The sequence below is a fragment of the Euprymna scolopes genome, chromosome 43 (genome assembly GCF_053919585.1).
Source record: "Euprymna scolopes isolate OS-2025 chromosome 43, ASM5391958v1, whole genome shotgun sequence".
In the NCBI taxonomy this organism is placed as follows: Eukaryota; Metazoa; Mollusca; class Cephalopoda; order Sepiida; family Sepiolidae; genus Euprymna; species Euprymna scolopes.
In genome coordinates this window covers 7,084,514-7,372,871 of record NC_136524.1, presented here as the reverse complement: position 1 = coordinate 7,372,871, position 288,358 = coordinate 7,084,514, and the positions used below count along the sequence as shown (strand labels likewise).

General features: G+C 31.7%; 5 protein-coding genes across 9 annotated transcripts in view; 2 read left to right on the top strand and 3 right to left on the bottom strand.

The window, feature by feature from the left end:
* Positions 1 to 2,468, bottom strand: part of LOC145268448 (ras-related protein Rab-35-like) — a 56,233-nt gene extending 53,765 nt beyond the window's left edge. The window contains exon 1 of the mRNA XM_080124015.1: positions 2,183 to 2,468. Within this exon, the coding sequence (XP_079980141.1) occupies positions 2,183 to 2,234 (52 nt within the window). The 5' untranslated portion in view covers positions 2,235 to 2,468. The remainder of the gene's footprint in view (positions 1 to 2,182) is intronic.
* A 59,072-nt stretch (positions 2,469 to 61,540) lies between these two features.
* Positions 61,541 to 226,091, bottom strand: LOC145268445 (neuralized-like protein 4). Of its 2 annotated transcripts, none has more exons than XM_080124008.1 (26): positions 225,553 to 226,091; positions 192,881 to 193,235; positions 183,277 to 183,650; positions 176,756 to 176,873; positions 170,781 to 170,869; positions 160,722 to 161,085; positions 155,431 to 155,515; positions 154,230 to 154,497; positions 151,211 to 151,373; positions 144,118 to 144,375; positions 138,934 to 139,012; positions 135,304 to 135,473; positions 113,494 to 113,637; positions 110,759 to 110,898; positions 107,329 to 107,541; positions 104,012 to 104,110; positions 103,089 to 103,226; positions 101,506 to 101,679; positions 96,059 to 96,217; positions 91,942 to 92,121; positions 90,306 to 90,384; positions 87,096 to 87,203; positions 82,434 to 82,572; positions 77,242 to 77,357; positions 67,473 to 67,620; positions 61,541 to 61,767 (listed from the first exon to the last, which is right to left on the bottom strand). In XM_080124008.1, exons 1-26 carry the CDS (start codon positions 225,715 to 225,717, stop codon positions 61,563 to 61,565), a joined length of 4,530 nt encoding a protein of 1,509 aa, XP_079980134.1. In that variant the 5' UTR covers positions 225,718 to 226,091; the 3' UTR covers positions 61,541 to 61,562. The 2 variants fall into 2 exon arrangements, with proteins under 2 accessions (XP_079980134.1, XP_079980135.1); XM_080124009.1 differs by having other exon boundaries at positions 176,762 to 176,873; positions 225,553 to 225,809.
* On the top strand, positions 223,599 to 251,135 carry LOC145268447 (inhibitor of growth protein 4-like). Of its 4 annotated transcripts, none has more exons than XM_080124011.1 (7): positions 223,599 to 223,833; positions 232,862 to 232,933; positions 233,668 to 233,834; positions 236,460 to 236,553; positions 240,476 to 240,578; positions 245,701 to 245,851; positions 250,320 to 251,135. In XM_080124011.1, exons 2-7 carry the CDS (start codon positions 232,906 to 232,908, stop codon positions 250,419 to 250,421), a joined length of 645 nt encoding a protein of 214 aa, XP_079980137.1. In that variant the 5' UTR covers positions 223,599 to 223,833; positions 232,862 to 232,905; the 3' UTR covers positions 250,422 to 251,135. The 4 variants fall into 4 exon arrangements, with proteins under 4 accessions (XP_079980137.1, XP_079980138.1, XP_079980136.1 ...); XM_080124012.1 differs by lacking the exon at positions 223,599 to 223,833 and adding an exon at positions 226,263 to 226,399; XM_080124010.1 differs by lacking the exon at positions 223,599 to 223,833 and adding an exon at positions 226,548 to 226,883.
* A 13,693-nt stretch (positions 251,136 to 264,828) lies between these two features.
* LOC145268444 (PRKR-interacting protein 1 homolog) overlaps positions 264,829 to 288,358 on the bottom strand; it is a 28,785-nt gene continuing 5,255 nt past the window's right edge. The window contains exons 2-6 of the mRNA XM_080124007.1: positions 281,882 to 281,960; positions 274,054 to 274,154; positions 270,328 to 270,413; positions 268,265 to 268,320; positions 264,829 to 265,682 (exon numbers count right to left, since the gene is read on the bottom strand). Coding sequence (XP_079980133.1) covers positions 265,591 to 265,682; positions 268,265 to 268,320; positions 270,328 to 270,413; positions 274,054 to 274,154; positions 281,882 to 281,960 — 414 coding nt within the window. The 3' untranslated portion in view covers positions 264,829 to 265,590. The remainder of the gene's footprint in view (positions 265,683 to 268,264; positions 268,321 to 270,327; positions 270,414 to 274,053; positions 274,155 to 281,881; positions 281,961 to 288,358) is intronic.
* The window catches only part of LOC145268442 (voltage-gated hydrogen channel 1-like), a 65,172-nt gene continuing 63,342 nt past the window's right edge, over positions 286,529 to 288,358 (top strand). The window contains exon 1 of the mRNA XM_080124004.1: positions 286,529 to 286,633. Coding sequence (XP_079980130.1) covers positions 286,574 to 286,633 — 60 coding nt within the window. The 5' untranslated portion in view covers positions 286,529 to 286,573. The remainder of the gene's footprint in view (positions 286,634 to 288,358) is intronic.

Here is a 288,358-nt window from a genome sequence, read left to right as displayed (position 1 = left end):
TATTTTATCGACCTAACTGATAACTGTCCCTGGTGACCCCAGATGGAATCGAAGGAAACGTTCAATGTGTTTAGATTCTGAAGAATGTAACCTTTATTGAAATGTTAACACAAACGGTGACTTACATTTTCTCTTTGGGACAATAATTTAGATAGGTCATTATTTTCCGAACACATTTAATATTCCTAAGTTTCTAGAAGAAAGTAACGATAGATAAAAAGTTTAGTGAATCGGACAGAGACCATTTTTTTTTAAATTTTTTGTGGTGGTGGATTATATTAAAGACAAGGAAAGTAAGAATACATTTATGAAACAACTTCTCGTGTGCATATATGTTTCTCGCCTCTACGTGACTTATATCATTATCAATAAAAAAAAATATTTATATAAATGCATTAGTACTAAAACGAGCGTTTGAAAACCATTTTTAAAAATTACGAAATTAAATCCAGTAGAATGCATTTCGATTTTGTTATTAATTTTTTAGGCATTTTTTTTTTTTTTAATACTACGTGATCATTCGAATTTTTTTTTTAAATGAATGCGGAAATCTTTAAAACTATTGAATGAGCAGGGCCAGGGGGCGTTTTGTTAACTACTTTGTATTTCATCTAACAATTTAATAACCAAAAGACACGGTAAGAATTGTTTTTAACTTAAAAATCATATCTAAAAGAAAAGAAAAATGGCACAGTCCGTTATTCTGCATAAGTACCGTCAATTTTTGAACTGGTTTTAAAATTCTTAGCGAATTCACATTTAATTAAACTACCGAAAGCAATTTGCATCCAATTATTTTATAAATACAAATTAAAACGTTTTCCTTGACAACAATTATTTTATAACAATTTGGTTAATTTAATCAAAAAACGATGCCGTGATAATTAAATTTACATATTAAAATTCTGCTAAGAATTGGTGAAAAAAAAATCCAAAACAAAGAGATTCCCGGGCAACGCCCGGTGTATAGAGCTAATTAATAAATAACAGCAACATTAGCATTCGGGCTAGGATCACAGTGTAGTATCTGTTCTGATGCTCCACTCCAATGTTTTGATCCTCGGTCAGTGGAGAAGAAATCCTTCATGACTGAGACAATTTTAATTTTTTTTTTCTATCCAGAGTGCCTTCTTTTGGGGAGCTGGATTTTTACCACATTAAAAACTGACCTTGTGTCTAACTCTGTCCTCGTGAAGAGGCAAGTAAGTAAGCACAACAACAACGTTATGAGTTTTATCGACAATTACAGGACACTGACATATGGGTGTGTGCATTTGAATTCTAGTTATTACACACACCCATATGTCAATTAACGAAGTAAATAAATTTACGATTCTCAAAATTTCGTTCTGATAGTGTAGAAGCGGTGGAGAGCGCCACAATTTTTTAACCAAAAGTTTAAAATAAAACAATATATACTGTGTTGGTTGTCCTAAGAGAAAGTACAAATATATATATATATATATATATATATATATACATACATATACACACACATATCCGTTTCATATACGTTTATAAACTAATATATGCATGTCACTTCAACAGTGCTCAATAGATAAGCAGAGAAAATGTAACTGTTAAATACAATATTTAGTAGCAGCAGCATAAAACATACTTATGGCAAGTGAGCTACATTTGTGTTGCATTGAAGGAATTCGTCAGGCTAAATACGAATACTACTACTAAACTTTCGAGCACTGTTATATATATATATATATATATATATATATGCATGTGGCAAAAGCGGGCAAGAAGCGGGCGTGTTAGGAGTGTTACAATATTGCCTCTATCCATGTAAGTGCGAAAAAAGGGGGGAAATACGTTAAAATATACTTACTCTACTTGCCGAGTGTGTGCGATTAATCTGGAATTCGAATAGGTGGTCGTATTCGTTACAAACCGAACACCACATAAATACAATATCAAATTGGCGTTTATTAATATAATCGAAACTAATAGTGCTCAGTACACATTGTGCAGAGTTTTGACAATTAAGAATTTAATAAGAAAAATAAGATCAAACAATGATATTCCAGTCTCCGTTTATCGGCAGTTTAGAAGGAGGTGGTTGTATTCGCCACACACACACACACACACACACACACACACACACACACACACATCATAAAAGAATATCAAGAATTATAAAAACAAAATAATTTAAAATAAAAATACTCACTACTATCTCCAATTATAAGCAGTTTAAAAAGGTGATCGTATTCGTTGGCCATTCTGCCAACACCGATAATAATACTAATAATAAAAAAAAACAACTGTCACTAAAAAGAATGCTTATAATATATACATATATGCATAAAGTGACAAATATTTATACATAAGTATATAAATATATTGTGCGTATAGGTTTGGTTTGAAATAGAAAGTCTAGATGACCAACTAAATTCCTCCTGCCACTCACTTGAGTTTAAAAAAAAACTGTCACCAAATAAAACGATTATTATTATTATATATATACATATACATATATCTACCTCTCTATATACAAATTTACAAATATTTATATAGATATATACAGAGAGAGATATAGATGTATTAACGCGTCCAAAGTAGGTTTAAAGTACAAAAAACAAGTACTTAAAAATTAAATAATTTTTGACAGTTTCAGTATAAAATAATGTTAGTTGTAATATATCTACGGAAGGCCATAAAGGAAATAATAAGGCTATATTTTTGTTTCCGTTTTTCCTTTATAATTAGTGTCAAACTTTGTTTTGACTTAAAAAATGTTTACGTAGAAGATAAATGTGTATGCATGTATATATTTAGCTTGTGAGTCGACCAAGTAGATAAGTAAAATAATAATAACTACATCTTTTATATCACTTATAGCGCATGTTAAAAAGGACCCCCGTATCCTTTATTGTTTTACATACGACGATGATGATGATGACTACTCTAATAACAGAGATGATGATGATGACCGATGGGTGTGTATAGGACAGTAGTAGCAGTAAAAAAATCGGAAACGGTGTTTTCTAAAATAGTTACCCAGTAAAAAAAAAGAAAAAAAAACCAAATCCTTAATAATGAATAAATAGTTCTATTCTGTTGATGTCCAGTGTAAATGGAGACGCCCTGATATTATTGTACCTGTTTACTATGCCTCCCCACGAGACAGAGTTAGACACCAGGGTCGTTTTTTAACGTGGAGAAAAGGTCTGCCAAAATATTTATCTAAGGTAGCAGGGACGCCCGACGTAACTCGGTCGTAAAATATGATATTTAGATTTATGCAGATTTTGTATATATTACTATAAAATCAATTTTTTTTTTTTTATTGATTTATAAAATTGTGATTTCAAAAATGAAAAAATATACCCATATGACTTGGGTGCATCCAGTTCAAATCGAAACCGAAACCAAAACTTATGAAGAAATTATTTATTACAAGAAATAACAATGAAAAAACAGTCACTCGGAAGAAAAAAGATGCAAGCGTGACGTGACACGACACACAAAGTAATGGACATGCTTTCGTAGAATTTATATAAATAATTTTTTTTAAATTTTATTGAGTACTTTTGAAAACTATTGGATTAAGTTCATTTTATTAATGTAGTTTATCTCCGCTGTAGTTTATTTCCGTTTATATATATATATATATATATATATATATATATATATATATATATATATATATATATATATATATATATATATATATATTTATATATATATATATATATATATATATATTTATATATATATATATATATATATATATATATATATATATATATATATATATATATATATTCATGAGAGCAAAGATTTGATTTTTAATGAGGAAAATCTAAAAAAAACATTCTGGATTAAGACAAAAATAACACACACACACACACACACACACACACACACACACACACACACATTAAAAAAGTTTGGGTTAATATAACCCCTCCCCGGCTGCGCCTATATTGATTTACATACGGACGGTGCTGATGGTGTTTGATGGGTGTGGTTTTAATTGGCAATAGTAGTAGTAGTAGTAGTAGTAGTAGTAGTTGCTTTATTTCCTCAACATGTGACGGATGCAACTAAGAACCCGGGGTTTGTTTAAAATCAGTCACCTTAAAAATGTATTCATTTATTTAAATCGAAAGCATGCATCAATAATAAGCAAATCGATGCATATAGAACCCAATGTCAGGGCATGATGGTGTCCTCGGGAATTATTTTTTCCTGAGAGGTAAAGACGATGAAAAGAAAAACACGCTTAGCGAAAAAACATCAGCAAGCGCAACCACTTCTGTCAGCCGCAGTTTCTTACAAGAGGTATTGAATGGTTTCAGGCCAGAATTGATTTAATTTACAATGACAGAAAGCGTACACGGATAAGAGTTTAGAGCAATCAGTTCCCAGCCAAGAAGAGTTCGTGTGTGCGCGTGTGCGTATAATCGCATATATAATAACTAGGGCTATGACAACAGACAGCATATATTTTTTTTATTGTTTTGACTCTCGAGTATATATCCGACGCAGTTAGACATAGCTAATCAACCGAGAACCACATCCACATCACATCACTCTATATAAAAGTATATAAGATATCAACGGATACACAATCCAGAGTCAAAATAATGAAAAGAATATGCTGTTGTCCTAGCCCTAATAATTAATAACTAGCGGGGATACGCGACGTTACCCGGGATCGAATCACATTCCAATCATTTTATTATCTGCGAAATCGGTGAAAACGCTGTTTTTCAATCAAATCGATTGATTATCTGTTCCAGTTAGGGACCCATCACGTTGCGGTGCACTGGGAGGAAGTTTCTGCCTCTCCACAGTGACTTAGTCAACAATACATTGTACTTTAGAGAACCTACTGTTGATTTTATAATCATATATATATATATATATATATATATATATATATATATATATATATATATATATATATATATATAATGGTTTGAATTAAAGTTTAAAATGCAAAAGTCAAGTATCATTCTTCAATTGTGCTCCAAATAAACATTCATTTCCAACACGCACCTCCGTTATATCAAAGAACCTACTGTTGATTTTATATGTCTAGCCTTACTGCCTGTGCGATGATATGGCTTGAATTTAAGTTTAAAATGAAAACATCAAGTATCATGATTCAATTCTGCCTTAAATATTCTTTTCGAACACACCCCTGTCATATAAAAGAACCTACTGTTGATTTTATATGTTGGGCTTTTCTGCTTGTGTGGCAAAAAAAGCAATTCAATGCATAATGATAACGCAGAAATCATTTTCTTATAAATAAGAATAATTATTCATAAGATGTTTCAGCGTACACTTTGTGCAAAGGAAAGTTAAACTATTCAGGTTTTTAATGGTTTCAAGATGCAAAACTTTTTAAAACTTGGATCCCTTCAGATGGTTTCTCAGTTAGAGGAGGAAGAGTTTTTCCACTCAACTCTTTTAGGGAGATATCCAGCTCTTGAGGCTAAAACCAAAAAAGCAGTGCATACGGTCCAGCGATCAGGGGGCAAGTCCTTTCATCTGCCAACCCAAAAGGTTTTTATCAAACCCTAATTCCGACAATCATCTCTGAGTTTAGCATTTCCTCCTCTGTCAGTTGGACATTACTCACTCTTCTTCTATTATCTCTTCGCTTTTCTTTTCTTTCTTCTTCTGAATCTGTCTTCTTTCTTTCAACAAGCAATTCGACCCTCGATTAATACAAGTCACATTGCTTACTGCGATATTTCTTTGTAAACCAAGCTAGACACCATGGCACCAAATGTCCACTTTACTTTGTTGAGAGATTACTTTTTTTCTACAATATCGCAATAAAAACACATTCTATCATTTCTCCGAAATCTGAGCTCTCTTAAACTTCGTGGCAAACACCCCACCTAACACCTTAGCCCATAAGCACGATAATTTGCTATTACCCAGCACATGCAACAGTGTTACATTTCGAGTTCATAGGGAAGGAATTCACACACACACACACACACACACACACACACACACACACACAAACACGCACGCACGCACGCACGCACACACACACACACACACACACACACACACACACACACACACACACACAGATAGTTCTTTCCAGATAGTAGAGATACAGATCAGTGTTATATCATATGTTGGCACACCCTGAGTAGTCTTCGCAGCCCTTGGAGGTCCATTTTCCCAGGTTGTTGCCTGTCATGTTTTGGATGGATTATGTTTATCACTTATTTTTTGTGGTGTCCTTACTGGGGAATGCTGATGTGGCTGCTTAGATAATTTTTAAAAGGGCAGTGTATTGCTCCTTTGTGGGCATGAGCTAGATTTTCCTGATCTTGTGTCACATCTTCCGGTGGTGGGAAGGAAGTAAATGACTACAATGATTTATTATTATGTATTTGATAGAAATGAAAGTGTACTTGAACAAACTCAAGTAATTACATGTAAACCCGTCATCAGAGTTTGTTGGCAAATGTAAACCATACAATATCAAGGTAAAATTTTATACAGAAAGCCTTCAAGAATATCAAAAGAAAAAGGTGAAATGGGGGGGGTGATACATGCTTAATCCACAAAAACTTGGATGCACATCCAGAAAAACTTGGATGCACATCACAAGAGCCACTGAATCAAGACAAACTCAGCTAAAATAACTGAGAAAATATCAAAAAGAAATTCTAGCACATTTCTGTTATTTTGGACAATTTATTTTTGTTTTCATTTTTTAAGAACTCCTTCTAGAACAGGGGAGACAAGACAAGGAGACCGTAAACTTTTCAAAAACTTTCTGTGAATATAGATGTGAATACACTGAATGTGTGCGATATCTTTCTTTTAACTTTCAACCAGAAAAAAAAAAAAAAATTATCAACTATTTACAGTTTCAAACACTGTTATCTTTTCTCTGCAGATAGGAAATGTATTACATAACAAGAAATTCATTCATTTCATAATTTTCTTAATTTTATTTTAATTCAATAAATGTCCACTTCTTTCTCCTCAACATGCATTCAATATCTTGTTGAATTGGCAATCCTGTCATCTACTCTTAAAATCCTAAGATAATGAAGAAAATCATTAAGATCCGTCATTGGTAAGAGAGTATCTTTGTTAACAGAATCCTTCAAGCATAATTTGTCAAATTTTTATCATTTTTGTCTAATTTTAATCAAGTTTTAACTTCCTGTTTTGGGTCAGACGTCGTTTATTGAAGGTTATATTTATTCACAACCGAAATTAGTGGTTCATTAATAGTTTCATTCTATGTAATAAGGAAAACTTCATGATATCTGTTTTTTTTTGGGGGGGGGGTAGAGAGCTCAAACTGCTTGTAGACCATTTCTTTTGTTGATATGTCTCTAAAAATTTCCCTGAGTGATACCACAAGAAAGAAGATCTGCCAAATGGTCAATCAATTTCTAACAAAATTCTTTACTTAACTCTCGTTTCCCAAATGTCTCTAAACTTGTTGCCATCAGTTCTAATATCTCTCATGATTTGAATCATACGATCTCGGCTGGTAATTTACTTTTTGTAATGGAGGCATTGCATTCTTGGAGAATGGGTGGATTATTTCTTTAGATAATTTGCTGGTCATGCACAAGTATTTAACATGAAATCAATTTATCGTAATCCCAGAATATACATCATTTGGAAAATGACTCGTATGTTATTTCAAACCATAATTTAAAAATTAAAAAGCTGGCATTGAAGCCAAATATCAATGAACAACATGGTCCAATCAGAAACAATCTCTCATGTGAGAAGAGCATACTATCTGTAGTTATAAAAGATAACACTCACTACGATTCTTCTTTTTTTTGAACATGAGATAGCACAGCTGATTCATCCACTATGCTTAATATAAGGCTTGAAGTCACTCGATGTAAACAGTTAAAAAATACAAACTACTTCAAGATCAAAAAATTTTTGCCAATGATACGTGTTAGATGGATAGATTCTGACTCAGAAAACAGCTATTCTTCCCCCTTTGTCAGAAACATCATTCATAGAATGTGAGGACTAAAGGACAAAATAAGAGAAGCAAGAGTTACAAAGCTGGCAAAAGTAAAACCAGGGTCTAATTTCTTCTTTTCTACTTGGATGGTATAGTCAAGCGCTACTTGGACTCTAACTTTTTCTTTGTCCACATCTCTGAAGATATTATCCTCTGCTACTAAACCTCTTCCTCTTTCCTGTCTTTATCTCCTGGAATCCCAAGTACTACGTTTCTTCACTTGAAAATAAACTGTCTGTAGACTTCCAGAAACCAATTCCTTACCTTTACATCTTAATGAAGATGACCTAATAACGTTTGGTTCAAATTTACATCTTACCTTTACATCTTAATGAAGATGACCTAATAACGTTTGGTTCAAATTTACATCTACCTTTACATCTTAATGAAGATGACCTAATAACGTTTGGTTCAAATTTACATCTTACCTTTACATCTTAATGAAGATGACCTAATAACGTTTGGTTCAAATTTACATCTACCTTTACATCTTAATGAAGATGACCTAATAACGTTTGGTTCAAATTTACATCTACCTTTACATCTTAATGAAGATGGCCTAATAACGTTTGGTTCAAATTTACATCTTACCTTTACATCTTAATGAAGATGACCTAATAACGTGGGTTCAAATTTTGGAATGAGATTTTATATTTTTTTTTTTTATACACAAAGAAAAACAAAAAATCTGTTTTTCTCCTCATCAGACGAGTTTGATCATAAGAAAGGCTTTCTTTATATCGTCTAATAAAACGTATTTTTTAACGACGAACAAAAGTAAAAGTTCAAGCATGTTATGCATCATATTCATACCAGAATAAAATGTTTCATTGAGAGAATAACAATCTTCAGTCTTAAACGAACTGTTAAAAACAGGCCAAATCTTAACAACTACTTGTTGAAGACCGGTATATTGTAGAAGCTGATTATTTGTTTCAATGATTGTTGAAGCTGATTATTTGTTTCAATGATTGTAGAAGCTGATTATTTGTTTTAATGATTGTAGAAGCTGATTATTTGTTTCAATGATTGTTGAAGCTGATTATTTGTTTCAATGATTGTTGAAGCTGATTATTTGTTTCAATGATTGTTGAAGCTGATTATTTGTTTCAATGATTGTTGAAGCTGATTATTTGTTTCAATGATTGTTGAAGCTGATTATTTGTTTCAATGATTGTTGAAGCTGATTATTTGTTTCAATGATTGCAGAAGCTGATTATTTGTTTCAATGATTGTTGAAGCTGATTATTTGTTTCAATGATTGTTGAAGCTGATTATTGTTTTAATGATTGTTGAAGCTGATTATTTGTCTTGATTATTGTTGGAGCTGATTATTTGTTTTAATGATTGTTGAAGCTGATTATTTGTTTCAATGATTGTAGAAGCTGATTATTTGTTTCAATGATTGTAGAAGCTGATTATTTGTTTCAATGATTGTAGAAGCTGATTATTTGTTTCAATGTTGTTTAAGCTGATTATTTGTTTCAATGATTGTAGAAGCTGATTATTTGTTTCAATCATTATTGAAGCTGATTATTTGTTTCAATGATTGTAGAAGCTGATTATTTGTTTCAATGATTGTAGAAGCTGATTATTTGTTTCAATGATTATTGAAGCTGATTATTTGTTTTGATGATTGTTGAAGCTGATTATTTGTTTCAATGATTGTTGAAGCTGATTATTTGTTTCAATGATTGTTGAAGCTGATTATTTGTTTTAATGATTGTAGAAGCTGATTATTTGTTTCAATGATTGTAGAAGCTGATTATTTGTTCAATGTTGTTGAAGCTGATTATTTGTTTCAATGATTGTTGAAGCTGATTATTTGTTTCAATGATTGTTGAAGCTGATTATTTGTTTCAATGATTGTTGAAGCTGATTATTTGTTTCAATGATTGTTGAAGCTGATTATTTGTTTTAATGATTGTAGAAGCTGATTATTTGTTTCAATGATTGTAGAAGCTGATTATTTGTTTCAATGTTGTTGAAGCTGATTATTTGTTTCAATGATTGTTGAAGCTGATTATTTGTTTCAATGATTGTTGAAGCTGATTATTTGTTTCAATGATTGTTGAAGCTGATTATTTGTTTCAATGATTGTTGAAGCTGATTATTTGTTTCAATGATTGTTGAAGCTGATTATTTGTTTTAATGATTGTAGAAGCTGATTATTTGTTTCAATGATTGTAGCAGCTGATTATTTGTTTCAATGTTGTTGAAGCTGATTATTTGTTTCAATGATTGTTGAAGCTGATTATTTGTTTCAATGATTGTTGAAGCTGATTATTTGTTTCAATGATTGTTGAAGCTGATTATTTGTTTCAATGATTGTTGAAGCTGATTATTTGTTTCAATGATTGTTGAAGCTGATTATTTGTTTCAATGATTGTTGAAGCTGATTATTTGTTTCAATGATTGTTGAAGCTGATTATTTGTTTCAATGATTGTTGAAGCTGATTATTTGTTTCAATGATTGTTGAAGCTGATTATTTGTTTCAATGATTGTAGAAGCTGATTATTTGTTTCAATGATTGTTGAAGCTGATTATTTGTTTCAATGTTGTTGAAGCTGATTATTTGTTTCAATGATTGTTGAAGCTGATTATTTGTTTCAATGATTGTTGAAGCTGATTATTTGTTTCAATGATTGTAGAAGCTGATTATTTGTTTCAATGATTGTTGAAGCTGATTATTTGTTTTAATGATTGCTGAAGCTGATTATTTGTTTCAATGATTGTTGAAGCTGATTATTTGTTTCAATGATTGTTGAAGCTGATTATTTGTTTCAATGATTGTTGAAGCTGATTATTTGTTTTAATGATTGTAGAAGCTGATTATTTGTTTCAATGATTGTAGAAGCTGATTATTTGTTTCAATGTTGTTGAAGCTGATTATTTGTTTCAATGATTGTTGAAGCTGATTATTTGTTTCAATGATTGTTGAAGCTGATTATTTGTTTCAATGATTGTTGAAGCTGATTATTTGTTTCAATGATTGTTGAAGCTGATTATTTGTTTCAATGATTGTTGAAGCTGATTATTTGTTTCAATGATTGTTGAAGCTGATTATTTGTTTTGATGATTTTAGAAGCTGATTATTTGTTTCAATGATTGTTGAAGCTGATTATTTGTTTTAATGATTGTAGAAGCTGATTATTTGTTTTGATGATTGTTGAAGCTGATTATTTGTTTCAATGATTGTTGAAGCTGATTATTTGTTTCAATGATTGTTGAAGCTGATTATTTGTTTCAATGATTGTTGAAGCTGATTATTTGTTTCAATGATTGTTGAAGCTGATTATTTGTTTCAATGATTGTAGAAGCTGATTATTTGTTTCAATGTTGTTGAAGCTGATTATTTGTTTCAATGATTGTTGAAGCTGATTATTTGTTTCAATGATTGTTGAAGCTGATTATTTGTTTCAATGATTGTTGAAGCTGATTATTTGTTTCAATGATTGTTGAAGCTGATTATTTGTTTCAATGATTGTTGAAGCTGATTATTTGTTTCAATGATTGTTGAAGCTGATTATTTGTTTCAATGATTGTTGAAGCTGATTATTTGTTTTAATGATTGTAGAAGCTGATTATTTGTTTCAATGATTGTAGAAGCTGATTATTTGTTTCAATGATTGTAGAAGCTGATTATTTGTTTCAATGATTGTTGAAGCTGATTATTTGTTTCAATGATTGTAGAAGCTGATTATTTGTTTCAATGATTGTTGAAGCTGATTATTTGTGTCAATGATTGTTGAAGCTGATTATTTGTTTCAATGATTGTTGAAGCTGATTATTTGTTTCAATGATTGTAGAAGCTGATTATTTGTTTCAATGATTGTTGAAGCTTATTATTTGTTTCAATGATTGTTGAAGCTGATTATTTGTTTCAAGGATTGTTGAAGCTGATTATTTGTTTCAATGATTGTTGAAGCTGATTATTTGTTTCAATGATTGTTGAAGCTGATTATTTGTTTTGATGATTGTTGGAGCTGATTATTTGTTTTGATGATTGTAGAAGCTGATTATTTGTTTCAATGATTGTAGAAGCTGATTATTTGTTTCAATGATTGTAGAAGCTGATTATTTTTTTCAATGATTGTTGAAGCTGATTATTTGTTTCAATGATTGTTGAAGCTGATTATTTGTTTCAATGATTGTAGAAGCTGATTATTTGTTTTAATGATTGTAGAAGCTGATTATTTGTTTCAATGATTGTTGAAGCTGATTATTTGTTTCAATGATTGTTGAAGCTGATTATTTATTTTAATGATTGTAGAAGCTGATTATTTTTTTCAATGATTGTTGAAGCTGATTATTTGTTTCAATGATTGTTGAAGCTGATTATTTGTTTCAATGATTGCTGAAGCTGATTATTTGTTTTGATGATTGTTGAAGCTGATTATTTGTTTCAATGATTGTTGAAGCTGATTATTTGTTTCAATGATTGTTGAAGCTGATTATTTGTTTCAATGATTGTTGAAGCTGATTATTTGTTTCAATGATTGTAGAAGCTGATTATTTGTTTTAATGATTGTAGAAGCTGATTATTTGTTTCAATGATTGTAGAAGCTGATTATTTGTTTCAATGATTGTTGAAGCTGATTATTTGTTTCAATGATTGTTGAAGCTGATTATTTGTTTTAATGATTGTTGAAGCTGATTATTTGTTTCAATGATTGTAGAAGCTGATTATTTGTTTTAATGATTGTAGAAGCTGATTATTTGTTTCAATGATTGTAGAAGCTGATTATTTGTTTCAATGATTGTAGAAGCTGATTATTTGTTTCAATGATTGTTGAAGCTGATTATTTGTTTTAATGATTGTAGAAGCTGATTATTTCTTTCAATGATTGTAGAAGCTGATTATTTGTTTCAATGATTGTTGAAGCTGATTATTTGTTTCAATGATTGTAGAAGCTGATTATTTGTTTCAATGATTGTTGAAGCTGATTATTTGTTTCAATGATTGTTGAAGCTGATTATTTGTTTCAATGATTGTAGAAGCTGATTATTTGTTTCAATGATTGTTGAAGCTTATTATTTGTTTCAATGATTGTTGAAGCTGATTATTTGTTTCAAGGATTGTTGAAGCTGATTATTTGTTTCAATGATTGTTGAAGCTGATTATTTGTTTCAATGATTGTTGAAGCTGATTATTTGTTTTGATGATTGTTGGAGCTGATTATTTGTTTTGATGATTGTAGAAGCTGATTATTTGTTTCAATGATTGTAGAAGCTGATTATTTGTTTCAATGATTGTAGAAGCTGATTATTTTTTTCAATGATTGTTGAAGCTGATTATTTGTTTCAATGATTGTTGAAGCTGATTATTTGTTTCAATGATTGTTGAAGCTGATTATTTGTTTCAATGATTGTTGAAGCTGATTATTTGTTTCAATGATTGTTGAAGCTGATTATTTGTTTCAATGATTGTTGAAGCTGATTATTTGTTTTAATGATTGTAGAAGCTGATTATTTTTTTCAATGATTGTTGAAGCTGATTATTTGTTTCAATGATTGTTGAAGCTGATTATTTGTTTCAATGATTGTAGAAGCTGATTATTTGTTTCAATGATTGTTGAAGCTGATTATTTGTTTCAATGATTGTTGAAGCTGATTATTTGTTTCAATGATTGTTGAAGCTGATTATTTGTTTCAATGATTGTTGAAGCTGATTATTTGTTTTGATGATTGTTGAAGCTGATTATTTGTTTCAATGATTGTTGAAGCTGATTATTTGTTTCAATGATTGTAGAAGCGTATTATTTGTTTTGATGATTGTAGAAGCTGATTATTTGTTTCAATGATTGTAGAAGCTGATTATTTGTTTCAATGTTGTTGAAGCTGATTATTTGTTTCAATGATTGTTGAAGCTGATTATTTGTTTCAATGATTGTTGAAGCTGATTATTTGTTTCGATGATTGTTGAAGCTGATTATTTATTTTAATGATTGTAGAAGCTGATTATTTGTTTCAATGATTGTAGAAGCTGATTATTTGTTTCAATGTTGTTGAAGCTGATTATTTGTTTCAATGATTGTGTAAGCTGATTATTTGTTTCAATGCTTGTTGAAGCTGATTATTTGTTTCAATGATTGTTGAAGCTGATTATTTGTTTCAATGATTGTTGAAGCTGATTATTTGTTTCAATGATTGTTGAAGCTGATTATTTGTTTCAATGATTGTTGGAGCTGATTATTTGTTTCAATGATTGTTGAAGCTGATTATTTGTTTCAATGTTGTTGAAGCTGATTATTTGTTTCAATGATTGTAGAAGCTGATTGTTTGTTTCAATGATTGTTGAAGCTGATTATTTGTTTTGATGATTGTTGAAGCTGATTATTTGTTTCAATGATTGTTGAAGCTGATTATTTGTTTCAATGATTGTTGAAGCTGATTATTTGTTTCAATGATTGTTGAAGCTGATTATTTGTTTCAATGATTGTAGAAGCTGATTATTTGTTTCAATGATTGTAGAAGCTGATTATTTGTTTCAATGATTGTAGAAGCTGATTATTTGTTTCAATGATTGTTGAAGCTGATTATTTGTTTCAATGTTGTTGAAGCTGATTATTTGTTTCAATGATTGTTGAAGCTGATTATTTGTTTCAATGATTGTTGAAGCTGATTATTTGTTTCAATGATTGTTGAAGCTGATTATTTGTTTCAATGATTGTTGAAGCTGATTATTTGTTTCAATGATTGTTGAAGCTGATTATTTGTTTCAATGATTGTTGGAGCTGATTATTTGTTTTGATGATTGTAGAAGCTGATTATTTGTTTTAATGATTGTAGAAGCTGATTATTTGTTTCAATGATTGTAGAAGCTGATTATTTGTTTCAATGATTGTTGAAGCTGATTATTTGTTTCAATGATTGTTGAAGCTGATTATTTGTTTCAATGATTGTTGAAGCTGATTATTTGTTTTAATGATTGTTGAAGCTGATTATTTGTGTCAATGATTGTTGAAGCTGATTATTTGTTTTGATGATTTGCCATTGTGAAGAGGTATGTTCACAAATGTTCCACAATATAAGAAATAAAATAGATGACAAATGTACATGGCAACAAAACCCTTACCCAAGAACTTTGCAACAAATTCACTCTTTGTTGACCCTGGCCACCTACCTCTTGTATTTTTCTCCTGTGACTGAAAACATGCTATGTGACATACAAATACCTGTGCATGATGTTGCTAAGTGTATCAAAGACCTTGATTCCAGTAAAACAACAGGCTCCGACGGCATTCCAATCATAATGCTAAAAAAAACTTCAACTGGAACTAACTCCCATACTTACAAAGCTGTTTAAACTGTACCTTATGGTGAAATGCTTCTCAATACCCTTAAAACCTTCATTAGTCTGCTCCATATTTAAAAATTTCACATTACATTAATTAAGTTTTATCTTCGAGTGGCCTTTGGGCCTTGATAAATGGTGACTTTCTTGTAAAAAAAAAGGCATCAAGAACATCAATTCAATTTCTTCAGCAATCTACTCCTGATTTCATTGCACTGCAAAATCGACTCTTAAAAAAGACCAGACTTAAATGTCATGGACTACTATGCGTGAAGCGTGTTACTGGCAGAAATTAAAACATGTTCACACGACAGAATCTATTAATTATTTGAAAACGTGCTTGACAAGAGTTTGGAATGATATCCCACAGGTTACTTTTCAAAACGCCATGTGAGCTGGAATTTTTTTTAAGATGCTGCTATAATGTGCACAGAATTAAAGAAACTGAATTGAGAACTATCATGATTTCATCAAAATGGGAAATATTTTCAAATCTTCACCATTACAGAATTTGCGTTCCTTTCGCCCAAGTCTTTTATAAGAAGAATTGCTTAAGGATTTTGTTTTTATTTTGATACGACCATAACTCGTACGATGAGGATCTCTGTTATTTATGTCATAATTGGAAATATTTCCAAACATTTACCACATATGGCAAAATAGCTTCACAACCTTTTGAATGCCTTGAGAAAAGCAAAGGCTAAGGAAGTAAACCTCACAAAAAATCTGGTTTGGAGTCTCAATAGACATGTGGTGGAGCACTGTAATTCTTTTCCAGCAACTCCTGCAATTGCACTGGCTCCAACCATAATAATTCACTGGGTTATGGTTAAACTAACGGTTTCTTGGGAAAACTCAACATTCTGCTGCCAAAATTTCCAGCTTCAAAACTCAACATTCTGTTGTCAAAATTTCCAATGTCAAAACTCAACATTCTGTTGTCAAAATTTCCAGCTTCAAAACTCAACATTCTGTTGTCAAAATTTCCAGCTTCAGAACTCAACATCCTGTTGTCAAAATTTCCAGCTTCAAACTCAACATTTTGTTGCCAAAATTTCCAACGTTAAAACTCAACATTCTGTTGCCAAAATTTCCATCTCAACACTCTTTCAAGTTGACTTTCATACACCTACATACATAGCACATGCCTTCTTCCAACTTTTTGCCCCTGTTCGCTTCATGTCCGTTTTTATTTACCTGTCTCATTTGCTAAGAAACAGCGTCACTCGCGTGACCGTCAGCCATAAAACCAACTGAGTGTCTCCATTTTAGCCTTTCTTTCTTTTTTTTACACAACTGATCCTTTGAAGCACACACACATGCTGTCCAAGAAAGTTACAACTTTCTTTACACCTTTCCGTCGAACTTTGTCTGCAACGTCAAGAGGGAAACCCTGGTAACCTAGGTCTCCTTATCATCCACCAATCCCTGCATAAAGAGCAAATTCCAGCTTCAAACTGTACAGCCATGGCAGATGCTGCAGTGCACCAGACTAGATGTAGAATATCATTGTCTCATAAGACAGAAGGTTGCCATTATAATAATATTAGTATTTGGAAAAGTATAAAATTTATTCTTTGTAAAAAAGAATTCATCTAGCTCCAGCCATTGTAAATAATTTTCCTTTTTTCCACTAAGTACCTTAAACTAAACTTAACTTCCATGAGCAAAGTTTCTTTCCAAGAACTATCTGTTTACTGAATATAATACCATACTGCTGCTACCCAGTTCACTACTACTTCAGTAGGTATCTCACTGCTGATGCAGTCCACTATCTGTATAAAAGCCAGGTATGCCCTAAAATGGAGTACTGTTGGCACATCTGGGTAGGAGTTGCTCAGCACACCCTATCCAGCCTTGATAGAGTTCAAAACCAGCTTCAAAACCTAGTCGGCAATGCCCTTTTCTCTTCCTTGCAATCTCTTTCCCACAGAAGAGACATTGCGAATCTGTCTCTGCTCTATCATTATTTTCATAGCAAGTGCTCGACTAAAGTCTAATCTATGGTTCTATGGCCTCTGGTTTTATGGTATGTATGGATTGACAAAAATGAATGTTCGTAAAATGTTTGTAGGTATGTATAAATTGACAAGGAATGAATGTTTGTAAACTGTAGGTATGTATGAATTGACAAGGAATGAATGTTCGTAAAATGTAACTTATCTTTTGGACGATGGAGAGGGTTAGGGTAGGCCGGTCATCCTGCTGTCGGTGATGCATGTCCTGGTTTGTAACTGGAAAGCGAGTGACTTTTTCATCAGCAGCTAGCAGCCCGGCGTCTTCGTCTTCCTTTTCCTCCTCTCTTCTTTGGTTTGTGTGAATTAGGCATTGTTTAGAATTGAAGGCGTTTGGCCCATAACATGAGAGTGTATTCGGCTTCAGTTCACTGGTGCCTTATTTCTTTTTCTTCTTCATCTCTTTAGGTCGGGTGGGAGAATCCGTCTCTGCGTTCACTGACGCAGCAGGGCAAATCTCTCTTCTTTTCTCTTTTTGGTCCCCTCATTTTATAGTGGCAAACCGGCTCCCATCGACTGTGATATTTGAGGTGTTTATTTTAGGCGTGGAGCTCTGCCATTGGTCAATAATTATTTTGTGGTTATCTTATTTTTTTCTTCCCAAGCAGAAGCGATGCGTGGAGCCATGTGCAAAAGGGGTTAACATCCGGTTCGTTGCTAATTCTCATTATGTTCCCACAGTTCTCCTTTGCCAAAAAACACTCGACTGGCTACAACCATTATATATGATTTCCCCACTCTCTATCTGTGTCTAAATCTAAACAAAGATTCCATGAACAAAGCATCTATCCCAGAACTGCCTGCCTGTGAAACACTGTTCTGCTGGCCTGCTTCCCTGTTGAATACTATATTGTAGCCTTCAAATCCAATGTAAACAATTTCTTGTTTAGCTGTCCCCATAAATAATCAAACTATACCGAATTTACACCATTAACCATTACTACACTGCCATCTTACATTCATTAACTTTTATCCTCGAGTGGCCTTAAGTAGTGATTCCTTAGTAAAAGCAAAACAAAAAAACATGATCATTCCCAAATCCATTGTTAACAAATTCTTATTGAACTGTCCTCTTAAATATTCTAATCCTGCTCACTTTCAGCCATTATTACCAAGGAGAGTAGAATGTAGACCTTGTGTTTCTGGTAACCTCATACCTCTTGGCTCATTATTTTTTCCTTTACTTCTCACATTCTATGAGTGATATTTCTGACAAAAGGGGAAGAATTACTGCCATTTTAAGCCAGAATCTATCCATCTGACACTTATCATTGCCTTGAAGTATTATTATTACTATTTTTTTTAGATTCTTACATCAAAGTGACTTCATGCCTTGTCTGTGGCGATTTCCATGAAAAGACAACTTCTTTTCATAATCACAATTGGTAAGCCATGAATGTAAGGATATCTCAGATCTGTTAATATTTCCTTAGAGATTTCTCTGAACACTAGTTTCAATAATCTAGCCATAAAATAATATTTTTTTTTTATTCAGAGATTTCTCATTCATATAAATTTGCTTTCAGCTTCTACTAGGACTTCTATTTAGGACTTCTATTTAGGACTTCTATTTAGGACTTCTACTAGGACTTCTACCCATCATGACTGGCGAAGTGAGAGTATGCTACCCTTGTCGATTAAATAAAAGGGTTCCATTTGAAATTCTGTACAGATTGCCAAGTTTGACAAGATATACCAGAAGAAGGTCGGAGGTTACATTGGCTGAAATGTTGTGAGAATGATATTAAAAATGAGAAAAGTAGTTTAAATAATTCAAATACTACTAATAGTTTTGCCATTGATAAAAAATTTAACAGCCGAATTTTTCGTCCTTTTTGCTTTTTTTTTTTAAATTTTTGGTTTATTTTATTTTTTATTTTTTTTACTTATTCCCAGCAAATTTAACTTATTGGACTTTTGGATGTTTGTTGCAAAGGTATATACTATTGTGATAATAGGGAATTTTTTACAGCATTTATTCATTTTTTTTTTAAAGTGATGTTTATTCAGAAAATTATCAAAACTAGTGGGATCTGTGGAAATTCCACAGTGAACTCATTCATATGTAATATATTGATGCTGGCATTCTGTTAGATGTTCAGTATAAATGGAGATGTTCTGATATTATTGTAGCTCTTTTCTTAAAACTGCAAAAGTATTTTTATAAACTAGCAAGCATACACGGGTCGTAAAATATGCTTGAATATTATATTTTAATTAATGCACGGGTCGTAAAATATGCTTGAATATTATATTTTAATTAATGCACGGGTTGTAAAGTATGCTTGAATATTATATTTTAATTAATGCACGTGTTGTAAAGTATGCTTGAATATTATATTTTAATTAATGCACGTGTTGTAAAGTATGCTTGAATATTATATTTTAATTAATGCACGGGTCGTAAATATGCTTGGATATTATATTTTAATTAATGCACGGGTCGTAAAGTATGCTTGAATATTATATTTTAATTAATGCACGTGTTGTAAAGTATGCTTGAATATTATATTTTAATTAATGCACGGATCGTAAAGTATGCTTGAATATTATATTTTAATTAATGCACGTGTTGTAAAGTATGCTTGAATATTATATTTTAATTAATGCACGGGTTGTAAAGTATGCTTGAATATTATATTTTAATTAATGCACGTGTTGTAAAGTATGCTTGAATATTATATTTTAATTAATGCACGTGTTGTAAAGTATGCTTGAATATTATATTTTAATTAATGCACGGGTCGTAAATATGCTTGGATATTATATTTTAATTAATGCACGGGTCGTAAAGTATGCTTGAATATTATATTTTAATTAATGCACGTGTTGTAAAGTATGCTTGAATATTATATTTTAATTAATGCACGTGTTGTAAAGTATGCTTGAATATTATATTTTAATTAATGCACGGGTCGTAAATATGCTTGGATATTATATTTTAATTAATGCACGGGTCGTAAAGTATGCTTGAATATTATATTTTAATTAATGCACGTGTTGTAAAGTATGCTTGAATATTATATTTTAATTAATGCACGTGTTGTAAAGTATGCTTGAATATTATATTTTAATTAATGCACGGGTCGTAAATATGCTTGGATATTATATTTTAATTAATGCACGGGTCGTAAAGTATGCTTGAATATTATATTTTAATTAATGCACGTGTTGTAAAGTATGCTTGAATATTATATTTTAATTAATGCACGTGTTGTAAAGTATGCTTGAATATTATATTTTAATTAATGCACGGGTCGTAAAGTATGCTTGAATATTATATTTTAATTAATGCACGTGTTGTAAAGTATGCTTGAATATTATATTTTAATTAATGCATGGGTCGTAAAGTATGCTTGAATATTATATTTTAATTAATGCACGGGTCGTAAAGTATGCTTGAATATGATATTTTAATTAATGCACGGGTCGTAAAATATGCTTGAATATTATATTTTAATTAATGCACGGGTTGTAAAGTATGCTTGAATATTATATTTTAATTAATGCACGGGTCGTAAAGTATGCTTGAATATTATATTTTAATTAATGCATGGGTTGTAAAGTATGCTTGAATATTATATTTTAATTAATGCATGGGTCGTAAAATATGTTTGAATATTATATTTTAATTAATGCATGGGTCGTAAAATATGCTTGAATATTATATTTTAATTAATGCACAGGTCGTAAAGTATGCTTGAATATTATATTTTAATTAATGCAGAATTAGATCTCTGCGATTGTTCTGGACGTGCAAGCAAAGACGAAAAAGATGTTATATATTTTTTTTACTTGTGCTCATGTGGTCCAGTAATTAAGAGTAACAGTATTTAAGTGTCTGTGCATAAGCGGTTAATATGCATGTACTTGTTTTTTCTGTTATCATTAATGTCTCCTTTAGAGAGTGACATCACTTTTGGAGAATTTATGAAGTGCTCGTTTATATAGTTAATATAATCATTCCAGAATAAAAGGATGTCAGGTCTCAACCGATTAGATTAGGCAGAATATGGCAAGGGAGACATTATTACTTATTACTTGGAAAATGAAAAGCTAATGGTATATCCATGTGTTTATAATCAAGTTATGAAGGGTGAAACCTCATATTTATCAAAAATGCAGAATTCATCCCAGTGATGACGGGGGGGGTAGTAGTATTTCATATTTAGAGGGAAAAATAGGAACTACTTGCGATTGTGATGGTGTTACTCCTAGGATGAAATGTAGGATTTTATTATCATGGCTAAATGTGTCTATTGCGTACTAAAGTTATATTAGATAGTGGCTAATAATGTAGACATAATAAATTTGTATGTGGCATTTGTTGTTGCAAACCTACAGTACTTTGGTCGAGAGGGGAATTTTTGCAATCGAAATATTACATAGGAGAAAAATCGAGACACATTTATAAGCCAAAAATTCTTTAAATTTTAAATTAAATATATCGTAGATGTTAATTGTTCTTTATACACATATGCTATCATGCTAAATTTCCTTTGTTTGCATAAATCGTAGATGTTGTTACTAAATAATGTTTTATGACGCATCTGCACAAAATTCTTCTTTCTTAACAGTACGATCGCCTAAAATTATTTTTTTACTCTAAATAAATACCTCTGTATCAATAAATATTGTTTAGAAATAATGTTTTTCAACACATTGCAGATGTTTATGAGTGAAAAAAATTCTTTTTTCTTATTCTTAATAAATTGACAGTTTTAAGACTTCAAGGTCTCCTATGTGATTTTAAAGCCTTAAAACTGTCTATTTCTGACTATTAATAAAGTTAATAAAGTGTGTGTGTTTGTGTGTGTGTGTTTGTGTGAGTGCATGTACGTGAGTGTGTATGTGCGTGCATGCATGCGTGCATATGTGTGCATGTGTGTGGGTATGCATGTGTGCGTGTGCCTGTGAGCGTGAGTGTGTGTGTGTAGATGTGAGTGTGTTATATGTATGTGTGCGAGTATGTATGTGTGTCCCTGCATGTGTATGTGCGTGCCTGTGTGCATTGTGTGTCTGGGTATGTGTGCACATGTGTGTGTGCATGCATATGTGTGTGTGCGCATGTGTGTGTGTCTACGTGCGTATGTGTGTGTGAATGCATGTGTATGCATAGCACATGTGTGTGCATGCGTGCGTGTATGTGTATGTGCAGGTGTGTGCATGCATGTGTGCACATGTGTGAGTGTGTGTATATGACATGTGTGTATATGTGTGGCATGTGTGTATATGTGGGCGTGTGTGTGTGTGTGTGTGTGTGTGTGTGTGTGTGTGTGTGTGTGTGTGTGTGTGTGTGTGTGAATCTAACACTTGCTTTAACCAGGCGGAGCCACAGCAATGTGTGGCTGGGTGGGTAAAGTTAGTTTATTGTAAACAGAAATACCGTAGGTATTAAACATAGCGTTCAATTCCTTTAAAAAATGAAGTTAAAAAAGAAAGAAACTGAACCATGTGCATGTTAGTATTATGTTGCTCTGTGACTGCAAAATTTTAAAAGTCCAAGACTTATAAAAAACGGCTACGCACAGAAAACTTCTTTTCATCTCTGGAACTTGTAAAGAATAACTACCTATCGGAAACTCTTCGGAAATTAAACATCTTTCAATTAAAAAAAAGTGACTTCTAGTGATGGAACGATTTCAATATTTTTCCAGATTCCGATACAATTACCGATTCCATGCTAAATTCACAATTCCGATACAATTACCGATTCCGATTCTTTATAGATCTCTAATTATTTAACTATAAAAGTGTTATTTTCCCTTTGATTTTAATAAAAACACATGTTAAATATGCAAATATTTTCCTAAATGTCAAAATACACTTATGGAGGATGATATATCGATTTTAGCTTGACTGGTATTTTAAAATCAATCAATATTTATTATTTTATCATTTTTACCAGCAATGGAAGATTTTACTTTAAACAAAATCAAATAAAAAAGATAATTAAAAGAATCGTTTTGGCATCGGAAAATAGGCATCAATTTTTTCGATTCCCCCAAATCTTCTGAGTTTTCTGATTCCCGATTCCAATTCTGATTAATCATCCCAATACTAGTGACTTCTGGGATAAGAACAAAAAAAAAAAAAAAAAAAAGGAGAAACAAAAAAGGCAATCACATTAGTCATAAACGTTGTATTTTATTTGGAGCAAACGTCTCTCTAAAAAATTTATTCCCAATCGGTGAAGGAAAGCTAGTTTTCCTTCACTACAAAGTCAACAAAAAAAAGATTAGATGCAATTCTGAATTTTTGAGATGATATGTGGATGCTTGTGTTGTGTTGATTATCTCATCTTGGCTGTTATTAGCACAACGTTTCGGTCGCTGCAACCTGCGACCTTCCTCGGGTGTTGAAAACGTGCTTCTTTTTCTCTATTAAGGAAAAGAGCCAACCCTCTTTTCCTTAATAGAGAAAAAGAAGCATGTTTTCAACACCTGAAGAAGGTCGCAGGTTGCAGCGACCGAAACATTGTGCAAATAACACCCAAGATGAGAATAATAGTCCGATTAATCAACATAACGCAAGCAATAAGATTAGATGTATATGACCCTACACATATGTATCACCCAGAAAAGTTGGGGAGTCCTAGTTACCAGTCAAGTTGGATAATACATGTGACCATTTAAGAATAAAACGCCGACAATAATAATATTACATGAATATACTCCTATACCTTTGCATAACCCAGAAAAGTTGAAGATCCCCAGATTTCTGTAAATTTACATAATACGCACGACCATCTGGGAATAAAATGCCGGCACTAATTAACTGCTAACGAGGCTTCTTAATTGACTTAATGAAGTTGGAAGTGGAATGTTTTTGATTATTTTCTATTTAGAATATGCCTATCTGTTACATTAACTCCTCTCTCGGGGGAGCTCTAATGTCTCACAACTTAAAACGAAGGGTTATCCATGTAAAATTTCATTGATAAATCAATTTTGGAAATCTGTCGCAGAATTGAATAATCCAAATGAAAGATGGGAAAAACAGAAAAATCCTCAAAAAGCGCAAATAACAGATGCTCCTCTCAGCTTCAATCTATGACCTCTTCTTCCCAAACTTTCATAAAAACACTCATCTAGCTACAACCACTATCAAAAATTTCTCCCACTCTCTGTGCCTAAATCTAAACACAGATTTCATAATCAAAGCTTCTTTCCTAGAACTGCTTGCCTGTGGAATTCTGTTACGCTATTCTGCTTCTAGCTGACTGCAACATGATTGTCTACAAGTCCAATATAAACAAATTTTTGTTGAGCCAGCCCCTTAAATAATCAAATTACACCCAACTTTCACCATTAGCGATTACTATGCTGTTGTGCCAGTGACCATAGTACATTCATAAACCTCTATCCTCACGTGGTAAGAGGTGACTTACTAGAAAAAAACAAATATAGAGATTTTTTAAATGTCTTCTTTGAAAGATATTTTATGAAAAGCCCGTTTTGAACTTAGCCGAGAAAATAAAGAACTATCAGATAAAGATGCCAAAGAGAAATGAATTGCTTCCGTTTGCATGTATTCATTAAAGCTTTGATGTCTTAGTAAAAATACACAACAGAAGATATTTGGTTTTAAAAAACAGCTTACTTTGTAGGCTTGTATATAATCACCTTCTTTTTAGCTGTTTTCACTTGTGAAATATTCCATTTCGATTTCCATTTAATGTCGAGTTATCAGGAGAGAATATGGATCGTTTCAGGGCTTTTCTTTTCTTAGTTCATGCACTTATAGATTTGTATATAATCGAGTTCATCATTTTGTTTTCACGTGTGATGTATTTCATTTTGTCCTCCAGATATTGTCAGAGCATCAGGAGAGAATACAAATCGTTTCAGGGCCTTCCTCTTGATGTTTTTTTTTTTTTTTTTTTTTTTTGCGTATTGGCTCCAGTTATCTGCATTGCATGTAAATGAACTGCTCAGTGTAATAAAAATTCAATGTTTAATAATTTAGTGTCTCCTGTTATGAGCACCAGCTTTGTGTGTCATCCGGATTTGCTGATAGTCAAAAAACAGCACAGTTCCCATGAATTTTAGAAAATTTTTCATGTTCAGAATTACTGAAAAAGTCACTGCATCCTTTAAAATGTCTTAAATTATGTTGTATATTAGATTTAATTTGCTTTGCTCTCCCCCCTCTCTCTTCCTTCCTTCCCCCCCCCCTCTCTCTCTCTACTTAAAACCAAACAAAACTTCCATGAGTAAAATTTATTTCCTAGAACTGCCCGTCTGTGGACTAAAATATAGTGAAGTTCCTTCCCAACTTATTACAACTCTGTCATTTTCAAATCCAATATAACTAAATTCTTGTTGAGTGACCTTCTTAAATAATCAAATTCTGCCCAATCACCACCAGCATTACAACAAAAAAAAGTAAATAAATAAAAAAAAGAAAACAATTAAAATAAACAAAAATGTATTAATTTAATTTAGTACAAACAACGATGAAAGATGAAGAGTTTCTGAAGAATGAGAGTTGAAACAATTCAAGAACGTTCTGACGAAATTAAGGTATTTTTCTGTAAGAAGAAATTGAGTAGACATGTTCATTTCGGCTGGGGACATGTTCATTTCTATGTGTGCAAATAGGATAAGCATAAAGATATGTGTGTGCGTGCATGTATTAGCATGCCTGCTTTATTAGTAAGCGATTGTATGTACTAATGTGCGTGAGAGTATTTGGTTAACAATGTGCATATGCTGATGCTGTGTTTAGTAGTTTATGAAAGTTTCTCATGAGTGTGCTGAATGCTGAAGGCTCTACACCCTCAAAGAGGCCAGGATAGGATTGTGTTGCATGCACTTGTGTTGTCTGTGAATGGAACAGAGGAAAAAAGGGGGGAAAAAACTGTGCTTGAATTTTTATAGTACATATTAATTTTTATGAAATTAATATTTCTTGCATTTTGATTGGTTGCAGGAATCTGCTAATTTGAGAGTTTTGTCCAATCAAAAATCGGAATTTAATAACAACATTCATTGTCTCTTCAAACATTGGCCTTTACATTTCAGTCCCCATATACGGGTGTGATTCTAATTCGAAATAACATTTGCGAATTAACACGTCTAACATCTGCGAAAGTATTTGAGAAAAGTACATGTTTGAATTTAGTAGAAACAAGAATTATGTAAACTGAGTATGAAATATTTGGGTCAAATTATTGCGAAAATAAAAGCTCTAAATTATATGTTGACTCCTATGGATATTATTACATTGCAATCCTTTCTAAGAATGGTAAATTAATACTGGTGCTTACCAAAAATGCATGAAATGAGAACTCCATTTAATATTCTATTAAAAAAGTTACAGCTTAAATGGTCGGCTGACTGTCCAAACTTATTCGAAAGTGAGATTTAAAAAGTACTTATATAAATTGTATCACCAGACACGATTTGATATAGGATTGGGACTGTAACAGCAGAAACCAGTTCTTTGTGTTGGGCTAATTTACAAGTGCTTCTCATCTGTGGGACACATTTCTATGGGATTGCTTGCCTGCTGATGCCAACATAAACATCTCTAAATCTGGTTGTAACAGACACCTGTCATAACCTGCCCCCATCAGTAATCATAAAACTTAGGTCAAACCATTGATTTTTCCTCATCTTTCAACTGACCATCATTCCATCTCATTAACCCTTATACTCGAGTATCTTTTGGCTTTGATAACAAAACCAAGAATAACAGAGGCTTAAGCATTATAGTCAGGTACACACTGTCTGTCAAGCTCTAGCTCCTGTCACATCGCTGTAGAGTTATGTTCCTTCCTGTGCCTGTTTTACAAGTACTTCTGCAGGAATGTGCTCCAACGAACTTACAGCACTTATACACCTCCCAAAGAAAGTACCCCTAAACCCCATCGACTAGCAGCAAAATCCCACCCCTTCACTGTAGAGACTCCCAGATACCAGAAAGCTTTCAACTCTAATGGTTTCTTTCCTCAAATTACTTGCTTTCGGAATTCCCTCCCTGCTCTGTTTCCCAGACCGAATAAACATGCAGAAATTTAAATATAATGTGAATAAACATGCAGAAATTTAAATATAATGTGAATAAACATGCAGAAATTTAAATATAATGTGAATAAACATGCAGAAATTTAAATATAATGTGAATGAATATTTTGCTGGCCAACTCCCTCCTCCCAATCTGAGTGGACCTTTATATTTCAGTGGCAATATACCTTATTGAATAAAAATTTAAAAAAAAAAAATTTTATTGATAAAACAAAACAAAAAAAAAATGATACAGGCAATTGCTTTGTTGGCATTTGGGAAGTAAATAAGGCTTTTTGTCTTTAAAGTGACAGTTTATTGCATACTAGCAGGCCACCTGGAATTGTCCAGTCATAAAATACGCTTAAATATTATATTTTAATTCATACAGAAACTGAGACATGCATGCAAGTATTATATTTTTTCTAAACAGTTCATTTCCTGTAAGTAGAAAAAAAAAAAAAATACTCGAGCTGACATTGAAACCAAAACCTAAAGACAGTGAGTTAAGTATGATAACCATTAAGCCAACTTGACAGGATCTTTAACAAATGTTTTCAAGCCTCCTTATTCTTAACATAAATAATCTGTAATGTGAACATTTATTGCATGTGCATTTGAGAAACAATTAGCAAACAGATAAAAATCCAATACCCCCCCCCTCGCACCAATTTTTCAATGTTGACTCCTTAGCAGCCATTTTTTTCCGGATGAAAACCGCTAAAAATTTTTTCCACATATCTGAATATCCTATATACCAAATTTCAAGTCTGTAGATCAAAAATTCGTTGAGTATATAGGTTGAGAATTTTTCTCACATACACATTCTCACTTTTGTAGATATATAGATTATCTATAAATATAAAAGCGAAAATGTATGTATGTATGTATGTATGTATGTATGTATGTATGTATGTATGTATGTGTGTTCGCTTTTTCTATATGTCCGCAAAAGGATTTTTTTCGGCGGCTTCTCGAAGCCGTTGCTCATTTTTAAAACTTTTTATATCACGTCGAAATCATAATATCTACGAGTTACGAACGGAGGTTGCCCGTCTATTTAATTTGCCTGACTCTGAAACGTTAAATATTCGACATTTTGGGATCGCCGCATGTTACTTTCCTTTTTTGGTATAAAAAAAGCGAAACTCGATTCGAATCACTGGCGTCAATGGTTTCTAGAAAGCTATGTAACATTTGGTCAATGTCGGCATACCGTCGTCATATCAGATGGTTGCTTTCATTTTGAGACGATGTAGTGAAGCCAAGACTACTATTTCTCCATTATATGTCTCTTTCTCTCTACTCTTCCCTTTCCCCCTTCCCCTTTCCTTCCTTCCTTCCTCCTTTCCTCAAAATGTGACCAGAGGTTGTAACCAATCAGGACGGAGAACAGTTCTGGTGGGATAGACAAAAAGAGAGATACAAAAAGTGTCGGAAGCAAAAAGACGGAGATGCGAGTGGTTCCAGAGTCAGGGGACATAAATGAAAATCACGAACTTTCAATAACCCGATACCACTTGTGTACGCTGAAATGAATATAAAACCGTTTCGTTTGGAAGTTCCTTTGTTTCTTTATTATTATTCCCAGGTCGGTTTCTCTCCCGTCTTATTAATTTCGACAACTCCCCAAAAGGGGGACCCGCCAAAATGGTGACCTACCCAACAAGAATTACATTATGGTAACCGCCATAATCTGGTGAACGCCCGACGTCCATATGAACACGGACAAACCATGACGACGTAACAGCAAAGTCCGAAGACAAACACAAAAAAAAGAAAAAAAACAAGTAAATATATATAAATCCGCCTAAAGAAGTGCCGATAAAATATATTTTTACTGTTTTATGACACGACTCACCCTATCAATAAAAAATTACGTGATTCCTACCAAATAATTTACGTAATTTAAATAGGACCTGGCCTGAGAAGTCCGAAGGCGGATGCCTTGTAAAATATATATGAATACAACAAAAAAACAAAAAACAAATTAATTGTAAGACGCAGTTCTATAAAATTAAAAACACACACACACACACACACACACACACACACACACACACACACACACACACAAAAAAAAAAAAAAAAAAAAAAAAAAACATAAAACAACTTTCAAACACTCATACAAAAATAATTGTCGCCATCTTAAACACGTGAGGAAATTAGCACGTGTAGAAATTCATGCAGGTTTTGACAAAACCTGCGTTATTGTCTGGGTGAATTTATATATATATATATATAAATTTTATCAATAAGTTTGAAACACAAATCTCTCGGTTAATTCCACCTCTGGTGAGTAAACGCTTTTCCTTCCTTTCTATTATATGGATGCTCAACAAGTAAATGTAAAAACCCCACAATTTATGGAAACTAGTGTCGAGGGATGGCTTGCAATATTAGAAGCACAGTTCCATCTCCGACATATTACTACAGACGAGACCAAATTTTATACCATTATAAGTGCATTGTCACCTGACGTAATGACGAATATACCGCCAGCGGTTTTACACTCGTTAGATTATGTTAAATTAAGGGAGTCGGTATTGTCTATCTACGAAAAGACTAGACCTGAACTCTTGGAGAAATTGATGAGGACTTTGCTACGTTGCTGGGTCGTCTGTCAATATACCTCCAGTAGATGTTAACAGTTGCAAATAGAATAGGAGCAAGTGACGAAATAGTGCACCATAAGTTTATACGTGCACTGCCGAAGCAAATTGCCCGGTGATAGCGGCTCACACTGAGATGCCCTTGGTAGAGTTAGGTCGACTGTCCGAAAACTTGATGCCGGTATTTCAGACTGTAGAAAGTCAGACTTGAACAAGTCACCACGGTACTAGACATACAGGCGAAACAACACCAGTCGGTCTACGCCCGTATAGAAGGAAACAGCAACCGAGAGTATGTAGAGCCCATATTTACTTCGCAGAAGAGGCTCGTACATGTAAGCCGTGGTGTAAATGGCCGAAGAAAAAGAGCAATATACAAGTGCTACCTAACTCGCGTCCCTCATCTCCCGCCCCAAGTGATTCGGAAAACTAAAAATCGGACTGCGTTTGCTCCGGTAATGATGCCGTTACTAGAAATTACTGCAAAAATAGGAGTGTCTAAAGTAAATTTTATTGTAGATACAGGAGCCAGTATTTCCATTTTACCACGTTCTGTAGTAAATGGAATTACCTTGGAACCAACTCCTGTTCATATCTCGACTGCTAACGGCAAAAGCATAAAATACTATGGTCAAACTAGCTTAGAAGTTAAGATTTCCAATGGAGTTTCGTGATCGCGGATATCACTAACCCTTCATTAGGATTTGACTTTTTAAACAAGTTTAATATAGTAGTGGATTGTAAGAATAGATCCATCCATGATAATGTAACAGAGCACGAAATTAAAGTCAGCACAGTAACTGAAACCAATACTGCATTGATTAATGAAATAGACCTAGCAGAATACATTAACAAAATAATAAATAACTATAGTAGCATAATATCACCTCATAGCGATACAGACAAAGAATATGGCGGCCTGTATCACAGGATTGATACAGGCAGTCATGTACCAGTCTTTGCTAAACCCAGGCAACTTTCCGGTCCTAAATTAGATGCAGCACAGGCGGAATTTCAGAACTTACTAAATACTGGAGTTATCCAGCCTTCCAGTAGCGAGTGGTCAACACCCTTGCACTTAGTGAAGAAATCAAATGGTTCATATCAAGCTTGCAATGACTTCCACGCGCTGAATAGCGTTACCAAGACAGACCGCTACCCGATACCGAACATAAATTCATTCTGCACACAACTTACTGGTAGACAATATTTTTCCAAGATCGATTTGACTGCAGCATATCACCAGATTAAAGTACACCCTGAAGATGTGCCTAAGACGGCAGTCGTGACACCTTTTGGCTTATTTGAATTTAATTACATGCCATTTGGTTTAAAGAATGCTGCAGCCACATGTCAGCATTTTATGGACAAGATATTTCTAAAGTTAAATTGTGTATTCATATATTTAGATGACATATTAGTTTTTAGCGAAAGTGAACAACAGCACAAGGAAGACTTAGATAAGGTATCCAGGATTCTTAGTGATAATAATTTAAAGATTTCCTTAGCTAAGTGTGTATTCGGAGTGCCAGAGTTGGACTTCTTAGGGTTTCATGTAAGCAAAGAAGGCTTGTTGCCTACTTCAAAAAAAATTAAAGAATTAGAAACCTTTCCAGTACCCAAAGATTTGAAAAGCTTGCATAGATTTTTGGGAATGGCAGGTTTCTATCGCAAGTTAGTCCCTAATTACACAACCATAGTGTTACCACTATCCGAACGAATGAGGTTGGACCCTAACGCAATGTTTGAGCTAAACGAAGAAGAAACTCATGCTTTCAGAACAATAATAAACAAATTGTCAGAAGTTACGACATTAGCTCATCTGCAGTCTTCAGCCACAGAATACCACCTGGTTACGGATAGTAGTCAATACGCAGCTGGTGCTGCAGTACACCAGCTAATAGATAAGAAACCAGTACTTATAGGTTTCTTTTCCAAGAAATTTTCACAAGCTCAGGTCAAGTATTCTACGTTCGACAGAGAGCTACTGGCGGCTTATTTTTCAGTAATACATTTCTATCACCTCATAGAGAGTCGTCACGTAACATTATTCATTGACCATAAGGCATTATGTGGAGCCTTTTATAGTCAGACACCCGCAAAGTCAGATCGACAACAGTGACACTTGTCAGTACTTGCTGAATATATCGCTGACATGGTGTATATTAAAGGAGACGAGAACGTAGTTACAGACTCTATGTCTAGAACTTCTTTAGCGCTGCAAATAGATGCATGTGATTTGGCTGAAATAGCCCAGGCACAAAAAGAAGATGACGAAATAAAGTCATACGTTAATTTAAAAGAATACTGTGTGTCACGTGAAATTGGCTCTGTCCTGTGTGATACTTCAACCCAGGCCGTTTGTCCCAAAAGAGCTTCATAGGACTGTCTTTGACAGTTTACACAGTTTAGCGCACCCTGGAACTGGAGCATCTATTAAACTGATTATGCCTAGATACTTCTGGCCTAACTTAGATAAGACAGTCAAGCAATTCTGTGTAGAATGTGTTGTATGTCAACAGTCAAAAGTTTACAGACACACGAAGTCTGCAGTCCAGGAGTTTGATTTACATCCGCCCGTTTCCAAATGGTACATATTGATATTGTTGGCCCGTTACCCCTAAGGTGCAATGAGTCAGATCCTTACCTCAGTCCATACAAATATTTGCTGACCTGTATCGATCATGCAACTCGCTGGATCAAAGTACAGCCAATGATCGAAATAACTGCACAGTCGGTAGCAGAGGCATTTATCAATGCCTGGATATCTCGATTTGGAGTTCCATTGCATGTTGTAACTGACAGAGGTAGCCAATTTGAGAGCGAATTGTTTCAAGAGTTGGCCAAGGTAGTAGGTCTTTTCCGATTGAGAACAACTTTGTTTCATCCTCAAAGTAATGGGATGATTGAAAGAGCACATCGTACCCTTAAGGTAGCGATAATAGCGCAAAAAGAATCTTGGATGAAAGCAATACCAGTGATCCTACTAGGTATATGCAGCACCCCTAATGAATCAGGTTTTTCACCTTTTACCCCTGTTATTGGATATTGATTCCTCATCAGCTGATACACAAGCAGAGAGTAGAAAAAGAAACTCCAGTTAACAAGTATGTACATAATTTGTGTGAATGGATGTCCGAAATTGACATACTCAACGATGGAAAAGGATTTATCCATGGAAATGCAAAATCTTTTATACTGAAAACCTTACTTTCCTGTGAGAAAGTATGGTTAAGGGTTGATCAAGTTAGGAAACCATTAGAAGCACCGTACTCGGGTCCTTATAAAGTTTTGACTCGATCAGATAAACAATTCCAGGTCGATATGAATAACGGTACTCATGCACACGTATCAATCGATAGGTTAAAACCATTTACAGAGACAACTAGCAGTAATAGAACTACAGTGACCGATAAAGCACAGATAGGTACTACTAATGATAAGGATGTCAGAACAGATGATACCGATAAAGTAGAGAGTAAAATTGCTGGTGGCATGTATAAATCTAGATCAGGAAGAAAAGTGACATGGAAAAAGAAAAATGAATATTTTTTTATTTTTAAACAGAAGTAGACATAGTAGTAATTTTAAGGATATTAACTAACTCCGTTACTGGAGGGGGACTTGTGTAGTGAAGCCAAGACTACTATTTCTCCATTACATGTCTCTTTCTCTCTACTCTTCCCTTTCCCCTTCCTTCCTTCCTTCCTTCCTTCCTTCTTTCCTTCCTTCCTTCCTTCCTCAAAATGATGGAGAACAGTTCTGGTGGGATAGACAAAAAGAGAGATCTAAAAAGTGTCGGAAGCAGAAAGACGGAGACGCGAGTGGTTCCAGAGTCGGGGGACATAAATGAAAATCACAATCTTTCTATAACCCGATGCCACTTGTACGCTGAAATGAATATAAAACCGTTTTGTTTGGAAGTTCCTTTGTTTCTTTATTATTAATCCCCAGGTCGGTTTCTACTCTCGTCTTATTAATTTCAATGACTCCCCAAAAGGGGGACCCGCCGAAATGGTGACCTACCCAACAAGAATTACATTATGGTAACCGCCATAACGATACATTCCCCTAATAAACGGGGGGAGTTGTTTTTTCCCAAAGTTAGGTAAAAACAAACAAACCAGGTCATTGACCTCATTAAAAACTGTCCCGCAGAAAATGTTAACTGCTGAATAGCTATTGCTTACGTCGTCGTCATCGCCGTCGTAATGCTCGCACAAAATGTTAACTCTATGACTTCTGTGTGGGCACCTGTCAATTTTGATTTTACTTAAATAAATTCAAACATCTTTCAGTAACTCATTCTGGCTGGGCGAACGGTTCATGTTTTTTTCACCTTTTATTTTACAACTTCACCTCAGGGCTTCGGGTTCGATCCTACCAACTTACCAAAACTTTTTACCCCCCCCCCCGGTTTCTTTTTAATTTAAGAGCACACACACCTCGAAACACCCGGGCAACGCCAGGTACTCCTGCTAGTCTATAAATATAAAAGCGAAAATGTATGTATGTATGTGTGTATGTTTGTGTGTCTGATAAAAACTTTCGACAGACAGAACAAAAATTCACAAATTTGGTTTCATATGAAGGCCCCATCCTTCGCCCGACAAATATCGAAAAATTGGCCAAAAACGTTAATTTTTTAATCCTAAAATCAACACTTTTATACAGGGAGGGGGTCAGCAAAAACCATCCTCTCATGACGAGATCAGTTCTATGCATGCATCAGATGACGTCATGACCTGATTTAGTTTAAATAGTTGAAGAACTGATACAATTTCATGTGTGTTGTGTTAGCTCAGTTGGTTAGAGCGTTGGTTCATTACCTAAACGTTTTGTGTTCGAATCGTGGTGTGAGATTTTTTTTTTTCGATTTTTAAATTTTAATATTGAAGCAGTGTTATTTAAGCCATTTTTCACGTAACGTTCATCTTTCTGTTTTTTTTTACTTCGCTTATTTTTAAGTTTTTATTAACACCCCCACCCCCGACCGACCACACACACCCAAAAACACCCGGGTACCCACCGATTTTTTAAATTTTAATATCGAAACAGGCTTATTTAAGCCATTTTTCATGTGGGTTTTTTTGTTGTTATTTTTCAGATTTTTTAAAGCAGTTTTAACGTTCGTTTTCCTGTTTTCTGTTTTGTTTTTGTTTTTTCGATTTTTACATTTAACATCGTTCGTTTGCCTTACGTTAGTTTTTTTGTGTTTTATTCTTATGTTTCGATTACATCCCCCCCCCATCGCCCGGGTACCCCACGCGTTCGTTTTTCTGTTTACTTTTTTGTTTTTTTTTACTTCGCTTATTCTTAGGTTTTCGTTAAGCCCCCACCCCACCCCGCCCGACCACACACAACTCCAAACACTCGGGCAACGCCGGGTACCCCCCTTAGTTTAGTTTTTTTGTGTTTTTTTCAATTTTTTTAAGTTTGAACTTTTTTTATATAATATTTTCATTTTTATTTAATATTTAAAAATATTTACTTTGCTTATTCTTGTTTCGATTACCTCCTCCCCCACCCCGTTTGCCTGACGTTAGCTTTTTTGCGTTTTTGTTTTCGATTTTTAAAAATTTTTACTTCGCTTATTCTTATGTTTTGATTACCCCCCCTCCTCCGAGCACACACACCTCTATACACCCGGGCATCACCGGGTACCCCCCGCTAGTAATTTATGAAAATAAACTTGTCCCGAAAAGGACAAGTAGTTGTATGTAGTTAGATAGTGGCAGCAAAGGAAAAATTGTAGTAAATTGTAACTAGAACGGGTGGTTGTTGATGGATGCTGGAACAGGAGTTGGATGCAAAGTAGAGGTAACAGATTATGTATGATCATCAGATGTGTTGTGGAGAGAGAGAAAGAGAGAGAGAGAGAGACAGAGATATCTACCTGTCTTCCCAGTAAAACTGAATGTGACACAAGATTGAATCAATGTTTAAAATCTCTCTTGAAAAGGAAGCATTCTGGTAGAGTACAAAATAGCTTGGTCATACCTGTTAGCATTCTATGGTAAGTGTGTTGTAGTATACACTACTTATAAAGGCCCAGACGCCACTCGAGGATAAAGGTTAATGAGTGTACAGTGGTCAAAGGAAACATGTCATAGTAATCGTTAGTAGTGGGAATTTGGGTAAATTGGGTTACTTAAAGGGATGGCTCATCAAGAATTTGCTCACATTGAACTTGAAGACAACCATCTTGTAGTCAGTTGGAAAACAGGAAAGCGGAACAGAGTTCCACAGGCGTGCAGTTCTAAGAAAAAAGCTTCATTCATGGAATCTACATATATATATATATATATATATATATATATATATATATATATATATATATAACATACTTTATATTTGTTAGAAGAAAATTGTGGTAGATTAGTACATAGATATGGTAGGCAGGTGAATATGAAAAAAAAAAAAATTTTGTATAAATTACTTTCTTGTTTTACCCATTTGTTCACCTCATTTTTACCTCTTTTTTATCCTTTTCACTTCTTCCTCCTTCTGTGCTGAGTGGCATGAGCTTTCTAAAACCAATTGCTTACTCCAAGGTCTGCACAAATGCAGTAGACGATAAAAAAAACGAACAAAATAAAAGAAACAAAAAAGACATTATTTCACATAAATGAGATAGATTTAGAAAATAAATCTACTACCGAAATAAGCCGAAAGAGTCACCAAGAACTTCCATTACAAAAAACTAGAAGAATGGGTCACCAACAGCATGCCAAGTATTTTCTGGATTAATTCAACTTTGATAAGAAAGGCCCAATAGCCTGGCTAAAAAGAATATCGCTACACTATGATCAGGAGAGGATTATAATGACTGCCCAAGACAAAGGCTTGATGACCAATGCTTTTAAAAAAATGAGTAATTTCAGCAATGACAAGTGCCAGTTCTGCTACATAGAAGTAGAGACTGTGAATCACCTGACACCTACTGGACGATCTGCAAAAAGTTGGATATTGAATGCAGCAGCAAGTTCTGGAAAAATATATCAGAAATAACAGTTGGAAATAAGTCATACACCATCCATTGTGATACCATTTTCTAAGTATGTAGCTGTACCGATTGCGATTCCTACAACTCTATGTACCTAAAACAATGGAGCCATAAAAGCTGACATAGTGATATAGGACAAGAAGGAAAAAGAAGCAACCTTAGTAGAAGTCAGTGTCACCCAATGATGCTGCGTTAAACAGAACTGAAAACGAAAAGATAACGAAATGCCGATGTTTTATGTACGACATGAAGAGAAACTGGAATCTTAGGAAGATCTCCATCATTCCAATGATTATAGGAGAACTTGACTCATGAAAAATAATTTGAAAAAACTACCTGGCAAATATATCCAGTGAACCAAATGCAAGAGAGATTGAAGCAATTGAACTCAAAGGGACGGTCAGAATCTTAAAAAGACCTCTCGGTTGGGATATATAAGATAGCGAATGTTTTGCATGGGATATATAAGATAGCGAATGTTTTGCATTTAGCAGGATGCCCCATCTGTAGCTTGAACAAATTGATAAGAAAGTGCAAATTCTAGATTTCTGCTTGTTGAAACGGTATCTTTTGCCAAGTCTAGGTGAAAGAACTCATTTTAAACAATTACCTAGAAAGAAAATGGCCACTGTGTTTGAGTTTTATGCAAAATCTTAAACTGAAAGAATTACTTACTCCACATATAAATTATAAAGATAATAGGAAAGTAAGGAAAGTTTGCTAAAAAATGTTTTTTTTTTTTGCATTAAACGATGAATTCCATCTTTTGAATATTTCCATCTTTAACCATCAATTGATTGCGAATAACGGTTCAATATTCATAGTAAATTACAAAGTTCACATCACCAAGAATTGCCTATTAACCAATGCTTGGCAATCTATTAAATCATTTCAAAATTGTTAGACAACTTCATAACAAGTTGAAATATCGTTATTTCTTTCAGTCTGCATTAAATCATTGTCTTGTTGGATGCATTCTTAAAACTCAGCAGCCATTTTCTTTCTTTGTCAACACATTGCCGACAAAATTATATACCGTATGTAGGATTATGAATAAGAATGACAACCTAAATTATAATGAGACGTAGGGTTAGGGTTAGGGTTAGTGTTTGAATGTAAGTAACGATGAGATGTAAGTGCATTCAAATGCAACTTTAGGTGTTTTGATAACTAGCATTTCAGCGCGGCGTTGCCCGGGTGTTTGGAGGTGTATGTTGAGCAAAAAAAAAAAAAAAAGCGGTCAATTTTTTAAAACTTTGACCCTATTATAACCCCTAAACATCATTTTGGGCTCAAATCAAATTATTAAGTTAGATCCATGTCCAAGGAATCTATATCTAAAATTGCAATTGTTTATACCCAAAATTGTCGGAGGAGTTTGGTAGAGTTCTCAATGGTCAAATCGTTGAACTTTGACCCCTTAACAGCCAAATTCCTAGCCGAAAACCGATCACAAAATTTTTTCCAAATCTCAGTACCCTGTATATCAAATTTCGAGCCTGTAAACTTAAAACTGACAGAGTTATTGCGCAGGGAAATGTACACATACAGACACACAGATACACAGATACACAGACACACACACACAGATGCACAGACACGTTCACTTATATATATATATATATATATATATATATATATATATATATATATATATATATAGATAGATAGATAGATAGATAGATAGATAGATTGCAAAGTTGAAACTAAAATGGAAATTGTAAACGTATTATTTTGCAGTTTACCGATTTCAGAGTTGTCACCAATATATGTGTGATTATAAAAAAACTGGAAGAATGGGTCAACCAAGAGCGTGCCAAGTATTTTCTGGATTAATTCACCTAGGAGTATATAGATAAGGAAGGATCAGGAGAAACATTAGAACAGCCTTCACGAGCACAGAGAAAAGATGTTCCACCTTTTGCTCCCTTCAAATGGGGTTTGGGAGTTTGTTGTAAAGTGAGTGTCCAGAGAAATAAAAGACATTTTATTTGCAATAAATTGTAAGCTATACATAAAAATCCATTTTGTTTTCACTTTCTTCATTTCTGCCAAAACACTTTTTGTATTTAATGAACAATATAAGGAGCTACGATAAAAACGTTGCCCTAAAGAAAACAACAACACAGTAGTATTATTTTAAAACTTCTATTGAAAAAATCAATTCAGGTAACTTGATTATGTAGTAAAGCTGACATCTAATAAATGTAGCCGCCTTCAGCTTCAATCACTGCCTTGATATAGGTCCGGAACTGGGAGCATGCTTTTATTACAAGTGCCAGCAGGAACTATTCAGCAATCAGACTGGCTTTGGTGTTGTGGGAGGTCATGTTGGTGATGTTCTTAATGTATGAGCAAATTAAGTAATCCAGTGGGTTCAAGCGGGGAGATGAGGAGGTCAGTGAGAGAAGGGTACAAAGTCGTAGCACGCTTGGGTCTCTTTGGATGTGGGCTGTCATCGAGTCCTACTGCCATACCCAGGGTCTGCCAGCGGCGACCTGATTGCACCAGGGGATCACCACACTCTTCACCACATCCAGGTACACTTTGGTGTTGACTTTCAAGCCGACTTCAAAGATGTGAGGTGGCATAATGTGGCCCTCACTTGAAACCACACCAAAGACCATAACCGTGGCTGGAAACTTAGCTTTCCTTACCCTGGGCATGCCCCTGTTATTCGTGGTAATCCAGCAATGCATTTTGAGGGTTCTGGCAATGGTCCTGCTATCATAAGTTGGATCAGTAGAGCAGCATGAGTTGTACATTGAACATTGTGTCACTTTCAGGCATAATAGAAGGCTCCAATCGCTCTTGGGATTTGTACACAACTGGCCAACTAGTAGATGGTCTGCAACAAAAAAAAAAGAAAGCCAGTTTTCATCAAACGGAAATGGAATCATGTCATCTTTTCTATGGCGAAAATTTTATTATTCCACACTGTAGATAAACACAGGAACAACATTTCAGGAGAAATGTTTTTTTCCTTTTTAGTATATAGAAGGTTGACCAATTCTGAGAGCTCAGACAAGCTTTTCTTGATGCTTGTTTTTCCACAACTTGAGCTGGCCACTGATACATGGGGACAATGTTACAGAAGAAATTGTTTCTTTTCTTTAGTATGGGCAGTTGAATGTTTTTGGGTGTGGATATTTAAGGGTCACCTAGTAAGAAGAATCACCAGTTTTGGTGGATTTCTTTAGATGCTTTGATTTGGACAAAGTATTTTGGGATGAGCCGATTTTAGAGAAATATTTTCAGTGAAAAGAGTTTTTAGGTTCATCATTAAATGTGAGCAAACGAGAGAGATGTTATACGTTAAACAAAAACAAAATGATGAGTTCAGAAAGCATACACTCACTAAAGAGATAGTTTATGTGTGTTTAAAATGAAAGTTTACAACAATGAGAAAACCATTCAATGTTGGTGAATATTTTAGAGTCCTTGTAAAACAAGGGTGGTTCTTTAGTTGAAACGTCAAGAAGTCAGAGTTGATAGTTTAAGGGCTGTGCATTACATGGGTCAGAAAATCGTGATCAAAACTTCTCTGCTCAAGTGTATAAATTGTATTTCATTAAAAGTTGTTAATAAAAAGTCAATGTTCATTATTTTTTATATTAAAAAAAAGTTTAGTGAGAAAGGTTGGGAATATTTCAACAGATGAATTGATTATAAGTGGGCAAAAGATAAGGAAGGGATTCAAGCAGTTTGTGTGTGTGTGTGTGTGTGTGTGTGTGTGTGTGTGTGTGTGTGTGTGTGTGTGTGTGTGTGTGTGTGTGTGTGTGTGTGTGTGTGTGACACTTTGTAAGTGTGAGTATGTGTGAGCTGATATGCCCAAAGGTTCAAATCCCGATGGAGGGTGCCAAGGACGCCAGTCCGTAAATATCCATTCAACTGGTTTATTGAAGAAAAATCTGACTTTTTAAGGGATCGAAGTGGCTCCCAGAATAAAACATTTCAAAAGAAAATCCTCTGCTTGATACAAAATATAATTATTTGTTTTTATTAATTTATGCACAAATTCTGTTGCACAGAAACACGTTTAGACATTTTGATTTTGAAACAGACGTGTAAACTGGGCAACAAATTTTTATTTTTTTAATCTTGTCTAGATTTCTACAACTGATTTAGAGTATTTTTGTACTGCTGGATCAGGAAATGGTATCCGTTTCTTTCCATCAGATCATGTTTTTGTGTTGTTTATTTGAAAAAAAAAGAAGATCTTCTGATAAAATCTATTACAGTTTTGTAGCATTATCAGCTGATTTTTGTCAACACACATCATCCTAAATATGTTTTTAAGAGAAAAATTGTTTTGCCAACAACATATATTGATTATCTGATAGAAACATCAATTACTGTAAACTGAATTGTGGGCATTGATTAAGGTAAGTACACGTAAATTGCACGTTGCTTCACCATTGTTCAAACTCAAGGGCTGAACTTCCGTTTCTTCAAACTCCTGGAATGCTCAGTGGCAGGGAGGTCTTTTTTCAGATTCCAACAGTAGTCAGCCATCATGACTGCATCCCAGCTACTCTGATACTTGATCTCTCTTTTAGGTCCTGATAGAATCTTTCCCCCTGCTCATCACTCATTGAACCCAGGTTCTCAGGAAACTAGTCCATATATGAAAATAGATCTTGGCACTCATGTTGCAGCCCAGGTTTCTGAAAGCAATCAGTATGTCATTCACAAGTTCTGTGTAGTTTATGGCCTTATTGTTGTCAAAAAGGTCTTCACTACCAGAACAAATGCCTTCCACATATTCAGATCCTCTATGTTCATTTTCAAACCCTGGATCCCTGATGAGCTGCTGTATCTGAGGACCATCAATTATACTAGCTTTCAACTTCTCCATGGTCAATCTTGGAAAAGCTTGGCACAAGTAAGTGAAGCAGTCATCATCCTTGTTCAGAGCTTTCGTGAACTGCTTGGTTAAGCCGAGTTTGACGTGCATTGGTGGGAAAAATATTCTGCCTTTGTCCACTAGAGGGTCGTTGATGACGTTCCTTTCTTTGCAAGGCTACAACCAAATCAGTCTTTTTTTGTGTATGCTGAGCACCAATTTTTTAAAAAGATTTTGAGGTTTTGTGATCTGAAACTAATCCCTTTTCGACGTAATCACCCGGAACTATCAGGCCTGAATACCTCTTGTCATTAAAATAATAATTTTCAGTCAAAATAATTTTTGACATGGCATTTTACCGTTACCAGCTTCTTCAAAAATACTCTACACATGTATACATGTTAACAAAAATGTAAAAACGGCATGTAGCCATAGCTCAAAAACCTGACCTGATTGGGAAAAACCAATGTGATTTTTGGATTCAGCGCATCATCAACGACCCTCTAGTGGACAAAGGCAGAATATTTTCCCCACCAATCAGCTGAAAAAATGCAGACAGCAAATTCATTGTTGACCAATGAAATTATGCAATTAGAAACTTCTTTTTTGTAGAGAAAATTATAGACATTTTTGGGAGATAAACTTAATCTTTTCATGGGTATTGTTGTTCAACAACAATAAATAGAAAAATCATCATGAATTTTGATTTGATCAATTATATTTGGTTTTGTGTGAGTCAGGGGTATTGAAGAATTAATTTTGCTTCCATTATGAATCTATGTAGAGACCAGTAAACATTGAAGGCACAAACAAGTTAGAGCAGATACATAGACATCAAGGAATACATTTTATCTGTTATTAGTTGCTAGGGGGCTTATCAGAAGTCTTCTCAACCCGAAGGCACATGGTTCAAGAACAAGTTAGATCATGCATAAGTGAAACTAGTTTTCTTTGAACCAATCATGCATGAAAGGATTGAAATTGAAGTGGATTTCTTTTTTTTTTTTTGTGATACAAAGAAACTTATTCTTGGTGGTATCAATAGGGCATTTTTTAATCTCCTTTTAAGGGATCAAATGATTATTGTCGTATTTATAGATATACTAGCAGGCCCGGTCGTAAAATATGAATAAATATTATATTTTAATTAATACAGAAACTGAGATCTGTGCATCCGAGTATTATGTTTTTTTGTAAACAATTCACTTCATGTAAGTAAAAATAAAATACTCAAGCTGAGATCGAAACCAAACCTTAAAGACAGAGAGTCAAGTACGATAATCATTAAGCTAGCTTGATATGATCTTTTAAAAGTGTTTTCAAATCTACTTATTCTTAACATAAGTAATCTGCAATATGAATGATGCATACATATGCATTCGTGAAACATTTAGCAAACAGATCAAAATCTGATGATTTATATGTACCAACTTTTCAATTTTGACTCCTTAGCAGTCCTTTTTTCTGGATGAAAACCGATTAAAAAGTTTTCCCCATGTCTGAATACCCTATATACCAAATTTCAAGTCTGTAGATAAACAATCCGTCGAGTATATAGGTTGAGAAGTGTTCTCCAACACACACATTCTAATTTTATAGATATATAGATTAGAAGAGCACTTGCTTCATAATAGATAAAAAATAATTCCCTGTGCAGACCAGTTTTGCACCACTTCTATGTCCGCTTAAACAAATTAAAATCATGATATAATAATACTAAACATTATCTCTAGAATACTTATTTTAATTTTGCACAAAATTCAGTACATCATGGTGATTCTGTAAAAATGTCTAAAATTTAAGCCTTAAGCTTAAGGGATCTTATTTGTGTTGAAATAAAATATAATAGCATAAGTTCCATATGTATCACAAACATTTTCGATTCTTCATTGAATACTCATCGGGTGAAAAGGAATGTGAAACTGAATAAAAAAAAAGAATTTCAAAAGGTAGCTGTGAAACTGGTGTTTGAAGATGTCGGGGAGAACATTTTCCAACTGTCTGTTCAGTAGAGACATTAACAATTTAAATCATGATGTCAGAATTAACGTCACAGAATACCATTGTATTACGCAAAGCATTTTAGTATATTATTACTGATTATATAAGCTATATTATTAAGTGTAAGTTGTTGAGTTTTGGTGTAAATAGTTTCGAGTATTTAAACTTTTAAAATTAATTTTGGAATGTATTATTTTAGTGTCATTAACTAGGAATTTTCATAAATCTAAGCAGGGACAACTACGTTTTTGTATATATTAGAAAATTGTGCTAGCATTTACAAAAATGCATGGTGAGGCTGTGAGATAGAGTAGTAGTTGCAAAATCAATGTAGTTATTAGCTTTAATATTATTATTACTTTAATACATTCTACCAAAGGGCATTTAAGCTCTTTAATACATTCTACCAAAGGGCATTTAAGCTTATAGATAACATTGTCTCTTTCTAATATTTTAAGGATTGGATTAGGAGTTGTTTCTTACTATAAGATTTTGGGTCTTTATATATATATATATATATATATATATATATATATATATATATATATATATATATATATATTGTTTTAACAAAAATCAAGACTTCAAAGGATGGGTTGATAGCAACAAATAGTGTATTTCATCGTTAGCTACAATTGTTTCAAAACTATTCGGACAAACCCAAACATTATGTCGTTTGAAAATTTTCACAAGAACAGCCTTTCTTCAGACTTATTGAATAAAAAACACTTTAACAATAAAACATTATGGAAACCATTTCCCTTATAAGAAAAAGAAAACAAGCGAAAATATTTTACTTATATCGCATCCTTGCAAAGTATTTTTTGAAAGCTTTATATATTTACATATTTTCGTATCTCCATTTAAAAAAACAGACTATATATATATATATATATATATATATATATATATATATATATATATATATATATATATATATATATATATATCAGTAAGCATCACTTCCCATATTAATGATTGCGTAAGCATGAAACACAAGAGCTTCTGCAGGTATAAAAATACTTGCTAATATTTATTAGAAAACTATTATAGTTATAAAGTCTCTTTAAGAAAATAAAGTTTAGAGAATTATGTAAAAACCAGTCAACTTCAAATGCAACATTCCAACCTCTAATCATTGAATACTCTCTGACTGATTACTATAAATGTTCGATAACTTGGCATTTATAGGCATTTAATTTCCTTCAATTCCTATGTTAATTTCCAGTGCCTCGCTATGAAGTCAAAGGTGGCTTTGTGGCTGAGTTTGAATCTCCTGACCAGCAGTAATTATCACTTCTTACATTGATGATTGTGTAATATATATATATATATATATATATATATATATATATATATATATATATATATATATACACACGAACAAATAGTTAATAAAACGTATTAAAAAACATTTGAAAAAGAGTGTTAAAAACATATTTAATTTGAAAAGGAAACACTAAATAAGTGGATAGTCCATGGAGTTTCGAAGAAATACTTTCCTTCTCATCAGAGGGTAGGAATTAGCAAAATGCGGGATCCGATTTTGCTTGCAAAAGTATTTGATGAAACTACAAGTAAGTCAAAGATCTTACTTGATAACAAAAAGTGAAGCAGAGGGAATAGGGTGAAGAAAAAGGTGATTACACGTGAATGGATAGTCTGGTGACAGGTAAAGTATCCAATGACGGTAGGATCCAAAAATGTAAATCCAAGAAGCGAGTTAAATTTCCATTCACACAATAAAATCCAAGAAATCGTGTAATTGGAAGATGGTCCAAAATAATCTAAAAGGCCAAAATCCGTGGAATAATTCACAAATAGGTACAAGGAAAAGAGGAAAGAATTCCAATAATATTATTAAAATAAAAATAAAATATGCATTAAATTCGGCTGCTGAGACAAAGTGTAATTAAGAAAAGCGAGTGAAAAAGAGAGAAAAAATGAGTGAAGAACAAGAGAGAGAAAAAAAGTTGTTTGTGCCTATACAAAAAAATTATTTTTTATCATTCGTTAGAAAACTATTTAGTCAGTAAGTCATTTAATCACCTGCAATCACTGCATCAACTTGCTCTCTCGAATTCATTATAGAACCAGTAATAATTTATTCTTAAGGGATCATCAGTTGTTTACCATGACACACTGTTTTGGGGATTTATATATATATATATATATATATATATATATATATATATATATATTGCTATAATAATTTTTTAATACCATCAGACACTAGTGTTTTAGCCTTTTGTGAATCATCAGTGCAGAGAGTCATGATTACCACTGTTTGGGAGATTCGAACCTGAGCAGAAAGCCAACTCTGACTCCATTAGCAAGGAACAAACCGCTTCGCCAACATTAACCACGACGAGAAATATAGTTGAAATTAACATTTAAAGCATAAATGTCATTAAAGACGGCCGAGAGTGATCTTATGATTTTAACATCATGATCTGGGCATGTGAGCTTAAGTGATTGACTTATTTCATTTCAATGTAAAGTGCTCGACATTATGAACCAAGTTCTTAAAGGCAGAAGTAATTATTACTTTAATTATTTTTAATACCTACAGATACTAGTGTTTCATCCTTTCGAGAATCATCAGTGAAACTATAAGAATAGTTGCGATAATATTCACAATATTGACCAATATAATGGTTACATTATTATTAGCTAAACCACTCATAGAAGTGAAGTCAATAATAATAATCATTATGGAAATATGATAACTATAACAAACACACTAATGTTAATTATCATGGCAACATTACGAGTATTTCCACCTTAATATATAAATAGTAATAACAACAATTATTGTAATCATCATTAATCAGTAATGGTGATATTAAGAGTAATTCAGATAAATATAAACAATAGCAGTGATGATAATAATATTAACATTGATAAAATAACAATGATAATAATAATGATGATAATAATAATGATGATAATAATAATAATGATAATAATGATGATAATAACATTGATGATAATAACATTGATGATAATAATAATGATAATAATGATGATGATAATAATAATAATAATGATAATAATAATGATGATAATAATAATGATAATAATAATGATAATAATAATGATGATGATAATAATGATAATAATGATGATGATAATGATGATAATAACATTGATTGTTATAATGATGATAATAATAATGATAATAATAATGATGATAATAATAATAATAATGATAATAATAATGATAATAATGATGATGATAATGATGATGATAATGATAATAATAATAATGATAATAATAACGATGATAACAATAATGATAATAATAATGATAAAATAATGATGATAAAAATGATGATAATAATAATGATAATAATAATGATGATAATAATAATGATGATAATAATGATAATGATAATAATGATGATAATAACATTGATGATAATAATGATGATAATAATAATGATGATAATAATAATAATGATAAAATAATGATGATAAAAATGATGATGATAATAAGGATGATAATAATAATGATAATAATAATGATGATGATAATAATAATGATAATAATAATGATGATAATAACGATGATAACAATAATGATAATAATAATGATAAAAATAATGATGATAAAAATGATGATAATAATAAGGATGATAATAATGATGATAATAATAATGATAATAATAATGATGATAATAATGATAATGATAATAATGATGATAATAACATTGATGATTTAATGATGATAATAATAATGATGATAATAATGATGATAATAATAATGATAATACTAAGTAGAATAATAATGAAAATAATAATGATGATAAGAATTATGACAATAAGAGTAATAAAAATAATAATAACGATAATAATAATGATGATAATAATGATGATGATGATGATGATAATAATAATAATGATAATAATAATGATGATAATAATGATGATAATAATAATGATGATAATACTAATGATGATAAAAAGGATGATGATAATAATGATGATAATAATAAGTAGAATAATCAAGAAAATAATAATGATGATAATAATGATGACAATAAGAGTAATAATAATAATAATGATTATAATAATGATGATAATAATAAAGATGATATTAATGATAATAATAATGATGATAATAATGATGATAATAATAATGATAATAATAATGATAATATTAATAATGATAATAATAATGATAATAATAATGATGATAATAAAAACGATAACAATATTAATGATAATTATAATGATGATCATAATGATGATGATAATATTAATGATGATAATAATAATGAAAAAATAATGATGATAAAAATAATGATGAGAATAATGATGATAATAATAATCAAAATAATAATGATGATAAAAATAATGATAATAATAATGATGATAATGATGATGATTATAATTATGATAATAATGATGATAATAATAATATGATGATAATAATAATGATGATAATAATAATGATGATAATAATGATGATGATAATAACGATAGTAATAATGATGATAATAATGATGATAATAATAATGATCATAATAATAATGATGATAATAATGATGATGATAATAATAATCATGATAATAATAATGATAACAATAATGATAATAATTATGATAAAAATAAGTATGATAATAATGATGATGATAATAACGATAATATTAATGATGATAATAATAATGATAATAATAATGATGATGATGATAATAATGATAATAATAATGATAATAATAATAATGATAATAATGATGATAATAATAATGATAATAATAATGGTAATAATAATGACGATAATAATAATGATGATAATAATAATGATAATAATGATGATAATACTAATGAATGATGATTAAATGCTAATAATAATGATGCTAATAATAATGATGATAATAATAATGATGACAATAATAACGATGATAATAATAACGATGATAATAATAATGATGATAACAATAATGATGACATGACTTATAATAATAATAATGATAATAATGATGATAATAATAATGATGATAATAATGATAATATTAATTATGATAATGATAATGATGATGATAATAATAATAATGATGATAATGATGATAATAATAATAATTATGATAATGATGATAAATATAGTAATGATAATAATAAAAATGGTGATAATAATGATAATAATAATGATGATGATAATAATGATAATGATAATGATAATGATGACAATCATAAAGATGATAATAATGATAATAATAATGATTATAATAATGATGATAAACATAATTATAATAATAATAATGATGACAATAATAATGATGATAATAATGATGATAATAATGATGATAATAATTATGATCAAGATGATAATGATGATAATGATGATAATAATAATGATGTTAATAATAAAGATTTTAATAATAATAATGATGATAATAATAATGATGATTATAAAAATAATGATAATAATAATGATGATAATCATGTTGATAATAATAATGGTCATAATAATAATGATGATAATAAAAATGATGATAATAATAATGATGATAATAATAATAATGATAATAATAATGATGACAACATTGGTGATAATAAAAATGATGATAATAATGGTGATTATAATTATGGTGATAATATGGTGAAAATAATAATGATGATTATAAAAATGATTATAATAATGGTGATAATAATAATAATAATGATAATAATAATGATGATAATAATAATGATTATAATAATAATGATGATAATAATCGTGATCATAATAGTGATAATAATAAGAATGATAATAAGAATGATGATAATAACGGTGATAAAAATAATGGTGATAATAATAATGATAATAACAATAATGATAAAAATAATGATGATAATAATAGTGATAATAATAATGATGATAATTATGGTGATAATAATAATAATGATAATAATAATGATGATACTAATGGTGATAATAATAATAATGATAATAATGATGATAGTAATGATAATAATAATAATAATGATAATAATAATGATAATAATGTTGATCATTATAATGATAATAATAACGATGATAATAATGATGATAATAATAATGATAATAATGATAATAATAATGATGTTTATAATAATGATAATAGTGATAGTAATAATAATGATGATAATAATGATGATAATAATAATTATTATTATAATGATGACAATAATTATGATAATAATAATTATGATAATAATAATGATGATAATAATAATGATGATAATAAAAATAATGATAATAATAATGATGATAATTATGTTGATAATAATAATGGTCATAATAATAATGATGATTATAAAAATGATGATAATAATAATGATGATAATAATAATGATAATATTAATGATGATAACATTGGTGATAATAATAATGATGATAATAATGGTGATTATAATTATGGTGATAATATGGTGATAATAATAATGATGATTGTAAAAATGATTATAATAATGGTGATAATAATAATAATGATAATAATAATGATGATAATAATGATGATAATAATAATGATTATAATAATAATGATGATAATAATCGTGATCATAATAATGATAATAATAATAATAATGATAATAAGAATGATGATAATAACGGTGATAATAATAGTGATAATAATAATGTTAATAATAATAATGATAAAAATAATGGTGATAATAATAATGATAATAACAATAATGATAATAATAATGATGATAATAATAGTGATAATAATAATGATGATAATTATGGTGATAATAATAATAATGATAATAATAATTATGATACTAATGGTGATAATAATAATAATGATAATAATGATGATAGTAATGATAATAATAATAATAATGATAATAATAATGATGATAATAATGGTGATAATAATAATGATGATTATAATGGTGATAATAATATTAGTGATAATAATGATGATAATAGTAATGGTTATAATAATAATGATGACAAGAATGATGATAATAATGGTGATAATAATAATGATGATAGTAATGATAATAATAATAATGATAATAATAATGATGATTATAATGGTGATAATAATAATGATGATTATAATGGTGATAATAATATTAGTGATAATAATGATGATAATAGTAATGGTTATAATAATAATGATGACAAGAATGATGATAATAATGGTAACAATCATGATGATAATAATAATGATAATAATGATAATAATAGTGATGATAATAATGATAATAATAGTGATGATAATAATGATAATAATAATGATGATAGAAATAATGATGATAATAATTGTGATAATAATGATGATAATAATGATGATACGAATGATGATAATAATGATAATAATAATGATCATAATAATAATAATGATGATATAAATAATGATAATAATGATATAAATAATGATAATAACAATGATAATAATAATGATGATAATAGTTATGGTGATAATAATAACGATGATAATAATAATGATAATAATAATGATAATAATAATGATAATAATAATGATGATAATAATGATGATCATAATAATGATAATAATAATGATGATAATAATGATGATAATCATAATGATAATAATAATTATTATAATAATGATGATAATAATTATGACAATAATAATTATGATAATAATAATGATGATAATAGTAATTATATAGTAATAATGATGATAATAATGATGATAATTATAATGATGATGATGATAATAATTATAATAATAATGATGATTAAAATAATAATACTATGATAAAAATTATGATGACAATAGTGATAATAATAATGATGATAATAATGAAAATAATAATTATGATGATAATAATAATGATAATAATAATGATAATAACAATGATAATAATGATGATAATAGTGATGGTGATAATAATAATGATGATAATAATAATGATATTAATAATGATAATAATAATGATGATAATAATAATAATGATAATAATGATGATCATAATAATGATAATAATGATGATGATAATAATGATGATAATAATAATGATAATAATAATGATGTTTATAATAATGATATTAGTGATAATAATAATAATGATGATAGTAATGGTTATAATAATTATAATAATAATGATGATAATAATAATGATAATATAAATGATGATGATAATAATGGTGATAATTATAATAATGATAATAATAATTATAACAATAATGATGACAATAATAATGATGATAATAATAATGATAATAATAATAATGATGATAATTATGATTATAATAATTATGATAATGATTAGAATGATAATAATAATGATGATAATATTAAGTTGATAATAATAATAATGATAATAATAATGATTGTAAAAATAATGATGATAATAATAATGATGATAATAATGATGATATTAATTAGAATGATAATAATGATGATAATAATAATGATTATAATAATAATAATGATAATAATAATAATAATAATAATAATAATAATAATAATAATAATAATAATGATGATAATAATAATTATGATAATAATGGTGATAATAATAATGGTGATAATAATGATGATAATAATGATGATAATAACGTAAATTTAATGGGGTTGTCAACTCATAGAAAGGTTCACCAATCTACACCCTTAGATAATGAAATAAAAAAATAAATAAATAAATTCCGGAAAAGACGACAAAGAACACAAAATCAGTGAATTAACATGAAATAAACATTTATTCACGTGTTAGGAATATTAGTTTAAATTTTCCCAACATAAATGTTTTCTTGCGTGGAATGTTCATAATGGAGGATTACTGAAGTGAGTATGGTATGATACTTGACATTACTGATTTTTTTCATGATAAGAATACTGCACAAGGACTTTAAGTCCATATGGATATTTTTTAAAGAAGCAGTCCAAAAATCATATTAGCGAATACATGCGTGTGTATGTTCATATCATAAGAACAGTAGTTTGAAATAAAAATATTCAAAATGAGGTTTGAGGCCTCGCTATATGTGCTAAATTTCCACGATGGGTATTTAAGTTAATCTACATCACGTGTAAAATAATAACGGGGTTTTTACGTCTCCTACATCTGGATTTTTTTTACCAAGTGTCAGCCGCACCTGACATCTACTTGGTCAGCAAGGTAGCTTTATGTTGCCTGGGATTAGAAATAGTGTTACATATATGACCCTTCCTTTTCTTAACAATTACTCATAAATGATACCTAATAACCCTGACAACCAGAATTAAAAGTCTACAAAAAAAAAAATCACTAAAAAGAAATTGACAAAATATTCTTGGCTAACAGTTCTGTTTATACTGGTGCATATGTTTGGATATAAGTTTGTATGCATATATACATATTTTCATGCGTGCTTGTATGTAGTTCATAGTTCCAATATCAGAAAAAAATGGCAATAAATTCAATAATTATGCCTGAAATTGCAGAGTTCAGTTCACTATGAGATTAGGGTTCTTGACACCCTTTACAACTACTTAGACATTTTCTTCTTCTAATAAGAATAGTAAGAAAAATATTTGTGATTTTGATGTTCCCTTTTTTTAGCAATTGTGGTTTAGGAACATATTCTGAGGTCCTTGCTATCACCTTGTGTTCTGTTGATGGTTGCAACCCATGCATGGTATGGGTTTGGGTAAAGGGCACCTATTGGTACCCCTACTCCACTCAGGTGCACCTATTGTCAGTGGTTTGTGGTTACCTGATTTCCTCTTACATCTCTCCAGTATCTTCCCTGCTGCCATCACTAATATTATTACGATTGTGGGAGTACTTACTACCGACCAGGATATTCAATTAATAATAATCATACCCCAACTGAGATTCTCAGTATCAACCTCCTTTAATTAAGACTTCAGTTTCTCAAAACTAATTCGTTCAACTGGCTTCAAGAAGGCCAGCATCTTTTGTAATGTAACATTGGGAAATTCTTTAATTATGGGTTCCTACAGACCTATCCAGCTACTAACTATTTCAAAAAAACAATCTTAAGATTTTTCACACCCTACCAATTAAAAGAAAAGGTCAGACCCCATTCACATATCTATTTTTTTCATATTTCTCTTCTTTTCTAATCTGGTCAGTCCTTGACCAATCTCTATTTCTTTCTGGGCAGAATTTTCATAAAACCATAGCAACCAGCCAAATTCTTTGACCATCCCTTCCCATTCAACACCAGAGGCTCCTGTCTCGCCTCTACCACAAAATAACTAAAACAACTCTTCAATTATTAACAAACTCGTCTCATCAGTGATCTGACGCCTCTCTCCCATGGCCATTGACAAATGACTCCAGGTATATCACACATACGCGCACACATCTTCTGGTGCATCGATTACAATAAAATCTTTCATCTCATAGTTCATAAAGAGACCAAAACAGGAACCCATACTTGTCACTAGTGTAATTAACCATTTATAACTGCTGTTTTTTTTTAAGCATTATATTTATACATAACAAATTAGCTGTTCATCTGTAGACTTAATTATTCCCTTCCTCATTTATAGGTTATCCTTTCACATTATTATTTTTTTTAATTAATCTTCAAGTGCATGTCTGAAATCAAACAAAGCGAAAATGGAGTGCATGTGGTATTTGGGTGACTGCAATGATTCAAACTAAACGTTGCATAGTCCATATTTATTTAACTAATTCGGTGACAATCTATTCATCTATTATATAAAATTGAAATCACCATCAGTACCATCAGTTTCAAAGCCAAAGAATATGATGGCAGTATCAAAGTTCATAGCAGAGTGCTTGATAAAAAAAAATCCCAAAATTGAGAACATAATATTCTTATCTATACGCATAATAAAAATCAGAACAACATTGATACCACCGGTTTCTTTTTGAGATAAATTATATGTCACTCTGCATCTTTATTTGATTTTTCCCATAAAATTTTGAGGCTGAATAACTTTCTACTCAACAGTTTAAATACTTCAAACCTACTTTCAAGTAATCCACTATTCCTTTTCAATATTGTTTTATAGAGTTTTCGTTTTACAACAGTACCTGGTCCTGGATATGACCTTAAACTATATCCAGTGGTGAGGCCCCAGCTTGTGGGCTTTGGGGAGTGTGGAGCCATCCTTTAATTACCATTGCTCCCAGGTCCACTCTGACCTGGAGTGGTAGTACCTGTTAGGGTCCCAACTATGGGTTGAATAGAAACTGACGTGAAAACAAATATATTCTATTAAAAAAATTTTTTCTTCAAAATCTTTGGATTCGGCATTGAATAATCTGAAAAGGGTTGATATGCCGTAAAACAACCAACCAACCAACAACAGTACCGTATCGGCCTATTTTCTCTTTTCATTAAATGTTAACAGCTAAGTTACTGCCATACGAAAACCATGTTCATGCATGTTTAAAAGTCACAATACGAACACCGCTATATCAACCACTGCGCTGACTTTATCGTTAAGGTCTGTTTATCATTTTGCCGTTATTAATTCCTCTCTTTTCTCATTTCTACTTTGTCTTTTTTTTCTTTAAACATGATTGTTCACCGTACATTTTCTTTTCTAATCAAATATACGACTGTCGCTCTCTTTTTATTTTGTCTCTGCCAGTCCAAGTACCATTTTTCATTTCATCATGGCATCGTTTAATTTATTTTCCATTACTTGGGGGGGGGGGCATTATATAATATTTTCTACCTTTTTTCCAACAAGAATTACTTCATTTCTACCCCATCTACCCAAACAAAATATTCATTACAGTAGGCTTAATCAATAAAACCAGACTGAGAACAAACACCTAAAAGAAATGTGCAAAAACAATAGGAAACCCAAAATAGTGTCCTTTCCTCTTTTCATGTTATTGTTGGCTGCTTCTACTTCTCTGTTCTTGCTGTTGTTATATTGCTCTTTTTTTCATTTGCTGGTTTCGCCCGAATGGTCAGAGTTCAGCAATTTAGATCTTTTCCTTTTCAATAATTTTTTTTCAATTTTTTTCCCCATTGTTCTCTTTTTTGGTTTTCAATTTTAACTTCCAAGAGAAACAGTGCCGTGCACTTAACAAAAGTATTTGCTGTCATTCGTTCGTGTATGCCTCACAGAAATGTGAGATCCTGAGCATGGCATCATAGATGTAACACAGATGAGAAGGCGGTTACACACGATCCTATATCACGGGGGCCATAAATATAACCCTCTGTGGGTAGATCATGCACATGGACAAGAAGTACCAACCCTAAGTCCCAGTGACAACACTTAACTTTGTCGAGTGATAGATCTCTCAAAATGTAACCAGACACTTACTGACCACTGAAAATTAATGCTCTGATGCCCAGAGTGCACAAAGCACGCATTAAGTTTGGGTGGCAATACCTTTTAACACGTTGGCTGGCCACTTGTTGTCAGGCATTGTAGTTGAGTCCTTCCTTCATTGATGTGAATATATCGCTTTTCTTAACTCCAGCTAAGGTATCAGGTTTCAGGGTAGATCAACTGCCTTACCCTCAAATCAAAGCAATTAATGATTAACGAAAACATTGGGGATCATTTTTTTTACTAACAAAAATAATTATTTGCATAAAATAATCTCAGATATAGTTTGCGCACAAAAAGGATTAGTAAAATTCGGGGTTACTCTTGGACTTAAGAAAAATATATTAATGTTTTTGGGTGCAGGATCTTTTAACTTAATTTGATTTTCACTGCAAGGTTGCAGACAGGGTTTATGTTTGTGTCTATTTGGCCGGGGAAATCTCTTCATTCCACTTTGCTTTTTCAGAGGTTGTGTCAGTTTATACATAACAAGTCTGTTAACTTATGAGTGTTAAATGTGTTGTGCTATGTGATTCGTCTAGTGTGTATATTTATAACAGTGCATATAACATTTATGGTTATCTTAACCATGTTGTGATCTGTGATTGTCTTGTGTTCTCCATTGTCTGTCGATGTGTGTATATCAACATATCAACAGAGTTTAGACAACATATCAACAGTTTATCAACAGAGTTTAAACAAGAGACGAACATCATTGTTGGTTGGAACACCAGCAGAAGATACTTTACTTCAAATCTTCCTTTCATGCTTCCTTAAATCAAAAGTGAGTACTCGCACAGTTTAATCAAGACATCAAAAAATGAAAATATTGAAAAAAAATTATATTGTACGTACTCGTTATGGAATAAAGTTTTCATGCAAAAAAAAAATCACTTAATTTGATCAAGCAGTTTTTTTTACCAAGGAAAATCAAATTTTAATGAGATTGATCAGGTAGCGGCCATCTTTTTTTTTGCTAAAGAGAAGCAAGCGCCAAGGAAAGACAACTCCAATCACTGCTTAAAGTTTGTATAAATTTGACAAGATTATTTTGAAACATAAGTTGAAAAAAAAAAAAAAAAAAAAGTGAATTTTTTTTCAGAGAACTTCATTCCATAACGGATATATACAATATAACTTTTTTTTTTTTTTTTTTTTTTTCAATATTTTCATTTTTTAATGTCTTAATTAAACTGTACAAGTACCCAAAAGTGCTTTTCTCCAAGAAGTGAAAACGACAAGGGCAGAATTATATATGGACTTTTCATTTATTCATTGCTGGGTTCATTTTCAGAGTTGGCATACTTTGTATATGACTACATTTTGCTTTTCCATAGGCGTCCTGTCCAAAAACCCCATCCGTCTGCTAATGTATTGTATATGAAACTGATCTTCCTCATAACTAAAAATCTACTTGTCTCAAATCCATCTTTCCCATTATGTCATCACTGGGGTTATGACAACAGCATATTCTTTTCATGGTTTTGACTCTCAAGTATATATCTGACATATTTAATCAACCGAGAACCACATCACTCTGTAGATAAGATATCAAGGGATACACACTCAAGAGTCAAAACAATGAAAAGAATATGCTGTTGTTATAGCCCGAGTCATCACTACATGTAGCCTAAAGATCCTTGTCTGGTTTTTGTGTCACATATCTTTGTATATTATTATCGTTAGCTTAAATTCCATCTATCGTTAAGCTTGGTAGGTTAGCAATTAAAAGTTTTGCGGACGCAAGTTCAAAATATGCTCAGGTCTCACTTTTTTCTTTGTAGAACTTTTGTTTTCAGTCCCGTAACTGCTTCATTCAGAGATGGTGATTTTATGCTTTACACAGGCATGTCTTTTGTTTGATTAGCGTTGCTGACTCTGAAAGAAAAATTAAACCAGACTTGGTGTGAAATCATGTAAAGATGATGCCTTTATCGGGACACTAGTTTCCATCACGTCAAAGGGTTGGCACCAGAAAAGACATTTGACTTAAAAATTCATTTTTTTTGTGTCACTTTTTTCATAAAAGCAATATGTTGAAATATATGTTAAAATCTGTTAGGGATGTGGATTTCTTGCTAATTAAGCAAAGTATTTTTTATGGTTCTTGTCAAGAATTTCCTCTATATTAAAAAAAAAACAAAAATCAAAAAAAAAATCAGTATGATGGATGTACCTGTGAGGAAACAAAGATATCATACTCCAAAAATCACGTAAATTGATTAAGCAATTTTATTTTTATAAAGAAAATCATTTTAAAGTGATTAATGGGAATTCATAGGCATTACAAAATAAACTTCACAAATTTTAATTATTACTGAGTTATCTCCTCTTACATTTAAAAAAAACTTTTTTGAAAATGGCGATGAAGCAGTCACTCCTTGATTATTAATAGAATTTCAATTTCTTATTAAAAAATAAAACTACCGAATCAATTTATATGATTTTTGGAATATGATATTTTTATTTCCTCATGTGTACATACAGCATACAGATTTTTTTTTTTTTTTTTTTTAAATATATTAAGGACAACAACCATTTTTTTCTGCTATTTGTTTTTTCATAGAAAATTTCACAAGTGAATTTACCTTTCTCCTCTCCCTATTTCAAGCTAAAGTAAAGACAGCTTACCAGACCAACCTAACTTTGTAACTGAACAATTAAAGAAAATACATTTCATAATGGAGAACAAGGTGGATGTTATATATAATTTTTTAGGATGCATGTAAAATTTTCCGAGGAATGTACTAAAACCAAATCCATGGTGGTTCCCAGGACTCACTAAATTAAAAAGCTGTCAGCATCACTGGGCATGACCTATGTAAACAAAGTTTTTACAACAAAGCAGTGATATACATGGAATGTACACTCATCTAGCTATAACCACTGGAAACAACTTTCCTTTTGCGTTCCTAAAATCAAATAGAACTTCCATAAACAGAACTTCTTTCTAAGAACTTCCCATCTGTAGAACACAATAACATGAGACTGCTTGCCTGCTTATTACAACACAATCATCCTCAACAAATGTTTGTTGAGTTGTTGTCTTAAATAATCCATTTATTGTTTCCAATCTTCTTGTAATATTGTTCATCATTCAGCTGACAATCGCATTAATCTTTATTCTTGAGTGGCCTTTTGGTCTTGACAAGTAGTGATTTATAAGAAAAATATAAAAACAAACAAAGAAAAAATATTTACACACATACATATTTATTGTAATAAAAGAAAAATGACAAAAAAAAAAAAAAAATCTTTTTTTTAAAGGTGATAACAGCTTTATTAACGCAAATTTTAAACGTGATCCGATTATAATTTTTTTTCGGGACGATGTGACAATGAAAGACGTAGAAAAAGAGAAACAAAAAAATTAAATCATTTTCTGTTCCTGACGTTCACGAAAAATAAATCGGCTTTTTACTTTTTTGTTTTTTTTTTTTTCAAGAAAAAAAAAAACATCAAAGCAATTACGGTGCATGTATACAGCTTAGAAATAAGGTAACATAAATAATTATCACAGTTCCTATCTGTTTAGTTTGCTTAAAGCATTATGGGTATTGTAAAAAGTATTATATTGTAGGCATATCTGGTAGATGTTAAATACAAATATAAGAACATTTATAAAGAAAAACAAAAACAATAATAATAATACAAGGTGGCAATAAAGATGATAGTGTGGTACCTGTAATATATATTTATTACTTTAAAATATTCCCCTGCTGGAATTATCCATTGTGACCTATCTAAAATTAACAAGTAGTTATAGTTATATCCACTGGAAGTAGCATTAACAATTAATAGCAAAAAATATCACTTGAATTTCATAGAAATCTCAAATTAAATCAGTTCTTTTTACAATGCTATCATTTTATTTCTATTTTTACTTTTTTGTCTTTGTGAAATTTTCGTGGCTTCTATTTAAAATATAATTGAAAAATTTAAGACTTGTGCTACATAAATATTACACTTATTTGACTTCATGTTTAATTTGCAAATATAACCATTATTTATATATTATTCCTTAATTGGAATTCATTTTTTTTAGATGAACATTATATTGTTAATTTTTATTTTTATTTCGGACTATTAGTCTCATCTTTATTAATTGTTGTTTTTGGATCTTTTTATTGGTTCACAACGTTTCGGCCAACTTCCTCTGGCCTTCGTCAGGTGTTAACCGCGACGGATAAGAACTTCGGTTAGGATATTCGAAGTTCCTATCCGTCGCGGTTAACACCTGACGAAGGCCAGAGGAAGTTGGCCGAAACATTTGTGAACCAATAAAAAGATCCAAAAACAACAACTAATAAAGATGAGACTAATAGTCGGAAATAAAAATAAAAATTAACAATAACCATTATTATCGTCGATTTAAAAAATGTTTATTCTTTTTTAATTCATATCTTATGATGAAGGTTATATTCCTGAAATATTATGTAATTTAAAATGGAAAAAAATATACACAAAAAAAAAAAAAAATGTACAAATAATAAACTATTCTTATTTACTTGCCTCTCTCCACTAGGGCATACATTCACACAAGGTAGGGTTTTAATGTGGGAAAATCTAACTTTCAAAATGAGGGAACCCTAATTTGGGACAAAAAATAAAAGCTGCAGTTTTCTTTATTGACTGAGAACAGAATAGAATTCTGTGATATGAAACTATCGTCTTTGTTGTTATGAGTTTTATTGTTCTTTTTTGCTCTATAAATATTTTTTACATTCGTATTTAACATCTCATAAGCCTTTAATACTAAGCACACATACACAAATTATTTTTTGTGTACATTATATATATATATATATATATATATATATATATATATTTTTTTTTTTCTTTGTGTACATACATATATATATATATTTTTGGTGAGTGCACATATAATTTTTTTTAATATATATATAATTATTTTTTGCGTATATATATATGTATATATATATATATATATATATATATGTATGTGCGTGTGTAATTTATGTATACATATATATTATTTTTATGTACTACATATATGTATATCATTTTGTGTGTGTGTGTGTGTGTGTATATATTATTTTGTATGCATAACACAGTTCCTTTTCTTTGGCTGTAACTGCATTACACATGCCCCGATTGATATATATATATATATTATATATATATATATATATATATATATATATTATTTTTATGCTTACTTTGTTTAAAAATGATACTTTAAAAGAAATATGGCAACAAAAAAACAAACATAAAACACCGCAAATGAGATTGGAATGATTTTAAAAAGAAAACATACGAAGACAAAAATAGTTCACGAAATAGAAAATAAATAACAAAAATAAATAAATTAAATAAACAAAAAAATCATTTTTTTGTTTTTCTTGTTTTCGTCTTTGTTTTATGTATAGGTAGATACATTTATATACATAATGCCATATGTATACGCACATACATAGATCTAAATATCTTTATACACAGATATATAACCATGTACATACGTACATATATATAAACATAATAAATAAAATCAGCTTTTAAAATCTGTCCTTTTTCTTTTTCGTCTTTAAATTCACTCGACTTTTATCAACAACGACGCCAGGATCGTCGAGCCACGTTCCTTTGTGCTCCACTCAATCTCATTATTACCGAAACGTGGATCAAACTGTTCATTGGAGCCAATTGAGCATGGGCCGACCTTGTAGGAGGATGGCTTCACCCAAACCTGGAAAGCCACCTGAGCTTGATGCGTCTTCTTTGTCTTCGGATCAGTGAATCTGGAGTGGGAAATGAACAAGATGACAAAAAAAAAAAAAAAAATTAATAGCAAAAACGAATTAAAAAAATAAAGTTTGCTTAATATATATATATTTTTTTTCTCCGTAATAAAAGCGTTGTTAAATGCAAATTCAAAATATAAGTTTAGTAAGCCAATTGAACACAGATTAAAAAAAAAAAAAAAAACATTTACTTGTTTATAGATCAAAGTACTTTTCGACATAATCTCGTCTTCATCAGAATAGACAGAGTTTTTTTTTTTTCTTATTTATTCCTTGTGCCACTAAGAAAAACAAGACCCATTCTGTGTTATCAATATAAATATATACATATGTATATATAGCTATACACACACACACACACAAATACATAGTATATATTATACATAGTGTTACACATGGAACTAATCATTATAATCTTTGGTCTAATGTCAACTTTACATACTGGCAAATTATTCAAATTATTTGGTTTTATCAGACGACTGTTTTCATCTTGAGTGTACTTTTCACGTTTCGGTTCATGTAACTTCTGACCTTTTTCAGGTATATCTTGTTGAACTCGGGAATTTGCAGAATCCAAATAATATGAATAACCAATACTCATCTAAAAAATTCAGAAACGTGAGACTGGCAGGTTTTCATTCCTCTTTGTTTACATGTCTTCATCACTTTGTCCATTAAATTTTCCTTGAATTCTTTTTGTAAATTCACTTTATTGCCTCAACTGTTCTATATCAACTAATTCCATTCTTTCAATGTGACCAAACCAATGGAATCTCCTGTTCATTCCAGATTTATTTTCCTCTGAGATCACCAGATCTAAGCCTGTCATAAAGACTTACATTACACATCCATTGTATCATTTCTCTCCGTGCAACACATATCCTGAACATTCGCTGGCAACATTTTACTTCCACATGCCAAACTTGGTTAAGGATACAGTCCAACAGATCTACCCTTTTCAGAGCAATGCAGCCAAGAATGTTTAAAAGATCAATCTGTAACATGTCTGTTTCCTCTGACTATTATTACCACTACCTACTCAACTCTCTTCCCCTCTCCATAACCATGACCTCTTTCTCTCTCTCCTGCTTTTGACCATATATCTATCTTGACTGAAAAATATAATTTCTAGTGATTGAAAAATATAATTTCTAGTGAATAATGAAGTCACATTAATTAAATAGATATCTTTTGGACTATCTTTTATATTTTGTAGTGATTTCACTTTTCCATATATATGACTAGCATGGACACCTGGCGTTGCCCGGGTCGACATGAAGTTCGATTTTGACATACCTGCTATATTAAGGATACTGAGCACTTTCATTGATACCCCACAACAATTTCAAAAATAAAAGAACAGATAAAAACACGAAAATGTAATCACCCCCCCCCAAAAAAAAAGTATGTGACAACCTCCCCACCAGATATTTCAACAGAAGGGATACAAAGAGAAGCTATTTTCCAGATATTGAGCAATTTTTGTTGTCTGTGTGCTGACCCCCCCCCCCCAATAAAATCAATCAAAATAACTTTTCTTTCAATCAAAATAGCAGCAAGTGCTCGTGTGACCAAGGAAAAGAAAGGAAAAAAGTTACTGGCAAACATGTTTGCCGATATGGCCACCAGTGTTTATGACACCATGACGTTGCAAAATAAGGTTTTTAAAAATAGTTTCAGCTAATTATGTGTGGGTGAATTGCGAAAAACAGCAAGGCAAAAATGACCTTTCTTCCAAAAAGTGGTCCAGTTAACTGCCTCGGAATTAATATTTTTTTTTTAATAATTTTCACATATTATGCATTTGAGGCATTGCTTTTTCAGATGGTACTAGTTTTAACCCAGTCGGATGTAGGCTGACAAAAGTTTTTAGCAGATATACAAACACACACTACCATACAGATGACTTTCCTTTATATAATAGACTAGCATGGATACCAGGCATTGCCTGGGTCGACATAAAGTTTCGTTTGGACACAGCTGCTATATTAAGAATATTGAACACTTTCATTGATAAACCCACAACAATTTCAAAAATATAAGAATGGAATCACCCAAAAAAAGAAGAACAACCTCCTCACCAGATATTTTGGCAGAAGGGATATGAAGAGAAGTAGCTATTCTCTGGATACTGAGCACTTTTTGTTGCTCATGTGCTGGACCCCCCCCCCCCATAAATGAATCAAAACTTTTCTTTCAAAATAGCAGCGAGTACTCATCAACCGAGAAAAAAAAAAAAAAATAAATAAATAAATTAAAAAAAAAAATAAATAAATAAAAAAAAAAAAAAAAAATAAGCCATGGCAGCTCGGTTCAAACCTGAAACATAAAAGTGGAAAAGAAGCGAAAAAAGTTACTGGAAAATACACTTGCTGTTATGGCCACGACTGCTTATGACGTCATGATGCTGTAAAACAAAGTTTTTAAACATGATTTTAGTGAATTATGCGTGCATGACTTGCGAAAAACACAAAGCGAAAACTGAACCCTATTCAAAAAACGGTCGAGTTAATTAGCATAGAATAAAATTTTTTTTCTAATTTTCACATATTATGCATCCGAGGAATTTCAGATGATACTGGTTTTGACCCGGTCAGATGCAGCTGACAAATCATACATAACATGTTCAATTTAGATAAAAACACATATGAACCCTACTTAAAAGATAACGCTAATCCAATATATGTAAACCCTAAGTCCAATCACCCACCATCAATTATAAAACAGATTCCTAACTCGATGGTAAGTACTCAGCAATAACTCAAGCAATGAAAATGTATTTAACAGGTCAATTAATATCTATGAAACAGCCCTAAAAAATAGTGGATACAAAGATATTGATATCAAATATAAGCAACAAAACACCAATAAAATTAAAATTAAAAGTAGAAGAAAAAGAAATAATCTGGTATACGGCGCATACAATCAAATGTTAAAAACAAAACGTGGCAAGAAATTTCTAAATCTCATCGGAAAGCACTTCCCTGTAACCAATCCCTTACACAAAATTTTCACTAAAAATAAACTAAAGTTATCATACAGCTGCTGCGAATATTTAGAAATGATAATTAAAGCACATAACAAAATCTATATATATATATATATAAAAGCGAAAATGTGTGCATGTATGTTCGCTTTTTGTGTATGTCCAAGAAAGGCTTTTTTTCAGAGAAGCGCTCGGTCAGCTCACAACTTCTTAAAACTTTTTATATCACATATAAATCATAATATCTCCGAGTTAACAACGGATCTCGCCTGTCTATTTAATTTGCTCGACTTCGGGAAGATTCAACAGTTTTCGCTCGCCGCATGTGAATTAGGCTTTTTTCTATAATAAAAGTGACACTAATTCTGGCGGTATTTTTCCGGTTGCCATCGCCGGAAATGTTCGAAAGCAATCAGCTTTGATCAATGTTGCCAGTTAAGAGTATTCTTTCAAATCAATTGTAATAGCGTTAGTCACAAAGACCCTTCCCCTCCCCAATTGCTTATAGGGCCTTGTGCCTAAGTTTATTGTTTAATCTTTTTTATTTTTTCAAATTTTTGATTGAAAAATGTAAATTTTGACGACAATAAACTATATAAATTTGATCAATGTGGAAATATTTTCCTTACAATTGCTATTCAAATTGGACAAGGGGAGCTGCCTCCCCCCAACATCTTGGGAAAATAAAAATAAAAACCCCGCAGTCAAAGTTGACCTCATTAAGACATTAAAACGTGCACCTGCAAATTCTAAGTAATTAAATAAATTCAAACGTGTTTCCGTTAGTATGTTGCGGTGGCCCAGTGGTTAACGTCGTATGCTTTTTTTTTTTCACACTTTGATTTCCAACTTTGCCTCAAGGGTTCGGGTTCGAACCTCATACTCACCTACGAAAACTTTTTTTTTGTTTTACCCCCCCCCTGAAGTTTTGATTTACCTCCAAACACCTGGGCAACGCCAAGTACCTCCCGCTAGTATTAAATAAAAGCAATGAAAACAACAACACAGCAAACAATAAAAAAGTGGACATCATGACAAAAATAAAACTAACACAAAGAACACATATGTAACTAGTAGAAATAATAATAAACCAACTCTGGACAATGACAACCATAGTAGAAATAAAAATAAAAATACTAATAATGAACAAGATAAATGCAACTGTAGATCATGCACACTTTGTCCACTTCAAAATAAATGCCTAACCAAAAGCATAGTTTATCAGGCCACAATATTTGCGAAAGAAAACATGAATAACAAGAAATATTATGTAGGTATGACGTCCTTAGATTTCAAAACCCGATATTATGACAAAAGTATGTTCAAAAATAAAAAAAACACCGAATGAAAACAACACAAGCAAACAAATACTGGGAACTCAAAGAAAGCGGACGTTCGCCGGTAATCGAATGGAAAATAGTAAGACAAATAAACACATGTAGAGACCTAGACGATCTATGTAGATCAGGCCCTCATGAAAAATTTGCTATCCTATACTTTAAAGAACTCCAACATCTATTAAACTGTAAGAGAGAAATAGTGAACAACTGTGTACACAGGATAAACTTTACTCTACAAAATAATTTTTAAATTAACAATAGAAAATAAATAAAATAATATATATATATATATAAACTAACCTAATATAAAAAAAACACATTTAACTACACCTATGTTTAAAATAGGTCAGATCACTAGATATCTACGCTTCTTGCTAAAACAGCATACACAAAGGAAGGGTGAACCCAAGGTCAACTGGGCCTTCGTCCTGTAAGTGCCTGCCCATTGGCTGATTAGGAAGGGAGTGGTGGAAACTAGGAATCTGATTGGCTAATTAAAAACTCAATAGAATGTGCGTATATAAAAACACGAGACAACCACCACTCTTCGCATAAACCTGACGAATCTTAGCGTGGATTAAACGCAGAATATTCTGTGTAGCTTAATTGCCATATATATTTTTATAACTTACTACTTAGCTCTACCTATGTATTAAGCACTGTTGAAGTAAATATTTAAAGTTTATGCATAAAATAATACTTTCGTATACTAATTTGTGATTAAATGAAGTAGTCATATATATATATTACATATAACATACAGTAATATTTTAAATAGCGATTGATACTTGTGCTATCAATCTTACCAATGTTTGTGCACATGTGTGTGATACTCTTGCAAATGTAATTGAGTATTCTATTTTTGTTTCTAGAGAAATATTATTCTCATCATTTTTAATGTCCATTTTAAATATGACATGCATTGGACGGACTTTAGAAATTGACTTAAAACCTGTCTAGATTTTTATCCTTTTTTTCTCTCAAGTCAAATCTTATCACTCCTTTCTACGTGAACTGACCCTGTTACCCTAACTACCCCAACAAACCTACGCTGTTCGGAGCAATGATGCCACGGATGTTTAAAACGTAAATCTGCAACATAGAACTCTCATCGATTCTTCTAATGTGACCACATCTCTCTATACTGTTCCGGATTTAATCTTCCTCTGAATGACTTCAAATGCAAGTTTATCTCTCATTACACTCATATTATATATTCTTCGTACCTTTCCATGCAACGCATATCCTTGATCCTCACTGACCACATTTCACTTGTATAAATCATCAAATTGTGTATACATCCCTGATAGACTCTTCCCTGTGTTGACAGTAGTAATTGCTAGTTAAGCTATTTATGTTTTTTTCTTATTACTTACTTATGTCTTGATGCAAAATATTTTGAGCCCGCATATCGTATCGTCGGTGATAGGAAGAGTTGACGGCTTTGGCAATCATCGGGCTTTGACTTTTCGGTACAAGGGAAAGACTGGGCGAGTAAAACATTGTTTGTTGCTAAAATTTCACCTGCAAAAACAAAAAAAAAAATTAAGTAAAAATAAAACAAAATGGCCAAATTATTCTGAAACTAGCAAGATCACCCAGTATTTTCTGGGGGCATGAATAACAAAATAGAAAATTTTTAAAAGGTGCATATAATGGTTAACAATTCACTCACTTTCTCTTCACACACACAGTCATTGATGGAAAAATTCTGTTATTTGAAAACATCTGATAAATTTATTCAACATATGCAAATAATAGAATGCAGACAGTAGTTCTTTATTCTTACGGTTATTTCATTGAATTGAACGTTTTAAACAAAGAAAATAGATAAAACTGTAATTTGTAATTATTTTTAATTTTAAAAATTTATCTAAAACTATTTTTCACAATAAAAGTACACTTTTTTTCTTAATTAAATGCACAAAAAAAAAAAAAAAAAAAAAAAAAAAATCGATGAAAATAGAAAACATTGTGTTTGCAAATATGACATTTGCCAGATGACCTGTCCTATAAAATAAATACTTCATGTATTTTTTTAAATAACTTCCATTTTGGGTGTTTTAATTTCTGTCAATCGACATGTAGTGATTAACTTTTAATAAAATGTCAACTGTAAAAAATACATTTATAGTTTGATAAGCAGAAAATAACCGTATAAACTAGTTATAAAATATATCCATTTTTGTGTGTCCCCATTTCCATGTCTTACAACAAGGACGATATTAGAAACAAGGTCAGTTTTGGATGTAAGGAATATCGTACTCCCTCAAAAAGAGTACTCTGGGGTGGAGAAAAATTGCTTCATTTCATTACAGGTCAAAATCAAAATTCTTTTGAGTTTCAAATGATGTCTTACCGTTCTGCAATTATTTCCTCAACAATTTTTTAATTCAGAAAACTTCTGAACATTTTCCCGCTACATATTTTATCAAAAATTTTGATAAACTCATTGTGAGATTCTGTTCTATATTTTTTCACTTGTATCCAAAGCAAAGCACCATAATTATTAATTATTTCAGAAGCCAATGACAGACGACAGAGTTCAGATGGTGCCAACGAAATTGAAAAACCTTGTGCAGAACATTTAAAATATTTTGATGATCAAATCTAAACTCCATGAAATGTTTAGTCAATATGTGCTAAAAAGATTTACAAAGGGATATTTACAGTAATTGACCAATAAATGAAATAAATTAGAAATTAGACTCTGAGAATCAATATTAAATCTGGGAGTAGCATTTATAACTCATTCCATGGGCCTTAGTCTTATGTTGTAAATGAACTTCCAATGAATAGATAAATTTGTGCTGTTTCATTTCTTTAATACCAAGAAAAAATTAAAAGAATCATTTTTAAATCAGAAATTAGCTTCTAAATTTTCCGATTCCGATTCTTATACCCAAAAAATTCTGATTTTTCCAATTCAATCATCCCAATACTAATATATATCATTTCCAACACTGGCGAGTAGTGTTAGTTTGAGGAGATTACTAGTGGGCACTGGTTGCCTTTGCAACTGCCAGTCAGTGTTGACCTCTATTTGACTGCTGCAAACTGAAATTGTAATTATCTGTTTTCAACTTTTGTGCATTTTTAGGCACTGGCTGTCCTTACTATTACTATTTACTGTTTTCTTTATGTAGTCTTTATACCTCATTTTAGATTTGAATAATTGATGCTTCAATTCACCTTACTTCTGTCAGTCCTAACATATGTCCACTCCATCTCAGATAATACTGAAGCAGGACCCACATGCAATGCTGGTACAATGATTACATATCAAATTTTTAGGAATCTGGTCATGATGCAATAATTTCAGTGTCACTCATATAAATATATATCACCACATACTTGCCATAAACATTATATAGTTTCCTTTTAATCTTACTTTAAATGGCACTGCAATTTCAAAGTGTGGGTCCAGCTTTCCAACTATATTACTTGCATTTCGAAGAGAGATTTCATCTTTAAAACTGCACAAGATGCTTAAATTTGCTTCTTTAAGATCTGCTACCAAACATTCTAATTTTTTGTCATCATTGTTTTTACATCTGCTTTACATGTTGACACATATTAGACAGCTTTTAGAAATTGGCTTCCAAACTAACCTCTGGCCAGGTCCTTATTTATCCCTCTTTCTATGAACTCCATACTTATCACTTCCTCCTATGTTTTCCTTGGATTGTGAGCTGACTACTACCTCAATTGTTTTACACCCTATTAACCCAAGAATTCTCATTCATTTTTTCAACATGACCATACGATAAAAACTGATTTTACCGGTATCAAAAGTTTTTGTTGTTGCTGACAAACATCTAATTTTCATATAATAATTTTCATTATTATGTGTCAACTTTATCGTTACGTGCAAAACAATTTAAAAAATAAAAGATACTTAAAAACAGATAAAAACATGAAAAAGAAGTACATGACAAACTCCCCAAAAGATATTTTGGCAGATGGGATACGAAGAGACAGAGCTATATTGAGCACTTTTTGTTACCTGTAAGCTGGAGCCCCCTTTGCTCCCTCCACTCATAAAATAAAAATAAATGAATCAAAACAACTTTTCTTTCAATCAAAATAGCAGGAAGTGTGACCAAAAAAAGAAAAAAAATGAGCCGTGGTGTCTGGGTTCGAATGTGAAACACTAAAGAGGAGAAGAAGGAAAAAACATATGGACAAACTATTTTGCTCACACAACCACGAGTGCTTAGGATGTCATGACATTGCAAAATAAGCTTTTTAGTTTGATACATGTGTGACTTGCAAAAAGAACGACATGAAAAAGCCCCCCCCCCCACTCCAAAAATGGGTCCAGTTGACCACCACAGAATTAATCTTTTTTCTAATTTTAACATATCATGCATCCAATGCCTTGCCCTTTCAGATGGTACCAGTTTTGACCTGGTCAGATGTGGATGACAAAAGTTTTTAGCAGACATACAAACACATACTTCCCTTAATATAATAGAAGATGTAAATCAGTTATTGTGAGCTGAAGAATCTGCCGCAGATGAAATAAAATGCCTGAACATTATTAGCTTTGTATTTTTGAAAAGATTTTTTCATTTACCATCATTCACCATTATTAATATTGCTCTATGCTTACATTGAACTCTCTACTTGGACTTGCCCTGCAAAGGATTTTGGAGATCTTCCTACTTGAATCTAATAATTACATATACATACACTCATACATGTGCAACATTGATATTCCAGTATTCTTGGTTCCAGAGCTCTCCAAAGTAATCATTAAACAGAACTAACAGTCACACGTAACATTAACTGGAATAAATACATAGAAGATACTGCCACGTTCGCTGCAAAGGTAGTAAAACTTTTCACACCCACCAGTATCCTATATTTCTACAGAGCCAATATTCGCCATTCACAAAGTATTGTTGCCACGTTTGAGCAGGTGCACTAACTACTCGCCTCTTCCTCTATACACAAACAAAAAAAAATCTAACCTAATAGGTTTCACACTGTCTACCAAGCTTCAATCCCTGTCCCATCACTACAATGTTAGATCTCTCTGATTTTTACAAGTACTTCAATGAAATGTGTTCTGATTAACTTACTGCACTTGTACCTCCTGGACATAAATAGCCTTAACCAATCCAACAAACAGCAAAATCCAACCCTTTCACTGTAAAAGTCCCTAGATGCTGGAGGCTTTCTACTTTTATAGATTCTTTCCTTGTACTACACGCTTTTGGAATTTCGTCCCTGCTCTTGGTTTCTTTGACTGTACCAATATACAAAAATTTAAATGTAATGTGAACAAACATCTTTCTCCACTTCTTACGATTAATTTACAATAGCCCTTTAGATCTGAGTGACGGTATGTTTTGTTTAGGGTGGATTCAAGTAAAAAAAAAAAATTTACCGAACAAATCAATTTCACTGTAATTAACAATTCACTAACCCATTAGTTATACACCTACCCTGTCTTTAAGTCATCACGAATTGCTAGAAACCTTATCAAGTTTCAAATGTAATTCAAACTTTTCTTTAAGGTAAATAGGAAAATGCTTCTTGAATTTTCTTGTGAAGCCATAATAAGGGTAAAATTAAAGCAAAATAAGATATAATAAACTACAAAATAAAGGGAGACTACCATAAACAAATTGATGACACACTAGACATAGAGTCATCTGTTGGTTGCTCAATTTGTTGTTGCCTGGAAACAGCAGGATTATTATGTTTTCTTTCCTATTTTTAGATTAAAAAGAGATTGCCGGACCATCTGTTGTTAGAAAATCAGTGTTGCACGTACTTGAATAAATATATATATATATATATACACAAAACTGCATGCAACACTGATTTTCTGTTGTTAGAAAATCAGTGTTGCATACATGTGCGTGTGCACGTGTGTGTGTGTATATATATATATATATATATATATACACATATACACACAATTTTTTTAAAAAGTTTAAATCACACTTTTTGAAAACACATGTTCCTTTATTTTCTCATAAGAGTATATGTTACAGATCTATTTCGTTAGCAATCTTCAGCAAACAGTAAAATCATGTTATCATTGTATTTTTGAATGTAGCAAACTCTTCAGGAGATCTTCTATGGAGATAAAAACATATTCAAACAATTTTTACGTGTCACAAGCAGTCAAAAACATATCTCAATTTGGAGAGTGTAATTCTCATTGTTGGTCAGGTCTCCATCATTTTATTTATTTGAGTGTCAAAAAAATTCAATATATTTGGTATTGTATCATTGTCTAACCTGGTATAACTGAAAAAAGATTACTCTTGAAATATTTACAAGAAAACCATAAAAGTATGTGTGTGTGTGTGTGTATATATATACAGCCTCATTATCTAACGGTTTTGGGTTCGAATTGTGGTGTGAGATGCCTTTTTTTTTTTCTCGATTTTTTAAATTTTAATATTGAAGCAGGGTTATTTAAGTCATTTTTCACGTGTTTTTTTGGAGGGGGTGTATTTTTCAGATTTTTTAACGTTCGTTTTTCTGTTTCGCGTTTCCTTTTTTTGTTTTTCCCATTTTAACATCGTTCGTTTGCCTTATGTTAGTTTTTTTTACTTCGCTTATTCTTATGTTTTGATTAACACCCGCCACCCCCGCCCGAGCACACACATCTCCAAACACCCGGGGCAACGCCGGGTACCCCCTGCTAGTATATAATAAAATAAAAATATAATAATAATAATGTCATAAAAAATAAAATAAAAATATAATAATAATAATAATAATTACAATAATAATGATAATGATGTCATTCATCAAATTCCGTCTGTTTACAATATTACGTCCGCGTCAATTTAAATATGAAAACAAAGATATGATTTGCAGCAATTTTAAATGAACCTCTTCTTCTATCGTAAATTGAACTCATTAATAAGAAAAAAATTAAAATAAGATGGGGAGGTACACCCAGGCTTAAACAGGGGAGCTATATCTCCAGATTATAATAAATCTGTTTTTTTTTAAGAAGAAATGATTTGTTGAAATTTCATTATCTCTCTTGGCTGGTGTAAACGTAAAATATTTCCTTATAAAAATTCTTCTTTTTTATCTATAAGAGAAAAAATCTGTTTTTAAGATTGAATTTTTTCGATTTTCTACACTTATTGGATGAATTTCTGTACAAAACATATCTAAGAACACTGCCAGACATATAAATTAGCTTTGTGTGAAATTTGCAAAAGATTGGCTCAGCTGTTTTGGAACCAATGAGGAAGGAACGGACACACACACAAAATGACTTTTATATGATAGCAAATATACAGTAGAACCCCGGGATACAACATTAACCCATTCCGAGGTTGGGATCGTAAAGTGAAATCACCATATGACGGGGCCTAAGCAAAATTTTATACAGTACATATTAAAAATTATTAACAAAATACAGTACAATATATAATACACATGTATATAATCAAATAACAGTGTAAATAACACCATAAGGCGTGGCAAATATGGTAACCAAAAGGCCGGAAAAATATGGTATCCCACATTGTACTCTGAAAAAAAAATGTATCCTACAGTCACTGTATCTATGTGTGTGTGTGTGTGTGTATATATATATGATAAAGGCAGCAAATTCGTTCTTGAATATTGCCATTACTTGACATAGCATTAAAAAATTGAAACATGAAGACTGATGAGCCGCACGGAAGTGGCTTTTAAGCCCTGCCAAACTCTGGCATCTTTTGGCACACATGATGCAGACATGAGCGCCACTAGCAGCACGTGCTTGATGGTCACTTCTATGAAATGCCGTTTCAAACTGCCTGCTGTTTTGCACGGTCGCCTGCAGTTGACACAAGTTAGATCTGGCAACACAAGACTGTTTTGTGGCCCATTGTGCTGATGAGCAGTCTGGTGGCTTATCAGCCCAGCTCTGCTCAGCCATAATCTCCCGCATGTCTCACACTCCAGAGCAATTTGCCGCCCTAGCTCATCAACTTCTTGCACGCCCCCTTTCTGAATATTACGCTTCAGTCATTCATACTGGGTTTAATCAGCCTCAAAGTTGCCCACACCTCCCCACAAGACCCTTCTCCATTCTCCATGATCCAAAGCAAGACTCTCCCAGGTTTTGTCATCCATCTCACACATATATATATACATACACACATACACACGCAAGTAAAGTACATGCAACACTGATTTTTTGACAACAGATGGTTCGACAATCTCTTTTTAATCTGGAAAAATCAAGAGAGGAAAATCATGTTGTCAGAAAATCTGTGTTGTTTGCACTTACGCACATTAGTGTGTGTGTGTATGCAAGCACATGCAACATTTTCTGACAACATATATTTGTGTATGTGTATGTTTATATACACATACATACACTTTGTCTAGTGATTTCCTAGTACCCTCCTACTGATAATCTTTACTACCGTTGGTCATCCCCTTTTTTCTTTTCCTCTTTTTCTTTTCCTGGTCTCTCCTTCCCTTCTTTTAATGTTTTTTATTATTGATGTAATGGAATGACCTAACATCCCTTCATAGATGAAATAAACTATACCCTCTCACGTGACTGAAAGAGAAGGAAAAAAGACAGGAAGAGAATAAGACAAGATGTCGAGTAACTCTTATGTCACATGTATTCCCTTGTAAATAAACCCCTTTGTCTTTCACCCATAACCCCGTGTTTCTTGCTGTATTCTTATTTAAATTATATATGTCACATGGCCCCCTCTTCCCATCTCTTTAATTTTATATTTTTATTTTGAGTAAATTGAACTGTGTCTTTTTTCATTTGAGGATTAGTTTCTTTTGTGGAAAGTAACCATTTATTAAGTCGCCTGACGAGGACTTCTGGTTTTAACCGACCAGTTGTCCAAAACATTAGCATTCCCAGTGTTGCAACCATGTAAATTTGTTTATATTAATAAATAAATAATATATATATATATATATATATATATATACACACACTGTTGCCAAGTTCGAATCTGTCGACTGGTATTAATCGTGACACCCTGCACTGAAGATTCCCGAAAGCATGAAACGCTAGTGTCTGTAAGTATTTAATTATTATAGTGAAAAAATGATTATGACAGCCCCTTTAAGAAATTCGTTTCTTATTGTTGAGCACTTTCAGTTGAATTAAAGTCGGTCAATTTAGCTCTTATGCATAGATCATCGTATAATGATTGGATCACTGTCTGATGTCAAGAAAATTTAAAAAATTAAAATGTTTAAATTTAACGTTATTTCACGCGCTTAATGGTAGCCGATTGGATACGGTCTTTGCTAATTGAGTCAGACATAGCTTGTGTTGCCGAGTTCGAATCTGTCGACTGGTATTAATCATAACACCCTGCACTGAAGATTCCCGAAAGGATGAAACACTAGTGTCTGTAGGTATTTAATTATTATAGTAAGCATTTTAAAATATCGTTACTAGTTTCATATGTAATGTTGTTAATTGTAACTTGCTGGGTTTTAATCAAGATAAGTTGAAATATATTATTTTTAATTGATTATAATTATGCATTATTTCGTGTTATTAATTATTAATTTGTCTTCTTCAATCAGAGGAGTGTAGTTATGTTTGTTGTAAATGCTGGTAAACTGAACTAGAGTTTATAAGATGCATGGTGAGGTAGATAAAATGGGATAGTTGTGGTAAAACCAATGTAGCTATTATTAGCTTTAGCATTATTATGAGAGTTACATTCTACCAAAGGGCATTTAAGCTTATTAAGAATATTGGTTCTGTCTAATATCTTATGGGTTGTAGAGGAAGTGTTTTCAACTATAAGATGTTGGGTCTTAAATTTCTTATAGCAAAAACAAAGTTTAATTTTTATTATTGTTAATTGGGGATATGTACATGTGTACAATATTTTTATGACTTTTTCTACTAAAGTTTGGTTACATTATCGCAATAGTATAAGTTAATGTAGTTGTGATGTTTGGTATTATTATTATTTGTAATAATATTATGTTTCAAGTTTAAAATCAGTAATTTTATTTGGGGTCGCCTGTCTATTAAATTTGCTTGACTCTGAAAAGATAAATATTCAACATTTTTCGATCGCCGCATGTGCATTAAGCTTTTTCGTACGATAAAAGTGAAACTAATTCTGGAAACGTCCGAAAGCAATCAGCTTTGATCAATGTGAAACTTCTCATTATATCAGACAATTGCTATTCAATTTGGACACTCCCCTTAATAAAAAAATAAAAAATACTGCCCCGCAGTAAATAAAATACAGCTCCACAGTCAAAGTGGACTTCATTAAGTACGGGCACCTGGCAATTCATAATAATTAAATAAATTCAATCATGTTTCTGTTAATATTTCGTGGTCGCCCAGTGGTTAACGTCACACTTTTTTTTTCACACTTTAATCTCCAACTTCGACTCAAGGGTTTGGGTTCGTTCCTTCATACATACTTTTAAAATTACATTTTTTTTGTGTCTTTGATATATTAACATGAGGGCCGTTGATTGTTTAGAGTTTTTGTGTGATTATCAAGAATAGTTTGAAGCTTAGCGTGATAGTCAGGTTTATTAAGTACTACAAATATGCTTTCTCCATTTTACAATATTTTGATGATTGGAGAGTTTATTAATGGCCGGATTTTAGACTGTCAATAATATATTGGATTGTTGCTTTTCGTTGTTTTGTTTGCTTTTAAAGCTTCTTCTCTTAAAATATGTAAGTCAAGATGTGGTGTAATGTTACTTTTGTTTTCATTTTGGGCCAGGATCAAAGTGTAGTATCTGTTCTTCAGATGCTGCACTTCCATTTCTTGTACTCTCTCAGTGGAGGAGAAATCCTTCATGACTGAGACAACTAAAAATCTTTTGTTCTTTTTCTCCATATTAAAAAACCACCCTGGTGTCTAACTCTGTCTTGTGGAGAGGCAATGTAAATAGGAATTCTATTTCGGAATTTTTGTTTTGATGGCTGCATCGATTTAAAAAGTAGCAACTACATCCAAAATTCAGGAATTTATTTTATTTCAATAGTTAATTTTAATTTTTTTAAATAGTTATTTTATTTAAATTTTTTAAATAGTCATTTTATTTTAACAATTTAAAAAAATTTCTAAGACATATATATATATATATATATATATATATATATATATATATATATATAAAAGGGTGAGGGCTTATACTCACTTGACCGGTGCAGATCACCACAGTCCAAAACCTTGCGCACAGCTTCCAAACGCGTTCCGTAAAATGCAGAATGCCATTTGTCAAACACATTTGAATTGTGAATTTTACACGGCAATCTGTGTGGAGGGAAAAAAAGGAAATAAAAAAAATAAAGGTACTTGTACAGTTTAGTCAAGAAATTAAAAAATGAAAATATCGAAAAAAAGGTTATATTTCACATATCCGTTATGAAACAAATTTCACTTAATTTCATCAAGTAGTTTTTTTACAGCGAAAAAACAATTTGTTATGATACCGAGCAAAAGGTTCGACTTTTAGGAAGAAAAGCTAGAATTAAAGATGGGGAGGGAGTGTCGGCACTTTACATTCAGTTATCTCCCCGTGGCATGTTGTTCAGCTTCAGCAAATTTCACAATGGCTGACTTCAACGCGCTCTCATAAGAACGTGTTTTTCCACTGTAGAAAAAAAAACTACTCGATTAAATTAAATTTTTTTTTTTAGATCTTCAGTCCAAAACGGATACGCACAACATAACCTTTTTTCGATATTTTCATTTTTTAATGTCTTGACTAAACTGTACAAGTGCCAAAATTAAATATGCTTAAGAAAGATCGAGAGGTACGTGTACCAACGAGGAATATTTGCCTACAAATCCAGACATGTTTTAAGATCGATCTCTTAAGGCTGAAAAATAAGTGTCCACTCTTTACATTTTCATTTATTTTAGAAGTTTAAAAATCTCACAGATCTTTTATTGGCTGATTATGAAAAATTTTATGTTTTGCATGTTCAAAGACGATAATTTAAACTCAGCCATATGATTGTCACTGATTCAAATTTTGCTCCATTGTTAAATATGAAAAGAAAGAGCAGATAATTATTTTTTAGCCGGAGGAAATTGAGTTGATCAAAATTGTTTTGATGTGTACCAAATATCTATAAAACTAAAACTTATTATATATAAGTAGCTCGATTTACTACTGACTACTATTATATAAAGATTCTCTGGATTTTAACCAGTGGGTACAATCCTTACCTGCATGCATATATATATATATATATATATATATATATATATATATATATATATATATATATATATACAGCAATTTCAAAGCAATGAGAAAAAAAGACAGGTTCTACTCACATAAGAAATATATACAACTGAAACAGCGATACAATCCACTGTTCAACTGATTTGAAGATATACATGTACATGCACATACACACAGTAATATAATATAAACAATGCGTTTATAGAGTCAGATCATTCGAGACTATACTCCCATCTCCTCCTCCACTCATCCTTACTATATTCATATGGTGAACATGGTGGATAGATACAAGATTAAAAATATGATGGCTTTTCCTAAAGGAAAGATACAATATGCAAAATTTTAGAAAAAACAGAATTTATGTGTCCTATTTAGAGAAATGGATGTTTGTAAAGGCATTCATCTAGGAGAAGAAAAAACTAATGTAATACTTAACCTGGCATCTTACATCTATTTCTCTTCAAACCATTTTTTGTTATTTGTGCAAGTAATGAATAGACTCACATTCAACACGGATTTGTACATATTAAATAAACTGTATATTTTGCCAGTAACAATCTAATAAGGTAATAGGCATTATATATATATATATATATATATATATATATATATATATATTGAAAATAATATATATACATATTGAAAATAAAAATTACATATATAAATGAATACGTTTGTAAAGCTAAAAACAATGCATTTTTTTTTATTACGTAAACAAGTTTATTTGTTTAAATCAGATACATTTTGATGCTATACATCCTTGTTAACGAAGATTCTATTTTTTTCCTTTTCCTATTTTTTTACTTCGTTTTTGGTTTTAAAATGTAATATTATGTTACCAGACATCTTCTCTCCTTTTCTGATAAGAAGCATTAGGCTTCAAAATACCATGGTATAAAAAGTCCCCACCTACCCTACACCCCTAATTGATGTACATCCTTATTAAATAAATGAGTAAATCTACATATATTACTACATAGTTTTGTATCCTCATTTTCTTCCTTTATATATATATATATATATATATATATATATATATATACACACCAGGCTTAAGAGAGGGGAAGAAGAGCCATGTGACATATGCTACAAACATGACTCCTCTACCTCTCTCTTTAATTTTATAATATATTATTTTAATTAAATTGAACTATTTCTGTTTTCTGCATTTGAGGACTTCTTCTATAGAAAGCAACCATTTATTAAGTCGCCTGATGAGGACTTCTGGCTTAAACCAACCATTTGTCTGAAACATTAACATGTTCAGTGTTGTCACCATCTAAATTTGTCTATATTAATAATATATATATAGAATTTAGGAAAACCCGTCCCCGGAAAACTCGTACTTGGAAACCTTGTACCCGGAAAACTCGACTCCTTTTGCTAGGTAGGAAAACTGGTCCCTTATTGAATAAATATTGATTGAAAACACATTTTATGACCGTTCTTGAAGATATTGTCTTTAAAAGAGAATACACATCCCATAATATTTAAAAAAAAATATTTTTACTTGTTTACTGTTTTAAAAAAATTAAATTAATTTTTCTAAGTTTTCGTTTTCTACCTAGCTTTGAAAGTTTTTGGTCTTTCAACTTATTTTAAAGAGTTTATTCAGTTAAAAAAAAAAAAAAAAAAAAGAAAAAAAAAGTAATGTCAAGTGTTACTTATGAACAAAAAATGTCCGACATAAGAGGATCACGTTTTAGGAGGATAATTGCTCAAAAATAGAAAATTAAAGAAAATATTAAGGTAGATATAGTTTTAAAACGAGCCCCCCCTTCTTCAAAAGAAAATAAATTTGTATATTTTTAGGTAATAATGCACATCCCATGATATTTAAAAAAATATTTTTACATTGTTATTGTTTTAAAAAAATTAAATTTATTTTTCTAAGTTTTCGTTTTCTACCTAGCTTTGTAAGTTTTTGGTGTTTAAACTTATTTTAAAGAGTTTATTTAGTTAAAAGGAATAACAAGTAATGTCGCAGTGTCACACTCGACATTACATTAATAAAAGAAAATACTGAGGTAGATATAGTTTTAAAACGAGCCCACCTCCAAAAGAAAATAAATTTGTATATTTTTAAGTACTGCACAAGTCCCCCTGAAATGACTTTTAAACGATAATCTCCCCTCCTGGCTTTCAAAATAATAATGCTATTTCAGCGCGGTACCAAAATTACATCAGACCGTGTTTTCTTTTTTATTATTTTGTAATAACACAAGAATTATTTAAACTGAATTAATTCTTCTAAATAAAATAATTGCTTTCTTTGATAATATGTTTTCTTTCTTTATTTTTGTTTCGTAATGACATAAAAAGTGTTAAAAGTATTTTTTAAAATAAATATTTGTTTTTGTTTTTCGTATCTTAACTCTGTGATCAAGTTTATTTTTTTTAAGCAAGAGTTAAAAATAATTTTTACAAATATTATGGGGGTGCATAGTCTCTTTTCAAAACAATATCTCATTCAAGAACGGTAATAAAATGCGTTTTCAATCGATATTTATTCAATAAGGGACCAGTTTTCCTACCTAGCAAAAAGGGGGGATTTTTCCGGGTACGAGTTTTCCGGAGACGAGTTTTCCCGGGACCATATATATATATATATATATATATATATATATATATATATATATATATATATATTAGTGTGGGAACGATTAATCAGAATCGGAAAAATCGGCGCTTTTTAAGGTATGGAATTGAAAAAATTTGATCCTATTTTCCGATGCCAAAACTGATTCCTTAAATTATCTTTTTTATTTGATTTAAGAAACATCTTCCACTGTTTGTAGTGATAATAAAATAATAAATATTGATTTAAACTTCCAGTAAGACTAAAAACTTTAGATCACCCCCTCACATGTGTTTTTTTTATGTTTGAGAAAATATATGCACAATTAAGATGTGTTTTTACAGTAATCGGGACAAAATAATAATTTTACAATTAAATATTTAGAGATTCATAAAGAATTGGAATCAGGAAAAATATTGGAATCATCCCATCACTAATATATATATAGTCATTCACAGACAGTACTGTTTCATAGCTTTTCAGCATCAAACTATATCAATTATCAATATTATATTTCTCTTCGTCTATCTCTCTGTTCTCCTTTTTCTTATAAACTAATGAGGCAATCTGGCTGAAATTTTGTACGTACTTTTGTTATAATAAGGTGCAGCAAACTAAGTATTATGGTATTTCTTTGATGTGTAGTAAGGAATTAATAGGGAACACAAACTCAACCATTAATTTGGTATAAAACAATAATTCAAAGTGCTAAAAGTTATAATTTTGCCTGTTTTTAATGGACTAACATGTTTAGTAGATATTAAATTCAATACAACATGAACTAAAAACATTTTTTTTTCAAAAGTGTTACTACAAGAGTAGAGCTTTTATAAATTAAATTATACAAACATGAGGAAAAAGATACGTGTATTAACTCAGCATTTTTTAACCAAATCCTGATGATGTCCCTTGAAACAGGGATAAAACGTAGATTACAGTTGATTTATTTTAGATTTTCCTTTTCATTCACATAATGTCAACCACCATTTGTATTTTATTCAGACACACACACACAACATTAGCTCCAAGTAAAATTATAATTAATTATTCTCCTAATTCATAATATGTGCTTTTTGGGACTCCTATCACCTACATGATTATGTGATAGCTCTTGATTCTTTGGATTATTGATAGAAAATTCAAAAGTTTTATCATTATGTGAGAAAAATTATATCAGAGAAAGTAAATATATCGGAGAAATATCAGAGAAATCTTTGCTATCAACAATATTAAAACTAGAAAAACTGAAAATTCTAAAATATCGATGACGATATTTAACATTAATCGTTAAAAGTGAATCATAATAAAGATAAACTTTTGAAAATACGAATCCAAACTAAAATTAGTCTTTCAACAATTTTTATTTTCTTGAACACGAGTGAGGATCAAAGGATACAAATGAGAAATTTTGTTGATAAAAATAAAAACGCTATTAAGTCCAGCCGTGTATTCACGCGCACGCACACACACACACACACATATATATATACACACGCTTGTAGTATGAAATCCTCTACATCTAAAGAAAAGGTCATCACATAAATAAGACATATTTTACCTGAGTGAGAAACGGCACCAGCCGCATGGAACTGCATATTCTCTTGCCGGGTCACCGCGTTTGTGGTACATGCCATCACCTCGAACCTTATGACACGTCTCACAGTAGCATGTGTGGAATTGGTCGGAAAAGTAGCCATCTGCAAAGGTAGAAAAAAAAAAATTATATGTGTATGGTATATATATATATATATATATATATATATATATATATATATATATATATATATACACTGCTTACTGTGTTATGGTGAGTAGGAAGAAGAGGACTTGCAGGTGCAAGTCAGATTTCTTTACAAACCAAGAGCTATAAAATTCCATCAGAATAAAAAGGCAATTTGAGTTATTTCAGTTCTAACTTTAAACAACCATTTCAGTCTGATGTGATAATTTAATTGGCTATAATCAGGTTTTTCAGACATGAAGACTGGCTACATAAATCAGGAAACATGGAGATGCACATATCCAGTCGACAGGAATACATTTTTATTCTGTAAATACATAAAAAATCAAATGCAGTGCATGAAGCTGTGAAGCAGTGCATGATATTCTACATGTCAACGTTGGTGTTCACAGAGTAGTCATCTCATCTGTACAAAGAAGCACTTGTTCAAAGTCTGAAAGATTTCTGATTTTGCATTGAATAATCTTGTGAAAAACTTTGCCTGCACTTCTAAATCTTAAATAGATCCGCCTATCAGTGTCACGGAAAGCGTGTGTTAGCAAGGCAGCAAAGAACATAGAAAACAGTATAGATTTAGATCATTATCAATAAGGATTACAACAGACAGGTGATCACCTGATGAAATCTGGGCATTAATATTTCTATGTAACTGCTTGACTACACTCACAAGTTTAAGCAAACAATCTCCATTTTGATGAATTATTCAAAATGTACTTCTGCTGACTGTGCCAAACGCTTTAGTCAACAAATCGACAAAAATCCGATACAAATGTATGGACTGCTCAATGCATTTCTCTTGTATCCATTTTATAGCAAGTATCATCATATCAGCCTAACGCTACCTCTCATGAACAGTCCTAATTTTCCATTACCGAAATGTTCTTGCTTTGTTCTATTTTTTACTATTTATTCACTTGTGTGTACAGGATTCACTCTTAAACTAATTGTTATGATTTTGGAACACAGGAGTGGTAAAGTATTTAGTTTAATCCAGTTCCTTGCAAAGGGAGTAAAATTTCGTGACAATTCAGATATTTCTGATTTTTGTGAAAATTTAATAGGTATTAGACATCTATTAATAATATTTTCGAAATTACAGGGCTTTTTTTAGAGCATGCCAAAAAAACTTTAGATATAGGCACAATATTCTATTTGAAAATTAAAATATTTCAGATTTGTTTGAATTTAATCTGTAATCGTTAGATATTAGTACAATCAAAATCATGCAATAGATTTTGATCAACATTGGGATGAGTATGCTCAACATAAAGTTTAGTTTTATTAAATCTTTATTTTAATCTTTGTAAAGGGACATAAAAATGGTGTAAAATCGGTTCTTTTTGTTATTATAACGAAATTTGAAAATTGAAATATTTAATTTCAAGCAAAACCAATGGTATCTACTGAATTGTCATGTCATAGTAATGAACATATCCAAAAATTATGAAAACCATAAGTAGAAAATTAATTATTAATGAAAATAATTTTCAAAGACAATTAGTGAAAATTAAGTTTTGCAAAAAAAGAAGTCGGAAAGGGAGATAAATCTTTTCTGAAAAATGAAAATCTTTGACCAATTTAGAAAATTTAATTGTCTTCAAAATCTATTTTGATTAAAAATTAATTTTCTACTTTATCATTTTTCGTAATTTTTGGATATGTTCTTTACTGCGACATAACAATTCATAGCTGCCATTGGTTTCACTTGAAATTCAATATTTCAATTTTCGAATTTTGCTACAATAACAAAGAACCACAAAATCCTGTTCTAGGAAGTAATTTTACCCATCCTGGAATAAGTATTCTTCTAGTATATGTATAGAAATGAAATTCACCATGAAATAATTTTAATCTTTTAAATCTTTTTTCTTTCTTTTTTCACCTACATTTCTTGTCAATATGTCGAAAATATTGATTTTTTTTTTTTTTTTTTTTTTCCAAAGCAAAATCAACAACTTTAATTATATACATTTTATTTTTTAGTAAAAAGTAATTCTTTACACGTTTACATGAAATAAATCATTTGAATTTCATTTTTACATTTAATGCCCTTTTTTCTCACTTATTTACTATATAACCCCAAAAGTCCTTCTTTGAAAATGATTGACCTGACATTTTGCTGATAGAAATTATGCAAAATGAGGTTACCGTGACACATTTCCACATTGGTGAACCGAAAATCAGGAAATTTTGGCAAGGTAGATAAATTAAGCAACTATAGAATAAATATCAATTGAAAATATATTTTAGAACTGTTCTTGATGTACTTTCAAGAAGAGGTTAAAACTCCCCCCCACACACACACATCCATTATATTTTTTAAAATATTAAAAACTATTTAATGTTTTAAAGTAAATAAAATTGATTTATTCTAAGTAAAACACATTGCGGCATTACTTTTTCCCATTATTATAAAAGTAATAAATTAAAATCTGATTAGAATTAAATCCATCATAGTACATTTCGGTTTCTTTGTAAACAACATAAAAAAATGACACAATCATTTGAAAGAAGAAAATAAAAATAGTAAATAAAAGTTTAAGTTAAAACTATTTTTTGGCCACATGACCACCAGCTATTAAAACACTGAATTACAGTTTCAAGATTTCAAAAAATAAATTAGAAATTTACGACAAGAAATAAAATTTAAGAATAAAAATTAAATGGAGATTATTTTAGGGTTAAATTTATATGTGATGCTAATCCCCTGCTTTAAATTCTAAAATAATTATTTATTTTTATCAGGGTGTTCATACATAATTACCTAAGAAAAGTAGAACCTCGTTTTTCTTTCTTTTTGGAGGGGGGGGGGGGTATCTGAGAGATCTCATCCACTTTTAAATGTAGAAATAATTTCTTTTAATTTCACAAATTTCTTAATGTTTTCCCTTTTATGTCTAGTATCCAAGATTTTGATAAACTTGTGATATTTTCATCTATTAGGTTGACAAGAAAATTGCAGTTTTTAACTTTTAAACTCAGATGAACATATCTCAGCTTAAACAAAAATTTATTGATAGAAATAAGTACCATCAAGATCAACACACTTTTGCCAACGCAAAACAAGTGTATTTATGCCAGTAATGTAAAAATCTTGTATTTGAATGAAGTCGCTGAAGGCGTTTTTGATATACCTTAGGTTTCTGAAGCATTTCTCATACAGGAAGTTGTTGAGATGCTTAAAAAAGTGGTAGCCAGTAGGTGAGAGGTCTGGAGAGTATGGTGGATGAGACAGAGTTTCGTAGCCCAGTTCGTTCAACTTCTGAAGGATGGGTTTAACAACATGCGGTCAGGCACTATTGGGCTTTTTCTGTTAACTATTATTGGGTGTTATTGTCGAAGTTTCTGATGCATTTCATCCACTTGCTGACAGTACTTATCCACCATAATAGTTTCGTCAGTATTCAAAAAACTGCAATGGATGATACCAGCTGCAGACCATCAAACAGTTAGCATGACTTTCTTTTAGCACAACTCTGGCTTCAGGAAGTGTTGTGGAACTTTGTTGTTAGTTGTCGTAAAAATCCCCCACTCCACTGCTCTCCGTAAATTTTTTTTTTTTTTTTTTTTTTTTTTTTACAAAAATCGACTTTATTTACTTTAAAAAACATAATAAAATTCTAAAGATATTTATTTTAAAATATAGAGAGGAGGACGTAGCCTCTATTTAAAACTAGAGTATAGGGATGCCCCTGCAAAAAAAAAAAAAAAAAAATGAGAAAAGATTTTCATAGTTTAAAAACAACACAGTAAATACATATTTTCAATTATTTATTGTTAAATATTAATAGAGGAGGGGTGTTAGCCTTATTTAAACCTAGAACAAACAGTTCTAATTTTCTGTTATCAAATTGTCCTTAATTTATGCCATTTTTTTTTTCCTATTTATTCACTTTTGCCAAATTTACATGTGTCATCATTACTGAAAACCAGCAAATACACATACAATTAAAAACAACGAAAATATTTTTTATTTAACTTTTAAAATGTTTATATTTCTAAAATTATGAATAATCACTTTTGACAATGTTGTTTTATACCCATTATTATTCTAAATAAAAAAGAACTTTATTTTGTTGAATATCTTTGTGCTTTTATACAGAAGATACACACATAAAACTTGAATTAAAAAATAAAAAAATATTTTTATTCAACTTTTTAAATGCAAATATTATCAAATAACTTGACTTGTGGTTTTAATTCCAGTTTAAAAATCTGTAAAAGTTATCTCCCCTAGGGCTATGATAACAGCATATTCTTTTCATTGTTTTTACTCTCGAGTATATATCCAACACAGTTAGACACAATCAACCGAGGATCACATCACTCTACATAAAAACATATAAGACATTAATGAATTAAAACAAGGAAAAGGATATGCTGCTGTCATAACCCTAACCCGATCACACACACAGGATTATATGGAAAACAAATTTAATGAAAAATAAATAGTAAAAAAGAAGAAAAAAAAATCCTCACCAGGCAGGGCTAAAATTGCTAAAAGCCGAGAACACATGTTTTGATATTCACAATTACGGACAACGACAGGTTCATTTGGGATTTGAGGGGTCAGCTTTTCTTTCACCACTGAAAAGAAAGACGATGCATATACATTATATATATATATATATATATATATATATATATATATATATATATATATGAGAGAGAGAGAGAGAGAGAGAGAGAGAGAGAGAGAGAAAATAAAAATACAAAAATCTCACATTAGTCTCTTTCTACTTGCTATCTTTCCTCCGCCCCATATAGTACTGTAGTGATTTCTTTTTCTTTGTAACGGACAATTACAATCTTGAGTTTTATAGCTGCAGTAGTTCACACTTTTATGCTGTTGTCACTATCCTATCTTCTTGATAATTCTCTTTATCAATATATATAACTCATAATAACCACTTCCACTTAGTAATTTCCCCAAAGAACATGTCTACACCTGCAATCCAAAACATTACTAATGGAGCCAGTTCAAGAACCTTTTCTCCAACTCCATAGGTAGCACACTACTAATAGAGTGGGAGACATCCTTTAAAGTCCATACTTACATTGAAGCCATTCTCAATCTAGTAAAATTGCGGATATCAAACCATATTCATTCTTTTAATAAGGACAATTATCACAAGAAAACAGAGACATCTCTAACTACCTTAAATAAAATCTTTAAGCCTAAAAATACTACTGTTTCCATAGAATGGTATATCCTGGAATCAACTTCTGCTAAAAATAATATAATCACCATTAAGAATGAGCTAAATTCAGCATGTAAACATATGAAAAAATGTAAATCCGACTAATATCATAAAATCTAACGATACAATAAACCCCCTCAAATACATAAATTATTATTTATCTGAGATACTGGAACAAATCAATTCTTTTCAAATCCCTAATCATAACACTCACTGACTTCAATTCCACAATTATAATAATATTAAATGAAAAGGAATTTCATCATCCTCTTTCTTTAACCTTTTATTCTAACCTTTAATGCCTCCCCTTTAAACTCACCAGCAAATTTTTCTAATATTCTCTCATATTCTTCTAAACTTTTTTCTAATTTTTTAAAACTATGTTTTTTAATTTCACTTTACAGAATTATGTATTTTGCTACTAAAAATGCCGAACAAATTAATTCATATTGCCTGCTGTTCCTTCATTGTTGATCTTTCACTTATCGTGGTTAACGTAATACGTTTCAGTATCTTTACAATCATATAGAAATCATTCTGCTATTCTGAATAATGACTAAAAGCATGAATAATAGGTCAAGGTCTGTAGTGAAAATCAAGTGGTAGGATAATCCATTATTCTGCAAATACAACCATTACACAAGATAGAGAGTATTTGAATTAAGGGAGCACCTACTATTTATGTCTTTTGTTGTAGTGCATTCTCAGTTGTCTAAAGATGGTAAAGAAATAATAATGATCGAGTAAAGATTAAGTATCCCGTTTGTAATCAAGTGATATGAGTGGTGTGAGAGAACTTAATGTATAGACGGTGAAACTGTGTGCTATTTTCTGAATGGGAACATGTAATTGAGAGAAGCAAGTTGTTTGAATTAAATGTAATAATTTTTAAATATGGTAAAATAAATGCATAGTTTTGCGGAATATGTAGGAACTGCTGTAAGTGATAAGTGCAAAAGATTTATCAAAGACGTGTTTGGTTAGTTTCTTATTAAATCTGTATAGACAGGAAAAAAAAAAAAAAATCAAAATTATTATATTAATATAGTTGATGAATTGTGGTTCTATCGCAGTGCATGGTAGTGCAAAAACATGAATTCAGTTGTGTAGACCATTTTGAATGTTTATATAAAATATATTTATAAAGTTCTGCTTTTTGATTAGTTTAAAATTCACTCTATTTGAAACATTTGAACTTGTTCAATTATGTTTTAAGTCCTTGCAGGGATAAAGCACAGAAAATTCTGTGTAGCTTATTTTCATAACTTACAACCTAGCTCTACTTGCATATTGAGCACTATTAAAGTAAATATTAAAAGTCAATACATAAAATATTATATACAGCTTCACATACACATATTTATACACACACACACACACCCATATACACATGTCCACATACACACACATATATACACATGTCTACATACACACACACATATATATATACACATGTCCACATACACACATATATATATATACACATGTCCACATACACACACACACATATATATATATGAAAAAAGTTAAATCTTTTGCAAATTATGATTCACAACATTTGTTTGCACACAACAAGTACAAAATAAAGATTTTCCCTCATTCCATGGAGTTTCAAAAATTGTTCTTTTTCTTCAAAGGAAAAACAGTAAAGAAATTTTATATAGACTAACTTTGATAATAAGCACAAAAACTGAAAGTTCCAAAGTTTAAAAGTAATATTCTAAAGATTTTATATATATATATATATATATATATATATATATATATATATATATTGTATAGATGCAAAAAATGATATTCAAATTGAAGTTTACGTATGAAGATGCATTTTGACAATAAGTTGGTTGAAACTTGCTAAAATCCACAAATCTATTGTTGGTATGTACATTTGTAGATTTGGCTTAAGAATATTCAGATTTTATAAATCTGAATATTATTTGAAAGATTACGAAGTTTTTGTCACTTATTCAGTTATTTGACATGGAAGAGATTACGTGTGAAACTTCTCACCTTGCAATATTAATGCCCTTTAATTTGAAATTAAATTCATTAAGTTGAAATTAAATTCATTAAGTTGAAATTAAATTAATTAATTTGAAATTAAATTAATTAATTTGAAATTAAATTCATTAATTTGAAATTAAATTCATTAATTTGAAATTAAATTAATTAATTTGAAATTAAATTCATTAATTTGAAATTAAATTAATTAATTTGAAATTAAATTCATTAATTTGAAATTAAATTCATTAATTTGAAATTAAATTCATTAATTTGAAATTAAATTCATTAATTTGAAATTAAATTCATTAATTTGAAATTAAATTCATTAAGTTGAAATTAAATTCATTAATTTGAAATTAAATTCATTAAGTTGAAATTAAATTCATTAATTTGAAATTAAATTCATTAAGTCCTCTACAAGCTATAATTTCTACACTGCAAGGTTTTTCTAGTAGCAACTTCACACACATGATAGGAAACTTACCATCTTCGATATCTGCCTTTTCTCTGTCATCTTGATAAGCACGTATAGAAAAATCACCTTGGTTTCGAATAATTGTCACCTGATATAAAAAAATTCAAGATTAATGTTTTGTATGTCTGTATACATAAGTGTATAATCTACATACATAGGTGTATAACACTATTTGCTTGTACTTTTAACCATTTACTAAGTAGAATACCCCACTCATAGCTAGAACAAAATAATTAAAAAAAAAAAAAAAGAGAGGTGTATAATATTATAACTATTTGCTTGTACTTTTAACTATTTACACAAACTACATTTTCTGATCAAGCAACCTGAAAAAATGTAATACAGTTCTGTAGAATATATATTTATGTTTGTTTTTTTAACATTTTAAATTATTTATAACTAGCAGTGTCTAATCAGTATTCCCCAGGATATAGTGATGTCTTTTTGTTTTTTGATTTTTATTTTTAAAAAAATCAAATTTTTATTAAGGTAAACAATTTATAAGATAATGTTCAGTTAAAAATATAAGTTACCCTCCTTACTGTTTTTTAAAAATTTTAATAATTTAAAAGAATAATTAATAACACTTCTACATCATATTTGGTTTAATATGGTTTTACATTTTGGTATGTGCTGGACGGCTTTAAGTAATTGACTTCTGAATAAACTTATCTCTGGATAGGTCTTCATTATTGCTCTTTCTTTCAAGCACATCTTCATCATTTCTTCCCATGTGCTGACCCTGCTACCTTATTAATTTTCATTTACTAAACCTGCAACTCTCATCTAGCCTTGTTAAGCGGCCATACCATTGAAGCCTTCATTCTGTACACATCTTCCTATACTACTCAGATTAATTCTTCTAGGTCCATTTGATAGGAGTCTGTTTTTAAGATTTCTGTTACACATTCAATTTAAAAATGTAGTTGTTTATTTAATAAACTCTAACAAAACTAATTAATATTATTATGTATTATATAATTTAACAAAATCTAATTTTCAAAAAAAAAACTATAAGCTTATAAATTGAAAATTTTAAAATTATGAATAAATAATAAAATCACAAATAACAAATAAATAACAAAATTACAAATAACAAAATTACAAATAACAAAATTACAAATAACAAAATTACAAATAAAATTACAAATAAATAACAAAATTACAAATAAATAACAAAATTACAAATAAATAACAAAATTACAAATAAATAACAAAATTACAAATAAATAACAAAATTACAAATAAATAACAAAATAACAAATAAATAACAAATAACAAATAAATAACAAAATAACAAATAAATAACAAAATAACAAATAAATAACAAAATTACAAATAACAAAATTACAAATAACAAAATTACAAATAACAAAATTACAAATAATTAACAAAATTACAAATAAATAACAAAATTACAAATAACAAAATTACAAATAACAAAATTACAAATAAATAACAAAATTACAAATAAATAACAAAATTACAAATAAATAACAAATAACAAATAAATAACAAAATTACAAATAAATAACAAAATTACAAATAAATAACAAAATTACAATTAAATAACAAAATTACAAATAACAAAATTACAAATAACAAAATCACAAATAACAAAATTACAAATAAATAACAAAATTACCTGTTCACACTGTCCATAGAGATCAACCAATCCATAACATGGAAATGGAACATCCCTAGCAGCAATCCCTTGGTCCAAGCCATTCACATAAAGATGTAAGCAGTTTTCATCATCAATCATAATGCCAACAATGTGACCGCATTGTAGAGTATCAAGATTCGGACCATAGCGTTGTTTTACCTGTAGGGGAAAAATATGTAAATATATTTAATAATAATCAATAAGTACTGAGGTTTCACACTTAACTGCAGTTTTACAATATCCATCAAGTATTAGAAGTGCTTTATATGTATATCAACAAAGATAATGAAACTGAAAGGTCAAACGGTACAACTGATGATAGCATTAAGACAGTTTATAATTAAAACACAAGAATTTTTTTGTCCGCATCAATCAGCTTAAAGGCCAAGATACAATGTTGATCTAAATATTATGATCCTATTAAAATAATTGAGCACTTTATTGAGTTTTTCATTGTGTGTCTATAGAGACAATAACGGCACAGTGTGTGTAACAGAAGATCAGAAAAACATTTGTATTGTTGGTTTTTAACTTAACACAAAGGTGAAACCAACTGTAGATGTTTTTCTAATCTTCTGTAACACACACACACACATTATATATATATATATATATATATATATATATATATATATATATATATATAATGCTCTTATTTTTTTCTTTATAATTTAGCACTTTGCTAGGTTTTTCTCTCATAAACCCTACACAGAATATATATATATATATATATATATACACACATACATATACATATACTAGCAGGGAGACCCGACACTACAAGGGATTGAATTAGGATGAATGAATGTTCAACACTTTCAATACTTTTCTTGTCATTGAAATCGGTGTAATCGCCTATTTTTCAATAAAATCAATTGCTCTAGTCGGAGACCCACCATGGTGTATCGGAAGGAAGTTTCACATGCCTCCCAGCAGTGACTTAATCCATAATACATTGTAATCTACATTGCACTGTAGAGAACCTACAGTTGATTCTATAAAATTATTTTTATATAGTGGCTTGAATTAAAGTTTCAATTGTGCTCTAAACATAAACATTCATTTTGAATGCATCCTTCACTTATCAAAGAACATACTTTTTATTTCATATAGTGAGCCTTTCTGCTTGTGTGGTGATAAAACTTTTAAAATGTACTTATGACGTTAGACCGTGTTAGAGTGTTAACTTTGGTCCAAATCAGACTGTTCCCTTTTTAATCAAATTTTTTCAATTATCAATTTTTGATACTTAATGAGAGCATTCTGATAGAAAATCTATTTAAGAACATTCCTAGACACAAAGTACATTTGTGTAAAATTTTTGTAAAAAATCGTCCCAACCATTTTGGAGTTCATAAGGAACAAACTTACACACATAGACGAAGTGCCTTATATATTTTACTATAATTTAGAGGAAGATAGTAGAGTACCACTTACTAGATGACAAGTTTTCCCACTTCATATTCACCGGGAAAAATTTTTAATGAAATAAATTGTATGCACCCGTTTTACCATTACTATAACATTTTGAAAAACGTTTTCAGCTATTATTGAATATCATAACTGCTAAAACAATTTAATTATGGTTAAAAAAACGTTTTCAGCTATTATTGAATATCATAACTGCTAAAACAATTTAATTATGGTTAAAAAAACGTTTTCAGCTATTATTGACTATCATAACTGCTAAAACAATTTAATTATGGTTAAAAAAAACGTTTTCAGCTATTATTGAATATCATAACTGCTAAAACAATTTAATTATGGTTAAAAAAAAACGTTTTCAGCTATTATTGACTATCATAACTGCTAAAACAATTTAATTATGGTTAAAAAAAACGTTTTCAGCTATTATTGACTATCATAACTGCTAAAACAATTTAATTATGGTTAAAAAAACGTTTTCAGCTATTATTGACTATCATAACTGCTAAAACAATTTAATTATGGTTAAAAAAACGTTTTCAGCTATTATTGAATATCATAACTGCTAAAACAATTTAATTATGGTTAAAAAACGTTTTCAGCTATTATTGACTATCATAACTACTAAAACAATTTAATTATGGTTAAAAAAACGTTTTCAGCTATTATTGAATATCATAACTGCTAAAACAATTTAATTATGGTTAAAAAAAAAACGTTTTCAGCTATTATTGAATATCATAACTGCTAAAACAATTTAATTATGGTTAAAAAAACGTTTTCAGCTATTATTGAATATCATAACTGCTAAAACAATTTAATTATGGTTAAAAAACGTTTTCAGCTATTATTGACTATCATAACTGCTAAAACAATTTAATTATGGTTAAAAAAAAACGTTTTCAGCTATTATTGACTATCATAACTGCTAAAACAATTTAATTATGGTTAAAAAAAACGTTTTCAGCTATTATTGAATATCATAACTGCTAAAACAATTTAATTATGGTTAAAAAAACGTTTTCAGCTATTATTGAATATCATAACTGCTAAAACAATTTAATTATGGTTAAAAAAACGTTTTCAGCTATTATTGACTATCATAACTGCTAAAACAATTTAATTATGGTTAAAAAAAAAAACGTTTTCAGCTATTATTGAATATCATAACTGCTAAAACAATTTAATTATGGTTAAAAAAACGTTTTCAGCTATTATTGAATATCATAACTGCTAATACAATTTAATTATGGTTAAAAAACGTTTTCAGCTATTATTGACCATCATAACTGCTAAAACAATTTAATTATGGTTAAAAAAAACGTTTTCGGCTATTATTGAATATCATAACTGCTAAAACAATTTAATTATGGTTAAAAAAAACGTTTTCAGCTATTATTGAATATCATAACTGCTAAAACAATTTAATTATGGTTAAAAAAACGTTTTCAGCTATTATTGAATATCATAACTGCTAAAACAATTTAATTATGGTTAAAAAAAAAAACGTTTTCAGCTATTATTGAATATCATAACTGCTAAAACAATTTAATTATGGTTAAAAAAACGTTTTCAGCTATTATTGAATATCATAACTGCTAAAACAATTTAATTATGGTTAAAAAACGTTTTCAGCTATTATTGACTATCATAACTGCTAAAACAATTTAATTATGGTTAAAAAAAACGTTTTCAGCTATTATTGAATATCATAACTGCTAAAACAATTTAATTATGGTTAAAAAAACGTTTTCAGCTATTATTGACTATCATAACTGCTAAACAATTTAATTATGGTTAAAAAAAAACGTTTTCAGCTATTATTGAATATCATAACTGCTAAAACAATTTAATTATGGTTAAAAAAACGTTTTCAGCTATTATTGAATATCATAACTGCTAAAACAATTTAATTATGGTTAAAAAAACGTTTTCAGCTATTATTGAATATCATAACTGCTAAAACAATTTAATTATGGTTAAAAAAAAACTTTTTCAGCTATTATTGAATATATCATAACTGCTAAACTAATTTAATTATGGTTAAAAAAAACGTTTTCAGCTATTATTGAATATCATAACTGCTAAAACAATTTAATTATGGTTAAAAAAACGTTTTCAGCTATTATTGACTATCATAACTGCTAAACAATTTAATTATGGTTAAAAAAAAACGTTTTCAGCTATTATTGAATATCATAACTGCTAAAACAATTTAATTATGGTTAAAAAAACGTTTTCAGCTATTATTGAATATCATAACTGCTAAAACAATTTAATTATGGTTAAAAAAACGTTTTCAGCTATTATTGAATATCATAACTGCTAAAACAATTTAATTATGGTTAAAAAAAAACTTTTTCAGCTATTATTGAATATATCATAACTGCTAAACTAATTTAATTATGGTTAAAAAAACGACACTAATAGAACAATGATACTCAATAGTGCCGGGAATACTGCTTCAGCGTTTTGGTGGACCCTTGTGTAACATTTATAATATCCTAGTGAAGGACATTCTCACCCACATACTCTGCACATAAGATAACCACCCAAATGTATTAACCAACCAATGCAAATAATATTTATACGAGAAACAGAGTGCCTTTACTTTATATATAAGATACAAACATAAAAATATATATATATGCAAAATATTAAAACTACTTACCTTTGTTCCGCATACGAACACAGAATCTGTGTGAATGACGATCGACGATCTTCTAATGTCGACAGCCGAGACAGGGAAGTTGTATCGGTCTGGATTGAATCCAAGGACGCCAATCATTAATGATGAAGTCCACTTTGGATTGATCTTATCGATATTAACCTGTTGGGGGAAAAGGAAATTTTAAAAATTATATTTGTGTGTGCATATATGTATTACATACAAAAATATATATATATAATGACACTTTATCAAATCTCCAATATTAATGTATACTGCAACACTATCCCATTGATTACAGTACACAAAATAACCTTTATACCCGACTGGCTTCTGGGCCTTGAAAAGTGGTGACCATGTAAAATATACACATATATATGTGTGTGTGTATATTTATATATATATATGTATGTATGTGTGTGTGTATATATATATATGTATATATGTGTGTGTGTATATATATGTATATATGTGTGTGTGTATATATATATGTATATATGTGTGTGTGTATATATATATGTATATATGTGTGTGTGTATATATATATGTATATGTGTGTGTGTATATATGTATATATACATGTGTTTGTGTGTATATATATATGTGTTTGTGTGCATATATATATGTGTGTGCATATATGTATATGTGTGTGTATATATATATATGTGTGTGTGTGTGTATGGGGGAAAAAAAGGGGAAAAATTCCAATAATATTAATAAAAGGAAAATAAAAAACATAATATCTTATTTTTCTTTTATTAATATTATTGGAATTTTTCCCCTTTTCCCTTGTACATATTTGTGAATTATTCCATGGATTTCTGCCTTTGGATTATTTTGGACCATCTTCCAATCATGGGATTTCCTTGGATTTCACTTGTGCAAATAGAAATTCAATTAACTTTCTTGAATTTATATTTTTGGATTTTACCGTCATTGGATTATTTATCTTTCACCAGACTATCCATTCACGTGTAATCACCTTTTTCTTCACCATATTCCCTCTGCTTCACTTTTTTGTTATCAAGTAAGATCTTTGACTTACTTGTTGTTTCATCAAATACTTTTGTATGCAAAATCCTATCCCGCATTTTGCTAATTCCTACCCTCTGATGAAAAGGAAAGTATTTCTTTGAAACTCTGCGGATTAAGGACTATCCACTTATTAAGTGTTTCCTTTTCAGATTAAATATGTTTTTAACTCTTTTTCAAAGTGTTTTTTAACATGTTTTATTAACTGTTTGCTGGTATATATATATATATATATATATATATATATATATATATATATATATATATAAGTAAACGTGTCTGTGTATCTGTGTGTATTTCACTACGCAATAACTGTCAATTTTTAGTCTACAGGCTCAAAATTTTATATAGAGGGTACTGAGATTTGGGAAAATCAATGTGATCGGTTTTTGGCCAGAAATTTGGCGATTAAGGGTTCCAAGTTCAACGATTTTACTTTTGAGAACTCTACCAAACTCCTCCGACAATTTTGGGTCTACGCACTTGAAATTTTAGATATAGGTTCCTTGGACATGGATCTAACTTAATAACTTGATTTGATCCCAAAACAATAAATGTTAAGGGGTCATAATAGGGGTCAAAGTTAAAAAAAATTGATCTCTGCAGTCTCTTCCAAATTACTCAGACAATGTCTGATCTAAATATTTGAAATTTTACATAAAGGGTATTCAGAGATAGGGCAAGCTTTTTCATCAGTTTGGGTCGAAACTTTTTAGTTACCAATACATTAATGTATGTATGTATGTTTGCATGTCTGCCTAAAACTTTCAATAGAGGCGACAGATTTTACTAAGATCAGTATCGTTTTAAAGTCCGACCTTTCATACGACAAATATCAAAAAATTGGCTAAAAACATTAATATCTTCCCCTTCAACTAGGCACTTTTCTACAGGGGGGCGGGGTCACTTTTTTTCGTCAATATTTTTGGAAGTTATCATCTCCTTTAGATTGTGTAGCCTTAATTTAAAAAAATGTCACTTCCTGTTTGGCAGTGGTCGTAACAGCATAAACGCTAGGTTTTATCCTGTTCCTTTCCTCCTTTGCGGTACGGGTTCGAGCCTGCCTTCCTATTACCACTTTTTTTTTTTTTTTTGCTCAACATACACATCCAAACACCCGGGCAACGCCGGACTGAAATGCTAGTATATATATATATATATATATATATATATATGTATATATATATATATGTATATATATATACATGTATATATATATACATGTATATATATATACATGTATATATATATACATGTATATATATACATGTATATATATACATGTATACATGTATATATATATATGTATATATATATATATGTATATATATACATGTATATATATATACATACATTATATATATAAACATGTATATATATACATATATATATATATACATACATGTATATATATATATAAACATGTATATATGTGTGTATATATATATATATATATATATATATATATATATATATATACACACACACATATATATATATATATATATATGAGCAAACAGTTAATAAAATATGTTAAAAAACACTTTGAAATGAGTTAAAAACATATTTAATCTGAAAAGGAAGCACTAGATAAATGGATAGTCCTTAATCCGCGGAGTTTCGAAGAAATACTCTCCTTTTCATCAGAAGGTAGGAATTAGCAAAATGCGGGATAGGATTTTGCATGCAGAAGTATTTGATGAAACAACAAGTAAGTCAAAGATCTTACTTGAAAACAAAATAAGTTAAGCAGAGGGAATATGGTAAAGAAAAAGGTGATTACACATTAATGGATAGTCTGGTGGAAGATAAAAAATCCAGTGACGGTAAAATCCAAATGTAAAACTTCAAAAAAGTTAAAAGAATTTCCATTTGTACAAGTAAAATCCCAGGAAATCCCATAATTGGAAGAAGATGGTCCATAATAATCCAAAGGCAGAAATCCATGGAATAATTCACAAACATGTGTACAAGGAAAAGAAATAATGTTAATAAAAGAAAATAAGATGTGCTTTTCACTCTACTTCCGAGACATAACTATAAATAAAAAAGACCTAGGAAGAAAAAGAGAGAGAAAAAAAAAAAGGAGAGAGAAAAAAAAAAAATGATAAAGTTAAATATAAAATAAAGGGAAACAGAAGTCAAAACAATCCAGACAGGAAATGTTAAAGGCGCGAAAATATATATAGGGCAAAATAATATAGGTCAACTGAAATGTACAGGTTATCAATTAAAAAAAATGTCAGCAAGAGTTATTAAACAAATATAAAAATAAAAATAAAAGGAAAATAAAAAATAATAAATATATAATAAATAAATAGAAAATAAAGAAGAAATAAATAAATAAAAAGATAAAATATAATAAAATATAAAATATAATATAAAATAAAATAAGAATAAGAAAAGAATAAAGATAAAAAATAAAAATTATTTAAGGGGAGAAGATGGCCGGTATCTGCAATTTCAGGGGGGAAAAAAAAAACAGTAAGTAAATTCATATAGTAAAATTTAAGTAAATATACATACAAGATATGAAAGTGTGGGTAGATTGATATATTAGATAGATAGGAAAGTTTAAAGAATAAAACAGAAAATGCAGATAAAAAACCGGCAATGCAAAGAAGAGATAAAGAATTAAAATAAAGGATTATTAAATTATAAAGTATTAAGAAGTATGTCGAAAAACGAAAAAGTTAAATAAAAAATAAAGCAAAAAGAAAAAGAAAAAATATTTTATATCTATATAAAAGGTAAAAGTAATAACTATGTAATTTCAAAATTGCCATAATTAAATTTGGACTTATGTTTACAGAAAGAGATCAGTTCATTTTTAGAATTTATTATATTGTTACTTTGAGGGGAAGTAATTATAGTTATAGCTTCGGTTGTACAGAGGCGACATGACTTAACTTTTTTTATAATAATCCATTTGATTGAGAAGGGAGTATTGTTAGAGTTAAGTTTTTTAATTAAAGTGGTTAGAGAAGTTCCTTGGTTATTATTAGAATTATGGTTGTTAAATGAAGAAATGTGGGTTTATATTCTTTTCTTAATTAATGTTGAAGTAGCGCCGATATATGTATGTACTTTATTAAAAGCTCAAGGTCTGGTATTAATATTAATTTGCTGATTTGTATTAGTTAAATAGTTTGAATTTTGTTCATAGTGTTCAACAAATGGTGGGACAATGTCTGTATGAGGACTATTTTGGAGGGGATAATGAGTGTTGTTAGTGTTAGGATGGCTGTTAGGAGAAATATTATTATTCTCATATATATATATATATATATATATATATATATATATATATATATATGTATGTATGTGTGTGTGTGTGTGTGTGTGTGTTTATTTACCAGTGGTGAAAAAAATGGACTAGAGTGCTCAATGTGTAGCCAGAGCTGTATATAGGAAATTTATTACTGTGAGTCCAGAATGAGTTTACATATTGTTTCAGCTAGAGGAATATTTTTTAACCCAAAGCTTATTTACATATACTTACGTATTTGTGTATGTACATATACTCAAGCACATGCTCCTCCCCCATTGATGTGTGTACATATTTTGTACATGTGTATTCATGTGTATGTATTTGTGTGTTTTTGTTATTTACTTATCATAAACATTTTCTTATTAATTTTTTATTTAATTAACTTACTGATATTCTTACTTATTTTTATATTATTAAAATAAACCTATAACGTATAATTCATCTATTTACCCTCCTATTTTCCCCTTCTTTCTGTAGTTTTCTAAAAACTACTTTTAATTATATATTATTTTTATTGGAATCTTTAGGATAAGTAATTTGTATATTTATTTATTTATGAATTGTTATCCTCATCTTCATAGTTGTTGTTTTTTCACTAAACTATCCACTCGCCTTCTTCAGGGAATTAACCGCGACATGATAAAAATGTTGAATCTCTTAACTGTATCCCCAGTAATTATTGCCTTCCATAGTTGCTGTTGCCTCACCACGTTTTTGGTCAACTAATCCTTTGGCCGGCTTTGGATAGGAATGCTCAATGTCTATCCACTGCACGAAGGGCAATCAAGGTTATATTTTTTGGTCTTATAAACCCAAGTTTTTTGTTCTTAATCATTCTTCCATCTACGGTTCCAGGTAAGGATTTACTGAAGAGGGCAGTTTCATTCCTACCTAAAGCAGGCCAGAGGATTAGTTGTCCAAAACGTGGTGAGACAATGACAACGATGGAAGGCAGTAATTATTGGGGATACAGTTAAGAGAGTCAGCATTCCTATCTTGTAACGGTTAATCATCTGAAGAAGGCCAGAGGATGAGTTGGCCGAAACATGGTGAAACAACAACTATGAAGATGAGAATAACAGTCCACAAATAAATGTTAAAAAAAAACTTTTAATTAAAGATTTTTTTTTCAATATTTATATATTACCTGGAAAAGGTGATTCCGCGTCAACGGCTTTCCTGTAACAGTCACTGCATGGTTGTAACTTGTTGTGCGTCGAGCGGTGCAACCCTGGTCAGTCAGTGTGACATTCTTCCCGTGATTTGCATGAAAGTCCAGATCTGATGCCTCAGATGTGTCACGGTCAAGATCCCCGTCAATCTAAAATAAAAAAAAATAGGAAAGATTATTAATCTACCTAAAATGCTGTGGATCTTGTCTGCTTGTTATATTGCTGTGAACACTGGATGGTTTCACTGTTTTGTGATGATATGCTTCATTAAACGAGAGGTGGAGACTAACTGTGCACAGTGGGTGATGTCACTAAAGGATATATCATCTATTGAAACAGATAACCAAGTGACAAAATGATGACAAGTCAGAGAGAGGAGCGGGGGATAAAAGATAGTTTTTGACATGTTAACAAATGATCTGTGACAAACTATTATTATTATCATATTATTATTATATTATATTATTATTATTATTATTATGTTATATTATTATACTACTAGAAGTGAATAAAAATAGATACGATGGCATGACGTGAAAGAGAAAAGAAAAACCTATAGCATTAGATAAATATCAACGTTTCGTCCCCATTTTGGGGGACTTCTTCAGGATGATACAATTATTGAGAGCAATTAAGTTAAAACCATGATGAGCAGAAAGATTTCTGTGTTGCCCTAGATTATAAATTATTCTGATTATGATTATAGATTTATATGCTTTAAAGAAGTGTTGCACAAAATTCTTTAGCGTAGGTAAAATTCACTCACCTGAACAGAAATTTTGCACCAATTTTATGCACGTTTACAAAGATTAAAATCAATATATAATGATAAACCTTATGTCTACAATACTTATTCTAATTTTGATAAGAATCTATTACATGATTTTGATTCTAGAAAATATCTAAAATTTAAGACCCCATAAACCTTAGGAATAAATTGAAAATCAGGGAATCTAATTTAGTTGATATTTAATGATTGTAAGACAATTCAATGTAAATCTGATATATTTGAATTTTCAAATGGAAGGGAGAAGAAGTCTGCAGAAAAATAGACTAATTCCAAATTTGGAATGGCAATATCAAATAAAAAATAGTTTTTTTTTTTTTTTTGTTTTTTTTTACACAGCGATCACCACTTATCAAGGCCCGGAAGCCACTCAGGGATAAGGGTTATTGCAAGTACATTACGTTAGTGAGGAGATTTGCTGAAGTGTTTACTTAAGGGGGCGGTTCATTAGGAATTTGTTAACATTGGACTTGAAGACATCCAAGTTATAGTCCGGAGGGAAGCAGGCAGACGGAACAGAGTTCCACAGGCGTGCAGTTCTAAGAAAGAAGCTTTGCTCATGGAATCCGCGTTAGTTACAAAAAAATTAAAAAAAAAAACATCTGAAATAATAAAAAATAAAAATTAAATGATCCATAATGCTCTTTGATTTAAAGTGATAATTTTATGCTAAATTTATACAGAAAAATTACCCCTTCCCCATGATATAAAGTTTAAAATGCATTTTATATTATGATAATATATCACGCTAAAATGTGCTTGGCTACTTACCTCATAAGGACATGTAGCCACATCTGAGGGAAGTGAGGCGGGTGTTGGCACACAGCTAGAATTGCCATCTGCCACTGCGCGGCTGACGACAGAAATACTTTCTGTCTGGCCGCACAAGTCGACAACAGCGAAAACGTTCTAAAAAAAAAAAAAAAAAGATAAAATAGGGGAAAAAATAATGAAAAAGATTTAGAATTATTTTTTTTAATTCATATGTTTACAACACCCCCACAAGAACTGTAAGAAAAAGAAAGAAAAAAATGTATTTAGATACATGAATATATGCATTTATATATTAAGACATAAACATGTTTATATAAAACTTTTTATTATTGCATTAATTTTAACATAAAATCCACTTTATAATAGATCTATCAATAGCCACAAACGCGTCTACTATTAAAGATGGACATTTTCTGCACTACAAAAATAATACATCTAACCAATAATCATTGCCACAGCATATTTATAATTAACATATTTGGATTAAATATATCAAAACAATCATTTTACATAATGCATAATTTCCACATTTCTGCTTACAATATAATTGGCTCATTCTTCCACTCAACCATTTTTAAGCGATTTATAGGAATCCATAGGCATTACGATCATATACAAGACTAATTTTAAACTATTTCTGAAGAGCTATTTTAAGAGAGAATTAAAATGTTTTTTTTTCAATGCTCCCCTCTGATGTTAAGAATGGCTTTCTAAAATCTTGCAAAAGTTGGAATCATTTCAAATTATCGCCCTTGACCTTCCAACTATTTAAAAAATAGCATGGAAAGATCATTGATTGCTTAGCCATGAAATTTAATTTTCTTCATAATAAAATTAGCTGATCAATTTTTTGTGTACAATATTTCCTTTCCATCACAAGTACATACACCATAAAGATTTTCCTGTAAGATCGTGCTTACCTTTGGAATGTTTGATGCAGCGACCCCCATATCTTCACCATCAATGCAAATGTGCATTGTGGCGTCGCTGCAACGTTTGACACCAATGTGGTTTCCAACCTGAAAAATAGAAAAATTATATGTATAAACTATCAGGACCCAGTAGAAATATGACACAAAGCCAGAACAGATCATGTAGAAAGGCAATAATTAGAAGGAAGTAAATAATTAAAAGTATACTGTATTCTCCCTTACATATTATAATTATTTTAGAAACTTGTTTAGTTTAATGAAGACATCAAAAAAATGAAAATATTGAAAAAAATTATATTGTATGTGCTCGTTATGGAATTAAGTTCTCGTTAAAAAAAATTTCACTTAATTTGATGGAGTAGTTTTTTTTTTTTTACAGAAGAAAATCAAATGAGATTGATCGAATCTTGCCTATTCCGTGGAGAAGGAAGGGGAGCCAAGAGAGATAACTCCAATCACTGCTTAAAGTTTGTCAAAATTTGACGAGATTTTGAAACATGGGCAGAAAAAATATCTAGATAAATATTTTAATTTTTTCACTTATTTTACAAAGTCTCTCTGCCCTTTTTTAATCCCTTTTTCATTTTAAGGCACCACTCTCCTTGTCCATGCAATAAGCAAGATGGCAGAATATGATCTATCTCATTAAAATTTGATTTTCCTCTGTAAAAAAACAAAAACCTAAATTAAGTGAACATTTTTATGAGAACTTACTTCCATAACATACAATATAATTTTTTAATCTTTTCATTTTTGTTAATGTCTTGATTAAACTAAACAATTTTCTAAAATAATTATAAGGGAGAATACAGTATACTTTTAAAGTAGAATAGCATCTTTGCACGAAAAAGAAACAGTGCAATGAAAAATTAAGAAATCTCATATTAATAAAAATAAAAGGTTAATTAATTCTAAGTAATTTGTATTAATTAATAGACGTCTGTTTAAACATAGAAATATACCTATTAAAAATATTTATTCAGTGTAATAATTAGTTTAAGGCTGGACATATATCTAGATTATACGAAATAAGTTAAATAGAGTAAACAAATTCCATGAATTAGTTTTGCATGAAAAAAAAAAGAACCCAACAAAATACATATATTCTAGATTTAACCATTAACATTATTTAAAACAATATAAACTCATTATAAATAATAAATTAAAAAATATTATATAGATATTTTTAGTGTTAATTATAACAACATGAACACATTATATTAATACGTTGGTAAAGTGTGAATGACTGCATTACAATCAAAGATGGCATATCATAAAACACAATTGCAAGTACTCTTCCAATGTTTTGGATTTATTTAATCATGCCCATATTCTTTTCATTTTCTTTTAAATTTAATGAGTTCTTAATCTTCTGATGGGTCAGGGCAGAAAATATTAAAAAATTTATATAATAATTATATGATTATTTCCTGAATTTCCTCCCAAATACTTTGAAGTAAAAAGAAAGTTTACTTTATTAGAGATTTATTCTCGATAATCTACTTTATAAATTTCACCTGTCTATTTAAATGTATGTACGTATGTATGTATGCCTAAAATTTTTGACAGAGGCAACAAAGTTTCATGAGATTGGTATCATTTTGAAATTCAAACCTTCGGATGACAAATCTCAAAAAATTGGTCAAAATTATTAATTTCTTCACCCCCAACTGAGCACTGGTCTATAGGAGGGGGGGGGGTCACTTTTTTTTTGTCGATATTTACAAAAGTCATCCCCTCTTTTTGATTGTCTAACCTTAATTTAAACATACATCACTTCCGGTTTTGTGATGGGCGCAACAGCAAACATGTCACATTTTTTTTCACATTCTTTTCCTTCTTTGCGGTATGGGTTCAAGCCTACCTGCCTGTCTTCCAAACACCCAAGCAACGCCGGCCACCCAGGCTAGTCTATGTAATAGGCAAAATGGGCGCGCATTTCTGTATGTCCAAGAAATGCTTTTTTTGCTAGGCTTCTCGACAAGGTTACTATTTTGGAAAAGTTTCCTTATACTTCCTAGATTATAATATCTCCGATTCGAAAATGGACATCGTCCCTATCTTTATTTTGATCAACTTTTAAAAAATTACCTTGATTCCTGTGTTTGTTTGTCTTTTTCGTATAAAAACGAAACTAATCGAAGCAAAGTCAGCAGCCTACTGGTCTTCAGGCCGTCACGTCCAGAAAGGCAATCAGCTTTGATCAATCTGAGGGAAACCCTTTATATCAGACAATTGCTATTCATTCGAGAGTTCCCCATTTTCGGGGGAGCTGGTTTTCCCCAACATCATGGGGAAACAAATAAATAAACTAGCCTCCAGCTAGACGTTCATTTATGCACCTGTGTGAACTCATTCACTTAACTATTCATTTCTGCAAGTCAAATTTTTGATTGGCATCAATTGATTTGAACGCTTTACACTTCCTGTCATGTCCTAGGGTAGCAGTAAGATGTCAGGTTTTCTTCTACTTTCTTTTCCGCCTTCGCGTCACAATTTTTTTTTTTGCTCAACACACACCTCCAACTCCAAACACTTAGGCAACGCCGGCACCCAGGCTAGTCTTCTATATAAAAAGTAGTAGCGTTTGCGTATGCGGACAACTCTCCTACAACCCACACCCTGGACAGATCATGACCAAACCTGGCATGGTCCTCCACCTAGGGATGTATCACACCATTTTCCAAGTTAAGGGTCAAGGTTGTAGCCTATATATATATATATATATACTCTCCTACAACCCACACCACTGGACCAAACCTGACATGATGCTAGTCTCCAACCTAGGGATAGTGCATACCATTTTTCAAGGTCACGGTAAAAGGTTAAAGTCATGTTTGGTGCAGCTCTTACAACATCCACTTACTGCAAGGGTGCCCACGAAGCGTACAGCAAAGTCTCATGCAAAGCAATGGTATCTTTGCTTTTATAAATAAAATATTTGCTGAAAATTAACATTTTACAACATTTAGTTAAAAAAAACATTGCAATGAATTATAAAATTAATCTTACATAAACAAGCGCTATAAAATTAAAATTAACATTACGAGATGCATACAAATATGGGAGTGTATTTTATCATCATTATAATATATATATATATATATATAAGTAGATTTTCCAATATTTAATTGTTCCCACTGGTATAAGTGTGTGTGGGTGTAAATAAAATAAATATTTGTTTACATCCAAAAAAATATGGGCAATTTTCTTGAAGGTTGAAGACACTATTAACCGTATTACTGTTTAAAAATCAACAAAAAATATATATATATATATCATACATAAAAGTAAATCTAACCAACCTGCAAGCGATAGAGTGACGGCACATAGTTCTCCTGCACGACTGTGCCATTCTTTCGCACATCAGACCCGCCGACAGCCCATGTAGCTCGTGATGTCAACTCATCAAGCGACTCAGGTAACATCGTTGGGCCAGTTGAGTCAGTGATTGACAACGTAGTCAAGCCTATCTTCAGTGAGCCAGACCACAATTGAGAGAGGCGTTCGATTTTAACCTGGAGAAAAATATGAGAAAATAAAAATCAGCAGTTTATAATTTATATTTATATATATATATATATATATATATATATATATATAGAGGGTGTTTCAAAAGTCTTGGGAACATAACGATTTTTAATAACTTGTAATGTTCCCAAGACTTTTGAAACACCCTGTATATATATATATATATATATATATATATATATATATATATATATATATATATATATAGAGAGAGAGAGAGAGAGAGAGAGAGAGAGAGAGAGAAAATAAAAAGGAACAAACCGTATTATGTGTTCATCAACGTTTCGTCTTTATTTCGAGACTTCCTCTGGATGAATGAGATTAAGAAACAAAAAATACCAGAGGAAGTCTCGAAATAAAGACGAAACGTTGATGAACACATAATACGGTTTGTTCCTTTTTATTTTCTCTATTTTGTCGGAATACTATTTCCATTATTTTCATAAGTGAGAATATCAACCTGTATAGTCAATGAATTTTTAATCTACACACATGAAATTTGGTATATAAGTCATTCAGACACGTGGAAAATTTTTAATAGGATTTCATCTGGAAAAAAGGGCTTCTAAGGGGCAAAAGTTGAAAAATTGTTATGTGGGAGTTGTCAGATTTTTCTCTGTTCGCTCACTTTCCATGATTGCAGATGCATGAATGGTTCACGTTACGGATTCCTTATGTTAAGTATGAGTCAGTTTAAAAACACTTTTAAAGGCTGTGTCACGCTGGCCAAATGATTATTATACTTGATTCACTATCTTTAGGTCTTGGTTTTGATTTCAGCTAAAGTATTTTTTTTTACTAACAGGAAGTGGACTATTTAGAAAAAAACACAACACCCGCTTGTGTTGTCTCAGGTAGTCTGCTAGTATATATTATATTATAATTAATATATATTAATTATAATATATTAATAAGAAAATGACAGATTTAATGATTATATATATATATATATATATATATATATATATATATTCTTCGGAATAGTTTTTTTTATTTAACAATCAGTGGTTATGTAAACGTGAGATTCTTGGTTTACAAAATATTACTGGCAGTAATATTCTATAAGTTATCCCATCTAAACAAGAATTGCTCGATATGCAAGATAGAGCAAATAAATTAAATTGTAATTCAATGAATTTCAAAACATTAAATCTGTCATTTTCTTATATATATATATATTCAAATTTAAATCAATTAGAGAACTCCTTCTGAGTTTATTACAAAGATTAATTATCAACGTTTGAACATGGTAGGTTGATATTTAGGTAGATAAATCTAATCAGAGCTAATAATTTCAGCTCTACCCACTTACTAAGCCTAATTATACTAAGTAATTAAATGGGAAGTGTAAGATATTTAAATAAGAATCCATTCCCATCAATTTATAATTTTCATGTATACTACATAAACCCCTCCTACAAGCACCCTTAACTTTTTAACTCTTTAAATCACAATTCTATTTATAGAAAAGAAGTAGGCATTTAAAATCCCTGACCAGGCTCTAACAAATAACTGCAGCTCCCTCCACAAGCCACCGCTGTGCAATTAATTTCTCCTCTCCAATTTATCCTGCTTTCTACCTCCTTCCTATGCCATTTTAAAACTCCCTTCATATTTTTTCTTATCTCTGTCAATTTTCTCTTCAACTTCCTATTAATTGGACATTTCGGAATTTTGATGTACTTTTTATCTACTTTTTTTTTTTTTAGTTAATTAGTCTTGCTATTTGGCTTGATACAAACATGAATTTGATGGCAAATTTTTAATTTTATCTCATTTTTTTGAGTTGATCTCCTACAACCAAGACTTTGAATGTTTTGAATTAGATTATTTTCATGGGCTTCGGAGATTTTCCATCTGAATCTGCATTGTTTATGCTGATATCGAAGACTGTTTTTCAACCTATTTGCAAGAATAACTGCTATCATAACTTTGGATATATATGTTGGAATTTTTCATGTCATCGTATGTATGTATAATCTAAAAATGGATTCTATCATACAAATGAACTTATTTGTCTAATACCTTGGACCTTTACAAAATAAGATACCTTTTCCTTTCATTTGGCATTAATTATTGAACACTCTTATATACAAAAACTATATTAAACTAGTCTTGGGTTCATAGATTTTAAAATATTTTTTTATATATACTTTTAAAATATTTTTCTTTTTCTTCGATATTTTCTATATCAGTTTTGTACTTGTAATTTTTATTGCGCTGTTTTTTATGCTTTTATATTTTTTATATTAGTTTACTTTCGTATTTATTCGTATTTTTTATCTTTCATTTTATTTTTTTTTTTGTATTGTATCTTGTATATTTTTTGTATTTGATATTTTTTCATATTTTTTAAAAATTTATTTATATTTACATTTTTTATTTTTTATTTTTGTTTGCAGGTTTCTCTTTATTTTTGTCCTTTTGTTCATATCCTCATTCGCATCCACACATTCTTTCTGTGAATATATCACCATTTATTTTTGCTTAAACGATTGTTTAATTTTTTTATATTTCTAATTTACATATTTTAAAGATCCCCATATGGTCTCAATATATTCCCCTCCTTATATCAAGAATCCCCCAGATTCCTTTTCTACCGTCCTTCTGTTATCTCTTCTTTTTTATGTATTTTAACATTAACTTCCTAATATAACCTAAGCTAGATGCCATACCCTTTATTTTAGAAACATTAGGCTTTGAAATGCCTAGGTATAAATAGCATTTATAACCACTCCTCCTATTAATGTTTTTCTTTATTGAAACTAACAAATAAATTTATATATATAGTAATATATATTTTATCTAGTCTATAATTGTTGAGCTTTTATATTGTGAAAAGTCTCCATTAAAAGAATTCTTCAATATTTCTTTAATCTCCTCACACACACACACAAATATATTATTTATTGATGAGTTAAATTAGTTTCAAATCATATTCCAAATAAAGAGTATATATAAAGGTAATGAAGTTGTTTATAGCTTTTTTAAAACAATGTTTTCAATGGATGTTTTTTTAATTATCAACATTTTGTATCCTTGGTTATAAAATAGGCGCTTAGATGTGAAAATATAAAACATACAAGTTGTTTCAGGCTGTTTAATATACAAAATAAATAAATAAATAAATAATACTTAAGATGTCTTTGGCTAATCAGGGATGGAGAAGGGGGCATTCTTTTAACCTGAGAAAACGCTCCTTACCTCAAACACTTCATCATAGCGGAGTGGATCGGAGCTAAAGACAAGCGCATTCTTGAAGCTTCGTGTCCGTGTGGCGACGGCACCATTCTGCGTTACGACGACGTTCTTGCCACAGCATTGGCTGAAGCGATGACATACCTCTGCATTAAAAAAAAAAAAAAAAAAAAATGAAAATATTAAAAACAAAAAAGTACATTAGTAAAACCATAAAACAAAAAAATAAAATTTTTTAAAAAAATATTAATGAAAAACTTTTTTCGTATTAATGAAAATATATATATTATAATGAAAACATAAGAAATATTAATGAAAAACCTTTTCTTATATAAGAAGTTTGTATATAAAGAATAATCAAAATGAATAAAATAACAAATGCTAATAACAAAAATAACAAAAGAAAAAAAATTAAAGAAAAATGATTTTTAATCTCTTTATATAAAAGTGATTTTGCGAGTGTGTGTGTGTTATTTTAAAAAATATTAAAATTTATTATTTTCTTTTTAAAACCAAATCTCCCTTAGTAATTTCTTTAATTTTATATTTTTTAGCGATGTGATATACCCTCATGTCGGACATTTCTCGTTCTCACGTAACACACGACATGGTTTTTGTTTATTTTCTGTGTTTTTTTTCTTTACCGAATAAACGATTCCAAACAAATTAAACAACAAACAACATAGTCGGCGAGGTAGAAAAATCGATTTTACCCTTTTATAAACAACAGTAAATAAGTAAATTCTTTTTATATTAATATAAAAAAAATATGCGGTCTCGTTTATTAACATAATAAACGCTTTAAAATAAGTGAAACCACTAAGAACTTAGCCAGTTAGGTAGAAAACGGACACTTAGAAAATCGATTTTATTTAAAAAAAAAAAAAATTAAATAAGTAAAAATATTTTAGAAAAATATTATGGGAGGCTATAGTCTATTTTAAAAAACGATATCTCCTTCAATGACGATCATAAAATGTGTTTTCAATTGATATTTATTCAATAAGGGACGAGTTTTCCTACCTAGCGAAAGGGGACGAGTTTTCCGGGGTCAAGTTTTCGTAAATTCGAAAAAAGAATATTAGGAAAGGAGGCATACAAAACAATATATATATATATATATATATATATATATATATATATATATATATGGAGAAATGAGTAGAGAACAAAACTCACCAAACAAAAAGAATGATAGGAAAAGAAAGTTAAGAAGTACGGAAAAAACGAATTTAGGAAAACTCGTCCCCGGAAAACTCATCCCCTTTTGCTAAGTAGGAAAACTGGTCACTTATTGAATAAATATTGATTGAAAACACATTTTATGACCGTTTTTGAAGATATTGTCTTTAAAAGAGAATACACATCCAATAATATTTAAAAAAAATATTTTTACTTACTTACTATTGTTTTAAAAAAATTTAATTAATTTTTCTAAGTTTTAGTTTTCTACCTAGCTTTGAAAGTTTTTGGTCTTTCAACTTATTCTAAAGAGTTTATTTAGTTAAAAAAAAAAAAAAAAAAAAAGTAATGTCGAGTGTTACTTATGAACAAAAAATGCCCGACATAAGAGGATCACGTCTTAGGAGTATAATTGTTCAAAAATAGAAAATTAAAGAAAATATTAAGGTAAAGGTAGATATAGTTTTAAAACGAGCCCCCTCTCCCTCCAAAAGAAAATAAATTTGTATATTTTTAGGTAATAATGTACATCCCATAATATTTAAAAAAATATTTTTACATGTTTATTGTTTTAAAAAAATTAAATTGATTTTTCTAAGTTTTCGTTTTCTACCTAACTTTGTAAGTTTTTGGTGTTTAAACTTATTTTAAAGAGTTTATTTAGTTAAAAAGAAATAACAAGTAATGTCACACTCGACATTACTTAGTAAATAATTTTTAACAAAAATGTCCAAAAATTAAAGAAAATACTGAGGTAGATATAGTTTTAAAACGAGCCTCCCTCACCTCCTAAAGAAAATGAATTTGTATATTTTTAAGTACTTCACAAGTGCCCCCGAAATGACTTTTAAACAATAAGCTCCCCTCCCCATGTTAAGAATGGCTTTCGAAATTATTATTTTAGCGTGGTACCAAAATTACATAAGACCGTGTTTTCTTTTTTGTTTTGTAATAACACAAGAATTATTTAAACTAAATTAATTCTTCTAAATAAAATAATTGCTTTCTTTGATAATAAGTGTTTTCTTTCTTTATTTTTGTTTCGTAATGACATAAAAAGTGTTAAAACTAGAGTATTTTTTTTTAAATAAATATTTGGTTTCGTTTTTTGTATCTTAACTCTGTGATCAAGTTTATTTTTTTTAAGCAAGAGTTAAAAATAATTAAAAAAAATATTATGGGTGTGCATCTCCTTCAAGAATGGTAATAAAATGTGTTTTCAATCGATATTCATTCAATAAAGGACCAGTTTTTCAACCTAGCAAAAAGAGGGGACCTTTCCGGATACGAGTTTTCCAGGTACAGGTTTTCCGGAGATGAGTTTTCCGAGCACCAGAAAAAACATATGAAAAAATAGTTTTTAATAAAAAGAAAAAAGAAAGAATGAAATACTGTATGAAAATAAAAAAGAAAGAAATGAAGATAACTAAAAAAAGAAAATTACAAAAAACTTTATTAAATTATTTTTTAAAAGAGCAAAAGAAAGAATATGAAAAAACAAAAAACAAAAAAAAAAACAGTGGACAAAAGAAAGAAAAAGTGAAAAAACTGCCACTAACCTGCATTGACGGGCAATGCCAGTGAAGCGTCCGTCTCAGCACAGGTAACGTTGTTGTCTGCCGTCGTCGCCGGAACAGGGCCCGATCCTGACGTGATTGTCACCTGCGCACATTGGCCATATAGGTCAATCACAGCATATAGACCTTTCCAAAAAAAGAAACAAAAAATTGAAACAAAAATCATTTTGGCATGATGTTTGTATATTTTTTAGATGATAATTATTTTTTGCATTATTCAAACTATTGCTCTCATCTTGGTTGTTTTTCTCACAATGTTTTGGCCGATATAATCTCCGACCATCTTCAGGTGCATTCAAACTGTATGCTGTCGGTGAATGGTAAAAAATATATCTTTTTTTTTTGCTTCCTAATGGTCGGAGATTACATTGAAACATTGTGAGGAAAGCAACCAAGATGAGAACAATAGTCTGAACAATCCAAATAATTATCAATCCTCATCTAAAAATATAGAAACATCATACTGATAAAACAGAATGGACCTGGATTTATTAAAAAAAAAAAAAATTCACTAATAACATCCAGTGTGAATGCACCTAAAGATGATTGGAGGTTACATTGGCCGAAACGTTGTGAGAAAAACAACCAAGATGAAAACAGTTTGAACAATCCAAATAATACAAAAAATCTTTTTGTTGATTTTTTGTTTATATGGCTTGGCCTACATTTGTTCTTCCATCTTGCATTGTAGTGAGACCTGGGTTCCAAATTCATGATCAGGTGGATATGTGGCAACAAAGTAGGAGAGAATACCTCAGTCATACTTTATCAGAAATTTAGTATTAGTCGAGTTTTGGGTCCCATATGTACTTGGAGTATCAGGTTGTTAAACCATGTACAGTTGCCACTCCCTGCATCAATTCAATAACACACATAATTGAATTAAAAAAACAAAAGCAAAACAAAAAACTACCAGAAAATTCCAGAGAAGAATTGAACCCTTCCCCTGTTTTTTTTTTTATTATTTTTTTAATACTCCAAAAAGTATCGTTATAAATAAGAAAAATGGGTAATGTCCAAGATCAGTCAATCAATCCAAACTACCGGAAGTGGGTATGGAAAGAAACGGAACAGTCACGACACTAAAAATGAAACTATATATTTATTAAAAAAAAATTACTTTAATTTTAACACTTCTTGTGTTATAACAAAAAAAAATAAATTACTTTTAAACAACAACAAAAACAAAAAACTTCCTGTATTAAAAAAAATATTTTATTCAAAAAAATTAATTTAATTTTAACACTTGTTTTACGACGGAAAAAAAAGAAAGAAAAAAAAAAAAAAAAAAATATATATATATATATATATATATATATATATATATATAGAGAGAGAGAGAGAGAGAGAGAGAGAGAGAGAGAGAGAGAGAGACTTTATAAGGGTTTGTTTTACTATACAGATTCAAAAGAGTTGTTCAAAAACAAATATATAACAAATAAATGTTATCAAAGGCAAGATAAGTTACTTTTCTACCTAAATGGATAAGTTTTTAGTGTTTTTATTTAATGTAAAATGTTTATTCAGTTTGAAAAATCATTTTTTTGTTTCATGATAACACAAGAAACGTTATATCTAAAGTATTTTTTTTTTTAAATAAATATATAATTTTGTTTTTTTCATGTCTTAACTCCATGCGTATTCACTTCCGGTGGCTTGATTTTTCTGCGCACTGATCTTGGACGAATTTAGGAAAACTCGTCCCTGAAAAACTTGTCTCCAGAAAACTCATCTCCGGAAAAATCAACCCCTTTCGATAGGTAGGAAAACTGGTCCCTTATTGAATAAATATCGATTGAAAACACATTTTATGACCGTTCTTGAAGAAGATATTGTCTTTAAAAGAGAATACACATCCCATAATATTAAAAAAATTTTTTTTTACTTGTTTACTGTTATTTTAAAAAAATTAAATTAATTTTTCTAAGTTTTCGTTTCCTACCTAGCTATTGGTGTTTCAATTTATTTTAAGAGTTTATTTAGTTAAAAAAAAAAAAAAAGTAATGTCGAGTGTTACTTATGAATAAAAAATGTCCGTCTTAGGAGTTTCGGTAATTGCTCAAAAATAGAAAATTAAAGAGGTAGATATAGTTTTAAAACGAGCCCCCCCCCCCAAATAAATTTGTATATTTTTAGGTAATAATGCACATCCCATAATATTTTTAAAAATATTTTTACATGTTTATTGTTTTAAAAAAATTAAATTGATTTTTCTAAGTTTTTGTTTTTTACCTAGCTTTGTAAGGTTTTGCTGTTTAAATTTATTTTAAATAGTTAATTTAGTTAAAAAGAAATAACAAGTAATGTCGCACTCGACATTACTTAGTAAATAATTTTTAACAAAAATGTCCAAAATTAAAGAAAATACTGAAGTAGATATAGTTTTAAAACAAGCCTCCTCCACCTCCAAAAGAAAATAAATTTGCACAAGTGCCCCCCGAAATAACTTAAACGATATCCTCTCCTCCCCATGTTAAGAATGGCTTTCGAAATAATAACATTATTTCTGCACGGTACCAAAATTACATAAGACCGTGTTTTCTTTTTTGTTGTTTTGTAATAACACAAGAATTATTTAAACTGAATTAATTTTTCTAAATAAAATAATTGCTTTCTTTGATAATACGTGTTTTCTTTTTTTTCTTTTTGTTTCGTAATGACACAAAAAGTGTTAAAACTAGCATATTTTTTTAATAAATATTTGATTTCGTTTTTCGTATCTTGACTCCATGATCAAGTTTATTTTTTTTAAGCAAGAATTAAAAATATTTTTTTTAAATATTATGGGGGTGCATAGTCTCTTTTAAAAACAATACCTCCTTCAAGAACGGTAATAAAATGTGTTTTCAATCGATATTTATTCAATAAGAGACCAGTTTTCCTACCTAGCAAAAAGAGGGGATTTTTCCGGGTATGGGTTTTCCGGAGACGAGTTTTCTGGGCACCATCTTGGACATTACTGAAAACTGAATGCCTAAACATTAGAAATATAAAAATTGTAATTAACCAATAAATATTTTTTTGTTTTTACTAATACTAAATGCACAATCTCATCATTAAAAAAACATCTACCTACGTTATTAAAAAATCTTTTTAATTTCAGTTTTTTGATATTTATTATTTTGTTTTTGAGGGAGATATAGTTTTTAAAAAGCTCTGCCCCCCCCCCTAGATTATATTTAAAAAAGATTAAAATTTACTTTCTTTTGGAGAGGTGGGGCTCTTTTTAAAGCTATATTTACCTCAGTATTTTCTTTAATTTTCTTTTTTGAGCAATTATCAAGACTCCAAAGGTGTGATCCTCCTGTCAAACATGGTGGCCGGAAAACTCGTCTCCGGAAAACTCGTCCCCTTTCGCTAGGTAGGAAAACTGGTCCCTTATTGAATAAATATCGATTGAAAACACATTTTATGATCGTTCTTGAAGGTTATATTGTTTTTTAAAATAGACTATAGCCCCCCCCCCCTAATATTTTTAAAAAATATTTTTACTTTTTTAATGTTTTTGTTTTTTTTAATAAAATCGATTTTCTAAGTGTCCGTTTTCTACCTAACTTGCTAAGTTCTTAGTGGTTTCACTTATTTTAAAGCGTTTATTATGTTCATACAAAGTTAATTACAAATTTTTTTTGTTCTTATTTTAACAATGTTTTTTGGAGTCATAAAAACAATACAAACAAAACAAAAAAATGAAAAAACAGGGAGCCATTCGATTCTTCGTTACTTTTTTGTTTTGGTTTTTTAATTATGATAGTTTTTTGTTGTTGTTATGTTTTTGTTTTCTCTCATACCAAATGCACTCATGCGTTATTTAAAATTATAGTTTTATCAATTATCAACATTTATTGTCGTCCTGTCAAATTTTGCAAAAATTAAGTAATAAATTAAAAACGAAATATTTTTTTGGCGCGAGAGATGTGCTAACAATCTCTCGTTAACTCATTTTTAAATTTTTACTTCAAAATTCTAAAATCAATCATTAAGAGAAAAAGTAATCACTAAATAAATTTATTAATCAATTTTACTGAAAACTCCGCTATCGTTTATCAAGAATCTTTTTAATTTCATTTTTTGTTGGTTGTTTTTCGGTAGGAGATATAGTTCTTATCCCCCCCCCCACTCTCTCTCTAAATTATATTTTTAAAAATATTAAAATTTATTATTTTTTTTTAAAACCAAATCTCCCTTAGTAATTTCTTTAATTTTCTATTTTTAGCGATCATCAAGACCCCTAAGATGTGATATACCGGACATTATTTCTCATCTCACATAACACTCGACATGTTTTTTGTTTGTTTTCTGTGTTTTTTTTTCTTTACCGAATAAACGATTCCAAATAAATTAAACAACATAGTCGGCGAGGTAGAAAAATCGATTTTACCCTTTTATAAAAAACAGTAAATAATAAATTCTTTTTATATTAATATATAAAAAAAAAAAAAAATGCGGTCTCGTTTATGAACATAATAAACGCTTTAAAATAAGTGAAACCACTAAGAACTTAACCAGTTAGGTAGAAAACGGACACTTAAAAAATCGAGGTTTGTATTACTGTACACATAGATTCGAAAAAGTTGTCAAAAAACAAATATATAACAAGTAAATATTATCAAAGGCAAGATAAATTACTTTTCTACCAAACTGGATACATTTTTTGTGTTTTTATTCAATGTAATGTGTTTATTCAGCTCGAAAAACATGCAGTGTTTACCGATGTATTGGGAAATTCAAAATGGCGCCCGACACTCTCTTTAACATGGTAAGTTTGGGAAAAGGTGTTATAAATAATAAACTAGACAAAATACTATTAAAAAAACACCAAATATATGTCAACTTATGTCACGGTAACGAATTTAGGAAAACTCGTCCCGGGAAAACTCGTCTCGGGAAAACTCGTCTCGGGAAAACTCGTCTCGGGAAAACTCGTCCCCTTTCGCTAGGTAGGAAAACTGGTCCCTTATTGAATAAATATCGATTGAAAACGTATTTTATGATCCTTCTTGAAGGAGATATTGCTGTTTAAAATAGACTATAGCCCCCCCCCCATAATATTTTTTAAAAAATATTTTTATTTGTTTAATTTTTTTTTTTTTTTTTAAATAAAATCGATTGTCCGTTTTCTACCTAACTGGCTAAGTTCTTAGTGGTTTCACTTATTTTAAAGCGTTTATTATGTTCATACAAAGTTAATTACAATTTTTTTGGCTCTTATTTTAACGATGTTTTTTGGAGTCATAAAAACAATAATAAAAAACAAAACAAAAAAATTAAAAACTGGGAGCATTACTTTTTTTGTTTTGGTTTTTTAATTATGATAGTTTTTTGTTGTTATGTTTTCGTTTTCTCTCATACCAAATGCACTCATGCGTTATTTAAAATAATAATTCTATCAATTATCCACATTTATTGTCGTCCTGTCAAATTTTGCAAAAATTAACTAATAAATTAAAAGCGAAATATCTTTTTGGCGCGAGAGATGCCATGTGCTAACAATCTCTCGTTAACTCAGTTTTAATTTTTTAAATTTCTACTTCAAAATTCTAAAATCAATCATTCAGAGAAAAAGTAATCACTAAATAAATTTATTAATCAATTTTATTGAAAACTCCGCTATCGTTTATGAAGAATCTTTTTAATTTACTTTTTTGTTGGTTGCTTTTCGAAGGGAGATATAGGTTCTATCCCCCCCCTCTCTCTCTAAATTATATTTTAAAAAATATTAAAATTTATTATTTTCTTTTTAAAACCAAATCTCCCTCAGTAATTTCTTTAATTTTCTATTTTTTAGCGATTATCAAGACCCCCTAAGATGTGATATACCGGGCATTATTTCTCGTTCTCCCGTAACAACACTCGACATGTTTTTTGTTTGTTTTCTGGGGTTTGTATTACTGTACACATAGATTCGAAAAAGTTGTCAAAAAACAAATATAGAACAAATAAATGTTATCAAAGTTAGTTTTCTACCTAACTGGATATATTTTTTGTGTTTTTATTCAGTGTATTTCTTCAGCTCGAAAAACATGCAGTGTTTACCGATGTATTGGAAAATTCAAAATGGCAGCCGACTCTCTCTCGGAGAGGGTACGTTTGGGAAAAGGTATTATGAATAATAAACTAGACAAAATACTGTTAGAAATTCGCTCAAAATATGTTACCGTGACATAAGTTGACATGTATTCGGTTGTTTTCTAACAGTATTTTGTCTAGTTTATTATTTATAATACCTTTTCCCAAACGTACCCTCTCCGAGAGAGAGAGTCGGCTGAGATTTTGAATTTTCCAATACATCGGTAAACACTGCATGTTTTTCGAGCTGAATAAACATGTTACACTGAATAAAAACACAAAAAATATATCCAGTTAGGTAGAAAACTAACTTATCTTGCCTTCGATAACATTTATTTGTTCTATATTTGTTTTTTGACAACTTTTTCGAATCTATGTGTACAGTAATACAAACCCGAAAAATCAATTTTATCCTTTTATAAACAACAGTATATAAGTAAATTCTTTTTATATTAATATAAAAAAAAATATGCGGTCTCGTTTATGAACATAATAAACGCTTTTATTAAAAAACATTAAACAAGTAAAAATATTTTTTTTAAAATATTATGGGGGGGGGGGGGGCTATAGTTTATTTTAAAAAACAATATCTCCTTCAAGAACGATCATAAAATGTGTTTTCAATCGATATTTATTCAATAAGGGACCAGTTTTCCTACCTAGCGAAAGGGGACGAGTTTTCCGGAGACGAGTTTTCCGGAGACGAGTTTTCCGGAGACGAGTTTTCCCGGGACGAGTTTTCCGGGCACCCACGGTAACATATATTGAGCAAATGTCTAACAGTATTTTGTCTAGTTTATTATTTATTACATCTTTTCCTGAACTTACCGTGTTAAAGAGAGAGTCGGGTAGCATTTTGAATTTTCCAATACATCGGTAAACACTGTATGCTTTTCGAGCTGAATAAACATGTTACATTGAATAAAAACACGAAAAATATATCCAGTTAGGTAGAAAAGTAACTTATCTTGCCTTTGATAACATTTATTTGTTATATATTTGTTTTTTGACAACTTTTTCGAATCTATGTGTACAGTAATACAAACCCGAAAATCGATTTTATTAAAAAAAAAAAAAAAACATTAAAAAAGTAAAAATATTTTTAAAAATATTATGGGGGCTATAGTCTATTTTAAAAGAATGATCATAAAATGTGTTTTCAATCGATATTTATTTAATAAGGGACCAGTTTTCCTACCTAGCGAAAGGGGACGAGTTTTCCGGGATCGAGTTTTCCGGAGACGAGTTTTCTGGGGTCGAGTTTTCCGGAGACGAGTTTTCCCAAATTCGTCAAACATTTTTTTTTGTTCTAAAGTAATACTTGACACTACTAGTTTTTTTTTTTTATACAAATCCTTCAAAATATGTTAAACCACTGAAAATTTTGCCAGCTAGGTAGAAAACGAACACTAAGAAACTTCAACTTTATTTTTTTTTAAAAGAATAAAAAAAATATTTCCTTAAAATCTTATGGGGTGTGTAGTCTTTTTTAAAAACAATATCTCCTTCAAAAACGGTCATAAAATGTGTTTTCAATCGATATGTATTCAATTATGGATGCGTTTTCCTACTTAGCAAAAATGGACAAGATTTCGTGGCACCCCCAAACTATTTAATCTAACGAATAATAATAATAAAACATCCAAATCTGCGCTTTTAAAAAAATATGTTACTATGACCCATTTTCGAAATAGTTTATTCGAATTTAGGAAAACTCGTCTTCGGAAAACGAATTTAGGAAAACTCGTCCCGGGAAAACTCGTCTCCGGAAAACTCGACCCCGGAAAACTCGTCCCCTTTCGCTAGGTATGAAAACTGCTCCCTTATTGAATAAATATCGATTGAAAAACATTTTATGATCGTTCTTGAAGGAGATATTGGTTTTTAAAATAGACTATAGCCCCCCATAATATTTAAAAAAAATATTTTTACTTGTTTAATGTTTTTTTTATTTTTTTTTTTAAATAAAATCGATTTTCTAAGTGTCCGCTTTCTACCTAACTGGCTAAGTTCTTAGTGATTTCACTTATTTTAAAACGTTTATTATGTTCATAAACGATACAAATTTAGGAAAACTCGTCCCGGGAAAACTCGTCTCGGGAAAACTCGTCTCCGGAAAACTCGTCTCGGGAAAACTCGTCCCCTTTCGCTAGGTAGGAAAACTGGTCCCTAATTGAATAAATATCGATTGAAAACACATTTTATGATCGTTCTTGAAGGAGATATTGTTTTTTTTTAAAATAAACTATAGCCCCCCCCATAATATTTTTTAAAAAATATTTTTACTTGTTTAATGTTTTTTTTTTTGTTTTTTTTTAAAATAAAATCGATTTTCTAAGTGTCCGTTTTCTACCTAACTGGCTAAGTTCTTAGTGGTTTAACTTATTTTAAAGCGTTTATTATGTTCATACAAAGTTAATTAGAAATTATTTTTTGTTCTTATTTTAGCGAATGTTTTTTGGAGTCATAAAAACAATAAAAAAAACAAAACCCAAAAATTAAAAAACAGGGAGCGATTCGATTCCTCGTTACTTTTTTTGTTTTGGTTTTTTAATTATGATAGTTTTTTGTTGTTATGTTTTTGTTTTCTGTCATACCAAATGCACTCATGCGTTATTTAAAATTATGATTTTATCAATTATCAACATTTATTGTCGTCCTGTCAAATTTTGCAAAAATTAACTAATAAATTAAAAGCGAAATATTTTTTGACGCGAGAGATGCCATGTGCTAACAATCTCTCGTTAACTCATTTTTAATTTTTTAAATTTTTACTTCAAAATTCTAAAATCAATCATTAAGAGAGAAAGTAATCACTAAATAAATTTATTAATCAATTTTATTGAAAACTCTGCTATCGTTTATCAAGAATCTTTTTAATTTCATTTTTTGTTGGTTGCTTTTCAAAGGGAGATATAGATTTTATCCCCCCCCCCTCTCTCCAAATTATATTTAAAAAAATATTAAAATTTATTATTTTCTTTTTAAAACCAAATCTCCCTCAGTAATTTCTTTAATTTTCTATTTTTTAGCGATTATCAAGACCCCCTAAGCATTATTTCTCGTTCTCCTGTAACACTCGACCGACATGTTTTTTGTTTGTTTTCTGTTTTTTTTTTCTTTACCAAATAAACGATTCCAAATAAATAAACAACATAGTCGGCGAGGTAGAAAAATCGATTGTACCCTTTTATAAACAACAGTATATAAGTAAATTCTTTTTATATTAATATAAAAACAAATATGCGGTCTCGTTTATGAACATAATAAACGCTTTTATTAAAAACACAAAAAAAAACATTAAACAAGTAAAAATATTTTTTTAAAAGTATTATGGGGGGGGGCTATAGTTTATTTTAAAAAACAATATCTCCTTCAAGAACGATCATAAAATGTGTTTTCAATCGATATTTATTCAATAAGGGACCAGTTTTCCTACCTAGCGAAAGGGGACGAGTTTTCCCGAGACGAGTTTTCCGGAGACGAGTTTTCCCGGCACCAAACAATACTGCATATTTTTTTTTAATATTAACATAAAAAAGAATTTACTTGTTTACTGTTGTTTAATTTATTTGGAATCGTTTATACGGTAAAGAAAAAAAAACACCGAAAACAAATAAAAGAGTTACGTGAGAACGAGAAATAATGTCCGGTATATCACATCTTAGGGGTCTTGATAATCGCTAAAAAATAAAAAATTAAAGAAATTACTAAGGGAGAATTGGTTTTAAAAAGAAAATAGTAAATTTTAATATTTTTTAAATATAATTTTGAGAGGGAGGGGGGTGGGTAAAAACTATATCTCCCTCCGAAAAACAATCAACAAAAAATGAAATTAAAAAGATTCTTGATAAACGATAGCGAAGTTTTCAATAAAATTGATTAATAAATTCATTTAGTGATTACTTTTTCTCTTAATGATTGATTTTAGAATTTTGAAGTAAAAATTATAAATGAGTTAACGAGAGATTGTTAGCACATGGCATCTCTCGCGCCAAAAAAATATTTTGCTTTTAATTTATTAGTTAATTTTTGCAAAATTTGACAGGACGACAATAAATGTTGATAATTGATAAAACTATAATTTTAAATAACGCATGAGTGCATTTGGTATGAGAGAAAACAAAAACATAACAACAACAAAAAAACTATCATAATTAAAAAACCAAAACAAAAAAGTAACAAAGAATCGAATGGCTCCCTGTTTTTTCATTTTTTTGTTTTGTTTGTATTGTTATTATGACTCCAAAAAAACATTGTTAAAATAAGAACAAAAAAATTTGTAATTAACTTTGTATGAACATAATAAACGCTTTAAAATAAGTGAAACCACTAAGAACTTAGCCAGTTAGGTAGAAAACGGACACTTAGAAAATCAATTTTATTTAAAAAAAAAAAAAAAAACATTAAACAAGTAAAAATATTTTTTTTAAATATTATGGGGGGGGGGGTTATAGTCTATTTTAAAAAACAATATCTCCTTCAAGAACGATCATAAAATGTGTTTTCAATCGATATTTATTCAATACGGGACCAGTTTTCCTACCTAGCGAAAGGGGACGAGTTTTCCGGAGACGGGTTTTCCCGGGACGAGTTTTCCAGGCACCTCAGAAAACTCGTACCCGGAAAACTCAGCCCCTTTTGCTAGGTAGGAAAACTGGTCCCTTATTGAATAAATATTGATTGAAAACTCATTTTATGACCGTTCTTGAAGATATTGTCTTTAAAAGAGAGTACACATCCAATAATATTTTTTAAAAATATTTTTACTTGTTTACTGTTGTTTAAAAAAATTAAATAATTTTTCTAAGTTTATGTTTTCTACCTAGCTTTGAAAGCTTTTGGTCTTTCAACTTATTTTAAAGAATTTATTTAGTTAAAAAAAAAAAAAAAAAAAAAAAAAAGTAATGTCGAGTGTTACTTATAAAAAAAAATGTCCGACATAAGAGAATCGAATTTAGGAAAACTCGTCCCGGGAAAACTCGTCTCCGGAAAACTCGTCCCCTTTCGCTAGGTAGGAAAACTGGTCCCGTATTGAATAAATATCGATTGAAAACACATTTTGTGATCGTTCTTGAAGGAGATATTGCTTTTTCAAATAGACTATAGCCCCCCCCCCCATAATATTTTTAAAAAATATTTTTATTTGTTTAATGTTTTTTTTTTGTTTTTTTTTCTACCTAACTGGCTAAGTTCTTAGTGGTTTCACTTATTTTAAAGCATTTATTATGTTCATACAAAGTTAATTAAAAAAATTTTTGGTTCTTATTTTAACGATGTTTTTTGGAGTCATAAAAACAATAATAAAAAAACAAAACAAAAAAATTAAAAACTGGGAGCGTTACTTTTTTGTTTTGGTGTTTTAATTATGATAGTTTTTTGTTGTTATGTTTTCGTTTTCTCTCATACCAAATGTAATGCACTCATGCGTTATTTAAAATTATAGTTTTATCAATTATCAACATTTATTGTCGTCCTGTCAAATTTTGCAAAAATTAACTAATAAATTAAAAGCGAAATATTTTTTTGGCGCGAGAGATGCCATGTGCTAACAATCTCTCGTTAACTCATTTTTAATTTTTTTTAATTTTTATACTTCAAAATTCTAAAATCAATCATTCAGAGAAAAAGTAATCACTAAATAAATTTATTAATCAATTTTATTGAAAACTCCGCTATCGTTTATCAAGAATCTTTTTAATTTCATTTTTTGTTGGTTGTTTTTCCGAGGGAGATATAACCCCCCCCCCTCTCTAAATTATATTTCAAAAAATATTAAAATTTTGGTTTGTATTACTGTACACATAGATTCGAAAAATAATAAACTAGACAAAATACTGTTAGAAATTCGCTCAATATATATTACCGTGACATAGGTTGACATATATTCGGTGTTTTTTTTAATAGTATTTTGTCTAGTTTATTATTTATAACACCTATTCCCGAACTTACTGTGTTTAAGAGAGAGTCGGCCGCTATTTTGAATTGTCCAATACATCGGTAAACACTGTATGTTTTTCGAGCTGAATAAACATGTTACATTGAATAAAAACACGAAAAATATATCCAGTTTGGTAGGAAAGTAACTTATCTTGCCTTTGATAACATTTATTTGTTATATATTTGTTTTTTGACAATTTTTTCGAATCTATGTGTACAGTAATACAAACCCAAATCGATTTTACCCTTTTATAACAACAGTAAATAAGTAAATTCTTTTTATATTAATATAAAAAATATGCGGTCTCGTTTATGAACATAATAAACGCTTTAAAATAAGTGAAACCACTAAGAACTTAGCCAGTTAGGTAGAAAACGGACACTTAGAAAATCGATTTTATTTTAAAAAAAAAAAACATCAAACAAGAAAAAAAATTTTTTTTTTTAATATTATGGGGGGGGGGGGCTATAGTGAGTCTATTTTAAAAAAAACAATTTCTCCTTCAAGAACGATCATAAAATGTGTTTTCAATCGATATTTATTCAATAAGGGACCAGTTTTCCTACCTAGCGAAAGGGGACGAGTTTTCCCGGGACGAGTTTTCCGGGCACCAAGAGAATCACGTCTTAGGAGGATAATTGCTCAAAAATAGAAAATTAAAGAAAATATTAAGGTAGATATAGTTTTATAACAAGCCCCCCCCCCTTTCAAAAGAAAATAAATTTGTATATTTTTAGGTAAAAATGCACATCCCATAATATTTAAAAAAATATTTTTACATGTTTATTGTTTTAAAAGAATTAAATTGATTTTTCCAAGTTTTTGTTTTCTACCTAGCTTTGTAAGTTTTTGGTGTTTAAACTTATTTTAAAGAGTTTATTTAGTTAAAAACAAATAAGTAATGTTGTACTCGACATTACTTAGTAAATAATTTTTAACAAAAAATGTCCAAAAATTAAAGAAAATAATGAGGTAGATATAGTTTTAAAACGAGCCTCCCCCACCTCCAAAAGAAAATAAATTTGTATATTTTTAAGTATTGCACAAGTGCCTCCGAAATGCATGTGAACATTACTATTTACAAATATTATTATACAAAAATCCTTAGAGAAGTAATACATTTTAAATATTTTCTTAGAAAATGATTTAATAAATTCTAAACAGTCAGTTTGACCAACTCAGTTAAGTTAGAAATAACAATTTCGACAGTCTATGAGGTGTATGTCTCGAATTTAGGAAAACTCGTCCCGGGAAAACTCATCTCCGGAAAACTCGACCTTGGAAAACTCGTACCCTTTCGCTAGGTAGGAAAACTGGTCCCTTATTGAATAAATATCGATTGAAAACACATTTTATGATCGTTCTTGAAGGAGATATTGTTTTTTAAAATAGACTATAGCCCCCCCCCAATATTTAAAAAAAATATTTTTTCTTGTTTAATGTTTTTTTTTTTTTTAAATAAAATCGATTTTCTAAGTGTCTGTTTTCTACCTAACTGGCTAAGTTCTTAGTGGTTTCACTTATTTTAAAGTGTTTATTATATTCATAAACGAGACCGCATATTTTTTTCTAATATTAATATAAAAAAGTATTTACTTATTTACTGTTTTTTAATTTATTTGGAATCGTTTATTCAGTAAAGAAAAAAAAAACACAGAAAACAAACTAAAGTGTTACGTGAGAACGAGAAATAATGTCCATCTTAGGGGTCTTGATAATCGCTAAAAAATAGAAAATTAAAGAAATTACTAAGGGAGATTTGGTTTTAAAAAGACAATAATTAATTTTAATATTTTTAAAAATATAATTTTGAGAGGGAGGGGGGGGTAAAAACTATATCTTCCTCCGAAAAACAATCAACAAAAAATGAAATTAAAAAGATCTTGATAAATGATAGCGGAGTTTTCAATAAAATTGATTAATAAATTTATTTAGTGATTACTTTTTCTCTTAATGATTGATTTTAGAATTTTGAAGTAAAAATTAAAAATGAGTTAACGAGAGATTGTTAGCACATGGCATCTCTCGCGTCAAAAAAATATTTCGCTTTTAATTTATTAGTTAATTTTTGCAAAATTTGACAGGACGACAATAAATGTTGATAATTGATAAAACTATAATTTTAAATAACGCATGAGTGCATTTGGTATGAGAGAAAACAAAAACATAACAAAAAACTATCATAATTAAAAAACCAAAACAAAAAAAGTAACGAAGAATCGAATCGCTCCCTGTTTTTTAATTTTTTTGTTTTGTTTTTTATTATTGTTTTTATGACTCCAAAAAACATCGTTAAAATAAGAACAAAAAAATTTGTAATTAACTTTGTATGAACATAATAAACGCTTTAAAATAAGTGAAATCACTAAGAACTTAGCCATTTAGGTAGAAAATGGACACTTAGAAAATCAATTTTATTTAAAAAAAAAAAACATTAAACAAGTAAAAATATTTTTTTAAAATATTATGGGGGGGGGGGCTATAGTCTATTTTAAAAAACAATATCTCCTTCAAGACCATAAAAAATGTGTTTTCAATCGATATTTATTTAATACAGGACCAGTTTTCCTACCTAGCGAAAGGGGACGAGTTTTCCGGAGACGGGTTTTCCGGAGACGGGTTTTCCCGGGACGAGTTTTCTGGGCACCGTTTTACTACCTAGCAAAACGGGGTCGAGTTTTCTGGAGACGAATTTTCCGGGTACGAGTTTTCCTAAATTCCCAAAATACATAAGTATCATATTTTTTTTTTGTTGTTTCGCAATAACACAGGAATTGTTTAAATTGTTTAATTCTTCTAAATAAAATAACTGCTTTCTTTGATATGTGTTTTCTTTCTTTTATTTTTGTTTCGTAATAACGCAAAAAGTATTTTTTTAAAATAAATATATGGTTTCGTTTTTTGACAACAACTTAGCCAGCTAGATAGAAAAATCGATTTTGCACTTTTAAAAAACAACAGTAAATAAGTAAAAATATTTAAAAAAATATTATGCAGTCACTAGTCTCGTTTTTGAATAGATGAAATGCTTTGAAATAAGTGAAACCACTAACAACTTAGCCAGTTAAGTAGAAAACGGACACTTAGAAAATCGATTTTATTTTTTTACAAACAACAAGTACAAACAAGTAAAAATATGTTTTTAAAAATATTATGGCGGGTATAGTCTCTAAAAAACAATATCTCCTTCAAGAACGGTCATAAAATGTGTTTTCAATCGATATTTATTCAATAAGGGACCAATTTTCTGGGTACGGGTTTCCCGGAGACAAGTTTTCCATAGAAAAGTCTTCCTAAATTTAGTTTTAAATAATCTGGCCCCTCCAAAAAAAAAATAAAATAAAGTTTAATATTTTAAAAATATAATTTGATAGGGTGGGGGAAGTTAAATTAGATCTCTCTCAAAGACAAAACAACAAAAATCAATGAAATTAAAACGACTCTATATCATCTCAATTTTAACTAAATTAATAAACTAGTTTAAAAATAGGTCATGGCAGCATATTTCTTAAAAGTGCAGATTTGAATGTTTTATTATTCATTAGATTAAATAGTTTGGTGATGGGGTTTCAATCAAAAGTATAGTGAAAGGAGCCTTGTCATAAACAGTCTCTATAAGTAATTCAATTTAGGAAAAAAGGGCAATAGAAAAAGCAAATTAATATTTTTAGACTGGAGGAGGTTTTTTTTTGTTTTTTGTTTTTTCAAAACTGTATCTCTCTTCTAAATTTTTTTTTATTAATACTCCAAAAAAATATTTTTATAAATCAAAGAATATAATTCCTAAACACTAGAAATATAAATAAATAATTAACTATAAATAAAAGCCAAACATTCTTTGACGGGAGAGAGGATACGTGTTGAAAATCTCAGCTCATTTTTATTTTTTATATTTTCCATTCGAATTTAGGAAAACTCGTCCCGGGAAAACTTGTCTCGGGAAAACTCGACCCCGGAAAACTGGTCCCTTTCGCTAGGTAGGAAAACTGGTCCCGTATTGAATAAATATCGATTGAAAACACATTTTATGATCGTTCTTGAAGGAGATATTGTTTTTTAAAATAGACTATAGCCCCCCCCCCCATAATATTTTTAAAAAATATTTTTAAAAAATATTTTTTCTTGTTTAATGTTTTTTTTTGTTTTTTTTTTTAAATAAAACCGATTTTCTAAGTGTCCGCTTTCTACCTAACTGGCTAAATTCTTAGTGGTTTCACTTATTTTAAAGCGTTTATTATGTTCATAAACGAGACCGCATATTTTTTTAAATATTAATATAAAAAAGAATTTACTTATTTACTGTTGTTTAATTTATTTGGAATCGTTTATTCGGTAAAGAAAAAAAAACACAGAAAACAAACAAAAGTGGAGTTTGTATTACTGTACACATAGATTCGAAAAAGTTGTCAAAAAACAAATATATAACAAATAAATGTTATCAAAGGCAAGATAAGTTACTTTTCTACCAAACTGGATATATTTTTCGTGTTTTTATTCAATGTAACATGTTTATTCAGCTCGAAAAACATACAGCGTTTACCGATGTATTCGAAAATTCAAGATGGCGTCTGATTCTCTCTTTAACACGGTAAGTTCGGGATAAGGTGTTATAAATAAAAAACTATACAAAATACTATTAAAAACCCGCCAAATATATGTCAACCTATGTCACGGTAACATATATTGAGCGAGTTTTTAACAGTATTTTATCCGGTTAACAACAAAAAACTATCATAATTAAAAAACCAAAACAAAAAAAGTAACGAAGAATCGAATCGCTCCGTTTTTTCATTTTTTTGTTTTGTTTTTTTATTATTGTTTTTATGACTCCAAAAAACATCGTTAAAATAAGAACAAAAACATTTGTAATTAACTTTGTATGAACATAATAAACGCTTTAAAATAAGTGAAACCACTAAGAACTTAGCCAGTTAGGTAGAAAATGGACACTTAGAAAATCAATTTTATTTAAAAAAAAAAAAAAAAACATTAAACAAGTAAAAATATTTTTTTTAAATATTATGGGGGGGCTATAGTCTATTTTAAAAAACAATATCTCCTTCAAGAACGATCATAAAATGTGTTTTCAATCGATATTTATTCAATACGGGACCAGTTTTCCTACCTAGCAAAAGGGGACGAGTTTTCCGGAGACGAGTTTTCCGGAGACGGGTTTTCCCGGGACGAGTTTTCCAGGCACCTTTCCATTCAAAACTGTTGAGGAAAAAATGTAATCAATTCATTTTATCATTATTGAAAACTCTACTCCCGTTGTTTAAGAATCTTTTTAATTTCACATTTTTGTTGCTGTCTATTTTGCTTTGGAGGGAGATATAGTTTTCAAAAAAGACCTCTTCCCCCCTTCCCATTATATTTTTAAAATATTGAAATTATTTATTTTAGAGAGAGAGGAGGCTCTTTTAAATACTATATCGCCCTCGGTATTTTGTTTTATTTTCTATTTTTGAGCGATTATTGAGACTTGCAAGATGTGTGACGTTTTTTTCTTGTGATCAGGTAAGACTCAACAAAACGAAGATGTGCCATTAAAAAAAAATCATGTAAACTGATCAAGTAGTTTTTTTTAATTCTAAGAAATTCACATTTTATGACTAATTAAGATGTAATGTCTTACTCAGTCATGATTTGTAAATAAGGAAGGAGACAACTTAATTTGAACTATGAAGATCAAAATAAACCTTATAATGGATACAATTTCCAATTAAAATCTTCTAAAAATCCTTCAAAAATGTGTGAAATTAAACATATTTATTGAGACTTCCAAGATGTGATCATCATCTTTCTTTTTCTCACGTAACACTTGATACCACTTGTTTTTGAACTGAATAAACGCTTTAAAATAAATTAAAAGATTAAAATTTAGAAAAATCGATTTCATCCGTTTTAAAAACAACAGTAAACAAGTAAACATACTTTTACAAAATGTTATGGGGGTATTCTATTCTAAAAACAATATCTCCTTCAAGAAGTTCTTGATGAACCGTCCCCCTAAGTAATCCAATTTACAAAATTTCCACTACTTATATATATATATATATACCCATTAACTCTTATCCTCGAGTGGCCTCTGGGCCTTGATAAGCAGTGACTCCTTTGTATATATAAAAAAAAAAAAAAGAATGGTTATAAAATGTGTTTTTAATCAATATTTGTTTAGTAATGGCCTAATTTTCTTAACTAGCAAAAATGGAGTAATGTTCCAAAATTCAAACCAATATCTCCTTTCAAGAACGGTCATAAAATGTTTTGAGTCAATATTTATTCAATAATGGACCAATTTTCCGACCTAGCAAAATTGGACAAATTTTCCATAGATAAATCTTCTGTAGATAAATTTTCTGGACACCTTATTTTTTTCTAAACTAATACACAACTTTTACCCGATAAGTGAAAGCAATGTTGTAGTCTCAATCATGGCTTCTGTTAAATATTGATTCTAAACAACCAGTAAGAGTAAAATCTACAGATCATCCCCACAAATGCATTTTTACGGTGCAGAAAATATCTGCACATTATCTGTTTTTAGGATAATTAGGAGAAATAATTTTATAATTAAATATTTAGAGATTTATAAAGAATCAGAATCAGGAATTTAGTATGGAATCGGTAATTGTATTGGAATCCACTCATCACTAATATTTACTCTGTTGCTTTCAAGGAAATAGCATCAATTTTTTTTTTTTTTTATGTTTTGAATGAGTTGAAGCTATTTCTCTCATCTCTGGTGTAAAATAGGGACTAACCCCAGTTGGAAGATTCGGCATGCCTACCCCATCGCGGTTAACACCCTGATGAAGGCCAGAGAAATAATTGGCTGAAACGTTGTGAAACAAAACTAAAAGATGAGGATAATAGTCTGCAAATAATAAAATAAATTTTGTCTGGTTGTATTGGACTGATGCCGGATAAATCTGGGTATGCATGTTGTCTCTAAGCAATCGCAGCTGCGCAAGAAGACGTAAACCATTGGGGAGAGTGGGGTTTGCTATAGACCTTAGATGTGAGAACATGTGCTTCAATTGCTGCTTTGAACCATTCAGTGGTCTCATATCATTATCACAGTATGATAAGCATTCCCGAGTGGGTAATTGGCATTTGTTACACAATCCTCAGGTACTGTTGTCAGAAATAGATCCAGAAATGAGGCTTGCTGGTCAAGAATGTTAATGTCTGTGTCAAGGAATGGGATATAGAAAAGTTATGGATGATGCTACCAGCTGTGCCTGTGTAGTTAAAGAAGTCAAGCCAATTATTGTGGTAGGCGTTAAAGTAACCAAATACATGTATTTGGGCGCTAGAGTCAAGGGAGAGTGCTACATTTATGCTGTCAGAGACATGATTGATTAGAGTACTGGGTTAAGGAAGAGTGATCAAGAAAACATAAATAGCTAACGCTATGTTGTAAAGTTAGTTTAAAGCACATGAAAGCCTGGTCACGATTCTAGTTTAGATTCCCTAGTCATGGGGAGGGTGTTACGAATTAGATTACAAATCCATGCATTTGTCTGTCAGAGTCCTTACTACAAAGTGGAAGATAACCAGATATGTTAAAGGGGATGGAGGAGTGCAAGTTAGTTTCACTTAGTGCTAAGATATCCGGGGAGTTTGCTAGGAGAAATGATGAGTGAATGTTTGATTTTCTCACTTAAAAATGGATCTAAAAATCCTATTACAAGATTAAATATGCCATAAAACATTTCAGTTTCTCTGTAAATATGTCAGCTATTTTAATATTTTGTTAAAAATAAAATTACTTACTTTGTGATAGTTGATGGTTCAAAATTTGAAAGGAATTTTGAAGTATTTAAACTGTCAAAAAGAAAGTTATTTACACTGGCTTTAAAATTCTTATCAAATCCTCATATCTTAAAAGATGGAAAGTTTTAGAATCTATTTTGTATGTGATAATTTGATAGAAAAAAAAAATTAACTTTAGAAAATTATGTATATTTTATAACAATTTGGTCAAATTAGTAATTTAATAACCTGACTATATTGTAGTAGGTACTGAAATTCAAAACTCAAAATTAAAACAAACAGCATAGTAAAATAAAAAGCAAAACAACAATGAAAATAAAAAGTGTACTATTTATCAAGCACTTGGCTTGAATGGTGTGCATGTATGTACATACATATATACACACACAAGTGTAAAAGTGCATATATATATATGACAAGATGTTACATCATCATATATATATATATATGATGATGCAACATCTTGTCAGACGAGTGCTACTCCCTCAGACACTTAATGTCTATGAGCCCAAAAAGGACTTTTTTTCTTTTAGTTCTACTGGTGAATTCACACGCTCAAGCAGGCATGATACTGAAGACGGCCACTGAGATCAATTATTACATGCTTCCAGCATTTCAAGCCTCCACGCGTCACAACCTTTCCATCGCCACAGGACCATTTTTATAGACAAATGCCTGAGGGAGTATCTATACTCAGATGATATTACAGAGTCTTAGCTTTGTATGACAGCTAAGTCTCTCTCTCGGTTCAAAATGTTGAGATCCAGCAACAAGCAAGAGCAAGATAGCCAGCAGCAAGTTAAACTGCAGACCAGCTTAATGCGGGTACTGGTCTCCCGCTTTATGGTTTTTTAAATCAGAGATTTGCTTCTCCTAGAAAGGTTGCCTTCACCACGGCTTACGGGAGCCCTCTCCCTCTCCACCCCAACACACACCACATGCATACACACAAATATACACAGTGCTAGTTGGCCATCAACCCCGAAAAAGGGTTCATTTGCCCTTTGAAAGGTCTTGTTTTTAATCCTTCAGGGAGACTAGCCACCCTCCTCACCAAACAAGTCTGGTGGAGGAACCAGTTTAGTCGCAGGTGACCCAACCATTAGGCAGGTAGTATACACACACATATATATATATACACAAGTGTAAAAGTGCATATATGTCTGTATACATACCTATATACACACACACACACACACACACACACACACACACACACACACACAGTCATCTACAGACAGACTGTTCTGTTTTATCAGAGCTTTTCAGTGCAACTGGATTAGCATTTCTCTCTACCCATAAATCAAACCTTCAACCATCAAGAAATGCCTGTAAACGATATCTAAAAGGTATATTTATATAAACGCTTGACCTCCACTCAACAGTGTTCAATTTGTTTATTTACAAAGATTACACTAAGAAGCAGCAGGAGACATCACCCAACAACAGTGCTCGAATTGAAAAGCGTAGTTTATAGTCACTCACAGACAAACTGTTTTGCTGTATCACAGCTTTTCAGAGCAGCTAGATTAGCACTTCTCCCTTGTAAAGGATCAAACCTTTATATATACATACCAGGAGTTTTCTTTACAAATTACAAAAGATGGATTTTGTTTGTTTTTTGATATTTTGTTTTTCTAAATTTTTTTTTTTTTTTTTTTACATATTTTAATTTAGGCAGATGCCTAAGTTTTTATTATATTGCGTTTTACACATGTTTCTTTGTAGAGTGGAAGATATTTTCCTCCTATCATTAATCAACTCATCAGAGACAAATAGATATTTCCCAAAATTGCTACAAAGTTCAAAATATGAAATGAAAATATGAGGTGCTTATCTTATTGTTGATTATTGTTATAAAGCTGTATCGAAAAAGGATATCAAGCTCTACAATCTACTTAACCAAGCATTGTCCTTTAACCACAATACTGTAATCTTCCAACACTGAAGGATGTCAATCTATAATATAACACAGACACAGAAAAGAAACTGAAACAAATTACCTGGAGGAAGGTCTCGGCACACGACACCCTGATCGATGCCATTCAGGTAATAGTGCAAGTTCCCTTCTGAGGTTCGCATCATCCCAATCCGGCAACCAACAGAGACACAGTCTAGATCCAGCGGATAGCCATTGCGAATGGTTGAGCCATCTTGCATGATTGCGGAACCACTGCAAATTTGAAAAATGTTATAAAATATGACAAATTTAAATATGTATAAAATGTTACAAAAACTAAGAATTTTATTTGTGAGATGCCATAGTTAATCTATAAGTGCACTTCCCCCCGCATCTCATGTCACTAATTTACGCTTCAAATACAATGGCATTTCCAAAGAAATACAAAAATTGTAAAGAAAATGGATAAAAATAATCACAGCATAAAAATATATAAATTTTTTGGGTTTGACCCTATTTTCTGGCTTACATTCTTTGTCTATTAACCAGCTGCAGAGAGGAACTTCAAAAGATCCCCAGTACTTGGCCCTGTTCCCTGACCAAGACAATGAATGCTGCCTGTTATAGATTCATGTTTTTTGCAATATATATTCTTCCATATATGATGGACAGAAGTACCTAAAATAAAATTTCAAAGACTCCAAGTGCTTGACCATGTTTTCTGACTACAACAATGAATGTCGTTTCTTATGATATAGATTTATGTTAATTTTAATTTTATGTATTGCGGACTATTATCCTCATCTTTATTAGTTTAAGAAAGATGAGGATAATCGTCCGCAATACGTAAAATTAATAAATAATACTCATCTCAATAATGAATTCCAATCAATAATATATAGACTTATGTTATCTTGAAATTATTTATCTTCATTGTATATGTTCTTCAGATATGATGAAGTGAAATATATTGAAAAACTAAAATCTCAAATATCTTTATTCTTTAAAAAATCAGACAGGCAGGGATTAACATTTAACAATTGTCCTTTATCTTATATGGGCAGTTCCTCGAGTAATCTAAAAATGTGTACCTACAAGCATAAAAATAATTTGGCATGTAACAACTTATCAAACGTTTTCATAGAAACAATATCAGCCATAATCCCAATTTTAAAAAGAAGGTCCTAATTAAGAAAGGGTAAAACCAATTAAGATTAAAATGTATTGAAAGTGCATTTAAAGACAAAATGTCGAATGTTAATTTATGACTGTGCTCTATTCCCATCTTCTCACCTCGCTAATTTATTCCTCAAATAATGTAGCATTTCCATTTATCGGAAATAAAATCTAAAGATAACGATGAACAATTTCACAATTATAAAAACATATACATAGGCATATATATATATATATATATATATATATATATATATAACACACACATTCATTTATATGTATACAATATGTATATAATATAGTAACAAAAATAAAATTAAAAAAAAACAACAATTTATTTGTAAGACATGAAAAAAAACGACTTAAGCAAAAAAAGAAAAAAAAGAAAAAAAAAAAAAAAGATTTTTTCCAACGCTTTAATAACTCATATAAGCAGTGACTTTTTAAATCTAGGTTCTAATCAAGAAAGGGTATAACATACTAAAACTTCAAAGATTCCCAGTGCTTAGCTATTATTCCCGACAAGGACATTGAAACCCTCCCCACCCCCATTCTTTTTTTTTCTCTTTCTCTTTTCAACATCCGGGTACTTGTTTGTCACTCAGTTTTGCATGATTGGTCTGAGTCGTTTCTTGTTCTGATAAGTTGAAGGAACAAGTTTGACATTTTATCTCGTTACTGTTTCTGATTAGTACCACAGGAGTTCTAAGAGCAGTTGCTCTATCAACAGTTGTTTAATATCGAGGTAACTGCTGTGCCAAGCTGTGCATTGAAAGGGACCGTACATATATTTTTAGTAGGCACTCCCGATGCCAGAACCCTATAAAGATTTGACTAATAGTTTACTTGTACCCACTTTGTTTTTTTACACCTAACACACATCCATATTGTCCAAACCCACTTTACCAAAGTGGCAATATATCTTGCTAGCGATGAACAAAAGTCTAAACAAATCAATACATAAAAATAAATGTGGGAGAGTATAAGAAGGCTATAGCAATGCAGGGAACCCACCGTTGTATTGATGTGATGTATGGACAAAAATGGCCAAATGAAAGAGGGCTTTGTAGAGTTTGTTTTTTATACTTGGGAGTTACCACTCATCAAGGCCTAAAGGCCACTTGGGGATAAGGGTTGATGAATGTAAGATGGTAGCGTAGTAATCGTTAATGGTGTAAATTAGGTAAAATTTGATTATTTATGGGGACGGCTCAACAAGAACTTGTTTACATTGGATTTGAAGGCTACCATGTTGTATTCAACTAGGTAGCAGCCAGTGGAACAGTTTTCCATATGCAGACAGTTCTGGAAAAGAAGCTTTGTTTATGGAATCTGTGTTTAGATTTAGGCACAGTTAGAGAGTGGAGGAAATCGTGTATAGTAGTTGTAGCTAGTTGACTTTTTTTGTGAATGTTTGGCAGAAGAAGCCATAAATTGGAGTTCAGTCGAGCACTTGCCATGAAAATAACGATAGGAAGATAAAAAGAACAAAAGAAAGAAGATGAAGATATAAAAAACAAGTTCTACAAGACCCTCTTTTGTCTATTTTTGTCCATATGTCACATCAGTTTAACACTCGGTTCCAGCATTCTTATACTCTTCCACATTTATCTATCAGCAATGCTTCACTAATTTATTCCTCAAATAATGTAGCATTTCCATTTACCAGAAAAGTTTTAAAAAAAAAAATGGTTAGTGATAATGATAATTTAAAAATTATATAAATTTATACATAATATGTACACATACACATAATATACACATTCATTCACACACACACACACACACACACACATATATATATATATGCATACATTCACATAAAAATGATTGTTTTTTTTGAAGATATTTTAGTTTCACCACAAAAGTTAAAAACAAATTTTGTTTATAGAAATAATGTTTTTGTAGACTTTTTTCCTAAGAAGAAAATATAAGCATTCGCTGAAAAAAAAAATTAAAAAATAAAAGTTATGATTGTGAACTGATTATTTCTTCTGTCATTAGAATGCAACCAACCAGTACATGTTGTTCTCTGAAGTCAGAAATAACTTCATTGAGCTGTTTATTTGAAATAATTTGGATGATATTATAATGGATAAAAAAAAAAAAGAATATAGTTTTTATATAAACTCTCTCTCTCTCTCTCTCTCTCATATATATATATATATATATATATCTCTCTCTCTCTATATATATATATATATATGTGCATACATATTAGTTTTGGGATGATTAATTGGAATTGATAATTAGTAAAATGTTAAGTTTTTAGGTTATTGGAATCATAAAAATTTGTGTCTATATTTCCAACGCCAAAAAATTCTTTTGTTTTTTGTTTTTGTTTAAAACCTAATTTTTCATTACTGAACAATGGTAAATATTTATTGATTTCAAACTACAAGTAAAACTAAAAGTCTATAGATGACCTCCCCACAAACACAGAAACATATTTTTTCATTTGCAAAAATTTATGCAGGTGTTGCATGGAATTTTTACAGTAATCTGAAAATTAAAAAAATGAAACGCACAAAATGATGGAAGAATTCAGGGTTCTTACCTGAGCATCCAAGTATCGTATTCGATGTCGGTCATCGTTGCAGGAAATTCCAGTTCTTCGGGCTTTATCAGCGTAACACCTGCAAACATGACAAAGAAAAATAATAATTAAAGGTTATGCACATTCACAAGTTACAAATTGGTTCTTTCTTATCAGAAATTCTCATTAAGTCGGTCTATGACCAGCTTAATGAGAATTTCTTTGAGGCAATTTTTTCACAGCAAAGGACACACCTGCTCCTCTCTCTTAACCTTCTGCTTTTGTGTTTTAATATATATATATATATATATATATATATATATATATATATATATATATTATTATCACTATCGATATATATACATATATCTATATATATATATATATTATTATCACTATCGATATATATACATATATCTATATATATTATTATCACTATCGATATATATACATATATCTATATATATATTATTATCATTATCGATATATATACATATATCTATATATATATATTATTATCATTATCGATATATATACATATATCTATATATATATATTATTATCATTATCGATATATATACATATATCTATATATATATATTATTATCATTATCGATATATATACATATATCTATATATATATATTATTATCATTATCGATATATATACATATATCTATATATATATATTATTATCATTATCGATATATATACATATATCTATATATATATATTATTATCATTATCGATATATATACATATATCTATATATATATATAATTATCACTATCGATATATATATATATATATATATATTATTATCACTATCGATATATATATATATATATATATATATATATTATTATCACTATCTATATATATATATATATATATATTATTATCACTATCGATATATATATATTATTATCACTATCGATATATATATATATATATTATTATCACTATCGATATATATATATTATTATCACTATCGATATATATATATATATATATTATTATCACTATCGATATATATATATATATATATATATTATTATCACTATCGATATATATATATATATATATATATATATTATTATCACTATCGATATATATATATATATTATCACTATCGATATATATATATATATATATAATTATCACTATCGATATATATATATTATTATCACTATCGATATATATATATTATTATCACTATCGATATATATATATTATTATCACTATCGATATATATATATATATATATATATTATTATCACTATCGATATATATATATTATTATCACTATCGATATATATATATATATTATCACTATCGATATATATATATATATTATCACTATCGATATATATATATATATATATATTATTATCACTATCGATATATATATATTATTATCACTATCGATATATATATATTATTATCACTATCGATATATATTATTATCACTATCGATATATATATATTATTATCACTATCGATATATATATATATATATATATATATATATATATTATTATCACTATCGATATATATATATTATTATCACTATCGATATATATATATTATTATCACTATCGATATATATATATTATTATCACTATCGAGATATATATATATATATATATATATATATATTATTATCACTATCGATATATATATATATATATTATTATCACTATCGATATATATATATATATATATATATATTATTATCACTATCGATATATATATATTATTATCACTATCGATATATATATATTATTATCACTATCGATATATATATATTATTATCACTATCGAGATATATATATATATATATATATATATTATTATCACTATCGATATATATATATTATTATCACTATCGATATATATATATTATTATCACTATCGAGATATATATATATATATATATATATATATATATATATATATTATTATCACTATCGATATATATATATATATATATATTATTATCACTAGGGAATATTCCAAAGCCACAGATGTATTTATTTCACATTCATATTATTATATTGCTGATATTTTGCATTTTACGCATGTTTCATTGAATGGTAAAAATTCACCAAACAAATTTTCAGAGACATATATAAGTTCCTCAGAAAAATGTTCTTTTTACTTGAATCGAAAAGAATAAGTGATGAAAAATAAATAAAATTGGGAATGTTAACTATTAATATATATGTTCTAAAAGTGTAAATCTATTTTTATTGAGCTTATTTATTTGTGGCAATATAGAAAAACTATATTGAATATATATTGAGTATATATTTTTTTTAAAAACACACACACACACACACATATATATATATAAATAAAAATTACAATAAGTTTACCAAGGTAATCAAAATGGTAAACTTAAAATATATTATAAATATTAAAGAGTTAATATTTACAATAATCTCAACCAGATGTAAAAGCTCAATAAAACCGAAAAGGAAATAGAGCTTATAATATGAGCAAATGATTAATAAAACATGTTAAAAAACATCTTGAAAAAGAGTTAAAAACATATTTAATTTTAAAAAGGAAGCACAAGATAAGTGGATAGTCCTTAATCCGCGGAGTTTTGAAGAAATACTCTCCTTCTCATAAGAGGGCAGGAATTAGCAAAATGCGGGATCAGATTTTGCATGTAAAAGTATTTAATGAAACCACAAGTCAGTCACAGATCTTACTTGGTTAAAAAAAGGGTGAGGTAAGGGGAATAGGAGGTAAAAGAAAAAGTGATAAAACCCTTCACCGGGCTATCCATTCATGTGAAATCTTTTTACGTGCGTATGAAACATCCTAATATCGGTGGTTGCAAAACAAGTGAGAAAGAAAATATAAGGGAAGAGAAGAGGATAAGTGAAATGCGAAAGATATTGAATCGCACATGTGTACAATAGATATATGACCGTGTTGTTCCGTTATTCACTGCCTGGTATTTTGTGATTTCGGGGATAAATTCCCTTTTGGGATTTTTCAACCGGGACATATCGTCACAATATATGCATATATATATATATATATATATATATATATATATATAATAGACAGTTTTGTAAAAACAAATTTTATTAATTATCATTTCATTATTCATGCAATTATGTGCATGTTGGAATATTGGACAAATGTTGATCTCCGTTTAGAAAGCATTTTAGTAAAATCTTGCCATCTAGAAGAGTCTGAATATTCCAACAACTAATATTGAGAATTTAGGACGCTGATCTCTCCTGTCAGCAATCAGTTAATGAGAAACAAGTGAGATTTAAAAATTACATTATTTTCTTATAACTTTTATTTTTATAAAGATGAAGTACCACAATGTATAAATCTTTTTATAACTTATTTTTTATAAAAAAAAAATTATTTGCTGACCTCCTACAAGAGCAAAAAACTGAAGGTTACAAAAACATTTTTAAATAAAATCATGTATTTTATTAATATTATTAATTATTATTAGGACGCTGATCTTTTCTGCCAGTAGTTAACAAAGAAATCCTTCTAGATTGAGGCAATTTTATCAAAATGACATAATAAGCAATAATAAAATACATAAATGTTTTTATAACGTTTATTTTTTATTTAAAAAAATAATTGCTATTTGCTTGCTTTCCCACAAGGGCAAAGTTAAATACAAGGTAAGTTTTTAATGTAAGGTGTGAAGCATATTTAGACAGATATCACATGCACAAACATTGATTTAATAAACAGTTTACAGCAATTCCACTCCGTGTTCTAGATTCTAAATTCTTACGTCAGTTTTTAATCCAAGGAAAATCCCCTTACCCACAAAATTTTTTGTAAAAATGTTATGTAAATATAGAACTCACTCTACAAAAAAAAATCAATCTTGACTGCAAGTTAATAATATAATAAAAAAAAAAGCAATCCAAGGTTAATTTTAAAAAGATTTATTGTCGTGATACAATAGTATAATTTATTTTTATTATTATTAAAAAAATATATATCAAGCTAAAGTTCGGTCTAAAACGTTTTATTGTCACGACATAATAATATAACTTGTTTTTATTATTATTTAAAAAAATATAGGTGCTAGTGTACTTACTGATCCGCACTATTTTTTTAAATCATATTTCCAAGTTTAATTAAAGTTTTATATGTTTTTTTTAGTCAATTGTAAGGTTAAAGTACAGAATAGGTACAAAACACCCTCTCTTTCATGGGTTAAGAAAGACTTTTTAAATAATGTTATTATTTCAGCATGGATCTATAAATACACTAGTACCAGAATATATATCAATACAAAGTTTGGTTTAAAAAAGTTTTCTTGTCAGGATATTTGTTTACAGAGTCAATGTGTGAGAACTGTGAAGGTCAAACCAATGCCGAGGGAAAGGTGTCCATTTTTTGTTTCTTCGCAGTGAAGTCACAGCCAGGGTACATATTCCTTACTTGGTGCGAAGATACCACAGGTATGTTTTTTGGATCCCATAATTAAAGCCATTTCTTGCTTGCACTTGATCCTGTTGCACATGCACATGACATGATATCAAATTGCAAGCTTGTCATGTTAGCTGTAGTTAACTTACCCCCACCCACCATGAGACTCAAGATAATTCTGATGCAACATATGGTTATTTACATAAAGATTATATATTAAAAGTACCAGCGCATCAACAGGGTTATAGTGACTAACAAGTGTGTGACGGCAATAACAACTTTCTGAGTATTTAATTATGAATCTGGTGACAGACAATATATCTAATGATCAGTAGTCACTTCAACCGCAGGAGCTATATCAAAATGTTTTTGTTTTACCCTAAATAGCTGCCTTAATAAAAGCTGAAGACAATAGCTCTTCTAGCTAATTTTTGAGTGTGCCGTATATATATGTATATATCTAACGAGGTAAAGAACACCAAACATAAATAATTATACATATACAAATACATTGAGGACATTGCTAAGACTGCTGCAAAGGTAGCCTCCCTTTACCACACTAGAAAATTATTCACACACCAAAAAGTATTTGATATTTTATGAATCCACAATTCACCCATCCAGATCTAATTTTGTAGTTAGTTTAAAGAAATTGCTTTATGAGGTTACATAGAGCTCTCTGAAGATATTTCATGCAAAGGACTCAAGAAATCATCTTATATTGAACCTGCTTAGGTATACCAATATTTATACACATACATAAAACAATACTTACCGGCTTCAATTGATCCGCTCCACCGGTCGACCATCCGTTCAATGGCGACCTCAAACAGCTCGTTGTCGCGAAGTGGTCGATTGCTCATAACAATGGCGTCATTAAACTCGCCTGTTGCATTTGGTCTCGCGGCTGTTTTGCCGTTGTTCATCACAGATGCATTTGTACCATGCAATGCATGGAAGCGCACATCGTCAGTGATGGCGGAGCCGACGTCAGTCGTCACGCTAGAGTCTGTCTCCGGAGAGCTGAGAGTTTCTGGAGCAGAGAAAAAGATTATATATAAATAATTATTATTATAGATGTATAATATTATTATGAGGTGATAAAATATATTGGGTATAGATTTTCAGTATTTATTTCAACAGTGCTCAATACACGAGTAGAGTTAGTATTACAATATGAAAATATGATGATTAAGCTGTATTAAGCTTATTGATATAGAATTACAGATTAAGCTGGATATGTATTAAATGTATTTATGATAATTAAGAGGTGCCCATATGTCATCCCCATGAGGAATCGTTAGGCTAAATTATATATGAGAAGTTTAAATTTATTAATATCCAACATGTTGGCATGCAAAACAAACATTAACCCAAATATGATGATGATAACAACTATCATCATCATCATCATTATTACTATATCTCACTTCACTTATTTTGTTCTTTAGTTCTCATATTCCATGAGCAATGTTTCTGACAATTGCTGTTTTCTGGGTTGGACTCTGTCCATATATTTATCACTGGCTAGTTTTTGGCCTAGAAGTGGTATTTTTTTAGTTTCTTACATCAACTGGCTTCATGTTTTGTCTAAAATAATATCCATTAAAAAGTTTTTGGGATAACTATTACTACTAATTTGATATATCCAATGCAATAGGGCTCGATACTAAAGTAGCTATTCATAAACCTATACAAATTTTTTGGTTTCAATTACAAAATCAAAATTTTGATCTTTGTGGCCTCATCAGAATGACTTTATTCATCAGTTTAATTTTGGTAAAAGACTTTATGTTTCAAGTTCTTTATTTTTTTTAAATATTTATGGTTTTTGGTTTGGTTGTTTTGTACAGGAAAATCATTTTGTTTCTGGCTTTGCAGAACATGATTGAGTTTTGTAAAGGAAAAAGAAAAAAAAACAATAGCATCAATGTTTGGTGTATTTTAGGCCAAGAAGACTGGATCTTTACACAACCTGATCTTGTAGCATCAGACGTGAATTTTGAACTATATTCATAGGAGCATCCTAAGTGGAGAGTTCTGCAGCAAGATGTTTGTTTAGATCACATTTAAATTTCTGGGTGTTGGTACAGTCAGGTAATTAATGAGCAGGGAGGGAATTTAAAAAAAAAAAAAAAAAAAGCCGTTAGAATACAAAGCCTTAAAAAATGAAGAGGTGGGATTTAACCAATTGTAAGATTGGTTGGGGGTATTTATGTTAGGAGGATATGATATGGGGGTATTTATGTTAGGAGGATATGATATGGGGGTATTTATGTTAGGAGGATATGATATGGGGGTATTTATGTTAGGAGGATATGATATGGGGGTATTTATGTTAGGAGGATATGATATGGGGGTATTTATGTTAGGAGGATATGATATGGAGGTATTTATGTTAGGAGGATATGATATGGGGGTATTTATGTTAGGAGGATATGATAGGGGGGGGTATTTATGTTAGGAGGATATGATAGGGGGTATTTATGTTAGGAGGATATGATAGGGGGGTATTTATGTTAGGAGGATATTATATGGGGGTATTTATGTTAGGAGGATATGATATGGAGGTATTTATGTTAGGAGGATATGATAGTGGGGGTATTTATGTTAGGAGGATATGATAGGGGGGTATTTATGTTAGGAGGATATGATAAAAGGTTGAAAATCCAAACCTGCTGATGAACTCTATTCTTTATTTTTCATATGAAACAGTTCTGACATGATGAACAGCTGCACGCATGGCAGATCTCACTTGACACGTCCAAGAAACTAACATGAAGATCAACTACAGAGAAATTCCATGTGACATTCTTGTAGCATTCACGTGAATCATTATCGTCATTGGTTCTTTTGCGTCATCCACACTGGTTGACCCCTGCCCAGATAGCTAGCTAGCTGCACGCATGGTAGATCTCACTCCATATCTCTAATACTATCATGATGATCAATTGCAGAGAGCTTCCATGCAATGTGATCTCTACCATTCTTCCTTTAAAGACAAAAGTATCTGTACAAGTCTGGAAACTTATTCAACACACCTCGTATATTTAAAAATGTCTGACACAAGGAAATATTTTTGCTATTTTAGCCACAAAACTTTGGCACCATGAGATCTGTAAAATCATAAATAACTATTATGCAATTAGAGATTAATTAAGCATCTATTAATATTTATTTTCAGCTAACAGAACCAATAAGATATATATATATATATATATATATATATATATATATATATATATATATATATATATATATATATATATATATATATATATGTCTTATTTATAGTATTCCGAATTTTACTGGGTTTATATAATTGAAAATTCGGTAATTATTCATATACCAATAATTTTAAGTCAAAATGAGATGACTTAAACTACAAAATGATCAAAATTATTGAAATACAGTGTTTGTTGCTATTAATCTATTCCTTGATGTCTTAATTTTGTTAAAACAAGATATATATATATATATATATATATATATATATATATATATATATACTAGCAGGGGTTACCCGGTGTTGCCTGGGTGATCGGCCCCCTTCCCACTCCGAGGGGTAACAAAAAAAGTCACCCCTCTGGATTTACATGCTCGGTGCCGGCCTCTAATATTAATAATAAAAAAATAATAAAAAAACACAAGTTGTTTGTTTAAGTATTATAAGCAATTGAATATTTCGTTGTATTATAGATTTTAAAGATTAGAATGCGTTCTTTAATTACTTATAAATTACATTTTAAAAAAGTGTAGGAACACGATTTGATTTGTAGTAAACTTGAAGTTTATTTGATATAATTAAATGAAAATTATGCATGTAAGATTATGAATATTTGAAGCAGAACACAAGCAAAACATTTGATATGAGTTAAGACAATAAACAAATATTAAAATTAAACTATTTTTTTAAATCAAAATGAATTTTTTTAAAATCAAAATGAATGTTTTTTAATCGAAATGAACAATATTTTTTTTTGAATCAAAATGAATATTTTTTAATGGGTTTGTATTACTGTACACATAGATTCGAAAAAGTTGTCAAAAAACAAATATATAACAAATAAATGTTATCAAAGGCAAGATAAGTTACTTTTCTACCAAACTGGATATATTTTTCGTATTTTTATTCAATGTAACATGTTTATTCAGCTCGAAAACCATACAGTGTTTACCGATGTATGTATTGGAAAATTCAAGATGGCGTCTGACTCCCTCTTTAACACGGTAAGTTTGGGAAAAGGTGTTATAAATAAAAAACTGGATAAAATACTGTTAAAAACTCGCTCAATAGATGTTACTGTGACATAGCTTGACATATATTCGGCGGGTTTTTAATAGTATTTTTTCTAGTTTTTTATTTATAACACCTTTTCCCGAACTTACCGTGTTAAAGAGGGAGTGAGGCGCCATCTTGAATTTTCCAATACATCGGTAAACACTGTATGGTTTTCGAGCTGAATAAACATGTTACATTGAATAAAAACACAAAAAATATATCCAGTATGGTAGAAAAGTAACTTATCTTGCCTTTGATAACATTTATTTGTTATATATTTGTTTTTTGACAACTTTTTCGAATCTATGTGTACAGTAATACAAACCCGAATTGAACTTAAGACCACGAGTGAACGTGCGTTTTTTTTTTAGTTTAGTTTCGTATATATATATATATAAAAATAAGTATTTTTAAATTTTATCTTTCTAGCTTTAAAAAAGTTTTAAAATTTTATCAGCCGGCATAATTTATTTTTAAATATTGAAAAATTTCAGGAAAATTAATTTTTGCTAGATTTTCAAAACATGTGTCAACAGCTTAAAAAAATTGTCTCTTCAAAAGAAGATGTTTTAAAGAGGACGGTAGTCAACGTGTGTGTGTGTGCATGTGTGCGCGTGTGCTGGGTAGGACAGCGTTTGTTTTCGTGTTGTGTGTAGGTGTGCGCGGCTAGCGCCAGAATGGCGGACGTGGTGTCGGAGGTTGGAAGTTTCGTAATTTTGTAATTTGAAAATGGCAAGTTAGAAAAAAAATAAACCCTTCCAAGATGGACAATAAATAAGGCCATAATATTTTATGGTAAATTTAAAAGCGTATGAACCATAGTTTTTTAGATGTGATTATTGGATTAACCAATCAGAAATCGTCTGTGGCACACACATCTGTTTTTATAGATATATAGATATATATAAGGCAGTGAAATGTAGATGACAATGCATTGTGCACTAAGTCACTGCGGAAAGACGTGAGCTTCTTTCCGATTCACCACAGTGGGTTCCTGACTAGAGCAGGCAATCAATCAATCTGATTTACAAATGGGGTGAATTTCACTGATTTCGATGACAAAAGTATTGTAGCACATTTGTTGATTCATATTCAAAATTGGGTATCTCTGATATAGATAGGTAAATAAAATTAAAAAAAATTAGAATAAAAATAAATAAATAACATAATAATAAAAATAAATTTATGAACACAGATTAGCTAATTCTTAGATCGATATATTGATTAGATCAGTAAATAAATACAATATTTTTTGTTAAGAAAGAATATGATATGCATAAAATTCTAGTCATCAATAATTACTCAGATTTTACTAATTTCGAATGGGGCTTGATTTTATCATTGAATGACTATGATTTAAGTCTGATGGGATGGTTTGAGAAAAACATCTAAAAATAATTTGTATTTTAAAATTGATAAGTTGTTTACCTTATTTAACCTATACTCCTAGAAATTTTTTTTTTTGTATATTGATATTCATATTAAAAACCCTTTTTTTCTATTTATTTAAAATGAAAATACAACTTTGTTATGTATTGGTCGTTGAATTGCATTCATCGGCAAAAGATCTAACTGATTTGCATATTCTTTTAATCATTCTTTTTGATTAATGCTTATCAGTTTTTTTCAGTTTCCTTATGGGGTGATCATCTTTAGTTAACTATTACGTGTAATTATATCATGCAGAAATTCTACATGATTTATACTTGCGTAATATTTACATAAAAAGATTAAAGTAAACATAAAACTATATATATTTATGCACTTTTGTTTAAAAATTTTTGCCTACCAAACTCCTCTATCAGTTTTTGGTCTACAGACATGAAACTTCATATATAGGGTGTTCGAACCCATGTAAAACTTTACATTTGGGTTTTAGCCAAGGTAAATCGGTGCAAACATGTGAAAATTAAAAATTTGGCGGGTAAAGGTCAAACGATGGCATTACGAATATGCATGTGTGACATGATAGCTATTGGTTTTTGTTTTAATTTTTAGTAAATATGTCTTCATAGTATAGTTATTAACGTTAAAGGAAAAAGTAAATCGTAAGTTAAACGTTTTGATTTTGATTCTTAGTGGTGGTGTACAAGTCCTTTTTCTCAAAACTTTAAAATCGTTCCTATATATTGGGTCCAATATAATATAATAATAAATACAAAATATGCATTGATCAAAATATCGTATTTAAGCGTATTTTACGACCAGGCAATGCTGGGTGGCTTACTGGTTAAATAATAGAATTTTAAATAATGCAAGAGATAACTCTCATATATTTTATAATTAAAGTTATTCTACTTGATTGTGTTTTAATTGGATAATTTTAGCAGCAAATCTTGAAAAATTAGATTTAAAAAATTCTTTTGTCTTGTGCTAGTAAATAACACTAAATAGTTAAAATACTAATAAGAAAAATTAGCGATAACATCTCCTTATGAAGTTTGAATATTTATAAACGTAAGTGAATACATATTTTTTTTGTAATTTAATTTGTCTTGTTCGTGATTTTAGTTTCGTAAATTATCCTTCAAGAACTTTTGATAGGCTAGTGAATCTAATCTAAGGCTGTTTTTTGTTATAATGAATATTTTATAAATAATATATCTCATAGGGTTTTATTTGGCTTCCTTATTTTATTTGAACGTAAATAACAAATTTTGGAAATATAACTACAGAATTTTTCAATAATAAAACATGACAGCATAAGACAGATTCCACATCTGTGGATGAATTAAATGGATTTTCTTTTGTTATGTTTCTGCAAACATTTAATACCTACATTTCCTTACCAAATCATTTTCTTAATAAATCATTTTAATTCCAAGAAAAAAATTTCCCAACTATTTTCTGAGGAATATACTTTTGTCTCTGATAAGTTGTTTGATGGGTTTCTGCTATTCAACGAAACAACTGGAAGGTATACTTTATAAAAAATATGAATAAAATATTGAATGAGAATTAAATACTTCATGTTTTAGACTTATGTTGATATATTGGAGTGTAGAAGAAGTGGAGAGTAGAAAGGTATCCTTGCATTTACTTCTGGCAGCCGTGTAACTATCACTTTCCTTATTTTGTTCTTTAATCCTCATTACATAAGTCATGTTTCTGTCAAAGGGGTAAGAATTGCTGTTTTCTAGATAAAAACTTATCCATATAATACTTAGTGTTAGCTAGTTTTTACTTTGAAATTTTATTTATTAGCTCCTTATATCGAGTAGTTTCATGCCTTGTCAGGAGTGATTTCCATATATATATATATATATATATATATATATATATATATATATATGAGTAGGATGAAAATAGAGTTATGGTAAGAAAGCAATTCAAGAAGTTTTATGCTTCATAAAATATCACCAAACTGACTAGCATTAATAGATAGTTGTCTGATGCATTCTAAAGAAACGAAACAAAAAGTTCGCCAAAAGTATATTTTTATACTACTCATGTATTATGTGCTACAAAAGTAAATATTAAAACAAATATTTATATACATAATATATTTTTTTATAAAATATGTATACCCTATAAAGCAGTAATATACACAAACAGATAAATAAAAACAAACAAATAAATAGCACACCTGATTGGTCCACAATTGTGGCTTCTGCCGCCTGTCCATAAAGATCGATGACACCATACACATTCTCTGGGACGTTGGTGGCGGCCATACCTTGATCAACATGGTTGATGAAGAAGTGCAATGAGCTATCACTCTTGCGCATTACGCCTACACGGTCATTAATCTGCAATGAGAGGATATCTATTGTTATCATAATTATACTAAGGCTGATTTAATCAACATTTGTTTCTCTAAAACTTTTATATATTTCTTAATCACACAAAATACACATAGAAATAATCATCAGATTATGTTCGAAAACAATTCCATTTTAAGTGTTCAAATTAGCCGTAATTTGCAATTTACTCATCAAGTCACCCATCTTATATTAAGGTTCTGTCTATTACTCCCACCCTCTCCCACTGTATATTTGATCCCTCACTCTTATTTTATACCGTAGCTATCACTTTCACGTTCCCTAGTTATTAAAAGTCAAAAATAATAACATTACCAGATTTCAAACTTTTTATATAGTTAATGTTATTACTTTTGATTTTTAATAAATAGGGAAGGTGAAGTGATATATATAAGTCATATAGGGCATTATAAACATTAGGGAATATCACCGGAGTCCTAATACTATTGATGCCATAGCTGGAATGAGAAAGAGAGTAAGAAAGACATAGAGAGATTGAGAGAGACAGATAGACAGATAGGCAAAAAAACGTCTGAAAGATGGGGAGAGAGAGAGAGAGAGAGAGAGAGAGAGATAGGAAGGTAGAAAGAGAGAAATAGGCAGAAGATGGAGCTTTTAACCCTTCTCCTAAATTACATTTAAAAAAATTTAAAACAGTAAATAAGTATAAATATTTTTTTAAAAATATTATGAGGTGTGTAGTTTTTTATTTTGAACTGCAATAATGCTTCTAAATAAGGTAAACCACTAAACCTTTACAAAGCTAGGTAGAAAACGAACACTTAAAAAAAATCAATGTTATTTTTTTTAAAACAACACTAAACAAGTAAAAAAATTTTTTTAAATATGGGGGTTGTAGTCTATTCTAAAAACAATATCTCTTTCAAGAACGGTCATAAAATGTGTTTTCAATCCATATTTATTCAATAACGGCCCAATTTTCCTACCCAGCAAAAATGGACGAGTTTTCTGTGGACGAATCTTCCTAAGTACAGTTTTAAAACAGCCCCTTCCCTCCTTAAATTATATATAAAAAATATTAATATTTATTTTCTTTTAGAGTGGGAGGGCATCTTTTTAAAACTATCTCCCTCAGTATTTTCTTTAATTTTCTATTTTTGAGCAATTATCAAGACTCCCAACGTGTGATCCTCTCATGTCGGACGTTTTTTCTTGTTCTCACTTAACACTTGACACTTTTTAATTGAATAAACACTTTAAGTTAAACAACTAAAACTTATCCAGCTAGGTAGACAACGAACACTTAGAAAAATTGATTTTATCTTTTTTAAAACAACAGTAAACAAATAAAAATATTTTTTTTTAAATATTATGGGGGGGGGGTATTTTCTTTTAAAAACAATATTGTCTTCAAAACGGTCATAAAATGTTTTCAATCGATATTTATTCAATAATGGCCCAATTTTCCTACCTAACAAAAATGGAGGAGTCTTCTGCGGATGAGTTTTCCAGGGACGAGACTTCCTAAATTGCTAACACCAACTGTTCCCCTTTCATTTTCTATCCATATGGCTTACATCCTGTATTTTTTCTGCAGTCATTGTTGCAGATGTATCTTTCCAACGTTTCTTTGATGTAAAACAGATCAATACATCTTCAAGAAAACAATCTCACCAGAAAATCGGTTGGATTTCATGATCTATGCCTGCAACAAATTTTTTTGATTTGGTCAATACATCTTTCAAGAAACTCGACAATCTCAGCTGATCTTCCACAGGAGTTTCCAGCATTCAAACTGCATAGCGTGAAATGCAACTGATTTTCTTTAGAAGTCATTTTTTATTTGAAAATATTTACATGCCAAATATCCTCCCCTCATGTGTGATGATGGGGACCAGTGATTGTACTGAGTCTCCATCTCTACACGATTACATACTGCAACCAAGCATCATACATATCTGTCTTGTGTAGAAGCTAAATTAGATGATTTTGCTGTTAGTAGTTTGATAATCAAACAGAGCACACAACAGAACTATATGTGTTATCAAATATTACTAGTTGGTCATATAAGTAAGAGACAAGCACCATTATATATGTGTGTCATTACATATTACACATCAAAAAGGTTCACTAAACAAGCCCCTCAAAAGTTAAGGTAAATTCAGTCAAAATAATAACCTTTGGTATCGATACGTTTCAACAAGCCTAGTAAACACATGTTTTTATTAATGGACAGAACGCAGTATGTTATTTATTAGATTCCTTTTATTCTTTTTACAACTTTGGCTTTCTCTGACCAAGTGATCCAAGATGATAGCCATGCTAGGTGTTATCTCATTTGAGAAACAGGTTCAAATTCTGTACAAATCTTACTTTTCAGTTTGTTGTATTTTTTTTTCATTCCCAGTTCTATTACCTAAATAACCCATTTCTTGTCCAGAATTTCCCTATATTAATAAAAAAAAAAAAATTTCCCTCCATATTAAAAAATAAAAATAAAATAAAAATCTATATGCCGTACACTAAATCAAGTAGTTTTATTTTTCAGTAAAAGATGAACAGCTATCTTGTCCACCATTTTGAAAATAATGTTAAAAAAAAAAAAGGAGATAATTCAACAATAATTCAAACTTGCAAGATTTATGCTGTAATGCCTATGCATTCCCATTAATCACATAATAATGACTTCTGGAATATGATATTTTCATTTCATATTATACAGATTTTTCTTTATTTTTGTTTATTAATACATGGGGAATTCTAGACAAAAACCAATAACCCTATGCATAAAAAGCAACACGACATATAAAATACGGTATATATATATTCATTCATACATACATATGCATACCCTCATGTATCGACCCATCATGGGTGCCTTACCTTTAGTCGGTCGAGGCTTTGTGCATACTCGTCCATCACAGTAGTCCCATTGTGCATGACCCCATTTGTCGTCATCATCCATGTACCAGAGCGGACATTCGTCATCGTCGATGGGAACTCAAGGCTGGATGGTGCATGCATTGTCACACCAATCTCAATTGAGCCAGCCCACTTGTCAATCATTTTATCAATGCGCACCTCAAAGAGTTCGTCGGGACGCAGAGGACGGTTGGTGAGGACCACTCCATAGTTGAAGTCCTCGTGTGCACTGCAAAGTAGAGGTGGAAATAAAATCATCTCTATAACGAAATCAATATATAAGTTTTTTAATCATTTTTTGCATCTAATTTAATATATCTATAAAAATTAATGTCTGTATGTGTTTGTGTAATGGCTGTGTGTTCCCTACAGGAAAAAAAGATACATAAAATTTTAAAGTGTATTCTTATGTAAAATTTAGTGAAGGAGACAATAGAAGTGTTACGGAGTCTAGTATCACACTAGTACTAAATCATCAGCATTAGTCATGGTACTGCAAGCCGAAGGTGACTGTTTCCAACACATCATCACAGATTTATCAGAGTTGTCATTTGAAAAGATCAGAGCAGACGTGTTTGATGGCCTACAAATTGAAATCCTAAGTTGTGATAATCAGTTTGTTGCTAAGATGACTGCTTCAGAAAGGGCAGCATGGTTATCAGAACTTCCTTAGAAACAATAAGGCAGTGAACTTGTGAACAGAATTCCCTTCACTTTTTGTGATCTCGGGTGCAATATGAGCATCAAGCTTCATTTTTTGCCCAGATGAAGTGTACAACCATAAAACTTACAAATGCAAATTCCTGCCTGATAGAAATTGATAAGCTTCCATCAGCTGTGGTAATGTTCTGAAGGATGCTAATTTAACTTTGGGAAAGATGTTCTGTTAATGTTCTGTTTCTTTTGCCTTAATAAATGTACAGAAATCACTTTCATACTGTTTTAAGATTCAAGTGAAAAGAATTGTGGCTGATTTTGCAATTTTCTATAATAACAAAAATTTTAAAAATAAAAATTTCAAATTGCATAAAATCTATAGCTTGCAGACTAAAACTGACTTTAAATTTGAAATCAACTCAAACTGACTATAGAAAAGTCGCTTTTTAATGTAACAAAATGAATGTTCCAGTGTAATCAAGAACAGAAACATTGCCAAACGTACTTGGGTCGAAATGCTGTCCTCCGACCATTAATCACTGCTGCATGAAATCCGCAGTATGTGTGGAATAACAATTTGTCAGAGTTAGCTAGAAAATAAAAAATAAATATGATTAAACACACACACACACACACACACACACACACACACACACATATAAAATATATATAAAATACTTTTTTTTACTTAGGAGTCACCACTTATTAAGGCCAAATAGCTACTCGAGATAAAGGGTTAATGAATGTAAGATGGTAGTTTAGTAATCATTAATGCTGTAAATTGAGTAGATTTTGATTATTTATGGAGACAGACAACAGAAACTTGTTTACATTGGATTTGAAGACTACTATGTTGTATTCAACTGGGAAGCAAGCCAGCAGAACAGTGTTTCATAGACTGGCCATTGGAGTTCAATCAAGCACTTGCCATGAAAATAATAAAGCAGAGACAGGCTCCCAACATCTCTTCTGTTGGAAAGAGGTTGCAGGGAAGAGAAAATGGCATCACCTACTAGGTTGTGAAGCCGGTTTTGAACTCTATTAAGGCTGGATAGGATGCACCAAGCTGCTCCTACTCAGATGTGGTAAGAGTACTTCATTTTAAGGAGTACCTGGCTCATACAGATAGAAGATTGCATTGGCAGTGAGATACCTTCTGGAATGGTAGAGTTATCCAATCATTTTTCCAGCCATTTTGGCAACAGATTTGATGCATTTCATTTCAGATCAGAAGTGAAGATCAGTCCCAGAAGTTTGTCAAGACATGGTGCTTCCTAAAGACAAAAGCCATTCATTTCAATTGGGGTGTGATGAGGGTCAGAGCGATTATGATGAAAGGAGAGAAGCTTGGTTTTCGATGCATTAAAAATTAACCAGCCACCTTTTTCCCCCATTGCACCACGTTCTCAAGATCAGAGGAGAGAGAATCAGAAAGATCTTGGTCATTGCTGGCTTTTGAAATGTTGCCATAGATTGTCTTCTGCATAAATGAATGATCTACAAATGTGTATTGCGAGATTATTGATGAAGATCAAGAAGAGAGTTGGGGCAATGAAACTTTGAAGGATGCCAGCGTTAATACGATGTTTCTGATTTCTGCCCATCAATGACTACTGTTATAAGCCTATCAGAGAGAAAGGATTTAATAACAGAGGATATTTCCAGCTATTCCATAGCTAGTGATCTTGTGAAGTATACCTTTAACCTATCAAAAGCCTTTGATATGTCAAGAGCTATTGCTCTAGAAACGAAGTCCCTGTCAAGATATTCACTAATCCTATGCGATAAAACAGTTAGTACATCAGTTGGAGATCTTGCAGAATGGAAACCATAATGCATGTCACTGAGCAGGTTATTTTTGCTGAGGTGGTTGACCACTTCTGTTTATCACAGATCCCATAAATTTACCCATAATGTACAGGAGACTGATTGGTCTGTACTGAGAGGTAGATGACTGATCTGCAGAATTTTTAAATACGGGGCAAACTGATGAAGTTTTCCAAGGTGTTGGGAAGCATTTCTCCTTAAAGCAACGTTTAAACAGCTTTGTAAGTATGAGTTGGTTCCGATTGAAGCTTTTTGAGCATATGACTGGAATGCCACCAAGGCCAGTTGCTTTACTGGAACCAAGGTTTTTGATAAGCTTGGCAACATCACGTACAGATATTTGTATATTTCGTCAAAAAATGGTACAACACAAAACAAGCAGGGAGATAACTCCCTCATCACTTAGGAAGTAAGATTAAATACAAAAACACTGCTAATATCGCTAAAAGGAAAATAACAACAACAGATCTTCTATTTAAAAGCGATAAAAATTGTGCATAAAATCTGACAAGGTATTGTAGCACAGCGGTAAAACACCAGAGTGTGAATTATATAGTTATGGGATCGATTCTTTACCCCCCCCCCCAAAAAAAAAAAATAGTCTAGCCATGCTAACAATGGCTGGTAGCCAGAAACAATGTGCCCATGAATAACTTTTATGCACGTAAAAATATTTAAAAATAAATTTTTAAAATCTGTCCCATCAAAACAAACAGGGATTTAATTCCCTCATCGGTTAAGAAGTGAAATACAAAAAAGCAGCATTTCGAAACTGCTAATATTGTTAGAAGTAACATCATGAACATCGGCTTCCTCAAAATAATCGTTCCGATATTAATTTAGAAACTTAAGACTTTGCACATATAAATGACTCAATAGCTTTTAAGAAAGAGTTTTATAGCAATCAATAATTTGTTTAGCTTATCTCATCACATGCATATGTGTGTGTGTGTGTGTGTGTGTGTGTGTGTGTGTGTGTGCACGTGCGCGACAAATACACACACACATATATCTGGGCTGTGTGAAGGCAACCGGTCTGATTTGATTTCTAGTATACAAATGAAATTGAAAAACCATGTCCTTCAGGTAAAAATGTTCCTCTCTAATACATATAAATAAATATATGTATATGTGTGAACTAAATCAGCAGCATTAGTCATGGTACATCTTCCAATCTTAATCCTATTTTGAGGAGTGTAACTTTAAAGCAGATACTAATTATATTTGATACTAACTTGATTAATCCTAACTACCCATCTAGGGGCATAGAAATACCTGGCTTTGAAACCCTCTCAGTGCTGATGGACCTATAGATCTGATCAGGTCATCTATCTAGAAGGAAATCTCCGATGCCACTGACTTCATACGTCTTAATACCAAATGAGGGAGGGAGGCCTTCTCAGTCCTGGTTAACAACCTTCCTAGAGCTGGTGACTCGATCAAATCACCGTTTTGCAAACCTTAACTGCTTAAGGAGTAGATAGGCTCTGCCTATCACCCGGCTTCCATACTCCTTCGTTGCTTATTAGCCAGGAGCAGAGGTGCGATCACAGGGACTCATTTGTAGACACGCAATGCTTAGCCTTGTTTCCTGACTAGAGCAATGAATGCTGTCTCCCACATCCACCTCATTCCTTTTCCCTGAACCTGGCCATTTTGGGGGTAACTGGTTACCATGTATGCTAACATGATTGGACTGGGCCACTCTTGTCTGACAGATTTGAGGATACCGGTTTGACAGTTGCTGGCTGCTGTTTCCGACTGACAGTACAGGAACTCTAACTCTTTGGTAGTGCTTAGAGCGGTTGCTCTATCATCAATTATATTATATCGAAATGCTTGTAGTGCCATGTCATGCATGGAAAAGGACCCTGCACTCATCTCTGGTAGGCATTTCTGAGGTCACATTCCTATGGATGAACAGTCAGCTGACGGTCTACTTGTGTTGCATGATGGTAGCTGTGCACATCCACTTTGTTTAGTACCTCTCACCCTAAACTGAAACTACGAAATAAAATGAAATGACAGCGCAATCCAAAATAACGATCAAACCAGACACACACTTGAACAATGATTCGCCTTTTCCCTCAAGGCTTGCATTTACAAATATCTGTGGATTTAGAAATAACTTAGATGATGTAGAATCATTTCTCCTAGTGAACTCTCCGGATATCTAAGCACAAAGTGAAACTAATTTGCACTCCTCCATCCCCTCAAACATTTTTAACATGTCTGGTTATCTTCTACTTTGTTGTAGGGACTGACAGACACATGCACAGACTTGGAGTCTATATTTGCAACACCTTACCTATGACTAGAGAATCTAAACTAGAATCAGATGACCAGACCTTCATGTGCTTTAAACTAACTTTACAACATAGCGTTAACTACCTATATATTTTTTTATCACTCTCCATTGACCCACAACTGTACTTTAATTAATAATGTTTCACACAGCATAGACGTAGCACTCCCTTGATACTAGCACCAAATTCATGTATTTGGTGACTTTAATGTCCACCACAATAATTGGCTTGGCTTCTCTAACTACACAAACGCAGCTGGTAGCATCATTCATAACTTTTCTATATCCCATTCTTTGACACACTGAATGGTTCAAAGTGGCAATTAAAGCATATGTACCCACACGGAAGTTCTATAGCAAAACCCCACTCTCCCCAATGGTTTACTTCTGCCATTGCTCAAAGGCAACATGCATACCACAGATTTATCCAGCATTAGTCCAGTACAGACAAAAGTTTATAGAAGCTAGAAGTAATTATAAGGAAAAAGTAGTGACAGCCAAGAAAGAATATACCAAAACCACCAGAAAATGCATTGAAGCGCAGAAATTAGAAACCCATGATTTCTGGAAAATCTACAACAGTGTAGTAAATAAGCAATCAACAATTCCCTCACTATCCAACAATTCTGAGGTTGTTTGCATGGCAACAGAGAAAGCTAACATGCTTGCCCATCAGTTTGCCGCAAACTCTACTTTGGACACAGCAAACAACTTTTCTCATGGTCCTGGGCCCGGAGAGCGCCGGGGGAAGAAAACTGAGACCCAAGAGTGAACGCAAGTCAAGCAGTGGGCGTAAGTCCATGGCAGAAAGAAACCAAAATGACTGTGACACTGCTAGGACATGCTGAGGTCACATAGAAAACATCAGGGTTAGCTGGAAAGAAGAAGAGTGAGAGAAAAAAAAAAGAGGGAGAAAAGGAGATTCTGGGTTGGTCACTGGACGCGAGTTATGTTTCTCTGGCCTCTGTAAAGTCAAAGGCATTAAAAAGAAAAGGGAGTCTGAGTTCGTTATTTGGCAAGCGATGTCCGTATTTTTTCTTGACTCTAAATTGGGCTCGCCTTGGTTCAGAGACATCAGAGGCGATGAAGCGAATGAAACCTTAAAAAAAAAAAAAGAAAAAAAAAAGTTTTTTGCTGGGCCCCGAAAAGTAAGAGAAAAAAGAATGAAACGGAACTAACATGAAAGAGGAAAAAAGAGTGATTATCAAGTTGGATTCTAATGCTAGAAAAAGATTGGTGAAATTCTCTTTGTCCCTTCTTAAAAAAAAAAAAAAAAGAAATTTATGTTGTTCGCAACCCATATATTAATCGACCAGATTCTATCGGCGGGAATGTATATTTTGTTAGATTCCACCTCGGAAAATTTTTACTTTGTATTTTTCTTTGCATGTTTCTAACCATTTGAATTGTTGATTCGGGAAAATTTGCTAAACAATTCAATTTGCTTACACTTGACTGGATTCAGATGTGGACAGAAACCACACTAGATGATCTGAAAATCACCATCTCAAGTACATGATATCATAAAAACTTAGACACCTCAAAAGCATATATGTATACACACACTTTCACAGATGCATATATACAGAGATATTATCACATTTTATACAAAAACATATGGATGCATAAATACAAACATTTTAATATAAATTTGTTTTTCATACCTTCTGCCCCATCTTCTTGCATGTCAGAATAAAAATGGAATGCATTGTTTCTTCTCTGCATGCTGCCACCGGCAGCACCAACTACAGCAACAGGAGCAGCAGCGGCAGGTGTGTCTGGGGTTGCGGCGCCAGGGTCAGCATTTGTCCCTAGCGCCTGTGCAATATCATTGTTTGGTATTGGAGGTGGCACAGTCCTTGTGGGACCACCATCAACGATGGTTACTTTGACAGCCATGCCATATAAGTCAACAACGCCCCATACTGTCGATGAGACATCTGTTGCAGCAATACCTTGGTCCATGCCATTGATAAAGTAATGGAGTGAGCGCTTCGAATTTCGCATCAGGCCAATACGGTCGCCAACCTAATGAGAGAATAAAATTATCGTATAAAAATGAATAGAAAATCTTTTTTAATGTAAGAAAAGGCTTTATTCAATCCATTTAACATTTCAGTATATTATAAATGTTCTTTATTATGCAAAAAACAAACAAAAAAAAAAAAATGAAAAAAGATAAAAGAAAGAAAAGAAGGAAAAAAGAAAAAGATGTTTTTACATAGAACATGGCATCAGAAATATATTTGTGATGACATCTTTGGGCAGATTTCTCTTTTAAAATATCTTTTCAGTTCAACCTTGAAAATACATTTAAAAAAAAAAAAAAAAAATACTAATACAGAAAGATGATACACACAGGCAATGTTAAAAGTGTTACTGTTTGAGAAAAGGATTTTTATTTAATAACAGTTTTATTTAAAGGGTGGAATGATAAAATTGTTGCCCTAGAAAAAACGACATGATTCCATTTCTGTTTGATGAAAACCGTTTTTTTTTTTTTTGTGGACCATCTACTAGTTGATCAGTTGTGAACAAATCTCAAGAGTGATAGGTGCCTGTCTGATAGTGACACCATGTTCAACAAGCGAAATCAGATTGTGCCGCTGTACAACTCATACTCTCTACTGATCCAAATTATGACAACAGGACCATTGCTAACATTCTCAAAATGCAAATCCGGATGGTTCAACGTTTGAGAGCACAGTTCAACGCATTGGCCAACCCTTTGGAGGTCGTGGAGAGGAAGCCCAATGCTGAGGACATTGCCAGGAAGACCTGAACCAAAGAGTTCATCGAAAAGGTCCAGGCAATCATTGATGAAACTCCCCAGCGGCCTATTTGGCATCTCACACACAACTGTGAATGCATGTGTGAAGGGGGACTTGAAGTGTAGGTTCTACATGCGACAGACAAGCCAGATCTTGACTGAGAAGACAAAGAACTTTTGGCTAATCAAGTCCGTCAGGTTACTCAACAAACTGAAGCATCCCAAGAAGCCAAACATACTCTAGTTCTTTTCAGATGAAAAGAACTTCTGTCAGGATCAGATGTACAACAGTCAGAACCATCACTGGGTTGCCATAAATAACAGGGATGTGCCCAGGGGGATGAAAACAAAGTCTCCGTTCCTGGTTACTGTCATCGGTGAGGTTTCAAGTGAGGACCACATCATGCCATCTCACATCTTTGAAAGTCAACACCAAAGTATACCTTGATGTGCTGAAGAGTGTGATGATCCCCTGGTGTAATCAAGAGGCCGCTGGCAGACCCTGGGTGTGACTGCAGGACTCAGCACCAGCCCACAAGTCCAAAGAAACCCAGGCTTAGCTTCAGAAAGAGTGCTATGACTTTGTACCCTTGTCTCACTGCCCCTCTTCTCCCCCGACCTGATCCTATTAGACTACTTCGTTTAGTCATATGTTGAGAACATCACCAACATGACCTCCCACAACACCAAAGCCAGCCTAATCATCGCCATCCGCCAAGTATTCGCCGAACTCCTACTGGTGCTTGTGGAAAAGTCATGCTCCCAGTTCTAGACCCATATCGAACCGGTTACTGAGGCTGAAGGCAGCTACATTGAATAGATGTTAGCTCTTCTACATAATCAAGTTACCTGAATTGATTTTTCCAATAAAAGTTTAAAAATAAAACTGTAGTGTTGATTTCTTTAAAGGCAACAAATTTATTGTTCCGCCCGGTACAAAAGTTTTTTCTTATTAAAAATGTTCATGTTACAAAATGTGTTTGTAAATAAAACTACGCTTTTCTTTTTATTGCATATATTTTTCAACTTTGCATTGAACTTCTTTGCAGATGGAGACAGATATAATATGCAAAACTTTTTTGAATTAAAACTAAGGAGAAATCTTTCTAGACTGAAGATATTCCTTTTTGGAGAGATATATTAAAATCCAATTTTATTCTGTCATTAAATAAATCTATATATCTAGAAAAGTGAAATTGTGTGTGTGCGTGTGTGTATTTCCCTACCAAACTACTCTGTCAATTTTCAGTCTACAGACTCAAGATTTGACATAAGGAGTATTGAGATTTAGGAAAATCTTTTTAATCGGTTTTCAGTCAGAAATTTGGATGTCAAGGGGTCGAAGTTCAATGATTTGGCCTTTGAAAACTCTACCAAACTCCTCTGTAGGTTACTTGGACATGGATCAAACTCTTTAATGTGATTTTAGCCCAAAACAATAAATGTTAAGGGGTCAAAATTGGAGTCAATGTTAAAAAAAATTGACCTCTGCGGTCTCTACCAAATTACTCAGTCAATTTTTGGTCTAAACATTTGAAAATTTACATAAAGTGTTCAAACAAAGGGCAAGCTTTTTAATCAGTGTTTGGCCAAAAAATTTGGCTGCAAAGGAGTTAAAGTTCAAAAGATTTTACTTTTGCAGTCTCTAGCAAACTATTCAGCCAATTTTGGGTCTAAACATTTGAAATTTTACACAAAGCGTAATCAGACATGCAACAAGCTTTTTAATCAGTTTTTGGGCAAAAATTAGGCTGCCAAGAGGTCAAAGTTGAAAGAATTGACCTTTGCAAACTCTACCAAACTCCTCTGCCAATTTTGGGTCTAAACACTTGAAACTTTAGATGTAAGTTAACTGGACACGTGTCAAACTTATATATATATATATATATATATAAGTTATGAACAGTACATAGGGCACAAAGAAAGCTGCTGGTATCTGATATGATCAAATAAAAAAGATTTTGAAGTAAAATCATATTTTTACATGTTTTTTTATTAGTTTGCTTACATAAAAAAGTGTGAACTCTTTTATTCTGCAAAGTTTACAAAATTTAAAAATACTTTAAAAAATTTTTTTTGTGTATTATTCATTTCTGTGTCCTGCAAGTTCAATGGCAAAGTTAAAAATGTGCATATTTAAAAAACAATTACAGTTTTATAAAGCAGCACCAACATTAATCTTCACCACAAGCCACTATTGAATATTAGATGTTTAAAAGCATATTTTGAAAATAAAATCCGATAAAATGTTAAGTGGTTATATATTTTAAGCAATATTTCAGGATAACACCTCCTTTTCAAGTATAATTGTGACCCAAATTTTGTGTTGTCTCTCTCTCTCTCTCTCTCTCTCTCTCTCTCTCTCTCTCTCTATACCTATAGTTTCAATTCAAGTTTATGTGTAAAACAATAGCAAAGTGCAACAAACCATGTAAAGAGGCAAACATACAATATTTACGTCCATAAACAGTCTGAATGTTTTCCGGAAGTCATTTTAAATCTGTATATGATAGTCATCATTACAACCTCTTTTAGCAGACGGTTTCATAGAGCAGGAACAATGAATTCTGCTTTTCTGCTACTGAGACCAAAGAGTGTGCACCTGGAGACAGCAATTTGGTGTTGAAATTACACATTTTTCAAAAGGAGAGATATGTGGTCAATAATTACACATTCTTAAAAAAGTTGAATTTCTTTTATTTTTGAAATAAATATAAACTTTAAGATGGAAAAGGCTACATGTAGTGATGAAAAGAAAAAAAGTCAAATACATTAAAACATTAATCAAATAAACTGAAATAGTAAACTTTTAATACTTCAACTTTTAAAAATCTCATGAGTTAATTTCATTTTGTTGTTTTGATATTTCTGCCTTTTCTTTTCATCTTTACATTTTGTTAGATTCTATTAAAACCTAACTTTGTCTTATGTTACAATACTAGTAAGGATACCAAGGTTACTGGCAAAAATATTGAGTCGCAGAAATTTCTGGAAAATCTATAATAGCATGGCAAATAAAGGGCCATGAACAATTCTATCACTATCCAATCACCAGGATGTCACCTGCATAACAACTGAAAAAGCTGAACTGCTTTCCCATCAGTTCATCTTGACTTTGAACTCAACAAACTTACCACTGTGAACTGAAGCCACACTAGATGATTTGATCATCACCTCTTCTCAAATCCAGAACATCATGAAAAAAATATTTACATCTCCAAAGCATGCGGGCTTGATTTTATTCCTGTCCTAGTCTTGAAAGAAATGCTCTGCTGAGTTGGCTTGTCTTCTCCAAACTCTTTAATAAATGCCCTTCTAAATCTTGCTTCCCTAATAGCTGGAAAATTGCTTCAGTGGGGTCAGTGTTCAAGAATTCTGGTGGAACAACTGACTGGAAAAATTGTTACCTCATTAGTTTCTTCACACTTTTTGCTAAAATCTGTATCCTTAATCAATCTAGTCCATCACATCATTAATGCTAAACTTCTTTTTCACCAATCTTGATGGATTTAAGCTCATTCTACCATGGATATTGTAACAACTATCTCAGAATGTATTTAAAATATACTATACAAAGCTGATGAAGTTAGAGCAGTAACACTTGAAATATTTAAAATCCTTGATAATGTCTATCATAAAAGTCTTTTTGTGAAAATCAATTTCTATGGTATTACTGGACGAATATTTAACATTACCAGGAATAATGATCCAGGTTGTGTTATCCATGGCCGTATATCTAAATAAAGCATAATTGCGAGTGTGTCCCATGAGATCGATATTTGTACCATTGTTATTCCTGATTTTTATAAACAACCTCTTTGATAAACTGTCCAAAATGAGTATATTTGCTGACAACATCATGCACAATTCAAAATGTGTGAAAAATGAACACAAATACAGCAATGGCTAAATTCTTAGAAACAATCTTCAATCTACAATGGAACGAGAGCATAATTGAATGGCAACATTTAATGCTACTAAGACAAAACTCCTTTCCTTTAACAACTAAAAAGAACTATTTGCAACCACTGATTGCTTCAGCTATAACACTGCCTGAGAGTCCACCATTCCAACTCGTTGGTCGAACATTCACAGGTAACATGAATAGCAACAAACACAAAGATAACATTACCAAGACTAATTTATTTATTGTGGACTAATTGCGAACATGTTTTGGCCAAGTAAGCCTCTGGCTGGCTTTGGGTAGGATTGAAACCGCTATCTTCAGACAATTCTCACCTGGAACCATAGAGATTCAACGTCTCTATCCACTGAACCATGGGCCCTGAAGGGCGATCAAGGTTGAATTTTTTGATCTTATAAATCCACATTTATTTATTATCTGATCTTCCATGGTCAGGTTTATACCGAATGGTATATATATTATTTAATTGGAATTCATTATTGAGATGAGTTTTATTTATATTAATTTATTTATTGCAGACTATTATCCTCCTCTTTACTAGTTAGATAGAGACGTTGAATGTCTATGGTTCCAGGTGAGAATTGTCTGAAGATAGTGGTTTCAATCCTACGCAAAGCCGGCCAGAGGCTTATTTGGCCAAAACATGGTGAGACGACAACAATTAAGAAGACAGTGATTGTTGAGAATGCAGTTAGGAGATTCGGAGTTCCTATCCCGTCACAGTTACCACCTGACGATGGCCAGAGGAATAGTTGGCCGAAACTTCGTGAAACAACAACTAAGAAAGATGAGGATATAAGTCCGCAATAAAATAAATTAATAAATAATACTCATTTCAATAATGAATTCTAATTAAATAATATATATTACCAAGACTGTTGTAAAGAAGATTGGCTCTTTCTACCATGCTAAAAATCTTCTCACATATGCCAGCATTCTATATCTCTAAAAACTCACCATTCACCCATAGATGGAGTATTGTCACATCTGGGCTAGTGCACCAACCGCTAGTCTCTCCCTTTTAGATAGGGTACAAAAATATATATACAACAAAATTCAGGTTCACAAAGTGAATGTTATTTCTAATTAACATATTGATTATTTAAAAATGATTTTAATAAATATATTAATGATAGTGATTTATAATGCTTTGCCTTTATATATATACTAGCAAAAGTACCCGTCGTTAACTGGATTCAAAAGCAGCCTACAAAAAATGGACTCTGATTTATGAAAGTATGATAGGTTATAAAAAGGAAGGGTTGTAAAGAGATAGCTTTGAATCTGGGGGTATCAAAACCAAAGCAAAATATGATGAAAGTAAAAATAAAATAGATAAACCCGATAATTTATTATACCATATCTATTCACACTGAAACACTTATCACAATATTCTGTGGATATATATTAAAAAACCTTGTTAAACTTTGTGACATATTTCCATTCTATGGAGGCTAGGTGCGAACGAACACCCCACAATTTTATTATACAATCCCTATTTAAGTTAAAACATACTTATACTTTGTGGACCAGGCGCGTACACAGACCCCACAATTTTAATGAATCATGCCAGATCAAACATACCCATTCCTGTGTCTCGATACATCTTCTATCATTATATCAGTTTTCTATAATAATCAACCATATAGGAGCCTATTCATGACCAGACACACACATACACAGATGTTCAGTTTTATATATATATATATATATATATATATATATATATATATATAAATATATATAAATAAAGTACTAATAATAGCAGGGGGTGATAAGTAGAATAATGGATTCATCCGAATCGTATAAATACAACAAACTGGTAAATTAAAAAAATATATCCATTTTGAATTTGGAGATAAGGATGAGTGTCACAGATAAGGGAGACAATTTTTCGATAGCATGAATTAATCTGGAACAAGAAACTAGATCCAATATTCGGAACATTTTTTTTGTTCTTATGATTCAGGAAGGTGGTGTTTGATCAACACTGCTAGGCGGCCATGATTTAATATACTGTTTTGTTTTTACATCCCCAAAACAGTGTTTCATGGTAGATGACTGATGATCTCTGAAATAACATTAGGACTATTGTGAATTCAAGAAATCAAGTTGATGCAGCGATTGCAGGTGATTAAATGACTGACTAAATAGTTTTCCAATAATATATATAAAAATTAAATAATTTTTTTTTATATAATTTTAAGAATTAAAAAACTTCCCAGACATAAATATATTTAGTCAGCTAATTTCAGTTAATGTTTGTAGATGTGATATCTATCGCCTGCATACCAGCAGTAACTATCTTAGTTGTATAAGACGCGTTACTTGCCACATAGTAGAATGTAGAACTAGATAAAATATAAAAATTAAAATCGAGGTATAGCCAACAGATTGCGCCGTAGCCCATATGGTTAGGTCGTCAGTATTGCACACTTCACACGTGCGACGACCTGCGTTCGCGCCTATGTCGGAGCATGTGATTTATGAGATGCAGTACATTGAAACCCACTTTGGGTTTGGCATTGTCCGTTGTTGATGCAATTGCTTGATTTAATCTAATTCTGGGTTCTAGTTTTATCATGAAAACGTTTGTGTGAATGGGTATTTATATATATCTATCTCCTCTTAATGTCATATATATATATATATATATATATATAGGATTGATATGTAGTTTGCTTGAAGCATTGTGTGGGATAGGAATGTAGTAGAGATTTAGAAGGCTATCACAATGCGAGGAATGAAATATAGTCCTTGTTGGTAAAAGAAGATGAGAACAAGTGGTGATTTACAAATCAACAAGTACATACATATATGTCTATATATATATATATATATATATATATATATATATTTATTCAGTTGTATTAGGTAAAAATGTCTTACTTGTTATGTCTGCGACAATATCCATTATTAATTTCGGAAAAAAATTCCCTTTTCAAATGGTGGATGTAACAAATCGATTCCAAGCATGCTAGATGGTGGAGCGGAAGTTGGATAGCTGTGTGGGGCCTCGGAGCAAATGTGAGAGGGGGGGGGGTTATATATGGTCTGATTAGGTAATTAACATGTTTATATTTTTATTTATTTATATATTTTTTTAGTTTATAGCTTGTTGCTTAAGCGTGAGCTTTTTTTTAAATTTTGTATGTTCTTTATTTTGTTATCTTTATTATTATTATTTTTTTTTTATTCTGCTGATATGTGGGATGCCTTGGTTTATCTAGGTCACGTAGGTCACAAGTAGGCTGCGTCCGGTTAGCTTTTGAAGGATAAAAGTAAATTATATATATATATATATATACATATACATATATATATATAAATAAAATAACAAATAATAAAAGAAATTTAATAAATAAGTAAAAAACAGCAGTATGTATTAAAAACAAAAAAATAATTAAAAAAAAATAGCTAACTGAAGTAACATAAACCAATTAAAAAAAAACAAAAAACCTTTGATTTAAGCTAACCCACCGATTCAAACCATAATAACACTAACAACAAACACAAATAAATTAATAAACAATAACAATAAAGAATTAAATAGAAAAAAAAAATGTCATATCTATTACCACTTATAATTCTATGGAAATAATTAAATTAACAACTCCCAAGGAATGTCATCCCAGTGCCCCCCTCCCCACCTATCTTTCTACTCCTGGCAACACTAACCTAAACACCCAGCAGCCGACTGGGAGCACCCCCCCCCCGCACCCCACCTCCCCTCACATCCCACCCCTACTTTTATCCTTCAAAAGCTAACCGGACGCAGCCTACTTGTGACCTACGTGACCTAGATAAACAAAGGCATCCCACATATCAGCAGAAAAAAAAAAAAATAATAAAGACAACAAAATAGAGAACATACAAAATTTAAAAAAAGCTCACGCTTAAGCAACAAGTTATAAACTAAAAAAATATATAAATAAATAAAAATATAAACATGTTAATTACCTAATCAGACCATACATAAATCCTCCCCTCCTCACATTTGCTCCGAGGCCCCACACAGCTATCCAACTTCCGCTCCACCATCTAGCATGCTTTGAATCAATCTGTTACGTCCACCATTTGAAAAAAGAATTTTTTTCCGAAATTAATAATGGATATTGTCGCAGACATAACAAGTAAGACATTTTTACCTAATACAACTGAATAAATAAATAAATATATATATGTATGTACTTGTTGATTTGTAAATTGCCACTTGTCTCGTCTTCTTTTACCAACAACGATTATATTTCATTCCTTGCATTGTGACAGCCTTCTAAATCTCTACTAATATATATATATATATATATATATATATATATATATATATATATATATATATTATAAATAAATTTCTCAATAAAATTTAATAAATGACAGGAACTTTAACTAAAGAAAGTAAAAATAATAAATTATGAAGTTAAATTAAATTAATACAATGGAAAAAACAATATGTGTTTGAATGTGTGGAAACTACTGAAAATTACTAATTGCAAGCCCAAAGTCGATGGAATTTTATTTTTACCTTTACAAAAATAAAAAAAATGTTTTACTGTTTAGAACTGTAAAGATTTATCCTATAATTGTTTTTAATCGTGTAAAAATTTTATGAATGTACATTTTGTTATTCAATTAAATTCATTCATTCTTTAATTAAATTTAAAATAAAGTAAGCATTATATTTATTAAATCAAGTTTCTTTTTGATATTTTGATTTTTATAAAGACATTTTTTAATGTGTAAAAATAAAATTAATTTTTCAAAACTATTTCAAAATAGATATGCAAGTTTAAAAAAGCAACAACAAAAACTTTATATTAATCTGAGGATTTGTTTACCTGCTTCCCACCATGGCAAAGTCAACCCCATTTCTCACCAATCAGGAGGGGGAAGAAGAGAGACATTTTTAATAGAGAGATAATTTTGTGAGAGTTCAGAAAAGCAAAAGACTGAGTGGAGGCTGAAACAATTTGATAAACTTTGTAAGAGTTCTACTAATAAATATTAAATATATAAACATGCATATATTACCGCAAGATCATCCAGGTTGAATTCTCCATATTCTCTCCTCGTGCCCTTCCCATTGGTGAGTATTCCACATCCGCTCATCATTATGGTACCTGAAATTAATGAAGACATTTAATAATAATAAAAATTTTCAAAAATAATAACAATGATATTATTAATAATAATAATAACTAAAAAATAAACGTACATCTAAAATAAAAAAGAAAAGTATGGCACAACACTATTACTGCTCCCACCTCAGAGAAAAATAAAAACAGAAACACCAAAAATAAAATTTCTAAAATTGCAATTAATGTTAAAACAAATTATAAAAATTTCTTTTAAAAAGTAAAAGAACATTAAAGTAAATGTTTTTAAATAAGAAAATAAAATTGTTTCTTTTTTTTATAAAACTGGTTAAAATATTAAAATAAATATTTCCCCAAAATTTACATGAAACACTTATAAAGAAAAACATGTTAAAATCTAAAAACAGAGCTCAATTTTTTTTACATTCAAGAAAATGTTGATTAAAAAATATATAAATTTTGAAGTTACAAATAAAAGCTAAAATTCAGAAGCCTTTAAAATTAAGGTAAAAAAAATATATTAAAAAAAAAAACTTGATGGATCTCTTCCGATTATCTAAGACTTAATACCATAGCCGGACAAATAAAAGGCCAACAAAGTGGCCCAATTTCTGTCAGATGGATTATCAAAAATGGATCCTGAACGGATACATACTGTGTCTGAAGTGTGACTCATGTATCAATGACCAGCCAAAGAAAGGTTATAAATATGCAGCAATTTTGGCAGTGACTCAAAATGACCTCAGAACAGTTAAAAGTATTAAAAGAAAAGCAAAAATCATGTGAGAACTCTGAAAGTAATATTCCTTTACCAAATAACAAATAAGCAGTTTTTTAAAAATAAAAGAAGTTTAGCACATGCAAATAGTTATTAAAGTTCCCAAGTTTTGGTACTGGCTTTTATCAAGATTTCCTGTTTATTTTGCAGAATATTGACATTTCAGATTTTATGAAGTTTGCTCTTCATATTCATGATTGAGACTTTTTCTTTGTCGACAGCCAGCACTAAATAGAAGCAATGTAACAAGTCACACAACAGTCTAGTAGGCCATGGACTAAAGTCGATTGCTGAATTTATGGATCACAGAGAATACCCGTGGCAGTACACAATTTCAATCATTCAGTATTGATTTCAGTAATGAATACTGTAGTTGATGCTGATTGCTAAACTGAGATAGTTGAAACCACTCATCCTGGGAAGATGGCCACTAACTTGGATGATTCCTTCGTCGTATTTATCGGTTGTCAAATATGCAGTTTTTCTGCTGTTCAGTCTCCAGCTGAATTGCACAAACTAGTCGTTCTAGGATTGTACTTGCCTTTATCGATAGAGTTAATTATTGGAAACCAGGATAACACTGTCCATATAGAAAAGCATCTAAGAGACAGGTAACTGAAGATCCCTGGTGATAGTATCTATAACGATACTGAACAAGAGCGGAAAGTGCTAATCCCGGATGTACACAGAATGTATTTGGGAACTCTTCAGGTTTCTTTTGTTAGATGGTTATGTTAGAGGGTTTCCTTTGACACTGTTTTTCTTCATTGGTTTCGTTTTTTGGGGGAGAAAGATGTGACATCAGTTATTTTTTCTCAAATATGTTTTTTTTTTTTTATTTCATTGCAGATACATTGGTGATTTTTACGCCTTTTATCTGGAGTGAACATAAATTTTATAGAATTTAAAATGGTTTTCTCTCTCAGTGTGAGCCCTCATTTACAATAAACCATTATTCTTTCAAAAGGATAACCAACTTCTTTTTTTTTTTAATCATGTTCACTCCTAACAAGGCATATCTTCACTTGGACGTAAGGGGCTATTATTTGGGACCATGTCTAGGAAAGATCAACAAGATGTTCGTTTACGTTACATTTAAACTTCTACATATCAGTACAGCCAGGAAAGCAGGTAGCAGGAAGGGAATTCCAAAGTTTAGCTGTTCGAAGGAAGAAACTATTAGAAACTTTCTGGCATTTAGGGACCTCAACAGTGAACGGGTGAGATTTTATTGCTAAGCAGGTTTTTCGGGGATATGTATGTCGAGGGAGCACAAGTGCAATGAGTTCATCAGAGCACATTCAATTAAAATATTTGTAAAATAGGTACAGAGATGCAACATTGCGGCAATGGGACAGGGGTTGGAGCTTAGTTGATAAAGTGGGATATATTAGATTGAAAACTCTTTTTTGGACCCTATCCAAGAGGGAGAGGCTAGTGGTAGATCACCAACCCAGATGTGGCAACAATACTCCACGCATGGGTAAATAGTGGCTTTGCAGAGGTACAGGACACTCTCAGATGTGAGTAGTCCTCTAGCTCAATAGAGGGAACCCACCTTCCTCGCAGCAGCCTTCGCAATGTCTTCAATGTTCCAGTTCATATTACCCGCAAATGTTAGGTCAAGGAGTTTGAAGGAAGAACTCTCAGGTAGGGTGTTATTTGTCATGAATATAGGTGGTTGGAAAGGCGTCTTGTAATTACTAAAAGAGAGCAACTTAGTCTTACTAGCATTAAATGTTACCATCCATTTGCGATCCCATTCCACTACGGTCTGGAGGTCATTTTCTAACAATTCTGCCATTGTCTTAGATTTATGTACATCTGTTCTTCCCTCATGCATGAATAGAGCATTGTATCATCAGCAAATATACCCATCTCGGACACAATATTATCAGGGAAGTCGTTTATGAATATCAGGAATAATAGCGGTCCAAGGATTGACCGCCGAGGAACTCCAACATTAATATTATGCTGCTTGGATATACTTCCATCAATGACAATCTAGATGGTCCTATTGTCTAAGAAGGATCTATTTATATTTAGTATACATCCAGTTATACCGTAGCATTTAATTTTCATTAGCAACCCTTCGTGCCAGACTTTGTCAAAGGCCCTGGATATATCAAGGGCTACAGGCTTGGTTTTGCCCACTTTATCCAGTACATGGTATATGCATTCAGAGATGACTGTTAAGATACAGTAGAATGACATTGCCTAAATCCATATTGTTTATTAGAGGGAAGATTTGCTTTTGCGAGGTGGTGGATTAGTGCTTGATTAATTAAGGTCTCAAAGATTTTAGCGAAAAGGGGGGAGGATACTGATTGGGCGATAGTTGAGAGAGTTGGTCCTTTCACGAGAATTGTTGTATACTGGTACCACAGGGGCCATCTTCCAACTGTTAGGGAAGCAAGATTCAGCAAAGCATTTATTGTAGACCTTGGAAAGTACGGGGCTAGCTCAGCTGAGCATTTCTTAATTAGTATAGCAGGGATGAGATCAGGCCTACATGCCTTGAAGGTGTCTGAGTTTTTTATGATGAGTTTTTTATGATATGGACATGAGAAGAGGTGATTTTTACATCATCTAGTGTGGCTTCAGTCCGCATAGGAAAGTTTGGGAGGGAGTTGTTTGTTGGCTCTAAGGTGGAGTTGGAGGCAAATTGCTGGGCAAGCAGTTCAGCCTTCTCGGTTGCCGCGCATGCAACCTTCTGGTTGTTGGATAGTGGAGGAATTACTGATTACCCTTTATTCACTACACTATTATAGGTTTTCCAGAAATCATGAGTTCCTATTTGTTGCGATTCTATGCATTCCCTGATTATTTCAGCATGCTTTCTTTTGGCTGTCACTAATTTTTAGGGTTGTCTCTCTTCCCCTAGCTAAATATTTCTCCCATTGCAGGCTTGTCTTGTATTGTGACTATGCAACACACTAAACATGCATCATTTTGAATGTTTACCACCAAACTCAAAAACAATGAAATATATAGATATCACTTGAACCTGACATTATCAGCTGTTAATCTATGGACATAAAAAACTGACTGATCCTAAAATCCATCATCTGATATGAACAATAGTTTTGGAAAATTGTAAGTGGATCATAATCAAAGCATGAAACCTCATATACATGAGGGCATTACTATTTAAAAAATGTCAGCCATTTCTTGGGTAGCCCAAAGGCTCACTTAACCTCGCTAACTTCATACATTGCTAAATATTTATCCCAAAGCATGTCTGATGTTTGTAGCATGCGTTTATGCACCAGAGCTAAATATGCAGCATTGTGCATGTTTTTAACTGCATTTTTTGTTTGGTTGGCTATCTCAAAGGTTTTCTATGCTACACTAGCCTAGATATGCATTTTTATGTCAACATTTATAATCTTGTCACGCTTTCAGGGAGGATACATTCTTCTTAGATTAAGGAGTCACCATTTAACAAGGCCACTTTAGAATAAGGGTTAATGAGCTGAATGGTAAACAATATTATGAAAGGATTGGAATTGGCAGAATTTGGTTATTTAAGAGGACAGCTCAGTAAGTTAACACTGGACTTAAAAACAACTATGTTGTAGTCAGCTGGGAAACAATCCTGCAGTATTATGTTCCCCAGATTGGAAGTTCTATAATTTATTTTTTATTTGAAAAGATTGCAAGTATTTGAGAAAGGGTGATGACCTTTGCAATTTATACATTGTTAAGGCAAATTTCCTCAATGTGCTTTTTTTCTTAATTTTTATTGTATGCAAGTTTGCATATATGTGTTTCTGTGTATGTGTGCATATGCGTGAGGGAATTTGTTTATGCGTGTTGAAGTTACAGCTCAACATGAACAGCTAAGGGATAAGATTTCTCACTGTCCACCTAAAGTACAGCCACTAGAAACCCATGCTTAGTTTGCCATCCACAGCCAACCAATTTTTCTACACAGGAATGCAGTTGGCAAGTTCTAGGTTCCAACCATTTGAGAGAGAATGACAGTGCCAGCCACAAGATGTGAATTATTCTTTGATATTATGATGCCATGAAACGTGACAATTATGACTTGATGATTAAAAAAAAAAAAAAATTTTGTTGAGATGATCTTTATCATCATCATTATCATCATCATCAGTTAAATGTTAATTTTACATGTTGACATGCAGTGGAGGGCTTTAAAGAACTGATTTCCAAACTAACCTATCTCTGGTCAGGTCTTTATAACCTTTTCTCTCAACTCCATCTTTATCACTTCCTCCCATGTATTCTTTGATCTTCTCTTGCCAATCAACCATGCTACCACAACGGTTCTACATCTATACTTCCCTCTTGCCAAACTTTCACAAAAACACTCGACTAGCTATTATTCCCCCCCCCCCAAATCTCTATCTGTGCCTAAATCTAAATACAGATTCCATAAACCAAGCTTCTTTTCTAGAATTTCATGTTTGTGGAACTCTGTTCTGCCGGCCTGCTTTCCAGCTAACTACAATATGGTCATCTTCAAGTCCAATGTAAACAAGTTCTTGTTGAGTCATCACCTTAAATAATTAAATTATGCCCATTACCACCATTAACGATTACAACACTGTTGACTCAATGACCACTGTACACTCATTAACCCTTATCCTCAAGTGGCTTACAGGCCTTGATAAGTAGTGATTCTTTTATATTAAAAAAATCTACTAACCAAAGAACTTTTATCCATTCTTTCAGTGTGATCATATCAATGAAGTCTATTTTTATGCGTGTATACATCTCCATATACTGTTCAGATTTAATCTTCCTTGCAACAGATCACAAGAAGTGGCTCAGAACTGTTTATTGTGTTTGTTGTAATTAATGATTAGTAGATAATCTTCGGCTTGCTAGGCCAATTAGGACCAGGACTCAATATTCACTAATCATCATCCATCTAAATACTAACCAGTCTCAACATTGCTCAATTTTGATGATCTTAGATGAAACGTTCATTATTTAAATATCTAAAACATCACCCTTTCTTTTTCCTCATCGCATATTAAAAATTTTTTTTTTTTTTTTTTTAATTACAAATATTTTCATCTGACCCGGGGATATTTAAATAGTTTATGTTCATTAAGTGAATGTGGTATTGTGGAATAAAATAGTAAAAAATGCGAACTTACACTTACCCGAACGCATGTTCGTCATTGTTGGCGGGAAATCAAGTAGTGTTGGATTGTGTGTTGTAACACCAACTTCAATTGAGCCGGACCATTTGTCAACGAGCTCATCCAGACGAATCTGAAACAAGAAAAAGATCAAAATTGTTATAAAAATGATTACATAAAAATATATAGATATGTGTAGACACGAAAAAAATGTACAAAATTAAAAATAGATGTATACAGATAAAATATTTGTGTATAAAAATAATAACAAATATATATGAATAAAAATGCACATTTGAATATATCCATATAATGAAGTTGGTCAGTTTGTTTTTGGCATTGATAACTTTGATTCCGACAATAGATATTTGATTTTAGCTAGCCATTTTCTTTTATTGAATGTTGGTCCATGTTGTTAAGAATAAAATGTAATCTGATTTAATTTCTTTTAAAATATGATTCATCCTGCATCAAATGTAAGTTACATTGGCTATCTTGTTTGCTTTCATTAGCAAATGCAAGTACTACTCATAAAACATCTTTTCATTTACTACTAGTGAATAGCAGTTCAATAATATATTTTTACAGTTGTAAATTTTTTTAGATGAGGTATGAATGTTTTTATTATTTAGATTAATCGGACAATTTTTCTCATCTTGAGTGTTATCTGCACAATGTTTCAGTCGATGTAACCTCCAATCTCTATCAGTTGACATGTTTTGGCAGAACTCCCCCTTTAGAAATCATTTAAGTTTTTTTCACCTCCTTTCTTTTATTACAAATACTCATTGCGCTCAAGTGAGATAATCCCCAATAATCACCTTATTTTTTTTCAGATGTCCCCCTCTACTATGTCTGTTTTTTTCTTCTCACATATAAATTTTAATTTTCTTTTCTTCCCTGCTCTTTCTTCCCCCTTTTTCCATCCTTCCTTTCCTCCCTCTTTTTTTTTTTTTTTTATCTCCCATCAGTCATAATGATAATATATCAATAAATAAATCTTATTAAAAAATGGATAACATGCGATTAATCATACTGAAACAAGCAACCTCTTAGTTTTTAATATATCACTAGCCTGGGTGCCCGGCATTGCCCGGGTTTTTGGAGGTGTGTGTTGAGCAAAAAAAAAAGTGGTAGTAGGCAGGCTGACTCAAACCTGTACTGCAAAGGAGGAAAAGAATGTGAAAAAAAACCCCCCAAAAATTTGATGTCTTTACTGTTGCATTCATCACCAAACCAGAAGTGGTGAAGATTTAAATTACGGCTAGTCATTTGAAAAGAGGGGATGACTTTCGAAAATATCGGAGAAAAAAAGCGACCCCTCTCTGTAGAAAATGGCCCAGTTAAGAGTGAAGGAATTAATGTTTATAGCGAATTTTTCGATATTTGTTGTTCGAAGGGTTGAACTTAAAAACGATACTGATCTTATGAAAATCCATTGCCTCTGTCGAAAGTTTTAGGCAGACATACAAACGGACAGGTGAGATTTACATTATAGACTAGCAGGGGTACCCGGCATTGCCCGGGTGTTTATAGGTGTGTGTGAGGGTGGGGAAAATCAAAACAAAAGAATAAACGGTAATAACCCTGTTTAAATATTATATAAAAAAACGTTAAAACTTATTAAAAAAATTGTTTCCCGTGTGTTTGTGTGTGTGTGGGGAGGGGGTAAAAACGTTTTGGTAGGTAGGTAGGATTGAACCCGAAACCTTGAGGCAAAGTTGGAAAATAAAGTGTGAAAAAGTCGGGCAAATTAAAGATAGACGCGATCCCCCGTTCTTAAGTCGTAGATATTATGATTTAGACAGCATATAAAAAGTTTTAAGAAGTGAGCCGACCGATTGCCCCATCAAAAAAAGCCATTTGCGGATATACAGAAAAAGTGCACACACTAACACACACATTTTCGCTTTTATATATATAGATGTTTCTAAGAACTTACAATTGGTTGATAAATTTGATTAAAAATTTAATCATAAAGTTAAAAATTATACACCCTATGATCCTTGATAATTAGATTTTTTTTATAATACGTATAAACTTACTTCCAACTAGATCCAAAAATTTGAAACCTTAAGTGTGCAGAGTTACCCTCTTATTTTTCCTGCTGAAACATGGTGAATTTTACACCCGACAAAGGTTGGAAATTACATTGACCGAAATGTTGTGTAGATAGCACTCAAGCCGAGAACAATTGTCTGATTAATCTAAATGACACAAATACAATTTTTATTCACACAGAAACAGAATAAAAAAAAAATAGGGAAGCTTAGAAATTTTGCTGCCACATCAGGTGAGGTCACATATCTTCCGTAACAAGTACTAAAAATGTTATCTTATATAAGATTTTTGATGCTTGAACAATAGGATACTGTTTCTAAAAAAGCATGTACCTTCATTTCTTTGATATCAGTGAGCAACTTATATTTAATGTTTAATCCAATATTTATGCAGACAAACATATTAAAGAAATATCTCAACAAAAAGCTATACTAATTTTCCAGTTTATTTTCATAAGTGTCAGGGTTTATTTTTTTATATCATGAGCAAACTTTAAGAAGCTAATGTAGCTTGCTTGAAGCATTGTGTAGTGTGTATATAAAAGTAATTAACAGAAGGCAATACATTGCAGAGGTGTAATGGATACGCACAAACTGGAGCAAATTAAGATATAAAATGGTGGATTAAGCCATGCAGATGGCCTGGCAAAGCCACATAGGAGACAAACAAAACAGCAAAACTGAAGCTGGCCTGCAAGACACTATATATACAAATGTAGGCAACTTTGGGCATGTTATTGGTAGTAAAATATAGGTTCTTTTTTATCAATTGTCATAAAATTTTAACCTTAAAATCGCATTATAATCTTCAAAAAGCTTGTAAATAAATTTTCATGTAGTTTCCCCAAAGCCTCTGGCCTTGATGGATTAATGGAGGGGATCATTGATCAGAAATTAACAAATGAAGGCTCATTGGAAAGTTAATGATCTGAATTGTGTAGTGAGCTATGTGATATTTGCCCTTAAGGTCACACATTAAGGGGATCATCCAGAGCCTATTTTTGACACTTTTTAACAGCCATAAAATGTTTTCCTAGTTCTGCATATGAATTAAAAAATATCTGATATTTCCCTAAACTTCTGGTCTTGATGAAGTAGAGACTAAAACTTGCGATGGTTTCAAATGATCTGAAATAACAGCAAGAGGAGACTTGATTCCAAATATTTTTCATATGTTATATTTCGCCTCGTTGGTTTTTACAAATTTCACATTGTATAAAGATTATTTGATACTGGAGATATTCATAATTGTACCCTATTTCCAAAAGAGGGAAGACATAACATATAAGAAATATCTGGAATCAAGTTTCCCCTTGCTGTTATTTCAGATCATTTGAAACTATAGTAGCAAGTTTTAGTCTCCCTTCCATCAAGGCTAGGTGTTTTTGGGAAATTATATCTATAAAGCTATAAAAGTGAAAGTGTGTCTGTTTGTCTGTGTACATTTCCCTACGCAATAACTCTGTCAATTTTCAGTCTACAGACTCAAAATTTCATATACAGGGCACTGAGATTTGGGAAAATCTTTCTAATCTGTTTTCGGTTAGAAATTTGGCTGTTAAAGGGTCAAAGTTCAACGATTTGACCTTTAAGAACTCTACCAAACTCCTTCGCCAATTTTGGGTCTAAACACTTGAAATTTTAGATATAGGTTGCTTGGACATGGATCTAATTTACTAACTTGATTTGAACACAAAACAATAAATGTTAAGGGGTCATAATAGGGGTCAAATTTTTATAAAATTTGACCGCTTCGGTCTCTACCAAATTACTCAGACAATTTCTGGTCTAAACATTTGAAATATTACATAAAGGGTATTCAGAGATAAGGCAAGCTTTTTAATCAGTTTCGGTCGAAAATTTGAGCTACCAATATATAAATGTGTATATGTATGTTTGTATGTATGTTTGTATGTCTGCCTAAAACTTTCAACAAAGGCGATGGATTTTCACAAGATCAGTATCGTCTTGAAGCTCGATCCTTCAGACGACAAATACCGAAAAATTGGCTAAAAACATTAATTTCTCCATCTTCATCTGGGCACTTTTCAACAGGGAGAGGTCGCTTTTTTTCCCAATATTTTCGAAAGTCATCCCCTCTTTTCGATTGTCTAGCCTTAATTTAAACCTATGTCACTTCCGGTTTGGCGGTGGTCGTAACAGTAAAGACGTTACATTTTTTGTTTTGAGCCTGCCTTCCTACTACAACTTTTCTTTTTTTTGCTCAACACACACCTCCAAACACCCGGGCAACTCCGGGCTGAAATGCTAGTATATATATATATATACTTGTACTTTTTTGTAGAAAAAGAAATCCCATACAGTGCTCTATTATTAGGGAAAAAAACCTTTCTCGAAATAAGAGCAATATATTTTTTTGTATAATATATACAGGAATTTACATCATTTATATCGGTATTGAAACCGCCGGTACCGACTACCGATATAAATGTAAATTCCTGTATATATTATACAAAAATATATATATATATATATATATATATATATATTTATTACATACACACACACACTCGCAGGCCATCTGCCATTGCCTAGTTATAAAATACGCTTAAATATGATATTTTGATTAATATTATTTTGGACTCAATATATAATAATGATTTAAAAAGTAAAAAAAAAAAAAAAAAAAAAAAAAAAATTGATTTGTGCACCATTACCGGGAATTAGCTTATGATTTACTTTTTCCTTTGACGTTAATGCCTGAGCTAAGACATGTTTACTGCAAGGCTAAAAATTAAAACATGAACCAATAGCTATTACATTACGCATGCATATTCATAATGCTGTCGTTCGACTTTCATCATCTGATAAATTCCATTTTTTAAAAAGATTTTCACACTTTTACCCCAATTTTTCCCAGCTAAAACCCAAATATAAAGTTTTGCATTTGGATTACTTAAGGGGAACGGCTCATCAAGAACTTGTTTACATTGGACTTTAAGATGGCCATATTGTAGTCAGCTGGAAACCAGGTAAACGGAAGACAGTTCCACAAGTGTGCAGTTCTAAGAAAGAAGCTTTGTTCATGGAATCTACGATTAGGTTTAGGCACTGATAAAGAGTATGGGAAATTATTGATAGTGTTTACAGCCAATACTAATAACACTGCAATTTATAATGATGGGGCAATTTAATGTGCTTGAAAACATAATTGCAATCTGTACAAAATTTCCTTTACATTTTGTTTATAATTTCTATGAATCATGTCGTGGTCGCCATCCTAAATTTTCCAGTCATCATCTTGAGATTTTTCATGGTGCGATGATGACAAATAGTAATGTCTATCATGATATGAAACTCTCACCTTCCATTATTTTATCTCTTTTAATAATGTTTCTACTTGAAGTCGTTAAAATGAAACTTAAATATGCTAATTAGTAAGCTTATTAGTGCATAAGTTAACAAGTGAGATGATCATAAATACAGCCATCTGATCCTTCAAGGCTTTGTAATAATCAAAATTTCATCATAATATCTTAAAAAGATCTGAAGATACAGTTTTTTAAAAATGAGTTAGTCTGTAAATTGTACAAATTTCCTACTATTTTCAGTCACAAGTTTATATGCATTTGAATAGGACTGACTTAAGACAAAATGTCCAGTGAACTGCACATTTTTTGATACTTTGAATGGTCATAATTCCAGTTTTAATGGACCGATTTTAGAAAACTAAAAACCATATTTCTTTGTTTTTCATGCTCTTTTCAATGATGCTTGATTTGATTTGAATTTCTTCGGTGTAAAGAAAAAAATAGTCTGGTAGCGCTAGTCTAATATCCATTTCACATGTTGGCATGTGCTGGATGGTTTTTAGAAAAAAGTAGCCTATCTCTGAACAGGTCTTTATTTACCTTTTTCTAAAACCCATTCTTATCACTTCCTTCTATTTTTTCCTTGGCCTTCCCCTGCCAACTGACCTTGCTACATCAACTGTTTCACATCTACAAACAACTCTCATCCATTCTTTCAAAAATAATCATACCATGCACACATCCCTTTATACTGCTCAGATTTAATCTTCTTCTGAGGTCATCAGATCTAACCTTGTTATTAAGACTCACGTTACACATCCAGAATATCATTCTGATGATGTAATATTTGATTTCTTTTTTAAAATGTTTCCATTGATATGTACCATTGTTTATAATTCTGGTTGCCATAACCTACATATGTAGCCAATGAAAATATTTGATTTTAAACCTTTTGTTGATTTTTTACCAATATTTTAAGATTTGACATTAATTGTTGTGAAGTGAAGGCTATAAGTTTTCGGTCCGTAGCTATTTGTGGTGAAAGATTTATATAGGCTCTCTTTTACACTTCTGCTAATTAGTCATGGCAATTTGCTAGTATCGCTGCATTAATATTGTAAAATGCAGTACCTATACTCATCTTTACAATCAGACATAAAATGTGCACATTCTCCTGCAAGATAAAACAAAAACAGCAACTTACCTCAAACATCTCATCGTCTTTCAGTGGACGATTTGTCATCACAACGCCGTTATTAAACTCATCTAGTGGACGGGTCCGCTCAGCTGCCCGCCTCCCTCCAGTCAGTCGTACAAGAGCACCACATTTCTCGTGAAATACAAGCCTCTCGTTTGATCGTACAGCCATTGCTGCTAGGGGTGCATCCCCGCCAGCCCCACCTGAGAAGGGAGGAGAGATGGAGGAGGAGGCAATGGTATTGTCACTGTAACCTGGCGGGGAGTCTGGGCCAGCCCCTGCAATGGCAGCGGCTCCTGGTGCAAGATTGTTTGCTACCTGGTTTGACAACTCAGCCAGGAATTCATTTGCCAGCTCACTGACGATGTTGCTGTTGAAGGCTGAAAACAAAGAAATATTGAAATCAATCATTATCTATATTGCTTATATTATTGAATAAGATGTAGATATATCTGTTTCAGTATTTACTTCAATAGTGCTCCATACCTGAGTAGCATATGAAAATTTTGATGCAGCTTATTGTCCCATAAGTATATTTTCATACTACAACTATAAAAAAAATGTTTCATTTTTAGCCAAGAAACAAATTAACATATATATAGTAGTCAGAATTTCCCCTATTTATTTAACTGTTATAGTTCTGTAAACACTGCTCCATATAAAATTCTGTTTTGTATGCATTTTAGTCACTTATTGATAAGTGCTTCCGAAAAACGTTTTTAGTTTTGATCAAATTCACCAAGTTTTATATTTTATCTGCTCTCTTTTAGTAATTTCAGTGTGGGAGTAGGAATGACACCACCACCCCTTCCAGTTATAAATTGGAAGCCTTTTACTCAGATTACCGTAAAAGAAATATGGCAGAAATATAATTAGAGTCCTTTTTTATGTTACTGTCAGCTCAGCAATTACATGGCTAATAAAAAAGATTTTCAGATTACAAATAATACATAAATATACACATGCTTCCCATGACATTCTTAGAATATACATAACAAAACATCTGCTACGATTATTTGTTTTTAAGCTCAATCTTAAAACATTATATACTATCTCCCAGAAGAGACGCTGCAAGCCTGTCTCTGCTCTGTCATTATTTTCATGGCAAATGCTCGACTAAACTCCAATCTATAGTCCTCCCTTGCCAAACTTTCACAAAAACACTCGACTTACAACAACTACTATATACGATTTTCCCTACTCTCTATCTGTACCTAAATCTGAATGCAGATTCCATGAACAAAGCTTCTTTCCTAGAACTGCCTGTCTATGGAACACTGTTCCACTGGTCTGCTTCCTGGTTGAATACAACATAGTAGCCTTCAAATCCAATGTAAACAAGTTCTTGTTGAGCCATCCACATAAATAATCAAATTCTACCCAATTCACACCATTAACAATTACTAAACTACTACCTTACATTCATTAACCTTTATCCTCAAGTGGCCTTTGGACCTTGATAAATGTTGCCTCCTAAGTAAAAAAAAAAAATGTTTTCATTAATCAATTGTGACAGTTTTGGTTATTGGTCTACTTACTAAGAAAAGAGGAAAGATGGTAATAGCTATCAAAAACAGCAGGAAACAGATATTTCTAGTCAGTTACCATAGAAACAGTGTCGCTGTCATAGAAGATAATAAATCAGTAACCATAGAAATGTACTATGATGTTGTTTTTAGTTATAATATGAATGTTCCACAGTGTTCATTTTTATTTGTATATTTCTATGGGTAATTCCATTTCAAATCATTCAGAAATGTAGAATTTTCAAACTTGTGCCCACAGACTTGCAACTTGCATCACAAATACAGACATCATAAAAATTAAGAAATACTGAAAATTTGAGCATGTGACTCCAAGTGGTTGACAATTTAGTTCTGTTTTGTAAAAATTATGCAAGATGCTACTCAGGCAACATTTAAAAAATTACAATTTCTTTAATATTTTCAGTTTGGAACGTGACGAAACCTAGAAAATTCACTCAGGTAAGTTTTTTGACTCAAGGAATCAAAAAATGGCATCAGAAATAAAACCTTGTATGTAATTTCATCAGATTTTGGAACTTTTCACATGTGTATCAATATGAGGCAAAACAAAAAACAATGTGGCTGATATAGCACCGTTTTTTTTTTTGGCGGGGGGACACTCATTTAAACATTACGGATAAAAAAAATAATAAAATGTTCTTTTTTGTTCACTAACACTGTCTATTCAAAATAGAAATAAAAAGAAATATGAATTTGTTACAAATTTACAATTACATTTTTGTTAACCCAGTAAATGGAACAGTTCAATTGTGGGAACATGTATATTGATATTTTCGTACAAAGTATGACACCAGATGTAAAGGTTCTATGTGTCTTTAATGTGAGAATCAGATCAGCTCAACAAGTTATTAAAAAATGAACATTAAAGAAAATTGTGACAGTTTTCTGCACATTTTTCTTTCTTTCACAACAAATACATTAAAAAAAAAAAAAAAGAAGTTGAATTATAATGTATTTTATGAAACCGAAATCTAATACTGTTTTAAAATGAATATATTGTAACATTCCTTTGGCATTATTGTAGATAAAACACCCTTCTACTAAATTCTCCCCCTCCAATATGAGATTCTACCTTTTCAGGCAATTACATACAAACAACTTGAAAATTTGGTAGAAAGAAAAAGAAAAACAATTATTTTAAAATTAAGAGTGGCGAATTAGTTCACATATAAATTTAATGTAAAATAATCCACTATTTTCGGATCATTTTAGCATTTTGGGGCAGTTAACCAATATTTTATTGCAGTGCTGTGCTAGGTGTCTCACAATTTAGGGGGAATTTTTGACACTCCTAAAACAAAACTGAATAAAATATAAAAAAACTCATAATTTCTCTTTTTAAAGTGGGTTGTTTATTTTCTTTATGGAATATACTTCCAAAATAAACTATTAAAGTTGTTTAAAAAATAATATTTCTATTATTTTTTATTTTTTTAAAAAAGTGTTTACAAAGTACCAGCGCGCGTTCATGCAGCCATTTTTTTTTTATGTATGAAATCAATTGAATTTTACAAGTTAAATTTTTTTCAATTTTTAAACTTTAAAAATCTATCAAAATTTTTCTATTGGTTCAATTTTTATATTTTCAGGGTCAATGTGAAATTTTATGCTCTTTCCAATAAACTGAATATAATATTTTAGACATACGTTTTTTTTAACCTTCCCCCTATTTTGAAATGTCTATTAAAATTTAAATAATTAATTTATTCACCAAAGTTTTATACATCACAAATTGAAGATAAAAGATCAATAAATAAAATATTCTAATTTAAAACAAAAAAAATGTTTTTTGTTTTTTGGAAATTTACCTGTAAAGTCCAAAGTGTAAAACCTTTTTTTTTTTAAAAACCACGTTGATTTTTTTTTTTCAAGTGAAAGCACATGTAATGCTTAGATTGTCAAGTAAATATCGGACGCTGACAACAATTTTTTCTATTTCATTCAATGTTTTCTTTTTTTAGATATTTAAAAAAAAAATTCACTCAATAAAGAAGGAATAAAATATATTAATCAAAAACTCATGAATTTCATTAAGAGAATAAAATTTTTTTTTAAATCGGTAGAATGTTTTGTTTTTTTTAAACGGCAAAAACTGATAAGTGAATGTGTTCAATTTCCAACTATGGTGGCCCAAAAATACTAATTTTGGTTTACAGCACACAATAGAAAGAGACATTAATTGTAGCGCTTAGAAGCCACTGGAAGATAAACGTGAAGAAAATCAGATATTTGTCTCCCTTTATTTGAACAGTGAAAAACATCTGAGTTCGCATTTTTTTGGAATCCTTGTTTAAAAAAGTATTTTATTTAAAAAGGACATGGAATATAAGTATAAATATGGATAAATTCTTAACAATGAACAATGGAAATACCCATTGAATAGTATTTTATATAGGTAAGTGATTTTTTGGAATTTATATATATTTTTATAATCGAAGTAAGTAAAATTTTGTTGATTTTCTTTAAATCTTTTTTTTTTTAAAGAAGATCGATTTAAAAAAAACATATTGCATAATTTGCTATTAAACCTGTTATTTTTTTTTAAATTTGATCTTCGCTACTTTAATTGAAAAAAAGTTAGGGTTTGAATTACATTTTTCAAGTAGTTATCAGCTTCGAAAGATAGTAAGTTGAATCATTTAAGTTTTTTCACGCATTTTTAATGGCGGCTTCTGATACACCTAGTACTGTGCATTTTTCTTTCAGGGGGGAGGGTCTGCTTTTTTAGACAATCGTGTGGTTTAAAAAGGATTTTTGTGGGGTGGGGGTTTGCAACTTAACTTAGGTTTAGTGGTAGGATTATGGGATTTTTTTTTTTTTAATAAGACTGAGGCCGAGTTAGAGGTAGAGATAATTGCTTTTGGGAGGGAGGGGCATGTCACTCAGATTTAGGGTTAATGGTATGATGCTTTCAAGGGAAAGAACTTTTAGGAAGTGGACTTGTCCCTTAAACTTAGGGTTAGCGGTAGAGTAATTATTTTTTATAACTTTTCAGTTTGAAAAATATGAGAAGAGTTTGCAGGGCTCTAAAAGGCAAGTATGGATGGAAAATGAGGGATCATTTTATGTTAAATATATATGAAATTTATTCCTTCCCACTTAAATTATTTTTTTGTTGTTATCTTTTTTTTTATTTTTTCCAGACAAAACTTTTAGAGTAGTCACACATAATGACCTCAAAAAGTAGAATCTTATTTTTTTAAATTGACAGATAAAATGTTGGGTTGTGAGTAAAATGAAGCTGAAAAGTTGAGCATAATTGGAAATTATTATTAGAAGTCACTATTTTACAAAAGAACCATCAATCTATGCTAACTTTAATTTTAAGCAAAAAACTTTTTTTTCCTCATTTTTTTTTTAAATTCAAAATATAAATGTAGTCTATAAAAATTGCTAGTTCTGTAAACAGCTCTTGCTGGCTGAAACTATCATTGCTGATAAAGGCCTTAGCAAAGCACTCAATTTGTTGACTTCCACTGAAATAGAAACATTTTTTTTTTTAAATAAGATAATTAAAAATTGCTGATGCAAAAAGAGAAAACAACATAGAATGGTCAAAATGCACTAGAGGACCAACTAAAGACGCGTTTTAAAAAATTTGATTTTTAGGAGTATTTGAGTCTGTTTTGAACAAATGTTGCTGACAAGTAGTTTTCATGATATCTTTATTATCCAATGTATTCTCTAATGGTTTTCAGTGGTCGCCATATTGGTTTTTGTGTGCGCCATGAATTATTGTTATATTTAAATGTGATCTTTGTTCAAATAGACCCACATACCTCTAAAAATAAACTCTTTCTAAAGGTAAGTCTTTAGTTGGTCCTCTAGTGCATTTTGATCATAGAATTATAATTTTGATGCATAAAAGCAGTAAAATGATTAATTTACTTACTAGTTGGAATACATAAAATATTTTTTTAAAACGTTTTATTCTTTTAAAAAGTTTAATATATATGGCGAAGTCTTATTTTTAAGACAATGTCGAAAAAAAAAAATGGGCCAGTTTATTTTGTATTGCGATTAAGATTAATGTCTTTCCTGAGTGGTTTCCAAATTTCATGACGAAATTCCTCAGAGGAGTATTAAAAAAACTTTTAAAAGAATATTTTTTTTAATGTTACCAAAATGGCTGTTTTGTGGTGTTAACATTTTTATCACTTTATTTGATGAAAACTCTTCAAATATATCATGCAGACTATTATTCATGTGAAACGATATACATTTATAAACAATATTTTTTCATGATAAAAAAATTAGTTTATTAGTTGAAAAAAATCATGATTACTTACCATAACACCAACTAATGCTAGCTAGGTGTAAGTAGTAAGCTCCTTACCTAAAATATTTCCCTAACCTTATCACTATCCCTATATCTGAGTGATCCCTCCCTAAAAAAAATTCCCATAACTTACCACTATCTCTAAGTGGCAATAATATTTATTTTGTTTTTTTAGATGTGATAAAAATTTTCAGTTTCCAAGCCATTATATATGGATCATTAACTGAATGTTTTATCAATTTTGCGTCAGGAAAAACTATTTTTCTTATTTTAAATAGCAATAATGATGAGTACTCAGAAGATTTTTTTCATTTCCAATTTTTATATTTTTCAGTGTGAGGGGCATTAGGAAAAAGGGTAACCACTATCTTTTATGATTGACTAGCGGGGGTACCCGGTGTTGCCCGAATGTTTGGAGGTGTGTGTGCTGTTAAATAAAAAAGAAACCGGGGGGGAGTTGGTAGGATCGAACCCGAAGCTCTGAGGCAAAGTTTGAAAATAAAATCGGCCAGCCAGAATGAGTTACTGAAAGATGTTTGAATTTATTTAAGTAAGAACCAAATTGACAGGTGCGCGCATGGAAGTCGTAGAGCGTGACGACGACGTAAGCAATAGCTATTCAGCAAATGAGGTCAATGACCAGGTTTAAAAAAAGTAAACATAAAAAAACAACGTTAAAACTTAAGCGCGAAAAAACAAACAAAAAAAACTAATGTAAGGCAAACGAATGATGTTAAATGTAAAAATTGAAAAAACAAAAATGAAAACAAAAAAACGAACATGTGAAAAATGGCTTAAATAAGCCTGTTTCGATATTAAAATTAAAAAAAAAAAAAAATCGGTGGATACCCGGGTGTTTTTGGGTGTGTGGTCGGGGTGGATAAGCTAAGTAAAAAAAAAAAAAAAACAGAAAAATGAACATTGCGTGAAAAATGGCTTAAATAACACTGGTTCAATATTTAAATTTAAAAAATCAAAAAAAAAAAAAAAGAAAACATTTCACACCACGATTCGAACCCAAAATGTTTAGATAACGAACCAACGCGCTAACCAACTGAGCCAACACAACGTACATGAAATTTAGTCAGTTTTTCAACTATTTAAAGTAAATCAGGTCATGACGTCATATGACGCATGCGTAGAACGGGTCGTCGTCACAAGAGGACCGTGTTTTGTCTAGGCAGGAGCTGCTAAAAACAGCTTATCCTGCCTTGACAGAGTACAAAATAGACTTCGTGGTTTAGTGGGGGGATGCTCTTTTCTTTTCCCTGTAACCTCTCTCCCACAGAAGAGACGTTGCGAGCCTGTCTTTGTTTTATCGTTACTTCCATGGCAGGTGCTCGTCTGAGCTCCAATCCCTCGTTCCCCCTCGCCAATCTTTCACAAGAAACACCCGTCTGGCTGAAACTACTGTCAATAATTTTCCCCACTCTTTATCTGTGCCTAAATCCAAATGTAGATTCCATGAGCAAAGCTTCTTTCTTAGAACTGCACGCCAGTGGAACTCTCTGCCGCTTGCCTGTTTCCCACCTGACTACAACTTGGACGTCTTCAAGTCCAACATAAACAAACTCCTGACAAACTGCCCCCTTAAGTAAGACACTCTATCAAAACCCCCAATACTAATGATTACTACAATACTATCTCATTGATTACTGTACACGCAATAACCCTTATCCCTGAGTGGCCTTCGGACCTTGATAAGTGGTGAACCCCATGTAAAAAAGAAGCGAGAGGGTACACCAAAAAATATACCCTAAAACTTCATTTTATTGTAGGGAGGAAAAAAAAAGGATTTTTTTTAGGAAATTCCTTTTCTGTGGATGTTCTTTTATGGTTAAACCATTCTTTAATATTCTACCCAAGCAATGCTGTAACATGGGTTCTACTAGCTTATAATATGTGAAAAAAAAAAAAAAATTAAATGATCATAATTTTCACTATGAAGTGTTATGTAGTTGCATATAATTTTTTTTTTGTTACATAGGCATCACCACTTATCAAGGCCAAGAGGCCACTCGAGGATAAGGGTTAAAGAGTGTACAATAGAAATTGGACAATATAGTAATCGTTAGTAATGGAAATTCGGTAAATTTGTTAACAAGTGGATATAGATTAAATGATATAGATTAAAACTGTATTTCTACATGTATTTTATTGGATGAAAAATGACAATATAAAAACTCCTAGTAAAGTATGTAAAAAACTGAAAGTAGTTCCATTCCAACACTCATTTACCAATATTTGCATACATAAAAAATAATATGAAGTTCAAAATGTAAACCATAATATTTTCCAAATTGATTGACAGTTATGAAAGGTAAGTCTTTTTAATTATTTTTTGCTTAGAAATCGAGCAATAGAAATAGAATTGTGCAGAATCTATAATTTATGCAAATTATTTGGAAAATCTTATTATTCATTGTAAAACAGTCCTGCTATTAGATTTTAGTTTCAGGTTCATAAAATACATTACAATTTAACTGAGTTCCCCAACCATTTTTTGATATTGCAATGGATTTGTGTATTTATTTCAGATTACTTGGAAATTGTTAATTTCTAGAAATCCTTGCACACAAATACACTTATATGGCAAATTTTATTGCTTAATCTTGTTTTAATAAAGATATAACATTAAAAAAAAAAAAAAAATAGCATACAAAATGTGACAAAACGCACATGGTCTTAAAGAGGAAAATATCCAATTGTACAAGTCATATCTTTCTGATTTTTAGTCGGATTAAAAATTTTTTTTTTTAAAGATTCTTTCTTAAATCATCAATCGATTTCTATGTATGTCACTAAATAGATATTTTAAGTAATTTCAATGTTTTCACGTGTATTGCTACGTTCAGCATGGACATACAATCAAAGCCACGTTTTCTACACACATTTCCCTATGCTGTTCAGATTTAATCTTCCTCTGAGCTCAGATTTAAAGACTCACATTGCACTGTATTACCTTGTATCATTCTGATATCATATTTTTCCATTTTAAATCATCACAGAAACCGTTCTTGAAATTAAGGACATAATTTGATTAAGGTTTGTTTAGAGTAATAGTAGTAGTAGTAGTAGTAATCGTCATCGATTTAATGTTCATTTTCCATAGTGGTACATGTCGGACTGCTTTAAAAAATTGACTTCTCAACTCATTAGGTTTTTATTCATCTCTCTTTCTCCCGAGTTTATTTTTATCACTTCCACCCATGTTTCCCTTGCGCTCCTTCTATGAGCTGAACTGGCTACCTCAAATGTTCTATATTTACTTACCCAAAAGCATTACAGGATTTTGATTCTAGAAAATATCTCAAATTTAAGGTTTTGGTATCTAATGATTATGGATTAAATTCAATACAAATTTGAAATATTTGAACTTTTAAATGGGTAGCTGTGCCCGCATTATGATCGTAAGCCCTTTAAAATACTTCAATTTGAGAAATATTTATTATTTGATGTTTAATATTGTTAAGATTGCACAAAATTCTGAATTTTAACAAAAGGTTTACGCTTTTTTTTTTTTATACATAAAACTAAATTAAATATAGCATACATTTGGATGCTTTACAACTAGTCCTGTTCAAAAATTCATTATGATCAAGTTATTTATATATATATATATATATATATATATATATATATGCATAAATATACATAACTTTATGACGATATATACATATATATATATTACACATTTAATTCCACATTGTTCAATACAATTATTCTAGAACCATACAATAAGAATACAGAACAAAAAAGCACATAGAAAAAAGATAATACTCACCATTCTCCCGTATGCTGTCATCGATAATTGTCACCTGTGCACACTTGCCATACATGTCAACAACTGCATAGACACGGGCTGGCACACCTGTGGCAGCAGGACCATGGTCCACACCATTCACAACGAAATGCAGCGAACCACTCGCTGTCCGTTTAACACCTACGCGGTCCCCTTCAGACAGCCGATCAAGATCACAGTCATAGTCCTCGTTGACAGCATGACCGTCACGGAGCACTGTACCACCTGACATTACCCATGTGCCCTCACGGAATGACGAAGCACTGACAGGGAAAGTCAGTGTGGCTGGGTCGCATGTTGTTACGCCAATCTCAATTGAGCCACTCCACGAAAAGACCTGAAAAGCAAACCAAAGCAAAGGTGATATACACACACACACATACACAAAAAAAAACAAAAAAACAAACATACATTTATTTTTTTTCATTCTTCACTAGCATGGTGTTGCCTGGTTGGACATGAAGTTCAGTTTTGACACAGTTGCTATACTAAGGATATTGAGCACTTTCATTTGATCTCCACAAAAAAAGAACAACCTCCCCACTAGATATTTTGGCAGAAGGGATACGAAGAGATCCCCCCCCCTTCAAATAACAATCAAAAACAACTTTTCTTTCAATCAAAGCAGCAGCTGTGGCAACTGAGTTCAAACCTGAAACACAAAAGAGGAAAAGAAGGGAAAAAAGTTGACGTGTTAGCTATCATGGCCATAACTTATGACGTCATGATGCTGAAAAATAACATTTTTAAACATACTTTCAGTTTGCTACGTGTGTGCGACTGGTAATGCGAAAAGTAACCGTTCTTGCAAAAAATGGTCCAGTTGACCACCACAGAATTAATCTTTTTTTCTAATTTTCACATATTATACATCTGAAGGACCGGTCTTTCAGATGGTACTGGCTTAAAATATATAATAGACTAGCATGTATACCTGACATTGCCTGGGTGGACATGAAGTTCAGTTTGGACATAGAGGTATACTAAGGATATTAAACAACCTCAAAAAAAGATCCGAAGAAGTAGGTGACAACTTCCCCTCCCCCCAAATAAATCAATCAAAACGACTTTTCTTTCAATCAAAATAGCAGTGAATGCTTGTGCGACTGCAAAAAAAATAAAATAAAAAATAGCCATGGTAGACAGGCTGGAACCTGAAACATGAAAGAAGGAAAAAAGGTTACTGGCAAACGCTTTTACCCACTAGACCACCATAATTTATGACGTCATGACCGTTCAAAATAATGTATTTTAAACATACATACAGTTATCTACATGTGCATGACTTGTGAAAATAACCTAATTTCTGTGTATTACATTGCAAATCTATGCATCAATATGGGAGGGGAGACTATTTTCAAATATCACCCTAAGGGGGAAATGGAGCAACGGACTTATATTAAGTAGATTTTGATAAGTCCCTCGTACTTTTTTTTTTTTTTTAAATGGAGAGTAGATAATGCACTGTGGATGTGTTATCGGCAGCTCCAATAACTCTCGCTTCTCCTTATTTGACCTTCAACCCTCATTCTAAGGAGTTACTTTTCTGATAAAGGGTGAACAATAGCCTGAGAGGCTGGAAATTTGTTTCTATGGAGGTAAACGTTTCATCTGGTCTGACGTTATCCGCCTGATAGTCAGGGACCCCAACCTTGGATTAACCACTAAGGAGGCTGTCCTATCAGCAGGTGCAAAGTACTGGGGATGCTGTATTGTCATTTGGTGAATGGATTCTGGACCATGCAGTAGTCTCTGGTGGGGCCTCTCGATGCCATACTAGTGGGTAATTGTTACGGCTTTACCTTATGTGCTTCAAAAAAAAAAAAAAAAAAAATTTCTGTCTTTTTCTCTTACTTTCCCTCTCTATCCTGCTCTAACCAAGTCTGTTGACCTGTTCCACAAATCCCAAAACCTCAACATGAAATATCTCCAGAAAAAATACATGAATAAACCTAGAACCCCATCCTCCAACGTAGACCCCTACTACCAGGTCTCCTTCTCCAACATCAGGGGTCTACGTTCCAACCTTCGAAAGGTTGAAACCCAATTGTAGGAGACGAAACCGGACATATTATTCCTAAGCGAAACTGGCATAAGGCTGACCACTTTCCTAGATGAGTTCATACTCTAACTTAACATCTAAATCTGACCCCCAAGATTGCCATGGGCATGGATTATGTGCCTACATTAAAGATGGCTTTCCATGTGGTAGGGATATCTCCAGAGAAGACCTTAATTTACCTTATATGTGCTTCTGGGTTGCACTAGCTTACACCACTGCATTTATATTTGCCCTTTATCACCCCCACAACAGCGGAGTTACTATCTTTAAGAGTATATCTGAGAAAATTGACGACATGCTGTTTGCTCAACCCTCGGCTGACATTCACATCTGTTGTGACTTCAATGTCCACAATGTGGAATGGCTAACCCACTCAAACAAGACAGATCATGGGAGAGGTCCTGTCATGATTTCTCCATTGCCCATGACCTCACTCAGATTGTTCATGAACCCACCCGTGTGCCTGATACTACCGGTCAGCATGCAATCCTTCTAGACGTTTTTCTCAGAACTTCCCCTGAGCTGTGTTCATATTCCGCTCTATCCTGTTTGGGATCTTCCGACCACTTGGTTGTATCAGTTAAGATAAAAATGAAATGTAATAAGTCTTCAGACGTACCTTTCCACCATACAGTATTTCGATACTCTATGGCTTACTGGGATAGCTTCTGTTCATTTATATCTGATCTACCTCTGCATTCCCACTTACAAAAGGATGTCTCTTCTATAGTATCAGACCTGACCGAATGGTTAATTGTAGATATACACCGATTCGTACCATCGAAAAATTCCAACAAAAACTGAACAGCCAGCCAGGGTTCTCTCCAGAATGTGCTACTGCCATTACGCACAGAAATCACTTTTTCCATAGCTACCAACGTAATAGATGTACTAAGACTAAAGCTGCTTTCGGGACTGCCAGCAACCACTGTAAAAGAGTAATAAAAAATGCAAGAGAGCTATATGCTTAGCCCATTAAATCCAAAGTAGCTGAGCAACGGTTGGTTCCCACCAGTTTTGGCAAATAGCAAATAGGATCCTGAACAGAAGCGTTCATCAATGGACCAGAGGTCATCTCGTCAGCATCAGACAAAGCTAAACTATTTGCAAAGAATTTTGCAGCTAATTCTACCCTATGCGACCAAGGCCATCAACTTCCCAAATTTCCTCCTATAACAGACAACATGCTATGCAACATACAAATATCTGTGCGTGATGACACCAAGCTAATCAAGAACCTTGATTTCAGTAACGCAACTGGCCTTGACAGCTTCCAATTATAGTGTTAAAAAAGCTTCAACCAGAACTTGCCCCCACACTTACAAAATTGTTTAAGCATTATTTTAAGAAGAATTGCTTCTCAACACCCTGGAAAACTCATCAGTATGGCCTGTATTTAAGAATTCAGGTGATAAGTCATCTCCCTCTCAGTACAAACCAATAAGTTTCCTGTGTGACATGAGTAAGTTGCTGGAATCTATATTAAATAAGTGGTCAACCACCTCAGCAGAAACAATCTTCTTAGTGACATGCAACATGGTTTCCGTTCTGCTAGATCTATAGCAGATGTGCTAACAGTTATATCTCATAGTATTAGTGAATCTCTTGACAAAGGTTTCCTTTCTAGAGCAATTGCTCTTGACATATCAAAGGCCTTCGATAAGGTATGGCATAAAGGCTTACTTCACAAGATTTCCAGCTACGGTATAACTGGAAATATTTTCTCAATTATTAAATCATTTCTCTCTGATAGGGTCATAAGAATAGTGGTTGATGGGCAGAAATCCGAAGCCCACAGTATTAATGCTGGTGTCCCTCAGGGGTCCATTCTGGGCTCTACTCTCTTCCTGATCTACATCAATGATCTCCAAAAACACATACTTAAATCATTCGTTGACATCTATGCTGATGACACGATCATCTATGGCAACACATCAAATCTAAATGACAAAATTTTCTCTGATTCTCTCTTCTCTGATCTTGAGCACATGGTACAATGGGGGAAAAGGTGGCTGGTTACTTTTAATGCATCTAAAACCAATCTTCTATCTTTACATCATCAACGTTCTGATCCACATTTGGCATCAATTGAGATGGATGGCTCCCGTCTTGGGGAGGCTCCATGTTTTGACAAGCTTCTGGGACTGATCTTTACTCCTGATCTAAAATAGAACATGTATATGAAATCTGTTGCCAAGGTCGCTGGAAAAATGCTGGGATCCTTCTACCACTCCAGTAGATATCTCACTGCTGATGCAATTCTCTATCTATATAAAAGCCAAGTACATCCAAGGATGGAGTACTGCTGCCACATCTGGGCGGGAGCTGCTAAAAACAGATTATCCTGCTTTGACAGAGTACAAAATAGACTTTGTAGCTTAGTGGGGGATGCTCTTTTCTCTTCCCTGCAACCTTTCTCCCACAGAAGAGACGTTGTGAGCCTGTTTTTGTTTTATCGTTACTTCCATAGCAAGTGCTCGTCTGAGCTCCAATCTCTGATCCCCCCCTCGCCAATCTTTCACGAGAAACATTTGTCTACCTGAAACCACTGTAAATAATTTTCCCCACTCTTTATCTGTGCCGAAATCAAAGCATAGATTCCATGAACAAAGCTTCTTTCTTAGAAGTGCAAGCCTGTAGAACTCTCTTCCATTTGCCTGTTTCCCACCTGACTACAACTTGGATGTCTTCAAGTTCAGCATAAACAAATTCCTGATAAACTGCTCCCTTAAGTAAGATACTTTATCAAATCTCCATTACTAACGATTAATACCATATTATCCCATAGATTACTGTACACGCAATAACCCTTATGCCCGAGTGGTCTCCGGGCCTTGGTAAGTGGTGACTATTATGTAAAAAAAAAAAAAAAAAGAATGCAAAGAGACCTGATTCTAGCATACAAAAATCATCAATGGCAACTTAAAAATCTATCATCAGAAGACACACACAAAAAAAGATGTACCATCATTGCTTTCATCTTAAAATAAGAAAAACAGCATTTCCCAACCCTTGTTTCTTTTCTCTAGCACAACCTGCCAGAGGAGGCTGTGATTATTCCTAAACTATCAAGATATAAAGTTACCTTGAACAAACATTCAGACAGTATATACATACAATATCTGCAGTCTTTTTATATAGATTGCTTATAATCCATCAGCATTAGTCTAACATCCATTTTACATGCTTGTATATATATATATATATATATATATATATATATATATATATATATATATATATATATATATATGACTTTCTTTTTTTTTTTTTAACTATAAATTGCTCTAAACAAGGCAGAAAGCTAGTTGATATAAGGAACTAACAAGAACAAAAGATAATCATTGCAAAGACAGGAAATGCTTATTTGGCTTAGTTTAAATTTAGTCGTGAAAAAAATCAAAACTATAGGTAAGAGAAAAACAGTGAGCAGGAAGTGAATTCCACAAACCTGCAGTCCTTGAAAAGAAGCTACTGGAATAGGAACTTGTATTACAATGAGATATGAAAACAGTGAATTGATGAAGACCCATGACTGAAATGAGCTGGTACAAAAGAAGCAGGGAATAGATGAGACAATTCTGAAGAACAGATACCGTAAGTCGTATTTATAGAAAAGACTGAGAATAGCAATATCACATATGTGGGAAATAAGTTGCAGAAAAGAAGAAGGTGGCGAACCAATCAAATTACAGATATGTTTCTGCACCTTATGAAGAACCCTCAAATAAAACAGAGATTCACCATCCCAAATATAACAACAATACTCCATACATGGTCTGATAGTAGATTTGTAGAGATAGAGAATAGCTTTAGGTATGAGAAAGTGTAGAGTGATAGGGTACTGACTATGAGAAGCAGTAAGAGCAATGGATCTAATATATAAGATGAGAAAGAAAGACCAAAAATTTTCAGACTCAATTTTTCCTCAGGAGTAAAACCATCCATGAAAATCTCAGGAAGAAAAGATGCACCAGTGATTGACTGTGTACATTTTGCTATATTTTCTACAATATTATTTATGATGTAAAGTTGTTTTTCCTTCCTCTCCAGTAAGACATAAACAATACTATAAACACAAGTGGCACACATAATTCAGCATTCTGCCTGAGTACCTGATAAAGGTTTCCAGAAATTGTCAGTCAGTTTCATTCAATTTATAATTTCATACATTGATTCTGATCGAACTGACTCTTCTAAACAAGTCATACTTAGGAGGTAAGAGTGTATTTTACTTAATTAAAAACAATCTACTAACACTAACCTCCCATCATTCACCGGGAATTTTACTTCATTGGATCCACTTGTTTGTTTTTTTTATTGCATTTTCACCCTATATAAGGCACAGTGCTACTTTGATGTAGGTGGTTACTATCTGGGACATAATTTGCAGGGATATTATGTAGGGATTTGAGCAGCAAGATGTCTGTTTACATTACACTTGAACTTCTGCATGTCAGTACAGTCAGGGAAGCAGGGACCTAGAATGGAATTCCAAAGTATAGCAATCCAAAGGAAGAAACTATTAGAGTAGAAGGCTTTCTGGCATCTGGGGGATCTTTACTATATAAGGGTGGAATTTAGCTGCATGTCGAGTTTGTCGGGTGTATTTACGTCAAGGGGATACAAAGGCTTGAAGTTCGGTGGAGCAATTACCATTAAAAAATTACCATTAAAAAATTACCATTAAAAAATTACCATTAAAACACTAGTAAAACAACATTTCATCGATTAAAACTTATCTGACAGTGCAGGACCTATTAGGTTAGCAATTCTCTTTTGAACCTTGTCTAAGAGTGAGAGACTAGTACCAGATGCACCAGCCAAAATGTGGCGACACAAAAAGCTGTCATTGTTTCATTTACTCACTGCATTACTCATTAATTATAACTTTGCTGCTCCCTTTGACTTTGATTCTTATTTTCCCGACAATTTGATTGTCTCTTCAGAAACTTTTCAGAATACTGATTTATATTCGCTAAATGTTTACAAAATCCACTTGCAAAAAAAAAAAAAAAAAAAAAAAAAAACGTAGCATCTTCCCATACTTCATTCAATAAATACGATTAAATATTGCATATTCTATTAATGAGTATAATTCCACATTTACATTTCTTTATACATATTTACTACAGATAGTGATATATTGCACTTAAGATCAATTTTGTAAAACATTACATCTGTAGGATGTTCTTTTTAGAGGCGGCAAACTTTAAACTAAAATAAAATCACAGAAAAATATTTTTATTATACAAATATGTGGTTTATTCCCAAAATCAATTTCTAACATTTATAATTTAAATACAAGTTCAAGCAAAAAGACCATATGGCTAGCAAGTATATGGCGTAATCTAGAGATTGAATTTTTTTTTTTTTTTTTTTTTTTTTACTCATGTTCACCCCTTACAAAGCATATCACCACTTGAACGCAAGGGGCTACTATTTGGGGCCATGTCTAGGAAAGATTAACAAGATATTTGTCTATGTTACATTTAAACTTCTGCATATCAGTACACCCAGGAAGGGAATTCCAAAGCCTAGCTGTTCAAGGGAAGAAACTATTAGTATAGAAAGCTTTCTGCCATTTAGGGACACAGTGTACACATTAAATTAGGCTGTATTTCAGCAATAACGCATCAAATTTTGTTTTTCAAGTGGTCTATTGTGTTTAGTTTATCAGCATAAACATGGGACTTTACATATCCCCTAAAATATAATCCAATGGGGTTAAATTGTATAAACGAGATAGCCAGTTGACAGGTTCATTTCATGAAATTATTCGTTCATCAAATGTTTCTCTCAGTAATTTGATCATATCATTCGAAAACGCTGATCGAATGTTAGTCTCTTAATGATGAATTGCCAAACCAAGGTGAACTCAAAATAACCAATAATTGCCAAATCTGCAATTAAAGAAAACGGAGCTGTCAATTTGAAGTTCACCTCCTTTAAAAAAACACCCTGTATATGTAATAATGTTCTGCATCAATAAACCAATCACATCAAAAACGTTCCCTTATTCTTTGTTACATTCTCATAAAACAAAATTCCATGTTGTTAGATGAAGGTAATCTTCCCATTCATACCATTTCCTTTATTGTAATTCCTACCACCATACTGATAGTTACAGAGGTCCCGCTCTTTTTAAGAACATATTATTACATTTGCAACATTCATTTTTCTAACTAAATCATTAATATAACAATACACATGGTCGATAAAACGCTTTGGATAATCACAGATTTCAAGGGGTTTCCGCTAAAATAGTCATTTTTTTAAAAACCAAATCACTTTGTCTTCAAAATACAACCGTTTTGTTCGGAAATGAATATACTTTCAAATGAATTAGTAAATAATAATGTACATTATAATGTATTTTAAGAGTTTTAAGCAAATAAAGTGATAAAAATGTGAACATCATAAAACAACATTTTCGGTAAGATTTTGTAATGACCGCCCCTTGATTTGTAAACGTGCACATCGTGTTTCTGTTAAGAATTTTTCTTATGAAATTTGGAAATTAGCCAGAAGAGATGTCATTTTTAATAGTTTTGAGTGTCTGAAATTCATTTGACCACTTGTTTTTTGTTGTTAAAAAAAAAAAGATTTCAAAATGATGAGTATGGAAAATTTTGAAAAAAATTTTCTTCAGACACTTACTATTAAATAAAGCAATCTTTATACTATGTTTATTCATTAAAAAGATAATTGGACAGTGTTTTCTTTAGTGATACGTAGCAATTTAAAAACATGATATCCGAAAAAATCGTTCAGCAGCAGCGATAGCATGGTGCAAACAGACGTTTTGTTTTTGTTGTTCATATTTATTCTAGATTGATTTTTTTTTAAATTGAAAATTTGGTTATAAAAAAATGTCTTACATGTTTAGTTAGAGCTATTTTGTTATCAACCATATAAATATTTTAAAACATTGGGTAGTAGTCAAATTTTTAAAATATTTGAACAAGCGAAGATGTGAAATACGATTGTTTTGGTTCACGTGTACAAGCGGTACACACTTCTAATTTTTGTCCCTTAAAAAATATTTTCAGTGCATTATTATCGAATGGAAACTAATCTACCCGATTATTAAAAAAAAAAAAAAAATTAAATATTTGTAGGAGGTGCTCAGTTAAAAAATAAAAATTGTAGAAAAAGACATGAAATACATGAAAAATACATGAAAAAAAAACAAAAAAAACTCACTTAATCCTATGTCTAACCCTAGGTACAAGTGGTAAGCCACCTAACCTTAACGATAATGCTAAGTACAGAGCTCCTCACTAAACAAACTTCCCCCGTAAGCTCATATAAGCGTAAAAAACACTTAAAGAAAAGTGCACATGATTAATCTTCCATAAAAAAAATAAATTGGTCAACTGTCCTAAAATGCTAGGATGGTCTTGAAATGGTGAATTATTTTACATTTATCTGACACCAGTCCCACTCTAAATTCTATAATTGTCTAAAATTGTTGGGTTTTTTTCTATCAAGTCTTCAGGATATTCACACATAATTTTCCTCAGCCCCATCATTAACCCAAAGTCAGAGTGGCAACCTCCCCACGTTCTCATAATTGCACAAAGACCCTCTTAAAACTACACATAATCACCTTTTAGAAAAAAGGCCCAGGATTTATCTATCATAGGAAAAAGGGGGAGGGGTAACTGCCCTAAAACGCTCGAATGATTCAAAATGGGAAATCATTTTACATTAAATTCTAAAATAATTTTTGTTTATCTTTTATTAAAGTTTTTCAAGTTGTTCACATGTAATTGTCTATAAAGGTAGAATCACATATTTTGGAGAGGTGGTCAGATAGGGAAGGGTAACAGAAGGTATTAATCTACAATAATACCAAAGAAATATTGCAATATATTAATTTTTAACCAGTCCTAAATTTCGATTTCAGTTTTTGGCACATAAAATGCATTACAATTCAACGTTGAGTTCTCAACTTCTTTTCTTTTAATGGATACATGGCATTTTTAAGCAATCGCAGCATATTTATGTCAGATTATTTGGAAACCATTCATTTCTACAGATTTTCAGTAGCATAACCAGATTCCTTGCACAAAAATATACTTATATGGTAAATTTCATTGCTTAGTCTTTTGTTTTAACAAAGATATAGCATCTTTACTGAAAAAGTAGTGTAAAAAATGTGACAAAATGCATATGGTCTTAAAGAGGGGAAAATATCCAAACACGCAGGGCATAAAAATAGTCATAATTTCCTTGAGTTTAATTGGATTTTAAAGATTTAAAAAGATTCTTTCTTAGCTTATCAAGCTCTTTCTATATATACCAATATTGAAATATTTTAAGCCAATTTTTTCATGTGTATTACTAATTAATACTTTACAATCTTATCTGACATTAATAAATGATTCTTCTGCTTACTGATTTCAAGTCGGAACTTTGTATCACACAATTTGTTTTCAACATCAATATGATCGTTATTATTAGTAGTGGCAGTACTTATACTACTTATTTTAGCACTGGACATTTCCTCTTCGTATAACTTGTATCATTAGTACTACTACTACTAGTAGTAGTAGTAGTATTAATAACAGGGGCCATATTAATGGTTAATTACAGGGTAATGGCCCATATTAATGACTAATTACAGAGTATTGACATCATTGTTATTACTGTAATTTTACCTTTAACATAGTTGCCAATATTTTAAAATTTGTTTAAATTTGCAAGCGGTGACAAGACAAACTAATCCACCTTATCATGTTTTTCATATTTTTGGCAGATCTTTCCAGTCATTAGTCTACCATGCCAATTTTCCACCATATCAAAAACAATTTCTCATTCTAGAATGAGTATACTATTATCGTTTTTTTTTTTTTTTATAGTATATTTTAGTTTAATAGATTAGGGTTTTATTAGTTTATTACAAAACAAAACGAACACTTCCTTAATATTACTATTGACCATAAGTCTGTGTCCAATCTATAAAAATAAAGACAATAAATTAATAAGATATTATTTTGCCCAGTCAATATTATCATTATTATTAATAATAATAATAATAATAATAATAATATTACTACTACTACTACTACTACTACTACTACTACCACCACCACCACCACCACTACTACAAGGTTCCTTAAATCAAATTCCAGATTTTTTCATATGGGTACTCTTATTGTTAGTACACACATGAAACTCTAAGCTCCTTCGAATAAATTGCTTCCGGCTGCAATGCATTTGTTGTACCATTCCAACAACTTCTGGAAAGCCCCATGGAAGCCCTCTTGTGTGAGCGTGTCAATTACCTTCATCACAGTCTCTTTCATCTCCTCAATTTTCTCATAATGAAAGCCCCTAAGGTTTTCCTTAAGCTTAGGTAATAACCAAAAGTCACAAGGAGCAAGGTCCAGACTATAGGGAGGGTGAGGAACTGTCTGGATGCCCATCTTGGTCATAACATCTTTCTTTCTGATCTTCTCTGAGCACCCTTGGAACAAACTTTGCGCAAATCTTTCGCATCTCCAGTTCCTTGCGAATAATTGTACGTACAGTTCACACACAGATATCAAACTGTGCATTTGTTGTCTCTATAGACATATGATGGTTCTTATCTATGAAATTCTTTATTTGGCCAATCAACTCTGATGTTCTGACTTCCTTACTCCTCCCACACCTCTCATCCCTCAGACTCCCTGCCTTCTTTGAATATCTTATGTCACTAAAAAACTGATGCTTGATTTACGCAAGATGGTCCAAAAGCAGTCTGAAGCATTCCATACATTTCTGTGGCATTTTTTTTCCAAGTTTAAAACAGAATTTTATTGCATATTGTTCTTCTAAAGTGTCCTCATCTCCAGATTGCAGTTTTGAAATTCACCAGCTGTGATGACAATCAGGCTTTAGTAGGGTGTATTCCAATTCCTGCTGTAGCTGTTCATTTGAACCTGTAATCATAAAATTTGGTCAGTCATCTCATAAGATGTATAGCAATAACATACTGTATTTTTAGGAGTCTACAACAATTTTAAATGCTTGTACAAAAAAGGTCTGGAAACTTATTAAAGGCACCCCATATTATTATTATTATTATTTGTTGTAGCAGTAGTAGTAGTAGTAGTAGTAGTAGTAGTAATGATAATGATATTCAACAGTTCAAGGTTGAGACATGGAATTTCTTAAATTAATCTAATTTCCAGACAATATCCGAACATAGGTCAACTTGTTGCCAATAAAATTGATTGATTGATATAATATTGAGCATGCATTTTTCTGTTATGTCATGTATTTGGAAAATTTAACTGGATGTCTAATTCAAGTAATTTTTGGTAGATATGATGTGGAATTAGCTCAAAATTGTTTATATAAATATAATATGAAGATAAAATATGAAATGATATGCTGTGGAGACAGGATATAATTGAATATATTTATATTGTTCGAATTATTCTCACCCATAAACATAATACATTTGTGGTGCTATCACAAGTAAAAAAAAAAAAAGAAATTTAATCCAAAGATTATTCAATGTATGCTTACTTTAATTGAATTGTGTACAGCATTCTTACATTAAAATATTCTTTCCATATTTCAGATGTGATATTTTCATGGCCCGTGGAAGTCACTCAGTGTGGTATTCTTGGTGACTTGGCACTAAACGTAGCCCAAGATCATAAAGATCACATGAGTTGATCCACACTCACATTGTTTAAAAATCTATCGAACTTTGATAAAAGGTTGGTTCTTTTGGAAACCCATAAACAAGATAAACTTGTGAAAAGCAATAACAATGATGATGATAATAATATAAAAAACATAAAAGTTATGTTCTAATTAGGGAGAAAAACAGTGAGGAATCTGACTGGTACTAAGTTTTTGTTTAGGGCTTTAAGTTTATTGCGAGTTTTGTCCCTAAGAGGAAGTTAAATTCGGAAAAGAATTCTTAGTTTTTTTGAACTTCTGTCTTTGATCAAGCGCTAAGTTCAGTCCTTTTTTCAGTCTGTCTGCCTCACTAACCTTAAGCTAAATGTATTAATGAAACCTTCCATTAATGACTGTTAAAGTTTTTGATTAACAACATCATAGCCATAAGTTTGTCTGTAGTTAAACAGATTTTTACAAATAAAAATCTAACGAATATGAAATTGGATTGGATTTTATAAAATTATTGACATGTATGATTGAGAGAGGATAACCAATTTGTTTCCACAAAGTGTAAAACACTGGAAATGTGTGAGAACTCATGTGTGAAGAACATATATTTTGATGATGAAGCTATGGAGGTTATCAAGAAGTTTAGTTACCTTGGTGATACCATCAAAGCAGGTGTTAGTGTAATTGCAAAAATTAGAAATGTCCAGAGTAAGATCAAGGAACGTTTGCTTAATAGCCAGCAGAGCTTTACCACTACCGAACAAAGGAAAAGTAAACAGACCAATGAGGGTTGAGGATATATGTTGTATGAAGAGAAATGACATGAGAATGATACATTGCATAATATGAGTCTTAAAGACAGGCTTAGATCTGATGACCTCAGAGGAAGATTAAATCTGGAGATTATAGGGAAATGTGTGCAGAAGTCAATGATGCAACCACGTTGAAAGAATGGATGAGAGTTCTTCGGTCAGTAGATGTAGAACAGTTGAGGTAGCAGGTTTAGTTCAGAGGGGAAGGCCATGGAAAACATGGAAACTTAAAGGCATCCAGTGCATACAAGCATATAAAATGAATGTTGAACGAAATGTGATGATAATCTAAAAACAAATCTTTGGTTTAACGTTTGTTTTACATGTCGGAATGCACAAGATGACTATAAGAAATAACTTCCAAAATAATCTACCTCTAGTCACGTTTTTATCCCTCTTTCTCTAGAATCTATCCTTATAACTTCCTCCTATGTTTTCTTTGAACTTACCCAGTTTAGTGGCCCGGTTACATTAAATGTTCTATATCTACTAACCCAACCAATCTAAGCAATTATTTCAATGTGACCAAACAAACAGTCTCTTGTTCTACACACATCTACGTATACTGCCCAGAATTAACTTTCCGCGCAGCAATCCCTGGAAGACCAAGCTGCAATGAAATACAAATAGCAGCCATAAAGGGAACAGTATCTATTCTTAAAAGAGCCCTCGGATATAAATTTAAATCATAACAGAATCAAGTGTTAGCTCCAGGAGGGAGACCCTTGATCTCTTGAAACTTACTGAAGTGAAATTTCATACACAATATGTATATGTACATTTTTATTCAGATTGGACCAATTATTTCCCTAGATGAGTTCATAATTAAAGGATATTCTAATTTAACATCCAAATTTGACCCCCAAGATTGGCATGAAATATGTGCTCACATTAGACGGCTTTCCATGTGGTAGAGACATCTCCAGTGAAGACTAATATGTCCTATATGTACTTTTGGGTCGCACTTGCTCAGAACACTGCATTTATATTTGTTCTCTATCGGCCCCACAACAGCAGAGTTACTATCTTTAAAAGCATATCTGAGAAAATTTACCACATCTTGTTTGCTCATCCTTCGGCTAATATTCACGTCTGTGGAGACTTCAATGTTTACAATGGGAATGGTTAGCCCACTCAAACAAGATAGATGATGAGGGGAGGTTTTGTCAATTTTTTCATTGCTTACAACCTAACTCCGATTGTTCATGAACCCACTCGTGATCCCGACACTGACGGTCAATATGCAAGTCTCTTAGACCTTTTTCTCATAACTTACCCCGAGCTATGGTAATCCTCCGTTTTGTCTCCAATGAGATCTTTCAACCACTTGGTTTCCTCAGTTAAGACAAAAACAAAATGTAATAAGCCTTCCAACATACCTCTCCATCGTACAGTATATCGATACTCTTTGGCTGATTGGGATAGCTTCTGTACATTTATATCTGATCTACCTCTGCATTCCATGTTTAAAAAGAATGTGTCTTCTATGGCATCAGACTTGACAGAATGGTTAATTGTAGGTATAGACTACTTCATACCCTCAAAACAATTCCAACAAAAACCTAACAGCCAGCCATGGTTCTCTCCAGAATGTGCTGCTGCCATTGCACACAGAAATCACTCTTTCCATTGCTTCCAACGTAATAGATGTACTGAGACTAAAGCTGCTTTCAGGAGACTGCCATCAACAACTGTAAAAGAGTAATACAGAATACGAGAGAGTTGTATGCTCAGTTCGTCAAGTCCAGAGTAGCTGAGCAGTGGCTTGGTTCCCACCAGTTTTGGCAAATAACAGAGTCTTAAATAGAAGTGTGTGCTCTATCTCAACCATCATCATTAGACCTGATGTAATCTCATCAGCATTGGACAAAGCCAAACTCTCCACCAAAAACTTTGCAGCTAATTCTACCCAATGCGATTAGGGCCACTATCCCATCCCCGTATTTCCCTGTATATCTGAAAACACGCTATGCGACATAAAAATATTTATGCATGATGTGCAAAGCTAATCAAAAACCTTGATTCCAGGAAAGCAACTGGCTCTGACAGCATTCCTATTATAGTGCTGAAAAAACTTCAATCAGAACTAGCTCCCCTACTTACAAAGTTGTTTAAGCATTGTCTTAAAGAGAATTGCTGCACAACACCCTGGAAAACCCCATCAGTATCCCGTATTTAAAAATTCAGGTAATCACTCATCTCCCGCACTACAAACCAATTAGTCTCTTGTGCATCATCAATAAGTTGCTGGAATCTGTGTTAAATAGAGAAGTAGTCAACCACCTCAGCAAAAATAACCTCCTCAGTGACATGCAATATGGTTTCCATTCTGCTAGATCTACAGCAGATGTGCTAACCATTATATCTCATAGGATTAGCGAATCTCTCAATGGAAGCTTCCTTTCTAGGGCAATTGCTTTTGACATATCAAAGGCCTTTGGTAGGGTATGGCATAAAGGTCTACACCACAAATTCTTCAGCTACTGTATAGCTGGAAATGGCTATTCAATTATTAAACCATTACTCTTTGATAGGTTCATAAGAGTAGTGGTTGATGGGCAGAAATCAGAAGCTCACAGTATTAATGCTGGAGTCCTTCAGCAGTCCATCTTGGGCTCCACTCTCTTCCTGATCTACATTAATGATCTCTTAAATCACATCCTAAGATCATTCGTAGACATTTATGCTGACAACACTACCATCTATGGCAACATTTCAAAGGTTGTAAACGACAGAGTTCTCTCTGATTCTCTCTCCTCTGATCTTGATCTGTTCTGATCACGTGATACAATGAAGAAAAAGGTGGCTGGTTAATTTCAATGCATCTAAAACCAAGCTTCTATCTTTACATCATCAACACTTTGATCTCCGTCTGACATCAATTGAAATGAATGGCTCTCGTCTTGGGGAGGTTCCAGGTTTTGACAAGCTTCTGGGTCTGACCTTTACTCCTGATCTGAGATGGCACACATACATTAAATCCATTTTGCTGGAAAAATGGTGAGATTGTTCTACCGTTCCAGTAGATATATCACTGCTGATGCAATTCTCTACCTGTATAAGAGCCAAGTACATCCAAGGATGGTGATTTATAATGGGGGAGATTTTATTTATAAACGCTGCCGATATGAACTGATGAATCAAATTAATTTACATTCTCTTATCAATCAATCAGAAACCAGAATTGCACCAGAAAAGTTGAATCTTTTCATCATTCCAGCACATAAATTTTTGTGTCAACACAAGAAGGATCTTTTGCTCTTGATTGCAAAATCATAAAGTTCAGAACCTGTAAAGAACAGCTGCACACTCATCTCCAGGACGTGTATAGAATAAATACCCATCTGAAATGAAACATGGCTTCCAATTCAAAAGGTTATGGACCCGGTGGAAGACTTTACTTCGATGGATCAGAATCAAAATTCGAATTGTGGCAAGTTAAATTTTAGGATATTTATAAATCCAAAAGTTACACAAGATAATTAAAGCACAACCTGAAAACAGAAACAACCCGAGTTTATTGAAAAAAATGCAACTGCCTTTGTGCAATTAATACAGTGCTTAGATGAGAGAAGTCTATCTCTCTCTGGTAATGCGAGAAGCCTTGGACGATGGCTGTAAAGCATTGAACATATTAAAAAGGCATTATTTATTGAAAGGAATACCCAAACTTATTTCTTTACATACTGAACTGACATCTCTAAAATGTACAGAAGCCGAGATCATTACAGATAATATTATATAATAAGGGTCCAAACAACTGCAAATTCATTAAAAATGTCTGGCAAAGTTATTAGTGGCAGTCTATTAATCTACATGGTCCTTAAAGGGTTGCCGAGTGATTTTAAGTCGTTTACCATGGCGATAACTCAGAAAGAAAAACCTATGACTTTTAGTCAATTCAAAGCAGCACTTAGAAGTTACGAGAAAACTGAGAAAATGATCACAGAAAAAAAACGAATCTATAAATATGAAATTTGAAAACGTCCACTTAAAAACACCAAAATTAAATTATACTTTTACCTCGAATAAAAACCACAACTTTACCAAAAACAATTTTTCTCCTAAGAAAAGGACAAACATTATTTGCTATAATTGTATCAGAAAACACGCTATGTGATATACAAATATCTGTATGTGATGTTGCCAAGCTAATCAAAAACCTTGATTCCAGTAAAGCAACCGGCCCTGACGGTATTCCAATTATAGTACTAAAAAAACTTCAACCAGAACTAGCGCCCATACTTACAAAACTGTTTAAACGTTGTCTTAAGGAGAATTGCTTCCCATCACCCTGGAAAATCTCATCAGTATGCCCTGTATTTAAGAATTCAGGTGATCGCTCATCCCCCTCTCAGTACAGGCCAATAAGTCTCCTGTATGTCATGAGTAAGTTGCTGGAATCTGTGTTAAATACAGAAGTAATCAACCATCTCAGCAAAAATAACCTTCTTAGTAACACACAATATGGTTTCCGTTCTGCTAGATCTACAGCAAATGTGCTTACAGTTATATCTCATAGGATTAGCAAATCTCTTGATAGAGGCAACCTTTCTAGGGCAATTGCTCTTGACATATCAAAGGCCTTTGATAGGGTATAGCATAAAGATTTACTTCACAAGATCTCTAGCTATGGTATAGCTGGAAATGTCTTCTCAATTATTAAATCATTTCTCTCTGATAGGTTCATAAGAGTAGTAGTTGATGGGCAAAAATCAGAAGCTCACAGTATTAATGCTGGAGTCCCTCAGGGGTCCATCCTGAGCCCAACTCTTTTCCTGATCTACATTAATGATCTTCCAAATCACATCCTTACATCATTTGTAGACATTTTTGTTGACAACACTACCATCTATGATAGCACATATAAGACAGTAAACAACCAAATTCTCCCTGATTCTCTCTCCTCTGATCTTGATGTTGTACAATGGGGAAAGGAGTGGCTGGTTACTTTTAATGCATCTAAAACCAAGCTTCTATCTTTACATCATCAACGTTCTGATCCACATCTGGCATCAATTAAAATGAATGGCTCTCGTCTTGGGGAGGCCTCAAGTTTTAACAAGCTTCTGGGCTTGACCTTTACTCCTGATCTTAAATGGAATACGTACATCAATTCTGTTGCCAAGGCCGCTGGAAAAATGGTGGGATCTTTCTATCGATCCAGTAGATATCTCATTACTGATGCAATTCTCTATCTATATCAGAGCCAGGTACGTCCAAGGATGGAATACTGTTGCCACATCTGGGAAGGAGCTGCTAGAAAAGACTTGTCCTGCCTTGATAGAGTTCAAAATAGACTTCGTAGCCTCATAGGAGATGTCCTTTTCTCTTCGCTGCAACCTCTATCTCACAGAAGAGATGTTGCGAGTTTGTCTCTGATGTATCGTTATTTTCATGGAAAGTGTTCGACTGAGCTTCAATCTATGGTCCCTCCTTGCCAAACTTTCACAAGAAACATTCGTCTAGCTGAAAACACTATCAATAATTCCCCCCACTATTTATCTGTGCCTAAACCTAAACATAGATTCCATGATCAAAGCTTCTTTCTTAGAACTGCACGCCTGTGGAATTGTCTTCCGTTTTCCTACTTTCCAGCCGTCTATAATATGGTTGTCTTCAAGTCCAACGTGAACAAGTTTCTGATGAGCCGTTCCACTTAAGTTAACAAATTTACCGAACTTCCATTACTATCAATTACTATATTGTCCTTTTGACTACTGTATACTCTTTAACCCTTATCCTTGAGTGGCCCATCGGCCTTGATAAGTGGTGATGCATATGTAAAAAAAAAAAAAAAAAATTGTGAGCAACCCAATTACAAGAGTTTCCAATGTAGATACAAAAATTTCAAGGAGAACTCTATTAAAAACTTGGAAAGTTCTGTAAGCAAACACACATTTTTATTTTCATCTGCATTTGAGGCGCTTCAACGAACAGTAACAACTTTCTTGTCAACTGTGGTGCAACAGAACATGTAATTACATAGGAATCGGATTTTATCAAGTTTGATCCCAACTTTAACCCTCAGAGTCGAGTAAAAGATATCGTTTTGAAGAGAAGCGATACTAAAATCTGGTTAAGGAACAATAAAGGTAAACTTTGTTTCTGTATTCTGGAAAACGCTCTTTTAATCCCAAAATTTAAGCAAAAAAAATATTTTCTGTACAAGGTGTAAATATAGACTTTAGCTCCAATTAATCAAAATTGATGTACCCAAATGGAACTGTATTCGACATTAAAGAAAAGGGAAGACTATATTTAAACAGTATAGGCTCATCAACAAACACCTGCCATGATTTACAAACATGGCGTAAAATTCTTGGGCACTGCAATATTCCAGATATCAAAAAGTTGCCGAATGCGGTTGACAGAATGAAAATAAAAACTTCAAAAAACTTAAATTGTGACGTTTGTACACAAGGTAAAAGGTAAAATAGCAAAGTACCAAAACAAGATGCCAAAAGAATCCATTGTAACTTGAATGGTCCCATGGAACCGATGGGCAGAGAAAACTTCAGGTATGCATTAAATTTTGTAGATGATTATTCCGATTGAATAATGGTCTAGTTTTTAAAGAACAAATCCGATAACTTGCTAGCAACTAAAAAAATACTTAGCTGACATGGTCCCCTATGGTGCAGTAAAGTATATTCGCTTTGACAATAGTACAGAATTCACTAATAAAAACTTTGAACTTTTATTAATTAACCATCGAATCAAACATGAAAAATTGACCCCTAATTCATCTCACCAAAACGGAACTGCAGAAAGATCATGGCAGACACTTTTTAAATGGGAAGATGTCTACGCATTGAATCAAAAACCTCTGGACATATGCACTTATGACTGCTGCATATATACGCAACTGGTCCTTTAACTAGTAATACACACGGACGAAAAAAAACGCTTTGAATAATCACAGATTTCAAGGTAGTTCTACTAAAATAGCCATATTTTTCAAACCAAAGCACTTCAAGTCTTCAAATTACTACTGTTTTGTTCGGAAATGAATATACTTTCAAATGAATTAATAAATATGAATGTATATTATATATTTGAAGAGTTTTAAGCAATTAAATGATAAAAATGTGAACGTCATAAAAATGGCGTTTTCGGTAAGGTTTTGTAATGACCCTCCCTGTTTTCTAAAGGCCCGTATCATGATTGTATGAAGAATTTCGTCATGAAATTTAGGAAACAATCAGAAGAGGTGTTAATCTTAATACTGTCAAGTGTCCGAAATATTTTTGACCATTTCTTTTTTTGTCGTGTTAAAAATAAGACTTTAATATGAAGAATATTGAACATCTTGAAAATAATTTCATCGGACACCCACTAGTAAGTAAATCGTTCTTTTTACTATCTTTATCAATTAAAAGTATTATTCTATATTGAGTAGGACCACGGTAATTGATAATAATTTAAAAGTACCTACCCGAAAAAAAATGTTTCTATTTCGCGAGTTTGATCAAATTAATTTAGTATTAGGAGCAGCAGTTGTAGTATTAGTCATAGCACAGTATAAAAAACACACGTTCTTTAATTTTTATTCACAAACGAATTAAGAAAAACATGAAAATATGAATATAAATGTTCTGATATGTTTAATTAGAGCTATTTTGTTATCAGAATAACATTGGTTTACAACTATTCGGTTTTCAGAATGTATAACAACAATCCCACTCAATTCGGCATTATAAATCCATTATAATTTCTCACATTTCTGGTCAAATTTAAAAACATGGTTAAAAAAACAAAATAAACTTTTGTAGATATATAGCTTGCATGCATTTTTATTCATTGCATTAGTTTTGAACAGCGAATTACAACAATGTTTTACTGCGAACAGTCACAAATGTTTTTTCAAAATCAAAAGATGTATGAAAATCTTGTTTGTATTACTATACACATAGATTTGAAAAAGTTGTCAAAAAACAAACATGTAACAAATAAATGTTATCAAAGGCAAGATAAGTTACTTTTCTACCTAACTGGATATGTTTTTAGTGTTTATATTTAATGTAACATGTTTATTCAGCTCGAAAAACAGTGTCTATTGATGTATTCGAAAATTTAAAATGGCGGCCGACTCTCTTTGAGGCGATAAGTTTGGGAAAATGAGTTATAAATAAAAAAAAACAGACAAAATACTGTTAGAAACTCGCTCAATATATGTTACCATGACATAGGCGGATATATATTCTGCGGGTTTTTAACAGTATTTTGACTAGTTTTTTATTTTTAACTCATTTTCCCAAACTTACGGTGTGAAAGAGATAGTCGGCCGCCATTTTTAACTTTCCAATACATCGGTAAGCACTGTATGTTTTTCGAGCTGAATAAACATGTTACATTAAATAAAAACACTAAGAAGTTAGGAAGAAAAGTAACTTATCTTGCCTTTGATAACATTTGTTATGTATTTGCTTTTTGATAACTTTTTCGAATCTGTGTGTACAGTAATACAAGCCCCGCTATTTTTTTTTCTACTTATTAAGCGAAATGTATTTTTACCACCTGCTCCAGTGTAGTATAAACGGCCTATGAAATAAACACCTTCAACCTCAAAAATAGAAATCAACAAATTTATGGAATTTTCTTTGAAATTTCGTAATGCAGTTTCTTATTAAATTAAAACTAAATATAACATTTGCTGACTTATTTACCTGTCGAATACACACACACACACATATATATATATAACTTTCTGTAAGATATTTATTTGAAATTAAATTTTTGTGAAACTAACCCACCCCCCCACCCCTCTAATATTGTTTTTGTTTCTGTCAAGTCTTCAGTATGTTCACACATAATTTTCCTTAGCCCTACAATTAATTCAAAGTCCGAATGGCAACCCTCCCCATATTTTCATTGCATAGAAACCCTCTTAAAACCACACATAATCGCCTTAAAAAAAAATAAAATAAAACAAAAAGCATACAGGATTTATCTCCATAAAAAAAAATAGTTAACTGCCCTAAAATGCTAGAATGACCTGTAATGGGGAATTATTTTACATTAAATTCTAAAATAATTTGTTTACCTTTCATTAAAGTTTTTCATGGCATTTCATACATAATTATCTAAAAAGGTAGAATCAAATTTTGGAGGGGTGGTCAGAAGGGGTTGGGTGGGGTTAAACAGGTGTTAATCTACAATAATACCAAAGAAATATTGCAATATATTCATTTTTAAATGGTCCTATGTTTAGATTTAAGTTTTTTGTACATAAAGCACATTACAATTCAACTTCTTTTCTGTTTATAGATACATGGCATTTTTAAGGAATTGCAGCATATTTATGTGCATTTACTGCAGATTATTTGGAAACCATGGACTTTTGGATATTTTTAGTTGCATATTCTGATTCCTTGTACAAAATACACTTATATGGTAAATTTCATTTCTTAGTCTTGTGTTTTAACAAAGATCTGACATTTTTACTGAAAAAGTAGTGTAAAAAATGTGACGAAACGCATATGGTCTTAAAGAGGGGAAAATATCCAAACATGTGAGGCACAAAAATAGTCATAACTTCCTTAATTTTAATCAGATTTTTAAAATTTAAAAAGATTCTTTCTTAGCTCATCAAGCTCATTCTATATATACCAATATTGAAATATTTTAAGCTATTTCAATTTTTTCATGTGTATTGCTACTTTAACAGAACCTCAAAGAAAAAAAATATGTGTATATATTCAACCTCATATGAAGCTTTCGTGGTAGAAAAGCCAAATTTAAGCAGAATGCATGTATTTGGTTCAACTTGCTTCGCATTTATAGATAAGAAAAGTAAATCAAATATCAAAACGGGTTGAGGTATTTTCCTTGTGTACAATAAAAACAGCCAATATTAATATTTTAATATTTTTTCCAGAGAAAAATAAAATAAAAAGAATCCGATGTGTAAAATTCACACACGTTTAATTTCAAAGAAAATTCATCATATGAAGAGGATGAATTAATATTTCCTCAAATTCATAAACCCAATGACAATGAAGTCGCTGTTGATAAGGACAGGAGTATCAATAATGTTGACAGCAATGATGCTGATGTTAAAATCAAATGTTACTCCAAAAGAAGTAGAAGACGACCCGATTTTTTGTGGTTGACAATTTGAAAGATTATCAAATTGACTATTGCTATTCTATGAATAATATGCCAAAAAGCTTTAATGAAGCAATTAATTCAGAACATTCTTAGCAATGGAAAATAACCATGAAAAACGAAATAAATGCTTTAACAGAAAATACCTATCCAGTAGTGCCTCTCCCAAAGGATAAACATGTCATTTCTTCTCGAAGGGTCTTTAAAAAAAAAAAAAAAAAAAAAAAAAAAAAAAAGGCTATAGCATCAGGAGTTGAACAGTACAAGGTTAGATTTGTTGCTAAAGGATACTTTCAGATTTATAGCATAGAATATTTTTCTACGTTTTCACCGACTAAAATAAAAATTTTATTGCCAATCCTATAGCAATATAACCTCAGCATCCATTTTGTTTGTATAAACATTTTTAACATACTAATGTGTAACATGTTTAAACTTTTATCAAAAAAAAGTAAATAAAATTTTAAAAAATCACTTTTTTGAAAACTTATTTTTTTTACAAATATTGTTTTTACATGCTTATTTTAATGTGTACAGAAATTAAAATTGATTTTTTAATTGTATTTTGTGCACAATACTCTCTTTCTAAATTTGATAAGTTTTTTTCGTTTTGCTTTGTTTTAATTTTACTTAACAAAAGAATGAACAAATACTTTTTTATGGATACATATTACATGTATATTTGTGTGTGTGTGTGTGCACATTATATATATATATATATATATATATATATATATGTGTTATAATGGAATAATTCCAGAGGAAATCCGGGTATGAGAGCTCAATGTGGTAAACAGAGCAATAACATAAAAATATAACACGGAAATTATGTAATTTCCGTGTTATATTTTTATATTATATATATATATATATATATATATATATATATATATATATAGATATGTGTGTGTGTATTTTAGAATGGGAATGTATAATTAAAATAAAAAATGGTAGCCTAGTGAGGGATGCCCTTTTCTCTTTTGTTTTTACACAGGCAGCACCACATTATCAAAGCCAAGAGGCCACTCAAGGATAAGGGTTAAAGAGTGTACAGTAGAAATTGGACAATATAGTAATTGATAGTAATGAAAATTCGGTAGATTTGTTAACTTATATGGAACGGCTCATCAAGAACTTGTTTACGTTAGACTTGAAGACAACCATATTGTAGTCGGCCAGAAAGCAGGAAAACGGAAGACAATTCCACAGGCGTGCAGTTCTAACAAAGAAGCTTTGATCATGGAATCTATGTTTAGGTTTAGGCACAGATAAAGAGTGGGGGGAATTATTAATAGTGTTTACAGCTAGACGAGTGTTTCTTGTGAAAGTTTGGCGAGGGGGGACCATACATTGAAGCTCAGTTGAACACTTTCCATGAAAATAACGATAAAGCAGAGACAAACTCACAACATCTTTTCTGTGAGATAGACATTGCACCGAAGAGAAAAGGACATTTCCCACCAGGCCACGAAGTCTATTTTGAACTCTATCAAGGCAGGACAAGTCTTTTCTAGCAGCTCCTGCCCAGATATGGCAACAGTATTCCATCCTTGGACGTATCTGGCTCTTATATAGATAGAGAATTTCATCAGCAGTGAGATATCTACTGGATCGATAGAAAGATCCCACCATTTTTCCAGAGGCCTTGACAACAGAATTGATGTACGTGTTCCATTTAATATCAGGAGTAATGGTCAAGCCCAGAAGCCTGTCAAAACTTGAGGCCTCTTGAAGACGAGAGCCATTCATTTTAGTTGATGCCAGATGTGGATCAGAATGTTGATGATGTAAAAAGAGAAGCTTGGTTTTAGATGCATTAAGAGTAACCAGCCACTCCTTTCCCCATTGTACCACATGCTCAAGATCAGAGGAGAGAGAATCGGAGAGAATTTGGTTGTTTACTGTCTTAGATGTGCTACGATACATGGTAGAGTCATCAGCAAAAATGTCTACAAATGATGTAAGGACGTGATTTGGAAGATCATTAATGTAGATCAGGAAAAGAGTTGGGCTCAGGATGGATCACTGAGGGACACCAGCATTAATACTGTGAGCTTCTAATTTTTGCCTCTCAACTACTACTCTTATGAACCTATCAGAAAGAAATGATTTAATAATTGAGAAGACATTTCCAGCTATACCATAGCTAGAGATCTTGTGAAATAAATCTTTATGCTATACCCTATCAAAGGCCTTAGATATGTCAAGAGCAATTGCCCTAGAAAGGTTGCCTTCGTCGAGAGATTTGCTAATCCTATGAGATATAACTGTAAGCACATTTGCTGTAGATCTAGCAGAACGGAAACCATATTGAGTATCACTAAGAAGGTTATTTTTGTGTGAGATGGTTGATTACTCATGTATTTAACACAGATTCCAGCAACTTACTCATGACGCACAGGAGACTTATTGGCCTGTACTGAGAGGGGGATGAGCGATCACCTGAATTCTTAAATACAGGGCATACTGATGAGATTTTCTAGGGTGATGGGAAGCTATTCTCCTTAAGACAACGTTTAAACAGTTTTGTAAGTATGGGCGCTAGTTCTGGTTGAGGTTTTTTTGAGTACTATAATTGGAATACCGTCAGGGCCAGTTGCTTTACTGGAATCAAGGTTTTTGGTTAGCTTGGCAACATCACGTACAGATATATGTATATCACATAGCGTGTTTTCTGATACAGGAGGAAATATTGAGGGTTGTCGGCCTTGGTCGCAAAGGGTAGAATTAGCTGCAAAGTTCTTAGCAAAGAGTTTGGCTTTGTCTGATGCTGACGAGATTACCTCAGGTCCAGTGATGATAGTTGGGATAGAGCATATGCTTCTGTTCAGGATTCTGTTTGCTATTTGCCAAAACTGGTGGGAACCAAGCTGCTGCTCAGCTACTTTGAACTTTACGGACTGAGCATACAACTCTCTTGCATTCTTTATTACTTTCTTACAATGGTTGCTGGCAGTCCTGAAAGCAGCTTTAGCTTCCATACATCTATTACGTTGGAAGCAGTGGAAAAAGTGATTTCTGTACGCAACGGCAGCACCTGCAACCGCTTTCCCACAGAAGAGATGTTGCAAGCCGGTCTCTACTTTGTTATTTTCATGACAAGTGCTCGTCTGAGCTCTAATCTATGGTGGCCCCTTGTCTGACTGTCACGAAAAACACTTGTATACCTGAAACAACTATCAATAATTTTCCCCACTCTTTATCTGTGTCTAAACCTAAACATAGACTCCATGAACAAAGCTTCTTTCTTAGAACTGCACACCTGTGGAACTCTCTTTCGTTTGCCTGCTTTCCAGCTGACTACAATATGATCATCTTCAAGTCCAAATGACTACAATCTAGTCGTGTCATATTATTAACATCGTTCATTCTTTTGCATGCTTTTAACATTTCTTTCCTTTTTGTTACAGCCTATATATGCGTAATTCTTTATGAATAAAGCCTTGTTCACAGGTTATCATTCGCCTACCGTGTTGTCCTCACTACAAGTTGTCTTCGTTCAATGTAGACAAGTTCTTAATGAGCTGTCTCTTAAGTAATCCAATTTACCAAATTTCCACTACTAACGATTACTACAATATTTTCCCATTGACTACTATACACTCATTAACCCTTATCCTTGAGTGGGCTCTGGACCTTGATTAGTGGTGACTTCTTTGTAAAAAAAAAAAAAAAAAAAAAAAAAAAAAAAAAAATTATATATATATATATATATATATATATATATATATATAGCTTCACACATACACATTTTCATTTACACATATTGTGGTTAAATAATGAAGTGTTAACTATTCTACACTTGCCCTGATGGCTTGTTAACTATACTGTATTTCCAACTAGCAATTTCCGGGGTTAAATTTGATACACTACTGTCAAAAACTTGATGCTGTAAAACTCAACTCTAAACTCAATGCACTGCTGTCAAAATCTGCTACTCCAACATTGAAATTTAAAATTAAGTGAGTCTCCAAAAAATCAGGCTTTTTATTTAAACCGGAAGCATCTCATTTGCGTATGAGGTGAGAAGATTGCAAGCATATAAAGAGAAGCAACAGCTGTATTTTTCTTTTATTCATTTGTTTTGTCTACAATGGACCCTACAGGATGCACAAAAACAGGTTTGTACCAATTTTTAAGGTATTTATAATTACATGTCCTCAATTTCCAAGATTATTGGACTCATAATCCATTATCCAAACCGAGCATCTTCACTCACTGTGCAACGATCTTATGGATTCTTGGAAGCTTCATGGACTTCCTCATCTACTGGTAAGAAAACTCTTCTTATTTCTAAATGGTGACGTTGCCCTCCAACTGTTACTTTGTTTTTGATGAGTACTTCAATTACTCTCCCTTTTCCCCAGATGAGAATTGGACGATTTTACCTATACCTCCTCACCCACCGTGATCTCTGCCTGCACCTGTTCCAACATCTTCATTATGGCAAGCATATGTTATTATTCATACATAAAAACAGATTGATGTGGCACTGATGTTTCATCTTGGCCAGTCTTCAGTACTATGCAATACTAAAAAACTGCTTTTTAGGACAAAATTTGGTATCTTGCTGGCACAGCTTTTATAGTTCGATAGTGCCTCTTTATGATTCCATTGGTGCTTGAGTGCTATGCAGATCTAAAATATTGCCTAACACCCCACTTTTCAAACTGCACTCTAAAGCCTTCTAAGTGGAAGGGCATACCGTTATTCACCAGAACCTCTTGACTTCCTTTCCATGAATACCTCTTGAGCAACTTTTGTTATCTCTTCTGCTATTTCTGCTCTAATGCCTTGCCATATTGTTACTCTACCAAGTCTGCAGTTAATCATAGTTAAATACATATTGGTAATGTGTGATAATAATGGCTAATCACTGCCAATTCATTGTTACATGCAGTTCTCCTTTTGTTGTGCATGGATGGTACAGGGTCAACAGATTGGCACTCCCTACATTGCTACACACCACTTCCATATTGTCCATTTTGATGTCAAGATTCACTTACATTGCTAGATACAAGATTCTCTCTTTTCCAAAAGGATGCAAGTTCTTTACATCTTCTACCCCACAGCATGCCAAGGTCATATCTTTCCTATAGCCAGGTCTTCTTCACTCTAGTCAGCCCATCTGCTTCGTATTTTTATGATGAAACTAATATGCAGGTTACTCTCAGTCCAAATTCTCTGATCAGGTTTCCAACTCGATTCTTGATAAATATCTCAGCTGCCCCTTTCATTCTAATCCGTTTATTTCCTGACACTTCTGATTTAATGTATGATGCTACTGTTGAGAATCCGTTTATAGATCCACAGTCTGTGGCCTCAATTTCAAAGTCAAATTGATGACCTTCATTATGACATCAAACTCCACAACTTTGATGTAGACATTATCATTCTTTTTTTTTTGTAGCCAAGCAGCATCTTCAGTAGTTATTTCTCCTATTTCTAACCTAACCCCTAATACCAGGTTGCTAGTGTCGCTCCATATTACCCATTCCAAGCTCCTTTTTATGTGCCATTCTTCCTTTACAGGGTCTACCCTTTTCACTTCCGCAATGACCTCTTGTATCATATCCAGCACCTCTTGGTTAATAGCATCCTCCTATTGGTATGCACCCATCTGCCTTTTAATAAAGCTGCATGCAGTCCTCAACCAGAGAATAATGACCAACCAATCTTCCACACACCGAGAAAAGTTCTTACTGGATTAGGCCATCCTTTACTTCAGGGATCTCATTTCCTCATTCAAACATCAACTTTCCTGTCTTATTCTGTTGTAATTTCAATCCTAGACTCATTCCATTTTCTAACTCTGATGGTTTAGCTGTCAGTGCACATGTGTTGACATGATCTCTCACCCTTTCCACAGTCATCTCTCTATCGTTCACCAATGCATTATTAATATAAGTGCAGGTGGCTCTTTTCACTGCATCATCTTTGGTCAACACGGTCTTAAGCACTTGTCATAATTTCTGATACAGAATTTAGTCCAAATCCCAATCTGGTCTAAGAGTAAATCTGACCTTTATAGTTGACCAATTGGTACTGCCACAATTTCTTGTCCATGTGAATTTAAAGTTAGGTCGATTTAACTTCACGATTTTGGTTGCTCGTTCCATTCTATTTCACTCTCTCATGACTTCTTCACATACATCAATTCCATCTTTGGTATGGCATGCAACATACTTGTTCAATTCCTGGAAGTCCAACATTGGCCTGACTTCCTCTACTTCATAAGTTGAACCACTGCTATGAGCAGAATTCCTTGAACCTTCCCTTACTATGGTAGTAGAATTCCTTCATCAACCCACCTTTCAACTCCATTCCCAAACTGGGGCTTTATCTCTCCCCTTAATGTGGTTTTGTAGCAGTTAACCCAGTTTGCCAACACAGGTGGCCCTGCAGTCCATTGCCATTCTACTGCCCGCTTGTCATCATTAAAATAGGCTCGAAAGTCCTAATCCATAATCTGAATTTTGTTGGCTGGATAACATTGTCATTGGTTACATTTACTGCTATCCTAGCTGTGTACTGCTGGCTGAACTCCATCTGGCCCTTAGTAATTGTAACTACTCCTAACCAGTGTATAACATCCAGATCCAGAATCACATTTATTCCTGTGATGAGTCTATTGAGAACAATCACTCTGAGTCATAGCAGTATTTTCCTTACCATGATCTTGGCAGTGATCTCTCCACAATACTTCATTTCTCTGCCATTTATTACTCTAATATTGCTGGCTTTCAAGAGTCATTGACATTTGTAGTGATGAGTGTAGTTGTACAACCAGTATCAAAAAGACCTTTAGCACCCTTCTTGTTGACAGTGACCATTGTCTATGGCAACAGACTCATGCACTTTTTCAGAATTAAAGGGATGACTACTAGTGCAATAGCACCCATTTACTTGTTTCTTGGAAGCGAAAAGCAATTCTTACTAATCTGCTCGACCTGGCCACACCGGAAACAGATAATGTCCAGTCACAGTTCTCAACAATCTTTCATCAGGTGGGGCCCTGGCATCTTAAGCATTTTTCAGTAAATTTTCAGCTCTGTTTTCTATCTGCTTCTTTCCACAGCACAGAAGAAGTTGCAACTGCCCCCAGTTCATCGGAATGTTTCCATGGCATGCTTCAAAATTTCCTCTTCTTTCATGGTTTACATATCAATCATTACAGTTCCATAGAGATGTGGTCAGGAAAAGCACTTACAAACATTTTAACAGTCTTCTCAAGGCTTGGTCCCATATATCCAGCCAATCCTGCTAGTCGCCTTATTTCTGCTGCATATACATCCACTGATTCTCGAATCCAGGTAACTCTTTTGAGCTTATTATAGACCTCAAAAGCACCCTCCCTCAGAAAATGCTGTTTCAATCTTCTCTCAATGCTCTTGGCATCGATCTGATCATTCTCTTCCATTTCCATAAATGATGATGGACTCAACATTGCTACATCAATTTTTTGCAGTTTTACAACTAGCCTCATCTTATTAAGCTATACAAGCACATCGTCCATCTTAAGTAAACAGCTTCACGATGTCACTGCTTAACCTCACTTGTTCACCCATTATTCTCCATTTTGCTGAAATAGCTTTTGATTAAACTATAAAATGTTAACTATTCTACACTCATCCCAATAGATTGTTAATTATACTGCACTTCCAATTAACAATTTCCAAGGTTAAATTCGACACATTGGTGCCAAAAAGCTTGTTACTTCAACACCCGACACTCTACTGTCAAAACTTACTATTCCAACATCCAAATACAAACTTAAGTGAGTCTCTAAAAAAATCAGGCCTTTTATTTAAACTGGAAACATCTCATTTGCATATGAGGTGACAAGATTCCCCCCCCCCCTTATTCTTTTTATCTACAGGATGAACAAATACAGGTTTGTACCAATTTTTAGTGCATTTACTCACACGTGCATATATAAACACACGCATACATACATATATTCATTCAACACACTATGTGCATATAGTTCGACTTTATTGGACACTACTCTAAGGTGTCATCTGTCTATCTTTACAGGTGTTAGCTGTTAGTCATGATAACCTGACATCAGGATTCTCCCCAAGTCAACCGTTACGAAATAATCAAAATAGCATTCCAAGGCCAAAATATCTCCTCAGCATGGTTATACACTAGTTCATACGAGCATACTTGCACTTTCTCCAAATAACGTTAGCACATGTAACACCACTTAGTTGGATATTCCACCAAGACAAGATTAATTCTTGTCCTGAAATTCAGAAAAAAAACACACATAAAAAAAAATAAACTATAAGTGACTAATTGGGTAGTTAGTGCTCTTGACAAATTCAACATTTGAGAGATGAGGTAAATTTTGAATAAACACTCGGATACCTCATGTAGAAATCAAGTGTTAGCTTCAGAAAAAGGCGCTTAAAAACGGATTATGTACATTCTTATGCACAAATCTGCATATATATGTATGACACACATATTTAATAATATAGACAGATATAGATTTTATGTCTTTAATATACTTTTAATAATTATTCAATATCTATACACACTACTGCAGTGTAGTAGTGTATTGAATAATTATTTAAAAAATAGCGCGGATCATTAAGTGCAGTACTGCACTTAATGATCCGCGCTATTTTTTAAATCGTATTTCCAAGTTTAATTAAAGTTTTATGATTTTTTTTTATTCAATTGTAAGGTTAAAGTACAGAATAGGCACAAAACACCCTCCCCTTCCCATGTTAAGAATGGCTTTTTAAATAATAACGTTATTATTTCAACACGGATTAATAAGTGCATGAGTACCACCTTTTCTCATGTGTATGCTTTATTTATGAATAAGTAAAAATCAATATAAAATATATTCTTTAATATATACTCTCTTTTTTCTGTAATGCATGCATAAATCTATATATATGTGGAGGAGTAATTTAGACTGTTAAATACATGTGTATATAAACAAAATAATATGTATACATATGTAGAGATAGCTAATCAGGTAGATTTGCATAGTTAAAACCCATATTCGCTCTTACCTTCTTGTCTATCCTGACCTCAAACAATTGCCCGTCAAGCAACGGTTCGCTGCTAAGGACGACGGCATTGCTAAATTCCTGAGTCGGATTATTTCTTTTCGCAGTTTTATTGCCATTACACAATTTTACCAACGATCCCGTCCTATTGTGAAACTTTGACGCCATTATTTGTTGATAAAATTACAAAACGCCGTCCTCCTCCCTTATGACTACTCTCTCTACCTCTTTCTTTACTCTCTTAAGGAATGTCTATTACTACTACTTCCGGTTTCATTGCCTCCTACTCAGGTTTACTGAGTTTCCTCTTGCTACTACTTCCTGTTTGTTGCTTCATGCGGCGAAAGAAAGAAGAAGAAAGAAAGAATGAAAAATTAGAAAGAAAGAATAAAACCAAAGAAGAATAAAATAAAGTAGAAAGAACTGATAACAGAGCGCAATAGCTAAGCAGAATTTTAAAATTTAGGCATAAACAATAAATAATAAAAATTAAAATGAAAGAAAATGATAAAAAAGAATGAATGAAAACTAGGAAAGAAAGTGAAAGAAAAATGGTTGTGAGAAAGAAAAATACGAAGTCTTAAGAAAAAAACAAGAATTAAAATAGTTAAAAAATTATTGACCTCATTCAATGAAGAAAAAATAAAAGAGGAGTATAAAAAGGAGAGAAACAGCAAGAGAAAGAAAAAAATAAAAATAAGAGAGGGGAAAAAAAAAGAAAGAAAAAGATAGAGTGAAATTCCGTAAGTTTCCGTTCACTCTAAAGACGCTTCGTTAAACTTCGACATCAAAAAAGAAATCGTCAACTTCCGTTACCTACTTATCAGATTCCGATGATCATAAAAAATATGTACGTTTGAAGTTATAATAATTTATAAGTTATATACATTTATATTTGTATAATATACGTTTTCGTTACCGAAAGAATATACATTTTTAAGTTTCCCAAAAATTAAAAGTTTCGTTAAACTTCGGTTACAATTTCGCCAATTTCCGGCATTATCCGATTTTTTCGTCAGTCTTTGCTTTCAATGCATTATAAAAACCTTTTTAAAAACATACAACCTCTAGAAACAAATCACATACACATCTTATTTTTTTTTAATTAATCAAATAAGTAATTTATTTATTTACTTACTTTAAATTTCGATCTATCAGACAAGGTCCTCTTTAGTGTTCTTTTTTTTTTTTCTTTTTATTTTTTTGGGGGACACGTGATTTTCCGTGCCACGCCCCGGGGGGGTAAAAAATCCCGCCGAAATTAAATAATTAAAAAAAAAATATAACAACAATAATAATGGCGACTGCAATGTACCTCGAACATTACCTGGACAGTAAGAAATATATATATATACCTTTTTCTTTAATTTTATTTTTCTTATCTTATTCTCATTCATTTATGTAGATATATGTTTATTTAAAAATGTGTATATATGCTGCCATATTGAACCTTGTTATGATTTTTTTTAATATTTACACACGTATACCTCGAATTAATTTTTACTTTTGTATAAATGACTGAATTTTTTTTTTTTTTTAATAATTTGAAATTCATTTTATGACAATTTCAGTACAACTTATCTTCTCCAGATACGTAAATCCCAAAAAGAAAAAAAAAGATATTTTATGTTCATTTTGTATCCTATGCGTAATATTTAAATACTAACTTTTTCATAGTTTTGTGCTTGTCCGTGTGTATTGTACTTATCACATTTGCCTCCCTATAGTTGACTTATACACAGTATCGGGTTTTAATGTGAGAAAAATTCATCCCTTACTAAGTCTATATTGGGGGGGGGGGCTCATCATTGTGGGTTTGTTTTACTGTACACATAGATTCGAAAAAGTTGTCACAAAACAAATATATAGCAAATAAATGTTATCAAAAGCAAGATAAGTTACTTTTCTAACTAACTGGATATGTTTTTAGTGTTTTTATTTAATGTAACAATGATTGTTTTAGGATCTTGCTACTCGATCTTCGGATTAATAATGTAAAATGAATAAAACTAAACAGTTAATTTCTAATAGCCAAGAAATGGGAGAATTATTCCACGTTAAATTTATATACGAAACAGATCCACGCACTCTAAATTCGAAAATAATTGTTACTTTTTCTTTTAGGGATCGAAAAAAAAAAAAAAAATAGAATTCATTTATTGTAGAGAGGGTGAGTAAGGTAAGGGTGTTAATCTACAAAATTACTGACTTTGGAGATGAACAAAAATTTTGGAAAAGGAGTTATAAATGAAAAAACCAGTCAGAATACTGTTAAAAACCCGCCGAATATATGTCGGCCTATGTCACGGTAACATATATTGACCGAGTTTCTAACAGTATTTTGTCTGTTTTTTTATTTATAACTCATTTTCCCAAACTTACCGCCTCAAAGAGAGAGTCGGCTGCCATTTTGAATTTTCGAATACATCGGTAAACACTATGTTTTTCGAGCTGAATAAACATGTTACATTAAATATAAACACTAAAAACATATCCAGTTAGAAAAGTAACTTATCTTGCCTTTGATAACATTTATTTGTTATATATTTGTTTTGTGACAACTTTTTCGAATCTATGTGTACAGTAAAACAAAGCCATTTTTTGTGTTTTTATTCAATGTAACATATTTATTAAGCTCGAAAAACATAGTGTTTACCGATGTATTCGAAAATTCAAGATGGCGTCTCACACCCTCTTTAACACCGTAAGTATGGAAAAAGGTGTTATAAATAAAACCGAGTTTTTAACAGTATTTTATCCGGTTTTTTATTTATAACATCTTTTCCCACACTTACCGTGTTAAAGAGAGAATAAGACGCCATCTTGAATGTTCCAATTCATAAACACTGTATGGTTTTCGAGCTGAATAAATGTTACATTGAATAAAATCATGAAAAATATATCCAGTTTGGTAGAAAAGTAACTTATCTTGCCTTTGATAACATTTATTTGTTATATATTTGTTTTTTGACAACTTTTTCGAATCTATCTGTACAGTAATACAAACCCATTGTTAGATGAAAGTACAGAATAACTTTCAAACAAAGTGTCCACTCTTGCCTCCATGTTTTTTTCTAAAATAATAACGCTATTATTTCAGCATTTTCCGTATTATATAAGTACCAAATTAACTCCTTCAGTTCTTCACTACTTTTGGTTATAGAACTGAATAAACATTAAAATGCTGAAAACTTTTTTAGTTAGGTAGAAAACTAACTTTTTCTTTTGACAACATTTGTTGTAATGTATTTATTTGACAATTTTTTTTTTGTATCTCTGTGGATTGTAAAGCAACTCCCTCCTTTAAAATGCTACCCGGAAATGAGATCATTTTACGTTTAAGAAAAAAAAAAAAAGTAAAATCTCTTGAGGGGAGGGGGTATAGCTGGTAGATGAACATCACTGATGTTCATCTACAATAATACCTCAGTGCCCGTGTGAGATATTACCTCACCTCTGTTTTGCTCTTCACAGAACGAAGTAAGTAAACAGAAATCACAACAGGCTCACCTTTAAACTTCAACGTAAATTTTATTAAAGTAAAAAAGATCTAAATTGCAAAAGATGTGCCATCTTCAGCTTTCTGCCAAAACAGATCTGGTAACACCTGTAAGGGTAGTAGTTCATGGTATATCTTTGCGTCGGCAGGATTCAAGACTCCACGCTGTTCGAAGAATAGTTACAAGTTGATGAGTTAAGTGATGCCTTCCAAGGATGAATGCTGTAAGTCTGATAGTCATCATGGAGTTCACTGTAAATCACTGTCCGAAGGGCAGGTCAAAATGTAGACCTATTCGTCTCGGAGACATATAAGTAACGAAGAAAGCCAATCAATCGTAGAGCACAAGTGTGCGAAGAATACAATATTTTGCCCGACATAAGGGCATTGGTATTTGCAAATGATAATAAAATTTCGCCCCATGTTAGAGCATTAATACGTCTTAATGAGACAAAGGTTTTGAGGCTACATGCCTCGAACGATGTTTCTTATGTCTATTTGACCTGTTGTACTTGTGAAAACTAGTGCCACCAAAAACCTAAAAATAGTTCCAAGAATACGCTTCAGCAGTTAACAATCAATCTGATAGGTCCAAACAAAATCGTGGGCAGTCAAACCAATCAATGAGGAGCCTGCTTATTTCTGCAGAATTTTTCAGAATCTGTTATGGTAGGTTAACCATAACATTTAAGGGTTAGATCTCCCCACGCGAGTTAAAATCCACCTTGTGCCTGACTTTTTTTGTAGAAAGTATCAAGTACAGATCAAAATGCCGATCTGTACCAACTAAACACTCACCTGTAAAGAAAACTGATTTTAAGGATTATTCAGGTCTGGTTTAAACGAATATCTTTATATCTATGAGGACACTTCTGAACCTATATACTCAACGAATCTTTGATCTACAGACTTGAAAGTTGGTATATAGATATTCAGATATGTGGAAAACTTTTTAACGTTTTCATCCAAAAAAAGGGCTGTTTAGGAGTTAGAATTGAAAAATTAGTATGTGGGGATTATCGGATTTTTATCCATTTGTCAACTATTTCATGAATATATATGCGTGAGTGGTTCACATGACAGATTCTTTATGTTAAGAATAAGATTTTTAAAACGCTTTCAAAATATTGTCAAGCTGGCGTAATGGTTATCGTACTTGACTCGCTGTCTTTAGGTTTTGGTTTCAATCTCAGCTCAAGTATTTTTTTTTTTTTTACTTACAAGAAGTGAACTGTTTAAAGAACTCACTGTCTTTAAATAAAAGGACTGTAAATAAAAGCGAAAATGTGTGTATGTGTGATTGTATGTGTGTTTGTATGTGTGATTGTATGTCTGCTAAAAACTTTCGACAGACACAGCGAAAATTCACAAACTTGTTATCATATTGAAGCCCCATCCTTCGCAGGAAAAATTTGCCAAATACATTCATTTTTTCACCCTGAAATCGACAATTTTCGACCGGGGGGGGGGGACAACAAAAAAATGGTCCTCTCGTGACGACCGGTTCTACGCATGCGTCAGATGACGTCATGACCTGATTTACTTTAAATAGTTGAAGAACTGACTAAATTTCATGTACGTCGCGTTAGCTCAGTTGGTTAGCGCATTGGTTCATTATCTAAACGTTTTGGGTTCGAATCATGGTGTGATGTCTTTTTCTTTTTTTTTTTCTTTTTTTTTTTTTTTTTTTTTTTTTTGATTTTTTAAATTTAAATATTGAACCAGTGTTATTTAACCCATTTTTCATGTAACGTTCATTTTTCTGTTTTTTTTGTTGTTGTTTTTTCTTTTTGTACTTCGCTTATCCACCCCCGACCACACACCCAAAAACACCCAGATACCCACCGATTTTTTTAAAATTTTAATATCGAAACAGGTTTATTTAAGCCATTTTTCACGTGTTCGTTCTTCTGTTTTCTTTTTTGTTTTTTTCGATTTTTACATCTAACAACGTTAATTTTTTGTGTTTGTTTTTTTTTTCAATGTTTTGATTACCCCACTCCCCCACCCCACTTAAGTTCTAACGTTCGTTTTCTTTTTTTTACTTCGCTTATAACAAGCAAACCTGGTCAATGACCTCATTTGCTGAATAGCTATTGCTTACGTTGTCGTCGACTTCTGTGCGCGCACCTGTCAATTTGGTTCTTACTTAAATAAATTCAAACATCTTTCAGTAACTCATTCTGGCTGGCCGATTTTATTTTCAAACTTCGCCTCAGAGCTTCGGGTTCGATCCTACCAGCTTCCCATAAAAAGGAGATTGTCCAAATTGAATAGCAATTGTCTGATATAAGGAGAAACTCCACATTGATCAAAGCTGATTACTTTTGGACGATCGCACCGTTTCGCTTTTATTATTATACGAAAAAGCCCAATCCACACACGCGATCGAAAAATGTTCAATATTTAGTTTTTCAAATTCAGGCAAATTAAATAGACAGGCGACCCTCGTTAACTCGTAGATATTATCATTTAGATGTAACATAAAAAGTTTTAAGTTAGCCAACCGATCGCTTCTTGGAAAAAAGCCTTTCTCAGACATCACATGCATGAAAAGTGAACATACATACACACATACATTTTCGCTTTTTTATAGAGACTAGCCGGGGGTACCCGGCATTGCCTGGGTGTTTGGAGGTGTGTGTGCTGTTAAATAAAAAAACAAATAAAAAAAACCTGGGGTGGGGGGGTAAAGTTGTAGGATCGAACCTGAAGCCCTGAGGCAAAGTTTGAAAATAAAATCGGCCAGCCAGAATGAGTTACTGAAAGATGTTTGAATTTATTTAAGTAAGAACCAAATTGACAGGTGCGCGCACGGAAGTCGTCGAGCGTTACGACAACGACAGCAAATGAGGTCAATGACCAGGTTTGTTTGTTATAAGCGAAGTAAAAAAAAGAAAACATAAAAACGAACGTTAAAACTTAAGTGGGTGGGTTAATCAAAACAAAACAAAAAAAAAAGGCAAACGAACGATGTTAAATGTAAAAATCGAAAACAGAAAAACGAACACGTGAAAAATGGCTTAAATAAACCTGTTTCGATATTAAAATTTTAAAAATCGGTGGGTACCCGGGTGTTTTTGGGTGTGTGGTCGGGGGTGAATAAGCGAAGTAAAAAAAAAAAAAAACAGAAAAACGAACGTTACGTGAAAAATGGCTTAAATAACACTGGTTCAATATTTAAATTTAAAAAAAAAAAAAGACATCTCACTTCATGATTTGAACCCAAAACGTTTAGATAATGAACCAACGCGCTAACCAACTGAGCTAACACAACGTACATGAAATTTAGTCAGTTTTTCAACTATTTAAAGTAAATCAGGTCATGACGTCATCTGACGCGTGCGTAGAATCGTTCGTCGTTACAAACACACATACAAACATACATACACATTTTCGCTTTTATATATATAGATAACGTAAGGCGCAGTACATGTACGTGAGCATAGTTTGTTACTTGATATTGAAAAGGAACTTTTTCTTTTTTTTTTTTATTCATTGATCTCATGAGTACTAACAACTAAGTTATTTGGATTTTTTAATAATCAATTCTGTGGCATTTAAAGGCAACCATAACAATGACTTAACCATATTTGGCTTCTAATTTCACAAAATATTTCTGACTTTTCCTACAATGCTTTAGGAGAAAGCTGAATATCCTCTACCTTAGAACTCTGCTTTGTGCTTAACTTTGTTCTGATTGGGGAAACAACTATTATTAATACTAAACTATGTATGTGAAAAAAATTTATTTTATTTTTTTATTTTTATTTTTTAAGTATGTTTTTGAAAAAAAAATTCTTTAATTTTCAGGCTTGGAATCTTTGCCAAGTGAACTCCAGCGGAATTTCACTCTTATGCGGGATCTTGATCAACGAGCACAAGGTAAGTCGAAATGAATTGCGTACTATATATGTGTGTATATATATATATATATATATAATATAAATATATTAGACTTTTTTTTTTGAAAAACTGGCATAATCATAAGTTTATAGCTTGTCGACTAAGCATGAATATTTTATGCCAAATTGATGTTTTAACGTGGTTAAATTTGTGTTTATTTTTGTATTAAATCTTAATCCTATTAATCCCTAACTGTGCATTGACTACCATAATAATCGGGGAAAATGAATTACATTGTGTGTGTTTATGAAATCTGACAAATTCTCAGACATCCGATTTGAGGGGGGGGGGGTCCTAGAGGCGTGACATGGAACTAAGTCCTGTTGTCACAAAGTGGCCTTCTGCAGCCATCCTCTCCATCCTGTGCTTGACGACATCTTTCTCACCCTCTCTTGCTAACTCATATTCTCTGTCACGCTATCTCTCTCTCTCTCTCGTTATATCTCTCACACACCATCTCTCTCTCTCATGCATCATCTACCATTTCTGACCAAAGGCATGAACAGTCACGTAAGGCATAATAAAAAACATCTCTAAAAAAGACAGCATTAGGACATTTAGATATTTAAGTTGTTCCAAATATTTAGCTTACTGATTAAACCTACCTTACAGAATTTACCTAATAACCTATCAAAGTGAAACTTTTGTATTAAACTTTATTTTATTTTTTTTCAAGTGTATATACACCATCGTTTTTGTTTTCCTTTTTGCAGACACAATGAAAGAAATTGAAAAAATAGCTGACCTCTTCCTTCGCAATGTACGTACAATGAATATTGACAGGCGTGTAGCTCACCTCGACAATATTAACTCACAATACAATAAGAGTCTTGGCTTTGGTGATGAGAAGGTCCAGCTGGCCATGCAGACATACGAAATGGTAAAGATTTTTCATTGAATTTCCAAAATTCTAAAACTTTTGCAAATGATTTGATGCCTTCCAATATAAAATTGAAAAATTCTAGTTGCATTTCTGGTATTATTAAAGTAAATCTCGCAACGGCATGAAATAATCATAAAATATCTCCTCCAGGCAGTAAAATTAATTTTATCATTCTTTGTCTTGAAGAATGTGTTAACATTAATCTGGGTTTCCAACAATTTTACATAGTGGCACAGTAGTAGTTTTGAGATTTCCGTGTTATTTGGCTTATTGTATGATTTGGAAGTCGAGCAGGAGTTTGTTCGCCTCTGCTCTGACTACACTTCATCAAACTGGTGATATTTCATTTTGCTATGATGGCTTCGAAACAGCAGGAGATACTCTTTTCTCTTCCCTGCAACCCCTTTCTCACAGAAGAGATGTTGTAAGTCTGTCTCTGTTCTATCGTTTTCACAGCAAGTGCTTGTCTAATTTATCATTTCCCCTTGCCAAACGTAAAAACATTTGACTAACTACAACTACTATGTATAATTTCCTCACTCTGTGCGCCTAAATCTAAACAAAGATTCCATGAACAAAGCTTCTTTCTCAAAACTGCCCGCTTATGGAATACTGTTCTGCTTCCCTGTTGAATACTATATTGTAGCCTTCTAATCCAATGTGAACAAGTTCTTGTTTAGCTGTCCCCCATTAATAATCTAATTTTATCCAATTTTACATCATTAACAATTACTACACTACCACCTTACATTCATTAACTATTATCCTCGAGTGGCTAACGAGTCTTGATATGTGATGACTCCTAAGTAAAAGAAAAAAAAAGTTTTATTTTGCTATGATGGTTTAGAAGCATTTAGCACTTGTGTGTAAGGTGTTAAGTGACTGGGCAGCTGACAGATTGCATCAACCTTTGATTTGTACCAAGTCTCTTTTTTTTTTTTTTTTTTTTTTTTTTTTTTTTTTTTTCAGCCACATATTGAAGGTGGTGCAGGGAATAGCATTTGAGTTAGGGTTTCTGTTCACGATATCTTTTTTTTTTTCTCTAAAGATATGGGTCAATAGTATCACTACTTGTGATAATATTCCCTTTTTGATTTTTATTGTTACTTTTTATTACCTTCAGCTGTTCATAATGCAGCATATAAAATAAAATTAGCTAAGGAAGAGGGCGGAGCACAGTGGGAGAGGATAAAAGTGATAGATAGAAGCTTAGTCAAAGAGGAGTCATTTAGTTAATCGCAAATTACAACTAATTACAAATAAAATGATTTTTTTTTTTTTTTTTTTTTTTTTTTCCAAACACAAAATTTTTAAATAAAAAAAGGCTGACTTTTTCCCTTTTATGACACTTGGAAAAGTGAAAATGTTAATTTGGTTGTGAAGATTAAGACTTGGAGGAATTCGAAAAACCTTGATTCAAGTCTAAAGTAAATAAGTTCTTGATGAGCCGTTCCATATAAGTTATTAAATTTACCAAATTTTCATTACTAATGATTACTATATTGACCAATTTCTACTGTACACTCTTTAACCCTTATCCTTGAGTGGCCTCTGGGCCTTGATAATGTGGTGACGCCTTTGTAAAAAAAAAAAAAAAAAAAAAAAATTCATGAAGTGGCTAGAGGAGTTGCTTCTTGTCCACAAAATAGATATAAATCTGTATGACAAAACAAAAAATATATATCAAAAAATCACATAAATTGATAAGTAGTTTAATTTTTATGAAGAAAATCATTTTTAGGCAATTGGAATTTGTAGGCATTACAACATGAATCTAGTAAATATGGAAAATAACTTGTTAACTGAAAATATTGCTAAAATAAACTCCAAACCGTTATTGTTTCAAATATTTCCTTTTTGTTACAATCACCTTTGTTTATTATTAAAATATTTTAATGGGTTTTAAAATATTTAATCCATCACAAATCTCAATCTGTTATTGTTTCTAGTATTTATCTTCTAATATTCTTCTGCTTATGAAATATTTTATATTTCAATGAAATTTGTACATTAGTTCGTCCATACTTGCAGTTTCATGGAAACACTAGAAATCTAAATTGTAGGTGTAAAAAAATTATCCTGCGACACTGGAGAGTTAAATAATTTTTGTTTATTAAGAATGGGTTTCCGTTCCTACAAATGAAATTAAGAATGGGTTTCCGTTCCTACAAATGAAATTAAGAATGGGTTTCCGTTCCTACAAATGAAATTAAGAATGGGTTTCCGTTCTTACAAATGAAATTAAGAATGGGTTTCCGTTCTTACAAATGAAATTAAGAATGGGTTTCCGTTCCTACGAATGAAATTAAGAATAGGTTTCCGTTCTTACAAATGAAATTAAGAATGGGTTTCCGTTCTTACAAATGAAATTAAGAATAGGTTTCCGTTCTTACAAATGAAATTAAGAATGGGTTTCCGTTCCTACGAATGAAATTAAGAATGGGTTTCCGTTCTTACAAATGAAATTAAGAATGGGTTTCTGTTCTTACAAATGAAATTACAGGAATTTTCAGCAAGGCAAAATATACACAGAAACAATTGCAAAAAAGATTTGAAATTTTAAAGTTAGTTTTGCTTGTTATCCTGTTTTATTTTATTTAAAATAATTTTTTGACATTGTAGGTTGATAAGCACATCCGCAAACTTGATGCTGACCTTGCACGATTCGAGGCTGACCTGAAAGAGAAGAGCATCACAAAGCCAAAAGAAGGACCGAGTAAGTAAATCTTAAAAACTGCTTTACAAAAGAAAAAGCAGTTCATCCCTTTCAGTTTTGTTTAATCTGTTATGCAAAGCTTAGTTCTAATGAACTCGGAAACTTAAATGGTATGGTCATGTCGAAAGAATGAATGAAAGTTCTAATGAACTCGGAAACTTAAATGGTATGGTCATGTCGAAAGAATGAATGAAAGTTCTAATGAACTCGGAAACTTAAATGGTATGGTCATGTCGAAAGAATGAATGAAAGTTCTAATGAACTCGGAAACTTAAATGGTATGGTCATGTCGAAAGAATGAATGAAAGTTCTAATGAACTCGGAAACTTAAATGGTATGGTCATGTCGAAAGAATGAATGAAAGTTCTAATGAACTCGGAAACTTAAATGGTATGGTCATGTCGAAAGAATGAATGAAAGTTCTAATGAACTCGGAAACTTAAATGGTATGGTCATGTCGAAAGAATGAATGAAAGTTCTAATGAACTCGGAAACTTAAATGGTATGGTCATGTCGAAAGAATGAATGAAAGTTCTAATGAACTCGGAAACTTAAATGGTATGGTCATGTCGAAAGAATGAATGAAAGTTCTAATGAACTCGGAAACTTAAATGGTATGGTCATGTCGACAGAATGAATGAAAGTTCTAATGAACTCGGAAACTTAAATGGTATGGTCATGTCGGAAGAATGAATGAAAGTTCTAATGAACTCGGAAACTTAAATGGTATGGTCATGTCGAAAGAATGAATGAAAGTTCTAATGAACTCGGAAACTTAAATGGTATGGTCATGTCGAAAGAATGAATGAAAGTTCTAATGAACTCGGAAACTTAAATGGTATGGTCATGTCGGAAGAATGAATGAAAGTTCTAATGAACTCGGAAACTTAAATGGTATGGTCATGTCGAAAGAATGAATGAAAGTTCTAATGAACTCGGAAACTTAAATGGTATGGTCATGTCGAAAGAATGAATGAAAGTTCTAATGAACTCGGAAACTTAAATGGTATGGTCATGTCGGAAGAATGAATGAAAGTACTAATGAACTCGGAAACTTAAATGGTATGGTCATGTCGAAAGAATGAATGAAAGTTCTAATGAACTCGGAAACTTAAATGGTATGGTCATGTCGAAAGAATGAATGAAATTCTAATGAACTCGGAAACTTAAATGGTATGGTCATGTCGAAAGAATGAATGAAAGTTCTAATGAACTCGGAAACTTAAATGGTATGGTCATGTCGAAAGAATGAATGAAAGTTCTAATGAACTCGGAAACTTAAATGGTATGGTCATGTCGAAAGAATGAATGAAAGTTCTTGTTTCAATAAATGTAGAATAGTTAAGGTAACAGAATTAGTTTACAGGGGTTGGCCAAGGAAAATATGGAAAGAAATCATAAGGAACTGGAAAGAAAGATTAAGACAGAATTAAGTTAGTTTGGAAAACAATTCTTTAAAACTGTCCACGTGTAAATCGAATGTTAAATTGAATGTGATGGTGGGAAACATTAAAAAAATATGTAAGATGTTTGAAAAATATCTATAATTTATTTCAATTTAAAGCAATAAATTATCATTTCTCATTTTTCTAGATACATTCTAGTCTAATCCATTTGTCTATCATTTTGTCATCCTTTAAAACGCGTTTCCTTGATCACTTTTTGCTTGAAGAAAAGTGACATAAAAGAAGATTAAATGAATATGAAGGTTGTTCCAGTATGACTTTTCTTTTATTCTTCATCATTTGTTCATTGGTGCTTATGGCGGAACAAAATGACAAACTCCAATGATGCATGAGGCAGTCAAAAGTATACCATCGTTTTCGATATGAAGCCATAACATCCCACAGTTTCTTCCTATTGCAATCAAATCTCTCTTAATTGTCTGCTTCCAGTTCATTTTTGGTCTTCCTCATTTTCTTTTCCTGTCTGAGGTCCATTGGAGTAATTCATTGGCAGTTCTCTCTGGGGCCAATCTTAGGGTATGTCCAAGCCAGCCTAGATGTTGTTTCTATCAGGGACATAAGCTACAGGGGTACTATATAGGGAGTTGGGCAGCAAGATGTCAGTTCATGTTACACTTGAACTTCTGCATGTCAGTACAGTTGGGGAATATTTATTTTTGTTTTGGATTACTAGCAGACGCAGACTAATTTCAAAACCAACAAACTTGGAAAAAAATAGAAATATAATAATAATAAAAAAAAACTACTGTAAATTTACTGAATATAATATATATATTTATTTTTTCAAGAAAAGTTGCATTTCGTATTGTTCATTTTTATTTTTTTTATTTTTTTATAAACAAGAATTGTTTTGTTTTTTTTTTTTTGTTTTTTTTCAAGAAAAGATGAGTGTTTTTCAACTATAAATTGTTCGGTGAAAGTAGTTTGTTTTTTTTCAAGAAAACTTATATTTTTGTTTATTCTTTTTGCATGGCAGTAAATGTTTTTTTGTAAACAAGTTCTTTTTTTATAATAAAAGATGAATGATTTTTATGAAAATCATAAATTGTTAGGTGAAAGTATAGAAAAGATTTTTACAAATTTGTTTGTTTTTTTTGTTTGTTTGTTTTTTTTTCCCCCCCAACGAATGTTAAAAAAAATAGAGAAAAATACCTCCTCATCACCTAAAAAAAATAATTAAAAACTGTTATTTTTTATACAAATAACAAAAAAAAAGTTGATTTAGTGTTTCAACATTTGAACAACATTCAGCTTATCCGGTGATCGGCAGAAATTCCCGAGGATCTGGGTCAAATTCTGCAAGAGTATCGAAATCTATTAGTTTATCGATGGAGTGATCATATTTGGATTGATGAATTTCTGTCCCATTGGAAAGTTCTTGATAAGGTGCAGAAATGTATCTTTCATGTCTCAGTATCAAGCATGTTTAGAACAAAGAGGATTACCAATGTCAATACTATGCTCTCTCTTTCTTGAGAATTCTTTTCTAAAAGTAACATTCCTGATAATACTGTGAAATTTCTTTCTACGAACAGTGAATTTTTTTATTTTTTTAATTTTTTTTTTTTAGAGCAAAATATGCTATTTAAAGGATTATATATAGTGGGCAGAGCAACTTGCTTATTTGGAATATCTAAATTATTTAAATTAGCAAGAATATCTAAATTATTTAAATTAGCAAGAGATGTTGCGAGTTTGTCTCTGATGTATCGTTATTTTCATGGAAAGTGTTCGACTGAGCTTCAATCTATGGTCCCCCCTCGCCAAACTTTCACAAGAAACACTCGTCTAGTTGTAAACACTATCAATAATTCCCCCCACTCTTTATCTGTGCCTAAACCTAAACGTAGATTCCATGAACAAAGCTTCTTTCTTAGAACTGCACGCCTGTGGAATTGTTTTCCGTTTTCCTGCTTTCCGGCTGACTACAATATGGTTGTGTTCAAGTCTAAAGTAAATAAGTTCTTGATGAGCCGTTCCAAATAAGTTATCAAATTTACCAAATTTTCATTACTAATGATTACTATATTGTCCAATGTCTACTGTACACTCTTTAACCCTTATCCTTGAGTGACCTCTTGGCCTTGATAATGTGGTGATGCCTATGTAAAAAAAAAAAAAAAGTTCCCCACCCTATTCGACAACTTTATTCGGCATCAAATGCCATAAAACAAATATTTTTAAAGTTTTTGTTTGCATCATTTCTTTTTTGTATACCTATATTTTTAATCGGTTTTTCCCGTTTTCTTGACTGCAATGTTATTTTATGCGAGTTATATTTTTTACATTTATTTTAATTTAAATAATTTTTTATTTTTTTAAATTTTTTTTTATATCTTTTTAATTTTTGTATTTACATTTTATTAGTACGTTTATTTTTATAATTTTTCCCTCCCATCAAAGTAAAAAGAAGACTAACTTAATTTAAATTGGATTAATAATTTTCTTTATATCAGCCATCAAAGTAAAAGACAAGAAAAAAAGAAAGTCTATGAAGGCCGAATATGAGGATGAAATACCAAAGAAGAAGAAAAACAAAAAATCAGCGCAGCAAGTGCAGTAAGTACACTTGTCAACTTGTTAATATTAAATGACTAGCACGCTGCCCTGTTTTGTCATAAAATATGCTTAGATATGATATTTTATGCAAACTTTGAATTTAGAGCCATTTCTTTATTATTATATTGTCCCCAATATATAGTAGTGATTTCAAAAGTTAAAACAAAATATGATTTGGTTGACATCAGCGTGAATTGAAACCAAAATATTTAGTGCTCCAATGTTATTCATTACCATCCAAGCTAACGACTGGTGGATATCAAAACTTAAAAAATTAATCCATTTTAATGAAGAACTTTAAGGCAACAAGTTCATCTTCTATAAAAGGCAAAAGTTTTTGTATGTCCAAGAAAGGCTTTTTGCGGGCGGTTCTCAAGTGGGTTACTATGTTTTAGAACTTTTTATATACTCCCTAGATTATAATATCTATGACTTGCTAATGGATGTCGAATGTACATTTATTTACATCAACTTTTATAAAATTCCCTCTCTTTCATCCTTTCGCGTGTTTGATTGTCTTTTTCGTATAAATAAAGCGAAACTAAATCAAAGCAAAGGCCGGGACATCTAGAAGGCAATTTGCTTTGATTAATGTGGGGAAAACCCTACATATCAGACAATTGCTATTCATTTGGACACTGCTGGAGTTTCCACTTTGGGGGGGTGGGGGGGTTCACCATCATAATCATCATCCCCCCCCTCACACACACACCCCCCACACACATTAAAAACGAGCTCATGGGAAACAAATACCACAATAGAAAGTGAAAAGCTTAACTGGCCCCAGGCCAGGTTTAAAAGCCATTTTCATTTCTGCGCCGACTCCTATGATTTTTAACTTAATTTCCAACTCAATAAATTCACTGTCCTCTTTAGTGTAACAACAAGGATGATTAATTACCGTACGTTTTTGAGTTCGATCCCACCTCTCTCTCTCTCTCTCTCTCTCTGGCTGGCTGGCTGGCTGTCTCTCTCTCTCTCTCTCTCTCTCTCTCTTTTCTTTTTTTTTTAAATTTTTTATTTTGTCTTTGTGCCAATACCCCCCCCCCCCGGGGGGGGGGCAAAAGTTAATTACCAACTCTTCTTTTCACATTCTTTTTCCTCCTTCTAGCCTGCCTGTCTACTAACACTTTTTTTGCTCAACACACACCTCCAAACATCTGGGCAATGCCGGGCACCCCCACTAGTCTGTTATATAAAGGAGAGATGTCTGCTAAAACCTTTTGACATCCGTATAGGACCAGGTCAAAACTGTTAACGTCTGAAAGGGCAATGTCCCAGATGCATAATATGTGAAAATTAGAAAGAAAAAAAGTCATTCTGTAGCGGACAATTAGACCACTTTTTGGAAAAGGGATACCTTTTTCGCGTCATTCTTTTTGCAAGTCATGCATACGTACGTAACTAAAACTGCTTAAAACACTTATTTTGAACATCATGATGCTATAAGTACTTTTGGTGGTTTAGGCAAAAGCGTTTGTCCATAAAGTTTTGCCTTCTTTCCCTCTTGTTTCATGTTTGAGCCCAGACACCGCGTTTTTTTTTTTTTTTTTTTTTGCATGGGCACTCTGTGCTATATTGATTGAAAGAAAAGTTGTTTTTATTTATTTATTCTTGGAGGGGAGGGGTCCATGACACGGGCAACAAAGGTGCTTAATATCGTGAGAATAGCTTCTCTTCATATCACTTCTGCCGAAATATCTGGTGAGGAGGTTCTCACATATTTTTTCTTTTAAAAGAGGGGATGACTTTCGAAAATATTGGTGAAAAAAGTGACCCCTGTAGAAAAGTGCTAGTTGAGAGTGAAGAAATTAATGTTTTTAGTCAATTTTTCGGTATTTGTCATCTGAAGGGTCGAGCTTCAAAATGATACTGATCTTGTGAAAATCCATTGCCTCTGTCAGAAGTTTTAGGCAGACATGCAAACATACATACATACATACATACATACATACATACATACATACATACATTTATGTTGGTAGCTCAAATTTTCAACCAAACCTATTAAAAAGCTTGCCCTATCTCTGAATACCCTTTATAAAATGTTTAGACCAGAAATTACCTGAGTACTTTGAAAGAGACCGCAGAGGTCAAATTTTTTAACTTTGACCCCTTAACATTTATTGTTTTGGGCTCAAATCAAGTTATTAAGTTAGATTCATGTCCAAGGAACCTATATCTAAAATTTCAAGTGTTTAGACCCAAAATTGTCAGAGGAGTTTGGTAGAGTTCTCAAAGGTCAAATCGTTGAACTTTGACGCCTTATTAGCCAAATTTCTGGTCGAAAACAGATTACAAAGATTTTCCCAAATCTCCATACCCTGTATATCAAATTTCGAGTCTGTAGACTGAAAATTGACAGCTATTGTGTAGGGAAATGTACACACACTTTCACTATATATATATATATATATATATATATATATATATATATATATATATATATATATATATGCCAAATAGCACAGTGGTGAGAGGCCTTGACTGTCGTTTGGGCAGTCGGGTTTCAATCCTGGCTTGAGGTAGTTGCCTGTCTCACCCCACTGATTCGCTGTGATACAGCGAAACAGTACTGTATGTGGACGACTATATTTATACACAAGCAGAATCCATGTACTGTCATTGTTGCCCAGTAGAAAAATGTTACCTTAACAGATTCCAGAAAGGATCCCCACCCTCCCCTTGTAAATAATAAACTATGATTATTGGGCGCATTATCGTGTGGGAGTCACGTAAGATATTGACTGGATAAACTGCTAAAAAAATTCTTTAATCCATTGAGATATTATTTATTGAAAACTTATATGCTGAAAATTAAGTGTAAGAAAGTTATGGACAAAATTGTTGTACCATAGCATCGGAAAGCAAATGGAAATATGCTTAAAACCTTCCACTTGAATATAAAAAAAGTGTCTTTAATGTGTAAAAATAGGAATTTAAATTTTTTTATTTTTATAAAAAATAATGAATGAATAAGAAAAGACTCATTGGTCATGAATAAATATTTATTTTTTAATAACAGAACAGAAATCCAAAATAATTCTTTTAAGAAATGTTTATATTTCTGTTGTAATAAACCAATGCTAACGACTAAATGTTTCTTAAAGAATGTTGGCTACTGCGATTTCATTGACTCGGCATTTGGGCACCTTTCTGCCTTTTCTGCAAAATACCTAGAAAATTCTAATCATAGCACAATCTTTATTCCGCATAAGCACCAATTTAATGAATATTGATGTACAAAATGTAGGTGACTAAAATAGGAAATGTTTTATTAGCTTAAAAATGAACTAAAAGATAGTCATTGGCTATGCTCCCTCACCCTAACATAAAAAGCTGTAATTCTTGGCATAATTAATTTATTCTAAGACGATTCATTAAAATTAGAATAACCAACAAAACGGCATTAAAGTAACTTTTCGACTTGTTTGAATAAGTATTTTGTGTTAAATAAAAGTAGTGCAAATTCTTTACGCGACAACAACGTAGAAGTGTGGAGTGTTTTTGTTGTCTTTGAGAATATATTTGCAAATTTGAAATCTAATGGGCATTTATTAGAATAGTCAACATAACGGTAAAAAAAGTTACCCTTCTACAAAGTTTATTAATTATTTTGTTTTACTTTTCTTTTTTTTTTAAGTAGTATTTTACTTAAAATGAAAATTCTCTACATTTAGAACGTGGCAATGGAGAAGTGTTTGTGGCTTGTTTTTAAGCATTATATTCTCAAATCTAAAATCTAAGAGGCATTTATTAGAATAGCTTAAGAAACAGCAAAAATTATTACCCTTTTACAAAGTTTAGCAATTATTTTGTAGTTCCCCGTTTTCTTTTTTAATAGTATTTCATGAAGACAGAAGATGATTGATTGTTGTTCGTTTCATTCGTGTAAAACTATGTCCAGCACGTAAATACATGTGAACATTAACGGATAGGTATTATCTGATTTTATATAAGAAAATGTGTTTATGAGATGAAGCATTGCTTGACACTATGTCGTCTGTTCTCGACCGATGTTCAAAAAACATGTTCAAGCAATCTGTTTAAGTGTGGAGCAGCCAATCAAATTACTTATTTTAGTTTAATCATGTCAGCTTAAGGGTGCGTTCAATATTTAAGCATAGTAGACATAATGGGTAAATGTTAAAAGTGGGGAATGAAAAGATAAATGATGGTGCGATCAGTATTATGAAGCTAATGTACGAAAATACCTGGTCTCTTCTGGGCATCTAACAGATATTTTAGAGCCCTTTCTAAAATCACCTTCAACCTTAAAAGTATGGCTGTTTTGGGAGAGTGAGTCTCTTCTGAACTATTATAGGAATTTATGATATAGCTGGAAAACATGCAGAAGATATTGGCAGATAGTGTGACGATATTGAACATATGTGGCATCTTTGTATTGCTATAATGTTTTGTTTCTATAAGAGAAAAATTGAGTTATTAATTGTGTATGCATATGCAGAATTGCCCAACATGTTCCCCGTTTCATCCGAGATCATCAACCTACCACCAGAAAATCTCAACTGATAGAATCGTCCATCGGCCAACACTTGGTCGATAAAAAGGAGTGCGGTCTTGTTTTCTCTCCGGAGTGTTTTTCTGTTTTGTACCGAGGACGCACAAAGTTCCACCTGTCTGTCCTCGAAGCACTTGCCATCATTGCTAACCCCCCTATTTTGTGCAAGCAGAGAAACCTCCGGTTCGATTAGAATTATTTGGGTAGTCAGGTTTTTTTTTTCTTAACCTCCTCTCCGCTCTTACTCCATACCACTACCAAATATTCTAAAAAAAACTAATAACTTTCAGACTTATGACCCTTGAAAATGTTAGTCTGAACGAAAAGCGCTTTGGGTGTATTTTAACGATCGTTTTTTAAGCGACTTATTTATTTTATTGAATTGTACATATAACTTGCCCCATTATATATATTTTTTTTTCTTTTCCTCACCCCGTTTTCCATTTTTAGTTGATTGAATTTACGCGATGGTTCACTTCTTTATAATTATTCTAAAATTTTGCCAATCGAATAAAGATATATATATATATATATATATATATATATATATATATATATATAAATAAATATTTAAAAAAAAAATTTTTCTTTTTTTATCAGACCTGATGCAGAAAATGCATTGCCATCGTTGCCGTTGTCTATTACGCACCCCTCAGATGTGTTAGATATGCCAGTTGACCCAAATGAGCCAACATATTGCTTGTGTCACCAGGTGTCTTATGGCGAAATGATCGGCTGTGACAATCCAGATGTAAGTATGACAAAGACTTTTAGTTGTACTTTTTTTCTTTTACATACCATATGCATCCACATCGGTGAAGGGTATTCACAACAAGCATTTAGATAAAAATGCCTTTAAATTTGTTCAAAAGTATCGCAAACAAAAATGACTTCTAGGAAAAACTGTACATGACTTGCAATTTAGAAATTGATTACAAGCCGATAAAAATGAAGTTGATTCTTTTTAAAGAAAGAACATTCAAATATAAATGCAAAATATTTGTTGAGGAAATAAAATACATTTATATTAAAAGCAAAACAATTATTGAATTAAAAAACAATAACTAATGATAGTCCATCAAAACCAATATGCAACTGTGATTCACACACACATACATACATTTATATGTATATATTCACATATATATGATTCACACACACACACATACATACATTTATATATATATATATATATATATATATATATATATATATATATATATACTAGGTTAGTGCAAAAATGCCTGTTTTTGACATGAAGTTGAACGTCAAAAAACATTTTTGCACCAACCTAATATATGTTCTCTTGTTTTATTGATTAATTTATTTTTTTTTGTAACATTTTTTTAATATTTCACTCTGTGTATATCAATTCTTTTTGCTTAGAAGCTTAATATGTTAAATATAACAGTGTGTGTGTGTGTGTGTATATATATATATATATATATATACACACTGTACTATACACATGGCATTGCTTAGTCATAAAATGCACTTAAATATATTTTAATTTATGCAGATTTTGTATTTATTATTATAGAGCCAATTCTCTATTGATTATTATATTGTACTACTGTATTTAAATACTTGTATTACATTTGAATGTGAGGATTCTTTTACAGTAAGTTTGTGCAGGCGTCTTATGTAGATTTAAATGCAATATCTGTGTATAGAGAAATAAAAAAGGAACAAACCAAGTTATGTGTTCATCAATGTTTCATCTTTATTTTAAGATTTCTTCTGGATGAATGAAAATATATTTTTGATGTAATGGAATGTATGACTCTGTTCCATTTCAGAGACAAAGAAGTTTGGAGGGGGGGGGGGCATAGTGTTGTGAAAGAAAGTAAGATTTGTCTCTTCCAACCCACCCCACCCCACAATGACTTTTCCGTTTCTGAAATAGAACAGGGTCATACATTCCATTACATCAAAAATATATTTTCAAATATTTGTACTGGTGTTTTGTTTTCTTAATTTCATTCATCCATAGGAAGTTTGGAAATAAAGATGAAACCTTGATGAACACATTGTTTATTCCTTTTTTATTTCTCTACTTTATTTACATTATTCTCTCTCTCTCTCTCTCTCTCTCTCTGTCTCTCTCTCTCTCTCTGTCTCTCTCTCTCTCTCTGTCTCTCTCTCTCTCTCTGTCTCTCTCTCTCTGTCTCTCTCTCTCTGTCTCTCTCTCTCTGTCTCTCTCTCTCTGTCTCTCTCTCTGTCTCTCTCTCTCTCTCTCTCTCTCTCTCTCTCACACACAGTGGCACAATAAGTGTTGCCCTAAAGAAAACAATACAACTTTTATTGAAAAAAATAAATTCAGCTAACTTGATTATGTAATAGAGCTGACATCTTTACAATGTAGCCGCCTTCAGCCTCAATTACCGTCTCAACACAAGTTCGGAACTGAGAGCATGCCTTTTCCACAAGCACCAACGGGAGCTCTACAGATGGCATCAATCAGGCTGGGTTTGGTGTTGTGGGAGGTCATGTTGGTGATGTTCTCAACATATGACTAAACAAAATAGTTCAGGTCGGGGCAGTAGAGGAAGCAGTAAGGGAAGGGTACAAGATCGTAGCACTCTTTCTGAAGCCAAGCCTGGGTCTCTTTGGACTTGTGGGCTGGCACCGAATCCTGCTGCCACTCCAAGGGTCTGCCAGTGGCCACCTGCTTGCACCAGGGGATAGCATACTCTTCAGCACATCTAGGTACACTTTGGTGTTGATTTTCAAGCTGATTTCAAAGATGTGAGGTGGTATGATGTGGCCTTCACTTGAAACCACATAAAAAACCCATAACCGTGGCTGGAAACTTTGTTTTCATCACTCTGGGCCGTCTCTGTTATTCATGGCTATCTAGCGATGCCTTTTTAGGGTACTAGCAATGGTTCTGTTGTCATAACTTGGATCGGTAGAGAGCATGAGTTGTACAGCGGCGCATCTCCGATTTCGCTCGTTAAACATTGTGTCACTTTTAGACATGATAGAAGGCTCCTATTGCTCTTGGGATTTGTACATAACTGGCTAATTAGTAGATGGTCTGTGATAAAAAAAGAAAACTGGTTTTCATCAAATAGAAATGGAATCATGTCACCTTTTCTATGGCAGCAATTATATTGTTCCACCCTGTATATGGGACAATTAATCGGTATCGGGAATTGGAAAAATTAGAACTTTTTCGGGTATAAAAATAAAAAAAAAAAATGTGCCTATTTTACGATCCTAAAAACAATTCCTTTTAGTTCTCCTTTCTTTCTTTCTTTTTTATTTAAAGAAAAATCTTCCACAATAATAAATATTTACCAATAATATACTATATTTTATAAAATATCTACGATTTGCGAACGGTCATCGTTTCTACATTTATTTTGATCAAGTTTAAAAAAAAAAAAAAACTGGTTTCCAGTTTCTTTTTGTCTTTCTCATATAAAGTGAAACTGAATCAAAACAAGGCAAGTCGCTGGCCTTTGTGGCCGGCACGTCTTCAAGGCAATCACCATTGATCACTGTGGGGGAATACCCTTCATATCCAACAATTGCTAGTCATTAAGACACTGCCAGAGCTCCCCCAAGAGGGAGAGCTGGTTTTTCTCAACATCGTAGTAAAGCAAATACGGTTGAAAGCTTAACTTTCGATAAATTTTGACGCTTTACACTTCCACTCCCTCATAGCGGTATAACATGTCATGTTTTCTTTCACTTTCTTTTCTGCCTTCACCTCACGTGTTCAGGTTTGAACCTCCCAGCCTACTAACATTTTTTTTTTTTTTTCCCCTCCCCCAAACATTTGGGCAACACCTGCTAGTTACTATATAAAGCTTATTTAATATATATATATATATATATATATACACACACACACATACAGTACTGTTTCGCTTTTTTTTTTTTTTCATTTTTCTTAAACTTTTTCTTCTAGGGGATGGGACATCCAACCAGATGTCTGACATTTACCCCTATTTTAGTGAGTCCAACCAAGAGATCTTTTCAGGATTCTAGCCGTCCCTTTCAGTGCAATCGTTTGTATTTCACTTGCACTTGGTTCACCGGGTATGCTTGCTATGTACTTTTTAAAGTTCTTTTTCATAAGCCCAGTTGCTCCTATGATGACTGGTATAATTGAAACGTCTTTTAATTTCCAATTTCGTTTCATATCATACATAAGTCCTTGATACTTTGTTATCTTTTCCCTCTCAGCTCTGTTAAGCCCTGTATCATTGGGTACACTGACCTCTATTACGGTCGCTTCTGTATCAGCTCATCAGTGCAGTTAGAAGTCAAAATTGGCTTTGTAGCATGGTTCAAATCCTTCAACCAGCAGCAATCGTTACTTCCTTTAATGATGATTGATTGCAAAAGCATGAAACACTAGTGTCTATAAGTATAATAAATAAATATATATATATATATATATATATATATATATATATATATATATATATATATATATATTTACACTAGCAGGGAGACCTGTTGTCATCAAAATCGGTGGAATCGCCCATTTTTCAATCAAATCGATTGATTGCCTGCTCTAATTGCGGACCCATTGCAGTGCACTGGGAGGAAGCTTCACATGCCTCTTGCAGTAACTTAGTCCACAATACATTGTAGTCTACATTGCACTGTATAGAACCTACTGTTGATTTTATAAAATTATTTTTATGATGGCTTGAATTAAACTTTAAAATGCAAAAGTCGTGTATCCTGGTTCAGTTATGCTCTAAACAGAAACAGTAATTTTAAACACACCCCTGTTGTATCAAAGAACCTACTGTTAGTTTTATGTCGGGTCTTTTGGCTTGTGTGGTAATAAAACTTCTCAAATGCACTTGTGATGTTAGGCTGTGTAAGGTGTTGACTTCGGTTAAAATTGCCTGTTTCTTCTTTCATCAGATTATTTTGATATTTATCAAAGACATTCTGATACAAAACCTAAGAACACTACCAGGCACATAAAGTACCTTCGTGTGAAATTTCATAAAAATTTATCTAGACATGTTTGAGTTCATAGTGAGCACAGACACAGTGAGTTCCTTCCTTCCTTCCTTCCTTCCTTCCTTTCTATATAATAGATATATATATATTCTAAGCAGTGTATAAGGTTCAAATTTTGTAAAGTTGAATTAACTTGAAAAGGACATTTTGACATTACCATTCATACAAGAAATTTGCCAACTCTTGCATTTACTCATATATTATATGTAATTTTTTTTTTCCAGTGTCCAATTGAATGGTTTCACTTTGCCTGTGTTGGCCTTACCACAAAACCCAAGGGCAAATGGTATTGCCCACGTTGCCAGGAAGAGCGAAAGAAAAAATAGACATCTCTACAAGAAATGTGTGCGTGTGTATGTGTGAATAAACTTTGTATATAGTTATATGTAAATATGCTAGCAGCAAAAATAAAAATAACTATTTTTCTCCTTGTATTTGAAAGATGTTTGAATTTTGCGTGTACACCATCGTCATCATTTTGTCCGTTAAAAGAATTTAAGGTCATATTTTCCTTTTGAAAATATTTTATTTGTGTTTCCACTTTTTCCAAATTCCTTTTTTATTTCCATGTTTACTTTTGGAAATTTTTGGTTTTTCATTTTCATAATATTTAGGAAAAACAATAAAATATGATTAAATCAAAATTCCAAGTTTTGTAACATTTTAAAGAGATAAGCAATATCTTCAACAAAAGCTTTCAAATGCATATCAGTTTTTTTTTAATTTTTTATTTTATACAATAACTTTGTCTTTCTTCCCATTTCCATTTAAGCAATGCACTCTGAACTCTGACTCCATTTTGTTTCTTAGTTTCCTGTTGTTTCTAAGTTTCCTGTCTTAGTAGCTGTAAAATAACGGAGGTCAAGTTATTAGAAGGCTAAAGAAAACATAGAAGGGAATGATGGAAAAGACTTGACCAAACAAAGACATGTTGATTTGGAAGTTAATTTCTTGGTCATCATGTTAAACGGACGTCAAAATGATGATGACGATGATGAGTTTCTTTTGTAAAAAATTAAAAAAAAAATTTCTCAGAAAAACTGATGAGTTTTTTTATTTTTCCATGTTGCAAGTTTTTGCTCTTGATTTTTCCTTTTCATGTCTTCAGAGATAAAGTTGACAAATATTTACAAATACTACATAAAATACTGTTATGTTCATGTTTGTTTATTCCTTGATTTTATTGAGTTGCCAAAAGATACCCAATGATAAGGATTGATTGTAAATTCAGTGATGAATAATATTATGAGGAGATTGGAAAAGAATAAAAATAGGCAAAAATTGATTACTTACAAAAGATGGTTTATGAGATATTTCTTGACTGCAGATTTGAAGACAACTAAGTTCTAGTCTGCAGAGAAGCAGTCCTGCAGCAATGTGTTTTTATAGATGAGAGGTTCTTGGGGGGGGGGAATTCCTGTTCATTGAAGTTTTATTTGACCCTGAGGACATGAAAGTTATTTTTTCCATTGTGGTAAAAAGATGAGTTCTTGCTGCGAATATCTTAGAATGAGGAACTGGAAATTAGAGTTCAGTCAAGCACTTTTAGTGGAAATAGTAATCGAGTAAAAAATGACTAGCAATGTCTCCTCCGTGAGAAAGTGGTTATAGAGGAGATTGTCTTCAACTAGATTGGAGAATTGATTTAAAAAAAATTTTTTTTTTTTTTTTTTTTTTTTTTTTTTCCTTCTACTTTAAAATGAGAAAAGAACAGGTGAGCAGCATCTCTAGTATGTGCCCGCAGTAGTATTTAATCTTAAGATGTATTTAGCTCTTATACAAGGGTTGTTACAAAAATAAGCCTTTTTTTTTTTTTTTTTTTTTTAACTAAAAAAAAAAACTAAAACGTCGAAGAAATACAAAGACAGAAGTGACCTTTTGTGCTCTAGAATTTATTTTTCTACATAATCATCAGTATTCTCATTACACTTTCACCAGCCTCTTTTGATGCCTTGGTTGTAAAAGTCTGGAGCTCACTTTGTCACTCACATCTCTGATGCTACTATGAAATCAATGAATCCATCTCCTGTGTTGACATCAAATGCATCAGCTTCGATGCCATAAATATTGATCCTGTCTATTTTTTCTGCATGTTGGAATTCAATGAGGTATCTCTGCGTCTGACACATGTCCATGACAGTGGTTATTAGACTCTCTCACTGTCAATATCTGCAATAAAGAGATGAAACTTTCAGGTTATAAATGCATAAGTTCCGTCATCATAGCAATGTTATTTGCAATGCCCTCTGATCAATTTGGACAAAATGAAAAAATGGAAGGCATTACTTTTGGAGTGTCTTTTATATAAGTTGAGGATTACATCCAGTCAAGTACTTCCTGGAGGGGTGGAATGATCCAAATATTTTTCTAATAACTTTAACAAAAAATTGGATATAAGTCTTTAATTTTGCATCTGGTATGAACTTATCAAAGTAAGGGGTTTCAGTGAGAAACTGGCTGCAGGGAACAAGTGATCATCTCTTGCTAGATTATGAAGTTGATTTTGTACTCTTTTAAAACAATTCAAAGTGGCAGTTGTATTCACTGTCTGTTGTACAGGTGAATCAGGACAGCATCAGGAGTCACATCATAGAATGATTCAGTTGTTTTTCTAGCAACAAATTTGTGAGTCTTCCATTTTTAGATCTTCATTCAATCCTCAGAGACTTAAGTATGTACGTGCAATTTAACGGTGAAAATTGATATGACAGTTATGAAAGTCAGCTTTTTTAAGTTTCGGGTACGTTTTGATTGTGTTTGAAAGATTAAAGTCTAAAGTTAATATTTAAAAAGAAAAAATGTATGTATATGTAAAAAAAAAAAAAAAAAAAAAAAAAAAAAAATTATAAAGAAAACTTTTTTTGCAGTGGTTACAAAAACTCCCAATGCCAGCTAAATTTAAATTAAATTAGTTGTAAAAATCCCTTGAAAAAGTAAATATTTCAAAGATAATTAGTAAACCCTTAAGATACTAAATTAAAAAAAAAAAAATTGTTTTTACGACAAAAAAAAAAAAAAAATGCTTACTTATCCATCCCCAAGAAAAAGGAGTTTAGTGAAAGAAACCAACCATAACAAGATCAGAACAAACGAAAGGTGACATGCAGATTTTCTGTGGGAGCTGAAAATGTTACGAATTCAATTTTATTTTTAAATTCATAGAGAAATTAAAACATTATTATACCTTAATCTCTTAGTAATTGTCTGTATTTTTGAGATGAGGTGTTTTCATTTATTGAGATTGTCGAACTGACTTCCTCATCTTGGTTGTTATAGTCAACGTTTCAGCCGTTTTGCCCTCCGGCCTTCATCAGGTGTTTTATATCGAACTGGGGAACCGTTTGTTAGGAGTCTCGAACCCAACCCTTTATTATTATTACGGGGGTACCGTGTTCAGACTCCAGGTAAGCTCTGGGACATAGTTGCTGATTCTCTGTTTTGAATGTTACTTTTCACTGCCTTCGTTCAGGATTGAACTCAGCACCTTTAGGTAACTGTAAACTTTGATACAACGTCTAGGACCACTCGGCCATAATCCTGGTTTGTTGTAATAAAAAAGAAAGTTATTCAGAATTTTTATTTACTTTTTTACCTGATGACTTGATTTGTTCACAAACGTTTTGTAACAACTTAAATTAATCCTTTTTAAATAAAAGTAAAAGTGCATTTTAAGTGTGGAAAAATTAAAATCACTGACTACACTGATAATTAATTGACAAAAATTAGCTAAAACTATAAACTAGCGGGAACTGCAGAAATTCCACAGGAGTCTCATTCATATGTAATATATTGATGTTGGCATTCTGGAGATGCTCTGGTATTATTGTAGCTTTTTTGTTAAAACTGCAAAAGTATTTATCTAAGCTAGCATGAACACCCAGCAAAGCCCGGTCGTAAAGTATGCTTAAATATATTTTAATTTTTGAAGATTTTATATATTATTATTATAGAGTAAATGTTCTATTGATTTTTATATATTATAAATTTGCTATTTCAAAAATAATTATTCCAAGTTCTTAAATGAATAAATAAGATCATTAATTGATCATCACAATCCCCAAAGATAAACTCTAAAAACTCCTTATAGGGTTGTCAAAGTACCAATAAATTTTAAGATTTTTACATAGAACTGATAGGAGTATTTAAAATTAGTACTTGTGCCTCTAGAAGGCGAGAACTGTTAATAAACTGGTCAGACCAAAAGAGATAGAAAGGTGTAAATCACTCCAAACAAGACAGGAAGCCACTTGATGTAAAGAAATAAAAAAAATGCTACTATTTTAATGTAAAAAAAAAAAAAAAAAAACAATCATATGTAAGTGTGAAATGAATAGATTCAATGCAAAAAAGCAATTTTTCCCCCTTTGTCAGAAACATTGCTCATGAAATGTGAGGACTAAAGAACTAAATAAGAGAAGCAAGATTGTTTTGGACATGACTAAAAGGATCAGCGATAATTTCCTGCATAAATAGGGATTATAATTGATAAATACAAACACGTGAATATAAAGAATTGAAAGCTAAAATTCTCTTCTACAGTTTGCATTTTTGAAGACGGAAATTTTTTTTTTTTTCGAGATATGTGACTTCTATATTAATCCTACTTTTTATCTTTAGATTCAAATATTAATAACTACATTTTGTTTCAGTATTTAATTTATGTATTTATTTTCTGATTGCTTTATTTAATGCTAGCGTTTTTCTTGTCCATAAATGTTTATTTATCTACCAAGTTGATTTCAAAAATAGATTAGGTAATTGTATTCATTTTTAATTTGTGAGAAAAATATCTATCACCATACTTTCCGTTAATAAAAATCCAACTGGCGTGTTTAAGTACAATACTTAATAATTTTTTTTGCTTTTAATGGAGAGTAGAAAATGCTTTGTGGATGTGTTATCGGCAGCTCCCGTTACTCTCACTTCTCTTTATTTGTCCCTCAGTCCTCATTTTTTAATGAGTGATTTTTCTAACAAAGGTAGAAGAAAAAGCTGTATTCTAGGTTTTTGCGCGAACAGTCGGCAGAGATGGAAATTTTCTGTTTCTATGTCTATCCTTGTAGCCATGTCACTAGTAAGGGTGCTGGAGGTAAACGTTTTATTCTGGGCTGACGTTATCCGCCTGATATCCAGGGATCCAAACCTTGGATTAACCACTAAGGAGGCTGTCCTATCAGCAGGTGCAAAGTATTGCCATTTGGTGAATAGCTTCTGGACCATGCAGTAGTTTCTGGTGGAGCCTCTCGATGCCATATTAGTGGGTAATTGTTACGGTTTTACCTTATCATGTGCTACAAAAAAAAAATTTCTAAGCAAATCTGACGACCTAGACCACAAATTCCAAAATTCCATCATAACAAGTTTCAAGAAAAAATACGATTAAACCCAGACATCCAACTTCCAACGAAGACCCCCACTACCATGTCTCCTTCTCTAACATCAGGAGTCTACGTTCTACCCTTCCAGAGGTTGAAACTCAATTACAGGAGACTAAACCAGACCTTTTATTTTTAAGTGAAACTGACATTGGACAGGCTATTTCCCTAGATGAGTTTGCAATTAAAGGATACTCTAACTTAACTTCTAAATCTGACCCCCAAAATCGCCATGGGCATGGAATATGTGCCTATATTAAAGATAGCTGTGGTAGGGACATCTCCAGAGAAGATCCTAACTTACCCTATATGTGCTGTTCACGAACCCACCCGTGTGCCCCGACAATGACGGCCAGTATGCGAGTCTACTAAGCCCTTTTCTCACAACTTGCCCTGAACTATGTTCAGTTTCTGTTCTGTCTCCTCTTGGATCTTCCAACCACTCTGTTGTATCAATTAAGATAAAAATGAAATGTAATAAGTCCCCAGACGTACCTCTCCATCGTACAGTATATCGATACACTAATGCTGACTGGGATAGCTTCCGTACATTTATATCGGATCTACCTCTGTGTTCCATGTTTAAAAAGGATGTGTCCTCTATAGTATCAGACCTGACGGAATGGTTACTTGTAGGTATTGACAGTTTCATACCCTCAAAAAAGTTCCAGCAAAAAGCCTAACAGCCAGCCATGGTTCTCTCCAGAATGTGCTGCTGCCATTACGCACAGAAATCACTTTTTCCACTGCTTCCAACGTAATAGATGTATGGAAACTAAAGCCGCTTTCAGGACTGCGAGCAACCATTGTAAGAAAGTAATAAAGAATGCAAGAGAGTTGTATGCTCAGTCCGTAAAGTCCAAAGTAGCTGAGCAGCAGCTTGATTCCCACCAGTTTTGGCAAATAGCAAACAGAATCCTGAACAGAAGCATATGCTCTATCCCAACTATTATCAATGGACCTGAGGTAATCTCGTCAGCATCAGACAAAGCCAAACTCTTTGCCAAAACTTTCATTGCACTCATTGTATTAGTCAGCGGCTTGGTTCCCACCAGTTTTGACAAATAGGAAACAGAAGCGTGTACTCTATCCCAACCATCATCAATGGACCTGAGGTAATTTCATCAGCATCAAACAAAGCCAAACTCTTTGCTAAGAACTTTGCAGCTAATTCTACCCTTTGCGACCAAGGCCGCCAACCTCTAATATTTCCTCCTCTATCAGAAAACACGCTGTGATATACATATATTTGTACGTGATGTTGGCAAGCTAATCAAAAACCTTGATTCCAGTAAAGCAACCGGCCCTGACGGTATTCTAATTATAGTACTCAAAAAACTTCAACCAGAACTAACACCCATACTTATAAAACTGTTGAAACGCTGTCTTAAGGAGAATTGCTTCCCATCACCCTGGAAAATCTCATCAGTATGCTATGTATTTAAGAATTCAGGTGATCGCTCATCCCCCATTCAGTACAGGCCAATAAGTCTCCTGTGCGTCATGAGTAAGTTGCTGGAATCTGTGTTAAATACAGAATTAATCAACTATCTCAGCAAAAATAACCTTCTTAGTGACACACAATATGGTTTCCGTTCTGCTAGATCTACAGCAGATTTGCTTACAGTTATATCTCATAGGATTAGCGAATCTCTCAACGGAGGCTACCTTTCTAGGGCAATTACTCTTGACATATCTAAGACCTTTAATAGGGTATGGCATAAAGGTTTACTTCACAAGATCTCTATCTATGGAAATGTCTTCTCAATTATTAAATCATTTCTTTCTAATAGGTTCATAAGAGTAGTAGTTGATGGGCAAAAATCAGAAGCTCACAGTATTAATGCTGGAGTACCTCAGGGGTCCATCCTGAGCCCAACTCTTTTCCTGATCTACATTAATGATCTTCCAAATCACATCCTTACATCATTTGTGGACATTTATGCTGATGACACTACCATTTATGGTAGCATATCTGAGACAGTAAATGACCAAGTTCTCTCTGATTCTCTCATCTCTGATCTTGAGCACGTAGTACAATGGGGAAAGGAGTGGCTGGTTACTTTTAATGCATCTAAAACCAAGCTTCTCTCTTTACATCATCAACGTTCTGATCCACATCTGTCATCAATTGAAATGAATGACTCTTGTCTTGGGGAGGCCTCAAGTTTTGACAAGCTTCTTGGCTTGACCTTTACTCCTGATCTTAAATGGAACTCGTACATCAAATCTGTTGCCAAGGCTGCTGGGAAAATGGTCGGATCCTTCTATCAATCCAGTAGATATCTCACTGTTGATGCTATTCTCTATCTATATAAGAGCCAGGTATGTCCAAGGATGGAATGCTGTTGCCACATCTGGGCAGGAGCTGCTAGAAAGGACTTGTCCTGCCTTGATAGAGTTCAAAATAGACTTTGTAGCCTCGTAGGGGATGTCCTTTTCTCTTTCCTGCAATCTCTATCTCACAGAAGAGATGTTGCGAGTTTGTCTCTGCTGTATCGTTATTTTTCTGGAAAGTGTTTGACTGAGCTTCAGTCTATGGTCCCCCCTCGCCAAACTTTCACAAGAAACACTTGTTTAGCTGAAAGCACTATTAATAATTCCCCTCACTCTTTATCTGTGCCTAAACCTAAACATTGATTCCATGAACAAAGCTTCTTTCTTAGAACTGCACGCCTGTGGAATTGTCTTCCGTTTTCCTGCTTTCCAACTGACTATAATATGGTTGTCTTCAAGTCTAACGTAAACAAGTTCTTGATGAGCCGTTCCATATAAGCTAACAAATTTACTGAATTTCCATTTACTAATGACTACTATAATGTCCAATTTCTACTGTACACTCTTTAACCCTTATCCTCGAGTGGCCTCTTGGCCTTGATAAGTGGTGATTCCTATGTAAAAAAAAAGAAAAAAAAAAAAAGAGAGCATTTGTATAAAAGAATTAGATCATGTTTTTGATTTTTTTTTTCCCAATGAAGATCGATAATTTGTTTTATTTGGATTATTCAGACTACTGTTTCCATTCAAACTACTGTTCTCATCTTGAATGTTATTTTCACAACATTTTGATTGATGTAATCTTTGACCTTCTTAGGAATTTTTCTCTCAAACTTGGGAATTTGCACAGAATTGCAAACAGAATTCTTTGTTTAATCCACGAAGGTAGCAGGCTCTTATTCTGTCAGCCATGACAGGATAGAAGTCATAAGTAATTCACAATTGTATTTAGTATGTCGCACGCCTTGAGGATGACACCTTTGGATGCTGAAAACGATAAAATGTTGAGTTTTACACAGTCAAATGCATGTCATGGCTTTGACCAGAACATTAAATTCCAATATATCATCTAAGATCCAACTGAGATAATTTGTTTATCATGGTATCATTGTAATTTCGTTGAAGTCAGCTCATCCTCCAACTAAACTCTGTCTCTTTGGGTCTACCCTCTATCTATTTTAGCCCAATTTTAACTCTAATATGATCTAAATATATTCAGTTTCGACCAAAATTCCTAACCATCTGGTCTTTGGTATTTGAAAAAAATAAAAAAACAATTTTGGATGATTATATTTATAATATATATAAGAACAAGCCAATCAGATTATGTCAGAATCGATTTATACAACCTACTGAATCTCTTTGAATTCTTCATTGATAGCATTCTATTTTGACACGAGAAGATATGCTGATCCTTACTGGATTAATTCTTTATTACCTGAAACTGCGATGGTGAGGATTGATGACTTCAATAATTCTTAATTATATTCTGTATTGAGAATTGAACCTTCAACCTCCAGAAGACTGTCACTTAAAACTAGTTATAACAGCACCTTTATCTGTTTCACTATGGGTTCATAGTGGAGACTTTCAAGAAGTTATAAACTTCTTCTGATTTTATTAATCTAGTATTACTAATTTATTACTTTATATTTTTAATAGCATTCTGATCCACATAGTTATAATTTATTCATATTATTTGGATTTTTAAATTACTAGGATATGATAAATCCAACAAGATGAAAGAAACTGGATAACGGAAAGACCAAAAAGTGAAATGTTTTGGTTGATGTAACCTCCAACCTTCTTCAGATGTACCTTGTTGAACTTGGGCATTTGGATGAAATTTCGAATAGACCCTTCATGAGGGTTGCATGCTCTTGGTCTTTCATTGCAATCATTGTATTAGTTTGCAAGAATTTACCCTTGTCTTAATATTATTTTAGTGATTATCAGTTGTTTACCATGAAAAGCTGTTTAACGAAACTGGATAACAGAAGACCAAAAACTGAAAGTTGTATCTTAACATATTATTCAGATTCTTTGGATTATTGTTCTTATCTTGAGTGTCATTTTCACTATGTTTCGGTTGATCGAAACCTCTACCTTCTTCAGGTGTTTCTTGTCAAACATGGGAATTTGACCTGAATTTCAAGTGGAACCCTTTGTTTACTTCCTTTGTTTACTTACTTTGGGTAGCTTGCTCTCGTTCCATCAGCCACGATTGTATAGAGGTCCTAAGCAATTCACAATTTTATTTTTGGATTATCAACACAGAGGATTGAACCAAAAATTCCAAGGCGTAGTTATTGAGAAAAATGCAAACAAACATATAAATTAACAATTTGGAGGCAATTTTACCCCTGTAAATGCCTTCTAGGAGGGGGTGGGGATGGCAACCAAAGTTATCCTGGAAAATCCGTTCTTGTAAAAATTTACTTTCACCATGACTAATGTTTGTTATAATTTAAAAAAAAATCCAGCGTGTGGTTATTGAAAAAAGTGCAAACAAACAAACGGGAGTGAATTACTACGTCCAATTCCTTTGTCAGGTGACCAAAACAGCGCAAAATATGAATTATATGTTATGTTCATTTTGTTATTTTATTACCCGTTTTGATTTTCGTAAATCTTTCTTTATTAAAATTACAAACTATCAGTTATTTCAGCGCTTCTACACTATTGGGACAAGATACTGAATTTCACATGAAAAATATGGTATCTACATATTCCTCATATTTTTAAGATGATTATATCCAAAAATTACGAAAATCGATAAGGTAGAAAATTATTTATTAAAGAAAATAAAAAATAGAATTTGATGAAAATGATCGTAAGACACAGGAGAGTTCAAAAGGGAGGTAATTTTCCGTTTTGATTTAAACAAGATGGCGGCAGTTTTTCACTTACTAATACAATTAAAGCTGTTTTGTTTAAATAATTCAGTAATATTCAGGTAATTTCAACTACATAATTTGGAAGCTACTATTGTAACTTATTAGAATTGACAAAAAAAATCAGTTGAAACCATTGTTTTTTTTTAATCTGAAAACTCCATTTATTGACTACAAAATCTCATTCCAATTCTGTAGAAGCGCCGTTATTTCCCGTATCACACGTGACAAAACACACATGGCCAAAATCATCTCTTTTCGGGAAATAATGAAATACGTGTTTTGTGTAATATTCCAGAAAGATTTAACTAATTGCGACATGACCGGCAGTTAACATTGCTTATTGTTGAAATTGACAAAAAAATTTAAGTAGTTATCATTGGTTTTGTAATGAAAACTCAATTTTCGGCTGTTGGATTTCGTTACAATAATGGAGAAGAACCCAAAAAGCTAACATAGAAGATTCAGATTTATAAAAAAAAAAAAAATTAAAAAAAAAAAAAAAAATGGGCTGAAATCAGGGTTGCAGATATTTTAAAAAACATTACAATTAAAAATGTATTGTTTTTTTTTTTTTATGTAAATTTCTATGGGTGATGGTTACTCTGGGTTGGGACAAAAATTGCTCCTGTTTAGAAGGATTTCTTTTTTACTGACCGAGGACGAGAAAAATAGGCACTTGTACAGTTTAATCAAGACATTTAAAAAATGAAAATATTGAAAAACAGTTATATTGTACGTATCCGTTATGAAATGAAGTTCTCAGAAAAAGAAATTTTACTTAATTTTTATTTTTAACAGCAGAAAAGTAATTTATGACACCAAGAAAATGCTAATGAGGCTTATATTTTAAAAAAATTTAACCCACCCGATTTTTTTATTTTTTAAATTAAATAGAACTTACGGTTATTTGCAGATGTACTAATGCTCCCTGCAGAATTTATGCAAATTATTTGTTGAATCTTACAATGTACTAGCTGAAGAGGGTGGGCGATGTGCCTAGTGTTGCCCGGTCAAAAAAAAAAAAAAAAAAAACCCCCAAAAACATAGGACTTGAGTGCCATCAGCCAGTAGCGAAACCAGAAACAAAACTTTGTAAGCAAAAAAATGCTGTGTGCTAGGCGCGAACTCACATAACATAAACATTAGTAAGCGAACACATTATCGATTGGATCACGAGGACACAGATGTTATTACGTTACAAATTTAGCTATTTAAAACAAAAGAATGAAACGACGGTTAGCACATGCATGGTTATCAAACAGCATCAAAAGCAAGGTTTTTATCTGATCCCTTCAAACAAAACATCATTTCTACATGAAATGATTGATAATGTTTTCCAATATTATTTTGCAAGACATACATACACATTTTGCTTTTCATATATTAGACTAGCGGGGTTACATGGCGTTGCCCAGGTGTGTGTAGGGGGTGTAGTAAGGAATCCCGGAAAAAAAAAGTCGTAGTAGCAGGGAGTGGGGGATCAAAACAACAGTTTGGGTAGAGAGAGTTGTTAAAAAAAAAAAAAAAAAAAGTAGTAGCAGGCAGGCTCGAACCCATAACACGAAGGAGGAAAAAAAAAAAAAAACTAACGTCTTAGCCGATGTCTCCATTGCTCAACCGGAAGTTGTTGAAATTAAGCGTAGATAATCCATCAGTGATGATGACTTGCTAACATGTTGGTGAAAAAAAATCGCCCCCTCTTTGTACAAAACTGCCCAGTTGAGAGTGAAGGAATTAATGTTTTGGGCCAATTTTTCAATATTTGTCGTCTAAAGGATCGAGGTTTAAAATGATACTGGTTTTGTCATGTTCTGACACATCTGTCAGAAGTTTTTGTGAGATATACAAACACATTTTGCCATTATATATATATATATATATACTAGCAGTTCTGCCCAGCTTTGCTCGGGCCCTTTGTACCGTTCATAACTTTATGTGCATATGTATATATTAAAAAGTGTGAATATGTATGGTAATGCCTTTCTATATAATAGTTAATACCATAGAGAAAAGTTGGTAGAGACTGCAGACGTTAATTTTTTTTAACTTTGACCCTTTAGCATTTATTGTTTTGGGCTCAAATAGAATTATAAAGTTAGATCCCTGTCCAAGTAATCTATATCTAAAATTTCAAGTGTTTAGACCCAACACTGGCGGAGGAGTTTGGTAGAGCTCTCAAAAGGTAAAATCGTTGAACTTTGACCCTTTAACAGCAAAATTTCTGGCTGAAAACTGATTAAAAAGATTTTAACAAATCTCAATACCCCTTATGCCAAATTTTGAGTCTGTAGATCAAAAATTGACAGAGTTATTTGGTAGGAAAATGTACAGACACACATTTTCACTTTCATAGATCATTCTATCTATATCTATCTCTATATACATACATCTATAAAGGTGAAAGTGTCTGTTTGTCTGTGTACATTTCCCTACGCAATAACTCTGTCAATTTTCAGTCTACAGATATACAGGTTACTGAGATTTGGGAAAATCGATGTGATCAGTTTTTGGCCAGTAATTTGGCGATTAAGGGGTCAAAGTTCAACGATTTGACCTTTGAGAACTTTACCAAACTCCTCTAACAATTTTGGGTCTAAACACTTGAAATTTTAGATATAGATTCCTTGGACATGGATCTAACTTAATAACTTGATTTGAGCCCAAAACAATAAATTTTAAGGGGTCATAATGGGGGTCAAAGTTTTAAAAAAATTGATCTCTGCGGTCTCTTCCAAATTACTCAGACAATTTCTGGTCTAAATATTTGAAATTCTACATAAAGGGTATTCAGAGATAGGGCAAGCTTTTTCATCAGTTTGGGTTAAAATTTTTAGTTACCAATATATAAATGTATGTATGTATGTCTGTTTGCATGTCTGCCTTAAAATTTCAATAGAGGCGACGGATTTTACTAAGATCAGTATCGTTTTAAAGATCGATCATTCATACGACAAATATTGAAAAATTGGCTAAAAACATTAATATCTTCCCCTTCAACTAGGCACTTTTCTACAGCGGTTGGTCACTTTTTACGCCGATATTTTTTAAAGTTATCCTTTCCTTTAGATAGTCTAGCCTTAATTTTTAAAAATGTCGCTTCCGGTTTGGCAGTGGTTGTAACAGCATAAATGTTAGGTTTTACCCCGTTCTTTCACTCCTTTTCGGTACGGGTTTGAGCCTGCCTTCCTACTACCACTTTTTTTTTTTTGCTCAACATACACATCCAAACACCTGGTCAAGCCGGGCTGAAATGCTAGTATATATATAATCTATAAAAGTGAAAGTGTTTTGTCTGTCTGTATCTGTATCTGTGTGTGTACATTTCCCTACGCAATAACTCTGCCAATTTTAAGTCTACGGACTCAAAATTTTATATACTGGGTACTGAGATTTGGGAAAATCTATGTGATAGGTTTTCGAACAGAAATTTTGCTGTTAAGGGGTCAAAGTTCAACGATTTGACCTTTAAGACCTCTACCAAACTCCTCCGACAATTTTGGGTCTAAACACTTGAAATTTTAGATATAGGTTCCTTGGACATGGATCTAACTTAATAACTTGATTTGAGCCCAAAAAAATAAATCTTAAGGGGTCATAATAGGGGTCAAAGTTAAAAAAATTAACTGGTTCTTTTGTTTTTTTTTTGCTCAGCATACACCTCCAAACACCCGGGCACCCATGCTTATATATATATATATATATATATATTAATTTTAGAACAGGTCTAGTATTAGATTTGAGGGTTTTTAGTATTTTTAAGGCATTGCAGTAGATTTGTGTGTATTTATTGCAGATTACTTGTAAATTGTTAATTTCTGGAGATTCTTTGCACACAAATATATTTATATGATAAAAAATCTTGTATTTTAGCATAGATATAACGTTTTTATTGAAAACGTAAAAGGTGACAAAATGCATATGGTCTTAAAGAGTGAAAAATATTCAAACATGCAAAAATACTTATAACTTCCTTATTTCTAAAATCAGATTTAAAAGTTCAAAAAAGATTTTCTCAGATAATCAAGGTCTTTCTATGTATGTCATTATGAAGATATTTTAAGCAATTTCAAATTTTTCATGTGCATTGTGGTTTATAGCAAATAAAAAAAAAACAAATAACATAATAAATCATAATATGCATAGTGTGACCTAATGAAGGTCACCTTGAAATAATAAATAAAACATTGTTAGTTGATTACAGAAGAATTTATTGCAAGATTTCTCTTGAAACATCACAAACCATTATAAATAAATAAAATATCCTAAAAAGTGTGAATCCAATTAAGAATTTTTTGAAATTGAAAATTCGATCTTTCCAGGAATCTTGTTAAAAATTTTCATGGTTGCAGAAGTATTTCAAAAGCTGTAAATATATAGCTGCACCTTTGTTTAAAAAAAAAATTCAATACCACAAATGTCTTTAGTCAGGCAAGACCTCTGTATATACCTGGTCCATGATCAGCAATTCTTCAAACAATGAAGGTTTGTTGTTCTGCATAGAATTAAACCACCAAATCACGTGACAAAAGAGTTGAGATAATCCCGTCACACCAGAACGGGCAGCAACAATGTTAATTTATTCAAGATAAACAAGTCATTTTGCTGGGCTAATCCAATTTTTTCTTCTTAGACAATTTGAAAAAACTTCTTCCGAGTATCCGTTGTTCTTTTTCCAAAGTAACAAGAAGAGCAGGAATCAAGGAATCTACTCTTTTACAATTCCGTTGCAAAGACAGAAAACAATGGTTTACCAATATTTTTTAAAAGACTTTGTTAATTAGAAACTCCAAAGAAGAAGGATTGGATCCAGTGCAATCTCAACTCTCAGTGTATGTAATATTCTTGGAGATGAACCAAACAGATTTAGCAGCAATCTGCATTCAATTTTTTCAGTCCAATGTCTATTTTTGCAGAATGCTCCGCCGTGGATGAACCATGTATTTGCTTCAGTTCTCTACGTCGTCGTCGTCTTCACAATCACTTTCCTCTTCATCACTTGCAGATCCTTGAGGCCGGGAGATCTCAGATTTCTTTTTATCTGGAAAATAAAAAAAGAAAAACAATTAGAATTTGACTACATCCATTTTTATATAGCACATACAGGAAAAAAATAAATATCAAAAATGAATTAGCAGAAGATTAAACAAATATTCTATAAAAAAGCAACTCAAATCCCTCTCATAAACTCTAGAATACCTGTCCCAGGACAAGTAAAATCAATTTCCAAACAGAAAAGTTTTGTACCACTTTTAATGTCCCCTTCTGAATATCAAGATACAATGCTACTAAACCTTACATCTAGAATCCTTAATCAAATTTTGATCAAAATGCATTGCATGATTTTGAAAATTTTAGGCTTATGCCCCGTTGTTGTCTCCTCCCTGTATGAAAACGAATTAAACATATCCCACATTTCAGTCCCTTATATGGCATAATCACATTGACACACCGGTTCTTGTCAGATCATTGTTATTAAGTAACGTTGAGCCCAATTAGTTTTTAGAAGGGTGGCCATGTGGAATATCAAACATTGTAGGTAAGAGGACATCAACATCTTCCTGTAAGAACCAAAAAAACCTGACATTGTCATCGACCCCGACGAAGATATGCATGCGACTTGAGATTGCTTGTGAATGTAATATTCCTTTCACACTTCAGAAGTCACTAAACATGCTTAGGGTGAAAAAAAAGAAAAGGAAACAGCCCTTTACACTAGCGGCTGTGTTCCAAAATTAATATTGATTAATAAGTTTAAGAGTTAAACTGTGTATAAAGATATACACATACCTAACTTTCATCCAGAGGAAGTTCTGAAATAAAGACGAAACGTTTATGAACACATAACTTGGTTTGTTCCTTTTTATTTCTCTATTTCGTTGGAATACTATTTCCATTATTCTCATCATACCTAACTTTGTATATATAGACCCTCCCCCCCCCAAAAAAAACTCATAATGATATGGAGGGGATACTTTGGTCATCATCAGTAAGTGGTATGATCCTGAATGGATTCATTCATTAGACTGTACCCCCCCCACACACACACTTTCTGTGTGGTTACCTCAAAGCAATCTCATTATTATTCATGCACTGAAGATGGCCATCACAGCCAAAATGAAAGCATAATTTTATACATGTTTTATTCGACCTCAGCTCCACTATAGCAGACATAGAATAACTTTTATACAAAATATTTTTTGTTCTTGTCCAGAATCCCTCTTATATCAAAACAAATATATAAAAAGAACAACCTGTATGATATACGTACTTGTGATGAAACGAAAATATCATATTCACATAACTTGATCAAGTAGTTTTATTTTTATATAAAAAAATTGCTTTTAAGTGAGTAATTGGAATTTGTAAGCATAATCTTGCAAGTTTGCATTATTGTTGATGTATTTCTTTTATTTTTTAAGACTTTTATGAAATGGTGGGTGAGACAGTCATTCTTCAGTTACTCATAAAATGTGATTTTCTTATTTAAACATGAATTTATATGATTTTTAGAATGTGATATTTTGATTTCAACATGGTATGTACATCATACAGATTTTTTTCTTTTTGTTTTTTAATATAAGGGGATTCTGAATAAGAACCCTTTTTTAATCACAAATTTATGTCGAGTCAAAAATATATTACTTAAAATAATAAATCCCAGTGCCAAGTTATGAACATCCTAATGAAGCCAAATCAGTAGGATTTTTTTTTTTTAAACAATGAAAAAATATTTTTTGTTTAGCAAGGTAAAATAATATAATATTAAAGAGGGGCATGAATAGGAGATTAAAAGAGAGAGAGGGGAACATAGGTAGGAGATAAAAAGAGAGAGAGAGAGAGAGGGAACATAGGTAGGAGACAGAAAGAGAGATGCATGAGTAGGAGATAAAAAGAGAGAGAGAAAGAGAGGTGAGCATGGGTAGGAGATAAAAAGAGAGAGAGAGAGGGGAACATAAGTAGGAGATAAAAGGGAGAGAGAGAGAGGGGAACATAAGTAGGAGATAAAAGAGAGAGAGAGGGGAACATAGGTAGGAGATAAAAAGAGAGAGAGAGAGAGGGAACATAGGTAGGAGACAGAAAGAGAGATGCATGAGTAGGAGATAAAGAGAGAGAAAGAGAGGGGAGCATGGGTAGGAGATAAAAAGAGAGAGAGAAAGAGAGGGCAACATAAGTAGGAGATAAAAAGAGAGAGAGAGGGGAACATAGGTAGGAGATAAAAAGAGAGAGAGAGAGAGAGAGAGAGAGAGAGAGAGAGAGAGAGGGAACATAGGTAGGAGACAGAAAGAGAGATGCATGAGTAGGAGATAAAAAGAGAGAGAGAGAAAGAGAGGGGAGCATGGGTAGGAGATAAAAAGAGAGAGAGAGAGAGAGGGGAGCATGGGTAGGAGATAAAAAGAGAGAGAGAGAGAGGGGAGCATGGGTAGGAGATAAAAAGAGAGAGAGAGAGAGAGGGGAGCATGGGTAGGAGATAAAAAGATAGAGAGAGAGAGGGGAACATAGGTAGGAGATAAAAAGAGACAGAGGCGAGCACAAGTAGGAGATAAAGAGAGAGGGAACCATGAGTTGGAGAGAGAAGGATTGAGAAAAGAAATAAAAAAAGAAAAACATAAGAAAATGTACCTTTTTCTTGTTCTATCTTTTGTTTCTTTGCAAGCATCTTTTGTTTTTTCTTTAATCTGAAGAATTTAAAAAAGAAATGCTTAACTAATCATTGATTCCCAGGTTTCAATGCGCAAAGTAAAATTCAATTCATAATTTACAAAATTGATATCGTTCACAACAATTTAATATTAAATATCTAATTTGAAAAAAAAAATTCTTTTTTTTAAATGTTAACAAACTGGATTCTGAGTTTAAAATAGAAATAGATTAACTTATTAAAATGAAATCTAACACACATAAGATAACTTACATTTAAATCTAGTTGCTGTGCGATCATCGTCTCATTCACGTCAGTAATACCAAGGAAAACAATAATAGCAGTGCTTAAAACCAGGCAAGTTTTTTGAGATTTGAAACAGCCACCATTTATTTCAAGTAATAAAGAACGCAAGAGAGTTGTATGCTCAGTTCGTCAAGTCCAAAGTAGCTGAGCAGCGGCTTGGTTCCCACCAGTTTTGGCAAATAGCAAACTGGATCCTGAACAGAAGCGTGTGCTCTATCCCAACTCTCATAAATGGACCTAAGGTAATCACGTCAGCATCAGACAAAGCCAAACTCTTTGCCAAGAACTTTGCAGCCAATTCTACCCTTTGTGACCAAGGCTGACAACCTCTAATATTTCCTCCTGTATCAGAAAACACGCTATGTGATATACATATATCTGTACATGATGTTGGCAAGCTAATTAAAAGCCTTGATTCCAGTAAAGCAACCGGCCCTGACGGTATTCCAATTATAGTACTCAAAAGACTTCAACCAGAACTTGCGCCCATACTTACAAAACTGTTTAAACGTTGTCTTAAGGAGAATTGTTTCCCATCACCCTGGAAAATCTCATCAGTATGTCTTTGTATTTAAGAATTCAGGTGATCGTTCATCTCCCTCACAGTACAGGCCAATAAGTCTCCTGTGCGTCATGAGTAAGTTGCTGGAATCTGTGTTAAATACAGAAGTAATCAACCATCTTAGCAAAAATAACCTTCTTAGTGACACGCAATATGGTTTCCGTTCTGCTAGATCTACAGCAGATGTGCTTACAGTTATATCTCATAGGATTAGCGAATCTCTCGACGGAGGCTACTTTTCTAGGGCAATTGCTCTTGACATATCAAAGGCCTTTGATAGAGTATGGCATAAAGATCTCCAGCTACATTATAGATTTACTTCACAAGATCTCTATCTATGTTATAGCTGGAAATGTCTTCTCAATTATTAAATCATTTCTCTCTGATAGGTTCATAAGAGTAGTGGTTGATGGGCAAAAATCAGCTCACAGTATTAATGCTGGAGTCCCTCAGGGGTCCAACTCTCTTCCTGATCTATATTAATGATCTTCCAAATCACATCCTTACATCATTCGTAGACATTTACGCTGATGACACTATCTATGGTAGCACATCTAAGACCGTAAATGACCAAGTTCTCTCTGATTCTCTCTCCTCTGATCTTGAGCAAGTGGTACAATGGGGAAAGAGGTGGCTTGTTACTTTTAATGCATCTAAAACCAAGCTTTTATCTTTACATCATCAACGCTCTGATCCACATCTGGCATTAATTTAAATGAATGGCTCTTGTTTTGAGGAGGCCTCAAGTTTTGACAAGCTTCTGGGCTTGACCTTTACTCCTGATCTTAAATTTAAATTTTTATTAAAACTTCTATTTCTCAATTTGTCTACCCCCCCCTCTCATCTTAATCTATTGAAAATAATAATACAAGTCATCACCTCTCTTTCTTATAACAAATAACATTGGAAATGGTTGACGTTCACCAGGAAACTTGGTTCAGTTGACCTCCCAAAAGAATAATTTCATTTTTTTTTTTTCTTAAATCAATATTTATTCATTCATGGTAATGCTGATGAAACTTTGTGGTTGTTTGTTTTATGTGTTTTTTTTAAATTTTCAACTGGACATACACACAGACAACTTCTTTGTATAACGGATTACATACACAATGTTTCAAGCAAACTACCTCATTCTCAGCGTTACCGCGTGTGAAATTATGAAACATCGATTCATACCTTTTTGCTCGTTTTTTGCTTGTACGCTCTTCTGCTAACTTTTGATTCGTCAACACCTTATTGTGATACGCTTCATCTTGGGATTCCTGGAAAACATTAAAAAAAAAGACATTCTTGAGCAATGAAAAATTATATTTCAAATGTATTTTGTAGTTCTAGATGAAGGCTAATTACTTTTATATACCATGCTAGATGTACCTGGTGTTGTCTGGTTCATTCCGTTAAATTCTTAAGAAAAAAAAAAAAAAAAAAAAAAAAAAAAAAAAATGGAAACGTATTGAGATATGCACACACGAGTATTGTCTTTTCTAAACAGTTCACTTTTCGTAAAAAAAAAAAAAATGGAAACGAATTGAGATATGCACACACGAGTATTGTGTCTTTTCTAAACAGTTCACTTTTCGTAAAAAAAAAAAAAAAAAAATGGAAACGAATTGAGATATGCACACACAAGTATTGTCTTTTCTAAACAGTTCACTTTTTGTAAAAAAAAAAAAAAAAAAAATGGAAACGAATTGAGATATGCACACACGAGTATTATGTCTTTTCTAAACAGTTCAGTTTTCGTAAAAAAAAAAAAAATGGAAACGAATTGAGATATGCACACACGAGTATTATGTCTTTTCTAAACAGTTCACTTTTCGTAAAAAAAAAAAAAAAATGGAAACGAATTGAGATATGCACACACGAGTATTATGTCTTTTCTAAACAGTTCACTTTTTGTAAAAAAAAAAAAAAAAAAAAAAAATGGAAACGAATTGAGATATGCACACACAAGTATTGTCTTTTCTAAACAGTTCACTTTTTGTAAAAAAAAAAAAAAAAAAAAAAATGGAAACGAATTGAGATATGCACACACGAGTATTATGTCTTTTCTAAACAGTTCAGTTTTCGTAAAAAAAAAAAAAATGGAAACGAATTGAGATATGCACACACGAGTATTATGTCTTTTCTAAACAGTTCACTTTTTGTAAAAAAAAAAAAAAAAAAAAAATGGAAACGAATTGAGATATGCACACACGAGTATTATGTCTTTTCTAAACAGTTCACTTTTACTAAAAAAAAAAAAAAAAAATGGAAACGAATTGAGATATGCACACACGAGTATTATGTCTTTTCTAAACAGTTCACTTTTCATAAAAAAAAAAAAATACTTGAGCTGAGATCAAAACCAAAATCTAAAAACAGTGAGCCAAGTATGATGACTATTAGACCAGCTTGAAACGATATTTAAAAAGTGTTTTCAAACCTACTTTTTTAAAAAAACATAATGAATCTGTCATGTGAGTGATTCATGCATGTGCATTCGTGAAACAGTCGACAAACAGATAAAAATCTGACAATGCCCACATACCTATTTTTTCAACTTTTACTCCCTAGCAGCCCTTTTTTCCAGATGAAAACTGATTAAAAATTTTCCACATACCTGAATATCCTACATATCAAATTTCAAGCCTGTAGATCAAAAATTAGTTGAGAATATATGTTGAGAAGTGTCCTCACACACACACAAATTCTCACTTTTATATATAGAATAGATTATCTTATGTAATTCACATAAAACCATCCCTACAGCTCTGTTTGACATTCCAAACAGGCATTGTGAATGGGATTATTTGGTCTAAAAACAGATTGAAAAGTAGAAGTACCATTTTTATATAAAATTTGTAAATGAGAGCTCTCATTCCAAATTGAAACAATTTATAACCCTATCAAATTCTGTCGAAGTCAAGAAAAATCTTTGCCAGAACGAAAATATCATATCCCAAAAATTACGTAAATTGATCAAGTATTATTTTTTATATAGAAAATAATTTTTTTAGTGATTAATAATAATTTGTACCCATTAGAATGTTGATTTTGATCTATATTTCTATGTTGGTAGTTCAAATTGAGTTGTCTCTCTTTAATATGTCTAGTTATTTTTTATCCTAGGCCCCCAAAATCAACAGAGGTTAGACCATTCCTGTAATGACCCTATTAATTTTGCGGTGGGAGTTTAGATCTGTGCAGTTCTAGTTTTTGCTCTCCTTTTACAATTACAAGACAACTCTCCAACCACAGGTACATATGACAAATAACACCCTACCCGAGAATTCTTACTTCAAACTCCTCAGCTTAACATTCATCAGCAATATGAACTGGAACAAATATATTGAGGACATTGCAAAGAAGGTGGGTTCCCTCTACCGAGCTAGAAAACTAAGAATATTCTGTACCTCCACAAGACCACCAATCGCCCATGCATGGAGTATTGTTGCCACATCTGACCTGCTGCATCTACCAATAGTCTCTCCATCTTGGATAAGGTCCAAAAAAGAGAGTTGTCAATTTAATAGGTCCCACTTTGTCAACTAAGCTCCAACCCCTGTCCCATCACCGCAATGTTGCATTCCTGTACCTGTTTTACAAATATTTTAATGGAATGTGATTTAATGAACTGGTTGCACTTGTGCCCACTCGATGTACATAACAGACAAACCCGCTTAGCAATAAAATCTTACCCCTTCACTGTTGAGGTCCCTAAATGCCAGAAAGCTTCTACTCTAACAGTTTCTTCCCTTGAACAGCCAGACTTTGGAATTCTCTTCCTGCTATCCGCTTCCCTCATTGTACTGATATGCTGAAGTTTAAATGTAATGTAAACCAACATCTTGTTCATCTTTCCTAGGCATGGTCTCAAATAGTAGCCCCTTACATGCCTTGTTAGAGGTGAATGTGAGTAAAAAAAAAAAAAAAAGAAAAAAAGAAAAAAAGAATCCCAATTTCTGACCCTGGTATCTATGGTATCTAAGTTCTTGCAGAGAGAGAGAGAGAACTAAAAAATCTTCCATTTATTAAATATGGCGGAGTGAAACACTCGATCCTCGCTTCCTCATAAAATTTGATTTTATCAGTTAAAAAAAAAAAAAAAAAAAAAAAAAAATTATTCAAAATCATGTTGACACACTGGTTCTCATTAGATCACCAAAGTTAAGCAACATTGAGTCTGGTCAATACCAGACGAATGACCATTTGGGAATACCATACGAAAGGATGTTGACACCTTCCTGCAACAAGTAACAAAAACCTAACATTGTTATTTCTTCTAACTGGGATGTACATGTGACTGGGGACGGCTTGTGAATTTGATATCTCCTAGAAACTTTCTCCTTTGGAGAAAGCCAATTAAACCAATTTAGGATGAATGCTGGTTGTGCATAACTAAATCTATTTAAATATTTTTTTTTAATAGGAGCTTCTTTATAAAGCACAAAATGTTATAGGGACATCAGTTTCCCAATCCAAGTTAATCATATAGTATTTAAAGTCAGGCTCATATAGTATTTAAACTGACAAATTAAATTTTGCTTCTGACGCACCACAATCTGTTGCTTACTTAGAATTACACTTGATTAAAAAAAAAAAAAAAAAAAAATACAGAAAAATCTTTATAACGTCTGTACTCATCACGGAATGAAGATGTCATTTAAAAAATCACGTAAAATGAAATTTTATGACAAAGCAAGATATAGGATTTATATCAGCCATGATATATAAATATGGAGACAACTCGATTCGAATGATTGAGATCAATATCAGCCTTATAATGGATACAATTTAGTGTTAAAATTGCGAAAAAATCGTATTTTTTAAAAAAATGTATATAATAGAAGTTATCTATCATTTTTATAAATGTGCAAAGAAATAAAGAAAAAAAACTAAAATAACACAATAAATTTTTACCTTTTCACCTTGTTCAGCAATAAACTTTTGCCTTGCATATTCACGTCGACGTACACCACGATATACATGAAAGTCTCCACTCCCGGCTCCAGCACTTGAACCTAGAGAAAAAAAAAAAAGGGAAAATCAATCAATATTTAATAAGCTTATTTTTTTATTTTCTTATCAGTTGGGAATGGGGCATCCTAATGAATGCCAAACATTCACCTGCTAATTCAAATATTCCAACCAAGAGATTTTTTAATAGTCTGGCTGTCTGTTTAAGTGCAATATTTTGGATCTCTCTTGCACTTGGTTTACCAGGTATATTTTCCAGGTAGTTTTTGAAATTTTTTTAATGAGTCAAGTTGTTCCTAAAATAATTGGAATGATAGAAATCTTCCTAAGATTCCAATTTCTTTTCATATCATACATAAGACGTTGGTATTTTGTTATCTTTTTTTCCTTTAACTCTGTTTAACCCATCATCATTTAAGGAACACTAACTTCTAAGGTTACTACTTCCTCTTTCTTGTCCAATTTCACTATGTCAGGTTTTATGGTCCTGTTTTCTTGATACATAACTCTACGAATAGGTACTGGCAGCCAAAATTTTAAAATCGCCTATGGCTAAATTTGATCCTCTCATATAAAAATACACATAAATACAAGAAAAATAAAACAAAAATCATGAAGATATCTTGTTTAGTCTCCAAGTTATGATCATTTTCATATTTACAAACATAGCATGAACATGTTTACATTATGACATGGCAAATTTGAAAGCAACTGACAAAAAAAGTAACCGGTAAAAACGTCACGAAAGATGCTTTCATCACTCTTAGTATTAGAAGACAATAGGAAATAAAAGTATAATCATATCTAATTCAATTTCAGCCTTCATTTTTGAGATGTGAAAAGTGAACATTGCAATATTTATAATCGCAAAATTGCACTGGTGGGCACTTTTTGAAGTACCAGCATATAAAACTGAATTAAAGAAAATTAAATATGCATAGTGGTTATTATGCCTATTTTTTTTCAAACAATTCCAGCTGCAAGTTTTTTCATTATAAGTTGATAAAAATATTGATATCTTCAATTTCAATGGCGGAAATAAAGTACCAAATGTTTGAAACGTATACAAACTTCAAAATCACAAAAACTATTAAAGATACAGATGTGAAATTTTGCATGCATAATCAATACATATTGTAGAATGTCATGCCTAAATTTCAGCTCTATACACCTTGTAGTTCTAAAATAAACTTAAAAATCGCAATAATTCACTGTTTATCATGGCGAAGTATCGTATATAAGCAAACGTACCTGTTCAACACCAATTTACATTCAATACAAAAGGAAGCTGCATGTTAACAATAGAGTTCTCTATACAATTGATATTTCCTTGTGATTCTGTTGAACTCTTCGCTTGGAACTGACCACATTCGTCCGTTTGAGGTGGTTACCTCAAATCCTCAATCAAACACATACAGAGAAGAGATTTTCTCTACTTCTGACCTTGCCCATCTAAAGGCATTTATTTTCACCTTACACTTTTCCAGAAATTTCACTTGTCCTTCTTCACTACTTGTGACAGAAATTACTTGACCTAAATAAAAGTCATCGTCATAATATACTGCCACAAACTGTCCTTGTTTGCTAAAGCTGTAGTTTCCAAACTCTGCCTGATCAACTAGAGCACTTTCTTCATCTGTTTCGCTTTGTTTGGCAAGGACATGCCCTTTGCCAGCATACCTTAGAGATGATCGCTCTGATGGCAGGTCTTTTGAATCTATAGCTGTGTGAAAGATGTGTCTTGCTACAATATCAATTATCTTTTCACAATTCTTGCCAGATACTTCTGCTTGCCCTATCAATTCAATGACACACTTGATGACATCTTTGGTGTACCGGTTGCTATTATATTCCTTCATAGAAACATTTATTTTCTCGGCCTGATTAAGAAAATCAAATTTCATAACGGTTTAATTTTTGGAAAAGTACTTGTTTTTTGTCTAATTTTAATTTTTTGCCAATACTACACTGTGACAAGGCAGTTTGGTACACGAGTGCACATTCAACAGCCTTCGTTTATGCTCGCACGTAGCGTAAACGAAGGCTGGGCTGTAAAATGGAAAATAGTCCCAGAGTTCAGGAGTTAATACCATGCAAAAGAAATCAAACAAAAAACTTTTTAGCCAATAATCACAAAAAAAAAATGCACTCCCCCCTCTAAGGTGCCCAGAAAGTGGGTACTCATTTTAAGTTAAATTTAGATGGAAAAGTGATCACCCACTTTTCGAAAAAGTAATTTCTTCATATCATGAAAACTATTTTTTGCAATGGAAACGGTTTTCAGATTCGTTTTTAGCACACCGAAATCTACAAAAAAACACATTTTGTTATATACGGACATGAGACGGGCCTTAAAGTAAAATAATACCGCGTCTTCAACATGAAAGTTGTTTTCATTGTGCTAATTTAATTTTTCTGTCTAGAATAAAATAAATTAAAACAATGAAACTTATGAAGTGAGCTATTATTTAGGAAACATGTGAGGGGGGGGGGAGTTAACTAGTCTGTACTTTCACCTAACAATTTAATAAACGATACAAGAATAAAATATATTAAAACAATAGTATTTATGAAACAAACTATTATTTAGAAAACCACTCTTAACTGTGTGTGTCTTTTTTTTTTTAAAAGAAAAAACAATCATTTAAATTAATTTGTTGTGTATGTTTCAAAGTTGCTTTAATTCAAAAAAATGTTTAAAATTATTTATTGCTCGAAAAAAAAAGAAAGAAAAAAAAAGGCGCTCGCCCAGTTTAAACCATTATGAATATGTCATTTCATTTTATGTTTTTAATAAAAAAAAATGTTCCATGAAAAACTTTCCCGTTCTCATTAATTAAATCGAAACATTTCCAATTAAACAATTACGGATATATGCTCTCTTTCACTTTTATTATTTACTTTTTTCATAGTTCTTTCCGGAAGTTTAATTTTTTTGTTATTTTATTTCATGCTTCAGCCACAGTTTAATATAATGTTCTCCCCTAAATTTGGACAGCAGGTGCGTGAAATAAAATGGTGTCTCCAATTTCCAATTTTTAACGGGGAAGTGGGTTGTTTAGTTATTTATTTTTTTGTTTTAACTGCAATCGTTCTCCAGTTTAATTTTTTTTGTTATTTATTTCATGCTTCGGCCATAGTCTCCCCTGGATTTGGACAGCAGGTGCGTGAAATAAAATGGTGTCTCCAATTTCGGCAATAAAGTGTAGAAGCACCGTATTTTCAGCTAACAATTTAAATTATACAAAAATAAAAAATAAATGTTAAAACAATAAAAGAAAACAGTACTTATGAAGCGAACTAACATGTGGAAGAGAGGGTGTTTTTTTTTGTTGTTGTTTTTTAATTTAGCCTAGTCTGTACTTTCGGTACTTATGCACTTAGCGAACTGTGCTGAAATAACATTTAGAAAGCCACTCTTAACATTTAATATAAAAGTTATCGTAAAACTTTAATTTAACTTAAAAATACTATTTAAAAATAGCGCGGTTTCGCTAAGTGCAACCACCATACTTTCATCTATGGACGACAATTTAATTTTATGCAGTCGCATGCCTTGAATTAAATATCTACCATGCACCAAATCATTTTCAAATAAATACAAAATGCTAGAAACGTGCCGTTCAATTTGCTTCTTGTCTAGCATTTTTTACGCTCGTTTGCCAAGTTTGTTTACTTTCAGGAAACTGGTTTAGAATGCCGAATAAACGAATATTTAGATGCTCAAACGTTTTAAAATTAAATCACTAGTTTTATAAATGGTTTATTATAAATACTGTTTATTTCCCCCCTAAAATGATACAATATTAATTTAATTTTTGAAAAAATCCAAAATATCGCTTATTTGTTTACGTTAAAAAGCTGAACATGTGCTAACTAAATGTTGCAAAATACTTCTGAATATTTAAAATATTCAAACGTAATTTTTACAAATTAATGTACAGAAATGGTTTCTTATCGCTTATATTGAAATTGAAGCAGTATAGTTAACTATTTGGTGAAATACCGAAGTCAAACAATTTTCATTCATTGACTCGCACATTTTCACGGTTCATGCAATTTTGTCCAAAAGACTCCTGAGGTGTCAATTTTCTTTCGCCTTGCGCATTTTCGCGAATAAAGCTAGGTACAATTTCTTAGCACCATTTTATAGGAAATTGAATAAACTTTAATTTAATATCACGTTTGCCATGGTTATTATGAATAGTTAATTCACTAGAAGCAAATTAAATCAGAAAATTTTTTTAAAAGAATTTGGCATATTTTTTTTTATATTTGTTGTAATTTTTATATGTAAATAAAGATCATTCTTTGCTTAATTTGATGCTATTTATAGTTTTTTTTATTGGTTGAATGGCAAAAATTCGTGAGAGTTTTAAATAAGAGGTATGATTTTCTTGATTTTTTAAAAATTAGCAGCTAGCGTTCCATGTCAAAATGTTATCACTTTTGTTGGTGCTATTAAAATAAATCAGTAAACTTGAATTTTTATTCAACAAATACAAAATAAACACCATATGAAAGAGGGAAATTTGCTCTTTCATTTAATATATATTTTATCCAAAAACAAATTCAAACAAATGAAATACAGGCTGGTGAACATAACCTAAAGTTGACCATTTTTTACAAATTCAACTCATTTTTCAGGCTGCTGCGGGTACCTACTACGAATTGGATAGTCATAATAGATGGTGTATGACTTATTTCCAACTGTTCTTTCTGGTAAACATGTTCCCAGGATTTGCTGCTGCATTCGATATTCAGCGTTTTATAATTAGTTATAAAAATATTTATGCCTTTTTTTTTTTTTTAAATTATCAATTAAGTTAGGCATATGTCAAGTGTGAATACTCAAATGGACTTCATGAAATTCTATATTTCATATTTTGCTTAAAGTTAAAATCTAATTGAATTTGAAATGAGGGAAACAATAGTTACATAGTAACATTTTTTTAGGCTTAAAAACACAAATTTTATTACAATGCTATGCTGTAAACATTTTCTGACAGTGATTTTGAAGCCTTCAAACTGTCAGTTCACAAGTAATTTCGAGCAAGAATTCAAATTTAAAGCAGTATTTTTTAACTGGTCTATTCTGTCTCAGGCTGTGATCAAACTGTAGTATCTTGTGTCCTCAATCACCGAAGGAGAAATCTTTCGAAACTGAAGAATTTCATTTTCTTATTCACTGCATACATATATATTTTGTGAATGTTTAAAGAACACAAAATTAAAACAAAAAGGTCATATAAATAATAAAGCTTTAAAAAAAAAAAAAAAAGTATTTACCAAAGCAGTTCCTTTTAGACTTGCACATACTGAACTGATCACACACCACGTAAAAGTTTTGATTAAAAATGTAAAATTTATTATAAAAAAAAAACAAAAACAAACCCACCTTTGTCTTCTGTCTCAATACTGGCACCTCTGTCTCTCATATATATATATACACACACACACACACACACTAGCAAAGCTACTCAACATTGCCTACGGCCATATAAAACAAAATTGAAGCGGTTAAAAAGTGTGTGTGTAACATTTCTCTTAAAACTTCTTTCAATTTTTGAGATGAGGATTGGTAATTCAAATTATTTGGATTCTTCAGATTACTGCTCTCATCTTGAGCGTCCTTTTCACAATACTTCGATCAATGTAACCTGCATCACAGGACCTTGTGGATAATTCTAGAACAAATTTTAAGAGTCATAAACCTATTTTATTTCTATATGTAAATATCACTATTTATTATGATATTACTAGATATGCGCATGTGTGGCATTACTTTATTTCTAGATATTATAACTACATATATATTACTATATATTTTATTACTATATATATAAAACGAACTCCTTTTTTCCCCTCTGATTTTGACCTTAATAGGATTAAAAATCAAGACATTTCATGCAAATGTAATAACACAAAATGCAGCACATTATCTGAGGTGTGTTATAGGCCTATTACCTAATACTTCCTCAATAATCGTAGATTCCTATATTTTATCTGCTGAGAGTTCACTGTAAAAATCGGTTAAGATCAATGGAAGTGGTAAAATCTTTTCTCTCTAATAAATTCCTCCTTTGCCTGCCACCACTTAACACTGTTGCGGGATCGTCCACAAGAGACAGTTACAAAGGAACACCGGTTTGGGTTTTCTTTACTTCGTAATTGCTTAAAATCTGGAATGGAATTTTAATTCTACTTCGTGAAACGCACTATGGAGTTAACTGAATCGGAGGGTTATTCATGCCATGTTCTTTTTTTTTTTTTTTTTTTTTTCGCTTTATTTTGTTTTGTAGTTGATTAAAAAACTGGAATGGACTGGGCGAAACGCACCATGGAGTTAATTGAATCGAAGAGTTATTTATGCCATTTTTTTTTTTTTTTTCGCTTTTCGCTGTTTTTTGTTTTTCCGAACACGTCCATCATTTTATGCTTTTTGTTTTTCCAATTTCTTTTTTAAAGAAGGTTTACGTTTGTTCGCTGTCTTTTTTTTAGTTTTGGTTTGGACGATTTTTTAAAGAAGTTTAACATCGTTTTTATTATATTTGAACAGTGTTATTACTTCGGTTATTCTTTACTTTACCCCCCCCCCCCCCGACTACACACACACCCAAACAACTGGGCAACGCCGGGTACCCCAGCTAGTTACTACACATTTTATGACTACACATTTTATTACTATCTACTAATGACTATATTGAAAATAATTTTAGTCATCACCCCTCCTTTATATAGTGCTAGTGTGCGTGTGTGAGCGGCATTTTTGCCTGGTCATAAAATACACTTAAATATGATATTCTAATTTGTCCAGATTTCATATATATTATTAAAGTCATGATTTCAAAAGTAAAAAAAAAAAAAAAAAAAAAAAAAAAAAAAAAAAAGAAAAGTATTTTGGTACCATCAGCTAGAATCAAAACCTAAAGCAAAAACGGTAGCATTCAAAGCTGATAACGTTACAACTATACTGATTAAAAATAAACCAAGATGAATATCCAAAATGTATAATGTTACCTCTGTTGAAAGTTTGAGGCAGACATACAAACATACGTACATTTAAACAGACAGGTGAGATTTATATTATAGTTTATTTTATATAATAAATATATTTAAAAAGTTTACATAGCAAAATGTCTTTACTTTGAAAATTAATAAAAAAAAGTAAAATAAAATTTTTTTTAAATTAAAGACTAAGTGAAATATATTTTGATTATGCATATTTTATTATTAAAAATAAAACCATTAAGAAAAAAATTGTTTCAAAATAAAGACTAGTTTATTTTTAATGTAGATTTTTAAAATTAAACTCAAATTTTAAGTATTAATCCAAAAGGGATTTTTCTTTAGTATAACGCCAGCAAGACTTCTATTAAACAGAAAGTAGAAATAAAAAAGAAACTATTAGAGTAAAAATAACAAAAATTTAATTTAAAAGATGGTCAATACTTAATATCAAGGAAGCACATGTGTCATCATTAGGGCTATGACAACAGCATATTCTTTTCCTTGTTTTGACTCTCAAGTATATATCCATTGATATCTTATATATTTTTTTATATAGAGTGATGTGGTCCTCAGTTGATTGGGTCTAACTGTGTCGGATATATGCTAGAGAGTAAAAACAATGAAAAGAATATGCTGTTGTCACAGACCAGTTATGATATACCACATTTTTTAAAATCTGAGGTTGATAATTTTTGTAGATTATGACTCTTAAAGTCACTTTCCTAGATTTTCTAATCCAGACTACAGTACTGGTACTCACCCCATACATTCCTGATAAACTCTGGAGGTAATTTCGGGTTCCACTCTCTTGAACCTTCAGGTATTAAGATTTCCTTGTTCTGTAAAGAAAATAAAAAAAAAATGATGTAAATATTTTTTCTTATGTTTTACTAAATGATTATAAAAGGGAACGCTTGTTGCAGTGATTATTTGTTTGTGTGTGCAGTCAGCACCAACCCTATCCATGGTTTAACCGGCTTCCTCCGAAGGAGGAAGTTTCATGGGAGTATGAAATTCACAAGTGGTCCCCAGTCGCATGTATATCCCTGTTAGAGGAGATGACGGCGTTAGGTTTTTGTAACTTTTTGCAGGGAGGTGTCGACGTCCTCCTACATACAGCACTTGGACTTCCCAAATTGGTCACCCATTTTAGTAATGACCAGGCTCAATGTTGCTTAACTTTGTTTGGTTTCATTTTACTTCAGTCGAAGTTCTCAGAAATCAAAGGACCTTTCCTGTGGGCTAACACTTGATCTCTACATGAGATATATAGATATGTATATAGATATTTGAGTGTTCCATTAAATTCTCTTTTACTTCTCAAATGTTCAGCTACAGGGCTTTACATTGCGAGTGAAACAGTCGCATTTGCAAGTGATTTTTCAAAGTGTGGACTAGAAATAATGAAATGCTTATCTTTTGGCGATTGCATTTCTTTCACTGACAATCTCCCAAGGCTCACTACTGAGTGAAAAATATCTTTTCAACATTTTTTTTAATAAAACGAATAAAGTTAAATTATTTAAACAATAAAAGTTTAATAGAACAATATACTCTTTTTTTAACGAAGGCTGGTTAAAAAAGTATCAACATAAAATTTGTTGTATATTTAGAATTACACTTAAAATCATGTAGGTTTGGCTAGTAACTTTTCTATTTGGCTAGTAAACGAAAATATTTAGTTGTCAAAGGTCAACTAAAGATAAATTTGTCCGTAGGGCCCTGAGCTAGTAAAGTAGCAAACAATTTTTTTCTCAATAATTGACCAATTAACTGTGTTATAGTATTTCTTTCTTGTGGTTGCTTGAAATTACTAGATTCAAGGACAAGAATTCATCTGGTTTGGTGGAGTATCCAGCTAATTGCTGTTACTATAGCCAAAGCCATTTGGGCTGCGAATACTATGTGATTTTGAATATTTAGTAAGGGTTTACTTATAGAAAAAAGTATTCTCATGGCAGGTTGTCCTGATAAACCCCTGTATAAATAGGGGTAGGCTATAGAAACAAAATTTTTCAAATAAATGCCAAAAGTGGCTTATTACCTTCATTTATATGTAAATAAATGGGAACAAGTGATTTTGTTCAAAACGGGTCAAAATTGGAGGGTTGCTGGCCCCAAATGTGATTTGACCGCGTCAACGCGTGAAAATGGCCCAAATTTCGCCCCCGAACACACTTAATCATTTATTGAAAGCCACAGGGTGCATTTTTTGACTATAAATGCATTTGTATCATTAAATCTAACATTCCCATTGGCTATCCCACAAGCATAGGGCTTTTTAGGGTATCTCAGAGTCCAAAATGGGTCAAAATTACCCCAAAATTAGCCAAAAATGGTCGGAAATCACGGATTTTCCAAAATGCACCTCCCATGGGCCCAAAGACACCTCTACATGGCAGAAACTGTTGGGAAATGCTTGAAGCAGGCACTCTCCTAACTTTTGCACTGTTAATGAGGGGTATAAGGACCTTTAAAAGGGGCTAAATATGGCCGATTTAGCCAAAGAGAGTCAAAAAGTCCCTAAGAATCAACATAGGTTGTCAAAAAGGGGCTTTATTTGAGTTATAGATGGAAAATTACCAAATAAGGAAATGTTTTCTTTCTGTAACAATGCAATGGCATCTTTAAATAGACACGATAACATTGCATTGCATTAATTGTGAATTTGATTGAACTTTGCTTTCTTTTTCAGTTAGTAAAATGCAATGAACATGGCTGGTATAGCAGGGCAGATTGACGAAGATTATAATTACGACGATTGGACTTATCTTCTGCTTGATTCTCTTCCAACTGAGGCTGAATGTGTTCAAGCTGTGCAACATCATGCTGCCAAATATGGTACCACGACACAGAAAAATCATATTCACCAGTTCTCCTTGCGATTACTACAATTGTGGCAGAAAGCCTTTGGAAGTGATGTTCGTTATGTTACAATACCTGGGATAAAACATAAACTTGATCGATCGCTAAAAATTTACGACAAAGATGTCTACAAAGCAAAGGGTTCCAGACGTGTGAATATGATTAAATGGAAATGAGAGCACCATGTCCTTCTCAATATACTTTCAAAAGATGTGAATCCTGATGAATTTGATGTACATGAACGAAGATTCTTTGTCGATCAAAAGTCTCTCTCTCGCAAATGGCTCATTGACACTTTCCACGTCGATATGGAACATGAACGGTTTCTGGCAGAGCAAGAACTGCACAATCGTTTGGATTTGGACGATGATCAATTTGAAGTGGAGGATATAAGTGACCAATTGCCAGAGCATGATACCTCAAACAATTTGAACTACTCATTAAACAGATCGGGTACAAGCCGTAGCACTGTCCCATGTACCGAGATCGCCACCCAAACACATGTCACTTACAATCTGCGAACTGGTGAAATAACAAAATAATTCCTTTGCTAATTACTCATACCTTTTATCAAGTTATTCAATATATTGGTTACAAATCGAGAAATAGCGAATCGAGGGCCATTTTCATCAATTTTGGGGTAACTATGAGAACAATATGAATTCAGACTCTTCTTGGACAGCATTTTATTGACATTCAATGTTCAATTTACAATTAATTACTTTCTGAGAAGTTGATGTAGTAAAGTTACGATATTTCTAAAAAGTATCATTGATGAATGAACTAATGATTCATATGTTATGTACCGTAAAGCGTAATTTTGTCATTTTTGGATTGTTTTGACCCTTTTTACATCCCCCAAAGATCTCTAAATACCCTAAATACAAATGGATAAGATAACAGGGTGGTTATTTCAGTCTTCCAACTGTAAAAAGCCATACAGGAGTGTTTATAGGAGCCCAATGAGATATAATACCTGCATTTTGGGGATTATCCGTGATTTTCGTTCATTTTTGGGTAAATTTGACCCATTTTGGACTCTTAAGATACCTTGAAAAGCCCTATATAGGTGGGATAGCCAGTGAGAATGTTAGATTTAATGATATAGAGCCATTTATGGTCAAAAATTGCACCCTGTGTGGCTTGGGAGGTGCATTTTGGAAAATCCGTGATTTCCGACCATTTTTGGCTAATTTTGGGGTAATTTTGACCCATTTTGGACTCTGAGATACCCTAAAAAGCCCTATACTTGTCGGATAGCCAATGGGAATGTTAGATTTAATGATACAAATGCATTTATAGTCAAAAAATGCACCCTGTGGCTTTCAATAAATGATTAAGTGTGTTCGGGGGCGAAATTTGGGCCATTTTCACGCGTTGACGCGGTCAAATAACGTTTGGGGCCAGCGACCCTCCAATTTTGACCCGTTTTGAAAAAAATCACTTGTTCCCATCTATTTACATATAAATGAAGGTAATAAGCCACTTTTGGCATTTATTTGAAAAATTTTGTTTCTATAGCCTACCCCTAGTATAAAACCTTAGGCACTTGATGTTCCTGTAAAAATTTTTTTTTCTTTCACTTGTTACAATTTACAATGCTTTACTTTCATAAAAAAAGTAAAAATAAATTCATGCAACTTTTTTTACTACTTAAAAACCATAAATGTAGTAAAGGTATTTTTTGTTTAAACAAAATAATACATTTCCACTAAGATTTAAGTAAAAATAATGTGTTCATTATGTTCCGTGATCATTATTTGATAAATACTGAAAATTTTATTAAAATTGGTTAATTTTTATTTTTTTATTTTTGGTAAATTTTTAAGCGAAGGGAGGGGTCAAAATATTTATACATTTTGAGCATCTGCATTCAGTTTGCATGTACCTACTTATAACCACTTTTACAGCCTAAAATTTTACAAAAGCGTCCAATGATTGTATCTATTATTCAATCCGAGTACTTTATCTTGAACAGATAACTAGGTTTTTGTAGAAAATTCCCCTTATATTACAAAACAAAATAAAAATCTGATGTATGGATCCATGACGAAACAAAAATATCCCATTTAAAAAATTATGTAAATTGATCAAGTAGTTTTATTTTTATGAAGACAAAAATCCTTTTTAATCAATTAATGGAATTCATAAATCAACATAAATCTTGCAAGTTTTAATTGTTGATTTAACCATTCAAACATGTAAGATTTATGTTGATTTATGAATTCTATGAATTTATGAATTATGTCTACTGTTTTTTTTTTAGATTGTTTTTAAAATATTTAAAATCTTCTGTTATGCCTAAAAATTTATTTTCTTATTTAAAAATACTATTTGATCAATGTATATGATTTTGGAATATGATATTTTGTCACAGGTACATACATCATACAGATTTTTTCTTTATGCTTGTTTTTTAATATATAGGGAAACTTTTGGACAAGAAAAAAAAATGATTTGAGCTTTCTTCATATGCATCATATTTTAATAACTTGTTTTCAAATAAAATTCACACACTAGAAAATGGATGACATCATAAAAGATAAATGGTAGCTTAATGACATAAAACATCTTTTTTTTTTTGTTGATGACAAACTACAAACAAGCAAAGTACAAGATCCACAAAATTTACAGTGGATTTTTCCAGGTAAAATTATTTTACTTTTTTTAAAACTCCTTTTCACTCCAAACAAGGAGTTTTGCCACTTAGATTAAAGGGTTAAAAATTGGGACTATATCAGCAATTGAGATGTGAGATGTCTGTTTGCATTACATTTAAAATTCTGCTTGTTAATACAGTCAGGGAAGCAGGAAACAGGGAGGGAATTCCAAAGTCTAGCAGTTCAAAAGAAGAAACTTATTAGAGTAGAAGGTTGCTGTTCAGCATCTAGAAATCTCAACAATGAAGGGGGAATTTTGCTGCTTCTCGGACTGGTCGGGAGTTAGGGTTAGGGGGTATATACATTCAGGAAACATTACACTTATTTTCATTAATACTAATTTGCAATAAAGAAAACAATTTTCACAAATTTAACACAGTATATATGATCTTTGTACAAATAGAATTGTTTGATCATTTTGTGTTTCTCACTTTTATCTAACTTACATTTTTATGGTTATTAAACGAATATTTAATTAAATAAAAAGCGCAATAATGTAAAGTACTGAAATTAACGTTGGTTGAATTCTAGATTAGTGCACTTCCGTTGTTGACAAACGATTCCTGTCAGCTGATCTGTGGAGACAAAAAAAAACTAACCTGTTGTTATATTGCAGGTTGTTTACATTTGTAAAAGTATTTCTGTCCAATACCAAAATGAGATTTTGTTTTTATAAAATAAAAACTATATTTTTATTTTTACTAGTAAAATATTTGAAATAAAACCAACAAAAATATATTTTAAAAAGTAGTCTATGTAAAAGACATCTTTATTTTAACTTTTATAATAAAAATGTATAGATGAAACAATGTTCACTAGTCCCTCTCATAGTCCTGAATTTAACTTTGCAAAGACTCCAGCTACCTTCCATAAGACTTGTGTAAATAGCTGTGGTTTATCAAAGCATAGTTTGGAACTCACAAGTATAAAAAAAAAAGAAAGTACCGATTTTTTTTCAACTTGTATTTATTAAATAAGCAAATAAAAAAAATAAAAATTTAACAGTAGTTTACAAAAAATTGTTTTTGTTTGAATAAAGTTCACCTCATTTTCATTTTGTAATTAAAAAACAAAAAAACGGTGCTTGTTAAGATAAAGTCAACAAATCAATTTTTTGAATATGTCGTTTTAAGCAAAAACAATACTACATACTTAATTGTTGGGTCGAAAATAGTAATATATCCAAAAATTAGGAAAATTCATAGAGCAGAACAACTGCTATCGTGTTTTAAATAAAAAAAAGTCTTTCACTATAATCAGCAAATATTGCCGACATGAATAAGTAACCGAAAATATTCGCCAGAGTTATGCCACTTGTGTGAAGACTCACGCTTTCTACTTTATAATGTCTAAGAAAAATGCGATTTTACCCAGTTTTCCATAAAAATTACTTTTAACTATAAATAGCTTTCTACTTGATGAATTTTTTGTAATTTTTGGATATATTACTATTTTCGGCATAACAATTAAGTATGTATTTTCGCTTAAAACGGCATATTTAAACAATCGACCTGTTGACTACAAGCACAAAAAATCCAAAACAGAAGCAAAACAAAAACAAATAACCAAAACAGACAAGAAAAAAAACAAAACAAACAAAAACAATAAATAAAAAAAAAAAAAAAAAAAAAAAAAAAAACAACAAAGAAAAAAACAGTAATAAAAACTGAAGGGATTTTTCAGAATCTCATCAGCTGACAGGTAGGTGTATC

Excerpts from the sequence above, each read along its gene's own strand:
- LOC145268445 (XM_080124008.1), bottom strand. The coding sequence starts at position 225,717 with ATGGCGTCAAAGTTTCACAATAGGACGGGATCGTTGGTAAAATTGTGT. Across the intron at positions 183,651-192,880 it reads TGACAGCATACGGGAGAATG|CCTTCAACAGCAACATCGTC; the intron begins GTGAGTATTATC and ends CTTTGTTTTCAG. Across the intron at positions 92,122-96,058 it reads TGTTCGTATGCGGAACAAAG|GTAAAACAACGCTATGGTCC; the intron begins GTAAGTAGTTTT and ends TTTCCCCTACAG.
- LOC145268447 (XM_080124010.1), top strand. The coding sequence starts at position 226,847 with ATGGCGACTGCAATGTACCTCGAACATTACCTGGACA. Across the intron at positions 233,835-236,459 it reads CCATGCAGACATACGAAATG|GTTGATAAGCACATCCGCAA; the intron begins GTAAAGATTTTT and ends TTGACATTGTAG. Across the intron at positions 236,554-240,475 it reads AAAGCCAAAAGAAGGACCGA|CCATCAAAGTAAAAGACAAG; the intron begins GTAAGTAAATCT and ends TCTTTATATCAG.